The 288,358-nt window shown below is 33.9% G+C and overlaps 26 protein-coding genes, 2 long non-coding RNA genes and 2 pseudogenes across 42 annotated transcripts in view; 15 read left to right on the forward strand and 15 right to left on the reverse strand.

Moving 5' to 3' along the window:
* Positions 1-1,289: 1,289 nt before the first annotated feature.
* LOC145595783 (uncharacterized) lies at positions 1,290-3,680 on the reverse strand. The gene is made up of 3 exons (XM_081652205.1): positions 2,681-3,680; positions 2,221-2,502; positions 1,290-2,034 (listed from the first exon to the last, which is right to left on the reverse strand). The coding sequence occupies exons 1-3, from the start codon at positions 3,666-3,668 to the stop codon at positions 1,376-1,378; spliced, it is 1,929 nt and encodes a 642-aa protein (XP_081508331.1). The 5' UTR covers positions 3,669-3,680; the 3' UTR covers positions 1,290-1,375.
* A 1,066-nt stretch (positions 3,681-4,746) lies between these two features.
* On the reverse strand, positions 4,747-5,865 carry LOC145593511 (uncharacterized). Its single transcript, XM_081649765.1, has 2 exons — positions 5,486-5,865; positions 4,747-5,389 (listed from the first exon to the last, which is right to left on the reverse strand). Exons 1-2 carry the CDS (start codon positions 5,571-5,573, stop codon positions 4,974-4,976), a joined length of 504 nt encoding a protein of 167 aa, XP_081505891.1. The 5' UTR covers positions 5,574-5,865; the 3' UTR covers positions 4,747-4,973.
* A 23,122-nt stretch (positions 5,866-28,987) lies between these two features.
* LOC145594442 (uncharacterized) lies at positions 28,988-37,107 on the reverse strand. Its single transcript, XM_081650752.1, has 11 exons — positions 36,976-37,107; positions 35,415-36,708; positions 34,196-35,263; positions 33,910-34,065; positions 33,370-33,789; positions 33,056-33,229; positions 32,484-32,639; positions 31,802-32,380; positions 30,532-31,602; positions 30,025-30,312; positions 28,988-29,818 (listed from the first exon to the last, which is right to left on the reverse strand). Exons 1-11 carry the CDS (start codon positions 37,105-37,107, stop codon positions 29,079-29,081), a joined length of 6,078 nt encoding a protein of 2,025 aa, XP_081506878.1. The 3' UTR covers positions 28,988-29,078.
* A 2,059-nt stretch (positions 37,108-39,166) lies between these two features.
* LOC145593775 (sterol 3-beta-glucosyltransferase UGT80B1-like) lies at positions 39,167-46,596 on the reverse strand. The gene is made up of 4 exons (XM_081650128.1): positions 46,487-46,596; positions 43,271-45,024; positions 40,069-40,354; positions 39,167-39,857 (listed from the first exon to the last, which is right to left on the reverse strand). Exons 2-3 carry the CDS (start codon positions 44,797-44,799, stop codon positions 40,336-40,338), a joined length of 1,548 nt encoding a protein of 515 aa, XP_081506254.1. The 5' UTR covers positions 44,800-45,024; positions 46,487-46,596; the 3' UTR covers positions 39,167-39,857; positions 40,069-40,335.
* Positions 40,044-42,521, forward strand: LOC145593776 (peroxidase 46-like). The gene is made up of 4 exons (XM_081650129.1): positions 40,044-40,289; positions 40,574-40,753; positions 40,850-41,015; positions 41,974-42,521. The coding sequence occupies exons 1-4, from the start codon at positions 40,044-40,046 to the stop codon at positions 42,381-42,383; spliced, it is 1,002 nt and encodes a 333-aa protein (XP_081506255.1). The 3' UTR covers positions 42,384-42,521.
* Positions 46,597-55,440: 8,844 nt separating the features above from the next.
* Positions 55,441-60,796, forward strand: LOC145593777 (aspartyl protease family protein At5g10770-like). Its single transcript, XM_081650131.1, has 4 exons — positions 55,441-55,690; positions 58,118-58,450; positions 59,157-59,617; positions 60,168-60,796. Exons 1-4 carry the CDS (start codon positions 55,498-55,500, stop codon positions 60,681-60,683), a joined length of 1,503 nt encoding a protein of 500 aa, XP_081506257.1. The 5' UTR covers positions 55,441-55,497; the 3' UTR covers positions 60,684-60,796.
* Positions 60,797-63,122: 2,326 nt separating this feature from the next.
* LOC145593778 (protein ENHANCED DISEASE RESISTANCE 2-like) lies at positions 63,123-65,535 on the forward strand. Its single transcript, XM_081650132.1, has 2 exons — positions 63,123-63,637; positions 64,482-65,535. Exons 1-2 carry the CDS (start codon positions 63,271-63,273, stop codon positions 65,018-65,020), a joined length of 906 nt encoding a protein of 301 aa, XP_081506258.1. The 5' UTR covers positions 63,123-63,270; the 3' UTR covers positions 65,021-65,535.
* Positions 65,536-76,631: 11,096 nt separating this feature from the next.
* LOC145594443 (uncharacterized) lies at positions 76,632-77,354 on the forward strand. The gene has a single exon (XM_081650753.1). The coding sequence runs from the start codon at positions 76,632-76,634 to the stop codon at positions 77,352-77,354; it is 723 nt and encodes a 240-aa protein (XP_081506879.1).
* A 1,583-nt stretch (positions 77,355-78,937) lies between these two features.
* On the reverse strand, positions 78,938-82,824 carry LOC145593513 (uncharacterized). The gene is made up of 3 exons (XR_014102753.1): positions 82,699-82,824; positions 82,533-82,620; positions 78,938-79,249 (listed from the first exon to the last, which is right to left on the reverse strand). It is a non-coding gene; the product is annotated as an uncharacterized LOC145593513 (long non-coding RNA).
* A 718-nt stretch (positions 82,825-83,542) lies between these two features.
* On the reverse strand, positions 83,543-86,988 carry LOC145595954 (uncharacterized). The gene is made up of 3 exons (XR_014103048.1): positions 86,727-86,988; positions 86,558-86,645; positions 83,543-83,997 (listed from the first exon to the last, which is right to left on the reverse strand). It is a non-coding gene; the product is annotated as an uncharacterized LOC145595954 (long non-coding RNA).
* A 2,981-nt stretch (positions 86,989-89,969) lies between these two features.
* On the forward strand, positions 89,970-93,292 carry LOC145594444 (uncharacterized). The gene is made up of 6 exons (XM_081650754.1): positions 89,970-90,033; positions 90,980-91,162; positions 91,281-91,352; positions 91,830-92,404; positions 92,753-93,118; positions 93,222-93,292. Exons 2-6 carry the CDS (start codon positions 91,110-91,112, stop codon positions 93,290-93,292), a joined length of 1,137 nt encoding a protein of 378 aa, XP_081506880.1. The 5' UTR covers positions 89,970-90,033; positions 90,980-91,109.
* Positions 93,293-94,541: 1,249 nt separating this feature from the next.
* On the reverse strand, positions 94,542-98,800 carry LOC145593779 (uncharacterized). Its single transcript, XM_081650133.1, has 4 exons — positions 98,623-98,800; positions 97,438-98,511; positions 96,152-97,129; positions 94,542-95,757 (listed from the first exon to the last, which is right to left on the reverse strand). The coding sequence occupies exons 1-4, from the start codon at positions 98,677-98,679 to the stop codon at positions 94,756-94,758; spliced, it is 3,111 nt and encodes a 1,036-aa protein (XP_081506259.1). The 5' UTR covers positions 98,680-98,800; the 3' UTR covers positions 94,542-94,755.
* Positions 98,801-100,372: 1,572 nt separating this feature from the next.
* LOC145594445 (uncharacterized) lies at positions 100,373-104,340 on the reverse strand (annotated as a pseudogene). The gene is made up of 3 exons (XR_014102837.1): positions 104,269-104,340; positions 103,059-104,105; positions 100,373-101,860 (listed from the first exon to the last, which is right to left on the reverse strand). The product of XR_014102837.1 is annotated as an uncharacterized LOC145594445 (transcript).
* A 733-nt stretch (positions 104,341-105,073) lies between these two features.
* LOC145595791 (uncharacterized) lies at positions 105,074-110,906 on the reverse strand. The gene is made up of 5 exons (XM_081652211.1): positions 110,779-110,906; positions 110,295-110,421; positions 108,629-109,810; positions 106,723-107,742; positions 105,074-106,363 (listed from the first exon to the last, which is right to left on the reverse strand). Exons 2-5 carry the CDS (start codon positions 110,304-110,306, stop codon positions 105,296-105,298), a joined length of 3,282 nt encoding a protein of 1,093 aa, XP_081508337.1. The 5' UTR covers positions 110,307-110,421; positions 110,779-110,906; the 3' UTR covers positions 105,074-105,295.
* A 2,101-nt stretch (positions 110,907-113,007) lies between these two features.
* Positions 113,008-122,749, forward strand: LOC145595792 (histone deacetylase 9). 2 transcript variants are annotated; one of them, XM_081652213.1, is made up of 14 exons: positions 113,008-113,158; positions 113,277-113,389; positions 113,492-113,609; positions 119,199-119,273; positions 119,349-119,568; positions 119,883-119,946; positions 120,173-120,265; positions 120,364-120,472; positions 120,600-120,649; positions 120,729-120,819; positions 120,946-121,016; positions 121,791-121,889; positions 122,209-122,272; positions 122,383-122,749. In XM_081652213.1, exons 1-14 carry the CDS (start codon positions 113,122-113,124, stop codon positions 122,466-122,468), a joined length of 1,290 nt encoding a protein of 429 aa, XP_081508339.1. In that variant the 5' UTR covers positions 113,008-113,121; the 3' UTR covers positions 122,469-122,749. The 2 variants fall into 2 exon arrangements, with proteins under 2 accessions (XP_081508339.1, XP_081508340.1); XM_081652214.1 differs by having other exon boundaries at positions 113,009-113,158; positions 113,478-113,609.
* A 1,316-nt stretch (positions 122,750-124,065) lies between these two features.
* LOC145595793 (transcription factor VOZ1-like) lies at positions 124,066-128,356 on the forward strand. The gene is made up of 5 exons (XM_081652215.1): positions 124,066-124,196; positions 125,627-125,901; positions 126,035-126,193; positions 126,798-127,497; positions 127,659-128,356. Exons 2-5 carry the CDS (start codon positions 125,680-125,682, stop codon positions 128,144-128,146), a joined length of 1,569 nt encoding a protein of 522 aa, XP_081508341.1. The 5' UTR covers positions 124,066-124,196; positions 125,627-125,679; the 3' UTR covers positions 128,147-128,356.
* A 1,662-nt stretch (positions 128,357-130,018) lies between these two features.
* On the forward strand, positions 130,019-135,370 carry LOC145593780 (exportin-2-like). Its single transcript, XM_081650134.1, has 3 exons — positions 130,019-130,190; positions 130,728-133,664; positions 134,940-135,370. Exon 2 carries the CDS (start codon positions 130,728-130,730, stop codon positions 133,653-133,655), a length of 2,928 nt encoding a protein of 975 aa, XP_081506260.1. The 5' UTR covers positions 130,019-130,190; the 3' UTR covers positions 133,656-133,664; positions 134,940-135,370.
* A 6,467-nt stretch (positions 135,371-141,837) lies between these two features.
* LOC145595794 (putative protein phosphatase 2C 59) lies at positions 141,838-149,760 on the reverse strand. 5 transcript variants are annotated; one of them, XM_081652219.1, is made up of 10 exons: positions 149,642-149,733; positions 149,198-149,255; positions 148,997-149,057; positions 146,083-146,210; positions 145,088-145,186; positions 144,824-144,982; positions 144,078-144,164; positions 143,902-143,993; positions 142,578-142,652; positions 141,838-142,385 (listed from the first exon to the last, which is right to left on the reverse strand). In XM_081652219.1, exons 2-10 carry the CDS (start codon positions 149,223-149,225, stop codon positions 142,131-142,133), a joined length of 984 nt encoding a protein of 327 aa, XP_081508345.1. In that variant the 5' UTR covers positions 149,226-149,255; positions 149,642-149,733; the 3' UTR covers positions 141,838-142,130. The 5 variants fall into 5 exon arrangements, with proteins under 5 accessions (XP_081508345.1, XP_081508346.1, XP_081508343.1 ...); XM_081652220.1 differs by lacking the exon at positions 149,642-149,733 and adding an exon at positions 149,593-149,614; XM_081652217.1 differs by lacking the exon at positions 149,198-149,255 and having other exon boundaries at positions 148,997-149,137; positions 149,642-149,760.
* Positions 149,761-153,413: 3,653 nt separating this feature from the next.
* LOC145595795 (uncharacterized) lies at positions 153,414-178,666 on the reverse strand. The gene is made up of 14 exons (XM_081652221.1): positions 178,404-178,666; positions 177,776-177,890; positions 177,127-177,373; positions 176,055-176,096; positions 173,092-173,163; positions 172,869-173,004; positions 172,552-172,709; positions 168,699-168,783; positions 164,574-164,779; positions 162,526-162,687; positions 160,893-161,042; positions 156,916-157,176; positions 155,030-155,302; positions 153,414-153,920 (listed from the first exon to the last, which is right to left on the reverse strand). Exons 1-14 carry the CDS (start codon positions 178,459-178,461, stop codon positions 153,672-153,674), a joined length of 2,214 nt encoding a protein of 737 aa, XP_081508347.1. The 5' UTR covers positions 178,462-178,666; the 3' UTR covers positions 153,414-153,671.
* Positions 178,667-192,991: 14,325 nt separating this feature from the next.
* On the reverse strand, positions 192,992-194,865 carry LOC145593781 (zinc finger protein CONSTANS-LIKE 3-like). The gene is made up of 2 exons (XM_081650135.1): positions 193,929-194,865; positions 192,992-193,692 (listed from the first exon to the last, which is right to left on the reverse strand). Exons 1-2 carry the CDS (start codon positions 194,712-194,714, stop codon positions 193,366-193,368), a joined length of 1,113 nt encoding a protein of 370 aa, XP_081506261.1. The 5' UTR covers positions 194,715-194,865; the 3' UTR covers positions 192,992-193,365.
* Positions 194,866-203,193: 8,328 nt separating this feature from the next.
* Positions 203,194-204,264, reverse strand: LOC145595797 (protein GLUTAMINE DUMPER 1-like). Its single transcript, XM_081652222.1, has one exon. The coding sequence runs from the start codon at positions 204,145-204,147 to the stop codon at positions 203,620-203,622; it is 528 nt and encodes a 175-aa protein (XP_081508348.1). The 5' UTR covers positions 204,148-204,264; the 3' UTR covers positions 203,194-203,619.
* A 7,685-nt stretch (positions 204,265-211,949) lies between these two features.
* On the forward strand, positions 211,950-219,869 carry LOC145593782 (uncharacterized protein At1g32220, chloroplastic-like). The gene is made up of 10 exons (XM_081650136.1): positions 211,950-212,105; positions 214,385-214,502; positions 214,641-214,729; positions 215,060-215,115; positions 215,193-215,248; positions 215,586-215,679; positions 217,778-217,857; positions 218,629-218,671; positions 219,154-219,245; positions 219,406-219,869. Exons 1-10 carry the CDS (start codon positions 212,062-212,064, stop codon positions 219,580-219,582), a joined length of 849 nt encoding a protein of 282 aa, XP_081506262.1. The 5' UTR covers positions 211,950-212,061; the 3' UTR covers positions 219,583-219,869.
* A 2,153-nt stretch (positions 219,870-222,022) lies between these two features.
* On the forward strand, positions 222,023-229,440 carry LOC145595798 (transcription initiation factor TFIID subunit 10-like). Its single transcript, XM_081652223.1, has 6 exons — positions 222,023-222,227; positions 222,330-222,394; positions 223,357-223,419; positions 224,032-224,089; positions 224,252-224,302; positions 229,172-229,440. Exons 1-6 carry the CDS (start codon positions 222,105-222,107, stop codon positions 229,250-229,252), a joined length of 441 nt encoding a protein of 146 aa, XP_081508349.1. The 5' UTR covers positions 222,023-222,104; the 3' UTR covers positions 229,253-229,440.
* Positions 229,441-231,754: 2,314 nt separating this feature from the next.
* Positions 231,755-237,142, forward strand: LOC145594446 (glutamate receptor 2.7-like). Its single transcript, XM_081650755.1, has 5 exons — positions 231,755-231,998; positions 234,199-235,544; positions 235,705-236,017; positions 236,129-236,535; positions 236,615-237,142. The coding sequence occupies exons 1-5, from the start codon at positions 231,755-231,757 to the stop codon at positions 237,140-237,142; spliced, it is 2,838 nt and encodes a 945-aa protein (XP_081506881.1).
* Positions 237,143-238,755: 1,613 nt separating this feature from the next.
* On the forward strand, positions 238,756-246,620 carry LOC145594447 (glutamate receptor 2.8-like). Its single transcript, XM_081650756.1, has 7 exons — positions 238,756-238,933; positions 242,258-243,570; positions 243,710-244,022; positions 244,204-244,610; positions 244,708-245,189; positions 246,402-246,418; positions 246,490-246,620. Exons 1-7 carry the CDS (start codon positions 238,756-238,758, stop codon positions 246,618-246,620), a joined length of 2,841 nt encoding a protein of 946 aa, XP_081506882.1.
* Positions 246,621-246,885: 265 nt separating this feature from the next.
* LOC145595800 (histidine kinase 5-like) lies at positions 246,886-253,161 on the reverse strand. Its single transcript, XM_081652225.1, has 12 exons — positions 252,368-253,161; positions 252,202-252,258; positions 251,810-252,042; positions 251,594-251,682; positions 251,300-251,506; positions 251,046-251,176; positions 250,419-250,468; positions 249,955-250,265; positions 249,662-249,765; positions 248,651-249,433; positions 247,976-248,146; positions 246,886-247,172 (listed from the first exon to the last, which is right to left on the reverse strand). Exons 1-12 carry the CDS (start codon positions 253,085-253,087, stop codon positions 247,050-247,052), a joined length of 2,979 nt encoding a protein of 992 aa, XP_081508351.1. The 5' UTR covers positions 253,088-253,161; the 3' UTR covers positions 246,886-247,049.
* Positions 253,162-259,825: 6,664 nt separating this feature from the next.
* On the forward strand, positions 259,826-261,404 carry LOC145594449 (protein TIC 55, chloroplastic-like; annotated as a pseudogene).
* Positions 261,405-268,418: 7,014 nt separating this feature from the next.
* On the reverse strand, positions 268,419-276,148 carry LOC145593783 (arginine biosynthesis bifunctional protein ArgJ, chloroplastic-like). 8 transcript variants are annotated; one of them, XM_081650143.1, is made up of 8 exons: positions 275,828-276,120; positions 274,651-274,797; positions 274,074-274,125; positions 272,559-272,597; positions 272,355-272,454; positions 271,316-271,413; positions 271,062-271,202; positions 270,473-270,724 (listed from the first exon to the last, which is right to left on the reverse strand). In XM_081650143.1, the coding sequence occupies exons 4-8, from the start codon at positions 272,568-272,570 to the stop codon at positions 270,557-270,559; spliced, it is 519 nt and encodes a 172-aa protein (XP_081506269.1). In that variant the 5' UTR covers positions 272,571-272,597; positions 274,074-274,125; positions 274,651-274,797; positions 275,828-276,120; the 3' UTR covers positions 270,473-270,556. The 8 variants fall into 8 exon arrangements, with proteins under 8 accessions (XP_081506271.1, XP_081506269.1, XP_081506267.1 ...); XM_081650141.1 differs by having other exon boundaries at positions 274,074-274,151; positions 275,828-276,117; XM_081650140.1 differs by having other exon boundaries at positions 274,074-274,140; positions 275,828-276,115.
* A 723-nt stretch (positions 276,149-276,871) lies between these two features.
* On the forward strand, positions 276,872-277,426 carry LOC145594450 (mitochondrial import inner membrane translocase subunit TIM17-1-like). Its single transcript, XM_081650757.1, has one exon. It carries the CDS (start codon positions 276,872-276,874, stop codon positions 277,424-277,426), a length of 555 nt encoding a protein of 184 aa, XP_081506883.1.
* Positions 277,427-278,806: 1,380 nt separating this feature from the next.
* The window catches only part of LOC145595801 (ubiquitin carboxyl-terminal hydrolase 18-like), a 13,809-nt gene continuing 4,257 nt past the window's right edge, over positions 278,807-288,358 (forward strand). The window contains exons 1-10 of one of the 2 annotated variants that reach the window (XM_081652227.1): positions 278,807-278,876; positions 281,236-281,279; positions 282,958-283,105; positions 283,218-283,306; positions 283,643-283,728; positions 283,805-283,967; positions 284,320-284,443; positions 284,861-285,018; positions 287,811-287,895; positions 288,005-288,217. In XM_081652227.1, coding sequence (XP_081508353.1) covers positions 282,965-283,105; positions 283,218-283,306; positions 283,643-283,728; positions 283,805-283,967; positions 284,320-284,443; positions 284,861-285,018; positions 287,811-287,895; positions 288,005-288,217 — 1,059 coding nt within the window. In that variant the 5' untranslated portion in view covers positions 278,807-278,876; positions 281,236-281,279; positions 282,958-282,964. Of the gene's footprint in view, positions 278,877-280,759; positions 281,280-282,957; positions 283,106-283,217; positions 283,307-283,642; positions 283,729-283,804; positions 283,968-284,319; positions 284,444-284,860; positions 285,019-287,810; positions 287,896-288,004; positions 288,218-288,358 lie in introns of those variants that run through there. The other variant, XM_081652226.1, reaches the window with a different exon arrangement.

Consider the following 288,358-nt stretch of genomic DNA (forward strand, 5'->3'; position numbering starts at 1 on the left):
AGGCTTTTCGCCAGTGGGCCCCGAAACCTCAAAATTCCTCAATAAGCGTGGACTATAGCCTTCAATTTTTTAATTTTTTGACCTTTTTTCGCCCGAAAATAAAAATTGTCGAGATGTTTACAATGATCCTTAATACCCTCTAAGAGTCCAATTGGGTCGGTGGAACCTTCCAATATGCCCTTAAACAGTCATTTTACCCGTTCACAACTTGAAGTGATTTTGTAAACTCAAGCCTACCACGGGCGTTTGTGACAACATATAATCATCATATATGGTTCAAACGGATTATATGATCCGGAAACAAATCCCTTAGGGTCTCAAGGCTTTTCACCACCGGACCTTGAAACCTCAAATTCCTCAAAAAGCTTGGATTATAGCCTTCAATTTTGTAATTTTTTGACTTTTTTTTGCTCGGAAATAAAAATTGCCAAGATGTTTACCATGTTCCCTAATATCCTCCGGTAGTCAAATTGTGTCGGTGGAACCATCCAATATGCCCTTAACACAGTCATTTTAACCGTTCACAACTTGCAGTGATTTCTTAAACACAAGCCAACCACGGACGTTTATCACAACATGTAATGATCATATATGGTTTTAAACGGCATTATATGTTCCCCGAGATGTATCTCTTAGGGTCTCAAGGCTTTTCGCCACAAGCCCCTAAACCTCAATTTTCATATTTAAAAGCGTGGATTATAGCCTTTAATTTTGTAATTTTTTGACCTTTTTTCGCCCGGAAATAAAAAAATTACCAAGATGTTTACCATGGTCCGTAATACCCTCTGGGAGTCCAATTGGGTCGGTGGAACCATCCAATATGCCTTTAAACGGTCATTTTACCTGTTCACAACTTGTAGTGATTTCGTAAACTCAAGTCTACCACGGACGTTTATGTCCACGTCTAATGTTCATATGTGGTTTCAAACGGCACTATATGACCCCGAAATGTATCCTTTAGGGTCTTAAGGCTTTTCGCTACCGGGCTCCAAAACCTCTAATTTCCTCTAGAAACTGATTATAGCCTTCATTTTGTAATGTTTTTGACCATTTTTCGCCCGACTTGAATACCTGAATTGACAACTTTAATTCACAGTGACAGAGTTTTAAAGGACCTTGATGTTCTTGCAATAAGAAAGGTCGGGATGGGTAAGGATCACCAATTGCCCTATATTTGCCGGCAATTCTTCCAAGCATTTACAAAAATATAATTGCAAGTGCTAAAATTAAAACAAATGTTCTAATGCTATAAAACATTATGTTCTAATGCTATAAAACAAATGTTCTAATGCTATAAAACATTATATTTATAAATAATATTTGCCCTATACAATAAAACAGATGGGATACAGAATTAAAACAAATAAACATTAAATTAAGTTTTCGGAACAATCAACAATCTAACAACACTGCTATCATTAGATGATCTTGAAAGATTGAAGGCATGCTCTAAGTTAGAGATGCGGGTCACTAGTACCCAATCTTTATCTTCATCTTGATACTTTATTTTGAATTTGTTAACCTCGAGTTCTAGTTGGTTGGCAACTTCTTCCTTGAGCTGGTCAATACTGTAACTCAATGAGAAATCAAATCTTACTATATCATCATTATACCCAGCCTTCACAGTGAAGTTGCTAGATTTCTCATTTTGTGGCAGAGTATCTGATAGTGTACGCTCATTTGCACCATCCAAATGCACTTCGGCGCCTTGATGACTATCTATGGTTTCCATTAAGTTCCCTCTACTGGCTTCCATTGTTGTATCCGGAGTTAAGTTGATGAAAACATTGGAGTTGGAAAATACATGGTTTGGCAACGTATGCTGGTCTGATCCCATTATATGCTCCTCCACATTTTCCGCATTATCAGCTGCTGAATTACCAAGGTTCACCAAATTCTGCTGTGAGCAATCACTTCCAAATGGTGCTTTAGTGTTGAGTTTCCTCTTCTTTGCATCAAGCTGTTGTTTTTTTCCTTTTCTTGGCCACATGACATTCAACTCTTTTATTCTTCGTTTCAATGTAAACCTCTTTACTGCAAATTGAAATCAAGTATGATTAATCATTTAGGAAAGTCAAAATTAAAACATGCATCATTTATATAATTTAACATCAGGTGAAGTAAGTTCTTGAATAAATTGCGATATGGAGCGATTAATTATTTTTATTATAAACAAATTAACACAACAATAAGACATTTGACTTAGAATGCAAAACATACCTCCAAGTTCTTCTGCTGCGTCTACTAGCGTTGTGTGATTGGACCAGAATGGTTGTAGCATCTCTAGAGTAATATCTTTTCTTTTCATCTTAACCCTCACATTATTGCTTTGAGGGATATGATTCTGCTCACTTTCTAAAGCATGATTGATCTCTCCACAATCGATTTCTTTTGTCTCACATACAAGTTCAGTTTCTGTAGTAATAGACCTAACAGTGTTTTGAATAGCATGACTACTCTCACCACTTAGATTTGAAGTCTCTCCTTTGTTATAACAAGGATCTGTTTACACATAGAAATCAAATTTATTGACTAGTACAACACAAAAAAACTCTGCTAGACCTTATAATGAGCCTAGCAGAATTTTTTTTTTTTTTTTTTTTTTTTTTTTCTGTTTTTTTGCAATAATTAGTTGCAATGTAAAATAAATGACGTAATAGAATCATGCAATAGCACATACCTCTACGAACTTGAATGGCATGTAGTTTATGTGGCAATGTCTGCTCATCACAGCTCATTTCCATTGAGGTTTCATAATCATCATCATCATCGCTCATGTCATCGAAATACAGTTCAACTATGTCATCAGTAGTAACATTAATGAACCCTTTATTAGGATACTTAAGAGAGCTGTCCTGTTGGAAACATTTTGGAAGGATCAAGTGCTCCAAATTGGATAGCTTTGTGATGCTATCAGGAACTGACTTGATTCTTGTACCACTAATATCCAGAGTGCACAACTTAACCAATTTACCCAGATAATACGGCAATACTTCAAGGCTGAAACAATCTTTGAGTTGCAATTCTTGCAGATTTTGCAGTCTTTCTAAGCTAGGAAGCAACTTCATGGAGTAGCATGTAACCGAAAGTTTCTCCAAATGAATTAACTGTTTCAAATTTAATGAGGCTACATCACATTTTGTTCTTTCGCATCTTCCTTTGTCGTGCAAGATTTCCAAGCGATGAAGACTTGTAGGAAGTGATCTAATGTAAGAACCAGAAAGCTTAAGTGCAGCAAGTTTTAAATTTTCAGGTAATGATTCGAGATCACATTGAAAGAGATCCAAAGCTTTCAAGTTGGACAGCTTTGCGACGTTGTCAAATTCAGATTGTTCCTTGCCATGATGTAGAGAGAGATGTCTAAGATTGACCAACATATCCAAATTATCTGGCAAGTTAGAGTCCCCTATATCTAGGCATAAAGACTCCAAGTTGGATAGCTTTGCGAGGCAATCAGAGAGGGACGCGATGTTACAATGCTGAAGAGAAAGATGTCTAAGCGTCGTGCTTACGCCAGAGAGGTGCTTCAAGTCGAGGTAAATACTACCAGAGATATAGAGGTAGGTGAGATTTGGTAGCTCCCCTATGGAATCTCCTATCATCAGCAAATTAACAGGCAATTCTAACTCCAAGCTACGCACCGAAACACATAAATCATAGTTTTTCATAATCCATAGTCCTGGATCCTCCTTCAATTGGAGATAACCAGATGAAGATATAGCTGAAAAATTCATAGCTTCATCAACTGCCATTTTCAAATTAGGATGACGACTAAGAAGCAGTAGCACAAATAATTAAATAGAGGATCTAGAGCAAAACATACAAAAATTGTAATCCAGGAGCATTTGCTGAACAATAAATAAATAATTAACCATTCCTATTTGCATACTTTGGCATATTAGTAACTCATGTACAGTAAATTACCACAAACGGATTTTAAAAAAGAGTATAATAATTGACAACATAAAATTGTCATAGATACAAGTAATGTTGGAAACACTTACCTCCAACACCATGAAATGATAATAGCCCCATCTCAGTTTTGAGTTCTTTCCAGGTTTTTCGAATGTGCATACAGTCTACTGTAATTATAACAGACTCAATCAATTGACATGGCAATGTTTCGAGTCTGAAATCCAGAGGCAAGAATAGAAATCGCAACTTTTGAAGCTTCTTGATGCTCCAAGGAAGGCACTTGACTTTGGTATCATGAATGTCAACAACCATTAATCTGTCCAACTTATCCAAATCTGCAGGCAACTTTTCGAGCCTTGGGGGCAAATTGACTCCTCCAATGTATAATTTTGACAAGCTGGAAAGTCCTGTGAGGCTAGGAAGGGACTCAAAGTGGATACCCTGAATAGAAAGTGACTGAATATTGGCTAACACACTAAAAATCCTGGGAATTTTTTTGACATGATGCTGAAAGCAATCCTTAATGGCAAGGTGCCGAAGGCTCATTGAATCTTTCAAATTTGCAAACAATTCTTCTGAGCAAGTGCAGAGTGAGATCTCTAAGTGCTCAGCCTTCCATATATCTCTAGGAGGGGACTGCATGCTACAATGATATTTCAACCTCCAATTCACGACATTTATATTGTCTGGCATTTCCTTGCACGATTTATATCCTGTAAAATCATAAGTTGTCGACTCAGACAACATGGTAATGAAATAAGGAAGACAAGAAAATATTACAGTATTTTATTAAGAATTTGAAATTATAAAGGCTGAGTTTGACCCATTTTGAATGATTTAAAAAAAAAAAAAAAAAGTTTTAACATAACTAAGATCACAAAACTCTACAACTAAAAACTTCCCATTATCTTAAATAATTTTCTAGATAAGGTTAAAATAGAGTTCATAAGAAATAGAAGAACCATTAAATAAGCATCTAGAATGGGATGTCGGGAACTCATGATGTGTGCCTCACAATTTAAGATAAGAGTGATTAAAAACATTGTAGAGAATGGAAACTAACCATCATGTTTCTCTGCAGCATCGACAAATCTAGGCAACGGTTCCAGGATTGCCTCTGGAGTACTTTCTTTCTCTTTTCTAATACCATTAGCATCATAACTTTGAGAGTTATTGTTGTTATGTCCCAATTCTAAAGCACGATGGTTGTTCCAGCCACCAATAAAACTATTTCCATCACATGAAGATATGTGCTGACAAGTTGGAGGAGTAATCCCATGTTCAATTTCCAATGTCATGGTGCCTATTTGCCCATCATGTATAGCTTGTTGGTTGTTCACACCGAAAGAACAAGTTCCAGGCAAGTTTGTCGTAAAATTTCCATTTCCCCAAGGAGTGATCTGATTTTGTGAGCTGAAAGCAGTATGATGGCTGTTATCATAATTTGGATCTTTAATGCCATTTAAATGAGAATCTGTTTGCACAAAAACAATATTAAGGCTTTATCAGTTTTTGATGAATTTAAACTCTGTTAATTATATGTATGGTTAGCACTTAGCAGCACACTTACCTTTATAAATCTGAGAATTACCACCTTGTTCTGACGAGACTTGCGCAAGAGCGCCCACAATAGCGACAAATTCATAGCTTCTAACCATGGCTAGGCGAGAAGCAGGGTTACTTTTAATCCATGCCTCTGGATCCTCCGTCAAAATCAAGTGACCTTTAGAATCTAGTTCTCAGATAGTTGCCATTTCCTTAGCCTCAAAAGGAACACCAACTTCATTTTAATTTTTAAATTGAAATGAAACAAAAAATTGGTAAAGAAATGAAGAAAGTTATAACAAGAAAAATTAGGACTGTGTTTAACAAAGAAATTACTCCAATTAGTCAATGACCAAATACATATATAATGTCTTTCAAAAAAAATAAAATACTTATATAATGGCATCACAGCTTTTCTAGACCCCACAATCAACCTTAATTCACTGAAGTTATGCACTGAACCTAATAGTTTGTACTCCATTGACTTTTTGTCCGCTGCTTTAACTTTTATTTAACCTTAACCTTTTTTTTTTTTTTTTTTATGAAAAACGTTAACCTTAACAGAATATGCTTTGAACCTTTTTCATAAAAAAACAATACATAATAATAATTAAAAAAAATTATGCTTTGAACCTGAACCTCAATGAGTTATTCCGTATCATGCATTGAACCGAAACCGGCACAACACGAACACGAAGTTACTAAGAGAAAACACAAAGCCATAACATGAAATCAACCCCAACACAGCCCTTTAAATAAAGTGGTCAAATTAGACAACTATCTTACAATTTACACAGTTTTTGATAGATTTTGTAAACAACATGAAATTGTCCAACAACAAATGCAGAAACACGTACACGACACAATTTTTTGTTTGCTCTAAATTTGAACCTGAACCTCAAGTTGCAACTCCATGAGATCATGAGTGAGCAATTAAAAATACAATTGTAATAACTTTTAATAATATAAAATTAAAACTACTATCGTATTTATAACAAATTTTTGTATGCGGCTGGCCACATGGTGCGGCAGGGGTTACTTGTATGGTGTTACTTGTTTCTGGGGTTACTTGTATGGGTGTTACTGGTTTTGTCAGGGGTTACTTGTAGGTGTTTTCTAGGATTACTTGTATGGGTGTTACTGGTTTTGGTCAGGGGTTACTTGTCTGTATTACTTGTATTATGGGATTACTTGTATACGTGTTACTAGTTTTGGTCAGGGGTTACTTGTAGGGTGTTATTGGTTTGGTACGAGATTTTGATCTGGGGTTACTCAACCCATTCAAGTGTTCCATACAAGTAACCCCAGAATACAAGTAACTCCAGAATTGAAACAAGTAACCCTGAATACAATTTTTTTTTTTCAAGAGTTACTTGTACGATGTTACTGGTTTTGGTCAGGGGTTACTTGTAGGGTGTTACTAATTTTGGTCGGGGTTACTTGTAGGGTGTTACTGGTTTGGTATAGGGCATACGTACAAGCAACCCTTGAACAAGTAACCTTGAATAAGTAACTCATACAAGTAACCCATGCATACAAGTAACCCTTAAATAATCTAGTAACTCATATAAATAACCCTTGAATAATTAATCATACAAGTAACTCTTGAATTAACTCATACAAGTAACCCCTGAATAATTAATCCATACAAGTAACCCCTTAAAAAAAAAAAAAAAAACAAGTAACCCCTAAAAAAATACAAGTAATCAGTAACTCTTGAAAAAAAAATAAAACAAGTAACCCCTGAATAAGTAATTCATACAAATAACTCTTGAAAAAAAATAATTATAAATAACCCCTAAATAAGTAATCATACAAGTAACTCCTGAAAAAAAAAATACAAGTAACACCTGAAAAATACAAGTAACCTTGACAATACCAGTAACTCCCATTATTTTTGCTGACTTGGCAGCAGGCCACATGGTGTGGCCTGCTGCACCAAAAAGGCACTGCGTATTTATTAAGCTATTGATGTGAATCAAGAGGCTAATTCTTTTGAAGGGCCCAAGACACTTTTAGAAGGTCCAAACAGATTCGTTATAGGTTGCCCAAATAATGAAATAAACAAGGAAAGGTCCACTAGATTAATAGAGAAAGAAGAAAGCTTGATCGCCAAGGAAGGAGGTGTGCAGCTATCCGATTCCGGCGAGGTTGACGGAGGCCACGCGCCGAGATGGGGCCCACACGCCACCTTCCCGGAATCACCTTGAACCCGGATACAAGATGAGCCGGCGCGTGACGCAAGGGGCGGCGCGTGTGGTGGTGGAACGGCGGCGACATGAAATAGAAGAAATTTTATACTTAGTTTTTTTTTTTTAAGTTTTGCTTGCAAGTTTTTACCTTTTACCTTTCACTTGAAAGGGTTTTTCTTGGTTTAAGCACTTAGGATTAATTTTGTTTTCTGTTATTTAGTTGGTATAAACTTCCTAAGTATATTAGAAAAACTCTTAGTTAATTAGAGTTTGTTTAAGATTAGTTTTCCTATTCTAATTAGAAGTAGTTTCCTATTTTGTTAGGATACTTAGGGGGTAAGGTTAGGGGTTTGTCCTAATCCTTGTAGGGATGGAATTAGCTTATTTTTAGTCTATAAATAAGGGATTTTCGCGGCCTTTAGAGTCAAAGGAAATCAGATTAATTCAATACAATTGTTTAGCTTTGTTTAAACACTTTCTTTGCTAGTTTTCAATTCAAGGAGTTGTTTTGATAATTAAAACGTGCAATTCTTAGTTCTAGGAGTAGTCTAAGATTTGTTTATCAAAGTATCTGGAGTAGTCTAGATAATTTGATTAGGCATTGAATCCGTTCCATGAGTGGTCGTTTTCAAGGTCATATCCGGTTACTTTGACTCGTTTTTTGTTCGAATTTCTTGTCAAGAACGAATCTTTATTCTAATTGTGTGATTTTAGATCTTTTATTAGGATAAAGGGCTTTAATCCACATCAGCTATACTCCCCTCCGTTTCTTTTTAACGTTTCTATTTTGGGTGTTACCTATATCCTTTACATTTAGGATTTAGATTCGATTAAGAGCAGCTAAAAATTTATCACAACTATCAACTTCAACTTAAACTTCAACCTCAAATAATAAATTGTGGTAAATACTACCTACGGGTTTTTTATTTATTTATTTATTATTATTGTAGATTATTAAAAATATTATTTAATTAGGGACTGAACTGATTGGAGCTAAGCTGAACTTAAGCTGAAGACACAAGCCCTTTTTCTATAAATAAAGTATAGAGAAACAAAAAAAACAAAAAATAAATAAAATAAATAAAATAAATTAACAAACAGCATTTATTGATCTATTTAAGAAAAAAAAAAAAAAAACAATAAGCATTTAATCTAATACTTTAAATGGGTACGAAATTCTAATGAATTTAAATGGGTACGAAAATTCAATTAGCTCCATATTCGAGGTACCAAAATTCAAATTTTCCTATATTATATGAGTCAAAATATGTCAACTGTAACCAGTTTATCACACTATCTGTTTCTCTACTTTTTTTTTTCCCTTCTAATTACTAGTATCTTTTACCCAATTACAATGAACATAATTAAGCATCATTAAATTTAAATTAGTATTACACATGAAATAATGAAGCAAGGAATAATAGTAAAAGTTCATATTTTGAATCACCGGTGAAACTAATCTAACAGTATTATACAAGTATTTTATTTTGATAAAGGATACTTACAGTCAAAGTTTCTCTCTTCAGATTAAATATTCCAAACAAAGACAGCTCAGAGAAACAGAGATGAGATATATCGTTATACTCCCTATCCTACAAATAATAGATGTAAGGTAAAATTGGTATAAACCACCTTTTTTGTCCAACTTTTTTGAAAAAACCGCCTTTTAAGTTTTTTTTTTAACTAAACCACTTTTTAAGTACCTAAATTATTTATTGCACCACCCCTATTTCAAATCTAACATATTGTATCTCAACCATCCACTTCCAAATCATTAACCATAGCAAATCTTTCCCTTCCATCTCAACCATCCACTTCAATTACCTCAATTTAGGTTTTGAGAATAAACAAATACTACAATTTAATTTTTGTAGCAAAATTAAGTTTGGTTATTTAGAGCTTTACTCAATTTAGTCATGCATATATATAAAGGGGAGGGTCAAATGTTTTTGGAGGTGAAAAAAATACATGATTTAGGAGCGAAAGTCACAAGTTGTGGGCCCCTTTGACGTTTTAGTTATTTTTTTCGTCATAATTTGAAATAGGGGTGGTGCAATTAAAAATTCAGATACTTAAAAGGTGGTTTAATTAAAAAAAAAAAAAAACATAAAAGGTGGTTTTTTCAAAAAAATTGAACATAAAAAGTGGTTTTTACCAATTTTACTTAATAATATTCCGGCACAATTTTCAACAAATCCATAGTATAATTGTCTCTTTAGGTAAGATTATATGATTTAATCTATAATGCAGCAAAAACTTAAAACAAACAAAAACCATGAATAAGGAACTCAAAAAAATCATGCAAGTTCTACCAATCATAATAAACATGTATACATACCAGTAATTTGGTTTAGGGTAGTTGGACATCACAGTAGAACACACTCAAAGTATAAGGAACTCAACTCTAGGATACCTTGCCTAGTCGTTTAGGCTGGATAACAATTTTAAGGATAAGGGTAATAAATTTTTCTTTGCAGTTATTCATGGAAGGTTGAGTATAGCAGACACGGAGACACTCCTTCCCAACCTAGTATGAAAGACTGAAACCCTCTTTAGAAGCATCGGGTTAACAGTACGGTGTATGCAGATAAAATTTGAATTTGTAATTTAATAGGAACTTACAGTTCAGAGATTTCAATAGTTCACAATGAATAATGCTAAGTCACCACCTAGGTAACGATGAAAGTGGAACAAATTCTAATATCAATCACCAACCACTATATGCTTCTAGGAGGCTATAATAAATAAAAAGTGCCAAAATTAGTCACTTACAGTATTGTCATTAGCTAATTCTTCTGTGAGAATCTGACAGCCTCTGAGACTTAATTCTCATGAGTCCTGAGAAATTTGTGGACTCATAGCACAATTTATAGCATTCTTCAAAGCATAAGCACCTTCCCTGATGTTCACATCATCACAATTTTTGGGAAGCAATATATTTCTTTTCAATGGCTCAGGAGATAATCCAAGCCAGCACATCCTTTCGGTCCAGTAAAAGCATAAACGGGCATACAGCTTGAGGAATTCCAGCTCTCAATGCTGCTGCAGTGATGGATAGCAATAGCGCATTTTTGGAAGAGCCAACCGTAGGGAATAGAACCCGAAATGCAAATTTAATGGTCATTACACAGACAGATCCCATAGCTTAAACTGATACTTTGAATTAATATTAACGGATCCACTTCAGCAGAAAAAATTTGAACAGCCACATCCAGTGGTTCATATCCAGCTGTCAGAAGGATGAATCTACACTTGGTGATCTCTACAGCAGCTTGTAAGATGCATAGGCAATGCTCTAGGATTCCTCATGAAACCCAAATTTCAAGCTGAGCTAAAACCAATGAAAACACGAGGCATTGATAAATTAGCAATAAGAAAGCTTTGTAGCCCTGTATGTGCTGAACAGAGTTTGCTCCCTGAATCAATCATATCACTGCAGCTGCTGCATGAAAACTTCCATTTGGAAGGGAGAAACCAAAACCTAGAATCCAGAGAATTTGAAGGCCAATAATCAGGGCACTCAACAACCTCTCTGCTGAATCCATACAACAGTAAGGAAGACAATGGCCTTTCATGCCACATAGGAAGACCCATCACTGGGTCTGTAAAAGGCAAAGGGCTAAGATTCAGTTCATCGCTCCTCCATGATCCCCAATCTTCAGTAATTAGCGGCCACATCCAATGAATCACATCTTTCCATCCGAGCTTATTATCAGGAGCCTCTATCAGAGTTTCAGGTATTGGTAAAGAAGAGGAAATTCTCGCCTGAACTGCCTCTGAAATGAAGTAGGAGCCGTGTAATTTACGACAAAAAGAGCCGCAACAACACACTGAACATGAAACAGTTCAGCAATACTCCATCCTTCCAAAGCGAACAAATTGATCAAAACAAAATCACCTTTCATGCTCGGGCCATCACCATAGATCCTTTCCATGATTGTAAGACACTCCAGCATATGTTCCCTTTTAACTTATCATTATGTGTTTTTCTAACAACAGAATGACAGAGCGAGAGACTTATCATTCTCATAACTTTCTGTAGGAGGAAGAACAGGTAGAGAAGAAACTGGAATGTATCTTATTATTCTTATATTACTTACAGCCAAGTTTGCAGCTAAGTCCTGATGGGGAGAGTGACTGATGAAAATAACTTCATACTTTCTCTGATCACAGGCAAAACCTCCAGCTACTGCAGCGATAGCGTACACATCGCCCTTGGTGCCAAAGGCCATAAGGCTGCAATTGGTCTGCTTCTTTCTGTTTTCACCCCCCATCTATCACTAATACAAAGTAACAATGCTAGCTTCGAATGAGGATTTAAGTTCAAAATTTACTAATTCTCACGAGTTTGCACATCCATACTTCAGTCACCATATCACTTAGATTTCAAACATGCTGATATTCTCTAAGCTACAGAATCCACCTCGTCTCTATTGGGAATACCATAAAAGAGAGCAACTTTTCCTCGCTTAGAGCACAAGGATACCCATGCATCAGAAACTGCATAATGTTATAGTGTAATTCATGAGCAAACATAAAATAATGGAGAATGTTTTACATGAGCAGTCACTGATTATGCACAACACAAATAAACACAGCTGGCACACCCTTGGAATTTTTTACAGGAACCTAATGACAAGTTGTTGGTTTCAGGACAATATAATTGGACTAATCAGCTACTCAAAAAAAATTAACATTCTTACAGTCAATGTAAAGTTTTCATGTGTTGCAATCAGAAAAATTGATGGCGAGCCTATGAATAACCATGGAAATGATCAAGTTAAAGACAAAGGTTAAAAGGATGGGGATTAAGAAATTGAGCTTCAATAAAATAAAATCAACTTTGTTAGATTTTTTTTTCTTTTACCGGAAAAGAGATTATAATCATCATTCATGAATATAGTACAGTTGGATACAAGAGTGTTAACTTCTGAGGGGACCTCTTCAATACAAAGCCTCTCCACTACAACATTATGACTGAAGCTAGCTAAGCAATGGGCGCTGACATTATGTTTAACACCAGAAAAACAGGACTTAATCAGATTTGGAAGCTATACTCAGAATGTCAGCCAGTATGAAGCCAAACCCTGAGCTATACTCAGACTCAGAGCTCTCCTGTCTTCCTTGGACTCATAACCACTATGAACATTGAAGATATTCTATTCTTCATATCTTTCTGCCAGAGCTTCCGAAATTCCATCTCGCACATTGCTTTGTAAGTCTTACAAGCTGCCACCAAAACATCTCCAATAACCCATATCTTAATCCGTGAACCCTCTCCCACACTCCAAATTATTCCTTTTCTAGCAAAAATTCTAGCAGAAATAATGGAGCACCAACTATAATTCGCCATTGGTTTAACTTCAACATCCTAGAAAGTGTTTCTAGGGAAATATGTAGCTTTCAAAACTCGATCATTGACGAGTAAATTTTAACTTGAATAATGACCAAGGTCCACAAAATAAACAAAATTAATGGGATAATTGAGATAAAGATATTACCAATATCATCATTTTCATTCAAGCTTATGAGAAATTTAAGCACAAATATATCATTCCTACTTCTTGAGTCCTCAACATCGCTATCAACTAGCAAACCTTACAATTTTCATTATAGACCCAAGAGAACATAAATTGACACCCGAGTGTATAATAGACACCTCCAGAGCACCACTCCCCTCTCTTTTTGTCCCTTAAAAATTATCACATAAAATGGTTGATAATCAACAACATACATGAATAATTTAGTTTTCTAAAACAATGGAGCTTTAAAATTGCACAATTTCACATTTAATTAGGAAACTAAACAGTAATTTGCATTCATAAATCCATTTACATGCCAAACAAATGGACAAAATCCTCAAATAATTTTGCAATAGAAAAATTAAACACTACCCAAAAAAGGAAATTGAGAGAATATATGCATACCTTAAAGAATAAAGCTTGTCTTCTCCATTAACCATGCTTCGCCAACCAGTGGCGGATCCACATTGATGCCCGGGGGGGCACGTGCTACCCCCACACACACAAAAAAAAAAAAAAAAAAAAAAAAAAAAAAAAAAGCTGGAAAAGCATCGATTAAATATGTATATATATTATAATCTGTAATATTGTTAAAGGTCTCCAACATTGCTTCAGTGGTAAGAGAGGTGGATGGGTGAACATGTTTGTTCAACAAGTTCACGGTTCGAGACCCCTTAGCATCAGTTTTTTTTTTTTTTTTTTTTTTTTTTTTTTTTTTTTTTTTTTTTTTTTGAACCCAAATGAATTTCCACTTTCCTCCTATTTAATTAACAAAAGGATAAGGTATTACAATCTTTTCATGATAAATTTCTTTTTTCCGTTTTCACACTTTTTATAAACAGTCCTTATTAATATGAAATACTCTCTCCGTTATATTTTATATTCTTCTCATTTTCATTACATAATATTTATTGCATTTATTTGGCCATTATTAAATTTTGTTTATAATCGTATGAAAATTTACAATGAAATAAATATAAAAAATCATACTCCAACTGTGTTTAAATAAAAGAAACGTATTGACTTTTTGTACAATTCATCTAATTCACTGCACGATTTTGACTTTGACAGAAGGAGCACCTTTAGCTAATATTTGTGATTTATACATAACAATAAATATAGTTATGTGGGTACTTGTTGGAATCGTCAAATTTATTACTATAATATTCAATTGTTATAAGTTTAATTATTAAAGATATTTTCAGTCAAAGTTTTACGTTAGCATGCATATGTGCACAAGGAAAATTTTTTATCAAAGTTTTCGGTATATATTCGTATGCAACTTTGACAAAATAAAAAATAAACATGTGGAAAGTTTATAATAGTATAATCGATATCTACAATATAATTGAATTATTTGTAAAAAAAAAAAAAAAAAAAAAAAAAAAAAAAAAAAAAACCTTGTCTATATAAATGTTTGAATTTGATTGTTAATTATCATACGACTAGACAACGCATTATATCCATGTGTTGGCTGACTATATTATGTTATGTTACAACAATGTTTTACTTATTCTTTTTATAATTGTCTAGTGCTACCCCTAGTTCGGAATCCTGGATCCGCCACTGTGACGCCAACACCATTCAGCAGCAGAAGAAGTTGCAGACAAACGAGGAGAGAGAAAATTAGGAGAATATAATCGAGTAGTGTTCTAATAATGCATTAAATTGATTATCTACACAGTACTTCCTAGTTCATCCGCCTTGTTTGAAGCCGCAAATTATAATATGCACCCTTGTGCACACAGAACTACGTGCACCACCAGTTATATTCTGCCACGTAGCTTCTCCTTCCCAGCTGTTCTTTTCCTTATTTTGCAACGTCTTTCGCGCGTAGTTTCCATTTTCAATTCTTTCCTTATTTCTCCATTCTTCCTTTTCAAATATCATTCAAAAATATTCTCTCGTCGATTTTCTCTCTCCTCTAGTTTTCTCTTATCAATTTTTTTAATCAGATTACTTTCTCGATTCGATTTATTCAGTGCTTTCCTCACCATTGTTGATTGCTCTGTTCTTCAATCTTGTTTTTGCCATGGATTTGATTTCTGTGCCTGAAGTTCTTGAGATTGGAGGTAAGATTTCTGAATTCGATTATTTTATTAATTAGGTTTTTTCAATTTGATTTTTGAACAATTTATTGTATAATTAGGTTTTTTAAAGTTACTTATTATGGAGATGAGATTATTTTAATTTTCTGTAATTTTTTATTAGATTGTGATTAATATGATTCTGCAATAGTATTTTAGTAATTTGTGATGGTTTTGATCATTTGTTGATTAATTTATTCATTAATTCTTGATTTTGAACTTTCGCCTTTTTTAATTTCTTGCCGAACAATTTATGTCCAGAATTTGTTAGATATATGTATGTGTTGTTCAAAGTGTTTTGAATTTGATTGTTGATTTATGAATTTTAATGTGCTTTTGTACATTGCGTAATATTTAGGTTTAATTAGTTTTATTGTTCAATTTATTAGTTGATGGACTAATTAAATTATCTTTTGGAATTTATTAATTTGTGATTAATTTTATCATATTTTGTTGAATTTTATGATATTATTTGTTTACTATTTGTTAGTCGTTATTTTCGTAGTTTAACTATATTATGAACACTGTCATGTTATTTTTGAACCTTTATTTCATTTTATTGAACCTTCGATTTTGTATTTGTTTTAATATAGAATTGTACAAGTAATTATGAACATCCTATTCTTTTGTTTGAACAATCATATTCTGTTATTTGAACTATGTTCTTTTATATTTGTATTAGTCGTTATATTTTTCTTTAAATTTATTATGAACACTGTCATGTTCTTTTTGAACCTTTGATACTGTATATTTTTAAAATATAGTATTGTACAAGTAATTATGATCATGCTATTTTTTATTTGAACAACTTTATTCTGTTATTTGAACTATGTTCTTTTATATATGAACTATAATAATGTTGGTTATGCATTTTGTTTGTTTATTGCAGTTTATAAGTATGAAGTTGTTTATAAAGAAAGTGAAAAGTCTGAATTGCAGTGGAAACAAGTCAAAAGTGATGCGGAGGCATATGAAATGTACAATGATTATGCATTTCGGCATGGATTTAGTATTAGGAAAGGGAAAGTTCGATATGTTGGTAATTCAAGTGTTTGGAGAGGCAGAAATTATGTGTGTTCAAATGCTGGTTTGAAGGATACTTCTTCTAAGGTGCCTAAGAAGTATTCTAAGTTGGATTATCGTACATGTTGTGAAGCTTATATTGATTTTGTTATTGATGATAAAGGTGTTTGGACTGCTGTTAAACACAATATGGATCACAATCATGCTATGATACCTGTTGAGAAAAGACATCTCCTTAGGTCCCAAAGGAAAATCCAAGGTGAGCATTTGAAGTTCATAAGTACTATGAAGGCTAGTGGTGTTAGGGTTACGGATTCTCTTCGTGCTTTGAGGAAAGAAGTTGGTGGATCTCCTAATCTATGCTACACTGTTACTGATGTTTATAATGCTTTAGCTACTGAAAAAGCTGGCAGATTAGAAGGTGGTGATTGTAATGCTTTAATCAAGTCATTTGCTGCAAGACAAGCCAAAGAAAGTGACTTTTATTATGAGTTTGAGGTTGATGGAAATCATGCGCTTTGTAGTGTATTTTGGAGGGATGGAAGAATGCGAAGGGATTATGAAGCTTTTGGTGATTTGATGGTTTTTGATACTACCTATAGAACCAACAAATATGGCATGATTTGTGCGCCTTTTGTTGGTATGAATCATCATTGTAATAATGTGATGTTTGGTATGGGTTTTGTTCTTGATGAAAAGACCAGCAGTTTTGTATGGTTATTTGAGGCTTTTATGAGATCTATGGGAGAATGTCGACGCCCCATAACCTTAATGACTGATCAAGCACCTGCAATTGCTGCAGCAATACGAGAAATTTTTTCAAGCACTCGGCACCGTTTGTGTACTTGGCACCTCGGTGAGAATTCAAAGACCAATATAGGAGGACTCAGAGTATTGAAAGGGTTTCCAGAAGTATTTGATTATTTGCTCAAATACTGTGAAAGTCCTGCTGAATTTGAACATTACTGGCCAAGGTAAGCTTTCTTTGATTCTTTTTGAACTATGCATTTTTTATTTTGAACTTCTGATGTCTTAATTTGAACTCCGATATTTACATATTTGTGGACTTAATTTTATTGAATTTAACATGATTTATTTCGTTTTGAACATTATTGTTTATTATTTGATTTTATTTATTTTTTATTTGAACCTTTGTTTATATATGAATTAATAATTATTTAATTTTAATCTGTTTACTGTTTTTGTTTGATAAGTATATATGAACTGTATGTAATATATTTTGAACTTTGTTTTTATTTTTTTGAACTTCTTTATTATTATTTTGTTTATTGGTATCTTGTTTTTTGTTTTTAATAGAATGATGACAAAATACAAGTGTTCAGAAAATGATTGGTTAAATCACTTGTATGATATCAAAGAGAAATGGTGCCCTGCTTATTCAAAGGATTATTTTTCAGGTGGAGTATTGTCATCCCAAAGGAGTGAAACAACAAATCATTCTGTTTCTAATAGATTGAATAAAACAGATGGTTTGAGTGACTTTTATAGTACTTTTCTTGATGTTATATCAGAATGGAGGAGTAAAGAAAGTAAGCAAGATTTCCGTTTTCTGAGGGGTAACCGTCATCTTGCTGTAGCTAATGTTAGTTTGCTCATACACGCTAGGGAGATTTATACTATTTCTGTGTATGTGGTATTTGAGGATCAATTTGCAAAAGGTATTTCTTGTTGTCAAGAGCGAAAGCATGAAGATGATGAGACTATTTGTTATTATGTTTGGAGGCCAAATAAGGACATTATAAGGCATGAAGTTACTTATGAGAAATTCACCTTTAACATCAATTGCACTTGTAAGTATTGGAGTGAGATGGGGTTGTTATGTGGACACTCTCTTCGTATATATAATATTCATTGTGTTCAAAAAATACCAGAACAGTATATAGTGAAGAGGTGGACTAAGAAGGCTATGTGTAGTCATGTTTCTGATGAAGAGCCATGTGAAGATGTTAAAGTTGTCCCTTCTGCTGTTTGGAGAGTTCAAATGGTTAGGAAGTATGTTCAGTTAGTGACATCATGCCAAGATGATCTTTTAGCACGAAATGAAGTTGAGTATACTTTTCAAATGCTACGTGAAAAGGTGGAAAGTGTTATGGGTCCAATTCATATTGATGAGGTTGAAGTTGGTGAAGAAGCTAAAGAAGATTGTGATGAAGAAGGATTCATAAACAATCCAAAAATAGCTAGGAAGAAGGGTGAGAGGAACTACAGGCCAAAGAGTACTGTTGAGAAAGCATGTAATAAAGCTAAGGGTTGGAAAAAGAAAGTAGATAAATACAAAGACGAAGCCAGAGCTACTGTCCAAAAATTAGTTGTTGAGGTAATTTTGAACCTCTGATTTTTGTATTTGAACTTTTGTTTTTTCATATTGAACAGCTTATAATTTTTTAAAATTTTGTAGGTTTTAGATGATGATGGAGATCCTTTGGTTTATTCACATCCAACAACACAAGGACCAAATATTTCTGTACTTTCTAAGAAAAAGAATGTTCAGAGTACAAATAGTAAAGCTACTAACAATGCTTCTCATTCTTCATCAACAAATGTAAGTATTTTTTTAAAAAAATATTTTAATTGTCTTTTTTGAACTGTTTTGTATTAGATATGTTTAATTTTTTTTTTTCTTTTAGGTTTTTAGTGATGGATTCAGAGCTGGTTCTCAAGGTTCAAATGGAAAAGGATTCAAAAATAGTAATCCTTCAACTAAATCTACTCAGCAATCTTCAGCTAATGTAATTTTTTATTCTATTTTGAACTTATAGTTTCATTTTTTTGAACTTTCAATGTTATATTTTGAACTTTTGAATTTTGTAGTTCTTTGAAGGTGAATCATCCAACAATTTTGCAAGATCTAATTCTTTCCAGCCATCGTCATCAAAAGCTTCAAATACAACTAATGTTCAGCCTTCCTCCGGAAATATTTCAAGAGCTACTCATCCATCTTTTTCAAATGTAATTTTTTTGTTTAATTTTTTTAAATATTTTCTTGAATTTTTGTTTTATTATTCTAAATTAACTTGAATTTTTTGTAGGTTTTTGGTCAACAAGGTTCAACTAATTCTTCTCAGCCATCCTCATCAAAAGCTTCAAATTCTTTCCCTACAACTAAGCCACCTTTATCAAATGTATTTTTTTTCTGAACTTTTTGAGATTAATTTTGAACTTTTGTTTTCAGTGTCTGAACTATATTTTATTTCCTGTAGGTTTTTGGTCAACAAGCTTCAACTAATTCTTCTCAGCCATCCTCATCAAAAGCTTCAAATTCTTTTCCACCAACTAAGCCACCTTTATCAAATGTAATTTTTGTTCCTGAATATTTTCTCATTATTTTTGAACTTTTGTTTTCAGATTCTGAATTATTTTTAATTTCCTGCAGGTTTTTGGTCATCAAGCTTCAACTAATTCTTCTCAGCCATCCTCATCTAAAGCTTCAAATTCTTTTCCAACAACTAAGCCACCTTTATCAAATGTAATTTTTTTGTTGAACTTTTTGAGATTAATTTTGAACTTTTGGTTTCAGATTCTGAACTATAATTAATTTTCTGTAGGTTTTTGAAAGTCAATCATCCAATAACTTGTCAGGATTTTATTCTTCTCAGCCATCAGCATCAAAAGCTTCAAAAACCATTCCAAGAACAAATGTTCAGCCACCTCAAGCTAAAAATACAAAATCTTTTTCAAGAGCTACTCAGCCACCTTTGTCAAATGTAATTTTTATATTTTACTGACAAATGTTTTTTTCGAATTATTAACTTTAAGTTCTGAACTAACCTTATTTTTCTTTAGGTTCATGGTCATCATGGTTCAACTACTTTTCCTGCAACTGGTTCTCAGTTTTCTGCAAGAAATGTAACTTTTTTCTTCTGAACTTTCTCTCATTTTTTTTGAACTTAAGGCATTATAATCTGAACTGTATATTTTTATAAAGGTTTCAAGTGGTTCTCAGGCTAAAAAAAGGAAGGTATCTGAAGTGAATCATAACAGAAGTTTTCGATATGAAACTAGTAAATGGGCTCAAGTAAGTGTGAACATTTTTATTTTGTATTATTGTTTTTTTTTATTATTATTGTTTGTTTAATTTTTGTGTTTTTAGTATTTTGATGCCGGTCGCAATGCAAGGAATGAAGGGTCTCATGCTTCTGGATCTTCGAATGTTTCAAGTTATGATGCAATGTTATCAATGTTTGACAAGACAAGTAATTCATAATTTTTCAATATATTTGAACACTTTTTCATAGGATTTCAATATGTAATAATATTCAAATTCTTATATGTTTTCAATATATTTGAACATTTTTGCATGATAAAGTTTTTATTATTATTTTTTAATCAAATTATATATTGACAAACATGTTTTATAAAATGAACTACTAACGATCAATTTTTGAACACAATGCTAATGTCAACATTTAATAAAAATATTACATATAAATGTCTATTTCAAGCCAAATTAAAAATTCAAACAATATTTGTCTTCATCAAACTCCAAATTCAAACAAATTACATAAAATCAATGTCTTTTTGAAATGGTCAATAAATCTAAATTTTAATTCTCCTCCATTCTTCTTCTTGCTGCCATTTTCACTCTGTATCCTTCCTTGTTGGTGGGGCTTAATATTATTTCTGAACAATATTGAACTCTAAGCTTCCTTATTTGATCAACCTGAACATTAAACCCGAAATTATATAATTTTGAACAATATATGAAATTCTTTGAACATAACAATAAAACATTTGAACAGTAATTTTGATACTCACATTATTTGCTTTCAAATCACAATTCCATTCAACCAAAGGTTCTGTTGTGTATGTTTCCATATGTTTCATCAAGTAAACACCACAATTTTTAGAATCCAAATTGCTTCTCCATTTCATCTTGATCAAATCAGTCTTGAAACTTAAGACTCTAGCAACATCGCTTCCTGTATAATCCTTTGTTCGCATAAAATATGCAAAAGCTTCTAGCTGAAAACATTAAAATATACTTTTTGAACATCTGAAGTCTATATACTGAACACAGTCTAAGTAGAAATTGAACAAAAAATAATTTAGTACTTTACCATTTTTTGAGGATTATCTTCATATTTGGTAGATGCTTTTATATTCATTGGAAGCTTCCTGTTATCAATCAAATCAACTGTGCTATTGTACATGTTGATACAAAGCAAGTAGAAATGACCAAATGCAGCCACGGGAAAGAAGAATTCCCTATATTTCATTGTGTTTGAGATACCACTGTTTTCCATTTCATAATTCAGTCTTTCAACAAACTTCTCATGTCTTACTTCTTTTGTGGTGTTCACACTTTCACCTTTGTTGGTGCAGACAATCAACTGCAATTAACCATTAAAATAATGAACTGTTATTATAAATATAATGAACACTTGTCAAAATATACTGAACAGTTTGTAAAAAAATATTAAATAAGGTATGAAAATAGTTTTTCTTACGTATGGCATAGTGGAGAAGTAAATGCTATGTTTTTTGCCTTTGGTGTTCAGAATATGAGCCCAAGCATCGATAACTGCAGTGTCCACTTCTTCATCTGTTCCAAGTGTCTTCATTTCTTCCCTATTTACACTATTTTCTCCATCATGGTACAGTACTTCACTGCCAATACAAGGTAAGCTTCAATTTATTGTTTGAATTATATAAATAAATATTTGAACAAATTAAATAAATTTTTGAACAATTAAATTATTTTAGAAAACTTACTCATTAGGACCTTCACTGAACGCATAATCAGATAAAGTTGCTTGCATTGCACTAACGTTTTTGAACAAATCCACTTATTTAATCATGAATGGGGATTTTAGGCAAGCTGGCAATTTTGTAATTTCTCTTCGTGGTCTTTTGTTTGCATCCACATCCTGTTTTGTTTTTGGCCTATTGTAGCAATATAATAGTAATGTTAGTTTTTTTGAACTACATTTTTGAACTACACGTATATATAACTGAACTGTATGTGAATTGATAATGAACATTTATTGAATATATATGCTTTTATACAGTTACCCCTTTGATTTTTCAGAAACTCCTTTTTCTTTTCCAGCTTCTTCATTAGATCTGTAGATTTGAACATACAACAGAGACATATGAGCGTATAATAAAATTATTTGAACATAAAAAATTAATATAGTAAATATATCATTCAATACTTTATAATTACATATATAAATCTACTTGTTCTGATTTCATCCAAAATATTTATGCTGACTTTTTCAGCTTCTATCCTAGTTGTCCAAAAAATTACAGATTTCTTACATTACTTCCAATAAATTTACATATGTTTTTCTTTTTCTTTAATACCCTACTGTCCAAAAAATTACACTTAGATGTTCAGATAGAATTACATTACCCTTGATAGTGAAAGTCCTTTGAAAGTGGGTTCCTCAAAATATCATCAAGTGTTGCATCATTGGTTTCAAAGAAGTTGGCAAATTCACTGGCATCATCAAAAAAGTCTTCATAAGGCAAATCTGTTGACTTTCCAGGTGCATCAGCTGCTGCCATTTCAATAGGCACCTCCTTTGCCTTTCCCTTTCCCCTGATATCAGAAACCTCCTTTTCATGATCTTTCTCTCCTCTGCCTATGGTAAGTGTTAGATCAAGAGTACTTTTCCCAACAACAGCACTCTCACCTCCTTGATCTGCACTTTCCATTGTAGAATGAGCATTTGGTGTATGAGGAGTTTGAATTTCAAAATCAAAAGCATTTTCCATGCTATACTCCACCCCCATCTTCTGTTTTGCTCTTTCTCTTCTTTTCTCCTTTTCTGTTGTTTTTTCAGCTTCTCTTCTTTCTGTTGCTTTTTTCTCAGCTTCCTTCTTTTCCAAATATTCTCTTTCAATCTGATCAATAGCCTTCAAGAAAGCCTCAGTTCCAAAGAAGGCCTCATCTTCATTCAAATTGGAAGCATCACTCATTCTTTTCCCAATAAGACCTTCAACACTTTTGATTATCATGTTGTTAGGGAACAGATTTTTCCCTAGCTTCAGCTTCTCAGACATTTTTGAAACACAAGTTCCCAAAGTCTTGACAATCTCCATCAAATCATCCATAAATTCCTCCTGTTTTCAATGTAAAATAATTCACTTAAGTTTACAGTATTTTGAACATGCATTATAAATTGATGAACATCAGAACTATAAAGAATGAATATGTAACTGATTTGATTATCAAGTATTAAAGTGTTCTTTAGTATTTGAACTTTATACTAAATCATTTGAACATTTATCATAACAATATGAACCATTATAAATAAAATTTGAACAGAAAAGTAAATGGACTTAATTTAAAGAAAATAATAAGTTGACTAAATCATTTGAACATGTTTCATAACAATCTGAACCACTGGAAAAGAATTTTGAACAGAATATAAAATGAACCTTGGTTGGCAAATTCTCATATGATTCAACACTTTCTTGTTGTTGAATTTTTGGTTGTTGCTGTCCAGGTATTTGAATTCTTTCTAGTACACTTCCCAATCCAAATGTAGACTTTCCCTCTAATTTCATTCTCTCTTGAATCATATCTCTATTCCAAGCTGAAATTATTGGGTATGTCCTTGGTTGCTCAATACCTCTTTTTTGCACTCGATCACAATACAACAACTGTGACATGATAAAAGCATACCAAAATATTATTTCCATTACGGATTTTGAAAAAAATGAAACCAAGATATGCATTAACATTTTGAACAAACATAATTATAAACCTTGAATTTTTAACATATTAATATATTCCATTAAAATATTGAACACTCATAAGAAATAATCTTTAAACAAACACAGGAAAATAAGAAATTAAATTTTGAACACTCATACAAAAACTTTTGAACATAAGAATAAAAGTTATAATATAAATGCTATTATAAAGCTAACATATTTTGATCATATGCCTTTTTTAATTTTGAACTAATAAGTATAATTTTTGAACATTATACAATACAATATGAACAAAAAATTTAAAATAACAAAAGTCAGAAGCATACCAACAGGAAAGGCAGTGGTCCTTTGTAAAAACCCTTGGTGTTTTGTTTCCACTCAGTTACTGTGGAAATCAGACTTTGTAGCACATATTTGCACCAATTCAATTCCTTAATTTCATCACAATCTTGAATTGAGTGAAGGAATTTGTAGTGGCAGTGAAGGTTTTGACTTGTTTTCATCATCGAATTCACAGCAAGCACAAGGAAGTCTATTTTGAACATTTCAGTTGCTTCCCCTGTGTTCTTCTCCTTAGACTCTATGTCTGCCGCGACATATTTCCTTCTGTGCAGAGCTTGCTGTTCCCTCTTGTTCCTCTTTTCTTCCTCACTTTCATATTTTTCAAATATCCACTGTGTTCGAGGGCTTCCAGTTTTGCACCCCCACATCTCCCTCCACCTCATCAATGGAGTCACTAACTCCAAATCTTCATCTTCTTCTTCTGTTTTTTTTGGTTCTTTTTCTGTAACAACTTTGGTACCTCTTGGTACTCCATATACAATCTGAACATCTTGTTCAGTGATTTCCACAGTTTTGTTGAGTGGCAAGTAAAGAGTGCTGCTGTTTTCTTCAAAATGTTTTAACAGCCAAGCACAAAATACTGCATCATTTTGAGGCAAATTCACAGAAAGAAATGCCCCAAATCCCATATCCTCAACTGCTTGTTTTTGTAGTGGGGTTAAGTTACTTACAAACTTCATAAACTTAACATGACCCACTCTAACAGTTAGCTTATCATCTTCAATCTCCTCATCATCACTCAAGTTCACTATATTATCATCAATCAGCTCATCTTCATCAACTTTTCTCTTTCTCTTTTTTTCAATCTTCTCAACTTGTTTTCCTTTGTCCTTTTTTTGAACTTCTTCAGCCTTTTTCTGAACTTCTTTCCCCTTTTTCTGAACTCCCTTCTTAACAGCCTTTCCTGATGATTGTCCTCCTTCCTTTCCATCAGTTTTTTCTCTGATCTGAACTCCCTTCTGTGTGTTTTGAACCCCCTTTCTAATCTTTTGAACTCTGTTAAATTCTGATTCTGGAATAGCCTCAGCTTCCAATGGGCTACTTTGGCTGCGCAACACTCTTGTTGTTGTAGGTGTTGTAGGTGTTGTGTTCTTCCTTTTTTTTGTAGCCACGTGCTTCCTTCTCCTGTTTCAATTTTTTAAATAAGTTAAAAATATATTTACATTTATGTATTTAAATTTACATTACAATATAATAAGATAATCAAAAACATAGTAATAATTTACCTAGGCTTTGGCTGACTATTATTGTCCCCATTGCTTCCCTCTGGTTCAGAATTATCTGGAGGTTGGTCAGCATTGGGCTGATCATTATTTTCACCATTGCTGTTTTCTGGTTCAGAATTTCCTATAGGTTCTTCAGGAATATTTGGTTCTTCAGTTTGGAACTTAGAACCAACAGGATTTCCTGATTGTGCATTTGGGACCACAGCACTTGTTTGAGGTTGATCAGGATTTTCAGAATTTGGTTGAGTATTTTGAGAAATTTTAGGTTGGAGTTCAGGAGTTCCTTTTTGTTGTTCAGAAATTTTTGATGAGGGTACAGAAGTTTCTGGAGGTAAATCAGAAGATTTTTCTGGTTCTTGGTGTTCAGTGGGTTGGGATTGTCGTTCAGATGCTTTAGGATGTTGTTCAGATGCTTGAGGATGCTGTTCAGTGGGTTGGGATTGTCGTTCAGATGCTTTAGGATGTTGTTCAGATGCTTGAGGATGCTGTTCAGTGGGTTGGGATTGTCGTTCAGATGCTTTAGGATGTTGTTCAGATGCTTGAGGATGCTGTTCAGTGTGCTCCCCAGCAATTGCACTGTTAAATAAAGTAAAATTATAACAAAATCAACTTATTATATGAATATAAACTAAATTTTATATGAATATAAACCAAATATAAACCAAATTATTATAATTCATCAATATAGAATCAAATATAGTTATAATTATTATCTATAATTCCATTTTATCGTTAAATGAAATATGTTCAGTGGCTATTCATTGTTGTTCAAAAGATTTTTCTGGTTGTTCAAAAATATATCTATACATAATCAAAATGGATAAACATTCATGCATATATACAAACATAAATGCAAAATTCTGGGTTTTTCAGTTGAGTATTTATAATTCTTTTTCAAAAAAATATCATAAACTCACATTGAACAGAAATCATATGAATTAAAAGTTCAAAATATACCTGTTTGATTGACTTTCTGATGGGATTACAGTCATTTGTGGAGGTAAGTTAGAAGATTTTTCTGGTTCTTGGTGTTCAGTGGGTTGGGATTGTAGTTCAGATGCTTTAGGATGTTGTTCAGATGCTTCAGTATGCTGTTCAGTGGGCCCTCCAGCATTTGGACTATTAATAAAGTAAAATTACAACAAAATCAACATATTATATGAATATAAACTAAATTTTATATGAATATAAACCAAATTTACATATTATTTCTTATTAATATTTTGCTATAAACTAAATTTGTAGGTGTTCAGTTATTATTTTTAAAAAACTCAAACTAAATTTGTAGGTGTTCAGTTATTATTTTTTGTCATTCAAATGTATTTCATGGGTTGTTCAAAAAAATATCCCAAATTATCATAATTCATCAATATACAATCAAATATAGTTATAATATTGTGGTTTGTTCACTGTTTTTTTTTTTTATTTCTCAAAATTTTTTAAAGGGTTTTCATCTTAAAACTTAATAATTAATTATTATCTATAATTCCATTACATAGTTAAATGAAATATGTTCAGTGGCTATTCATTGTTGTTCAAAAGATTTTTCTGGTTGTTCAAAAATATATCAATACATAATCAAAATGGATAAACATTCATGCATATATAAAAACATAAATGCAAAATTCTGGGTTTTTCAGTTGAGTATTTATAATTCTTCTTCAAAAAAATAACATAAAGTCACATTGAAATGAAATCATATGAACTAAAAGTTCAAAATATACCTGTTTGATGGACTTTCTGAAATTTCTTTGTTTAATTCTTGCAAAATTTTGTGATCAACAATTGGACTTGCTTTGATATCTTCCAATTTCTTCGTTTTTGGTGTTTTCGTTTTGAACATCGTACTTAATGTCCTGTTCAACAAAATTTTGTATCAAATTATTTTTCAATTTCAAAAATTAGGGTTTAAATTGCTCGTTTTGTTAGCAATTAGAACAAAACGAGTAAAAATCCAGTAATTTGATTTTTACTGTAATTACTTACTTATTATCGTCTTCATCATCAATAGACGAACTTTGTTTCAATTTTCTACAAAAAAAAAAAAAATTATATCTATTATTTAACATTTCAAAAAATTAAACACTAAAAATTTAACAAATTAATCAAAATCGAGTAAAAATCAAAGTTATTGGAGAGATGTTCACCTTTTTGTAGGTGTTTTCGGTGAATCTTCTTTGTTCGCCATGGAATTTCTGTAGTTTCTAGAGAGAGAAATTAGAGTTGAGCGAGAAAAATGAAATGAGGAGAGAGAATTGCATATGAATTTATTAGATGAAGCTTTATAATTTATGAGAAGAGAGAGAATGTTTTAAAATCATTAAAAAAATGAAATGGCGGTTTCTAAAATAAAACGGTTATTTTTTTTAAAAAAACGGAATTCCGTTTTGTTTTACTGGGTTGGCTTTTTTTTTCGTTTGGGCTGTGTTTGTTGGGCCGCGTGTGGGCTGGAGCATGTAGTTTACTGTGCACCATGGTGCATAGAATACCAATTGGTTTGAAGCAATTGCCAATTTCTCAAAAGTGCGACCAAATGTGGCCTGTGGCCCATTATTTGGAAACTAAATAATGGGCCTTGTACAAAAAAGTAATGGGCCACATTTTATGAAAACATTATGTACACCAATACACTTTCACTTAAGGGTGTCCATAATTTGAATTAAAACTGAAAACATTATGTACACCAATACACATTTTTTTTTGGCAAAATCTAGAAGTAAACTATTTATACCGTATGATATTTTCTTTCCACTTTGACAATCATATTCCTTATATACCCAAATGAAAAATTTATGAATATCTTTTTTATACTTTATGTAGTAGTATTAATATTATTGTAAAAAATATTTAACAACTGTGCATGCACGGGATTTTAACCTAGTTCTAAATAAAAAGCCCAACCTCATTAAGTTATGTAATTACCTTACCAATGGGCCAAACAGCCCATAGTAGCATCAGACACCGATACAATATGATATGGAATGTTGGAAGGATCTTAGCAGTTAGCACTATGGATTTAGAGTTAAAAGTGTGTATTCCCTTCGTCTCTTCGAGACATCTATAAAGTGTATTCCCTTCGTATTTAAATTTTTTAAGTGAAATATATCACTCAAACATGTAATTCTTTGACCGACAATATTGTTTATCATTTTTATGTAAAATTATTAATAAGTAATAACCGAATATTACTCCGTAATAAACAATTTATTGATATAATTCTTACAACATGACTATATATATTTTTATTTAATAGATCTACAGGGTGGCGGGGACTTCGGCTGCCTTGTTTCGGGTGAAAAGAAGAGCAGCCTGGGGACAATTCCTTCGACCGTGGTAGAAAGGCGAAAATCCGAATTCGAGGTTGGGGCGAATTGGGTTCCCCTGCATTCTCATTAAAAAAAGTCCAAAATCCTCAATTTAATAACATTAATCATAAATTAGATCAATAGTGATAAAAGTCAAAATCTTTCACTTTAAAATAAAAAGGAATATATTACATTTTTTAAAATCAATGTTCTAACATCTTGGATACAATTGACATCATGCTTTTAGAACGACCAGCAATCTAACAACACTACCAACATTGGTATTATTAAATGACCTTGAAAGATTCAAGGCATGCTCTAAGTCAGCAGTGCAGGCCATTACTATCCAATCTTTTTCTTCATCTTCATACTTCAATTTAAATGTGCTAGCCTCAATATCTAGCCGCTTGCCCACTTCTTCCTTTAGTTGGTCAATACTTTTACTCAAATTGAATTCAACTCTAGCTATATCATCCTTATAAGTAGCCTTCACAATGAAGTTGCTTGATTTCTCATTTTGTGGCAGGGTATCTGATAGTGTATCCTCATTTGCACCATCCAAATTCACTTCGGCGCCTTGATGACTATCTATAATTTCCATCAAGTTCCCTCTGATGGTATCCATTAAGTTCCCCCTGATGGTTTCCATTAAGTTCCCCCTAATAGTTTCCATTAAGTTCCCTCTGATGGTTTCCATTGTTGCATCCGGAGTCAAGTTGATAACAACATTGGAGTTGGAAGATACATGATTTGGCAACATATGCAGGTCTGATCCCATTATATGCTCCTCCACATTTTCCGCATGATCAGCTGCTGAATTACCAAGGTTAACCAAATTCTGCTGTGAGCAATCACTTCCAAATGGTGCTTTATTGTTGAGTTTCCTCTTCTTTGCATCAAGCTGTTGTTTTTTTCCTTTTCTTGGCCATATGACATTCAACTCTTTTATTCTTCGTTTCAATGTAGACCTCTTTACTGCAAATTGAAGTCAAGTATGATTAATCATAAAGGAAAGTCTAAATTAAAACATGCATCATTTATATTTGACATCAGGTGAAGTAAATCCTTGCATAAACCGCAAGATGGAGGGATTAATATTTATATTGAAAACAAAACAACAATAAAAGTTTTCAAATCACTAACGCCTCAACTTGACATGTGATTTAGAAAAGGAAACATACCTCCAAGTTCTTCTGCCGCGTCTACTAACTTTGTATGATTGGACCAGAATGGTTGTAGCATCTCTAGAGTAATATCTTTTCTTTTTATCTTAACCCGCACATTATTACTTTGAGGGATATAATTCTGCTCACTTTCTAAAGCACAATGATTGATCTCTCCACAATCAATTTCTTTTGTGTCACATGTTGGTGCAATCCCTTGTTTAATTTCCTGTGTAAAAGTGTTTTGCATAGCATGACTACATTCACCACTCGGATTTGAAGTCTCTCCTCTGTTATAACAAGGATCTGTTTTGCACATCGAAATCAAACTTTTTGACTAGTACAACACAAAAAACTTTGCTAGACCTTACAATCAGCCTTTCTGCTAAACACAAGCAGAGTTGGAAACACACTAGCAGTCTAGAACTAGCAACTTGGAACTGAGAATTTTAATTTTTTGCAATAATTAATTGCAATGTAAAAAATAAAAGAAATGACATATAAGAATCATGCAATAGCACATACCTCCACGAACTTGAAGGGCATGTTGTTTATGTGGCAATGTCTGCTCATCACAGGTCATTTTCATTGAGGTTTCATAATCATCATCATCATCATCATCGCTCATGTCATTGAAATACAGTTCAACTACGTCATCAATGATAACATTAATGAGACCTTTATTAGGATACTTAAGAGAGCTGTCCTGTTGGAAACATTTTGGAAGGATTAACTTCTCCAACTTGGATAGCTTTGTGATGCTATTGGGAATTGACTTGATTCTTGTACCGCTAATATCCAGAATGCACAACTTGACCAGCTTACCCAAATAATTTGGCAATGCTTCAAGGCTGGAACAATCTTTGAGTTGCAATTCTTGCAGATTTTGCAATCTTTCTATGCTAGGAAGCAACTTCATGGAATAACATGTAACTGAAAGTTTCTGCACATTGATTAACTGTTCCAAATTTAATGAAGTTACATCACAATATGTTCTTCCACATCTTTCTTTGTCGTGCAAGATTTCCAAGCAGTGAAGACTTGTAGGAAATGATCTGATGTCAGAACAAGAAAGCTTAAGTGCAGCAATATTCAAATTTTCAGGTAATAATTCGAGATCACATTGAAAGAGATCCAAAGCTTTCAAGTTGGACAGCTTTGCAATGTTGTCAAAATCAGATTGCTCCTTGCCATGATGTAGAGAGAGATGTCTAAGGTTGACCAACAAATCCAAATTATCTGGCAAGTTTGAGTTTTGTAAATCTAGGCATAAAGATTTCAAGTTGGATAGCTTTCCAAGGCTATGAGGAAGGGACACGATGTTACAATTCTGAAGAGAAAGATGTCTAAGAGTCATACTTGTGTCTGGAAGGTGCTTCAAGCGTAAATGACAATTGCCAGAGATATAAAGGTAGTTGAGCTTTGACAGCTTCCATATGGTATCTCTTATCTTCTCCACAGTATCAAGCAATTCCAACTCCAAGCTTTGCACCCACTCACATGAATCAATGTTCATCTTAATCCATTCCTCAGGATCCTCCTTCATTCGGAGGTAACCAGGGCACGAAAAAATCGATGAGTTCTGAAGTGCTTCCACTGCCATTTTTGCATCAAAAGAAATGGAAGAAGCACAGTTAATTGTATTATAAAAAAAAGGGCAAAACTAAGAACTAACAACAATTGTAGTTTCAGAGAATCCACAAATACAATAATCACAAATGCTGATATATAAATATAAGAGTTGACCATACAAATCTGTCATTAGTGAGAGAATTTTGCATTGGAAAACACTTACTTCCAACACCATGAAGTGACAATGGGCTCAACTCACTTCTGAGCTCTTTCCAGGTTTTTCGAATGTGCATACTGTCCACTGTAATTACAACAGACTCATTCAGTTGACATGGCAAGGTTTCGAGTCTGAAATCCAGTGGCAGGAATAGAAATCGCAACTTTTGAAGCATCGTGACGCTCAAAGGAAGGCACCTGACTTTGGTATCATGAATATCAACAGCCACTAATTTGTCTAGCTTATCCAAATCTGAAGGAAACTCTCTGGCACCGTCTCCTCCAATGTATAATTTTTGCAAGTTTTGTAGTCCAATGAAGCTAGGAGGGGACTCGATGTTGCTACACCGAATATAAAGTGTCTGAAGGTTGGAAAACTCATTCAAATTTGCAGGCAATTCTTTGACATGATGTTGTTGCTTACAATCCTTAATGGCTAGGTGGCGTAGGCTCGGCGAATGGTTCAAATTCAAAAGCAATTCTTCTGACCAAACGCAGAGTGAGATATCTAAGTTTTCGGCGCTGATTAGATAAGTAGGGGGGGATTGCATGCTACAATTATACTTCAGCCTATATCCTGTGAGACCTAAAAATGTCAGCTTGGTTAGCATTCCAATGAAAGACAAGAATAGTTGCCTTACTATCTATTGATAAACTGAATTGATACATTGTAAATTATGAAAACATACCTTCAAGTTTCTTGTCTGCATTAACCTTTCTGAAGTCATAATCAAAGATTGTCTCAAAATCACCACGTCCTGAAGTAGAGCACTGATTTTGGGAATTGCAAGTGACATATTTGTTATTCTCATTGATCAGATCTTTACTGCCAATATACTGAGAATCTGTTTCCAAAAAAAAAAATTACAGTAAAAAAAAATGTGATTGATTACAGAGGATACAATGCAAGATTTCATCAAACCAAGATTTCATCAAACTGTTTAGTGTATGTCCATGAAAAATCATCATTCATTGTTTTTATGGTTTGCTCTAAGAAAGTATTATAGTTCCACATTGCCCACGGTAAGTATACTGATTAATAATGATATAATTAATATTCATCAATGAGTGCACACTAAACAGTTTTAGCAAGAGTATATATTTGGTATTTATATGTAAATGCATGGTCTCGGATATTAACAAGTCTATTATAAACAAAATGCAAACATACTTCCAATTTTATTTGCAGCTTCTTCCATTGTCATGTTTTTGGACCAGAATGGTTGTAGTGTCTCCAAAGTAATTTGTTTTCCTTTCTTACCCTTGACGTTATTGTTTTGAGGGATCTGATTCTGCTCGTTTTCTGAATCATGATGATTGTTGTCACCATTTCCTTGTTCAATTTCTGTAGTCATAATGTCATTTTGATCAGTATGTATAGCAGGGATACTCTCACATTCTGGATTTGAATTTTCTCTTCTGCTGGAACAAAAAACTGTTTGGATAGAAATCAAATTAGAACTCTGCTAGACCTCATACTGAGACTTTCTGCTAAGTTATAAGAGAAAGACCTTTTGCCCTTCCCTCATTCTCTTTATACTAGTATAAGGTTTGGAAACTAAGAAAATAACTAACCATCAAGGTTCTCTGCAGCATCAACAAGTCTCATGTTTGTAGCAGGCAACAGTGCTAGAGTTGCTTCTGGAGTAATTCCTCTCCCTTGTCTAATAGCATCAGCATCATAACTTTGAGAAGTATTGTTGTTACGTCCAAATTCTAAAGCATGATCGTTGTTCCAGGCACCAATAAAACTATTTCCACCACGCGAAGATATGTGCTGAAAAATTGGAGCAATCTCATGTGCATTTCCAAAAGTCATGGTTCCAATTTGTCCATCATTTATAGCATGTTGATTGTTCACACTGAAAGAATAAGCTCCAGGCAGGTTTGTCACAAATTCGCCATTTCCCAGAGGATTGAACTGATTTTGTGAACATGAAGCAGTATGCTGTATGTTCTCATCAATCGGATCTTTACTGACATAAGAATGAGAATCTGTTTGCACCAAAAAAGTAAAGTTTTCAACCTAAGCAGGCTTTATCACTTTCTGATGATTTCAAACTTGTTATATGCAGGGTTTACCACTGTCATAACGAGTGTTGGAAGCACACGTACCTTTATAAATCTGTGAAACACCACCTTGTTCTGTTGTGATGTGCCCAATATGGCATGTACTTGTACTGTTGAAAGGATCTGCAAATGTCTGCTCATCAGGGACAATTTCATGAAGTTCTACTGTTGGCACGACATTATTGTCTTCGTTGCAGCTTTCTGTTGACATTTTATTACGAGAGTTATTCATATAAGAGAAGTATGCATCATCCGTGTCAACAATGATGGAAAAAAAAAAAAAATGCAACATAAATTATGAAATATGAAGTACTGGCAAACACTTAATTACCTCTAGGAACAACACCTAGTTCTGTTTCTTCACTTTCATCAAAGGAATCTGCCGAGGTTTGGTAAAGGGAAGCATCATAACCCTTGCGCTTGTAGTATGCTTCCTCCGTATCATCGATGATGGACACGTTTTTTAGTTTCCTTGGCAAGCATTGCACGTTAAAACACTTGGGAAGGGTTAAGTGCTGCAGCTTGCATTGCTTTACGAAACTAAGAGGAAGGGTCTTGATTCCGGTAACGCTGATATCAAGAGTATGCAAATTGACCAACTCGTGTAGATTTGATGGCAGGTACTTGAGGCTGACACAGTCTTTGAGTTGTAATTTTTGCAAGTTGCGGAGTCTTGCTATTTCTTCAGGAAGGAACAACATTTCAAAACATGTAATGGAGAGTGTCTCCAGGTTGACTAACTGATTCCAATATTGTTCAAAGATACATCTCAGGTCATCATAACCTCCGGAAACTAAGATTTCCAGGTGATGTAGGCCAATAGGAAGTGAGTCAAGTGACTCGAAGGAGCAATCAATAAGCCTGAGTTTGTCAAGATACATAGATGGTGGCAATGACTCGCAATAAACACAGGAGTTGAGATCCAGAGTCTTTAAGTTGGTTAACTTTTCCAAGCTATCATAAAGTGGCTTCATATTATCGCAATCTGATAAAGAGAGATGTTTGAGGCTGACAGGCATATTAAAATTTTCTGGAAATTCACCATCAGACAAACGCAGATGTAGTGTTTGTAAATTGGATAGCTTGCTCAAGCTATGAATAGTGGAATTATCCATTTTAACTGAACAGAAGTCAAGAGAGAGATGTGCAAGCCTTGTCAATGTGACTAAGTACTTGTAACCAAAGTCCTTGGCCTGGTGGCTGATTCGAAGATAGAGGTGGGTGAGGTCACTGAATTGCATTATGGAATCTGTTAACTCCTCAACATCTTCCAAGTCCAAAAATCGAACCAACATGAGGGAATTTCTGTTGTTAATAATCCATTGTGAAGGATCGTCCTCTTTCAATTGGAGGTAACCAGGAGGAGTTATAATAGAGGGATTTTGAGCTGCATCATTTCCTAATTCCACCATTGTAAGAGTGGGAGAGAAGAGATAAGCTTGATTATTAAAATACGAGTATTACATAGTATAAGTGTATAACTACCAAGTCTACCAGATCAGACAAATTAGGAGTAAAACTATAAAAGTAAAAGCATTGGAAACACTTACCTCCACCAAAATGAATAGGCATTTGTCCTATCTCTGTTTTTAGTTCTCCCAAGGATTTGCGAACATGCCTATGTTTAACAGAAATGATGACCGAATCATTCAAGTGATATGGCAATGTTTCGAGTCTGAAATATTCGGGCAACATTAGATGTTGGAGTTTGCGTAGCTTCGTGATGCTCCAAGGAAGACACTTGATTATGGAATCCTGAATATCAAGAAGACATAAATGGGCCAACCCATCCAAATTTGCCTGCAATTCAACAAACCTTATACCATCATCACCGTGAAGAGAGAGAACCTGAAGGTTGACGAATTGATTCAAACTGGCCGGTACTTTTATTAAATAATTGTTATGCCTAAAGCAGCTTGAAATAGAGAGGTGTTGTAGGCTGTATGGATCCTTCCAATTTACAAAAGATTCATGAGAGCAGTTACAGACAGTGACTTCCAAGTACTTAAGGTTGATTAGGCCAGTAGGAAGGAGGCGGGGACAACAATCAATAAGCTCAAGGTGCAACACATTCAAATTGATAGGCAGTTGTGTGAGGGAATTACAGTTGCAGATGAATAAAGTATCCAAACTGCATAAATCTTTCATGCTATCAGGCAGGGACTTGATTTTGTTGCAATAATCAAGCACCAGATGAGAAAGGCTCTTCATTTGTCCTAGATTTGAAGGTAACTCCGTGAGGGATCCACAAAACGTGAGTGATAAGTATGTCAAGTTTGATAGATTTGCAATGCTCATAGGAAGTGACTTTATGCTCCTGCAAGAAATTAGTTTAAGATGGGTAAGACTCGCCAATTGGCCTATATTTGCAGGCAATTCAACAAGGGATTCACAGGATTTGAGAGTTAAAGAAGTCAATTTGGATAGATTTACAATGCTATTAGGAAGATACTTGATGTTCTTGCAAATAGAAAGCTCGAGATGGGTAAGGCTCACCAAATGCCCTATATTTGCCGGCAATTCTTCCAAACAATGACAAGAATGAAATAGCAAGTGCTCCAATTTGTGAAGCCTAGTGATGGCGTTAGGCACACGTTTCAGGGATCTACAATCCCTGAATTCCAGGCGGATGAGGTGTGTGAGCTCACCAATGGATTCTCCTATCTCTTCCCTTAACATTATATCCAACTTCAAGCTTGTAACAAAGGCTAGACGAGAAGCAGGGCTATTTTTAATCCATTCCTCTGGATACTCCACCAATACCAAGTGACCTTTAGAATCTACTGCTCCGACAGGTGCCATTTCCTTAGCTTCAACACCAACACCAACACCAACAACCGCCTCCTTTCAATTTAATTTCAAATTACAGGAATATAATTTGGGAAAGAGCAGTGCCCAGTTAATATGGCATATTGACATAACATGTTAATATGATGGCATTTTTGCAAATACAAGCACTTGTTTCTATTATTTTAATGTTTTCTACTTTTCTGGTGATGTGGCCACTTAACTGGGGGGTTAGCTAAGGGTTCACGTCTGTTTTCCCTTCTTCCTCCTACTTCCCTTCTTCCTCATCCTTCCTTCTCAACATAACAATGGCAGAATTTTTACCAAGATCTCAGACAACAACCCAACACCACAACATACATGAACCCCCGACCCACCAATTCGGCGACCGTTCCCGGCGGCGGAGCCGCCGAATTCTACGAAAACCCTGAGGAAAAAGTGAGAAATAAAGGGCATTGTTAACCCCTAAAGGGTAGGTATTTTACGTTTTCTTACGAGCTTTCCCTCCTCCATTGAAATTGCTACATACTACCTTAAGAACCTTAAAATTGATGATTCTTGATTAACAGTATATTCTTAAATTGAATTTTAGTATCTAAGTGAATTACGATTAAAAAAAAAAAAAAAAAAAATCGCAGCCAATCTTCAACCTTGCAATTGAATTGCAGAGCTGCGAATTGGAGAATTACTTGACAAATTCCCAGAAATGCAGGTGCTGCAAATCGGAGAATCACTTGGCAAATTGCTCGAACTACTTGGCGAATTGGATTTCTGCAGTACGGGATTTGAGGAAAGGAGTTATGAAGAGGCTTAACGATCGTTAGACTGTTAACGATGGTGGTCAACAAAATTACGAAACGACCCTTACTTTACTAAGCGAAATGACGTCTATTGCCCCCATATTAACATGTCTCGTTAATATGCCATATTAACGAGTATTTTCTCATTTGGGAAATAAAGGAACAAACGGAGAAGAAACAATACTACTCAGAAGTTGCACCTTTAAGATTTGATTAAGATATTATCACAATTCACAACTTGAACCTCAACCTCAAATAATTGATTGTGGTAAATAAGAACAATTAATGACCACATACATTTACAAATGCATCACAGCTTTTCTGGACCCCACTAAGTTATGGGCCAAAGACCCTATACTCCATTGACTTCCTGTTTCCTACTTTCCTAGTACCAACTTTCAAATTACAATTTCCATTTTGTAATAATCGCAACATTAGAGTATTGTTTGACCAATACGAGAATTAAATTATTCAAAAAATTTGCATTTCAGGGAAGATAATTCCTCAATGAAATTCTTAGGAATTTACTTTCCATGTTTTGTGTAAAATTTAAAATTCTCACTTCTTCCTTTTTTTTTTTTTTTCTTTTTTCTTTTTTCCCCTATTGTGTGTTAACCAAACAACTTACCCTCTTTTATCAATTTCCATTAATTTCCAATCCCCACATTTTACGTTGTCAACCAAACAATACCTAGCGTGTGCACAAAGATTAGGAAAATTATACTTAATTCAAAAGAGAAACAAAACAACTGCAAATTGCAAAGCATCAATGTCTAAAGTCCTCATATGAGTGAAAGACTTCCATCAAGTCTAGTCAAAATTGGTAGCTGCAAACAGCTCTTTCGAACCCCAAACTCAGTCAAGCTCAACTTCAACTTTTACATTAACCACAAATAACCTCAATGAGTTATTACGCATTGAACCTGAATTTCAAGTTATACTCCAATAAGTTAACTGTAACGGCCCAACGGCCCATGATCATACTCTGTTGTTATGTATATCTACTAGTCCAGAGCACAAATGTTGAGTTAACTCACTTAAGCCTACAACACCTCACCATTTCTTTTTTTTTTTTTTTTGAAAGAACACCTCACCATTTCAAGCAGCATTTATTTTAATTTTTTTTTTTTTTTTTTAAAAAAAAAAAAAAAAAAAAAAAAAAAAACACAAAACAAACAAACAGCATTTATTTATTTAAGAAAAAAAAAAAAAGTAACAACAAGCATTTAATTTTACAGCTTATATTATTATGAGTCAAAATATGTCAACTGTAACCAATTAATCACACTATCTGTTTCTCTACTTTTTTTTTTTTTTTTTTTTTTTTGGTCCTAATTATAATCCACATATATAAACATCAAAAAATTTAAATAAGCATATCACATATGAAGCAAAAAACAATAGTAAAAGTTCATATTTTGAATCACACATTGAAATTAATCTAAGAATATCCCATATATATTTTTAAGAATACTTACAATCAAAGTTTCTCTCTTCAGATTAAATATTCCAAACAAAAACAGCCCAAAAAAAAAAAATAAAAAAAAAATAATAAATAAATAAATAAAGAGTTATATCATTAGTTCTTAACTTTTTACGATTTTCAAGTGTAAATTTAATGCTTATATGTAACCCTAAGGGCTATGTATAGCATTTTTCTTAATTATATAGCTAATATTATATTATATGAGTCAGAATATGTCAACTGTAACCAATTAATAACACTATCTATTTCTCTACTTTTTTTTTTTCCCTAACTACTCTTTTACCCAATTATAATGCACCCATTTAAGCATCAATAAATTTAAATAAGTAACATTACACATACAAAGCAAACAATAATATGGAGTACGGAGTAGTAAAAGTTCATATTTTGAATCACAAGTCGAAACTAATCTAAGTTTCTCTCTTCAAATTAAATATTCCAAACAAAAACAGCTCAAAGAAATAGAGTTATATCATTATACATTTATACTCACTATCCTACAAATAATAAATGTAAATTAGTGATTCAATATTATTCCGGCACAATTTTCAACAAATCCATAGTATAACTGTCTCTTTAGTAAAGATTAGATGATTTAAGACTAATTTATTGCCCTAAGATCCAGAAGATGAAAGCAGCAAAAACTTAAACCAAACAAGAACCATGAACTTTCAACATCAAGTAACCCAAAAAAAAAAAATCATGCAATTTCTACCTATCATAATAAACATGTATACATACCAGTAATTTGGTTAGGGTAGTTGGACATCACAGTAGTAACACACTCTTAACACAACCTGTAAAAGCATTGGTATGAAAACCCACCATTAATTCCTTCTGCCAGCTCTGTATTATTCATCAGCCCTCTAAATTGTCAGTGTCTCCATTAAAATTACAGCCCTCTTTCTTCAGCTTCCTACCTATCAACTCCAAAAACATAATAAATGCAACTTTAAATCAATAAATAAGCTTTCTTTGAACTTTCTTTCTCACCTTCTATAAATACATAAAACAAGCTGCATGTTACATTGCATACAGTTCTGACATAAAAAATTATATATATAAAGAGAGTAAGAGTTTGTAATTTATGCTACATTGACTTGGGAATGGTATACAAAATGATTAATGTACCTGTTGAAGCTAAAAACCTTCAGAAACCAACATTCTTGGTTCTAATCTTTATTTTAGGAGTGTTTAGTTGTTCTAGTCATGGCTTCTCCTTTGAATTTTATGCATTGTCGTGCCCGGGTGTCGAGTTTGTAGTCCGGGATGCTGTAAGATCAGCTGCTTCTACTGATCCGACTGTTCCGGGGAAACTTCTTCGCTTGCTCTTCCATGATTGCTTCGTCAATGTGAGTTTCCTCTTGTATCTATCTATCTCTCTATCTGTGTATTATACTAAAGCGGCGGCAGCTTCCTAAGAAGAGCCATTTAATAGATGTTAGATAATTAAATGCTAATTGGAACATTCTCTTGATAAATGACTGCATTTGAGATTTATATTCTGTTCCTTTCACCTTAATTAATGCCCAATTTTTCATGTATTTCACAATTTGTATTACTAAAAGAAGAAAATTAGGGGTTAAAGAAGGCTTAAAAGGTAAATTTTGTCTTTATTATAGCTATGCTCTTGCAGGGATGTGATGCATCAGTACTAGTAGAAGGGGATGGAACAGAGAAAGCAGATCCTGCAAATAAATCTCTAGGAGGATTTGAAGTAATAGAGACGGCTAAAAGAGAGCTAGAATTGTTCTGCCCTGGAACTGTTTCATGTGCTGATATTCTTGCTCTGGCTGCTAGAGATGCTGTTGTCATGGTACAATAAACCTACCCTTCTTTCTCGTGTTTGCGCATGCGCATACACACACTTTTTTCATTGTTCACATTTTGTGATGTGAATTTCTGATAACAGGCAGGAGGACCAGATATTCAGATGCCGACTGGTAGGAGAGACGGAATGGTTTCTACAATATCGAATGTCAGGCCTAACATCGTTGACACGAGTTTCACGGTGGATGATATGGCTAAGATTTTCAGCTCTAAAGGGTTGAGTTTGACTGATCTAGTCATTTTATCAGGTACACATTGCTGAAAATGCTTTCCTAAAAATGAAATTATTTTTCTGGTTAAGGTAGATAGGTAAAATAAAGGTAATAAGCCGATAACAGTTGAAAAGTATGTTTATTTAAGAAGGATAAGTGGTCCTAAAAAGATTGGCTCACCAGTCAAGGCAAGCCAGAGTATATTGCTTCTTGTACCCTCTGGACTCATGATCTAAAACAGCCTTCAATAATGCCTCAATTACCTCTTTGTCAAGTAATAATAATTAATAAGCACATGATATATTATGTCACGAGCGAGGTCATTTAGTTCGAGCTTGAATTTCATTGATCTACCTAAACCTGAAAATAGATGGCAAATTCAAATTCAAAAGAAGTCCACTGGTCTGTTCTCTCAGCATATATAATTTTACAATACAGTTTAAGAGCTTTTTGCTGGAGGTTTGTACCTAGGTCTGAGGCAACCCCATTGATTAGTCTCTCTTAAGTCCTAGCCATAGAGCTCAATCCAACGGTTAACGTAGAAGTTAAATTTCTCCTAACAAGAGATACATAAATCAATGGTAAGATACTGAAAATAAATTTCTGGCAACTGGAAACAGAAATCAGAGTACTGTATTAGTTATAGAACATCCTAGAAAAATATATATATATATATTGCCTAGAATACCTGTTTAACTGTATTAGAATGAGAGACATATAAAAGAAGAGAAAGGAAAACAGAGTGAAGCACTAATAGATTCATTTTATTTTGTTAGGTTATGGATTAGGGAGGAGGGAAAGAACGGGAAATAGAGAGATTGAAACCCCCTTCCTCCCCCCAATAAATAAAATTCTTTTAAAATTGGAAAGATTTGGAGGAAAACGCAAGCCTACGTCTCTCTGGTTCCCTCCCCTTCCCTTCCCTTCCCTCCACCATTACTACCAAAACATACATATATACATATGCGTCACATTAATCAATTTAATGTTGCAGGTGCACACACCATAGGGTCAGCACATTGTAACGCTTTCAGTGACCGGTTTCAAGTAAGTTCAAAGGGCAACCTCACTTCTGTTGATTCATCACTAGACAAAGACTATGCAGAAAAATTGGCTAAAAAATGTGCATCAAGCACATCTGCAACTGTTAACTTCGACCCTAAGACAGCCTTCTCATTCGACAATCAATACTACAAAAATCTGATGGAGAAAAAAGGACTGCTCCAAACTGACTCAGTCCTGTTCAATGACCAAAGAACAAAAAACTTGATTGAGCAATTTGCTAGTGACTTGAACAGTTTCTACGAGGGATGGAGTGAATCATTTTTGAAGCTCAGCAGTATAGGAGTTAAGACTGATGGCGAAGGCGAAGTACGACAAATTTGTTCAAGAATAAGTGGATGAGCATGGAAAATGATAGTGAATTATGGTGTTGCAAAAAATTCATTGAACTGTTTCTTTAGCTCCAATTTGAGCATTAGACTCTGTATTTATTGCATATAAATTTTCTTTCTTATATAAAATATTCCGATTGATTGTTTTCCTTCAATCTGTTCACTCTTTGTTCTTTCTAAAAAAGATACCCTACAAGGAGCTACAACAATGGCAGTTCAATAAATGATGGATAAAAGAGTATATAAGTGGAAAATTTTGAACTTTAGATTACAACGGATTTATAAATTTCTAATCATCATTGACAACTAATTCTAATAAACACTCTCTTCCAAACACAAGTACTCCGTAATTATTAGCAGACAAGCCCACCTTTTTATGTGGGTTTATTTCATACTGTAATGTATTTTATTTTATTTTTTTAAATAAATAAGCTCACTCCTCTGTGCTATAATCTCATTCAAGTCAATATTGTACATTACTTAAAGGAGATTAGGCGAAAGCTAGTATCCTACACAAAGCATGAGGAACTCAATTCTAGGATTCCTTGCTTTAGTCTGCTAGGCCAGATAACAGTTTTAAGGATAAGGCTAATAGATTTTTCTTTGCAATTATACACAGAAGGTTTAGTTATAGTAAGTACTCCCTCCCCAACCTTGCATAAAAGACTAAAACCCTTTTTAAAGGCATCGAGTTAATAGTACGGTGTATGCAGATAAAATTCTACTTCATAATATATAAGGCACTTATAGTTCAGAGACGTCAATAATTCACAATGAATATGTTATGTCACCATCTAGGTAACAAGGAAAGCTAAACAACTGCTAATATCAATCACCATCCACTCTATGCTTCTAGGAGGTTATAATAAATAGGAAGTTCCAAAATTAGTCACTTACAGAGTACTGCCCTTAGCTATTTCTTCTGTGAGAATTCTGACAGCCTCTGAGACTCCATTCTCCCGAGAAATTTTCTCTGAAATCTCCAGAGCTTGTGATTTTATGTCAGGACTCGTAGCACGATTTATAGCACTCTTCAAAGCATAAGCACCTTCCCTGATGTTCACATCATCACAATTTTCGGGAAGCAATGTATTTCTTTTCAAGGGTTCAGGAGCTACTCCAAGCCAGAACATCCTTTCAGCCCAGTAAAATTGATCTAGCATAAAGGGGCATACAACTTGAGGTATTCCAGCTCTCAGTGCTGCTGCAGTGGATCCACTTCCTCCGTGATGGATTGCAATTGCACATTTTTGGAAGAGCCAATTGTAGGGAATAGAGCCCGAGAAGCAAAATAAACGGTCATTGCACAAAGAGATCCCATAGTTTAAACTGATACTTTGACTTAATATTGATGAATCCACTTCAGCAGCAAAATTTTGAACAGCCACATCCAGTGGTTCATATCCAGCTGTCAGAAGGATGAATCTACACTTGGTGATCTCTACAGCAGCTTGTAAGATGCAAAGGAATGCTCTAGGATTCCTCAAGAAACCCAAATTACCAACTGAGCTCAGACCTATGAAAACAATTGGCATAGATAGATTAGCATCAAGAAAGCTTTGTAGCCCTGTATGAGTTGAACAGAGTTCCCCTCCTGAATCAATCATATTGCTGCAGCTGCTGCATGAAAACTGCCACTGGGAAGGAAGAAACCAAAACCCAGAAACCCGAGAATTTGAAGGCCAATAATCAGGACACTCAACAACCTCTCTGCTGAATCCATACAGCAGTAAGGGAGACGACGGCCTTTCATGCCACATAGGAAGGCCCGTCACTGGGTCTGTAAAAGGCAAAGGGCTAAGATTCAATTCGTTGTTCCTCCATGATCCCCAATCTTCAGTAAATAGTGGCCACATCCAATGAATTACATCTTTCCAGCCAAGATTATTATCAGGAGCCTCTATCAGGTATTGGTAAAGAAGTGGAAGTTCTCGCCTGAACTGCCTCTGAAATGAAGTAGGAGCAGTGTAATTTACGACATAAGGAGCTGCAACAACACACCGAACATGAAACAGTTCAGCAAGACTCCATCCTTCCAAAGCGAAAAAATTGATCAAAACAAAATCACCTTCCATGCTCGGGCCATCTCCATAGATCCTTTCCATGATAGTAAGACACTCCCGCCTATGTTCCCCTGTTACCATGTTTTTCTCACTACAGAATGACAGAGCGAGAGACTTATCATTCTCACAACTTTCTGGAGGAGGAAGAACAGGTGGAGAGGAAACTGGGATGTATCTTATATTACTTACAGCCAAGTTTGCTGCTAAGTCCTCATGGGCAGAGTGACTGATGAAAATCACTTCATACTTTCGTTGATCACAGGCAAAAACTGCAGCAACAGCAGCAATAGGGTAGACATCGCCCTTTGTGCCAAAGGCCATAAAGGCTGCAATCGGTCTACTTCTTTCTGTTTTCACCTCCATCTATTACTAATACAAAGTTACAATGGTAGTTTTTAATGAGGTCTTAAGTTTGTTAACTTCTAATTCTCACGAGTTCGCACAGCCATATTTCAGGCACAATATCACTTAGATTTCATACATGCTGAAATTCTCTGAGCTACAGGATCCACCCCATCTCTATTGGCAGTGCGGATTACCATAAAAGATAGCAAATCTTCAGAATACAAGGATACCATGCATCACAAGCTGCATCATTTTATAGTGTGATTCATGAGTACACAGCTAAACATAAAACAATGGAGAAAGTTGCACATGACCAGTCACTGATGGTGCACAACACAAATAAACACAACTGGCACACCCTTGGAAATTTTACAAGAACCTAATGACAAGTCCTTGGTTTGAGGACAATGTACTTAGACTAATCAGCGACTCAACATAATTAATATTCTTACAGACAATTTCATATATTGCACTTAGAAAAACGGTGAGTCTATGAATGACCATGGGAATGAGCATCAGTTAAAGACAAAGGTTTTATCTCATGGATGGATGAAGATTCAGATAGATTGAGCTTGAATTAAAAAAATGTCAACTTTGTTAGATTTTTTTTTACAAGAAAAACGATTAGAATCTTTATTTAAGAATAAAATACTGTTGCATACAAGAGTGTTAACTTCTGAGGGGACCTCTTGTCCACTTCCATCCAAAGCCTCTCCTCTACAACATTATGACTCGAGCTAGCTAAGGAATGGGCGCTGCCACTATGTTTAGCATGAGAACAACAGGACATAATCAGATTTGGAAGCAATACTCAGGATGTCAGCCACTACGAAGCCAAAGTGCCAAACCCAGAGCTGTACTCAGACTCAGAGCTCCCCTTTCTTCTTTCTTGGACTCCTAGCCAGTAGCCACTATGGAGCTATACTCAGAAAAGAGACTCTATCTTCATGTCTTTCAGCCAGAGTTTACAAAATTCAACCTCGCACATCGCTTTGCCTCACAATGCCACCGTAACATCTCCAATGACCCACATTTTAATCCTTAATCCCTCTCCCACATTCCAACTAATTCCTTTTCTAGCAGAAACAATGGATCACCAACTACAATTTGCCATTGGTTTAACTTCAACATCCTAGAAAGTGGTTGTAGGGAAATATTCAGCTTTAAAAACTCGATCCATTAACGAGTAAATATTAACTTAAATAATGCCCAAGAACAACAAACTAACCAAACTTAATGGGATAATTGTGATGAATACATTACCTATATCATCATTTTCATTCAAAATTATGAAAAATCATAAGCACAAATATATCAATCCTACTTCTTGAGTCCCCAACACCGCTATCCACTAGCAAACCTTACAATTTTCTTTATAGACCCAAGAGAACGTATTTTTACACCCGAGTATATAATGGACACCTTGATCACCCCCTCAAAACACCTCTCCCCTCTCTTTTTATGTCCCACAAAAATTATCACTTAAAATAGTTGATACTCGAAAAAAAATACATGAATAATTCAGTTTGCTGCAAAAATGGAGCTACAAAAATTACACAATTTCACATTTAATTAGGAAACTAAACAGTCATTCACATTCATACATCCATTTACATACCAAATAATTAAATAAAAACCTCAAAAATTGTGCAATAGAAAAATTAAACACTACCCAAAAAAGTAAATTGAGAGAAAATTTTCATACCTTAAGTAGTAAGCTCGTCTTCTCCATTAATCATGATTCGCTAACACCATTCACCAGCAGAAGAAGGTGCAGAGAAACGAGGAGAGAGAAAATTTGGGGAAATTCTGCTTGACGCTAAGCCCAATAATTTCTTTCATCTTGGGGGCCCAAATAGTATATAAAGTTCTGGGCCCTAATTCTTCCCTCTTTATTATTCCCTCCAAAATTTTAAAATGCAGGTTATAAAAAAACGGTCATTTTTATCAGATGATTGAGGAAAATGATGAAATTAAAGAAAATGAGTGTAGAAAAATACATAAATTGCAAATAACAGTATTATTGGGTATGCAAAATGTGACCTTTTGCGGATTGCACAACAAGTGTTCGATGAAATGTCTCAGAGAAGTATAGTTTCTTGGAATAGTATGATTGTTGGGTCTGTAAAGTGTAAACATTTGTGTTTTGGTCTCACTTGGGCTTTGTTCAGCAACATGAGACGGTGCGGGTTCGGGGTTGATGAGTAAATTTTTGGTAGTTTTCTCAAGGGGGTTGCAATTGCATTCTTTGGTCATCAAGATTGGGTGTCAATTGGATGTTTTACACAGTGAGTTTGTTTTTGGGATATGTGATCCAAGTGTGGGAGGATTGGAGATGTGTACACGGTGTTTAAGATGACGTGTGAGAGTACTTACGTGTTTTCGAATGCTATGATACTATGATAGCCGCAGGGTTTGTGGAGCAAGTCGATTTTGAGACAGTATTTGAGCTTTTTGATTGAATAGGAAAAGATGGCATGAAGATTCATAATGGAACAATTGCTCCTTTATTGACACTATTTAATGACCTTGATTTATTTAGGTGATCTATTCAGCTATTTTTGAAGATCATCAAGCATGGGCTGAGTTTTTTTAATGGTGTATGGATGTATGCAATGCTCTCTTTAGTCCTTACATATATTCTGAGATATATAAATAACAAATCTCATGCATTTTATGCTGAGGATAATTTGATGAATTTGGAATTTCGAAATATGCCTCTGATTTAGAAGTTTCTATCCCAAAGTTGGTCTTCTGGATAGTTGCTGTGGTTGATTGATGATGACTCGGGCAATGTCCTTAGGCTACTTTCTGGTACACTATCAGAGGAACATGTAAGTTCAAGAATATATCTCACATAATGTGCTTTGAATAATATGTCAATCAATTGATCTTTATACATTGGTGATCTATGTTAGATTTACATGAGAGTGGCATGATAAACTGTGTCATAACTTGCAATACACATTACTCCGTATTATAAATATAATTGCTATCTTACTAGCCTAGTTTGAGACATAAGCATCCCATATAAACAAATTTTCTCAAATGTTTGTTAAAATTTTGATAATTTATGCATTTATTTTGTGTATAATTTGACTGAATTCAGATTTTGAGATGCTGAGATTTTCTCCCTCTGAATTTAATTAACCGTGGAGCCCACATCTGATGAGTATGCTCATGATTGATTAGAATGAGATTCAAGCTTAATGTAAAAACAAGTCAATGTTCTTTTTCTATCAGCACCTGAATTCAGTGTCTGGTAGAAGCTGTTTTGTTACCTCAGTTGTCATGAAGGTTCCTATCCTCTCCGTATCCTAGCTTATTAGTTATGTGACTTATGTCTTGGTTGAAAGGGAGTAGTTATGGTTCTTTAGGGGCTATAGGCATATTCGAAACGAAGGGATTGATTACCGTACCATTTTTCATTTGTCCAATGTTAATAGCATAATGTGGAGATTTATAGTGCTTTTTAGAGGCATGATATGGCTTTTGTTTGAGTATCTATGCTTTTTAGGGTCCAGGTGGTTATTTTGTATAGGGAATTTCTGTGTATCAATTGCATGCTGGTCATATGATCACAATTTCCATTTGCAAGGATAGCCAAAATAACCAAATTCTAATTGCATTGAACTCAATTTACTGTCTTATTATGATTACCTATGATTCATAATTTCATACAGACTAGTTTCTTCGCAAACAGCCTTTATCACGGTAAGGCTATGTATGAATAATCTGGCAGACACCTCCATGGTGCGAATCTAATGTAGACCATATAGCGGTGTTTGTGGTTGGTAAACTATTTGTAATGCATATATATGTTTGATAATGGGAGGAAAGTTATAGCACATGCAACAAAGCCAAGTGCTGTTATTCTGCTCAATCTCTTTATTTTTTTTAGTGGACAGAAAATGAAAAGCTATCTCTAAACGAAGCATAAAGTGTCACAATAAAAATGCCAAAGTGAATTATTGTTAGCCTATTCCAAATTCTGTTGGTTGGTATGAAACTTCTAATAGCATCGTATAGAAGATTGTCTGAGTGACCAAGACTAGCTTTTCTATTAGAATCTAATCTTCTGTTTTTGTTTTAGATTTGACCCTGCCTGAATTGTGATGAACTAATGTATCGTGGTTTTATGCCATACATTATTTGAGTTTTTTTAGTGAGTGCTACTCAGAGTTTTTATCGATCTTCTCTAGACCCTTTCGACTTATATTCCATATTGGAATATCGTTATGATTGATAGAGTATAAAAACCAATCTTGCATTGTCTCGACAATTATTCACTTGGAGTTGAATGCCAATTTTGAAAATAAGACTCAGCACTAACAGTCCAAGTGTCTAACTAGTGGGTTGTTGAGTACTTCTCAGGGTGACCAAAACGTCTTATTTCTTAGAAATTTGTACTCGTAGTATACAGAGTACTTTGAGTCTTTGATAGTTTGACTAATTACTACTTATGCACTTGTTGATTTTTAAAAGTGTGAACACCTTTTTTTTTTGGGTCATGAAAAGCATGATGACAGGAAAACATGAGTGATCAAAGAATGGATGAAAATAAAATCAGACTTTCTGAAAGTGGTAAAAAGTTCTATATGCCCTACCTTTTGCTTAACTATGAAGTTTTTTATATTGTACTGTTTTTCGAAAATTTGACAAACTGCAAGATTTTAACTCTAAATTTGCTCTGTTTCTGGTCACTGAAACATTACCTATAATAACTTTGGGTTAGGGATTATTTCTGGAACGGATTGTTTTGTACACAGCAGCACAAGGTTTAAACCGTAACGAACATAACCTATACGGCTATTCCCACACCCACTTATCCCCTGAGATGAGATGAGATTTGAACCTGCGATTTTGAAGGCTTACCACCCTTTACCTCCTAATTTTATTACATGAAAATGAACATGTGAATAAATTAAAGATTATATCTATTATTCTGTAAGCATCCAAATTAAAGGATGAAATGTAGAGTCAAATTCATGCTTAAAAAGTTAAGATGATAGACAGATAATGACTTTTGTGATGGAGCACTACCTTAGAATTTGACATGAATTTCTGTGACATGTAACAGAATGATATAAATGATTTATTATAGTAACAATGATTTAATTGTTTTCAAACTACTGTTTATCTGTCATGAAATAGTAGTATTAACCAGAAAAAATAATAACTTTATTAAAAACTCTTAGCCTAATTATCATTTTTATATTTTTTTCAGTGGGGTAAGAGTTCTAATTTCATGTCATGATAACGTGTTAGCTTCTAAAACTTAGATTATCATTTTGATTTAGAAGCTAGCCCATCAATCCAATTATTCATTTCTAATCAGAACAAGTCTCAATCTAAAATTATTAATTTGTTGAATTTGGTGAATAATTATTATTATTAAGATTCCAGCATCTATATCCATAGAACATGCCCTTGCTACCACACGTATAAGAGGATTCCAATCAAATAATCTATCAAGTTATTCTATTATATTGTCAAAACTTTTTTTCGCTAATTTTCTCATTTACACCATTATGTATCTCATGAATAGTACACTAAGGTGTATAACAGACAACTCGGCCAATTTACTCTCTCTGGTACTATTACAATGGGAAACCGAATCTCTTAATAAGTAAGAAATTTGGGCTGTTAGGGCCACTGCCAAACAAGATTCCAAACATAAGGACAAATGATAATGACTTCAACTTTGGTGTAATTCCTTTCAATAATGAAATATGTACAAGCAACACTTTATTTAATTTAAATATTTAATGTTTTGGCTTGCAAGCATTATTTGTTGGATACTAGTGTTGGGTGCTAAATTATATAGTGAACAAAAGTACAAAGAAGACGACATTAATTGTTCCAAAAATAAATCTATTGGTATAATAATTCATTTGGCTATGATAGCTAAATAAATCAGATGAAGTTAAGCACGTCTTCTATTTTAGATAAGGAGTTCGAAAAGGGATGTATGATTGTGTGTATTCTATGAGAAAAATGAGTGATACAAGTGATTCAATTCAATCATATAGAATGTTGCCTCATTTTAGGAGTATGTTCATTTACTTTATACCGGTCTTTGGATTTGAACTATATGGTTGTACACTTGTACACGCTACATTTTATTAGTTTGTACATCATTTTTTTTGAAAATTAAAATTTATTTTGTATCATCCTAAATCTTTACTTATATATTCCAAAACATCTTTCATCACTAATTATCATTTTAAAAAAACTAGTTTAGAGCATTTATTTAAAACTTAACCATATAAATATATATGTAATTGTTTTTTTAGGGAACTATGTAATTGCTATTCTAACCTAAATTAAAATCCCAGAATCTACCCCTTACCAACTAGATAGACAACAACATACTTAAAATTGTTATTAGTCGATTTAATTAAGAGAGAAGTGGAGTGTGATTACACTCCCTTAAATCTTTGAATAGATGAATACTTAGTTATGGAAAATCTCTAATTCAAGATTTGTTATCCTTAATCTATAACTAGAATTGAACATCCTTTCAGAAATAAATCATTATTTCTATGAATCTTGCGTATACTCTTTAGTCCTCATAAATAATGTCGGCCACCACCAGAATTGCTTGATGTTAATTGGTTCAATAATTAGTTATTAATGACTTAATGTATGGCATTTAACATCTTAACTGACCACTTATTATGTGACAAGACTTTTATTATAGCAACTGGGCCTGCCTGGTTTCCAACTAATTGATGTTATGTTTGGGATTACAGTCTACTATACTAAAATTGCTAGAACTTTACCCACTTTCCACTCATTAAACCAAACCTTTAACATTGTGTCAAGCTTTATTTAGGCTTGGTTTCATTTAAAAGTTATTGATGGTTGAAGTCTGAAATTGATCTTTAATTTGTATTATATGAGAGTCTTTTAGGGTTAAAATGTAGGTGTAACATGGATCTCCGTATATGGTCACGCCATTCACTATATATTCCACTAGATATAGAGGGGTGGATGAGACTTAGATGCATGACCTTTTTATCACACTTATAGCTCTCTTGATATCAACTTAGAGGATCAACTCGATCAATCGTACTAAAAACCTAAGGTGAGCTGAAAACTTGAAGTCTTTAGTTTTACACTATAAGATAAGTTCAATAACTATGATATGATATAAATATTTTTGAGTATTACCCAAGCTCAATTTACAACTGGAATGAGGTTTAATAAATTATAATAAGCTACTACTTTCAATTGTAAATAAATGAAAAATCAAGTGAATTGAACATATCCGTAATTCTTAACGGCCTTTTGTATAGAGTATTCTTTTCGTTTTTGACTTTTTTTCTTTCCATGTCAAAATTTTAAGTTGATTTCCACTTTTGTTCATTGTTTTCCCACTTGTTTTAGGAATTAAGTTATAATCATTGTATTAAATTCTTAGTACAATATTAGATAAGTTCAAGAAAAATATATTCAAATAATGAACTAAATTTAAGATTAATAAGAGCTACAAAAGTTCGATTTCAGTTCTTGCTATGGATGTTAAGTGTGAATACTGTTTTTTGTACCACCATCAACTATAATTTTAATAAGCACTTAATTATTCTCCCTAGATGTTATCATTACATCAAGCTAACATAAAACAACCCACTTTCTCATGGCTAAACTACCCACTTTCTCTAACTTTTTCTAATCCACTTAACAACTATTCTTAATTAATTCTCTCTATATACAAATTTATGATTTTTCTCTCGCCTCTTCCTCTTTCCCTCTCTAAAAAACCCTAAAATCTCCGGTAGCCGCTAGGGGCTACCATCATCATCTCTTTGATGATGGTAAGCCCCAATTCTTTCTTTATTTCCTTTGTTTTCTGTTTTCTAGTCATTAATAATCCTCCTTGCTCTCTCTTTATGAGTGTTTTCTTCCCAATTTTTGGGTTTGTTCTCTCCTTTTGTGAGAGTTTGGTGTTTGTCTTTCTTATCTTCCCTTATGGAAGATTGGAATTTATTTTTAGGGTTAAATATGAAAGATTGGATTCATGGGTTGTTATTCGTACAATTTTGCAATTGGCGTTGGAATTGAGGATGCGATCGACATGGTCAAGTAATGAATTTTCCCGAAACTATGTCAAGAAGATGGACTCCCTCACAGAAGGCTGCATATTTCAGCGAACAATCGGGGACTGTGCTTCATCGTTAGATCTAGTTTCTTATCATCATAGTTTCTTTAAAGAGGATTTTTACTTGATAAATTTAGATTGTATTTTACTTTTCTATATTGCTTATTGTAGATGCCGTATGGCTTTCAATTAATGATATTTTATCTTACCCTTCAAAAAAAAAAAAATTAATTCTCTCTCCAATCCAATTTGTGAAGTTTATTGTAATAGAAATCTAAATAATTATAATAATTCTAAATTTGATTCATAACTAAATTGAATCCAAATCTATATATAATCGGTATATCTTGGTTGTAAATTAAAAAGTAAGGGACTTTTTACTTACAAGATCTTAAATGCTATCTTATACATGCAATAAGAATGTCCATTCTTTTGACCTTGTATGGAACCTTCCATTGAATAATCATGGAATGAATAATACCATTGTTGGTGGATGCCAGAATTTAATAATAGTGAGTGGAAAGTGTATCATATGTGGATTATGTAAGAAAAGAATATCTCATAGGAAAGAAAATGATAAATAATCTAGAATGTAGAAAAGAAAAGTTATTTATGTAATACTCCATATTAAGTATTACTCGTAATAACATCGATCAACATAAAATTTTGTCATCAACTTATTTTTCCTTTTTCCAGTATTATACTTGTATATATTTTCATTAGAATTCGTACCATTTTTAAGAAGTATACCTTGGTCATCTATTAATATATTTAATTACGTATTCTTGTAAAATTAAACATCAATATATATAAACAGTTGTGTTTATATAATACTTCATACTTTGTATATGTGAACATTGTTTTTGTTTTTTTTAACAAGATATATGTTAACATTGTTAATGTACCTATATATTTTGTGTAAATAATTAGTGGAATGTGGACCCATAAGCAACAAGTTAGTTCACAATATAGAATAGTAACGCGTGAAAAGGAGGTATCATGTATCATGTCCAATGTGTAAGCACATTAATGCTCGACGCATTTATGCATACATGACCAATTAGAGATTTAGAGGTAATTTTGTTGCGTAGTCTTATATTGACCAAGTTAGCTGCTTCTCTCTATTTGGCAAGAGTGAAGAGCCACTAACTCATTTGATAAGACCGTAAATAAGAGTATCATCTTAGATCCTAAATTTACCTCTATTATTAAAGTTCCAAGTATCTATACAACTCGTAAATGTTGGGCCTAATAAAAACATAAAGTTAAGTTTCGATTAGTGTCATGTAATGCTCTCTTCACCTAAATATTTCATTATGTAAAAGTACTACTCCGTAGTATTTAATTAGTACTCTATAAAAGTAGAGTTTAATTTAACCTAATTTTATGGCTGTACTTTGTAGTTAATGCTCTGTTCTTTTCTTTTAAATCAAATTAATATGATATGCATTTGATCATCAAAATCTTTAATTGTGAAACAAATAATTTAGAAGGTTAATAATTTAGAAATTCACCAATTTTCCTGTGAGACTTGTTTCATGCTCAGTTCTCATATATGGATGGAGTTTGGTGAGGGAGTATATGTCAAATCGAGATAAATTATTATGTAACAAAAATCCGAACTTATTGAAAATCCACTCATATAGATTGTCTGAGTAGTCTAATAATGTAAACTTCTTGTATCTTCATTACTATATTGTTTAAGTTTATCACAATAAGTGTACTTATTACTTTATTAGAGACAAAATCGTATAAAAACATGTATTAGAAACAAATGAGATAAAAATCTGTCTCAAAAAAAGTAAAACAGTGACATATATATAAAGATCAAAGATAAATGAGTCAAAGTAAATGATTAAAATATACCATTTATGCTTAAATAATCACCAAAGTTTAATTTTTGTCAAGATATAAGTTATCAACTAACAAGAAATTAAAGGAAGTACTTTTTTTTGTTGAATTATTGCTTTTGTTAAAGGAAATAGAGCATATCCGACAAAAGCAACAAGGAATCAAGTAATTAAACCAAGTGATTGATGATTTGATTCTAAGATTCTAACAATTTTTGTATAAGGTATAACCATAAAAATATAAGTAACCAAAAAAAAAAAAGAGAAAAAAACTTTAGATCAATTTGTACACTTTTATCTTTTACGGAGTAAGTAATAACTATTTTAAGCAATAAGTGGAATCATACCATACTTACAAAGCCCACTAATACTCATTTAAATAATACTTAAACCCACTAAAAAAAAAACCCACTACAAATATAATCTTATCCACCAATAAACATATTAACAATTACTTGTATTTTTTATTGAAAAAAAAAAGTAAAAAATTAAAATAAAGATGAAAATTAAAAAGTCCCTACCACCAAGAAATGCAGAAGTATACTCAAGTATTTGTAATTGTATGTATTATGTAAATAATGTAATAGTGGGCAAAAGGTGACGTGCAAATTGAAAATTGATATTTTTATACAATTATTATAAGTTTTATAACTCAAAACCTTATTATATAAATAGGCCTTCTTAGAGTTGGCATTTTTGCATACAAACTTACAACGAAAGAAAAACTAGTAGTAAGTAATAAAGAGAGTGGGGCTTTAAGTAATGGCCACTATTATTATTCCTATTCCAACCATTATCTTTTCTTTGGTTATTCTTTTCATTTCTACTAATTGCCATTGTTTTGTCAAAGCTCATCATCCTCAACCTTTGGAGCAAGAACATCACTTTCATACTGTTGAAGTTAGCTCTCTTCTTCCTGCTACTGATGAAGAAGGTTGCAATCCTTCCCCGAAAGGTAACGCCTTCATTCGCCTTTTTGATATCGAATATAATCTTGAGTGTATGTAAGGAATTATGGACTAGTGTGTATTGTGTATGTTTTATTGTTGTAACTAGTATAGCTACGGAGTAGTATTTATTGACAGTCGCTAAATAGAATTGTATTTAGCGACTGCCATCAATATCATTTCTAAAATGTTATATCTTTTAGTGTACATAGTCTTATATGAAACCTTATAGTACCATTTTCAATTTCAAAACTTTAAAGTTAAAGACCAAGCTAGCTAGGTACATAATAGGGTAATCGTTCTCGGTTTTCATTAATTGTTGGTTAGTTCCCAAGTCCAATCTTTGATAAGTTGCCTTATTAATTCATACTAATAATAGACTAAGAAATACCATCAAGAACAATATAGTATTAAGTTCCATTATCACTCTTTTTCTATATATTGGGTTATTGAAGTGTAAGAAGTCCATATGAAGTGAAAGATTAATACTACAAGCGTAAATTTTGTCCACCAATAAAATTGAGGCAACAATTTAAGCTATCCATATACTTCGTATAAATCGATGTTGATGTATGGCCTATCTAATTAATTAAATTGTTTTCTTATGCGTCACCCACGTTAGTTTCTTGCCTTCTAGGTATAAAATGATATACATTTTTCAAGTTAAGCATAGCTTGTCCATAAAGATTTTCCCGCAATTGAATTTCATAAATTCTTAGGTACAACGGTGCACTTTAAAACATTCATAGTCGGATGTAATAAGCTCATTATAACGATATTTCCGCAGTTGAATTTCATAAATTCTTAGGTACACTTAAGAACATTCATAGTCGGATGTAACAAGTTCATCAGATATAGTAGTTCGTATATCTTATCAAAGAAGTTGAGCATTGAATTACTAAAATAGTGACAATTATATACAACAAGTTAACTACATACAAGTTAATTTGATGGCAAATTAGCGATGAAGACAAATATGTAATTTTCGTGTCAATAAATAGCGGAATAGAAACATCGTTGTGGCTCCCAATTTGAGTGAGCCACTTTATCCACACAATTAAATCTTTATGTTTAGAATTATTACACTACCAAATAGATTGATTATAATGTTTTAATAACCTAAGACAATATGATGTCTAATTATTCATAAATTGCCTAACAAAGTAGGTGAGCATTTTACTATGTCATCATGTGACTTTAATTTCAATGGTACTTATATTAGTTAGGACAACTTTTGTATACACCCGGTTTTCAGTAATTTACTGTATATCGGGTACACTTTTGTCAAATTTAGTGTTATTTTTGTCAAATTTAGTATCACTTTATCAAATTTATCAATAAAGCATAAATAATTCTTATATATGTCAGGGTAACTTTTGTGCGTTTTAGTGTAACTTTTGCACATTTTATTGTCACTTTATAATGGATTTTCAGTAATTTACTGAACATCAGTTTTATTTAAAAGTTTGTGTATTGGTTATATACATTATTCACTGATTCATGCATATATTAATCACCAACTTTGCCTTGTTTTACTCAAATATTACTATAAGTAAGTCCACGATTTTTTTGGCATCTCACAACAAACTTGCTTGTGAATAAGACTTTTCTTGTAGCTAAAATATATTTTTAATTATTAATTTATAATATAAAGTTTGAATAAATCCAATGAATATAAGTGGGTGTAAGTCTTTGAGCACGGGTTTTGCCAACCTGTTTATTATCCTCAAAACAAAAGGCAGCCAATAAAATTATTCCCCCTTTTTCTTTACACTACTTCTTCCTTTATTTTAATTATTCCTTCTTTTATGGATGGAAGGTACTTGGTAATAAATCATTAGTCATCAACTTTTATTTATTATTACATTATTAAGTAACGGTGGAAATGTTGTTGCATTAATATCTCGCAAGTAACATATATGGTGTACTGACTAGAAAAGGTTTAAGTGCAAGCCTTAGAATAGCAACAAACACCCTTTATGAAGTAAATTAGTTGAGATATTATGTGCAAGTACAATTCGATCAATGCGAAAAATTAAAGTACTTACAATTATTGAAAAACAACTATCAAATTGTCAATCAGTTAAACTAGTAAATACAACCCGGCTTAAAAGTTGAATATGAAGTTAAAAGAGTACTATAGTAAAGTACTATTTAGTAAACAAACTATTATTATATCTTTTAATGCTCGATATCGTTATACCAATTTAAAATAATAAAAAGTCGGATTTTTTGTGTATATATATTTGATAATGGAATGATGAGTCATGACTAATAGCTTTACGTGCAACTTATTATTACGCTGAATGTGCTACACATACATTAAATGTTTATGGTATTTTAATAACTTAACAGTTACAGTACGTATTTATAAATTTCAGAAAATAAAATCATACTGTAAATAGAAATGACAGAAATTTGGGAAAACAATGCAGGAAATAAAAAGGGAAACTCTCTAGAAGTGAGGCACAAGCATGGGCCATGTTCAAAATCAACATTGGAGTCAGACAAAGAAAGCCGCCCAAGCCACGTGGAAATTCTAGAAAACGATGAAAAACGAGTTGACTCAATTAGGGAGCGAGTTAAGCCTAAATCGGTGGAAGTTGACTCGGTGACGGACCACAAAAAGGCACCAAAAAAGGACAGAGTTAAACAGAAAGCAGTGGGCCTTCCAGCTAAGTCCGGTAGTACTATAGGGTCCGGCAATTACATTGTCACTGTTGGCCTTGGTACCCCTAAAAAGGACCTCTCCCTCATTTTCGATACAGGTATGTAGTACGGATACAAATAGAGGTGACAACTGACAAGTCATTTTAAATCGGGTTGGATTTCATATGTGTCAGATTGTGTTTAGGTAAGGAGATTTTGGTTTGGGTATGGGTTGGGTTCAGTTCATTGTAGGTACAACAAGTCGGGTCTATTTCAAATTAAATAATACTCAAGTAATATCATTATTATGTCGTGGATGACAAATTAATTTTTAAGTATTTTTAATTAATGTTGGGTCAATTCAATATTGGACTACGTCAATTTTGAACTGGGTTGGGTTTGGATATGTTAATTCGATTTGGATCAATTTTGAGTCTTATAGTATCAAGTATAGTCCAAATTCAGATCAGGTCATTCAGTTATAGCTATCAAGAATTGATTTTCATCATTTCGTATCAATTTTTATATATGTTAGTTATGAGTTTAGAATGGGTTTAAAAAAGGTCAATTCTATTTGGATCAATTTTGAGTCTTCTTGTTTCGGGTATGCTTCAAGTTCATATTGCGTTAGATATTATTTGTGTTATTAGTGAAATATAAACTCATTAACAAATAATTAGTAACTTTTAATGAAATGATGAGATATATAATGAAATTAACTATTTTAAGTAGAAGAGAGCAAGAACCTATATCTCCACTATAATAGTATGATATTAATAGCACCCTTCATAACATCTAATAATGTGCACTTGTTTGTGAATCTAGGTAGTGATTTCACATGGACACAATGTGAACCATGCAAAAGAAGTTGCTACAAGCAAAAAGACCCCGTGTTCAACCCCTCAGAGTCATCAACGTACTCAAACATTTCATGCACCTCCACCCTATGCTCGGAGGTGAGATCGGCCACCAGCGCGAAGCCAGGATGTTCCGCCTCCACATGCGTTTATGGCATCCAATATGGGGACTCATCCTTCTCAGTTGGATTCCTTGCTAAGGACACTCTAACTTTGGGGTCCTCCGAAGATACAATTCCAAACTTTTATTTTGGATGTGGTGAGAATAATCAAGGCCTTTTTGGTGGGTCTGCTGGGCTTATTGGGCTTGGTAGAAACCAATTGTCCGTTATGTCACAATGTGCTTCCAAATATGGTCAAGTTTTCTCTTATTGTTTGCCTTCCAAGGCTAGCTCTACCGGTCATCTCACCTTTGGTAAAGGGGGCACGGTACGTTCTTTTTACTTCCTCGGTTTCTCAATACATGATCCAGTTTAAATATTACACTATCAATGTAATACTTAACCATTAGTAAATAGTAACCTAACTATAAGAATATTAACATTTAAGTTTTCGGTGATAAAATGTGATCATATATAATGATGCATGTATTAAGAAATGAATGATATTATTAAAAGATTTAACTTATGTTTACTACTGTAACAAAACGTGATCAAAGTTAGCATATTATCAATACTAATAAATTACTAATAGCATAACTTAAAGAAGAAAAATGTTATACATAGCCCACATATAAGCATTAATACATACTAGAAAATCGTATAAAGTTATGATATCCTAAAATATATACACTAAATACACTAATTTACGCGTGTTTTTGTCATGAATTTCTAATTTTATACAATTTTCAAGAGTATATTTAACGTTTATATATAACCCTTAGGACTACATATATCATTACCCTAGCATAAATAGTGTAAAAATGTTACAAATATTGAGAAACGAATGAAGTATTAACACTTGATTTTGTTGACAACAGAGCTCAAAGTCGATCACATACACACCACTTCTAACAGGGTCAGCAGGAGCATCCTTCTATTTCATAGACCTACAAGGCCTGTCAGTTGGTGGCCAAAAACTCTCAATCCAACCCACAGTCTTCACACAAGGTGGAGTCCTAATCGACTCCGGTACCGTGATCACCCGTCTACCACCAGATGCATACACAGCATTACAAGCTGCCTTCAACAAGGCCATGTCCAAGTACCCTAAAGCCCCTGCCCTATCGATCCTCGATACATGCTTTGACCTCAGCAAATACACCACTGTCACAGTGCCTAAGATTGGGCTTCAGTTTGGTGGTAAGGCCGAAATCGTGTTACCTGCAGCAGGGATTTTCTATGTGAAGGATCTCTCACAAGTTTGTCTTGCATTTGCTGGAAATGGTGATGCAAGTGATGTTGGAATTTTAGGAAATGTTCAGCAACTTACTTTTGATGTTGTTTATGATGTTGCTGGTAGTAAGCTTGGGTTTGGGCCTGGTGGGTGTGTCTAACAAAAAAGAAAATCATACTATTATATAGTTATATTATATAGTTTGATTTCATAACACTACTCAATGCTTTGTAGTTAATTAATTAGTGCAAGGAGAATCCTTGCAATTTGTCATTTTTATGAATTTGTAAATGTATTGCCTTTAAAGTTATCAATCAAGTTTCAAAAAAAGAAAAAAAAAATATAATGTATGGGCTGACTTTAATTTTATTTTGTTAAGGTTTGGGCCAATTTCTTTGTTCAAAGTGTGATTGGGCCTGATATTTTGAGCCCAATTAGAAATGAACATGCATCACAACTTCACAAATAGCCAATTTTGACAATTTCAAAAGAAATAAGTGATGAAGTTGATTGTTACTGTACAATTTTGATTACTCCACTTGTGTTTCAAATGCTTTGAAAGATCCCCTTTGCATGCAATGAAGTGCTTAAGATGGTGGCCTTATCTCACAATTTTGAGGTTGTAAGGTCAATTTAACACACTTTGGACGCAATTGTTTTTATTCTTTTTCCACTTTAAAATATCGGACATCATTTACTTCATTAGAAGATATTAAAATAGACAAAATTTCGGTCTAGTTAGTGTTTTTTCTTACTAATTTGGGGAAAAAAATCAACTCGACTAGTGTAGTAAGAGTTATTTGGTTAGTGTTATAGGGATTAATTAGTTAGTAATATTGGAATTATTCTGTCAGTTTTGTATAAGTTAATTTGTTATTTTAGGATTACTCAATAAGTAATAGGAGATGATCTATCAGTATAATAGAGATTACTCTATCAATGTTAGGACTTATTCGCTTTGTAACATATGGCCACATACGGTGTGCTCAAACATACAAAAAAAACACATTATAATTATACCAAATACAAGTCAATTTAGCTAAAGTGAAAAGCAATGGAAAAAGTGCAAGCATGAAGCATATGATCATAGAAAAGTCTTTTTTAGAATCTCATGCATAACCATGCATGCACATGTGAATGTGATGATCTAAGATTCTGAAATTTAGTTTATCTTCAATTATACATTAGTACAACTAACTATTCACCATCTTTAAGAGTTTATTATTTGTTTTAGGGTAGCAAGAACCACAATTGATGAGTCAGAATTACACATTACAGCAAAGACATGGAATCTATTACATCATTAATGACAAAATAGATTAGGCCATTACAATAATTGTATACTCAACTCTTTTAATTTCATCATGTATTTTATACCAAACAATTAATTTGGTAATTGTTGTACTATAATTTTCATCTAATGTCTATGCCTGACCAAAAGAAGAAGTTGATAAGGAAATTTGCTTTATTTGTGTCGACATTAAAAACAAAGTATGCACAAGGGAAGTATCGCGTAAGTCATGACTTAACTTTGAAAAGGAAGATATTTGAGCTGAATAGTAGTACCTTTACAAATACTAGTATTTAAATTTTCTTACTAGGTCGGTTGCAAATTTGGAATATAGGACTTGGTATTTTGTATGGTTTTTTTAATAGATGTACATTTTAGATTGCTTGGACATGTTTGACTATTTTTGATTACTTAATGCTTATATTATTTGATGCAATGATTTTACTACTCTAATTTAAGTAACTACATTGAAAAAAAAATGATTAAGAACCGATATAATCAAGAAGTCTAGCAACATGTTTTATACTCTATTAAGAAAATGAAAAATAGATATTAAAAGTTGCTTGGTAAGCGATATAACCTTGTAAAAAAAAATGTTTTCTAAATAACTTCTATTACGCATTACTATCATATACGAGAATATAGTTTGACATATGTGGAATATATATTGATCAACATGGATATTGAACTGATCCAACACGAGCTCATTATCACCATAAGCTTGATAAGGCATGGGGCATGCTATGTAAGGGCTCATTTCTAAGGCTTGAGATGACATTTAAATGACCTTTTCCCAAAGATGAATTACTTGAGCACAAGGTATATTAAAACAACATGTAAGCTTGCCATTTTAACCTATGCCTAGCTTTACGTATAACCAAGTGTCCAACACGCATTTGTTTTGCTTAATAATTGCTCATTAGGAGAATAAAAGGTCCAAATTGGCAAGAATTAAACTAGAGTATATCACATTCATTATACTTTTGGTATGTTGTAAACATTCAACATGTGTTATTTTTGTACAGTTCTGTATATATATGTTGATCAAAACGGATTCTCCAAAATCCTCACATGACTCTAACTCTAACACTACCCTCAAATCTAAAGAAAGATTAGATTTGAAAAAGAAAAAGGAGAAGAAGGCAACCACAATGAAGCTTCCCATACAATAGAATAATATCATATCACAAAAGATCCCCTAATTTTCAATTCATGAGTTGTTATTGCTGTCTATTAGAAGGATAGATAGAACAAGGCACACGAGCCCTTTTTATTATATTTAACCTCTCCCAAAATATTAAGGACTCTTAATTTCCCACCTACCAATAAAAACAAAAATAAATAAATATATAAATTTCTGTTATCTCAATTTTCTTGAAGAAAATTAGAAAAGTCCAATTACTCTACTCTACTACTCAAACTTTTCTTTTCTCAGAGAAAAAAAAAAAAGATAAAAATGTGCACAACCAAAAACAATGGCGAAACGGCGTCGTCTACGACGGAGGTAGATTGGAGAGAGGAAACAATCAACGGTGGATCTTTAAAACACGTGGACTTACACAAAGGATCCAACGGCTGGGCATCGCCGCCGGGAAATTTGTTTTCTCTCCGATCAAAACAGTATTTGTCGAAGAAGAGCAAGTCTCCGGCGGCCGTCGATTATCTGTTGAAGCCAACCGCCGTTGACTGGCTTCGGTCAACGTCGAAGCTTGAGCACGTGCTGTCACGTGCTGATAATCGTGTTATGCGCGTGCTTCGTTCTCGTCAGGCTGATGGTAGCTTATTGAAGTCCTTCGTCTTCGCCATTAATCTTCAAGTTCCAGGTTTGTGCTTTTTTTTTTTTTTTTTTTAAAAAAAAATTTTTTTATTTTTTTTTTGTTTTTGGGAATTGGTCGAAATTCGACTGTTTTATTGGTGTTATTGTATAATTTTTGCTGAATTTTGTAAAAGAAATTGATTTTGATTGGCGGAAAAACCTAAGTTTTTGTTGATTGAACAAGTAAGAAGTTGAATTTGTGATTCAGCTGAAAATTGCTTGAATTTCCGAAAAATAATCATTAGGAATTTGTGAAATTATCGAAAATTGATGAATTTGGTGACCTAATAACCTCAATTGCAAGATTCTGTTATTTGATTGTAATCGACGGAGAAACCTAAGCTTAATGTTCAGGTTCATCATGTAAAAAGAATGAAAAAAAAGCAAAAAAATTGTATTGAGTATACGCTATAAAAAAAAATTAATTTAGGTGAAATTGTTTGAAAACTTCAATATCACCTTAATATTTGCAGTTTTGTCACAAGTGTTTTCTGGGATAATGTTCCATGAAAGGTTGAAGAAACAGATAGTGCTAATTGATCTTATTATTAAATTAAGATCTGGCTTGATTTTTAGGCTATTTTGTTAGAATTTTGCTTCATATAAGCTATAATCAATTTAATCAAACCTCAATTTATCATTATAATTTTTAAAGTGGCAGTCAAGAAAAAAATTCATCAAGCAATTGCAAGATTGTTGAGACTTTGAGGGTTAAATTAGCTTGTTTTTATGGTTAAAGAGTGTTATTATAGAGAAAATATGTTATTGTTGTGACATTTCGATGAATTTAGTCACGAGACATTGAGATCTACTAGCAGCTGAGAAAAAGTATTGTGTTACGAATTTGGCAGGGAGGGAGCACCACAATGCAGTATTCTACTTCTCAACAGACGAGCCGATTCAACCCGGCTCGTTATTAGACCGGTTCATAAATGGTGATGACGCGTTCAGAAACAGCCGATTGAAGCTTGTGAACAGAATAGTGAAGGGACCATGGATAGTTAAAACAGCTGTGGGAAACTACAGCGCATGTCTGTTAGGGAAGGCATTGACATGTAGATATCACAGGGGACCAGACTACTTGGAGGTTGATGTTGATATTTCGAGCTCAAAGATAGCTGGCGCGTTGGTGCACTTGGCGTTGGGGTGTGTTACGTCTGTGACTATAGACATGGGGTTTGTGGTGGAAGGTCAGAGTGAGGAGGAGTTGCCTGAAAAGTTGATTGGGGCGGTGAGGATTTGTCAAATGGAGATGGACTCGGCTGAGTTTGTTGACTCAAGCACGCCGGTGTGTAATGGGGTTGGTGTGGGAAGGTTGGGGTTGGCGAAGGTGAATCATGTGGATGGAGAAGGAAGTAGTAGTGATCAGTCTCCAAGAGTTCATTCTTAGCAGTAAATTGTTTCTTGAATTAATTACTAGGATTAATAACTAGTGATACTTGAGTTATTGCTGGATAGTCTTTGTATTTAACATTTAAGCTTACATTATCACATGATCAAATGCGTTGAGAGTCATTTATCATACATTCACAAGGCGTCATTGTTGACATTTAGTAGTAGGGTTGGTTGGTGGTGGTTGGTTGGTTGTTTAGGTTGGCTTAAGTAAATCAATGTGAATGAAGATGGATAGCCGAGGGACCGGGGTGATTGGGAGATCAACGATTCAACGGTGGTGGATGCGATGATGCAATCGAGAAACAACGGTAGTGAAGATGAGAGGGAGGTGTTGGTTATTATTTTGATTATACTATCTTGTGTACTGCTACTCTTTCAATGCATGAGATGATGATGTATACACAAAGTGTTAAAGTATGCTGTCAAACCCTTAAGTGAATGGGGACTGATTTGATGGTTTGATTTTGTAAGATTGCCAGCCATACCTTTATAAGTTGGAATTTGTCTACATATTTGGCGTTCTACAAAGTTCTTTGCTTTCCACTTGATTTGTACTAATACAGGCAAAAAAATGTTCAAGATTCAAGTTGATTTTTTTGATGTTTCTTCAAGTTTATTAATCGCACTATTCCACTTTAACAGGGGACCAGAACTCCAATGCCAATAGTTGGATATTGGTTGTTTAAATGGACACCATGAGGTCATTTGTCAATGCTTAAAGCTATTCATCAATATCTTTAATTTTTATTAAGGTTTTGATCGTTTGGTCATATGGAAGTTAGAACTTCACATGAATTGCAAATTTATGGGATTAAAAAAAAAAACTGTAATCAAAATTCATGGGAATTCCCTAAGAACAATAAGGACATTTTGCTTCTACAATAGGAAAAGGGGAATCAGTATAAGATCGACCTTTCCATGGGATTGGAAATGTTTACTTCACTAGGGGATTAGGTAACTAAATCTCTACATTTCAACATTTCGTGGGAAGTCAAAAATCCTAGGTTATACTTGTCCCATTTCGCCAAACTTTTGTCAACCAAACAACACACAAAACTTGCAATGCATGGGAAGTCTCACTTCCCATGTTATTTTATGTCAATTACAAAATCCCTAAGTAAAATTATAACAGTTAGATATAATGATATGATTAATTGAGATGATTTAAGTAATCATAAATGAATGTTTTACCTTATGTATGGATCACAAAACGGTCAAAGATGAGGTTGTGAACCTTATGTATTGATCACAAAATGGTCAAAGATGAGTGTGTGAATATGTTGAATAATGTAAAGTCATACTAGGTTGAGTGAAAAAGAGCCGAGGAAGTAGAATTTATCTTACTAGATTTTAATTCAACTATTTTTTATTTTACTAAGATTAAATTATTATTATCGAACTTCTTTTACATAGGCTTATAGAACAAGGTCTTGACAACGCATTTTCTGTGTGTCTTGTCATACTGTGTTGTTACGGTTACTTATTCAGGGGTTATTCAGTCGGTCAAGAATTCTCGGTTATGGGTTACTCGTTTAAGGTGTTATTCGGTCGTCACTCAAAGATTATTACTTGATCGGCCAAGGGTTACTCGATTGGTCAGGATTATATACTCGATTACGGGCGGGTTACTCAATCAGTTTACTCAATCGGTTAGGAATTATTACCACTAATTAAGAAACCCCATCCACACGAATACACGATATGACTAGTCATATATAAAATTTTATGAGATGTTGATCAATCTATTCAATTTTCATGCTAGTAAAAAAAAAAAATTAAAAACAATTTTCGTAGAAAAAATGGGCATAATTAACATTGGTCTAGGTTTTGTTTTTATCTAGATAAATATATGTTCGTAATTACTATGCTTATGATGACAGTGCAATTTCGTAAAGACTACACTAATTTTGTAAATACTACACTTTTGATTTTTAATAATAACCACTTATTTTTAGTGTTAAATCTCAACACCTATGTAGACTAATTGGGAAATTTAATAAAGTTCATCAAGGGACAAATTGGTAAATGTATATATTTTTCACTCTAGTTTGGTACCAAACAAGCTAAGCTAATTAAGCTACGGATATTACTTGTGAGATATAAAATATTCTTTTGTTGTGAATAATAAGAACTAGAGGTAGTAAGTACCATTAGGAGTATGTAGTTTGGTACTCCAATTAAGTAAACTTGAGCGAGTAATCCTTGATCGACTAATTAACTCTCGACACATAGTGTAGTCATTCACATATAAAATTTAATGATCCAACAACATAATGTACACTGTTAATAGTTTTCAAAAAAAATGTACACTGTTAATAAATATTAAAAAAAATAAATAAGACAAAGCCTATATGAATTATAAAGTATCTAAATAATATATAAAAATCAAAATGTTTCGTTTAAAAAAATCTAAATAATATTAAAAAATCTAAATGTTTCGTTTAAAAAAAATCTAAATAATTTTTGAAAAATCTAAATGTTTCGTTAAACAAAATAGACAACAACAATAATACAAAACTGAAGGGGAGAGTATTTGATTATCACAATGGATATTTGATATCTGATTTAAGAGTGGTGATGCAGTTATAGATTACCCAAAACGAAAACACTACTCCCTCCGTCTCAAAATAACGTTCTTGTTTCGTAAATCGATGCAAATTTTTACCCAACTTTGACCGTAAATATCTTTAATCTCACACTAGCAAAAATTATAAAAGTTAGATATTAATAATCTACTCACCAAGACGAATCAAACTAGATCCCACATGACTATATTTATTTTTATAGATTAAAACAAAATTAGAAGATTCTGTCTTTCTTGATTAAAAAAGTCAAAGATTCAAAACAGGAAAATCATTGTGGAACGGTGGGAGTATTAATGATAAACATATTTCGTGTATCATTGTCAAATTAGTCAATGATAGGGGTGAAAGTAGCTGTTAGCTGTGAAGGTAGCTGTAAGCTGTGTAGGTAGTTTTTAGCTGTCAACAAGCTGTAGCTGTGAGGATAGATAATTTAGGTATGAGTGTTCGGTAAAGTAGTGGTCGTCTAGCTGTTACATGTAAAAATCAATATTTTATATTTAAAACTATAGATTAAATTTTCAACAGCTACTTCAAAAGCTACCTCTACTTTCAAAAGCTAATATTTGTAACTTTTCATAAAAGCTACCTCCACCACTAAAGGCTACCCTAACCACTACTTTGTCAAACACTCACATTTTTTGTTAAGTAGTGGTTTGACTTGGTCAAACCACTAAAAGCTACCTAAAAGCTACTCAAACGCTAGCGCCGAACACGCCCTAAAACTACTTTAGCGGTTTTCTCCCTATATACTTTTGCCTCTTGATAAACAATTACCAAGGATTTAAACTTGTGTTTTTTCTAGCTAGTTTATTACTCAAAGTTAATACAATAATACGGAGTAGTAAGATGAAACAAATAAACCCGAGACGTCTTATCTATTCAAGTAGAGTATCATTTTACATTATAGGTCATACACTTCTATGAATGTCATCTTTAAATAGCTAAAATTTGTATTTATAATCTTGTAAATTCCAATGTCAATGTGACTATTGACTATATAAAGTATCTATTCTAATATTTTGCCAATGTATACACGATCAAATGCAAAGGAAACAACATACAATACTGCGTCAAAAAAAAAAAAAAAAAAAAAACATGCAATACAAATTTCAATGTGTCCGAAATGAATCTAATTGTTATACTTAATTAAAAGATTAAAACAAAATTGAAAAAACAAAAAATTTTAACAGTAAAATTTTTATTGCATGGTAAAAATAGTACGAGTATTACTACGTATATAGGAACGATCCGAAGAAAGATGTGGTATGAGTGTATGACAGTCCAAAGAATTAAGTTTTAACAAGTTCAACTAAAGAAGCATATGAGTATCCAAATTGTAGACAACGAATCAATAAATATGTTTAAAAGATTGCATTTACAATATTACAAAGAAATATCTAAAACTTTCGTTTTTTTTATTTAGGAAAATCTAAAACTTTCCTTAAAACTATGAATGAAAAATTTCCTTTTATTAAAAAACGAAATCTAATACTTTCCAAAATTTCACTTAGTTTATCTAAATGTATTGCCGTATTGGATAGAGCATTGCTAAGGGATAAGCCGACTAACTAATGTCATTTAATCATTTATAAATAGTGGTTTCATAGTTGAACTTCATTACAAACAGTAAAAGCTTGTATTTTCTTTTTTTAAAGACTAAAAGCTTGTAAAATGTCAACCTTATTAATCCTCCATCCGTATTGTCCTCAATTCCACCCACCTTCATTTTGTCCTCCGCCTCCCCCGCAACCTTACATTCCGTTTAAACCCCCTCGAGAGTTTATTAGTTGGCTTCCTCCATTTCCCGGCTTCATAAAAGTTAATACTGATGCAAGTATTAGGAGTGATGGGAAGGTCGGTTTTGGAGTAATTGCAAGAGATGAACAAGGTGTTTGGATTACCGGGTGTTGCGGGTATTACCTCGACGATCCATTTGACAAACATGTTGGTCCGAAAGCTGGAAAAGTGGTTAAGGGAGAGATAAAAGCTATATTGGTTGGTCTCTCAACAACAAAAGAAAAGGGTTTCAAACAAGCTAAGTAGTCATCGAATCAGACTCGAAAAAGGCCATTGATATGATAAATGCAGTACACAATAAAAACATGTACAAGTATTCATGGTTAGATAAAGAAGCCGTGGATATGATATACGAGTGTAGGAAATTGGCAAATGAATTTCGTTATTGTTGCTTTCAACACAAGAAAAGGGAAGGTAACTTTTGTGCCGATAAAATGGCTGAACTTGGCGCTCAAGGAAATGAAGTTGAGCAGAAGTTTGAGCATCCTCCGGATGAAGTGGTTCCGTTTCTAACCGCGGATTATTGTAGGTTTCCATTTCCAAGGGGTATTAAGATGACAAAAAAAGAAATCTTAAACATTTGTGATTACCTAACAAAGTAGCAACGTAAATCAAGGATTTTAATTAGTTGTAATTAATATGTATGTAATTAATGAAATCATTGTATAGTAATGATTAATTAAGAGGAGGTTTACTTCGAACTTAGGGGTTAGTTGTGAGCTTCTGATCTTAATTTTGAAGATCATCATCATATGAAGTCTTTGTTGTGTATTCTTTTATTTTCAAAGAATGAATGTCGTCGTACATACTCCATGATCCATCGTAGTGGTGTGCGTTGCGATTGCTATTCTAATTAATTTGCATTTGGAATATTATTATATATATGATATGATCAACACTATTCATTGTTTGATTTCCAATCTAAATTCGGAGTATTACTTATGGTATGACTAAGATTGTCAGTCTTTATTATTTTTCAATCTTAGAAACATATGGACTTATGGAGTAGAAGTTCTCTCGCGTAGATACAAGTCATACGACAACGTATAGTACAAGTACTCCGATACATTTTATCTTTCAATATTACGAGTAGAAATTTATAAATTTAATACTTTAATTTGGTGATGTGCGACTGGTACTTTAATTTAAAATTGGAGTAGTATTATCTATGATAATTGTTCATTGTTTAATTGACAATAAAAAATCGGTCTATTACTTACAATATGCTTAAAATTGCCAATTTTTAATTTGATTATTGTTTATTTTTCAATCTTGGAAACAATTATTAGATATATGGAGTAGAGGTTATTTTGAGTAAATACAACATATAGTACAAACTCCGAATATAGTATATCCGGCGTGTTATTGGGTATTAATTGGTGCAAGTACTCTGAAGAAAAGTGCCAATGTATTAATGTTAGTCCTACCATAGTCTAGCAACTGCTAGAGAATAGAAGATTAAGAGGTACTACTATTGCGTAGTATCTTGTTTATCCTTCTGCCAAAAAAAGAAATTAAATAAATGAAGATGAATTTTAGGTGAATTTGAAGATGTTAATCATGTTAGTGATGGTTCGTAAATGCCTTGTTGTGGGTAGCTAGGTTTGATTTAGTTTGATTATGGGATAAGCTCACAATCAAAGTTTTTAATGTGGAAAAAAAATGTAAAATTACAGGCTTAGCTTCACGCTTTCTAATTTTAAAGAAAATTAATCTTATAAGATCTATGCAGTCAACTGATGATCAAGACTCATGTAGTCACGTTATAATGATTTAAAAATATATACGTGGTAAAGATAACACCACGTATAGTCTTAACGTTTATTATTATCATTATTTTTTTTTTTTTTATTTTAGGATAACCTAATCAATCAAGGTCTTAACAATGCTTTTTCTGTGTGTTTGACTGTATGGCCACACCGTGTTACCTGGTTACTTAATAAGGGGTAGGGATTACTTGGTCATCACACAAAGGTTAATACTTAATCGGTCAAGGGTTACTCGATCGGCCAGGGTTACTCATTACTTGATCGGTCAAGAATTACCCTTAAATAAGTAACCACAAAGTTTTCACCACTTAATTCCCCCCAGGGTTGGCTAATTTATTTAATAGCTTGACATGCCTTTGTTGCTCCAATGGTTAACTAGTTGTAAATTAATTTTTTTATAATTAATAATATTTTTTATCTAATAAATATTTACCAAGCTAATTAGCTCTACGAAGCTAATTTGCTTGCTAAAGCTAATCAACAAGATGTGCAACAATGATATAACTACTAGCTTAAGAATTTTAATATTTACGGAGTACAAGCTAGTCCCTTTTTTGTTTTTTCAACCATTGGACTATTGGAGTTGCTCTTACCTACCCAAATGTTATACTCAAAAAAATTTAATTTGTGTTTTTAGCTTACGAAGTAATAATAGTATCTACTCAGAAGAATATAATTATTAGCACATGAAACTTTGAAGTTTGAACGTATAGCGGTTCGGAACATTGGCAAACTGATCCCACGAAGGAAGATATTATTTGCTGTTGTGCTCAAATTTAATTGTCTTACTTACATTGAATTGAATTAGTAAGATATTACTTTTTTTTTTTTTTTTTTTTCTATATGAACTACGTGCTTTAAAGTAAAAATAAATAAAATAAAAAAAACTATGTGCTTAAATTCGAAATTTCTGTCTTAAATATACAGAGAGTGGTACAAATTGGTTATGGATAAAATTAAATATGAGAGAAAGAAATTAGTTATAGATTGGAGTATATTATATATTAAGATGCACTCTCTCCATATTTTAATAAATATTTCATTTTTTCTCGCCTGTCAATATAAATCTTTGATCAACAGTATTTTAAATTATCAATGATTATAAATTATAACAATTGAAAATCAATAATTTATTTATGGAGATGATTCCAACAAATAATATAAGACCATAATTCTTCTTAGGTATAAATCACAAAATTGGTCAAGGTGGGTCAAGTAGATAATACTCAATGTTAATGGAGCATTTAAGAGAAATAAAAATGTAACGTAATTTCACTTTGTAAATTGTTACACTTAATAAAATAAATAAAAGGAATGTAAAACTTTCCTAATATGTGAATTTAAAATTCTTATTAGTACATATTAGGATAATTGGATAATCTATTTCTTTTTGTTGTCTTATTAATACTAATATATTTTATTATTGAAAAATCTAAAACTTTCCTATTCTATAAAAAAATAAAAATCTAAGACTTTCCTAAAAAGTAAAATGAATAAAGACTTTCCTATAATAATTAAAAAAAAAAGGAAATATAATGGATAGTATCTAAGCTTATTGCCGGTTTAGGAATCACATTTTACACTTCAAAAAAAATGTCAACCTTGTTTCTTCTACCTCCGTTTTGTCCTCAATTCCACCCACCTTCATTTTGTCCTCCGCCTCCCCCGCAACCTTACATTCCGTTTAATCCGCCTCGAGAGTTTATTAGTTGGCTTCCTCCCATTCCCGGCTTCATAAAAGTTAATACTGATGCAAGCATTAGGAGTGATGGGAAGGTCGGTTTTGGAGTGATTGCAAGAGATGAACAAGGTGTTTGGATTACCGGGTGTTGCGGGTATTACCTCGACGATCCATTTGACAAACATGTTGGTCCAAAAGCTGGAAAAGTGGTTAAGGGAGAGATAAAAGCTATATTGGTTGGTCTCTCAATATCAAAGGAAAAGGGTTTCAAACAAGTAGTCATCGAATCAGACTCGAAAAAGGCCATTGATATGATTAACGCAGTACACAATAAAAACATGTACAAGTATTCATGGTTAGATAAAGAAGCCGTGGATATGATATACGAGTGTAGGGAATTGGCAAATGAATTTCGTTATTGTTGCTTTCAACACAAGAAAAGGGAAGGTAACTTTTGTGCCGATAAAATGGCTGAACTTGGCGCTCAAGGAAATGAAGTTGAGCAGAAGTTTGAGCATCCTCCAGATGAAGTGGTTCCGTTTCTAACTGCGGACTATTGTAGGTTTCCATTTCCAAGGGGTATTAAGATGACAAAAGAAGAAATCTTAAACATTTGTGATTACCTAACAAAGTAGCAACGTAATTCAAGGATTTTAATTAGTTGTAATTAATATGTATGTAATTAATGAAATCATTGTATAGTAATGATTAATTAAGAGGAGGTTTACTTCGAACTTAGGGGTTAGTTGTGAGCTTCTGATCTTAATTTTGAAGATGTATTTGTTGTGTATTCTTTTATTTTCAAAGAATGAATGTCGTCGTACATAGTCCGTCATAGTGGTGTGCGTTGCGATTGCTATTCTAATTAATTTGCATTTGGAATATTATTATATATATGATATGATCAAGACTGTTCATTGTTTGATTTCCAATTTAAATTCGGAGTATTACTCATGTATGGTATGACTAAGATTGTCGGTCTTTAATTTGTTCATTGTTTATTTTTCAATCTTAGAAACATATGGACTTATGGAGTAGAAGTTCTCTCGCGTAGATACAAGTCATACGACAACATATAGTACAAGTACTCCAATACATTTTATTTTTCAATATTCCGAGTAGCAATTTATAAATTTAATACTTTAATTTGGTAGTGTGCGATTGGTACTTTAATTTAAAATTGGGGTAGTATTATCTACGATAATTGTTTATTGTTTAAATGTCAATAAAAAATCGGACTATTGCTTACAATATGTTTAACATTGCCAATTTTTAATTTGATTATTGTTTATTTTTCAATCTTGGAAACAATTACTACCTCCGTTTCACATTTTTTTGCAACTTTGAGGAGTGCACGGATTCTTAGGCAAAATTTGTTTGTGAGTGTAAGATAGAGAGAGAAAATTAAGAATGCATGTGATGAGGAGAGAGAAAGAGAGAAATGACAACCTAAAAAGGAAGAAAAGATTAGTTGCAAATAATGTGTAGCATCCATTTTTGGCAAAAGTTGCAAAAAATACGAAACGGAGGTAGTATTAGATATATGGAGTAGAGGTTCTTTTGAGTAAACACAACATATAGTACAAGTACTCCGAATAAAGTATATCCGGCGTGTTATCGGGTGTTAATTGGTACAATTACTCTGAAGAAAAGTGTCATTGTACTCCGAACAAAGTATTATACAAGTACTCCGAAGAAAAGTGTCAATGTATTAATGTTAGTCCTACCATAATCTAGCAACTGCTAGAGAATAAAAGATTAAGAGGTACTACTATTGCGTAGTACTCCCTCTATTCTTAAATTACATTCCTACTTCTATCACTTATTTTTCATATAATAATAGAGAGAAGTAGAAATGTAATTTACTAATTTAGGGACGGAGGGAGTATCTTGTTTATCCTTCTGCCAAAAAAGAAATTAAATAAATAAAGATGAATTTTAGGTGAATTGGAAGAAGTTAATCATGTTAGTGATGATCCGTAAATGCCTTGTTGTGGGTAGCTAGGTTTGATTTAGTTTGATTATGGGATAAGCTCATAATCAAAGTTTTAATGTAGAAAAAAATGTAAAATTACAGGCTTGACTTCACGCTTTCTAATTTCAAAGAAAATTAATCTTATAAGATCTATAATTCTATATAGTCAACTGATGATCAAGACTCATGTAGTCACGTTATAATGATTAAAAAATATATACGTGGTAAAGATACCACGTATAGTCTTAACGTTTATTTTATTATTTTTTTTTTTTTTAATTTACTTTAGAAAAACCTAATCGATCAAGGGCTTAACAACACGTTTTCTATGTGTTTGACTGTATGGCCACACCGTGTTACCAGGTTACTTATTTGGGGGTAGGGATTACTTGGTCGTCACACAAAGGTTATTACTTGATCGGTCAGGGTTACTCAGTTAGGGGTTACTCAATCAGTTTACTTGATCGGTCAAGAATTACCCTTAAATAAGTAACCACAAAGTTTCCACCACTTAATTCCCCCCAGGGTTGGCTAATTTATTTAATAGCTTGACATGCCTTTGTTGCTCCAATGGTTAACTAGTTGTAAATTAATTTTTTTATAATTAATAATATTTTTTATCTAATAAATATTTACCAAGCTAATTAGCTCTACGAAGCTAATTTGCTTGCTAAAGCTAATCAACAAGATGTGCAACAATGATATAACTACTAGCTTAAGAATTTTAATATTTACGGAGTACAAGCTAGTCCCTTTTTTGTTTTTTCAACCATTGGACTATTGGAGTTGCTCTTACCTACCCAAATGTTATACTCAAAAAAATTTAATTTGTGTTTTTAGCTTACGAAGTAATAATAGTATCTACTCAGAAGAATATAATTATTAGCACATGAAACTTTGAAGTTTGAACGTATAGCGGTTCGGAACATTGGCAAACTGATCCCACGAAGGAAGATATTATTTGCTGTTGTGCTCAAATTTAATTGTCTTACTTACATTGAATTGAATTAGTAAGATATTACTTTTTTTTTTTTTTTTTTTTCTATATGAACTACGTGCTTTAAAGTAAAAATAAATAAAATAAAAAAAACTATGTGCTTAAATTCGAAATTTCTGTCTTAAATATACAGAGAGTGGTACATATTGATTATGGATATAATTAAATATGAGAGAAAGAAATTAGTTATAAATTGGAGTACGTATATTATTAAGATGCACTCTCTCCATATTTTAATCAATATTCCGTTATTTCTTGCCTGTCAATACAAATCTTTGATCAACAATATTTTCAATTATCAATAATTATAAATTGTAACAATTGAAAATTAATAATTTATTTATCGAGATGATTCCAACAAATAATATAGGACCATAATTCTTCTTAGGTATAAATCACATAATTGGTCAAGGTGGGTCAAGTAGATAATACTCAATGTTAATGGAGCATTTAAGAGAAATAAAAATATAACAGAATTTCACATTGTAAACTGTTACACTTAATAAAATAAATAAAAGGAATGTAAAACTTTCCTAATATGTGAATTTAAAATTCTTATTAGTACATATTAGGATAATTGGATAATCTATTTCTTTTTGTTGTCTTATTAATCCTAATATATTTTATTATTGAAAAATCTAAAACTTTCCTATTCTATAAAAAAAATAAAAATCTAAGACTTTCCTAAAAAGTAAAATGAATAAAGACTTTCCTATAATAATTAAAAAAAAGGAAATATAATGGATAGTATCGATCTAAGCTTATTGCCGATTGAGGAATCACATTTTACACTTCAAAAAAAATGTCAACCTTGTTTCTTCTACCTCCGTTTTGTCCTCAATTCCACCCACCATCATTTTGTCCTCAGCCTCCCCCGCAACCTTGCATTCCGTTTAAAACCCCTCGAGAGTTTATTAGTTGGCTTCCTCCAATTCCCGGCTTCATAAAAGTTAATACTGATGCAAGTATTAGGAGTGATGGGAAGGTCGGTTTTGGAGTAATTGCAAGAGATGAACAAGGTGTTTGGATTACCGGGTGTTGCGGGTATTACCTCGACGATCCATTTGACAAACATGTTGGTCCGAGAGCTGGAAAAGTGGTTAAGGGAGAGATAAAAGCTATATTGGTTGGTCTCTCAATATCAAAGGAAAAGGGTTTCAAACAAGTAGTCATCGAATCAGACTCGAAAAAGGCCATTGATATGATTAACGCAGTACACAATAAAAACATGTACAAGTATTCATGGTTAGATAAAGAAGCCGTGGATATGATATACGAGTGTAGGAAATTGGCGAATGAACTTCGTTATTGTTGCTTTCAACACAAGAAAAGGGAAGGTAACTTTTGTGCCGATAAAATGGCTGAACTTGGCGCTCAAGGAAATGAAGTTGAGCAGAAGTTTGAGCATCCTCCGGATGAAGTGGTTCCGTTTTTAACTGCGGATTATTGTAGGTTTCCATTTCCAAGGGGTATTAAGATGACAACAAAAGAAATCTTAAACATTTGTGATTACCTAACAAAGTAGCAACGTAATCAAGGATTTTAATTAGTTGTAATTGATATGTATGTAATTAATGAAATCATTGTATAGTAATGATTAATTAGGAGGAGGTTTACTTCGAACTTGGAGGTTGTGAGCTTCATTCTGATCTTAATTTAGAAGGTCATAGTATGAAGTTTTTGTTGTGTCGAGTATTCTTTAATTTTCAAAGAAAGAATGTCGTTATAATACTCGATTATTGCTATTTTAATTTACAATTGTGATATGATATGATCAAGACCGTTTATTGTTTAATTTCCAACCTAAAATTGGAGTATTACTTATCGTATGATTAAGATCGCTAGTCTTTAATTGTTATTGTTTATTTTTTAATCTTAGAAACATATGGACTTATGGAGTAGAGGTTCTTTCGTGTAGATACATGTACTCCGATACATTTTACTTTTCAATATTAAGAAATTTATAAATTTAACACTTTAATTTGGTGGCGTGTGATTGCTACTTTAGTTTTTAGTTTATAATTGGAGTAGTATTATCTATGATATGATCATGATTTCAAGACTGTTAATTATTTATTTTCCAATTTAAAATCGGTATAGATTATGGTATGATTAAGATTGTCTGTCTTTAATTTGATCATTGTTTGTTTTTCAATCTTAGGAACAATTAGGAGTAGTCATCGTAAATGTTTGTTTGTGTAAATATGAAAACATATAATACAAGTACTCCGAATATACGTGTTTAACTCTTACTCCATAATTGGTACAAGTACTCTGAAGATAAGGGTCATTGTACTCCGAACAATTATACAAGTACTCCGAAGAAAAGTGTCATTGTATTAATGCTAAGCCTACCAAATTACCAAAATCTAGCAACTGCTAGAGAATAAGAGGTACGAGTACTACTATTGGGTATTATTATCTTGTTTATCCTTCTACCAAAAAAGAAATTAAATAAATAAAGTAGTTGGAAGATGTAAATTATTTTAGTTATGTTCCGTAAATGCATTGTTGTGGGTAGCTAAGTTTGTTTTAGTTAGATTATGGGATTAGCTCATAATCAAAGTTTTTAATGTGGATAAAATGTAAAATTACAGGCTTAGCTTCACACTTTTTGATTTCAAAGAAAATTACTCTTGTTAGATCTTTACAGTCAAACTGATGATCAAGACTCACATAGTCGCGTTATAAAGATTTGAAAATATGTACAATGTAAAAGATACCACCTCGTATAGTCTTAACGGGGGGTTTTTTTTTTCGAAGTTAAAAATATTTACTCTCATACAAAATTAAAATATTGTGTGATTTGTGTCTATACACAAAGAATTGATCGTGAACACAAACTCAACCTCTCACTTGTAGAGTTGTAATGCAACAGTAATGTGCTTGACTTTTGTCAAAAAATTCAAAACGTGTAGAAATTAGCCAATTAATTATCAGATTGCTGCAATAATAAAGTTAGGCAAAAGTCAATGAACACTCAAAGACGTTAAATAACAAATGCAATACTCCTAGTGAAAATGTCACAGTATAAAAATGTAAATAAGGCAGTAATATCGATAAAAAATCAATTCATGTATACGACAATTAGTGGTAAAAAAATTGCATTGTGAAACGGAGATAGTATATTGGACAAAAATGTTGATGAGTATATTTTAGGCCAACTTACAGTTGGTCCATAACAGTGGTGTATATAGTAAAAATGGTGTTATATTCACTTGGAAATTGGAATGTAGAGCATTACATATGTTTCCAGCATTCCAGTTCAAAACTATCGCGCACCCTAAAAGCAATAACCAATAAAAACAATGATTCTCTGAAGGAAACTTCCAGGTTGACATTATCTCTATCTTTGTCACACTTCTTCTGTTTTGTGTAGCAAGCAGCGCATATACAGTCAAATAAGGTAGAGCGGCAAGCCTGCAAACAAGATAACCACCAAAGTTATGTGGGAAACGTCTATCATTCTCTACACAAGCCTTAAAAAGAAATACTCCGAAGTAACTATACAAATCAACCAACATTAAAAACAGCACAAGGTAGGAAAAAAGTGTTTTCTGGTTTACAATGGTGGTTGATAGGAGCCAATGCCTAACTAGATTCATAACTATTTGAATGAATTGGTTCTATAACATCTTTGACACTGTCTATATGTTACCTTGATTCATATATTTGTGGTAGGCAAAGTAAGAGTTTAAATACAAGGCCTTGGCCACTTGATGAGAAATTTCCATATTCTTGATCCAAAATGAAGTTTCAAGTGTTTTTAAAATCAGACATGCATCATGGCCTGTGAGTACTTACAATGAATTGAAGACTCTGAGTAGCATAATCCAATAATGTAACTCAAAATTAGGTATGCAAACAAGAAAATTGCAGTCACGGGACTTCCCTAGGTTTTGGCAGAAACCAAACTTAAGAATTAGGCCACAATATGTACTTTTGACATGGAGACATATGGAATTAAGATAAGTGCAATACTACATAACTGAACTTGATTAAGCAGAAGACATTTAAACTATTGTTCACAACAAACTATACATGCAAATAATGCATTGCCTTTTGTTGTTATTTACCCCCTTTATGTATGATTTCCCTAGGGTTTTAAAGTAGAACTTCATAGATAATTTACAGAAGATGTCTGAAGTTCATGGAAGCTTCTAGATTCAAAAGAAAAGTCAATAGATAGGTATTATAGTAATCAGTAACCTGTATACTATACAATCTATTTTAGAGATTTTCTCAACTATAATAGCTCAAAATTTGAAAGCAGCACATCTCAACATTGAGAAATAAACTATTAGTATTAAAGGCAAACTGGATCAATATTCTTAGACCTCAAATGCTAGACTTCCCTATTGCTGTACATATACCAAAAACTCCAGGTCCCACATCCGTTTGTCCAGACTCCAGATAAAAACTCACTTCACAGTAAAGTTAGGACTTAGAAGTCACAACCCAGGGAGGTGAGAGTAAGAAATCTAATAGAAGATAGGCCATTATGGGAAAACCTTAACCTCATCTCATTTAGTTGGATAAAAAAATATACATAAAAATAAAAAATAAAACACACACACATCAGATCTGCCTCCAAATTTAGACTTTAGTACAATTAGGCTTACAAAGTTACAAGTTACAATTCTTACAACTCTTACAACTATGGAGAGAGGATGCCTAACAATCAATTTTTAAATTTCCCAGGGATAAAGAGTAATCTGAGGTATTTAATGGGTCATCTCACAGAGGTGACAGACAGTATTGCCTAGCAACATTAATTAACCTCCTGCCTGCCATTACTCACAAGTCACAAGGAAAATCCATCAAGAGAGTGTGGTTAAGGCCAGAAAGGTTAAACTTCCTGTCCAGGAACAGGGTGAGATAGAGTGGAATCTAGACCAATTTGGGTAATGCACTCCAGCCAGCCTTTCCGAAAGAAACACAGACAGCCACTATGCACGTGTTAAATGTTTTCGCTGACTCGTTTAGATTCATCGTCATCACTGTCAAACAGTTAACTGAAAGCCATGCAAATCCTCATGGGACCTCATCACCACTATGCATGGTTGATAGGGCCCAGTTGCAATTACGTCTTCCAAACTATGCTTTTAAGTGTCTAAACAGGAATATATAATCAGTTCTTACAAAAATGTGATTCCACAAATATGAGTCATGACTCATGATTCATGAACCTCAGGTCCTCAACTAAGGCACCAACTACTAATTTGAGTACCTGATAAAGCTCTTAAAAGTTAAAACCTTCATGTAATCTATCAAATCATTTATCTTTTCCCAGGATCTATCAAACCCCAAATCCATCGATTCACTTTATTTTCAATCGAAAAGAAATTGGTGGAATTTTTTTGTAAATAAGCATTTATGACCAACAGCTGGAAACTTGGACAGTGAAAATATCAAATCTCAGGAATGCAGCTTTTAAAGCTTAGCCTAAGTAATGTTTATGCTATAAGGAATCCCCTCCCTACTGCCTACTAGAGTGATGTATTCCAAGAAATATAATTCAGAACTTAAAATGAAGATAAGTGTCATCAAAGGTAACTAAATTAGAGGGAAATGACTTAATACCATCCAATAATTGTGTAGAAAACTAACATGTTAAATGACATAGAGAATGCGGAGGAAACTATCATCAAGCTCACCATTAAAAACCTCATAATCTGAGCTTCAATTGTCTGGGTCTTTTGAAACTGAATTCATTGTCTAAACTTAGGAAAAGCATGGCATTAGTAATTCTTCCATTAACAAGCTGAATGTTGACCATCATAAACTAGAATTGACCTCTCATGTGTTGAAGCATGAGATACATCAGCAATGTTTCCAATGTCCATCATGATTTAAGATACAAAATATATTTGTTACTCATGAACCATGCTCTAGCCTTCACGAAGACTTAAACATATGACGCTTTCTGTTAATTGGAGGATATTCGCCATTAAAATAAACCACTAAAGAGATGGAGAAAATCAGATCATTTCTCCTTTGGGTAATATTTAAATACTCTGATACTATCAAAATAATTAGGTGATACTAGAACTCCTTCCTATGCATCCATCATGAATTAGCTTGAAAAATAGAAAGGACTACAAGAAAAGTATAGGTTTCTCTATAATACCCTAGCAATGTGAAGACAATTTGTTAATCCCCATTATCATCATAAAGCAAAACTCACTTACAACAGAACAAGAAATGAATTGCTCAACATAAGCCTACTAGCAAGGGTAGTTCATCACTATAATTTTTATTGAATAAAGAAAATAGATGTCTTCTCTTCTTTACTACTAGTACATTAGCATTGAGATGGAAGGAGCACCAATTTGCGCTAAAGTGAAGTTACCGAAAGGTCCGAAACTAATCGTTTAGTTATGCAGCAACAATAATCAATCAAATTTACGCCATAAATCAAGGCCTAGGCACAAAAGCAACATAATTGATTACAAATCAACTAGATAAAACCCTGTAAACACTAAACCAATCTCCAAAAACTAGTTTCTTTTCAACGAATTAGTCATCACATTATCAAAAAAACGAACAAATTCGCTTCACATTTTGCCACTAACATCAAGAAATGAATGCAATCAAAACAAAATCACAACAATCACAAACACAAAAGCTCAACGATTCAGTTCAATTGAAGAATCAACAACAAAAAATAGAATCAGAAATTAGGGTTAGCAGAGGAACATACATTGCAGAGAGAGGTGGAATCAGTGTTGTTTGGATCTTCCAGAAAATGGTTGCTGCTTCTCAGTAGCTAATCTTAACATCCAGTAAACCTGAAACACAAAGATCAATCAAAGTAAGAAAGAGAGAAAATTGCAAAGAAGAAGAAGGAAGAAGAATGAGGTTAGTACCAAAGCTATAAGATGAGCAGCCATGAGAAGGACGACGAAAAATGGGACTAACTCCAGAAATCCTGTTTTCGTTGATGATTCATGTTGCGCCATTTTTATTTAGGAGAGATTGTGTTCTTTCACTTCTTTGTATAATTGTATGTAGTGTGTCTCCAAGAATTTGACTTTGTTTATACACCCATCCCGCTAGCCCGATCCGGGCCCAATTCAGATATAACGCGGGTTCGCAAGACTTATTGTATTACGGGTTTGGACAAGACTAAAAATGCATTTTTAAATCCAGCATCAACAAAATTATTTGGTCTAACCTATCTAAAATTGTTTAATTTATAGAGAATGACTCAATTGATCTCTTTACTGATAAACATTTTTCTTTTATTTGGGGAAAAATAGTAAAATATAGGTGTAAAATTTAGTAAAACTACCAACACGGTTAGCGGTTTTATCGAATTTATCCCTAGATATAATGCTGTTTGTTCCTTGATAAACAATTACAAAAGGTTATAAACTTGTGTATTTTCTCTACTTAATTATAACTTGATAAAATGTATTTTATCTAAAATAAATTAAATAGCTCAAGTAAGATGAAACAAATAAACCCAAAACGCCTAAAGTATCATTATACTTTATAGGTCATACACTTCTACGAGGAATATTATGTTTAAATAGCTAATGTTTCTAAAGTCTGTATTTATAATCTTGTAGATTTCAATATCAATATGACTACATCAAGTATTTATTCGCATATTCTGCCAATGTATTACATGATCAATGCGAAGGCAATATTAAAGGATAAAAAAAAAAAAAAAAAATAATTGAAGAATAAGATAATTTTAACAGTAAAGTTTTTATTGCATGGTAAAAATAGTGTTATATAGGAAGGATCCGAAGAATAATGTAGTATGAATGTATGATAGTCCAAAGGGATTAAGTTTTACGAGTAACAAGTTCAACTAGGGAAGAATATGAGTATCCAAATTGTAGACAACAAATCAATAAATATGTTAAGAAGATTGTATTTACGAGATTACAGAGTACTGAGATACACACTATTTGAATTAAAATTTCTAGTTTAAAACGCATTCTTGCTCAAATGTTAGATTTTACAGTTTTACATTCAATGTTTCCTAATCCATTATATCAGCAACATCAACACTTCCTGGAACTTCGCCTTACAGAGCAATAACCTACAAAATAATGATTCTCTGAAGGTAACTTCAAGTTTGGGGACTATCACTATCTGTGGCACGTTCTTCTTGTTGAGTGCAAATTAATGCAAGCAACCCTTTAGCTGTCGAGCTGCACACAGGATAACCATCAAGTTTATGAGAGAAATGTACTACATTCTCTGCACAAAATAACCATTAAAACAATTACTTCGTACAAACAAAGGCTGAGAATACAAATCAACATTAAAACAGCAAAATATAGGACATAATATTGTGTTTGCAATGATGGCTTATAAGATCCAATACCTAAATGGGTGATTTCTTATTGAAATAAAAAACCATCTTTCAATATCTTTAATGCTATATGCAGTAGTTTGTATATGGTACTTTGGAAACATGTATTTGTGGCTGGCACTAGTAGGAGTCTAAATGTCATCATCTACTTAATGAGAAAGTTCTGTGCTTTTGATCCAAAATGAAGTTTCTAGTGTCCACAGAATCAGATAGGGCCATGGGTACTTAACTACTTATGGTGAAATGAAGACTAACATTTCAATAATGTACCCAAGACTGAGAATTTGGTTTGCAAACTATAAAAGTCCAAACATAGGAGGTAGTGACTGCACAGGGTCAGTGTAAACAAAAGGAAACACAGAGAAAACAGCTGAGCCACTGCAGCAAATTAAAACATGCAGTACAGTCATACGGATTCCCTAGGTTTCGGCAGAAAAAAATAATGTAATACACATGGTAAAAAGGTTAGTGCAGGAATGCTGTACTATTATAATTGAACAAGTAGAAGCAGTTTAAGCAAACATGATGAGCCACCAGACATCTAATTTTTGAATCCGATATAACATATAAGCCATTCTATGCATAATATGCACTAATGAGTATCATTAGTTATTAGTCTTATTACTTATCACTTTCCCTTTAACATGCATTCCCAAAAACTTCTCAAAAAGGGAGTCATAAATAGTCAACATGTACCATCTGAAATTCATGTAACTTTCTAAATTCTCGAGGGAGAAATGTCAATGAATAAGTATAAATTTATCTGTATGACCCTAAACAAACTATGTATACTTGTATTAGATATTTTGCCAGCTATAACAGCTCTGTAAGTCTACTAATAAATTCAAGCTCTCCAAAATAATCTCTATTTCATGCTAATATTCCAACTTTCAATTGAGGTTCGGTCAAAACCAAAATACCACAAGCTGACATACAGTTCACACATTACTGAGATATTCCCACCATGATTATAGACTACCTACCAAAACAATTTTCTGTCAACTGTTAATAAGATTACTATGATAAGGGTATATAAGGGAATAATCCGAGGTAGTCAAAAGGTCATCTCACAGAACAATATTGACAAAAATCATCAATTAACCTCTTGCTTTCCATTATTCATACAGAAAAGCCCTCAAGAGACTGTTTTGGGTGAGCCCAGGGTGTTTATATTCCTGTCTGGAAACAGGCTGAGATGGAATGGAAATCAGACCAATTTGGGTTATACTGATCAGACAGCATTCCAAAAGAAACGAAGACAGTACATACTACTATTCTACTAACCATGTATTGGACAGTTGGACACTTTCATCGACTCATATTCATTAGCTCAGTACAATCAAAATGCTGACTCAAAGCCTTGCAAAACCTCATCAGAGTCATCTCCAACATGTAAGGTCAATAGGGTGGGCATACATCCTTGTGAACCTCCACAAAGGCACCAACTTTCAATCTTAGAATCTAACAAAGCTCTCAATACCTTCATGAAACCTATCCACTCATCTAACTTCTCGGAGAACCAATCTAACCCAAAGCTCCATTATATTTCTACCACTTATTAAACAGAAATTGGAGAAGTATACTGAAATAAGCCTTCTTGACCTCAAATCTCAGAATAGCAGCAATTTAATGTTCAAAAACTAGAGTTTAAGTTACATGAGTACATAAGTGGATGAAAGAAATTGAATCACATTCTCCTATAGGTAAGATGTCATCACTAGATACAAAGGAAAATCACCAATGGATCCAGAAAAGGACAAGTGTGGATTTCTATCAGAGTATCAGAACACACTAGCACTGTGAAAGTAGATGTTGACTAATCCCAAATATCAGCATAAAGCGAATCTCAAGCTTTATAGAACAAGAAATGAAATAGTCTGCATAAGATTACTAGTATGAACAGGTCCAACACCATGTTGACAGGGCAAAGTGGCTAACTAATTAAAATTTCCTGTTTTCTTATTACTAATGGCAATCAGACAGAGGCATCACCATTCCATGTTCAAGTAAAGCTAACCGAGCCATTCACCTCAGCATCTCACTACGCAGCAATAATTAATAAATCAAAGCCTAGGCACAAAAGCAGCATAATTCATAAATATGAAGTAATCTTCAAAATTGTTTCATTTCTTCAAAATTGTTTCATTTCAACAAAATCACTCGATCACATCATTGACGAAACATACGAATTCAACGCGCATTTTGATTTTGTCACAGACTTCAAACAAATTGAACCAATTTAACAAATACTAGTACAACTCAAAGAAACAAAAACAAAAACAAAATCACAGCAATCACACACTAACACACAATACACAAGAAACCTTCAATAATCAACAAATATCAAACAAAAAAACTAAATTAAACTAAAAATTAGGGTTAGCGGCGGAACATACAATGCAGAAAGAGGCAAAATCAGTGTTTTTTGGATCTTCCAGGAAATTGCTGCTGCTTCTCAGTCGCAACTCTGAAAATCCAGTACACCTAAAACAGAAAGATCAACCAAAGTAAGATTGAGAAAATTGAAACGAAGAAGATGAAGAAGAAGAGTGCGATTGGTGGTACCAAAGCTACGACATGAGCAGCGATGAGAAGGACGACAAAGAGAGGGACCAATTCCAGAAGGCCTGGTTTTGTTGATGGTTGATTTTGCGCCATTTTCAGAGGAGAGAGAAAGAGAAATGGTTGAAGATACTGAAGATTTTCAATTGGAGAAGAAATTCATGGAAGAAGAAACTGCTGCGACTGCGATCGTAATTGTAATTGTATTGATATTGTGTCAATGGATCATGGATGTATCGTGCAATCTGATGTTGTCCTTGTTCCAATTTTTTTCCATCACATTTCACATACATATAGTGTGGAGGATTGGTAAGTGGTAACAATAAAACTTGGCAATTAAACAAGCTTAATTGTCTAATAATCCATGGTTATACACAAATTATGCAAAAAAAATTTAATTTTTAAATATTAAGTAGTATAAAATGTTTCATAAGTTTAGATAATTTCAGGAAATATAAGTTTAGATAAGCTGTGATAAAGGTTAATTAGGGGTGTCAAATTTAATTAATAACTAAAATAAGTTCTAATAAAAAAACAGGTGAATAGAACACGCCCTTAATCAACATATTTGGGCACCGTCAACTCAAATTAACTCAAATGTAAGAGAAACGCACAATTCAATTGCCCCAATAACCCTAATTGTAAAAAAAATGCCCAATTCAATTGCCCCAAGAACCCTAATTCCTAAATATAACCATTTACCCTAATTATTGTTGGCGGAAAACCCTAAATTAAGAACAAGTGGATTCATACCTTGATTGTGAATTGAGTGTCTACACTTGTGAGGATAAATTCTTCAAACACTAACAGGCGAAATTTGAGAAAATTTGGTTGAAATTGGGGAACAAATTGTGAATTGAAGTTCAAAACTTTGGGCCTGTTCACTTTTACTTAATTTCAGTTCAGTTCAGTTCAGCTCCAATCAGTTCAATTCAGCTCCTAATTTCCCTCTTTCATAAAATATTCATTTCAATTCAGTTTCGTTCAGCTCCAATCAGTTCAGTAAATATGAACATGCCCTTAATAAACAAAAAAAAAAAAAAAAAATCTAGGAGGGATACAATAAAAAGAGTCAAAGTAGTCATTACTAGCCGTTGGGCGGGGCCCTCATACGAAAATTCCATCGGGTTTTCTAAAAAGGTGGTAATCTGAATATTTTTTTAATGTAAGAGATGGTAATTTAAAATAAAATTTTTAACGGGTGGTAATTTCAAAACAGATCCTCCTTTTGGGTGGTAATTTACAAGTTTTCCTTAAATTCCTAAAGTCCTAGTAGTATTAGGAAAGTCATCCATGTAGGATGACTTGCCTATCAAGTCTCTCGTAAGGCCGACCAACACACGAGCCCACGCAATTGTGAAAGTCTTATCTTTATAGATGAGATATTCCTTTATTTCTATTTTTTTTCATTTGACTTTTCATAATCTCCAGGACACAATTAAAACAACTATATGTCTATATCCCTAACAATATGCGTGTGAAACTTACTGAAAGTTTTAAGAGGTTGAACCAAGTTTTAGCAATAGATCATAAATTTGAGACTCGAGGATTAAAATAAAACCCTACAACCTACATTTTAAAAATCATTTAATAGCCAATTATCAATTATGTTATTAACGTGAAATAAAAGTATACTTCGTATAATTGTAAATCACAAGGTTTAAATAATAATAATAATAATAAACTATTAATAAGGTTTAAATTCGGATCATGGTATCACACCCTAGTTTCCAACTTTCCAAAAAATAAAAAAAAAACATAATCCCCGTATTATTATTAAGTAGTATTCATAATCCCTGTCAAAAAGGAAAAGAAATCGACATTCCAAAACAAAAAAACCGAAACAATTAAAAATAAACTATTTATACAAGTATACTTTGAAAAAAAAAATGATTTTCTAGGGTATGCCCTCCAAGCTTTTCGGTTTCTAAGCTGTATCCATGCTTTTTCAAAGTTATAAGTTGTGCCCTTCACCTCACGATATTTTTATCAACAATACCATTTGATTGTCATATCCATTAACGAAAGTTAAGTTATTTTATCAACAATGGTGTCGTGGCGTTATTAATTTGACACTTGTCTCGTTCTAATTGGTTTAACACTTTAAAAAAAAATTTAATCAGAAAATAAAATAATGAAAAAGGTTATTATTAGCGTCAAAGGTTATTGTTAATAAAAATTAGTGAGGTTGAGGGCACACCTTAAACGTTTGAAAAAGCATGGGCACAACTTAGATACTGAAGAAGTTTGGGGGCATAACTTAGATAACCCAAAAATAAAGTTTAAATCCGGATCACAATATCATATAATGATATAATAGTTTCCAACTTTCCAAAAAAACAAAAAAAAAAAAAAAAACCAACATTCCCAAACAAAAAAGAGGATGCCCCACTTTCTCATGGTGAATATGACATTTTCGTAAATACACCAACAATTTTAATCAACTTTATTCAGTTGTGGAGCGCACAATAATAAAAAAAAAAATTGTTGATTTATTCACGAAAATACCCCAGAGAAACAAATTTCATTTCCTACCGTGAGAAACAAGTAATTTACCAACAAAAAAACCAACCCGTCCCTTATTTATTGTTTTTGATAAAAATTGAAGTATACCAAATCTCTCTGCTCTCTCGTAAAAAAAATACGTAGTATCACTCTGCTCTTTGCTCTCTCTCGTCGACCCCTCAAAGGCGATTGGTTGTCGGCGGTCAGATTTTCTGCTCATCAATTCAGGTTTGGGATTAAATTATTTTGAAGTAGTAAATTATTATTTGATGTTGTTATATGGTTGATTGAAGACTTAAAATTGTAACATTGTAAGCTAAGTTGCACTCCCCGTTCCGTAACAATGTTCTTGTTTAGAATCTTTTTTCGAGACAATGTTGATTAAAGTAGGAGCATTATTGTGAAACGGAGGGAGTAATATTGTTGATTGTAGTTGTGAAATTGTTCACTTTTAATTAATGTTTTAAAATTTGTTGATTAGAGGTTGTGATATATGGCGATGATGAATTTCGATATGTATGTATATGGCCACCGTCACCCTGACTGCTATGGCAACGGTTTCAGCAAGGATGTCGTTCTCTCTGAGATTCTCAGATGGTAAATTCTTTTTATCTTATTTCTCTTTCTTGATTTTGCTCGTGTTAGAGATATGAGATATCGGAAAATATAGGCTCGTCCTTATATTATATCTATCTTACGCTTTCCACATTTTTTTGATACTAATTATTGCTTTTTTCTGAAGGGGTTTTGTATTGAGTTTGGAAGTGAAAGGCAAACTTGAACGCTATAAGTCTCGTCTTCAAAGGTGCCTTCCTTTTTTTCTGAATTAATTGATATGAGTATCTTTGTTCTATATTTAAAAATAGGGTTGAGTTTTTGATAATTGAACTGTCTTCTAATAATCATATTTAATTGTGCCTCTTATGAGTACTAATTGTATGCCTTAATTTTACGTCTAAGGCAATTTTAACAAGGAAATTCCAAACTATAGGCGTATTTCTCAATTTAATCCCAACTTCTGATTAACTTTGATTAATCATAACTATTATGAGAGAATTCTCGTCTTAAGCTTGTGTGATTGAAGTGCTGGCGAATTATGAGAGAATTGTCAATCCATTTGAGTGAGGTGAGACTATATTGGCAAAGCCGCAAAGCTATACTATAGTTATTCTATACTTCTGAATTTCTGATTATTTTGAGATGATTGCTAATCATTGGCATAAACATTGTTAGTTTTATCTTATAAGATAAACTAATGAAAGACATTTATGTTTAATTACTGTTGAAACCTTTGAAAATTGGAGGGGAAAAGGCGAGGAAGGAAAAGAGTTGGACATTTTATGTTAAAATTAAGTATTAACTTAAACATATGTTTGTAACTTTAGAATTAGTATAGGCTGATTTTTGCATGGTACTATGTCAGGAACCCCCAATATATTACGTTGTACAAATAATCAAGGTTTCCCTTGTAAATCGATAACATCCTATTTACTCCGTAGTTCATGCAAGTTAAAATTTTAAATCATACACAGTAGTCCTTTAATTTATAATAATACTAGAGTTCATAATGTGTTCTGTTTGGATTTTATCTCACGCATTCACTCTTTAATTGATATTCAATTTTTTTTTTTCCCCTTTTGATTTTCATTCGAATTTTGCACTTTTAATTATTGAGGAAATCTGTAACTTATTTTTACTAATTGACTTGAATCCATGTGATTGGCTACTTGTAATACTATTTGGAACACTAGAATCATCCATAAGGCAAATCAAGAGTACTTGAACATCACTGAAGTAAACACACCAACTCATGCTATATGTGAATACTCGGCCAGCAACGAAGTGGTGGCTTTATATCTACGTCTGCTAGCTAACAAAATTATGTCTCAAGAATGCAATGGCAATGACATCAATGTTGATGGGCTTGTTTTTAGGTGAATTTCCTTTCTTTCTTCATCTATGCTTTTACTAAGCTTATGTTTATTTGCTCAATTTTTTTTATTTTATGTTCATTTATTTTTTTCTAATGCCCCCTGTATTATGCCTATGAAGCTATGTCTTGGAAGCAACATTTAGTACACTAACACCAGAAGGCAAATTGTGGTTTCTTACTCGTCTCCAAAGGTTAGATTTCAATAAAGTATATGCAGTTTAAACCCCTTGAATTGCATTTTCCCACACTGTAGGAGATGATGCTAGTCACTGCACACGGCTGTAATTTGGAGGGTATGTCAATCTATTGATCACAATCATGATTAAGACTTCCGTCTGATATTAATAGCCATGCTTATTATTGTGGGATCTGGGAGAAAAACTATTACCTTCCCCAGAATAGATGTATGGATATTCAATTCATTGTGTACACACACCAAATATGTTTTAATGTATCATTGATTTTCATTGGAATAATATGGAATTTATATGACTAGTAAAGGGTGCATATCTATGGAATATTGTCAAATTTATAAGTTTGATGGCTTATACCACACAATAACTATTCTGAAAAGTCTAGTGCTATTTTACTACACTAGTAATTGTTCTACTTTATGATGCACTTTCACATAATTGACTTGTTGTAATGCTCCTCGGAATATACTCTAGAATCAACGTTGGTGCAGTAGAAGATTACATGGGCATCAAAAGAGCAAGCACCCATACCAGAAAAAAAGGATCAACCAAAAAAAAGAGAGCAAGCACCTCTTTAATAAAAGAAGGATCAAGCACTTGTTTAACTAAGAAAAAGGGAACAACCGCTTTTGTATCTGAAGGTTCTCATATAGATAAAGCTCAAGGCTGTGACGGTACTAAGGCTTCATCTCTGAAGCCTCCAACTCATGCACCCTCAACCAAAAAGGAATTTAAGTTTTCATTTGAGGGTGTATGTAAAGATTTATATCCTAGGAGCAAGCTTCCAGAAGGGCTTCTATTGGCTCAAAGTATTTTCTGTGCAAAAAATGCCTTGGCCTTCTACAATGACAAACATGGTACAGAATATAAGCTTGTTGAACCCCTGTCTAGTGCTCGTCTCTATGAGTATGGGGTGCATTTTCACTGCAACTTCACTGCTGTCAAGCTTAGAAAGGATGGTTCTCGCGCAGCTCAACTGAAGCTCTTCTTCGCTAGCTTTGTTTATGTGAAAAGTGGAATATGTGATATGTATTGCAGAATCATTGATCGTAAGCTGATTACTTATCTCTTAATGCTATCATTGTGCCCAATTTTACCTGCTTCTTGTACATGCCAGTGCTTTTTCATGTGAAATTTCGCATATCATATATTCAAATCACCTGTACTATTTTCAGATGCTCAAAAAAGTTCACATCTTAGATTAATAATGAATTCATTTAATAGGCCTTGAATTTAGTTATCCTATAGGGTTATTATTTATTTTGGAATATGATATGATATGATGTCATATCCTATCTTTGATCATGAGAGGTTAGACAAGATGACGACTAATTCCAGGAGTGTGCTCTATTTTTATGATCTCTTACTTATGGTTTCGATTTTTGCTGCTGTATCAGCTGCTAAAGCAATTTTCTGGTGCTGTGAAGTTTGTCCACCTGATCTTGCTCACTGTCATCGACGTGCTGGTATGTACAACGTGTTAAGGCGATCTCCACCCGAGTACTTTGAGGATGTAAGAAAACAAGTCTATGCAGAAATTGCGTTGGATGTTTATAACAAGAAACATGGCACAGAGTATGAATTGGTCGAAGCTTTAGAAACCAATGTTGTCCCCGTAAGTTTTGGTACCTATAGGTTCCACTGCAACTTCAAGGCTCAGCTTAAGAATCCGGACAACTCGGATGATGGTTCTATAAAGCTGTTTTTTGGTGATGTCGTGAAGTCTTTTCGCTTCAGTGATGGGGAATTTTGCATTTTGGAATGTAAGATCATTTCCCATTTCTGTTTTGATCCCTTTATATTTTGATTAGCTGATACTTGCATTTAAATTTCACATGTCTTGATGTGGGTTGCTGCTTGTTTCAGCTACTGAAGGTCTGGTTGATCACTGTTCGATTTGTCGTCAGGGGGCTGTATTTCATCCTGCCATCATGTAACAATACAATACAGAAGGAGGCAGAATCAGCTTTTTTTTGGATATTCCAGGAAATTGCTGCTGCTTCTCAGTCGCAACTCTGAAAATCCAGTACACCTAAAACAGAATATCAACCAAAGTAAGAGAGAAAATTGAAACGAATAAGATGAACAAGAAGAGAAGATACTGGAGAATTTTAGGTGGAGAAGAAATTCATGGAAGAAGAAGCTGCTGTGATTGTAATTGAATCAATGGATCATGGATGTATCGTGCAATCTAATGTTGTCCTAGATTGCAAGTTGTTTTGGTTTGAAATCCGATCATGTTCCACATTCATGCTGTTGAGCTCATCAACTGATAAGTATCGGACAGGGTTGGCCTTGCCATGAAACAAGGAAATACTTTCTCTAGTACTTTTGCTCCATTTCGCATGAAGTATTTTTCGTTCCCCTGGAAAATGTTGTAATTGTCTGTTTTCTGCATCAACCAGCTGAATTATCAGATGTCAATTTGGTCTAATCATAAAAAAGTTAAATGAATATGGAGTTTCATACCATTTGATCCTGTGGTTTCTTTAATTTCTTCTCTGATTGCATAGTTGTCTTACTTATCTAATACATTAGTTCAAGAATTCACCGCGGCAAAACACATAACAAGAGACCATGATAGAGTAAGTGATCAGACTATATCTTTACACTACTTAACAAATCAACTGAAAAAAACTAAATATATAATGAAGTATTCAGATACATCCACACATTTAAGGACATCCAAGACATAAATGAAAATGAAAAATCGTACCCTTTTAACCAAGTCATTGCTGGGAAAATTATGATTGACTTCGGATTTTAAGATATGTACTTCCTGTATCAGCTCAAACAGATCAAATCCCAAGTCATCTGAAGAAAACATCCAATTTTTATTTCATTACTCTGTAGAGGACGAATAAGATAAGATGTATTTCAAGTCATCATAATAAGATGAGATTTAATTATTTTGCTGATTAAATTAAAAGCTGGTACATGAAATAAATATTGAATGTCAAATTGTCAATCAAATATCAGGTATACCTGAAACAGGAAGATCAAACAAAGAGAGAGTATTCTAATTAAATCATGATAAAAGAGTGTATGAACTATGAAATGAAAGATCCTGCATCAGGTAAATTAATGGCATTACAAATTGATTAACTAAAAAAGGAGTACCTAGATTTAATTGATAGAACAAATTTTAGTAGAAATCTGTTGATTGATTAAGAATTACACCTGTACTAGTAGAAAAATAGATAATATACTGCATGCTAAGTATCACAAGTAACGAAAACAGTTGAATAAATTATACAACTTTAAGGCACTTTTGTGTATGATAAACATATACGAGTACTTGTATTTTTTTTCAACCACTTTTTAATGCAACTCAAAATATTGAAAAACACAATTCGTCAATTACATAAACATAGAGCATGAGGAAATCAGAGTAGATCAATTAAGAAGTAAGACAGCCCCGTAGTAGAGAGAAACTGTTGTTTGGAAGATGAGATGATCTGATGATTTTCTCAAGTTCAGTTGCAACATCCACCATGGTTGGCCTTTTGTCTCTTTTTGTAATGCACCTGAGGGCAAGCTTTATAGAAGCAGCCATTTCAGCGGTGACCACACCGTTTTTAGCGATGGCAGGATCTACTACAATGTTACTTGAGGGAATTTTTCTGAATTTTTTATTTACCCAATCAGCAGACTTCCCTGTCAAGAGCACCAGAAAAAGTATACCAAATGAATAAACATCTGTACACTCTGCCACGCTGATGCGTTCATCCTTTCCAGGTTCCATATAAATACTACGTCTTCCAAAGTCTTCCACAAAGTTTTGTCCCTCAGGAATAGATATACATCGACTAAAGTTGGACAACTTGACAATGTTATCCAAGTCCAAGAAAATATTATCAGTTTCCAAGTAGCCGTGAATGATCGGTCTTGAAAAAGCATTGTGAAGATGTGAAACTACATGTGATATTTCCCAGGCAATCCTTAGCCTTTCTTTCCACTCTAATATTGGATTGGTTTGATTCTCATCATTGAATAATACCCGATCATTAAGTGTTTCCTCAGTCACCCACTCATAAACAAGAACAGGATATTCGGTCTCAAGGCAACATCCTATTAGTTTTTGAACATTACTATGACTTGCCATCTGTGTCGCAACCAAAATTTCACGCAGAAAACGCATTCGTATCTCATCAGAAGCAACACTTTCTGGCAGCTTTACCAAAACAACATTTCCTTCCCAAGAACCTTGATGCCAGTTGCAATCTTCATTCCAGAAAATTCTATGATATTCCACTTTCATTTTGCAAAGCTCATCGACTGAAAAGTAACGGATAGGTTTCATTCTACCAGGAAACAAGGAATTGCTCTCTTTAGCTATAAATGATTCATTCTGCATATAATATTCTTTGCTTCCTCGGAAAATCATGTACATGCCAGCTCCCTGCAACCACCAACAAAATGAAATTCGAAATTATGTTCCATCATCCCAAATATTTTAGTTACAGTTCTAATGTCATGCCATTATATCTCATACTTTGATCTGTTTATCTTATCATATAGTTTCTTAAATTTCTAAGCATAATATCATACATCTAGTGGTCCAATCAATGCATATATTGTGTTTTGTACGACCCCTTGTGTGCAAGAAAATGGTTAACTCTGGAAAATGAGGAAATAGTTTATACAGTCTTCTTTCATTTTTACCATCCATACTTTTTGCTTTTAAGTTTATTAACCATGGATCGCACTTTAACCGCAAATATGTATCAACAACACAAGGCAACTTTTCCAAATGCCAAATGAAGATAAAAGCAACCTAAGTTTAAAAATCATACCTGAAAAGTACTTGTAGTAGGGATAGATTCATGGGATCTAAGGATAGTGTTAAGCTCAGTTGCGACGTCCACCATGGCTGGCCTGCAGTCTCGGAATCTAGATGTGCATCGGAGTGCAAGCTCTATAGATGCACTCAGTTCAGTGATCGCCACTTCATCTGTAGCGATTGCAGGATCTATAAGCTCAGTAATGCGCCCCATTCTGATTTTTTTTGTTATCCAGTCAGCCGAATTAGTCAGCTCGTCATATTCCTCTACTCTAGTTGCATCTTTTCCTGTTAATAACACAAGAAAAAGCATGCCAAAAGAATACACATCTGTATACTCTCCCAGTTCTCTACAATGATATTCAGGTGCCAAATAACAAGAAATTCTACGTGGCCTCAAACTCATACGATCTTCACCCTTGTCCGCCTTTGAAGCAGAATAATTGTAAATAGACAATTTAACAGCATTGTCTTGACCCAAAAAAACATTATTAGGCCCCAAAGATCCATGGATGATTGGCATGGAAAAAGTTGTGTGAAGATAGGAAACAACATCTGATATTTCCCAAGCAATCCGTAGCCTATCCTTCCACTCTAAGTGGGGTAGTCTGAAAATGCGATCTTCAAGAGTTTCAGCTGCCACCCACTCATAAACAAGAACAGGAAGTCTAGTCTCAAGGCAACATCCTAGTAATTTATTTTGAACTTTATTGTGAGTAGCCATCTGTGTCGCAACCACAATTTCACGTAAAAAACTCCTTTGGTTTTCATCTGAATAACTGGACAGCTTTACCAAAACAGCTTTCTTCTCCCAAGTACCTCGGTAACAATACGGGAAAACCTTTTCAAGTTCCACATTCATGTTGTTGAGCTCATGGACTGAGAAGAAGCGAATAGGGTGTACAGTATCATTAAACAAGGAAATGCTTTCTTTATGAACCAATGCTCTATTTTGCGTAAAATATTCTTCACTTCCATGGAATGTCCAGTACTGAAACAACCAAATTAACAAACTCCATTATTATGCATGTCCAACAAATTTCTTCTTTTTTTTTATTGTACTTAGTAACAACTTTGGTGTATTGTAATACGACATGGCGACACGTGGTGAGGTTACATGCCTTGCCGTTGAGTTTTAATAATATTTTTATAGATTATTGTGTTTAAGGAATTTTCATTATCCTCAATTCATGTGAAAATCTCCAAATATGCATTGTATTGTGTGATGGAGGGAGTAACATAAAGCTTAAAGCTGAACGATGATGAAGCATGCATGTGATAAAGGTCATAATTACATACCTGAAAATTAGTGGGAGTAGGAATAAATTCAGGGGATGTAATCATGTTCTTAAGCTCTGTTGCAACCTCCACCATTGTTGGCCTATAGTCTCTTTCTAATGTGATGCACCTGAGTGCAAGCTGTCCAAATGCTCTCTGCTGGAGGTCCTCAATACTTGTCACTCCGTTTCTAGTAATCGCAGGATCTACAATCTTGTCAACAAAGTTGTTTTTTATGCAATTCAGCTCCCAAGTATTCATATAACGATTATCATTAGTAAATACATCATTAGTAAATACATAATTAGTAAATACATCATTAGCAAATAGTTTATAAATAGGCCTCTTTCCTGTCAAGAGCACAAGAAGAAGTATACCAAATGAATACACATCTGTACTCTTCGACACTTTCGCATTTGCCACATATTCAGGTGCAATGAAGCCGAGAGTCCCTGCTACGGTATCTTTAACAAATTCTTTATCCTCAGGAATAGATACAGAAAGACTAAAGTCTCCTAATTTGGCAGCATTGTGTTGGTCCAAGAACACATTAGAAGGTTTCAAGTCCCGGTGAATGATGGACCTAGGAAAAGCCGTATGAAGGTAGGCAACAACATGAGATATCTCCCACGCAATCCTTAGCCTATCCTTCCACTCTAATACTGCTTTGCTTTGATTCTTATTATCATCAAATGATTCAAATATACAATCATGAAGAGTTTCAGGTGGCATCCACTCATAAACAACAACAGGAATATCAGTCTCAAGGCAACATCCTAATATTTTATGGGCATTGTTATGAGTAGCCATTTGTGTGGCTACCACAACTTCACGCAAAAGGTATTCAAAACCATCATCACAATGCTTTTTTACCAGGACAACTCTTCCCTCCCAAGAGCCTTGGTACAAGTTATGGATTCCCTTTTTATGATATGGAAGTGGTTCCACATTCATGTTGTTGAGATCAACAACTGATAGATGGCGGACAGGATTAGCCTTACCATGAAACAAGGCAATGCTTTCTTCAAGTACCCGTGCTCCATTCCTAACAAAATTTTCTTCACTTCCTCTGAAAAATAAGTATCTACCCTTGACCTGCACCAACAACACTCCACAACAATAACTAAAATACAGTATATAGGAATATAAAAGCTGTTTCAAATCAAAATTTATCTTTTGCTAGAGCTTTAGTTCAATCTTAAATACCTTTTGATGAGTCATTTTCTTTTTCAAGCGAGTAAGCACGTGTGTTGTTCTCTCCATAGTCTCTGCCAATATTTGTCAATTGAGCTACCTTCTGACCTTGACCAGTCACAAATTCAATCATTATGTAAATCTCATTTGTTTAATTACTACTGCACAGCTCCCAGAGAAATTTATTGGGAATTAAAAAATGAAGTATTTTAGAAATTCAGAAAAGTGTAATTGGAAATCATAATATTATTATTCCAGAAGACATCAAAAATTATTTATGCTTCAAAACAAAATAGTATCAATCAAAGTATATAGCTTCAACTATTCAACAAAAAGGTAACAATGGAAATTGAATAAAGCTACAAATTAAGAGAAAAAAAAAATAGTAGAGACATACAGTATAAAATAAATTAACGAAATTAGTGTTACCTTTTAAATGATTGTAGACTTTCTGCAAAATCAATTTGATTAAAATGAAGGTTCACTGTTTAGAGTTTTCACAGCTTAATCCATTGGTGGAAGCATGACTTCCCTCCACACAAAAAAGAAAGCAATTTTTTTTTCTTTCTTTTTTGTAAAGATAATTTCCAGGAAATGATAACAGATTTGAAAAGTCAATAATGACATACAGTATTGACATTGACGGCAAACTTGACTTGTAGTCAACGGTGACTTCATTACTCCGGAGTGCATTGTACATTTGTAGTTTGTACATAGCATGGGTAGGAATCAAGACCCTTCCATCTAGGAATAGAAACGGATCGAATTCGAGTAGGATGTGGCTAAATCTGAATCCGATCAGTTTAGAAAACGGACCTTGGACTCGGATCCGAATCCGATCCGACTCGTAATTTTCAAATCCGAATCCGGTCCGTTCATACGGACCTCCGAAATGATCCGAATATTTTTTTTTATTTTTATTTTTTGTAATGTCATATACGGAGTACCTATTATTGCTTGTATTGTCATACCAATTAAAGTATAAACATAACATATTTAAATTATAAACTAAGTTACATAACAAAATTTTGTTACAAAACAAGCAAATAATTGTCCCAAATTATAGAGCATATGCTTATACTCTCGGATTCGGACTCGGATCGGACTCCCTCGGAATTTGCGTAGGGTCCAAATCCGATCCACCTCCTATTCGGATACAGATCTATTTTATCGGATTCGAATTCGGACTAAATTTAAACGGATTCGAATCGGATTTTTTTTCCTTCGGATCGGATTCAGATCGAACTCGGATTAAATTGCCATACCTACTTCCATCCTTAAATCAAACTAATCCGCAATTGATTACTCGACTTAAGCCATAACTCTAGCAAGACTTAATTTTGAGTTAGTCCAATATAACTCAACTTAACTAAAATTGAAATTAACCTAAAAAATTTTAATCCAAACAATCATATCGTCACATTTACCGATTATTAAACTACCCAACGTGGTTTCCAGAAAAAAAAAAAAACCTACCCGTACGTAACAATGTAGTGTAGATGTGAGACAATATCTTTGTACAATTAGTGGCACTTCCGACATTATAATTGTAATTGATTCCTAAGTTCCCATTTAGCACAAGGTACAGTTTCAAAACAAATATTTCAGCAAATCTAACCTAGTAGAGGTGAAAAGGTGAAAAGCAAATACGGAGTAAAGTAGTAAACACGTTACAATTGACTTACAAGTCAACCATCAATCTCTTACAAGTTTAACTCTGCTGCTAATTTAATACTCTGTAAATAAAAATGTACACCATCTACACAACCTACTTCTAGTAAGCTAGCATAGCATATGTTAATGAAAACCAATTCGAGCAAAAACCAGCTTCACAAAATCAATAAAACTCTTCAATTATTATGTAACAGAAATATCTTTATTAGAAACTTAAGTTAGAATCTACCAACATGTATCAGTAACAAAGAATCAACCCTCACAAACGAGTTTAAAACCAAGTGTGGAAGAAGGCAGCGTTATCAATCTGGAATCTTGAATTCGAACATGAAGATGAGAGTCATGAGACAATATATATTGCTGCAAATAGAAGCAACCATAAAAAGAAACATAAACATAATCATCTTTACCGATCTGCTAATAATGAAAGCAGTCCCATAAAACTATAAAAGACTGTAAAAATAGCAAGAAGTTCACTTCATACACAACTACTGGTATTGGGCATAGACTCAGAGGAATTGACCATGTTATTGAGCTCAGTCGCAACATCCATCATGGTCGGCCTACTGTCCTTTTTGGGTTCTGTGCATCTGAGTGCAAGCTTCAGAGGTGCACTCAGTTCAGAGATCGCCACACAACTTTTAGTGATTGCAGGATCTACAATATCAGTAATGCGCCCCTTTCTGAATTCTTTGGTTACCCAATCAGTTAACTTAGTCCGTTTAGCACTCCCCTCTTCTGCGCCACTACACGGAAGAATTGCAAGCTTTCCAGTTAACAGAACAAGTAAAAGCATGCCAAATGAAAACACATCTGTACACTCCCCTACTTCTCTGTGCTCATGATATTCAGGAGCCATATAACCCCTATCCCCTATTATAAAATCTTCTACCACAAACATCTCATCCTCGGGAATAAAAACAGGAGTGAAGTTGGATAATTTGACAGTGTTGTCCTGGTCTACGAAAACATTATCAGGTTCCAAGTATCTATGGATGACGGGCCTAAGAAAAGCTGTGTGAAGATAGGATACAACTTGAGATATATCCCTTGCAATCCTTAGTCTGTCCTTCCATTCTAGTAGTGTCATTTTCTTTTGGTCCTTATCGATACAATCTTTAAGAGTTTCCGCTGACACCTGCTCATAAACAAGAACAGGAAATTTAGTCTCAAGGCAACATCCTAGCAGTTTTTGTACATTCTTACAAGTAGCCATCTGTGTAGCAACCACAATTTCACGTAGAAGCCTCAATCGGATCTTATTAGAAACTTCATGTATAAGCCTCAACTGGTTTGTATTTTTATTAGTAGATGATAGTCCCTCGTTCATTCTTTTTTGCAGCTTAATCATTACAGCTCTGCCTTTCCATGAACCTCGGTACCAGGCACAGTCTCTATCCCAGTCCCAAGAAATCAGACTATATTCCACATTCATGTTGTTTAGATCATCAATTGAGAAGTAGTGGATAGGGTTGGCTTTACCATGAAACAAAGAATTAATTTCTTCCAGTATCAATGTTTCATTCTGTATATAATGTTCTTTACTTCCACGGAAAGACCTGTAAACGAGCTCTCCCTACAACAACCAATGAAATTACAAAATTTTTAGTGTAAAATTACCTAAGCTCTTTTTTAATTACAGAATTGTAAGTAGTCTCATACTCTAATGCCACTATTCCAATCTCTATATCATTTTTTCTTAATTTCATGCATACCAATCCTCTTCTGTTATATGTGCAGTCACTAAGAAAAATTATAAAGAAACAAGTAAATGGCCCACTTAATGCATGTATTAAGCTAAAAATGCTGTTGACATCTTTTAATTGCGCATAATTCAAACTAAATAAGCTGAAAATTGCACATTCAATATAGAATTATTCATCTAGCAAAAATAAAAGCTTTAAATTATTTTTATGAAGACAGGATCCTTGCTCATGGAGAGAGGCCATGTCAAAGAAGCAGATACAATGATGAGAACAGCTTCGACTTAGATGGACTAGTTGTGCGGATGTATCACCTTCTCCTAGAGGGTGAAGGTAACAGTGATACAAGGTACAATGAGTAGTACTAAATTACGTAGTTTTTTGCAATGATCTTATGTTTTTCATTACTTGTCAAGATGGTAAGCCAGCCTTATATAGCTTTAATTTGATTGATTGTTAAATCGCGTGCACTTTTCATTGCACAGCCTTTTCTCCCTAATTTTTGTAGTCGGTTACACACGGTGTAAACGAATAAAGATTCAACATGAATACTACAAGAGTCAAGAAAACTCCTCATGGTGGATAAAATTAGTCTGTCCTGAAGCAAAAGAAGTTCAGCAAAATTTTAAGGAGTTTTTTTAGGGAATTCTATGTGTTTTTGCAAGGAGTAGATCAAAGAAAGATATAATTATTGTTGGGTGACAAAAGAAGCAAAAATGTACCTCACTAACCTTACCTCAGTATCATACTGTTTTTTTTTCTTGACTCCTTTAACCTGGTTAAAGGAGTCAAGAAAAAAAACAGTATGTAAAAGGTAATGGAATGACAAAGGATTGAAGGTCTTAACTTATTACTAAGATATTTTCCCCAAATTTTTGCATTAAAAATGCATCATATGATTCATATCATTAAAGATATAAAACGAATAAAAATTGAAATATGAATTACCCATCAAGATAATACCTTAATCAAAACACAAAGCAACATGATCTAGGTACAGATATTTCTCTGCAGTAAATGAATTCTCATAAAGAGGATAAAAATTACTTGTTTCTTGAAAGCCGCACGTACCTGAAAGGTGATGGTGGTAGGGATTAATTCAGGGTATCTAATCATGTTCTTGAGTGCAGTTGCAACATCCACCATAATAGGTCTACTGTCTGCTTCTTCTGTGATGCACAAGAGTGCGAGGTTTATAGATGCTCGCAGCTGAAGGTCCTCAATGGCAATCACTCCATTTTTAGTAATTGTAGGATCTACAATCATGCTCCAACAGTTATCTTTGAGGCAATTCCGTACCCAAGTAATTAACTCAGTCCACTCACTACTTTTCTGTCCTGGCAATGTGGAAACATAAGGTGTCTTTCCTGTCAAGAGATTAAGGAACAGCACACCAAATGAATATACATCTAAACTCTCTGTAACTATCCCATGCATCGCGTATTCAGGTGCCATATAGCTCATAGTTCCTACTATTTCATCTGCTTTGACAAATTCTTCACCCTCAGGAATAGACACAGAAAGACTAAAGTTGGATAACTTAGCAGTTTGGTCACTGTCCAAGAAGACACTAGTAGGTTTCAAGTCTCGGTGAATAATGGGCCTAGGAAAAGCTATGTGAAGGTAAGAGACAGCATGAGATATTTCCCATGCAATCCTTAGCCTATCCTTCCACTCTAAAACAGAATTTTTGAGTAATATTCGATCTCCAAGAGTTTCAGGTGTCACCCATTCATAAACAATGATAGGAAATTAAGTCTCGAGGCAGCATCCAAGTGGCTTTTGCACATTATTATGAGTAGCCATCTGCGTAGCAACCACAATTTCACGCAATAGTCTCGATTGAATCTCTTTAGAGCATGCTGGATCAATCATTACTCTGAATGACAGCTTCAAATATACAAGTCTCCCATCCCAAGAACCACGGTACCAAACATAGTCTCCATCACGGAAAGTCCAACAACGTTCCACATTCATGTTGTTGAGCTCATCAACTGAGAAGTACCTGATAGAATTTGTTCTAGCACGAAACAAAAAAATGCTTTCTTCAAGTATCCATGCTCCGTTCCGTACAAAGTTTTCTTCACTTCCATGGAATATTATGTATTGGTCCCTTTTCTACATTGAACAATGAATATAAGGGACTTCATTCATTGATTGTTATGATTAAACTACCACAAAAGTCAAAAGTATGATTACAGAAAATTAAAATTGGAATGAGAAGGGATATTACTTTCATACAAATAACACTTGTACGAGGCATAGAGTTATAGTTTCATACCATTTCATGCTCTTGGTCACGTGATTTCTTCCTGCTCCAATTCCATACTTGTTTATTCTTCAATTTGATCATGTCTAGCAAATTGAAGCAACTTCATTCACAAATGCATGACCTAAAATATATATACAAGTATATAATAATTAATAAAGAGCTAATTTAGCAAAAGTAATTATTCATAGTCGTAAGTGCTATATATATAGAGGAAAAAAAAAAAAAACTAATTTAGCAAAAGTATGAATATGTAATTTTTGAAATAATTAATAAAATTAAGAAGCTCCACCCCACATTCACTACCACCCAAAACAAGAGCCTTCCTAACTTAAATCCAACTAATCCGTAATTGATTACTCAGCTTTAAACACAACTCTAAGCAAGAGTGCTATTCAAAAAAACCCTAAGCAAGAGTTTTATCAACTTAACTCATTTTGACAATTATTGTGTTTAATAAAGATTACATTATTTATGAATTCATAATAATAAGCTTGTATTATTGACATTAAAGTCGAATATGACTCAACTCTAACTAAACTTGAAAGTAGAAATCAATATAAATCTCAATTAAAACACAATCCAAACAATCATATTGCCACATCTACCCATTATTAACAATATTGTGTAGATTTGATATAGTATCATCACGTTATTCATGCTTGTTATTTTTGGCAGTGTAGTAGAAGGTACAATAAGTGACGCTTCTGGCCATACTTGTAATTGATAGTTCATTAGTTCCCATTGATTTAATGTCCTTTCCTAAAAAGGGAAAAAAAATTAGGAATAATTCCAATAAAATTTTACTATATAGGTTTATAATGAACTTCTGAAAATGTGCAGAATGTATATACTAAAGGCTGAATATGACAAATAATGAAGAGAATTGAATAAATAACACAAACTTATAGGCACTCTTTTGATTGATAAACATCTTTATTCAACGAGTTTTAACTTCTTTCAAAAAAACGAGTTTTAACTACAACTTAAAGCATTGCTCAACACAAACATAAAGCATGAGAAAATTGGAGTAGAACAACTAAGAAGTAAAGCAAACCCGTAGTCGAGAGAAACTGTTTGGAAGATCAGAGGATCTGATTTTTTCAAGTTCAGTTGCAACATCCTCCATGGTTGGCCTTTTGTCTCTTTTGGCTGTGCACCTGAGGGCAAGCTTTATAGATGCAGTCATTTCAGCAGTGTACATTCCGGTTTCAGCGATTGCAGGATCTACAATCTTGCTAACACACACCTTTTTGATTTTTTCAGTTACCCAGTCAACTAACTTTGTTGACCTGATATGTCCCTCTGCCGGGCTAAAATCAGCAGACTTCCCTGTCAAGAGCACTAGGAAAAGGATGCCAAATGAATAGACATCTGTACACTCACCCACTTCTCTGTTTTCATAATATTCAGGTTCCATATAAAAGCTATTATCAAATGTATTTTGCACAAATTTTTTACCCTCAGGAATAGAAACAGAAGAGCTAAAGTTGGACAATCTGACAGCATTGTCCTGGTCCAAGAAAACACTACGAGGTCTCAATAACCCGTGGATGATAGGCTTGGGTAAAGATTTGTGAAGATGAGAAACAACCTGAGATAATTCCAGTGCAATTCTTAACCTGTCCTTCCACTCCAATGGCGGATGTATGTTTTGGTTCTCATCTTTGAATAATATACGATTTTCAAGAGTACTGTCAGCATCCATACACTCATAAACAAGAACAGGAACTTTAGTCTCAAGGCAACAACCTAGTAGTTTATGGACATTATTAAGAGCAGCTACTTGTGTAGCAATCACAACTTCTTGCAGAAGGCTCAGTCGGATATAGTCGGAGTGTGCTAGGCTCTCCATATCAAACAATCTTCTTGGCAGCTTTATCCAAACAACTCTTCCCATCCAAGAACCTTGATACCATTTAAAGACACCATCCTCCCGGAAAACACTATAATATTCAATATTCATGCTATTAAGCTCATCAACTGAGAAGTAACAGATTGGGTTGGCTCTATCATGAAACAAGGAAATGTTTTTTTCTAGTAACAATGCTTCATTTTGCATAAAATATTCTTTGCTTCCACAAAAACTCCTGTATATGTCCTTTTCCTGCAACATCAAATGAAATTAACAAACACAAATATATCACTATACTACATATGGAGATTTTTATAGTAAAACTGAAAACAAAGGATGACAAACAAATTTCATAGGAATGTCGTAAATTCTAATCAAAATCATTGCCATCTGTTGGAAGATTGTATGAACTGTTATTAGGAATTTTATATAAAATAAAAATAAATTATGAAAATAAGACCCTGAGAGATGAACATAAGAATAAATCCTTGATTAAAGTATTAAACAAAAAGCAGCATGATCAACAGATATATCTCAGCAAACAATAATTGTTTCTTAATGGCATTAATGATGAATAAGGATACAAGCACCCCTTGTCTTAAAAGTCAAACCTGAAAGCTTGTTGCACAAGGGATAGACTCATGAGAACAAATCATGCATTTGAGCTCAGTTGCAACATCCGCCATAGTTGGCCTACAGTCTGCTAGACTTGTTGTGCACCTGAGTGCAAGATCTATAAATGCCCTCAATTCAATGGTTGTCACTTCATTGTCATTGATTGCAGGATCTATAATCTCACTAATGCGCTCCATTCTGACTGCTTTGATTACCCAGTGAATTAGATTAGTCTCTTTACGCTCTGTTGTGGTAGTAGACGGAAAAGAAGCATTATTCTTGCCTGTTAAGAGTACAAGTAAAAGCAAGCCAAAAGAATACACATCTGCACACTCTGCCACTGAGTAACCTTCATAATATTTAGGAATCATAAAACCACTGATAGTCTCTATTCTATGACCATTTACCCCAAATAAACCATTAGAAATAGATATAAAATGATTAAAATTGGACAGTTTGACAGAGCCATCTTGGTCCAAAAAAATATTTTCAGGCATCAAATCTCCATGGATGATGGGACTGTGAAAAGTTGTGTGAAAATAGGAGACAGTATGTGATGTCTCCCATGCTATCCTTAGCCTGTCCTTCCACGCTAATGGTGGCAGCCTTTTCTGGTTCTCATCTTTGGGTGAAATACGATCTTCAAGAGTTTCAGAAGCCACCCACTCATAAACTAGAACAGGAAATTTGGTCTCAAAGCAGCACCCTAATAATTGTTGGACATTATTATGAATAGATGTCTTAGTAGCAACCATTATTTCACGCAAAATACTCCATTGAATCTCAGTGGAGTCAATGGTCACTGCATTTTGCAGCTTTACCAAAATAGACCTTCCTTCCCAAGAACCTTGGTAGTAATATCGGAAAATCTGATCGTGTTCCACATTCATGGTGTTGAGCTCATGAACAGAGAAGTAACGGATAGGTTTTTCCAAGGAAAAAAATTCATGAAGCAACAACTTAAACTGCATCAAATTTTCTTCACTTCCATTGAAAAATCTGTGTATTTTTCTTCCCTGCAACAACCAATGAAATTAACAAACTCTAACTGTCATACCAATTGTTTCATATTTTTAGGTACACAGTAAAAGCTTCAATGCTGCATACCAAGTATTTTTTTAATAGCTCTCTTTTCATTGCTTCATTTATATTCTGCAATTTTTTGTGATGCCATTTCTCTTTTATTTTAAGTGTGTCTTCGATATGCTGATAAATATTTACAATTTTTTAGGTTGAACCTTTGATAAATTATTCACAATTAGCTGTTTGTGCGCAACACTTCCTAAATTAAAGATTTCACATACATGTAACACATAAATGCTTCTTAAGCAATAGAGGTTAAGCAAATTGTTAGGAATGTGCAGACAGATTTATAATACTTGGCAATTAGGAGACTGACCAAAGACAAATAGGTACCTCCGAATTAACCAATATTACAAAAGATCCATAGTCTGAGCTATCAATTATCATATGAGATACATCAAAGGCATGCAAAAGAATTTAGCCAAAGCACCTTACCATCCGGAAGATCTTTTGTACTGTAAACTGTCTTTAAGTGTAGTAGTAATAAAGTTGACACATGAATACATGATTAAGGATATAGCAAGTTTTTAGTAAATTGTCTAATATTATTGTCTTGCAGGACGTTTGAAGTTATACCTCAGAAGAGAAAGAAAATACTTCAACTACTACCTCTGTTTCCTATTTATGCAACAAAGGGGTATTCTTTGTGAGACATACAAAAATCCTTTGTTGCAAACAATAAGGTAGTATATAAATCAAACACAAAGAAAAGCAACATGTCATACAGATTTGTATTCGCTTTTTTTTTTTGTTTTTTTTTTTTTGGGGTAAGAGTTTAAAGCAATTAAGAACAATAGGCTCTAGTCTCAAAAGTCATACCTTCAAAGTACTGGTGGAAGGGATAGATTCAGGGGATGTAATCATGTTCTTGAGCTCAGTTGCAACCTCCACCATTGTTGGCCTACAACATGCTTCTTTGACAACACACAAGAGTGCAAGGTTTATAGATGCTCTCAACTGGAGCTCTTCAATGGCTGTCACTCCATTTCTAGTAATTGCAGAATCTACAATATCACTTATGCACTTGTGCTTTATACCTTCCTGCACCCATTCTCTTAATCCAATTGAGTTACGAGCTTGCTCACTAACTTCTTTTGCAGTCAGAAGCATAAGAAAAAGCATACCAAACGAATACACATCTATACTCCCTGCGACATGAGAATCGTTTGTATATTCAGGAGCCATATAGCCTGAAGTCCCATGTATAACATCAAGTTCCACAAATTCTTCCCCATCAGGGATAGAAACAGAGCTACCAAAGTTATGCAATTTGGCAATGTCGTTGTCTAAAAACACTATTTTAGGCGTTAGCTGTGTGTGGATGATAGGCCGTGGAAAAGCAGTGTGAAGATAGGCAATAGCATGAGATATTTCCCAAGCAATCCTTAGCCTATCCTTCCACTCTAATGGCTGTTTCTTTTGGTCCTTGTTTATCAGTAATATACGATCTTCAAGAGTTTCATCTTCTATCCACTCGTAAACAAGAACAGGAAGTTCAGTTTCGAGGCAACACCCTAGTAGCTTATGAACATTACTATGCGTACCCATCTGTGAACCAACCACAATTTCACGCAAGAGCTCCAATAATTCCTCCTTCTCCTTCTTCTCCTCAGGCGGTGGGCATAGCATAAGCTGATGAAAATTACCGTGAGAACCATTCACTAGAAACTCAACTGTATGCCACTCTGCCTTATGATCATTACCATGCGTACCCATCAGTGAACCAACCACTTCACGGAAATATTCCGATGATAGCTTCTCAGGCAAATCTAGCAATTTTACCAATACAGCTCTCCCCTGCCAAGAGCCTTGGTACATGCTAAAGCATCCATGCAATTTACATTCATATTCCACGTTCATGTGATTGAGCTCATCAGTTGAGAAGTAGCGAATTGGATTTGTTTTTCCATGAAATAAAGATATGCTTTTTTCTAATACCCAAGCTCCATTTTTTATTAAATTTTTTTCGCTTCCATGAAATATCCAATATTTGTCCCCTCTCTGCATCAAAAATGTCGGTTTTATTATTGAATGCATGTAATTAAAATCTTATGACATAACGCCTATTACAGACTGAGTTGGATTAAGGCCTAATTTAGCACAATAATTCAGTTGTAGAAATTAATCACAGCATAGGGGGGACAATTTCTAATGCCAATGATGTTGGCAATTAATTAAATGCATCTGTTCTAACAAAAAAAATGTATAGATCTTAGCTTGTGAGAATTATTAATGTCTTTATGGAAAGATTTGGATAAAACTGACTTAATAAAAAATAATGAAAAAAAATTTAAGAATAGAAAAAAGGATAAAGAAGAAGAATGGTTAGGCCATTCTCAGCTAATCAATACTTTGTATATTTTGAAGTAGAGACTAGAGGATGATATTACCTCTGTTTCGAATTATTTGCAACAATTAGACATTCTCTACTCACACTTTGTCTAATCATTGCAAATAATTGGAAACGTAGGTAGCATTTACATACCTTTAGATACATCTATGATTTCTTCCTGCCTCCAATCCAAATATTTCCAGCTACAACTCTTTCTATCACCGATGCTTCACAGGACTGTCTTATCTCATAAGCTCGATTTTATTTGACTTAAAATCATCTGTAACATTAGAGATTGGAGTATCTATTCAATGATGTGGCCTTCTGCAAGTATTTTGTTAGATTATTTATGGCATGATCTAGAAAAACAGCTTGCACACCACAGTAATAACCATTCAACTTAGTAAATAAATTTTCAGAAATATAAATCAAAGTTAAGTGAAAAATTAATGCAGCAAAATTGACTTCATGTCAACCATCAGTCCATGACAAGTCTATGTTGACAAGTTTGGAATCTTTTACCAATTTACCTTTATGTGTTCTGCAGTTGAAGCAACTTCTATCAACATTCCTCACATATACTGTAGTAAGAAATTTCAGAGAAATGAAAGCATACAATAAGTAAAGAAAATAGTACCTGTTCAATGACTCGCCTTCTGCTAATTTTGTATGACCATAGGAAGACCTGCACAATCAAATTGATAAGCGCTCAATTTTCTCAAGGGTAAAAAATCATAGGTGGAGGAGCAGCACCCGTAAAACAGTAAGCACGTCACAATTGACTTGTAGTCAACCATTAGTCATCACAAATCTACATCTACTGCTAGCTTTTACAAAGATAACATAATTAATACCAATAGTGCATGAAAAAGTTCAAAAATAAAAGCAGGGGAAAAGTAAATGCTTTTTCAAATTTTTGTAGGGTAATTTCATTTCATTTAGATGAAATTTGCTGAGCTGATATACTCTTACATTTTACAAATTAAGCAATTAATATACAAGTTGGATGAACAAGCAAATGAGCATTTCTGCCATTTTGCAAGTGATTGATAAAAAGTATCTTTTCAGTGATGTTTTGGAAAATTGGAAGAAACTTTCAACAAACAGATCTACATAATACTATTCATTCAACAAGAGCACCGAACAGAAAAATGAGACAACAATGAATCAAAGCCATATGCAGTATTGATCAATTGTAATGAACAGAAAAATAGAGGCTGTAGCATGGAGTCATGGACATTCAGACAACATTAATGGTGGTAGGGATAGGGTTAGAGGCCCTGATCATGTTGTAAAGTTCGATTGCAAATCCACCATGGTTGGCCTTTGGTATTCTTCAAATGCTGTGTACCTAAGTGCAAGCACTATAGATGCACTCATGCACTCAATACACTATTATTAATTACGGAATCTACAATCTCACTAATACACTTATTTGTGACCTTTTCGGTTACCCAGTCAATTATGTTGGTTGACTTGGTAATTTCTCCAATGCTGGTAGAAGAAAAAGGTGGCATCTTTTCCTGTTACGAGCACAATAAGAGGCACACCAAATGAATACACACTATATTCTGTGATTTCTCCAAAAATTTGACAAACAGGCACCTCATAATACATGGTCCTCTTTCAATGTAATCTACCTCAGAATTTTGACCCTCAAGAAAAGTAACAAGACTGAAGTTGGACAATATGGCGGTATTGTCCTTTTAGTTCAGTATTTTGCTACTTTTACAATCTGGTGCAAGACTTGAATCAAACAATTATTACAGATCCATTGGGCTCGCATATAAATGAAATCGGAAGAGTTGAGACATGTAGAAGACAAGTTATTCTCAATAAAATGTGAAAAGTTAGAGAAAAGTTAAGAAAAATGAATACGTAGTAATCAATAGTAAACTTCCATAAAAGGAAAATGTATCGATTATTTACAAACAGAGAAAGTAGTTAGCAACAAAGTCTTATAGATTTGACACATGCATATCCTATTAGACCGAAGCTCTGATTCATACAATTGTAAGATATTCCAAAGCATCCTGGTGGACCTGGGCATCTCCGGAAGCAATTATGCGATAATAGTAAGGTCTGATCTGAATTTTGGTTTGCGGTTTATGATGAGACGACATTTTTTCCTACAAAATTGTCAAATATTAATAAATTTATAATAGAGTTTAAATAATTAGCCCAAAGGGATTAAATTTTACTGCAAAGTTTTAATAAAAATAACAACCAACTAATCAAGTATTAAGTGCTAACACAATAAGAGCAAAACAAACTTTTAAATAAAACAGATGTTCAGTAAATTACTGAACATCCGTTATAAAGTGACAATAAAATGCGCAAAAGTTACACTAAAACGCACAAAAGTTACTCTAACATATATAAGAGTTATTTCTGCTTTATTGATAAATTTGACAAAAGTGACACTAAATTCGACAAAAGTGACACTAAATTCGACAAAAGTGACACCCGATGTACAGTAAATTACTGAAAACCGGGTGTATACAAAAGTAATTGTAAGAGCAATATGAGTCATATGACCTATTGAATATTAAGTATTGATATTTGAGAATGAGTATAGAGTATAGTCTAATGATTTTTTTTTTTTAATAATATATAATAACTATTTTAATTTAATTAAAAATTATATAAATATTAAAAAGCAGTTTACTGGTTTACGGTTTAGTTTGGTTTATAATTTCGAAAAACCAAACCAAATCGCAAACCATTTTTCCCAAAAAAATCGAAACCAAATCATATTTTTCCAGACTGTGTGTACCTACTTTGGGTTAATTTTTACCCGGATTATCCAATTGTCACCCTCTACTTTTTGCAAAGTCCAACACCCGCGCTCCAAAACTCTCTTTTTCTCACACTCCATTTTCTGCTGCTCCAGTTATCCTGCAATGGCGAAAACCACCTGATACATATGCCACTGTAGTTGTCTCTTCATCTCTTCAGCTACACCAACAACTTGCTCAACATGCGCTCCAAAGATAAAATCTCTTACTTCTATGATGGTATCTTTCCAAATCCCCCTTTTTTATCCGATTGAAACCCTAATTTTTCTCTCTCCTCCAATTCTTCCTTCGAAAGTTCATACCTTTGTTGTAATTAATCGTTTCAATTGTTTTGTAGGTGATGTTGGGAGTGTATATTTCGGGCCGAATCATCCGATGAAGCCTCACAGATTATGTATGACCCATCACCTTGTTCTGTCTTACGATCTTCACAAAAAGATGGAAATTTATGTAAGTGGAATAGATTTATGGGTTTATTGATTTTGTTTTTTTTGGAATTTCTGTGTTTTCTTGCTCATTATATGTGGTTTTTGTGGAGTTTGTACGGTGCAGAGGCCTCATAAAGCGTATCCGGTAGAGCTAGCGCAGTTTCATTCGGCTGATTATGTGGAGTTTTTGCATCGAATTACGCCCGAAAAGCAGCATCGCTTCATGACTGAAATGGCCAAATGTATGTATGCTTTAAAGTTTTAATCTTTGAGCTTTATTGTATATTTGAGTTTGTTGGTGTGACATTGGAAAGTGTATAATGTGTTTGTTGTGGTTATTTCACTGATTTGATGTACTGCTATCGCTTATGCCAGAGTAGGAGAATTGATTGGCTGAGGAATGTGATTAGTGATGTTGTTTTTTTGGGAACACTATGAAAAAGTGGCTAACTGATTAACTGAATAACATATTAGCATAAAGAAATCATTTTTCTGTAGTTTTTTTTCCCTTTAGTCAATCAAGTATTCAATTGTCCACAAGAGGGTGTCATTATGTGCATTAGACTTAAAATGTATGTTTAATTGAGTATGATTGTTTTTGCCACTTTTCCCTGTTCTTTTTTGTTATATACTCCCTTTGCCAGTTTGCCTTTAGAAGGGTGTTCTTGGGATACATCATCTTTTGTTTGAATGTCTTTTTTGTAAGGAGAGAAGGGGAAGGAATTAGAAGGTTCCATTTTCCTTCGCCTTTTAATAAACTAAATCTCTCCATTGATGGAGAGATAGAAAAATGGAAGTTCACCTTCTAATGAACTATCATATTTTAAGGCATTAGCGTACTTTGGATTATGTATATGCTGCTGAGAGGCGAGGAGCATTTGGTTATGTGTGAGGAGGTTGTGGAGTATAGTAATGAGATTGACATTATAATTTATATTGCAAAAATGTAACTGAAGTTGTAAACACCTTGTCTTAAAAATAATGTTAAGTTTCTTGGCATGCTGATACTCATGCATTTTTTCCTGCTATTAAGTTGATAATTAAAATTATAAATGGTTGGAATCCTTTATGCAATTGCACGCTATAGAAACAGTATTGAAAATTGAAAATATGAGCCAATTAGTTGATGTGCTCTTTTTAGAATAGTCCTTTAGGTTAAAGTACATTTCCCAAAATTTTTTTGTTTGCATAGGAGCCTGGTTGTTTGTTGAATTCAGCTAGCCAGATCAATTGGTCAAGAAAAAAAAAGTGGGGAGGGGGGGGGGGGGGGGGGTTGCTGTCGTTGCTGATACTTTATACTCTATTTGGAACCTGCTTGTAAGCTGCCTTCTCACTACTCAGTAGATGTTTCCCTTGCACTGGACATATCTGGACCCATGATTTGCATATTGCTCTGCTAATGTAGCAACCCTTAATTTTCCAATTAGGTGGTGCCATGGTGGGTAGGGTGTATCCTTCCTTTCCAAGCAACTACATACCCTTTCTTCAATAAATTAGTTTAGTGAATCAAGAGGTTGTGTATATTTTATTTTGTTATTTTTTTTAAGCTGGGCTAGTAGGCGTATTTTTTTGCTTGAAGTTTTGAGTCTTCTTAACAACTTTGGTACATACTTTTTAAACAGAAGTGATTGTCTACTTTAAACTGGTTTTGAAACTTCTAGGGGATGAACTATAAGAATTTAAATTTGATATGTGAAATTTGACGTGGACTGAACTATCATATTGGGACCTATATTTTTTTTGGGCATGGAGTTATAGTTGTGTGTATACTAGTCCATCACAAGCATGTGGGATATTATTAACTTAACTCTTTTCCATTACTAGTTTATCTAGAAATGTGGAACCTTTTAGTCTTGCAATCTCCTATTTGTATCTAGAGATTGTGAATTCTTTAGTTTCAATACTTGTTATAAGTTATTAGTTTGCCAGACAATTTGTGATTGATAAACAAGATGATTGGTAATATTTCCCTCATTATTTTGTTTCCCCGATTTCTCTGTCTACATCAAATACTTCTTTCTTCTACCTCTTATGATCTTTCTATAAAGGGAGTCGATAAGGTTCTTAAGGGGATTATATATACAATAGTCTTCCTTTTAAATCACTGGGGTTAAGGAGTGTTATAATTGTCCTTAAAATTGTGAAACCATACTTTGATTTTGATCTCTTGAAGTGCAAGTATTGTTTGATTCAATTTTTCCCTTGTCCTTTTGACTTTATTTTATTTTATTTTATTTATTTTTTACTTGTAGCTCTAGCACTCTGCATAGATGCAGAGGCCATTCTAAGAACTCACAAGTAGACAATTCTCCACGTGGTCTTCTCATTTTATACTATTCTTGTGCCCATCCTTTTTTTTTACATGTGCCCTCTATCTTCTAGTTAGACCTTTGAGGTTATCCTACATATATATGGGTGTGAATCTTTTGCTCTGTCATTTGAGAACATAAAATGATTGGGGATTTGCTATAACTAAGGATTAAGAAATGAAGCCTAGCAAAAGCTTTATGATGGTGGGGGTATGTGGTAAAGGAACAGTAGACAGTAGTGTTGAGGAACTCTTGCTTTTTTTTTGTTTTTGTTTTTGTTTTTTTTTTTTTTGTAAAATTTGAATTTGAATTTTATTTATAAGGGGAGTAGATTGGTAGAGTACTAGAGTTGAAGCTTTTTGGTTCTTAAAATGGGGATATTTAGAATTAGGGTTGCTGTCAAGAGAGAATAGGGTTTCGTTTGTTGTCCTAGGAGAGGTCGGCAGATGTGAGGGTGGATTTTAAGTGGCACTTGATGGGGTGTTGGGTGATGTGATGGCTAATGATGGTAAGGGTGTTGAGTTCTCAATCTGATGGATTAGGATTCCTTAACTTCTAAGATGATTGAATGAGTGTTTTCTAGATTTAAGACTTGATGGAGAATCTTTTGGGTGGCTAGGGTTTAATTAGATATGGTCATATGGAGTAGTAAAGAGGGCTTTTGAGATACTATGTGAGGCAGCAGAGACTTTGGTGCTTAAGCAATTTGTGTGATCTAGTGAGTGGAGGTACTTGACTTGATGTGCAATGGCCGCACCATTACTGAGTCCATTAGTTACACAATTCAAAGGTTTTTAATTAATGTAGTCAATGTTTAGGGTAAAGTTATCAATTCATGAGGTATAAGGGTCTTAGCTAATCATGAGGTATAAGGGTAAAGTTATAGTACTCTATTCTCTCAGCAAGTAAAGCAATTAGAGGGCTGAGCATAGATTCTTGTTATGGACTGACTTGGTACTTTCTGATTTAAGGACTAATTAAGATATAAAAGCTTGATAATTTAGATTGATAATGGCAGAATTTGGGTACAAAAGGATAGATTAATAGCTTAAGGCTATCACTCTCTTGATAACTTTAGGTTATCACTCTCCTAGTAACTTGAGGTTACTACTCTCACATTTTTCCTCACAATTCACATCATGTCTTAGTGCATATACTATCCCCTATTTATACTAAGGCAAAGGAGTCAAGGACTACTACCCTAAAAGCATTAGACTTCCCAAAATACCCTTCCTAATGTTGGTCTATTACAATTCTCTTCTTTGTTTTGTTAAGGAACATGAATATTCTGTTCAATTGAAGTGGCTTTTAGTATAAAATTCAAGTTAGTCTTTTTGATATCTATGTTAATGATGGTGAGCTATGTTGCTCATACTCTTCTAGCAGTGTCTCACTCTGGTATGTGTCCACAAATGTCTGACATGGCCGTTTTATGTGAATAGTTCCAAAAATGATGTGTCGTACTAATTAAGAGTTGGAGTAACATAGATGGTGGGTCTGATTCTTTTCCTGAAATTAACGATTCTTTGTTGTGTGGATGCTCTACTGATGATGACCTACACTAGAAGAAGCTTAGGGAATCTCCAATGTCAGGAACTTAATTCTTGTATTTTCTAAAAGTTAATTGGATATATTTTGATGGTTCAGGCTTTGTAGATAAGCCAGCTATTGTAGGAAACTAGGAATTGTTTAATTATTAAAAATGGTACTGTTTTGCTACTTCAATGGAATGTTTGGGTGGTATTGACCTTTCATGTAATGTGTAAAGAGGCTAATGAAGTTGCACAGGGTTCTCTTCATAATACTGGGTTAGTGTTCTGTAAATAGCTGAGGTAATGGCTTATATGTTCCAGGGTCAAAGCGGCAAAGCCGTCAAAGGCCTGTGTCCCATGTTTATTCTTGGAAAAAATGGAATCTTGAATAAGAAATTGTTAATTTTTGGGTAGCTTATGAGGACTCCTAGTCTTTTCTTACTGAAGTATTCATATTTAAGGAATAAAGATCAAAAGTTGGTCTTCAACGTATATGGGTTACCCTTTGGAGAGAATATCTTCCTTTACAACTTTGGAGGTTGATTAAGATTTTGGTATCTTTTAGACTTTTCTTTTCAGGCTATGGTAAGGACCAAGAACCATTTATAAACTCAATTTTAAGGGTTTAGTTATATGTATATCTTGTTGTTTGTAAACTCAATTTTAAGGGTTTGGTTATATGTATATCTTGTTGTTTGTACTCCCTTTCTTTAATATTTTTCTCTAGTTATTCTCATATAATCCTTTTTAGTTAAAATTAAAAATCTCTGGAGGTTGATAAGGTATCTTCCCTCCTTAGGGTATGGTAATTATAGGTGACTATTTATTGAATTTGGACTTAGTGTATTCACTTAACCCTAAGGTTTTGCTTATATGATGTCCCGGAGGATTGGAAAATTCTTTATGGCATTATGTCATCAAATATAAATATGATCTTTAGGGAAAATGATGGGGTGGCCAATCTGGAGCATTCAAAACTCATTGAAGAGAATGCTATTAGATGCACATTTTGGCTTTAGCCTTATTACAATAGGGAATGGCCAGTCTGGAACATTCAGATCTCTTTCGAGAGAGTGCTGTTAGATGCACTTTTTGGCATTGGTCTTATTGCATTAGTTTTAGTGCCTTATTTACAAAATAAGCTGTATGCTAGAAGAATAGGTTCTTATGCGGGATTACTGTTGTTTGAAATAATTACTTTTGTCTCGCAGCTTGCATAAATTGCTCACACTTTTGTCGAAAACTCCTTATTTCTGCTACACTGTTAGGAGGAGCTTTCATTAATATTCGTAATTCTAGCTGCACTCATTAAGCCTTTTTGCAAAGTCTTCTGAGCTTTTCGTACTCTATGATTGCTTTTGCTGCAAATTCCTCCATTTGAATTTTGAATCATCTGTTGAGTTGTTTCAATAATTTTGAGCTTACTTCCTCTTTTCTTCTTGTTGCCACTTCAGTCTTTCAAAAATATTGAGAGAAGGATTTGAATTACTCAATTATTTGTTGTTTTTTACCAGTTGCCCACCATTTTTTTTTTTTTTTTTTTTTTTTTTTTTTTTTTTTTTGGTTTTTTTGAAGGTGTCTATATCTATAAGATTCAGCATGAATGGTAACCTTTTTGTAAAGAAAGAAAAGGAAAAAAATGATTTTACATGTTTAATTCTGTTTTGATCTGATAATTGGTAGGCGAAGTTACATCTTTTGCATGTCTTATTTAGTCCTAAGTGTCCTTATTCCTCTTGTGATGTCATCTCATTATTTAATTTTTCATGAAGCAAACTTGGGTTTTTTTTTTTTATGATACGCTCCATCTGTCATCCACACTTTTCTTTTTACTCAATTCAACTCAAAATGTGCCGTCTTTTCTGCCTTTCTATTTAATTGCCTTTATTTGGTCTTCTGACTTGCCTTATGGCCTATTATTGGCATATGACAAATTCCCCTTTTATTTGCATGTGTGAGCTGGCTGACAAAAGATTTCCCTTTCTTTCAGATAATCTTGGAGAAGATTGTCCAGTCTTCGACAATTTGTTTGAGTTTTGCCAAATTTATGCTGGCGGAACCATTGGTAGTTTCAGGACCTTTTTTTAATACAATATGATTTGTGTTATTTTATCCTAATGATTGCGTTAATTCCTGACAGATGCTGCACGTAGGTTGAATAATCACCTTTGTGACATTGCTATAAACTGGGCGGGGGGATTGCATCATGCAAAGAAATGTGAGGCGTCTGGATTTTGTTACATCAATGACTTGGTTTTGGGGATTTTAGAGCTTTTAAAGTACCATGCCCGTGTTCTGTACATTGATATTGATGTGCATCATGGGGATGGTGTTGAAGAGGCATTCTATTTTACTGATAGGTATGCCACTTCCTTAGAGTTGAAAATACATTTGGCATCATGCTGCGAATTCGAACATATTGATTTTTGTCACGATTATATGTATTGTTAGCCCAAGGTGATCTCTTGCTAGGTATTTTATTGTCGAATGTTAATTAATGTTGGGATAAAAATGCACATTGGAAGTATATAATTGTATTTTAGTGGGATTTTAACAATTTAACATGTCATCTGGAGTAAGGAGTGTAATTAGGGATCAATATGGTAAAACTAAATATGTTTGGTGCTTGCATAGTTTACTTTGCATCTCAGTTCTTCCATGCCTTTTGTTTCAGGGTGATGACTGTCAGTTTCCATAAATTTGGAGATCTCTTCTTTCCAGGAACAGGAGATGTCAAGGTTGGATCTTTAGTCACCTTTTGTCTTATTATAATGAAATTGGTTGCTCTGTTTTCTGGAATTACTGGTATTTTTTTACCCTAGACTGTGTGTTGGTTGGCCAGATGTTTTTTTGCTATTTGGTATTGCTAAAGCAGCTCAAATAGATGTGAAAATATTTTTATATTGTAATTTGATCTCAGGAAAACTTTTCTTCGATATTGATTTGTTGTCATTTTTCATGTAGGAAAACGGGGAAAGGGAAGGGAAATACTATGCCATAAATGTTCCTCTCAAGGATGGTATTGATGACACTAGCTTTACAAGGCTGTTCAAGACGGTATGTTATATTTCAGAGGCCACCAAGCTAATACAAACTGTAAGATATGTTACACCACAAGCAATGTTAAATTCTTGTCATTTATTTCAATGTTGCAGATCATTTCCAAGGTTGTTGAATTTTATCAGCCTGGAGTGATTGTTCTGCAATGTGGTGCAGATTCACTTGCTGGTGACAGATTAGGCTGCTTCAACCTCTCTATCGATGGTGCTGGTTTCTGTTATTTGATCATATTGTCTTATTATTTTCTGGTAATTTGTTGGCATAAAAGTGCATTGTAGATTTTTGGAAGACTAAGTAATGATAGTTGTGTTGATGATGTTACAAATAACAGGGCATGCAGAGTGCGTTAGGTTTGTGAAGAAATTTAATCTTCCCTTGCTGGTAGGTTTCAGGGAAATTATATGTTTTGGTGGTTAGGTGCTTATATGAACTACACTGTCCTGACAGATCTTGTTATCAGGTTACTGGAGGAGGTGGCTACACAAAGGAGAATGTTGCTCGATGCTGGACAGTTGAAACAGGAGTTCTTTTAGATACGGATTTACCAAATGGTATTCTTCCTTGCTGCTGTGGCATGTCATGGTTGAAACCTACTTCCAGTTATTTTCCTTTTCCAGTCACTATATGTCTTGATGCCTTTCATTGTTGTGCTGCATGTTTATTTTTCCCTCGTACAGAGATTCCAGAGAATGAGTATATCAAATACTTTGGACCAGATTATTCCTTGAGGATTCCAAATGGACACATAGTATGTTTTTTGTTCTGAACTTTTTCCTCGTATAGTAATATAATCTTTATTCCGAATCATAGGCCTTATTCATATTTTTGTACTGTTTCAAAACAGCAGGCTGTCTCTTGATATATAATTTTTTTTGTTAAACTTCAAACTTTCATACTACCTCTGTTACAATTATGTGCAACTTTGGAATTTTTTATTTTTCACAAATAATACCCAAAAATTGCACATAATATGTAATGGAGGTAGTATCACCCTTAATTATAATGTGTCATGGTGGAGTAAAAAAATAAGAATGACCTCTAATCATTTTTGCGTTTTTACTTTATTCTTTAAGAATGACTTCTAATCAAATGTGACCTACTTCCTCCGTTTATTTTATCTTATTTGACAACGCACAAGTTCAACGATTAATATCTGTAAATGTTACTAAGTAATATCTTTAAGTGTTAACATTATGAGTATGTACATTGAGAAGATTCTGATTAGATCCCACATGATAACTATGATCTATGTTACATGGATTCTTCATTTCACCTCAAATACCTGTGTCGAATCCTCAACATTTGGATATGGGTACAACACTTGGAAATCACGGAAGTTTTTCACAAAATAGCCGAGAAGGAAGTTTGGACATGGGTACCGAGGTCCCGAGACAATGTAACATAGACTATAGATCACAATAAGTAGGCTTGATAATTTTTTAGTCTAGTGGACTTGTTTTCTAATTAGCAAAGCTAATAGACAATACTAAATTTATATGTTTGGTTTGGTTTCATTGACCAGGAGAACCTGAACAGTAAATCATACTTGACAACAATCAAGATGCAAGTTCTCGAAAATCTTCGGTGTATCCAACATGCACCAAGTGTACAGATGCAAGAGGTCAGTAGGAAGAATACTTTTGATGTTTCTACTTTAAATGTAGTTACTCTAGTTAGGTTGTTAATTGTATAAAAGTTGCTTGCATGTTTACAAATGTGTTGCTAGAAATTTTATCTGTGGAATATGTAATTACTTTGTGTCTTTCAGTTGTGTGCACATTGGGTTGATGCAAAGATCTGTAATAAATTTATGTTACGGGGTTTCAATGTGTCAATAGTCATGTTGGATAGCATTGTGTTTTGCTTAAGAAATCGGCTGCTATCTGAACAATACATCAATTCTGGCAAAAGTGAGCTGATCAGATTCAGTTTCATTGCAGGTCCCCCCTGATTTTTATATTCCTGACTTTGATGAAGATGAGAATCCTGATGAACGCATTAGTCGTAAGTCTCACTAAACAATTTATTACACTACACACCCATTTGTACTTGATCTGACGGAACTTTAATCTTATTTTACGGTTATTTTTTTATCTGTGAAATCATATTTTCAGAGCACACACAGGATAAGATGATCCAGAGGGATGATGAGTATTATGATGGTGATCATGACAATGATCAGAACATGGACGATGTATAGGATGATGACCTAATTTAATATTTAGCCTCACATACTTTTGGAGTGAATTACTGCTGACATTGTTGATGTATATAATTAGGTGTCAGTTAGAGTATACCCTGTTCATGTAATAGGCAATTCCAGTAGCTTCCGAGTTGGCTTCATTAAAATCTGTATTTTGTCACTGTAAAATAGAAAGTCAGTACCTTTGTTTGACAGATTTTTGAGAAGCAAGCATTTTGTTTTTGCAGATTTAGTTCATAACTTCATTTGTATTTGTAATGATAGCTTTTCTTGTGCTCTTTGGCTGTCTAATTATACTTTTGGCCACTTCTCTATTCTTGATACGAAATTGTTAATCCAAGCTCTTTGGGGTTTATCACTTTATCAGTCCCATCTCTCTTTATCATGGCCTTTGGCAATGCGTAGGAATACAATGTGGCGGGTTCGATTTAGGTCCAAATGACTTCTTTGTATTGTATCTTGATGAGAAAAAATGATATCGAAATTGTTAAACCAAGCTCTTTGGGGTTTATCAGTCTTGATTCAAGTTATTTCCTTATGAATGAAAGGTTCCATTATACTTACTATGGATAAAGATAGGAACTTCTTCACAGCAGGTAGTGCCATGCTGCCGTCGAAAGTAAGCTCGTATGGATCAAGTGGTAACAATCACCGGCCAAAGTGCAAGCCTGCTCATTTAGTCATCGCTCCCATGGAGTCCTAGGATCCTATGAACTTTTTCTTCCCCTTACAAAATTTCCGAATTAAGAGCTATGAAGTATTTAAGAGATCTGCGGTCATATTCATTATACAATCATCCGTTACTGGTGTTATAATGGAAGTGTGCATAGAACGATTTGGGAACTTACATTTCCTATGAGGTAAGACAATAACCCTCCTGATGATGAATCCTAGATTGATTATATTCCTCAAATTTATCTAGTTTCCTAATTACAATCCTCATCATATTATATATATATATATATATATATATATATATATATATATATATATATATATATATATATATATATATATATATATATATATATATATATATATATATTTTTTTTTTTTTTTGAAACCGTCCTCATCAATTTAGGAAAGCATAAATAAGTAAATAATAACATACTGTACATCATATCTTTTTCCTAATAAATCTCGTTGGTATTTTGGTAAGTTTTAGTTTATTTCCTAACACAACCATCCATTACTTATTAATCAATTGCAACATACTACATACATCTTATGAAGTAGAAATTAAGTAAATAATAACATAAGTTATATTGTGTTTATTTATTTATGTATTTTTTGTATGGAAATGATTAATATACTTCACGTCTTCACTATATTAATGAATTTTTAAAAGTTTAACACTCGATACTATAATTTTGGAAAAAAAACCAATTCCTTGATTATATTCGATGAAAACTATTTTTATTTTTTTTATATAAAATAATATATTTTACAGAAAAAAAGAAAATTCTTCTTCAATTTTTTATTTTTTATTTTATAAAAGAGCTAAACCTGGGTAGAATGGTTCGAACCTACCGACGTGCAAAATTGCAAGTACTAAAAGTAGTGAGCACCGAGTGTTGGTCTCGCGCCTGAAATCAACAAAGTAAACGCGTCGCCTCGTATAAATACACAACCTATTTAATCACTTCATTTCTCCAATCTAGGGCATCTCTTCCGGCAACCACCGCCTTTTCCGCCGTCTTCGGCGATTCTGTCTCCAATTCCGAGGTCAATCCCCTATTTTCTTTGTTATTCCTATTTTTGTTCTTTTGAATTCTAAACCCTAGTGAATTTGATTACTGTTAATCTTACTTTATTGTTGTGATTTTTGGCATATTATTATTATGATGTTGATTTGTTGAAGAAATTTATGTTATTTTTGGGATCGCGTGGTTTTTGATTGGGGTTTTTGAGTGTAGAATTTGCAATTAGTTTAGTTTTTAGTTTGCTAAGGAATTGATAAAGATCAATATAATGATATGATGTCGACCAAGTAGGAGAAGATCATTGCAAGTTTGTTAGTGTAGATTAGTAATGTGGTGATCGTGTTCGAGCTTTCCAGGAGATCATTGCAATTTGTTTTGACGGAGGCGGAGGAAATCATTGCAATTTGTTAGTGTAAACTAGTATTGTGGTGATTTAGTACGAGGAAATCAATGCTACTTGCTAGTAAACTAGTAATGCGAGGAGATTATTGTAATATGTTAGTGTGAACTAGTATTTGGTGGCCGAGTAGGAGGATATCATTGCAATTTGCTATTGTAATCTAGTAATGTGGTGATCGAGTAGGAGGATATAATTAGTAATGTGGTGACCGAGTTGGAGGAAATCATTGCAATTTGTGGTGTAAATTAGTAATAGGTGACCGAGGATGAGAAAATCTGAAAATTGGGGCTAAGATAAATCAAGATTATCTAATAATTTTGTAGGGCAAGGCCGGATGTGTCAACATACTATGGATCCTGAAAATTGGGGCTATTATTGAATATAAAGAAAAGATGAAATTTTTATTTGAAGTACTTGTTACTTTGTTAGTGCTAATGTCCACTTTGTCATTTTAATGCTAGATTTGATAGCTACTGAATATTAGATTACCCTTGTAATCGATCTGAATAAATATTGGCTTTGTCTTAGTGCAGTAATTGAAATCAGTTGCATAGTGAATTGTGCTCTATGTTGTTTTGCTTTTGGTTATATATTCTTTACTCCCCAAGATGTTTAACTTACCTATTCTGTATGATTGACTAGGACATAAGTAACAGGATATCTGATGACAGGTTTGAATAATATGGGAAAGGTTTGATTAAAGGCAAATAAGCTCTTTTTGTATTTCCCTAAGTTTGTGCTCCATGTTGCTTTGGTTTTGCCCTTTACTTTTTACTCTTATCCTTAACATTATTCTTTCAACTTCTTAGTAATTGTCTCGCTTTCAATTTTGCAAAGAATGGTTGCAATCTTGTTGTTAGACAACTAATAACCCCCCATGTACCTGGACTGCCAGACCACTTACAGAATAGAGTACGAAAAGTTTAATTGAGAATATCATTGCCACTGGTTTTTCTTAACTATAAACCTCTCCTTGTCCTTAAACTAGATTTTGTTGCTACGATTGTGTGTGAAAGAATAGTGTTATTAATTTTTTTCCTTGTTGAAATTAGGTTGAACAACTTGTAGCATGTAAAGTTGACATCTGAGGATAGTGAGAGAGAAGATGGGAAAAGATTCAAAGAACTGCAAACAGCCTTCTCACCGGCTCTTAAAGGATCAAGCAAAGAATCGAATTGAGGGTCTTCAATCAGTGTTCAATGAACTTCAGGGTGCCATGAAGGAGAGTCGGGCTGGTGATGTTGCTACTTTGGAAGAGCAAGTCAAGCAAATGCTTTGTGAATGGAAAGCTGATCTCTCTGAACCAACTCCAACTTCTTCAGTGCCTGTGTGTATCACTCTCTCTCTCTCTCTCTCTCTCTCTCTAGATTACAACAACAACAATAATCACAAAGCCTTATTCCTAAAATGATTTGGGATCTCTTCTTTAGATTGAATAACAATATTTCATTGATTTGCAGGAAGACAGTCTTGGGTCATTTTCTAAAGAACTTGGTCAGCTGTTGCAACAATTTGACGTAGAAGATGATGCAACAAGTCCATTAACAGCACCGCCTATCACGAGGCATAGTGATGCCACCTGCACATTTGCGGTGCCAAACTCTGGAGGAGATGTGGAGGTCTATTTTCTCTTATATTTTCTTCTTGCCAACCTTGTATTTATATAAATTGGTATCCAAATAAAAAATAACTTGGGAAACCAATGTTTACTGAGTTTTTGTTGTAAATCTAAAAGGATGAGTAGCAAGTATGCCGAAATCTATGCCAGATTGCCAGTTGTTACTTTTATTCAAACATGTTCTTATGCCTACAAACAAAAGAACCACCCACAGCCTTAGCTTTTCTTTCACCTCAAGTCACTGAGAGATGAGAGCCACCTTTTAGAGTGCAGATTGTTCTGATTTATGTTATTAAAAGAAAGAGAAATAAAACAAAATATTCAATCTCCTTAAAGTAAGGTTTGTCCAATGTTATAAATCCTTAGAAAGAGAAATAAAACAAAATATTCAATCTCCTCAAAGTAAGGTTTGTTTAATGTTATCATCCTTATAATGTGCAATGGAGTTTCTTATAATTCTAGGGAACAATAATTATGTATGTGTTCTTAGGCATTTTATTACAGTAACTTCTTGACTGTTGGAAATCTCCACTCTCTCTGTAGCTATTAGATTTGTGTTCCTATAGTTCTACATGACATGACTCATATACTTGGTTTGCTTACAGGTATGCTACTTGAATCATACACCCCAGCAACAAGATTTTCAAGGTTTTCAGATTCATACACCTCAGCAACATGATTTCGAAGGTTTCCAAAATCATATATCACAACATGGGTTTCCTAACCTTGACAATCATACACCACAGCATCACGAACTTCCAGGTTTTGTGAATCATACACCAGAGTCTCAAGACTATCAAGGGTTTGCGCATTGCAGTAACACTGCTACTAATATGCAAGGTGGAATGATCAATAACTTTGAAGCTTCAGGTCTGCACAATATGGTGCCTAATAACTTTAACATGACTACTCAATTGGATGAACATCATAATCTTGACAGTGAAATCTTTATCAGTGCCAGCGGCATTGAGAATTGGGGATTGGATGACATTCCTGATTTCTTGGGTGTATTGCCGAATGTCAACCCTCCGCCATCCGCTTTCTTAGGTCCAAAATGTGCTCTATGGGATTGCGTAAGACCTGCTCAGATGTCTGAGTTCTGTAACAACTACTGCAGTGCTTTTCATGCTGAGTTAGCAGTAAAGGAATGCCCTCCAGGAACTGTACCTATCATGAGGCCTGGAGGTATAGGATTGAAAGATGGTCCACTTTTTGTGGCTCTTAAGTCAAAGCTGGAGGGAAAAGATGTGGGCATTCCAGAATGTCTTGGGGCTGCTTCTGCAAAATCTCCATGGAATACTCCTGGTAAGCATGTTTATTGATTAGTTAGGCCTCCGCCTTGCCAAACCACAGATGGTAGGATGGAATTCAATCAATTTATTCAATTATGCTACATATGAAGTTGAGATTTGCATACTGCTATCCTTTTTGTTGTCTACTCATTTGGGTCTTATTTGGGTTTGCAGAACTATTTGATATTTCAATTTTAGAAGATGAAAAGATCAGAGAATGGCTCTTTTTTGATAAGCCTAGAAGAGCATTTGAGACTGGAAACAGAAAGCAGAGGTCATTGCCAGACCACGAGGGGCGTGGTTGGCATGAGTCAAGGAAGCAGATTGCGAAAGAGTACAATGGCCAGAAGAGGTCTTACTATGCTGATCCCCAACCACAGAAGGACTTAGAATGGCATCTATTTGAGTATGAGATTTATAATTGCAGTACTTGTGCATTGTACCGATTAGAACTAAAGGTTGCAGAGGAGAAGAAAAAGAGCCCAAAGGCAAAAGTATCAAATGATCCCCTTGTTGATCTACAAAAGCAGATGGGTAGGCTCACTGCTGAAGGTTCGGCTGAGAACAAGCGCTCTGGGAAGGGCAAGGCAAAGGTCAGTATGAATTCAGACCATGGTCCAAATATTGTAAGTGAGACAAATGGATCCGGTGGTTCTTCTTAAAGACATTTTACTGAATAGGTTAAATGTAATTATTAACAGATACACTGACACATTAACTTCTCATAGATGTAGTTAGCAGCTTCAGGGGCCTTTTTTCTTGTTTGTGGCCTTATTTATTTTGTTTTTCTTTGCCCATTAGGTTTTGTTCTTGTCGAGTTCTTTATTATTGAATGTATAGTTGAACATATGATTGAAACATCTTTGTACTCATCCCTTGAAGAAACTGGTGGCCAGGGAGAGCAATACCCGTTTCACTTTTCTACTCTTCCAGATTTTCATCAGATTTATATGGAAGGAAGCCAATATATTTTATCTTCGACAAGATCACAGATCTTCCCTAATCAAAGCAATGACTTTAACTCACACCAATGTATAAAAAAGCTCAAGGCGATTTTAATAAGGCAGAAAAATTCTGCCAACTGTTTATATAGTGCGCCTCAATGCGCCTCTTTGAAGTGAGGCGCACTATATAAATTGGGTGTGCCTTAGGTGAGCCTTAGGTGCGTCTCAGGTGCGCCTCGGGCGCCTCAAGTGCGCCTTATTAAAATCGCATCGCCTAGATCCAAAAAGGCGCTTACCCCTTATCGCCTTGCGCCTCAGTGCCTAGGCGCGCTTTTTCAAACACTGACTCACACCAGAATATATTATCACTCTTCTAATCTTAAGCTTTATAAGGCAACTAGGCAAGTACAATCTGATGCATCTAACAAGTCAATGAAACAAATGTGAGTGAGCCCCCTATTTGACTTTTATGAGTAGTGAAAGCTCTTTAGACACATGAGTATTATTATTAGATAGGTAAAGTTGACACATGTAATGAGGGTAAGCAACTATTAAAAGTTACAACTGATCGTAATGTTTACTTAGCTATGGAAAAGAGGGAGTGTGTCATACTTCTCAATTTATCTTTAGTAATTTCTATACATTCGTTGCTTTTTGACTTGTTTCACGAGTCACGTTTGCCATTACACAAATTCAATAACTAATATCTTTAATTATATCATAAGCACAAATCATAAACCTTTGATATTTTGAAAATACATATCGTGATGAATCTAACAATATCTCATATGATTGTATTTTGCAATACGTATAAAGCAAAAAACACAGGAAAAAGGTAAGTGCGTGAATAGTGCTAAAAATAAAACTAAGGTGAAAATTTGTTTTACAGTTTGGTTAATAGCCCAAATCAAAATCTATTCATATTAATTTGGTTTGGGGTTTTTTCAAACCAAACCAAACTAATATTTGGTCCAATCTAATATTTGGTCCAATCTAAACCAAGCCATTTATAATTCGGTTTTAAAAAAATAAACCAAATCAAAATTTTGAACCTATCGTATTAGGCCTGATTTTTAACTCGTATCTTATTTGGTTGTCCAAAAATAAGCCAAATCAAACCGAAATAATCAAATAAAATACTTACAATGTCATGTCTTAGCAAATATCAAGTCCTAATAAATCATAAAAAAAAATGTTTGGGAAAACGTTTAAAGTTCTAGTTTACCACCACAATTTGTAATTTGCGCTTAATATTTGGACTTATGTATGTAATTTGGTTTTCAGTTTTTATAAACCCAAACCGAAAACAAACCATAAACTATTATAAACCCATACCGAAAACAAACCATAAACCATATTTTTCAAATTTTCAAAACCAAATCGAACCATGCTATAAATAAAACCAAATCAAATAAGTAATTTAGTTTTATTTTAAACTGAATTACTTTCACCCCTGAGGAAAACGTGTCAACTAAAACCATATAACCATATACGTAGCAGGTATTAAGTAAAAATGCGGCGAACTAAACTTGGCCTAATAATAAAGCATAGCCCCGTTCTACGCACCGGCTAAGGGCCCAAAAGCTAGCACATAATTATACGGGTCCAAAACCAAAATTACGTACAGCAGTATTTGTCTTCCTTTTCCCCCCTCTTTCTCTCTCTCGGTTTCCCATTGAAGCGCATTTGAGTTCTCCATTGAAGCGCACTCGCACTCCAAGTTCCTCCATTAGTTCTACCCTCCATTGAAGCAGCTTCTGAGGTATGGCGTTGTTTCTTTCTTGTAATGATCGAATATCAATTTCACAATCTAGGGTTTATCTTTGTTTAATTATCAGTATAGTTAATTTAGGGTTCGAAATTTTGAATTATTGCATCTGATTACTAAGGTTATGAAAGATCATATCGAGCGTTTGTGTTGCTAAAGAAGAAAAAATATGAGCTTGTTTTGATGATTGAGTCGAATTATGAGCCTAAAATTATGCGAGTTTTTGAGCTTGATTTGATAATTGAATCAAATTTGGTTGCGAATGTGTTGTAGAACCCTTTAATGTTAGGATTGAACTATGAAATTGGACCTATTCTCCCCGGTCCCTGGACGGCCGCCTCTCCTGCCCTGGCTCAGGGACTGGCCTAACCATAATTGGCTTGTTTTCAATGTTTCGTGCTATCAATTAGCTTGTTTATTTCATACATTATCTGGATTAGTCGAAAACAATGGGAAAAAAAGAAGAATTTATAAGAGTTGTGAAAACCTTGAGCTGAAACCTTTTTTATTTTTGGTTGATTTTGGTTGCAGATGGCAACCAGCCCAGAAACTCTGGAGTTTTTGTCAAAATGTTTTATGAACTCTCTTTCTCCTAACCACGAGCCTCGACGCCAAGCTGAGGCAAGTCTTGGTGAGGCAGCTGAGCAACCTAATTACGGGTTGGCTGTTCTTACTCTCATCCGTACGCCAGGCATTGGCGAGGAGATCCAGCAAGCTGCAGCTGTGAACTTTAAGAACTTTCTTAAAGCTCGATGGGCACCGGCAGCAAGGCGCTCTGAACCTAATGTGCCCTTGCCAAACCCTATTCCCGATACCGAAAAGAAGCTGATTAAAGAACACATTGTGTCTTTGATGTTGGAATCAACACCTCGTATCCAATCTCAGCTTAGTGAGGCATTGGTGGTCATTGGTAAACATGATTTTCCTAGGCAGTGGACGGAGTTGCTTCCAATGCTCAATAGTAGGCTTCAGCAAGCACTCACCGAGGGTGGTAATTATGCTGCTATAAATGGGATTCTTGGGACTGCCAACTCATTGTTTAAGAAGTTCCGACATGGGTATGGGACAAATGATTTGAGGTTGGATTTAAGGTATTGTTTGGATAACATGGCTGTCCCATTGTTGCAGTTGTTTTCCCATACTGCATCTCTGATCGACTCTGGTGTCAGTTCTGGTGCTTCCGCAGCAAATTTAAAGCCTCTATTTGAGTCACAGAGGCTGTGTTGTAGAATCTTTTATTCCTTCAACTTTCAGGAGTTGCCTGACCTCTTTGAAGATAATATGGAACCATTTATAAATGTATTTGGAAAATATTTAACCACTACATACCCAGCCCTTGAACAAGGAGGTGAGCAAGCTCTTGTTGATAATCTTCGTGCAGCTATCTGTGAAATATTGACCCTTTATGTCGAGAGGACCGAGGAGCCTTTTGAAAGATATGTAGGTGAATTTGAGAAAGCAGTGCGAAGCCTCCTTATCACTGTGTCTGGATCTCCAGGTCGTGATCATCTTGCGATAACTGCTATCAAGTTCATGACAATGGTCAGCACAATGGCACACCACTACAAGCTGTTTGATGATGCTTCTTTAGATCAGATATGTCGAAGCATTGTCATCCCAAATGTTATGCTGAGGGAAGAAGATGAAGAGCTCTTTGAGTTTAACTATATTGAGTTTATAAGACGGGATATGGAAGGGAGTGATGTTGACACTAAGAGGAGAGCTGCATGTGAACTTCTTAAAGGAATTGCAACTCACTACAGAGAGAAGGTTGCTCCCATGGTGAACAATGTCATACAGACAATGTTGGCTAAATGTAATGAGAATCCAGCTTTGAATTGGAAATACAAAGACTCTGCTATTTATCTGGTTATATCACTAAGCACTGTTAAAGCTACAGGTCCTAATGTCTTGACGGGCTGTTTTGATCTGCAATCATTCTTTTCAGTGGTGGTTGCTCCAGAGCTTCAGAGTCAAGATGTTAATTCATTTCCATTGCTCAAGGCAGGTGCACTTAAATTTTTGACAGTATTCAGAGATCAGCTTCCAAAGCCTAGTGTGATGTCCTTGCTTCCTGAAGTGTTACGATTTCTTGGTGCTGAGTCAAATGTTATCCACTCTTATGCTGCTATTTTCATTGACAAGGTTCTATTGGTTAAAGACGAGGGGGGTAGAGCTAGATATGTTGCATCTGATATTGCACCTTTTCTCCCTGTGCTGTTGAATAACCTTTTTATTGCGCTGAAGTTTCCTGAATCTGAGGAGAACCAATATGTTATGAAGTGTATCATGCGGGTACTTGGTGTTGCGGATGTTTCTGGTGATGTTGCTGCTACTTGCATGTCTGGGATGGCTTCCATTCTTAACGAAGTGTGTAAGAACCCTAAAAACCCTATATTCAATCACTATTTATTTGAGGCTGTTGCTGTGCTTATTAGACGGGTGTGTGACAAGGACCCCTCTGTCATATCACTGTTTGAAACTAGCCTCTTTCCAAGCCTTCAGACGATTCTAACAAACAATGTCATTGAGTTCTTCCCATATGCATTCCAGCTCCTTGCACAGCTTGTTGAATTGAACAGGCCCCCGTTGCCACCGCACTACATGCAGTTCTTTGAGCTTCTTTTGCTTCCTGATCTGTGGACCAAATCTGCTGATGTCCCTGCTCTAGTGCGTTTGCTTCAGGCTTTCCTTCGGATGGCTCCCAATGAACTTAACCAAGGTGGAAAGCTAGATGAGGTGCTTAATATATACAGCAAGCTTCTTCCTTCTTCCAGGACCGAGGAGCAGGCCTTTTTTGTGCTGAACACAGTTGTTGAGAGCCTTGGGTACGAAGTGATTGCTGGGTATCTTCCGAAAATTTTGGTTTCGTTGTTTACCCGTCTCCAGACCAACCAGACCCCAAAGTTTGTTAGGTGCTTTATCATATTTATGTCTCTCGTTATAGTCAAGCATGGTTGGAATAATCTTGTTGATGCCTTTGACCGTGTACAGCCTGGTATTCTACTTACAATTTTGGAGGTGTTCTGGGTTCCAAATCTTAAGCAGATCACAGGTGCCACTGAGACTAAGCTAACTGCAGTGGCTTCAACAAAACTCTTGTGCGAATGTCCTGCTCTTCTAAAACCCGAATCTTCTAAAATTTGGGGTAAAATGTTAGATAGCATTGTTACGCTTGTTACCAGACCAGAAGAAGAGAGAGTAGAGGAAGAATCTGAAGTTCCAGATTTTGCTGAGACAGGAAGCTATTCTGCGACATTTATTCGTCTTTATAATGTCAATAAAAGAGATGATGATCCGCTCAAGGAAATTAAAGATCCAAAGCAGTTTTTGTTAGCTTCTTTGAGAAATCTTTCGGACTTTTCCACTGGGAGATATGGACAAGTTATCAGTGAGAATGTAGATCCTGCCAATCAAGCAGCACTGTCTCAGCTTTACAGCACTTTGACCACTGCCTAATATGAGCAAGTAATGTTTCCTAATTCCTTACTTTTAGTTTGCGGGTTTAAAGGACTATGAATGATTACGTCTCTTTTCTATTAGTTGTTGTAATTGAATTTGCTTCTCTTGTTGATTTCGTTGTATCATGAGATTCATGACTGTTCTGCTAACGTGTGTTAAATGACCTTGAGGCTCTATTTAAAGGCTTTTATTTGTTCTTGATATATATAGTTATCCCCCATCCCCACACTTTTTTTCCCTGTGATGACTGCAAATGATTGCGTTTGTGTTTGTTTGGTCCCCCCCCCCCCCCCCCCCCCCCAAATACTACGTACAATAGCGCTTGTAATATCAGTGATCATGTAATGATGTTTACGGGCTTAATTCACTTTTATAAACCTCCTGATTTCTTTATTCCACTTATTTAGCAATCAGTTACATGGGTTCCAAGGCATATTGCTGATATGTTTGTTTACATTGATGTGCTGTCTTATATGCTCAGTGTTTTGCTGCTTCTGTGTGGGCAATGAATTTTGAGTTTTCTTTTTCATGGTCGATCATTGGGTTAACTAGAGATGTTTGTCTTTGAGTATATTTCTTACTCGTGTTCAATTATTGTATCTTGCATTCTCGTAGCTTCACTGCTTTGGGTAGCTACTGATTATGGCTGATTCGAATGATATGCTGTTCAGGGAGCATTTTGCAACTTTCAGCTTGCTCCTATTAGAATTTTTAACATGGTGATTTGATTTAGAACTCAATTTTTATGTCCAAAAGTAGCTCAATTTTCTCATATGCTTATCCTCATTGGCTGCTACAAGTAAAAATTTGATCAACTATATTTTGTTGGTCCTAAGAACATGAGATTGCATAAAACTTTGATTAAAAAAAAAAAAAAAAAAAGGAAGAGGACAAAAAACATTGTGATATTTGTATAACATTCAATGAATTGTGATAATTAATAGGGTTTATTTTTTTTATTTTTGGTTGATGGCCACTTCTTCCATTAGTTGAAATATCAAATAGGTCTTTATTGCTGCGTTTGTATTGCATGACAACTTGTTAGCTTCTACCTTGCATAAACTGGAACTATGATTAGTTGCTCTGTGTTATGCAGTTGCTCTGTTCATTACCTATAGTGGAGCATATTGTTTGTATTGCATGACATGTATGTAAAATGCATCATGTTCAAGTGTTTAGTTGTTTCACTAGGTTTTTCTTTGTGAAATCTACGTGGGGTAAAATTATGCTCCAGCCAATAACATGCGGAATCTGTACTGATTTTTTTTTTGTTTCATGCAGGTTTATGGTCCATGATAAGAGTGAGTAATTGCTCTCAGATGAATGCATTTTGGGGTGTCCATCTTGTGTCCAATGTGGGTGTTCTTTTCGGGAGTGATGCGGTGGTTGGGCAAATCAGTGTGTGCTTAACAAATGCATATGCTGATATGTGCCCATGTTTGGGCTAATGCCTTCTATTTTTAAGTGTTTCACGACTGCAGTTTGATCATAGTTATGCTCTGCAGATATGCATTAGTATTTTGTATCGAGTCTTGCAAGACTGTAGCCGCTTTTGTCGCTTGTTGAAGGGTTTTGTTTATAGATGTAGAGTGTATGAGTTTGTGGTTTATTGAATTTGGTCGATTTAATTTCGGAAGAGAAATATGTTATAGAAATTTTACTTGAGGAATTATTTGGCTCTTACATTTTAATGAGTAAACACAACTACACAAGTGTCAGGTCTTCATTATCTAGATACTGGTGATGATATTCTACAAGCTGCAGTCGTGTTGGGGAAGTATGGGTAAACATAGCATGGTTTTGAAATTTCATATAAAATTTATATAATATTTTAAGGTACAGGCGGTGGTACCATGCTTAATTGTTTTGTAAAGAACATTTTTTTTTTAATCTAAAGAACATTCGCAATAAAGAACACGATTAATATTAGGAAATGAAAATTATTAATATATACCCATCATAATTAAAAGACATAGTTCAAAGAACATTTTTGCAATAAATAACGAACATTATATCACATATAAAAGTACATCATACTGACAATCAAAGAACATGGACCTATGTTCTTTTCACTCTTTTTTGTGCAAATATGTTCTTTTTTTTCTTTAGGTATATATTCATTACAATTTAATAATATGTACATTTCACTATAACTGTATGTTCTTTACATTTGTATAATATGTTCTTTCCGCGAGAAACGTCTGTACAATGCACGGTGCAAGCGCCGGTAGGAACCACGCACTGTGATTTGATCCAATACTTTTTGACCTGAACCCGAACCTGCTCCCGACCTGAGAGTAATCGTCAACCGATTTAATCCGACCCAACAATAATCTGAACTCGAATTAGTACCCGGCCCATTTAGAACCTTTACCCGAGTCATGGAAGGTTTAATAAAATTTATATGCCTTTTGTTCAACTTATATACTGGTACAAATCTGTAAACCCACCATCCGATTCAGCTTGTATACCTTTTGTTCACCATTACTCATATATAGGTTTAATAAAATTTTGATAAAGTTGATCAAATTATGGAAGGTGTAATTATATAGGTTCAACTTGAACACATCGATGTTTATTGGAATTGAACTTGAACCAAAACCCAACTCAACACTAACTCGAACCTGAATGTACCATGCTACCATCTATAAGCCCACTCAAACCTGACTCACACACAACCCGAACTTGAAATTGAATCCATTCTGAATTTGGCTCGAATTGAACCCGACATATATTTGAAAAGATGAACGTCCCGGAATAAACTCAACTGAAATTGACCTGACCCGAAGTTGAACTTGATATCGATATAACTAGATCCTAATTTTACACGAGACATGAGTTGACCCAACCCAAATCCGACTTGAATAGCCGAATTGACAACTCTACTATAATACACAGAATCAGAGCGATTTAGGAGGTATCGGTTGGAATTCATGGAACACTATGGGATGAATTCCAGGATCATATAATATTGTGTGGACCCATAAATTACCATTATTCGGCGACGTAAAGGCCCTTTGAGAGCTTATAGCCAATACAAGAGGCATGTACGAAAAGAGGTAAAATGACCCTTTAAAGGCAACTTGGATGGTTCCACCCACCAATTAAACTCTCGGAGGGTATTAGGGACCATGGTAAACATCTCGGAAATTTAACTTTCCGGGCGAAAAAGGTCAAAAAATTACTAAATTGAAGGTTATATTCCATAATTTTTGAGCTTTTGGGCCCGGTGGTGAAAAGTGTTGAGACCCTAATTAAAATTGTCAAAAATTGACCCGACCAAAGGACCCGACTTTAACCGACAATGATCTGAACCCAGCCTGTACTCGAAAAACGGGGTGGATTATAGCATTCAATTTTGCCACTTTTCGCCACCAGGCCCCAAAACCTCAATATTTCCTTAAAAAGCGTTGATTATAGCCTTCAATTTTTTAATTTTCAGACCTTTTTTAGTCCGGAAATAATAATTGCCGAGATGTTTACCATGGTCCCTAATACCCTCCAAGAGTCCAAATGGGTCGGTGGAACCGTCCAATATGCCCTTTAACGTTCATTTTACCCGTTCACAACTTGAAGTGATTTCGAAAGCTCAAGCCTACCACGGACGTTTATGACAACATATAATGATCATATATGGTTTCAAACGGAATTATTTGACCTGGAGATGTTTCCCTTAGGGTCTCAAGGCTTTTTGCCATCAAACCCCGAAACCTCGATTTTTCCTCAAAAAGCGTGGATTATAGCCTTCAATTTTGTAATTTTTAACCATTTTTCACCCGGAACTAAAAATTACCAAGATGCTTACCATGGTCTCTAATATCATCTGGGAGTACAATTGGGTCGATGGAACCATTAAATATGCCCTTAAACGGTCATTTTACCCGTTCACAACTTAAAGTGATTTCGAAAACTCAAGCCTACCACGGATGTTTATGACAACATATAACGATCATATATGGTTTCAAACAGAATTATTTGACCCCGAGATGTATCCCTTAGGGTTTCAAGGCTTTTCGCCATCGTGCCTTAAAACTTAAAAATTTCCTCAAAAAGCGTGGATTGTAGCCTTCAATTTTGTAATTGTTTGACCTTTTTTCGCCCGAAACTAAAAATTGCCAAGACGTTTACCATGGTCCGTAATACCCTCCGGGAGTACAATTGGTTCGGTGGAAACATCCAATATGCCCTTCAACGGTCGTTTTACCCGTTCACAACTTGAAGTGATTTCGAACACTCAAGTTTTATGACAACATATAATGATCATATGTGGTTTCAAACGGCATTTTATGACCCCGAGATGTATCACTTAGGGTTTCAAGGCTTTTCGCCACAGGCTCCGAAACCTCAAAATTTCCTTAAAAAGCGTGGATTATAGCCTTCAATTTTGTAATTTTTTGACCTTTTTTCGTCCGGAACCAAAACTTGCCAAGATGTTTACCATGGTCCCTAATACCCTCTGGGAGTACAATTGGGTCAATGGAACCATCCAATATGTCCTCAAACGATCATTTTACCTGTTCACAACTTGAAGTGATTTCGAAAACTCAAGCCTACCATAAACGTTTATGACAACATATAATGATTATATGTGGTTTCAAACAACATTATATGACCTCGAGATGTAACCCTTAGGGCATGCTTGGATTGGGGGTAAAACATTAAGGGAGTAATAAAAGTCAAACTTGAAAAAACAAAAGTAATTAGAGGTGGTGTTGTAGGAGACATGGTGCTTACAAATGAAATAAATTAGTTGTGCCATGAGGAAACGAGAGAGATGGAGGAATTATTACTCTCATAATGAGGGTAATAGTTACCCACCCTCCCCCTAGTGTAACTAATACCCCCAAAATGAGGGTATTGATTCCTCTTTCTTCACCTCACACCATACCATCACTACATAATCTTCTTACAATCACACCATCACTATCTCCTTATTCCTTATTTTCACATTCATTTTGCTTAGTTTGACTTTTATTACCCCCTTAATGTATTACCCCCAATCCAGGCATGCCCTTAGGGTTTCAAGGCATCTCGCCACCGGGCCCGAAACCTCAAATTTTCCTCAAAAAGAGTGGATTATACCCTTCAATTTTGTAATTTTTTGCCCTTTTGTTCGCCCGGAAATAAAAATTGCCGAGATGGTTACCATGGTCCATAATATCCTCCGGGAATCAAATTGGGTCGGTGGAACCGTCAAATATGCCCTAAAACGGTCATTTTACCCATTCACAACTTGCAGTCATTTCGTAAACTTGAGCCTACAACCGACATTTATGACAATAAATAATGATCATATATGATTTCAAACGATATTATATGACCCCGAGATTTTTCCATTAGGGTCTCAAAACTTTTCGCCACAGGCCCCTAAACCTTAAAATTTCCTCAAAGAGCGCGGATTATAGCCTTCGATTTTGTAATTTTTTGACCTTTTTTGCTCGGAAAAAAAAGTTGACATGATGTTTACCATGGTCCCTAATAGCCTTTGGGAGTCCAATTGGGTTGGTGGAACCATCCAATATGCCTTTAAACGATCATTTTAGCAGTTCACAGCTTGAAGTGATTTCGAAAACTCCAGCCTACCACGGACGTTTATGACAACATATAATGATCATATGTGGTTTCAAACGGTATTATATGACCCCGAGATGTGACCCTTAAGGTTTCAAGGATTTTCACCACCGGGCCTTGAAACCTCAAAATTCCTCAAAAAGTGTGGATTATAGCCTTCAATTTTGTAATTTTTTGACCTTTTTTCGCCCTAAAATAAAAATTGCTGAAATGTTTGCCATGGTTCCTAATATCCTATGGGAGTCAAATTTGGTCAATAGAATTGTCCAATATGCCCTTAAACAGTTATTTTACCCGTTCACAACTTGCATTGATTTCGTTAACTCTGCTCAAGCCTACCACATACGTTTATAACAACATATAATGATCTATATGGTTTCAAACGACATTGTATGAACCCGAGATGTATCCCTTAGGGTTTTTAGGCTTTTCGCCACCGTGCCCCTTAACCTCAAATTTTCCATAATTAAAAAGCATGGGTTATAGCCTTCAATTTTGTAATTTTTTTACCTTCTTTCTCCCGGAAACTAAAATTACCAAGATATTTACCATTATCCCTAATACCATCCGGGAGTCCAATTGGTTTGGTGGAACCATCCAATATGCCCTTAAATGGTCATTTTACCCGTTCACAATTTGAAGTGATTCGAAACTCAAGCATACCACGGATGTTTATGACAACATATAATGATCATATTTGGTTTCAAACGACATTATATGACCCCGAGATGTATCCCTTAGAGTTTCAAAGTTTTTCGCCACCAGGCCCCGAAACCTCAAAATTTTCTTAAAAAGTGTGGATTATAGCCTTTAATTTTTAAATTTTTAGACATTTTTTTGCTCGGAAATAAAAAATTGTCGAGATGTTTACCATGGTCCCTAATACCCTCCAAGAGTACAAATGGGTCGGTGGAACCGTCCAATATGCCCTTAAATGATCATTTTACCTGTTTACAACTTGAAGTGATTTCGAAAACTCAAGCATAACACAGACATTTACGCCATGTAATGATCATATTTGGTTTCAAACGACATTATATGACCCCGAGATGTATCTCTTAGTGTTTCAAGGATTTTCACCACCGTGCCCCTAACCCTCAAAATTTTCTCAAAAAGCGTGGATTATAGCCTTTAATTTTGTAATTTTGTACCTTTTTTCGCCCGGAAATAAAAATTGCCGAAATCTTTACCATGGTCCCTAATACCCTTCAAGAGTCAAATTGATTCGATAGAACCGTCCAATATGCCCTTAAACGGTCATTTTACCCGTTCACAACTTGAAGTGATTTCCTAAACTCGAGCCTACCACGAATGTTTATGACAACACATAATGATCATATATGGTTTCAAACGGCATTATATGACCCAGAGATGTTTCCGTTAGGGTCTCAAGGCTTTTTGCCACAGGCCTCTAAGCCTCAAAATTTTCTTAAAAAATGTGGATTATATCTTTCGATTTTGTAATTTTTTAACCTTTTTCGCCCGGAAATAAAAATTGCCGAGATGTTTACCATGGTCCCTAATACCCTTCGAATGTCCAATTGAGTCGGTGCCTCGGTGGAACCGTGGAACCATCCAATATGCCCTTAATTGATCATTTTACCCGTTCACAACTTGCATTGATTTCGTAAACTCAAACCTACCATGTACATTTTTGACAACATATAGTAATCATATATTGTGTCAAACGGTATCATATGACCTGAGATATATCCTCAAGGGTCTCGACACTTTTTTCCACTGGGCCCCGAAACCTCAAAATTTCCTCAAAAAGTGTGGATTATACATTTAAATTGATGAAATTTACATTGAGATAAATGTAACAAGAATTCATATGGTTATGTTTTTATTTAAGAGTTAACAATCTAACCGCAAGGTAATGCTATACATGGTCCTTAGGCCAAATAAGCATTTAATCTTTCTTTCTTTGGTAATAAGTCTAGGAATGCATGACAAAAAGTTAAAAATCATGCGTAAATCAATGCATTAATGAATACATTTCATCAATACTTTCCAAGCCGTATTCGTGATATATTAGCTCTAGTTGTTGCTCTTATAGTCTTATTTTCATGTGGTCGAAAACATCGCAGAAATAGATAACAGGACCCCTTTGAGAGGGTTGATGAGATTGAGTTAAGACATTTGATAAGGGAAGGACCAAATTGGTCGAGAACTCGAGACCACTCGTGCATGCAATTCCTATGAATGAAGAAGGTGTTTTCAACATTGCTGTCAAGCTGGATTGTGTCTCTTTTGGATAACTGTAATATGGCCTCACACTCGTGTGAGAAGAGCATATATATATGTGACTTTTTTTTTTTTTGAGGGGAAGCCGGGCTAATGCATTAATCAATCAATGGACAATTTGTCCGAGAGTACATAAGGGGAGATCATAATATATATGTGACTTAATTATCTCTTAAACACTTTAAACCAAAAGCTAAGAATATAATGATATATGCTGCAATTAATGAAACTAAAATGTATAAGAAAGCCTGGAAGAATATAAACGTATGAAAATACACACTTTTCCTTCACCATCAAAGTTGATAAAATTATGCTACTAGTAGAAATAATGCACAACATTATCACATACAAAAAAAAAAAATAATCAAAAGCAAATTTCAACTTCAGAATTACCATACTGGTATCATAAGCTCTGTTACAAGTCGGTCATAATTAAGTATATATATAGTTAAATTAGATCATAACAAGAGCGAGCTCCAGAGCTTCTAAATTACAATTACATCAATACATACGTACTTTTCACCTATTACCATTGCAATTTATGCTAGTTCACCCGATTCTCAATTAACCTATTAACAGATTGATAATATCTTCTGCACCTATTTTTACAGACAATGAGGCTAGTTAAATGCTTAAGGAGCAGACCGAAAGATTTCAATGAGAGCCACCCTTAGAGGAATCACCCTGCTTGCCTGGAAGCTGATTTGAAGAATCACCTGAGTTCCTATTAGAGGAATCAGCCTGATTGCCTGAGACTCGTTTCGAGGCATCAGTGTGATAACAGTTGTCTAGGAACCGAACGACTACACAAGTGATGTTATCTGCACTGCCACGCTGATAAGCTTCTTTCATAAGCTTCTTTGCTGCTTCTTCAGAATCCTGGATGGGTTTCACCATATCAACTGCCTCCTGAAAATTAGTAGAAGAAAATTCAGATTAAGCGGTGGGCAAAATGAAATTATGAAGCCAATAACATTCTGACTAAAGTAGGAACATAGCTTAAGTCAATATGAAGTCAATAACGCAGGACAGATAGTTAATAGCAATGAGAGTCCAAATAATTGATTGGAATCAGTAACCAAGGAGCATTAGAGGGCAAACCTCATTAGTGACAACATCCCACAATCCATCACTTGCAAGAATAAGGAACTCAAGTGAGCTGTCAACTTTCTCTTCCTGGTAGATAAAAAAAACAAAATTAGTAACTTAAATGGGGTATATTAAGCTTGTTTTTATCGCAATAATGTATAAAAAGAATTAAAGAAATAAATAAAGATTCACAGAGAACGGCTAGGCCAAGCTGTTCTAATTTCCCAAGTATAGATATGTCTATAAATCTAAACCATTTGAGTGTACACACAGCACATGCATCATGAATTTGTATTGCTTACATGGGCATGGAGTAATATTACAAGAAGGAGAGCCAACAGGCAACAAGTAGATGTTAAATACCAGCATCAACTGAAAATGCATCTGTGTACCGTTCTTACACTATGCAGCTATAACATGATCAGGAAACAAATATGAAACAGCTAAGATAGAGAAGAAGAAGAATATTTAGACGGCACTCCATATTGATGTCCATATGATGAAATTTGAACAGCTCTGCACATTTCTGCAAGCATATTGTCACTTTATCTGGCTGGAAATATACCTACTTCACATGTTCATTCTCCTAATGAATAGCAGGATATATTTACAAAGGTGCTAGGTTGACATCAATTTGAATTCTTTCTCATAAGTTGGGCACTCAGGACTTTCATGCTCCACGCTCCAAGAGAAGGGGAGCATTGAGGATGTATATATTGTTCTAGTTTATCTGTTAGGAGATTACACTAGTTTCTTAATGTACATCGATTTCCTTCTGCCCAAGACTTAAAGCATGTATATACTTCTCCCAGGGGCTAATGTACAACAATATTTTGCATTTATTAGCAATAGAGATTGGTAAGTGAATATAATTAAGATACATGTGTATCTTGCTCATAATGGAAAAGTCACCGAGGTTGAAGGAGATGCGGATGACAATGGAGAAGAGAAATTTCTCTCTCCTGCTCTATGGCATCTATAGCAGAAATTCACACAACTACTTTCCGAACTATTTTGGTATATCAAAACAAATTTTCCATACTATAGTCAACAAATTAGGTATTTCACAATGCCCTTGAGTAGATTGGGTAACAAAGAGAGTGTAGACTATAGAGAAATATTAAATAAAAAAAAAAATCTGGTAAAATCACATCATGTCATAATGCATAATGGATTATTGGGTTGAGACAACATGATGCTTATATGCAGGTTAAAAGAGTGATAGCAATAATACTCCCAAATTTCAATAAATGAAAAGTGATTGTAGAATCTTATATCAAGAATTCAATGATGAAGACAGTTAATAATCATCTAACCATGAATTTCTTCACCTGACCTTAATCTCAGGGTCAGCAACCACGTATTGCTTCAAGAGTTTGTCACCAAAAGCACGAGAAACAGCAAGAACACCTCCAACCCTCCAAGTTCCTGTTATCAAGTATCAGCCATGAAAAAACTAACTAATTACAGATGGAACTGAGATCAAAAGGATTGGGTAACAAAATTCCCTACCAGCCCACATAACAAAACCTCCTGCATCCTCAATACGCTGTCGTTCATCACTTTGGTCTGGCTTATGATCTCGGGAAACAGCAATTGCTGCATACATATGGTACAATGATGGACCAAAATTAGATTAGAACATCTCAAAATCATAACAAAAAATGGACTATAGAAGGCTTGAGTTGCCAGTCAAACAAATTCCAATAGAGATTATTATAAATCATGGGAGGAAAGATAGAGTGAAAAATCATGAGTATTCTGCACTTATTTATTGATTTTTAAACTCACCCAAGTAAAAAAATGTGGAGTGAAAGACTGAAAGGGGTGAAGGGGGGCGGGAAGAGAGGAGTGAGATTATATTCCATCCAAATCTTGCCAACATTAAAAGAATGTGCTTCATCGAAAGAAGGGAATTAAATCCCTCCATTTCCCTTCCCTTCGCTTTCCTTCCCGACAAAAAGGCAGCATTAAAAGAATTTGCTTCATCGAAAGAAGAAAATAAAATCCCCATTTCCATCCCCTTTGCTTTCTTTTCCAAAAAGGGTGCCTCCCCCCAAAAAAAACCCCACCCCAACCCAAAATCTCCCCTTCCAAAACACTTTAGCAAAGTTATGATGGTGCTTTATAAGCTATACATATACGGTTAAATGCAGCCCATAAATAGTAAATACAGTAAAAGGCTTTTTTTGGAAATCTGACTAGCACATAAGGCTGCGATAGGATGTAATCATGTGACATGTTCATAAAGCACTTGCCTTCACCACCGCGGCATATAACAGCCCTGGAATCACCAACATTGGCAACCAATAAACGATCACCAACAAGGATAGCAGTGGAAGCAGTTGATCCAGCGTCTCTGTTCTGGGAGTTCTCAGATTTTAGAAATTCTGAATCTGTATGGCTGTAAGTTTCAGCTGCAATATAAATGAAATTAAAATAAACAAAACACCATGATAACCAAGTAATTCAGCTTTATTAAAGCACTGTCAAGACAAGCTACAGAGCTCTGGGAGCAAAACCTATAGCTGATTTGGTATCAGCAATGAACTTTGGGTGCTTAATCAGATTGCTAAAAAGATGGTGTTTCACATATTCAGCAGCTCGAACACCACCATGTCCTGCAAGAAAAAAGTTGTAACATAGTAGCATTAGCACACATTGACGACTGAAAATACAAAATAAAATTAAGTTAGCCACAACTATATCAAATTTAGCACTGTCTGGGCACAGAAACGATCTTCCAAATCCAAGCTCATTAATATAACACGGTGAGCCATATACAATGACGAGCATATTTTTCAAACCAAAATGTACAGCTAAATTCACTCTTGTTCCCATTCATGTCTCACTTCCATTATATAAAATCTGCTATGAAACTGAACTAAACTACAGATAATTAAAATATTTGTCATACACTCATAATGTATTTGCACCTTGTAACTATCAATTGCTGAAGGCTATGTTTAAGAACTATAAAGCAGTACCCATAGGCCACAGATGTACCAAAAGAAAGAAATACAAAGAAATAAAGCTGTGAAAGGTGAAACAATTGGCCATCAAAGTGCAATCATTACGTTTGAGAAAATGATCCAAGCGAAGAACTTCTCAAGCATTAATTTGTCGTGGAACATAGTAATATCACAGCAAAATCTATACTTTACAAAGACCCCGCAATATGCAATCATTGCTTGGAAAAGGAAAAACGATCAATAAGACAATGTAAAATAAATAAATAAAGAAATAAAAACAGAAGTACACAAAGCTAATTAATTCTACTTATGGTAAATACATACTTATCATTGTGCAGTGTGCACAATTTACAAAAGCAATGTCGAGTTCAGCATATCAACAAAATTCCAGACCCACCAACATAAACAAAGTATCCATCTCTATGACAAATTGACAATACACAAATTTCATGATATTTTTAACAATGATTAAGAGTTAACAAAAGATGACAAAACTAGTATCGCTATCAGAAAGCAGGGATTGGAAGTCAAGAGAAGAAACATACCATCAAAGACACCAAACAAGCCAACTATCTCTCCATCAACACCATCAATTCTAGTCTCATAAAAATCTTCCATTGACGACCTTTTCCCAGCAGAGCTTGCATATCCATAGCTAAACTTGCCGTTTTGACTGTTTACATGAAGATCACTTCACAATTAGTAAATGGGAAAGTCAAACTCACCGTCTTAAACATCCATCAATATAACAAATTGACAACCTTGATTGATACTTGATAGTGTATTCAAGTTGCAAACACAGTGGCACACATTAGTGATTTAAAATTCTACTTAAGCTAGCACAGTAAATATCAAGTTTCAACAATGTTTTAGGCCATCAAGGAAGACAGACATACAAAATCCCATGTTCTTTTTTATTTGACAAGTTTCGTTAATCACCTTTGCAAACACAGAAGTTTAACAATTAATATTTCTAATTCTAAACAAGTAAAATTATAAAACATTGATACAAATAATATATAAAATAAGACGTTCAAACTAGAAACATGACTATGTTTTATACTTTTATAATAGCTATAAGGTCATTAAAAATAGTCAAAGTAAAGTTTGTGATTTGTGAATACTATCAAAAGCCAAAACATGTCAACTAAAAAAGAACAGAGGAAGTATTTACATTATTTCTAATTACCTAGAGCTATGTCATTTCTCAAAAAAAAAAAAAAAAAAAAAAAAAAAAGCTAAAGGTGGACCCATAGGGCCATAGGACAAAACGTCAAAACCAACCATCCGAACCACCCCCCCCCCCCCCATCCCGTCAAATTAAAAAAAGAATGCTTTATCCACATAATCTGCCCTCCCAAAGTCCAGTATCAGAGTTTTTGAGCCCCAAGATTAAATATCCATAAGATCACACTAAGACCCTTATTCGTACTCTATGTTTTGGCAGGAAATTGATGGCCACTATATGAGAAGTTTCTACAATAGCAAATGCAAATAAAAATTTCAATAATGACCCTTTACATGATCATGTGCAAGACTTATTTATTAAAGTGAAGGCCTTCCTCAAAATACATTTCTTCAAAGTAACTTCATCAAGGACAACAGACACAACATGCAAACATCCCCACTCACACTAATCTCTAATCCCTCTTTTCTTCTCCTATATCCCTGGCATATTTGCCCATTCATGGAATCTTTAACCAACAGTAGATTGAGATGGAAAGAAGACTTATCTTTTGTACTTCAAAAGGCTACAACAAGAGGATTTGGCATCATAAAGGACTATATTAAGCTGTCAGACAATCATCTAAACAACACCAGTTGATTTGATACACGGCATACTCACAACAGAGTCAGTTTGAGACAACAAAAATGTCCAGTGAGAACTTAGCTAGGTTCAGATGTAGCTCTAAGGGGAAATTTCTCATGTTAGGGTTCTTTCAAAGGAAATATGGTTGCATTTCAAAGTGACATGCAGGTGCTTGTTACACCAACTGTAATGGTAAGATGCAATTAGGTGGAAATTTGTTTCTAACTGAAGTGATAATTCTCCAAACCATCCAGAAAATGATAGCCAAAGTAAGTATTACTCTATAGAAAATAGATTTAAATTCATCCACTGTTGAGGATGACAAACTGGTAGAGAACTAGAGATTAGAGACCTTCACCATCAACTAGAATCAAGGGGTTGTTTGGTTTGTTAAGAGTCTCATAACTAAGAAGGTTTATTTGTTTGGTTTGTTAAGAGTTTCATAACCTCATAGGGCCCATACTAGTCTAAACTTGTTTGGTTTATTTGTTGGAATGATTTTTACTTTTCATTAAAGTAATTGATTGTGAAGGCCCGCATGGGATTCTAGGGGAATGGGTAGAGTTAGAACCCTCTTAGTATGATATTTCATACCTAAAATGCCTAACCAAATAATAAAATGGATGGAATGGACTCTAAATTCATTCCAAAAGAACCAACCAAATGACCCCTAAATGTTTCCGATGGATAAGAGACGTCAATACACAACCACAGACGCGGGCATGAATACAAGGAAGCATGCTCTCTAAGGTACACGAGGTCATGAGGATATATATATATATATATATATATATATATATATATATATATATATATATCATGATGGAAGTATGAAGAAATATACAAAGTCAGACATGTTGTTCAACTAAAGCAATATTTTAAGACCACAATATCACCATGATTTGCATATCCATTAACCCATTACCACATAATTAAGGTTCAAATAAGATCAATAAATAACGGGTCTGAATGTCTGATAGTAATTTTCCCTCAGGTCAAAAAAGGCATCAAGCACTCCAAGCTGTCACAGCTGTGACTCTTGATTGTGAGTATCAACAAAACTACACAAACGTCCCATAAAATTAGACATGGAATTTAGAAGCCAACTATATTAAGGGCACTCTAAGGGGCAATGATGACCAAAATGGAGGTTACTAGGAATAGGTTTGAGTGTGTCACAACTCAACAGAGTTGAATGTCATGTAAGAAACCAAATGCATTTTAATTCTATATTTTCTTCCTCCTTGAATGCTTATGGAAAGTCATAATTCTCAATGTAGCATACATGATTTATTAAGCTCTGGCAGGCTGGCAGCATAGGTTTTAACTTATCTAATAAGCTTGAGGAATAAAAATGTGGACAATTGACTAATTCACAAGAGTTACAATGACATTAAAATAAATGCATTCATACTAATTGCCCCAAAACATGCATCATCACACCCACAATTGCACACAAAAACAAAATCCCTAATCCTCAAGCCATCAGTACCCCAAAAGAATTTCTTGAGATTAAAAAGGGGCAAGCCAGAATAATTATAGGATATGGACAATCTCAAGAGCATAAAACAATATCATAAAACACACAAATAAAGCTAAATCTCAGAAATTGTAAAGTGAGACACTGAAAAGGCAAAAAACAAAATCACCTGAGGCCGCCGCCTGTGACAGGTTGTTCCTCGGCATGAATTTGATTGGAGGATTGCAACACTGAATCAAGGTAACCCATTTCACTGCTCAAATTTTCACAAACCCAACAACTTCTACCCTCTTTAATCTGATCTATGAAACTAACAAAAATAACAATGAAAGCAGTCAATATAAACCCTAAATTCATTAACCTAATCAACCTGTAGGTGGTGGCACCCGTAGAAACATTTCCAATTACTGATAAGAACCAAATCCAACCTGAAAAATCGTCCAAAAAATGTTGCTTGTAATAACAATAAAACCCAAATTTTCAAAGACAAGATCAGATTAGAAGCAAATTGAAAATAACCGATTTGAAATACAATCAAATTTCAAATAAAAAAAAATAAAAAAAAAAAAAAAAAAAAAAAAAAAAAAAAAACTAAATTCTGATAGAAATCAATGCAGAATGAAAATTGAAAAAGACAGCAAATGAATCCAAAATCATAAATTACAAGCAAAGATCAAGAGAGATTATGATGCATAATACAATCTAAATATATGAAAATTACAAGATAGCTCGTATTAACAAGAAAGCAAGATCAATCAGCATTACCCAGAAAATAAAGGAACAAACTTTAGAAAGAGGGTACCACAGAAAATACCTGTATTGTAGAAAACTAATCAACCAAACCAAGAAAAAGGGTGAGAGTGTGTGAATATGAAGAAATAACATACAAGGTTTCAATTTGTTTATTATTTAATTTAATTATTTTTCTTTTGAAGTTTTTGGGATAGTTGGTTTGACAATGCAAAAGGTGATGTGGGGAAATGGGGAAAAGAGAGAGGTTTGATTGAAATTTACACACCTTTGATTAGCAGCAATTCTATTTTTGGCTAATGATGAATTTTTTAATTAGTAATTTTGAAATTATTGTGGGTTAAGCTTAAGAATGCCTGATAGATGGAAGAGCTAAAATTTGAGGTGATGATTTTAGTTAAAAGGTTAAAAATAGAAAAAAAAATATATGTATTTAGGGAATGTTATTAATTGAACTTATGGATTGGATGTCACAATTTCACAAATTTCAACTCATAACAATGGTGGAAATTTTTTTGTTCATTTTTTTCTTCAAAAGTAAAATCAAGGTTTTTTTTGCCAGAAACTACCTAATAAAACCTAATTTTTTTTGAGAAATTAACTAATAAAAAAATGTTGTAAGAAACTACTACTCCCTTCATCCCCGAAAGAACGACCCATTAGGCCTAATTTTAGTCCCAAAAAGAATGACCCATTTGCATTAAAATCCCCACCAATTTGCAATAATATTTGGGATTTTTTCACATTTGCTTCCACCTGAAACATCTCACTTCAGATTCGCTACTGTTTTTAAAAAAAAATTTACTTTGCTACCACCCTAAACAGAGTTTGTTAGAAATTACTATCCATGCCTTACACCGTTACAATTTCCGTCAGCATGCCTCGAACCACCGTCCAACCACCCCACTACCACCCCCTCCCCTCAACTGCCACCCATCCTCCTCCCCCCTGCTGGCGGCCGACGCCCAAAACAACGGCCGACGCCGGCGACCCCACCTACGAACCCAACCCCCACTAAATTCAGCCCCCCTCCCTGTTCCCTCCACCGGAATCGACTCCTTCCCCTTTTTCTACCCTTTTCGACCACCCCTAACCCTAAAAAATTTTTCTACCCAGCAGTGGGGTGGCTGGGGTTTTTTTTCATTTTTTTTAATTTTTTCTTTTTATTTATTTTTTTATTTAAAATAAACTTAACGGAAATCCTAACGGATTCCGTTAAGTGGTAGTGGTATCTAACAAACTTGGTTTAGGGTGGTAGCAAAGTTTAAAAAAAAATTTAAACGGTAGCGAATCTGAAACAAGGCTTTTTAGGTGGTAGCAAATGTGAAAAAAATCCTAATATTTGTGCAAAGGAAACTTTGTTAATTACTACCTCAAAAGAGGGGTCTTTTGTGAATTAATACCCCTAAAAAAAAAAAATTGTTAATTACTACCCAAAAACATATTAATTCTAGTAACTACTACCTTTTTTCTTAATGAACCTACTTAAGCTCTTAACGACATCATTATTTGTCTAAATTTTATTTAATAGCTTTTAAACCTTAATTAATCAGATAAACCCTTGCACCACCTACCCACCACCCGGCAGCCCTCCTTTACCACCTCCAGCGGCTCCCCCACTACGAAATCCACTCTCTCTTTGTCATCCACCAAAAAACTCACCTCCATCACGAAACCCACTGCAATTACCGCCCCTTCCTTTGCCCCAAACCTTAAAACCCACCCCTCCCTTTTCATCAATCCTGATTACCGCCTCTTCTCTTATTCTAGCCCTCGAAAATAGCCCATCCACGGGATAGGGCTTTGTTTCGTGTGGGGAATGGTAGGGAGAATGGGTTTAGTGGTGATGGAAGTTGAGAGGGTGGAAATTGTGTGCCGGGAAAGCAATATAGAGATGGAAATCTGGTGGGGGAACAGGAAGAGGGTGGATTTTGTGGTTGGAAAACGTGAGAGTGGGTTTTGTGGTGGTCTGGGGGATTGAGCGCAGGGAGTAAGTTTCATGGTGGAGGAGCTGTCGGAGGTGGTAAGGGGCCAAAGAGGGGCCGCCGGAGGTGGTACAATGGTGGTGGGAAGGTGGTGCTATGGTTTGTCTAATTAATTAAGGTTTTAAAGTTACTAATTAGAATTTAGATGAATAATGATATGATTATGAAATTAAGTAGGCGGATTAGTAAAAAAAAGGTAAAAGTTGCTATTGTAAATCAGTTTTAGGGTAGTAATTAACAACTTTTCTTTTTAGGGGTAGTAATTCACAAAGACCCTTTTTTTTGAGGTAGTAATTAACAAATTTTCCTTGTGCAAAATTAGCTTCCCCATATAAAATTTTGTTTCTCTATGTATTTTTATTACTTTCTGTCTCTACTTTTTTACAACCCCATGTAAATTTATCTTTCCAATATACTTTTACTTCTTTTTATTTAACTTTCTTAATACCCGCGAAATCAACCCAAATGGGTCGTTCTTTCGGGGACGGAGGGAGTATATTTTAATATTAGGAATTTTATGTAAATATATAACTAATTTTAGTAGATTAATACAAAAAAAAATTATTTTTAAAAAAATCAAACAAACCGTACATCGCACAGGCTTCATCTAGTAACGATACCAAAAATGAATTTAACAAAATCAAACAAGAATTAATCGGGGAAGGGCTAAGAATCCAAATACATAAATATCTCAATTCGGCATATTCTCAATTCGTTGTCTCATACAACTTTTTGAGTGGATCCGTCACCGTATCGCAATTTTATGAGAACGTAAATTCTTGTCTTGATTTCGTAAACCGAATTTGAACTGAAGACCAAATTAAACACAAATAAAACCTTGTCTTTCAAAGGAGTCCGAAAAACCTTTTCTTTCGAAGGAGATCGAAAAAACCTAGTCTTTTGAAGGAGATAAACTCTTTCTTTCGAGGGAGACATTATTGTACCATAAGAAACAAAAAGCTTAAAAGAAAATAAGGATTAGGGCTTTCCACCGGTAAAATTCCAATAAGCCCCTTCAAAATTGACAATAGAGGCTAGAGTTTAGAAGAGAGAAAAGAGAGAGGAGGCTAGGGTTTAAAATTTACTCATAATTATAATTCTTGTATTTCTCTAAATGGATAAACGATATGTGGCAATCCTATAATGCACTTACGGATGGCAATCTAGTCCGGATTCGACCCAACTCCGCCCCGATCCGAGGTAAAATATCAGCTCCGAGTCCGAGAAAAAAGTAATCCGAGTTCGACTCCGTTAAAATAATTCGACTCGGAGTCGAAGGAGGGTCGGAGTTGGATCCTACAAAAAATCCGAGAAAGCCGACTCCGACAAATGTTCGACTTTGACGGATTATCCGACTCCGACTCCAATCGATAGTGGATTTTTGTGTGGGTCATGGTGGCATTGGGTGTAGGTTGTAAAGGCCCAAATAGCCCAACATCTCAAAGTATATTAAATAATGAAAAAAAAAAACTCGGAGTCGGGTCGGATCGGAGTCGGATATTGAAGTCAGAGTCGAGTTTAACCTCCGACATCCTGTCGGGTCGGAGTCGGATTTAGCATAATCCGCTCCGAGTCCAGTCCGTTGCCATACCTAAATGCACTGCATGAAAAAAACTGTAGATCAATGATATGTTAATAACCCAAATGAAAATATGTTAATAATGTGCCCAATTTGGCGATTTCCATTATAAGGTTTTTTGTATTCCCTTTACATTTGCTTTTAGTAGTATGTTATAGATAACAAACATTTTACGGGATCAAATCTCATGACTCATTTAAACAAATTTCCTACCTATTTATTATGTATATATTTTTTAAAGAAAGCCTATCAATAAATAATCTTAAAAAAATTAGAACTATACCAACACATCAAATACAATGAAAATTGAACTATAGTTATACAAGGTTTTTTTAAAAAAAATTATTTTTTTAAAAAAAAAAAAAAAATTAAATTTATAAAAAAAAAAAAAAGAAAAAAAAAAGAATTTATTACATTTTGACTCAAAATGCAAGAATATTTTGCCAGTGTTATATACATTATACCCTTGTTTTACCAAGGCCCTTACATGTTAGAACCAAGGCCCTCTAGCTATCTAATAACTTGCCATCTCATAGATTGTTAGACTTTGAGCTATCTACAAAATTGTGAAGTGATTTAGACAAATGTATCCAGGTTGTCTCAGGAACTTTACGGCTAGAATGCTGCATCAAGACCGAAGCAATGTCTAAAATGAAGTTGTGGAACTCTGGTTTTATTGACATGCGAGCTAGCATTGAAATCCATGCTTCTGGGGACTTCTTCACCGCCTGCCAAAAATAGTGAAAGCCGTTCGCCACCCTTCTACTTCTTGAGTGTTCCTAATATAACATAAAAGCAGGCAAACCATAAACAAAATAAGGTAGAAGAAAAAGGCAAGTTTAACAGAAACATTATGTTCCTTCTCCAACATGAACCATATAATTCCTTGTACAATTGCTACTACACTTCAAGGACATAAAACTACTTGAAAAATCATTTTCTATCTCATTAAATCCCAAATAAGATAGCAAAAAAATTACACCAAAAAAAAAAAAACCAATGCAAAGATTGACTTAAACCCAATTTTCTCCTTAACCAAATCCTTTAAAAAGAGAGAATTTTTTTTTTTTTTGGAGAGGGGGGGTGTGTGTGTGGCAGAAACAAGGGGAAGCCATTGGCTCTCCCCCCAAATCTTCTTGCACTTTTCACTTCTATAACAACAATCAAAACCCTAATCTTAAAGCTGGGATTGGTTACATGATCCAAGATATGAAAATTCCATTACTCTGCTTATTACAAAAGCTAATAAAACTAATAAATTCGGGTACAAATTGTGATATTTTCTTCGACGTATACCCATTTAAGGTAATTCATGTCCTAACAACATTAGTTACCTTGTACTGTCACATAATCCCATTACTCTGCTTATTACAAAAGCTAATAATGCAATTCACATCACTAAAAGTGAGAAAAGTTTGTACATGCTCACACCCCTTTTACTATCTTCTCCTCCCTACCAATCTCTCCCCTCTTTTAATGCTAGTTCTCTACATCATCAAATGGATCAAGTTCAACAGAGGTTAAAATGACGTCAAAAAAAGGAAAAAATTCAAAAGACTGAAACCTGAACCATATATCCAAAGAATACATGAACTAGAAACAAAAATATGTGACCAAGAGAGATTATATTGTCAACTGATAACAAAAAACTAAGTCAATTTTTATCAATCCATTGCAAAAATAAGCATCATCAACTTTCATCAAAAGTAACAAGTGACAATCATTCTCCAAACTGATCAATTACCAGAAAATTAGGCCTTTCATATGATAAGAGTACAAATTGTAACTAGTAACAGGAAGGTATAACACCACCAACACGTTCTGACTTTCTGTGACATCCTAATTCATAAAACAATCAAGTGAAGGGAGATTTAGAATCAACAGTTACCTCAGATGTTTTCCTCTCAATGAAGTCTCCATAAGAGTTCTGATCAGCCACTGCATCCTGCAAGAATGCATCCACTGCTTGAAGTATATCCCTCGTGAGATGCATACGTATCCTCAAACCATTTTCAGATAGTATAAATAAGAGAAGATCTTCTGTAGCACCAACAACAGATCGCATGTTGAAAGATTTCCATCTCAAAGGATTTGAAGAATCTTGTTCAGAGGTGTGATGCTGCTCAGCAGAGTCAAACGCTGCTTCTGATATTGCTACTATCTAGAAGAACAAACATTCAGGATTTGACAGCATTATATCTAACAGCCATTCAAAGAAATTGCAAATATTAATAATCTAAAGAAAAGTTAAGAAATTAGATACGGAATACTAGGAAACCACATTATTATCAAACCACAAGCCAGTAAATATTGCAAGCATATGTTCTTTCAAGTGCACATGCACAAAGCAAAATGACTCCTCACATGCATAAAGCATAAAAGCAAGTGCACATAGCTAAAGGACTGCTCAAAAGCAAAAGCCAGTATCTGTAAGGAAAACATGAAGAGGCTAGCATCAACCCTGTGTATGATAGTGCATGAATGTAGCACAACAACCATATTCCAACTTATGCTTTGGAGATTATAATTTGGTTTAAAATCCATCTGATATGTGATGTATCAGCTAATATGTACTTCAAAATGTTTTCCAACTTGCCAAAACAGCATTTACAGTGTAAACTATAAAGAACTTTTACATATTGGTCGATACATCCCAAAGGCGATAAGAGGCAATAATAAACTGACATGACCAAAGTGAAATCATGCCACATCAAGGACGTCAACCGTAACTCTTTCGGCAACACCCCAATACAGAATGCTTCCACAATACTTGAGTGCTGCCATAATCACAATCATTACTCTTTTTCCAGTAATTAAAGTTTTTCAGCAAATATAAGCTGAGGAGAATAGATCCCTTGTTGATGTCACTACTAAGACGTCTTAGTTTGGTCCAAACATCTTGTGCAAATAAATCATCAGATTGTGTTATAAACTTTGTAGTTAAAAATAATAAAAATGCACAAGAACTTGAACTACTGAGTCAGCTCTCTGCAAATGACCTGCATAATAATGATAGGTTTCTCAATGTATTGACATAAATAGTAAATTCAGTAGTTATAATAAGACTGCATTATTTTGTAATATCTGATAGCTTTATCAATAACAACATTTGTTCTAAATGTAGACAGCAGCATCTAACTGTAAGCACTTACATATTGCAAGCATTGCATATACTAAACTCAAGCTCATGAGGCCATGACCTAAATAGAAACAAGCAAGCACAAAGATGCTGACAGAGTGACAGTTCAGGTATTAGTGTACTTATTTTTGGGTGACTGATTGCTGCGAGGTAGTGACAGTGATAAAGATGGAGATGGTGGGTGTTGATGAAGGAGATGGGGATGTTGGCGAGAGAAACCCCATCTTTACTTCATCATTTCAAGGGTGTGGGTTAGGGAAATTCCACTAGACTCACTGGTATGAAATAATTATGCCTTAGACTTACTTGACATGGCTCTGCCAGTATCATTTTAACCTGAATTTTCAACCAAAAGGTGGTATGAATTTGAAATTGTTTAAATCCGTCCCAATCTAATATCAAGCATAAACCACAAGGCACTTAATAGCAATAAATTACAAAAGGCAGACCGCGGACATATACTACCCTGAGATTTAATGCTACAAAATGAGATATATGACAGAATTGAGATAATACATAAAAAAAATAATAATAATAAAAAAAAACCCAACAAAAACGCTAGCTAAAGAAGACCCCATAAGACACTAAAATCATTCATAATTAATCAATTGCAATGTTATAATTAGATACCATACCAGACGTTCAAGACGATTCCACCTTATTGACCCATCATTACGAATAACCAGTTCCCTCAGAATTTTCCTCATATCACGACTTGGATCTGCCAAAAGCCTCCCAATAACATATGGGTATGCACTTTCAACTACTTTGAAATCCGGGTCCAAAGCTTTAGCTGTCCCCTCCAGGGATCCCAGTGCTCTTATCACTAAAGCATAATCAGGAGGGAGAGAGAAGTTGAACTCATACATCACATCATATAGCTGGTTCATTATGCTCTGAAATAAAAAGTAAAGGTCAATTCGCGAAGGGACATATATGTCATCTATAGACTAAGAAACATTAGATTTGAAAGGAAAGACCTAAGCCAGTCAGGTCCTAAGGTTCAACCTTGTAAGGATATGTTCTTTTAGAAATATTCCTCAAATATTTAAATAGAAAAGGCAAAGTTAAATGTCCAAAAAAATTTAAACAATGATACCAAACTACTAAACAAGGTAGTAACATTTTTAGTCTAAATTTGATTGTATTATGTTATATACAACCTACAGAAAAGACTAAAGGTAAACTGGATGAAGATTATAGATATGTTAAAATTGAACCTACAGAGAAGAGTAAAGACTAAAGAGAGAGTAGCATTTAAAAACTGGATGCAATGGCTACTATTGAAGCATTTCTGCTAAAGTGTGGGGCAAAATACTACTTCTATCTGCGAATATGAATTTGAACTTAGACCTAGGAAACAAGAAAAAGAGGATTGTTTTTACATATACATCAATTTCCACATTGTAATGTAACAGAAAGAGACGCATCAGGCTCCTCAGACCACTAATACTTTCTACTCATAAGGGAAACATTCACACCAAATGACATAAATTCTACCAAAGTGTGAGGTTCCCAACACAAAAGAAGCCATGAAAAACCTACTAACACAGAAACAAGTCTGAAGGAATCATCAGTATATAAAATTCTCCGTCCATTGTTTAGCACTAGAATATGGAGATGGCTTATACGCTAAACCTGAGAAAAATTGTCATATTTCTCATTCACTGCCAGGGTCCATTTGCTGTGTAGTATTACTGTAGTAGTGTAGTACTAATATCGAAATGATCTTTAGTACTCTCTGCTCCAAATTGTTCTTTCTAGTTGGAATTTTTTTGAGAGAAAAAAAGTTAAACCACAAAAAACATTTAGGAGTACTTCCAAAGTTTCATTTGCTTAAAAAATAGGAAAATTTGAAATTAATAATCCCACCTTTAGCTCATATTCTCAAAACAATCTCACCTTTGCGTATTCTAGAAATAAAGAAATAATACCACCTTGATACCCTATATTCTCAAAATGAGCCTTTTACCGGTTTGAGGAATTAGCAACCGGTTTTAGAAGGCGATTGCCACGTGTAACCATCTAATTGTTTTTTTAAAAATAGCAACTGAAAAACAAAAACAAAGAAAAAAAAAACATTTCCCCTTCCTTCCCCTGCCGCCTGCCAAAGCTCCCCTCCCCCTGCCGGACTAGCTGCATGCCGGAATCAGCCGCCCTCCCCTGCCAGGCCCACCTCTTCCCCGATTCCCTTGCTGGACATGGCAGCCACCTCCCTCCTTCCCTCTTCCCCAATTCCTTCTCTTTTCCCCTTCCCTCTTCCTACTCGCCTTTCCCCTTCCCTACTAAACAGCAACCCCCACACCCTTCCTTTCCGAACAGAAAACCCCGCCCCTTCCCTAATTTAATAATCCCATTAAAACCAGGTGCTGTTCATATTACAGTTATTATCAAACTTTAGAACACGATGCGCACCATTATCACAATCTAACAACCAATACACCAAAGAAACCAATCAAAATGAGGACAACAAAAAAAAACTCCATCAAGGCATTACATAAACCATATATCAATTTATATATAAACATGTTCAAAATTGTTGCTAAATTAACAAGAAATTCTCGAGAAATACAAATCTCCTTCCAACAAGCTTGCATTGATGATGAGGAGAAGAAAGCTCTTCATGGATATCAATTTCAAAAAAAGAAGCCCCAATTTCCTTCAATCGAAACCTTAATTTTTCACCAACACGAGATGCGGTTCGAGCGTCCTAGTAATTATACGATCGAGGAAATCGATTGAGTTGATGATGGGGGTGAGCGTGAGAGTTTAGTGGGGGTGGAGTAAGTTTGGTTATTTAGTGGGGGTGGTGGTTATGGAGGTCATTGCTAGGTGGAGAGTGGTGAGGAAGGAGGAAAGAGATTAAAAGCTTAAAAAAAAAAATAAAACTTGTTAAACCGGTTATAAGTAAAAAGGCTCATTTTGAGAATATGGGGTATAAAGTTGGGTAATTTCCGAAATTAGTGGCGGATTCAGGATTATTAACTAGGGGTAGCATTGAGCCATTGAATAATAAGAGAGAAAAACACGTACGGTGTATTATCGTTAATTAGCCTTTAAATTTTAAACATTTATTTTGGTTGTTAAATTTTCATTTCGTAAATATGGAATAATTAATAGTTTAGTTATCAATATAATACAATGATCAAATTAAAAGTATTCTATATTTGCAATAACTAACCTTTCTATGTATTTCGTATCCATCACTCACAAGTTCAAAAGCTACATTATGTATGGTAATTAATACTAGTATTTACAATAACTTTTCTAAATTGCTTTACTCAATTAAAACTAAATTATATATAAATTACTTAATTACCAAGTATGTGCATTGAAATAAAAGAGCAACAAAACGGGAAGAATTTCATCAAATGAACTCAAAAAAAAATTTGTATGATTGGTATCACCTACATACGTATGGTGATTAAAAAATAATTAAAGCATGAGTATATTTATTTATAATTTTAAAATCATAAAATAAATGAAAGATTTCAATAAAAGGATGAATGCAGCTCACGTAAAGTAGAAGTAGAAGTTCATAAGCAAAAGTTTGGAAGAAAGGAAAAAAAAACAAGGCGACCTAAGAGACCGGTTCTTAGACACAACTGGTCTCTTTTACTATAAAACTAAAAGCAAAGGAAATTGGTTGTATGGGCCCTACGGAGTACAGTAGTATGCTGTGGGCCTATTCGCTAATCAAACAGATAACCTATACACAGGTCTCTTTGTTCAACACTATATATTTTTTTCTCTTTTCCAGGGGTAGCACGTGCTACCCCTTGTTACTTCCTAGGTCCGCCAATGTCCGGAATACGCAAAGGTGGGATTTTTTTGAGAATATGAGCTAAATATGGGATTATTAGTTTCAATTTTTCCTCAAAAATAAGCCTGTCTACCTCAAGAGTTCTTTAATATGTAAAATTACAAGAAACAAAATTCTTTAATCATTCAAATGAAACTCAAACCCCAACTTCACAGCAAGCACTTAGAAATATGATGCCCCAGTTGAAAAATGAAAATCTTCAAAGAAAAAAAAAATAAAAAATACCTCTTTTGTTTGTTGAAGCCACATTCGATAAAGCTTAGAGCAAGTTTAGCCCCAAGTCTTAATACTTGGATATGACATCATTTTTGGTGGTCCCCATCGGAAATGATGTCATCAAATTCTTATTAAGACTCATTAAGACTTGCACAAATTTATCACTTTAGCTCTAAGACTCAAATATATGACATATTATATGTAGAAAAGTGTTCAAAAAAAAAAAGGATAATAAAATAAAAGCAAGGTGAGTCCCAATCTCAAGTCTTAAGCTGAGTCTTGAAATTTCAAGACTCAACTTGAGACTTGCTTGAGATTTTAGAAGAAAAATGGGAAAAGTCTTAAGCATAAGTCTTAAGACTCAAGGTGATGATGTCACCCCAAGTCTAAACTTGCTCTTATACAATAAATATGAAATAATTGTGGGACATCTTACATTTTATGTATGAGACAGACAAGAGCACATAACATGCAGCACTTTCACAATGACAGCAACATTACAACATAAACTCTCACAACATCTATTTCCATAATATCTATTAACCACCTAAAAATGTGATTATCACAACTGACCTGAAAATCTCGAGATTGCCTGGTCCCATCGCCAAAGGATGTTTGTAAGGCATTAGAAACTAACAGAATATCAACACCTTCAGGAAGAAACCCAAGGGATAGAAAGTCATTTGCTAAACCCAGTGAGTCACGATTAACAAAGTGCACAAGCTGAAAAAAATAAACACGTTCAGTCAGGGAAAACAAAATCATACTATACCCTCCATAATCCCAAAATAATAGAAGCAGAAAGAAAGAGAAAAGGGCACAAGATATGTAAGCCAATTAAGTATTTCGCACAGGACAGAAACAAACAGCAGCAATAGCCAGAAACTATTTCCAGTACGGATCTCGTCTAGCTAACAACAGGGTCAGGCAAAGTCACATGCAGCGTTACCTCTATTGGCTCTAGGCTCTACCTCAATTAAGATGTGTAACTTTATGCCAGCAGCTATACAACATGGCCATCAATGTCTATTAGGATCAGAAATCGTCAAAGGTGATGCCTTTGTTACAGAGTTTGCAACACAGGAATATGTGATCCCACATGTAAAAATTTGAGCTTTTGTCTTTAGGCCACAATATCTTCCACCATGATACAGACAAATAGAACATCCAAATCCCCCCCCCCCCCCCCCCCCAAACACAAAAAAAAAAAAAAAAAAAAAAAAAAAAAAAAAAAAAACCAATCCCCTTCCCTCATAGAAACAAGGGGAAAGATAAAGATAAGTGTTTGTGTTAATGGTAGGGTGTTAACCCATAGGGGTTGAATTTGATTAAAGAGATTCTGCAATGATAAAGCAGCAAAAAGTGTACAATTGAAGAGAATCGGATCAGCCTAGGCAGATATACCACTTGCTATACCACAAGTGCAAAAGCACTTCTAAATCAAAGTTAATATCTACAACAAGGCTAACAGATAATGTTCAAGTGAGATTAGACAAAACTTAAGAAGATCTATGCTCTAAGCAACATAAGGTGTAGACCTAACAAGGAGTGAAGAAAATTTTACCATGAGAAAACAACATTGTAAAGATAAATCCGCAATGGCTAAGATCACAAATTCAAGTCCTACGTCCCTCAATTGACTCCCAGCACTCCCCTTCCACAATTCTCCACCCCTCCCCCCCCCCCCCGGTACACAAGTGCGCGCACGCACGCACACACACACACACACACACACACAAAAAAACCAATAAAATCAACAGGGTGCAAACTGTCAAAAGTGTCAAATACCAAAATGCGTGCTACACCAGGGTCCAACTGATCTCAGCAGCCTTTCTTTCCATTCTAGCTATAAATATCTTTTCTTCACAACTTCATGATTATGTGAAAATGTCATCATATAGTCTTTTAGAAAGAACCACTTCACAAGAGATTTGACAGGCAAACTGATGCTGGTCGCTGGATCTCCTAACAACACAGATTACATTTCATTGATATTTAAGTTTTTTTGCTATGTCACATCCAATTCGCAGACCACCACTATCACCAACACAGCCAATCAGCTCTATTTCGTGTATGCCACACATAATTCCATCAAAAAATTTGTTATCACCAACATCAAATTCCAGCAATTCAAATCAAAATCTGTACAATGGTTTTGTATCTTTGAGGTTATATAGCTACTTAAGGAAGAACATATAATTCATACCACTTGAATGAGGCCAACACGATAATGACGTGGAATGTTTCCCATCATCCCAAAGTCAAAATAGGCTAGAGATCCATCATCCGTAGCAACCAGATTTCCAGGATGAGGATCAGCATGGAAAAACCCCACCTCAAGCAGTTGTCTCAAAGAGCAGTACAGTCCCTGCAAAGAAGCAAAAATAATTGGAAATTGCAATGAATGTAAGGCAACAATGACTAAGAGGGGTTTTTTTAGAGGGACAAATAAACACCCTGTGAAAAGCCCAATGTTATGCAAATATCAATCCTTTTCTAATTAAATAATGTCAGTTTATCAGTTCCTCTGTTCTGTATCTATTGCAACAAATGAAAATTCACGCTTGGCAAAGCACAAATTTCACATCAATATTATTAATTATGATGTAGCCGCCCCCACTTTTGGGATTAAGGCTTTGATTGATTGATTGATTTGAAAGAATAAATAAGGACGAATCTAGCAAGAACTAATATGACTATATTTTTCCTTACGTAAATAAGTATTGCGTGGTTAGAGTATAAACCCGAATGTTGCAATAGTAAGAGAATTTCTAAGTATCAACCATCTCATTCTTTTTCATTGATAAAAGAAACTTCTAATAATGTACTAAGTAGGAATTAAAAAAACAGAAGCTATCAGCAAACCATCAGTTACCCAGCAGAGAATAGTGGTAAGAGAGCATGCCAAGCACAATTTATCAATCAAAGAAAAACAAAACTGGCCCCTAAGACATGATCCTGGTTGCATTTTTGTTGTCAGGATCCTTAATTTGTTAAGGCATCACTGCATATAGGACTACACAATTCTATTATAAATTCATTCTTATTATCCAAACACTCTTTTAAATAATTAATGTTACCTCTGTTTTTTATAATCATAGCACTTTCCATTTTAGTCTTGTCTTTAAATGCTCATAATACTTTCACTTTATTCTATTTTTTACAAACTCATTTTAATACTTCTTTCGTTAAATATTAATTGAAACAGGAAAATAAAATCCTTATTAAGTAAGTTTTTTATATCAAAACGACCAAAATACCGGGTGTTAAAAATTATTAACACATAATACTACAAACAATCACAAATCATTATAACCCTAATCTAACTTAATTATCTCTATCCACCAAAAATCAGATTCATCTCCCCATTATCTTTCTCTCTCCATCTTTCATTTCCCCAATTGTATTTTTCTCTCCACCTTCGACCCATTCTCATGAATTGAAGAAGACCATCTTCTTGTTTTTCTATTTCATATCTGGTTTTTGGGGTCGCGTGGGTGATTCATGGGTGGTTCTGTTTTGTGGGTTCGATGTTGGTGGTGGTGGTTTGTGGGTGGTGGTGGTTTGTGGTTTGTGTGGGTTTGGTGGTGGAGGTTTGTGTGTTTGGTTTTGTGGGTTTGGTGGTGGTTGTTCGTGGGTGATGGTGATTTGTGGGTTGTGTGGGTTTGGTGGTGGTGTATTGTGGATTTGGTGGGTGGTTCGTGGATTCTGGATTCGTAGATGGTTTCATGGGTTAGGTGGATCGTGGGTTCTCGGTTGTGGGTTTGTGGGGCTGGTTCTGGGTTTGAAGGTTGGGTGGTTATAGGCGGTGCTGGCTGGGTGGTTCATTTTAATTGTGGTAGTTTTTTTTTGTTGGATTAATTCTTAGGTACTTGCCCTTACTTTTCAATAATCATGCTTAAGAAATTTCACCTTGGGTTCCGCGGACACCCCCTTTGTTGCAATCAAAATTTAACAGAGGAAGTACATTGAACCACTTACTTCATAATATTTCCACCTTTATCTTACACTCAACCACCTTTCCACACTCTTACTTTTACCCCCTTTTTCTTACAACCACCCCTGTTCTTAATGTTTGCGCATCTGAAGGCATCTGAACACTTGATTTTACAAACACTAAAATGAGTGATTAAAAGCCCAAAAGAATTTTTTTTATTTTTTTAAAAAAAAAATAGTAATGGGTTGCCAACTCCAAATAGGAAAACTATGGAAAATGTAGTTGAAAATGCTTCAAGCTTCAAATTTGGCCTATACCTGATCAACAAGCTCCTTGCGAGGTAACTGGAGCTTTGCTAATGCTTCCTCATTTGTAAGCTTGATTCCATTTATCCATTCCAATGTCAGCACAGCTTTACGAGTGTACTTCCAATAAATTTTAGGAACTCTTATAAGGCCTTGACCTCTATTTGTTTGAGAATTTCCGGTTGTAGCATCAAACTTCTTTCCAAGACTATCATCACCTTTCAATCAAATCATAACTTTACTCAGAAATAAGTGGTAAAGAGACTGATTTAGAGAGCCACAAAGAGTGTATAGGAGAGATGAAAATATTATCACTTCTTATAAAGGTGATTTTATTGGACATGCAAACACTCATAGATTGGACACAGGATTCAGAGTGTGCATGAAAAACTACAAAGACTATGGCCAATCAAATAGTAGTAAATCACTCTTGCGCAAGATTAATACAGCACAGACTTGTCAGGTTTTAAACGAGGACGATGAACAGCAGGCCAATGGAAATTGACTTTTAAGAATAGATTGGTAAAATCCAACTACATATACAGACCACTTCAGAGAAACAGAGAAATAAAATGATAAAAATATGGAAAAATTGACATTTGCTACCGGCGAAAGTATCGTGTGTTACATTTGCTACCTGTTTATTTATTTATTTTTTTTTTTTATTTTGCTACCACCCAAAATCAAATAGTTAAAATTTCACTACCACTTAACGGAATCTGTTAAGAATCCGTTAAGTTTATTCCAAAAAAAAAAAAAAAAAAAAAAAATTAGAAAATTAGCCCAGCCACCCCCTCCCCTCAGCTCCCACCCCTTCCCCCTCCCCCCTGCCGGCGACCGGATCTTCGGCCGGCGCCGGCGCGAATCCACCCCATGCCCTTTCCCCCACCCTACGCAGCCCCCCTTTCCCTTTCCCCCACCCTACGCAGCCCTAACCCCCACCCCGAACCCAAAAACACCCCCTCTTTCCCCATCCCCCCCACCGGAATCCGCCTCCCAGCCCCGATTCCCCCACCGAAATCGACCCCCCTCCCCTTCCCCCTACCCTTGTCAGACTTCTCCAACACTAAACCACCACCCTACGAATTTAGGGTTTCGAACTTTCGATTATGGTGGTTTTGGGGTGGTGGTTTAGGGTTAAGGAAGGCCGAAAAGGGTAGGGGGAAGGGGAGGGGGGTCGATTTCAGTGGGGGAACGGGCTGGGGAGCGGATTCTGGTGGGGGAGGGGTGGTTTTGGTTCGGGGCGGGGATCAGGGCTCTGCGTAGGGGTGGGGGCTGCGTAGGGTGGAAAGGGAGGAGGGGTGGGTTCGTGCCGGCGTCGGCAGGACGGGAGGGGTAGGGGAGGGGGGTGGCAGTGAGGGGTGACAGTGAGGTGGAGGGGTGGCTTTAAGGTGGTTGAAACAGTGGCTAAAACCCAACTAACGGAAATAGTAACGGTGTAAGTAGATGGTAGTGAAATAAATATTTTAGAGTTTTGGGTGGTAGCAAAATAAAAAAAAATATTAAACGGGTAGCAAATGTAACACACGATACTTTCGCCGGTAGCAAATGTCAATTTTTCCTGAACAAAATAGTCATTCATTATACATCTGAGCAGGATTCTTATATCAATAGCATAGTATAGGGATCCAAAGAAAGCATGTCACGTTACACAAGTGTAAAAGTCACATAAAGTGACGAGCGCTGACCCTGCAGCTGAAAATTCTCAATTCTCCTCTGGCTAAAGTAATGAAGGCCACTTGCCATAATAAAATGGAGATGCGTACTTTTATAATTGAAGTTCTGGGAATTCCAGTTGTCTAAATTGAAATTTTTAGGATGTGGGTTCGTGATACTTTTCATACGAATCTATTCTGAGTCATATAACCTTGCCACAAGATCAGCCCCCTTTTCCTTTAATCATTTCATTAAAAAAGCTAAAGTAACTAAAGAATCTTTGTGTACACTATCTGGAAGATTAATTCAATTAAATAACAATACACTCTATCAATAAGAATCATGGTTGAATATTTCACCAGATAAAATGATTTACAGAGTGCTTTGCCAAGTGAATGTTAAATATTGCTCACATATCTTTCTTCAGTATCAAGTCTCACTACATTCTTGCATGTAAGTACTTGGGTTTGTCTACATACCTTGAGAGTTTTCCAATGATGTGGATGACATTTGGAAGAATCTAGGAAAAGCTGCCTCCAAGGGCAAAAGGCTTTTCAATTTATTTTCTTCTTCCCTCATTCAATCTTCACGTTAGCATTCCGCCCCTTCCTAGTCCTGAGATATACCCTGTATGTTCCCTTCCTATTGATACTTATAGAGTTACAGTGATGCCTTACAACCATGCCTCCCTTCTCTCACTTCCATCTCCTAAGCACCACTGTCAAACTGCTGGAAAAATTTATATCTAATAGCTGCAATGACTCCGCCATCCTAGCCACCTCGACAACACATTATGCATACTTTCATGGTCAAACTCAGCCATTGAAAGTTATATACTAATGAGACAAGTATATCTAACTTACTCTCTTCGTCTCTTTCTCTTTCTCAAATCCTCTAAATCTCAATTGGTTAAGGTGGTCTTAGTTTAATTTGTGGGAAGCAATGAGGTGCAGCTATTGAGGTGAAGTGAAGTGACTACAGTCGTGTGGGGTATATTCAGTGATAAAAGATAGTGAGACTGTCATGATGGTGGAATCCTTTTGTTTTCTTTTCCGGTTTTGTTTTTTTTTTTGTTTTTTTTTTTGTGTGTGTGTGTGTGTGGGGGGGGGGGGGGGGGGGGTGGGGGTGGGAGGAGGACATGATGAGCTTTTGGAGATAACAATATTGGTGGAGAGGGGGGGGGGCAGGCCAGGGACAAGCAAAGGTTGAAAAGGGGCAGTGAGGGAGCTGGGCTTTGCAGAAATAGAAGGGAAAGGGGCTGAGCTTCAGCAGATTGATGAGAAGAGGGACTGAGGGAGCGATGTGGCTATGCATGGGCAGAGCTCGGAGGTGATGGTGAATATGGCAAGGACACTTGGAGGTGGCGGTACTTGACAGGTGGGCCTGATAAATGCTGTTTGTTGGTACATATGACAGTGCAGTTAAGGTGTCATGTGGTGGTGATGGCAGTAAAGTTGGGATGAGGAGACTGACAAGAAGTGAACTAAGGACTTGAAGAAAGAAAAAAAATGTAGATAGAGAAATATAGTGAGCCACATTAGTATATTTAATCCTACTAAAAGGTAACAAGTCAGCTGAACCATCATGAGAAGACTACCTCCGAATTTGAGATTATTAGTAAATAAATTTTACTTGGGATTGATGTGGGAAGACATCACAAACACGGGATATATAGTGTTAATATTTCCAAAGTAAGAATATGGGTGACAGTTTTTGATCCTCAAACTAGAAGGCACAATCTGTATTCTGAGCTACTTAACCTACAAAATAAGACAACTAGTAAACCCTTTGCAAAATTTCTTTACTTAAAATACATTATGAATTAATCCAAGCAACATAATGATAATTGCAACACTTGCAAGATCTCCTACCAAGTCATGGGTCTTAGAAGGTACCATACAGACCATGAGACTATTTGAATTAAGAACATTGATGCTGCCACAAAAAACTCTATATACTGTTGCCACTTCACTAAATATAAACAAAATGTTGAGCTAGCTGGTGCATATCAACTTTCAGTTTCCTCTTCCTTTTATTCCCAACATGAAGGTACCAAAATCCTCTAAACAATGTGTTTCAAATTATAGTGGATAGGTATCCTTTTGACAACTCTGAAGAAAACGCAAGTACAATCCCAGAAACAGACAAATAGAAATCCAAATATTATTAAGCAGGTAAATAAAAAGGCACACCAAGCAATTGTAACATGAAGTATATAATCAGCACTTTACCAGGATCATTGTCCAAAAGACAAAAAAGACCATACCCACAACGAACGAACAAACAACAATCTGGCCACCTTCCACTCTTCCAGATTATCACAAGAATGAAAATCCTTCATGAGTTTTGGCACTATACATGAAGCCCAAATTCTATCACATTTAACTATATTACTAGTCACAAGAGTCTATACGATTGTGCACACATGTTAACTTTTTAAACAAAACAGAACAAATTTTAAAAAACCAAAAGTTGAATTACCAGGATGGGAAGCGTACAAAGAAGCAAACCGCTCTGCATTTTCTCCTTCTAAGATGTAATCTATCTCTTCAAACATGTGCCTGACCTATCCGACCATGAAAAGACACAATTATTAGGACCTCGCACATAGAATCCTCAACCAAGGCATCTACGGCTGTGAAACATTTGGAAGATACCTAAAAATGAATAATCTAATAATAGCAAATATATAGACTCAACTAGGCCCAAAAAAATCAAAAGAAGGAAAAGACCTTCTATATAATGGACTAGTACCAGAGGCAATTGTCACAGCAAGCATCAGACTTGACATAAATTACATTAAACATTAGGTCTGTTCTACATGAAATAGGATTAAAAAAAGACTAACATAATGCTCATTATGCCTGAATTATTGGTTGATGGACGTAAGGGTATAGAGGAAGCAGTATACTTTTCTCATATTAATTCCAGGACTTAATGAAAGTAACAATAAAACTTGCTGTAAGATGTTGTAACAATTAATCCTTACCTAACATGATATTCAAACAATTTACCATACACATTTTGTCTCCACCTTCTACATCTCCAATATCCTCCTCTTTAATCCGTGAACACTCAGTTTCATGGTAAAACTTCAAATCTAAACTTTATGGAAAATAATTGGATAAAAGTTCTGTCAGCATCAAAGCAGGAATTGTCAAAATGTCAACTATTAGCTATACTAGTGAATATGACATGCTGAAGTGAGCAACAACCTAAATTCCACATTCGCACAGCCATATCCACAGATATATGAGTAGGGTTTTTAAATGGCTCTAAAATGAGCAGAGATCATAACTCATAACTAAGTTGAGATCACTTATGATTAAGATTTCCCAATGGAATTACTTCTATAGATCAGTGGCAATTGATTAAAGTCTTGAGGGGTGGTACTCAAGACCTAGGATCAAATCCCATCTAAACCATTTGCCCTTGCGGCTCTCTCTACACCGGGGGGGGGGGGGGGGGGGGGGGGGGGGGGGGGGGTTTAAAAAAACGAAGGATCAGTGGCAGTACCAGCCTTTGGTCCTACACATGGAGACCTGTCTTCAGGGAGGTATTGTACGGGTGACAACCAGGCATGAAAAATGATAAGATACAGAAAATCTCACCACTAGGCTAACAGTTATAATTTATAAAACTATCTAATAAAAAATTGGATAGTAAAGCCAGGGTAAAGTCAAATATACAAGGTGGTAAGTGGAAGACAATTCTAGGGATAGGATCAAGCAACAGGCAGGTTTATCTATGGAAGAGGCAGCATCAGGACATGTGCTACATGATGCACTAGGCATGTAAATGCCTAATATCCATCAAGTTCCTGGATACACATCAATCTACCAGACATGAAGTGCATCAAGCAAGCACAATTGTATGCTGCCACATGTAGGGATTTCACTGTGACAAACATAAATCCTGAACTCCATGGTTACATCCAACAGAAAAATAATCAGGTTCAAGGGATAATGAAGACACAGATTAGCAGAACGCTTATGATACGTCTCACCACGCCAACAAAGTCTCTTTCGTTGCATCAATGTGACAAGTTTCATAAAGCTATCTCTAATAATAAAAGAAAAGACTTTCTGACGACAGTAGCACTGAGACGAAACTAGTTCTTTTAAGCCAGAAGGATTAGTTAGTTAAAGTCTTGACGAAGCCAAGATCACTATATATGTGGACACTAGAAAGCAGGCATACTGGGATCACACACTGAAATTCTTCTCAATGATTACAAAGCACTCAGCTGTTCTAAGAGTCTGAAACAACATAGATGAGAGCAAAAATAAAGAGATTTGCATGCACTTTGAAGACACCAAGGAGCAAGGTGAGGGCGCAAGAGGCACTTTTTTTATCCCAGTTCAGAATTTCTGATTGAGGCTAGTAGGCTACACAAAAGGAAGATTCTCCAAAAAAAAAAAAAAAGGAAAATGAACATACTTCCCTTAGACTTCTCTGTAAATTTTGATTTATTTATGTTAGGAAAATTTGGATTTTGGTACCTCGAAAATGGGGGTAATTGAATTTTAGTACCTATCTAAAATTTTATTTTAAATTAGTACCTCCAAAATGACAAAATTATAGGTTTCAGTACCTCCGTCCAGTTCCGTTAAGTTTTCCGTTAGTGGGGCCCATTTTTAATTATTTAATAATTTAATTTATTAAAAAAAAAAAGAAAAAACAATTAATAAAAAAAAAAAACTTAAAAAATAATTTAAAAAAAAAATCAGAAAAAACCCCCTAATACACCACCACCCAGCGCACCACCACCCAACACACCACCACCCAGCGCACCACCAAAGAACGAAGCCCAGCACCACCAACACACCACCGCCCAGCGCACCACCAACGAGCCCAGCACCACTACCACCTGCGAACCCAGACCCACAACCCCGAAACCCACGTACCACCACCCACCCCTAAACCCACCACCAAAAACCCAAACCCACAACCCACCAACCTCCACCCCGAAACCCACAACCCACGAACGTCAGACCCACTACAACCCACCACCACCCACCCCAAAACCCATAACCTAAGAACCAGCCAACAACCCAAAACCCGCCACCACGAACCCAGACCCACAACCGTCGAACCCACTACAACCCACCACCACCCACCTCGAAACCCAATTCCCACGAACCCAGACCCACAACCACGAAACCCACCACCCACAACCCCGAAACGCACAACCCACGAACTTAGATCTACCGCCCACAACCCCGAAATTCACAAACCACCAACCAGCACCACCACCTATCACCATCCACCCACCAAGAAGCATGCTGCAAAGGAAAGGAAGAGAGAGAAAAAGGCGGCGACGACAAGTGGGTAGTAATGGTGGTGGTGGTGGTTGCCAATTAAGGGTGGCGTCGTCGCGGGGAGGCAGGGCTGGTGGGGGGGGGGGCGTCGACGCAGGGAAGGTGGGGGCTTGTGGTGCTGGGCTCCGTTCGTTGGTGTTGGTGTTGGGTGGTGGTGGATTAGGGGGTTTTTTCTGATTTTTTTTAAAAATTATTTTTTAAGTTTTTTTTTTTTTATAAATGTTTTTTCTTTTATTTAATAAATTAAATTATTAAATAATTAGATAATGGGACCCACTAACGGCAAAGTTGACAGAATGCTAACGGAGGTACTGAAACCTATAGTTTTGTCATTTTGGAGGTACTAATTTAAAATAAAATTTTAGATGGGTACTAAAATTCAATTACCCCCATTTTCGAGGTACCAAAATTCAAATTTTCCTTTATGTTATTGGTATTTCTGGTTTTTCATTTTGAGTACATCATACCTTTCAATAATCCCATATTCCACTCTAATAATGGTTATTTTCCTTTATTAAAATCAAAAGGTCAATACCATCTATTCCACTACCATTGTATACCAAGTGACTGAAAACTCCAGTCTAAGGTACATACAGGTTTCAAACATTATATGCCAAAATAAATCCTGCCAAAAACCTGAACAGATTCTAGACTTTCTCCAAGACCAACCATTTACCAAAAAATGGACAAAAAAAAAAAGTTAGGTGCTAATAGATACACAAAGAATCCTGACAAAATCCAGAGTTCCCCAAGACCAATAACATATCAAAAACTGGGCAAGCAGAATAAGGTGATAGAAACTTTAGCCCAGAAACCTGTATACATTCTAGAGTTTCTCCAAGACCAAACACGTAGCGGAAAAGAATAGGCCAGAAGTTATAATTCAAGATTTTAGTTTGTTAAAGAAATAATCCACATACCATATGACTTGTTACAGCCCCAAATCACAGACTTGCACAAACAAAAAACCAAAAAAACAAATACAATATTAACCTAATAAATTATTCTCTCACCATCTCGTTCACTGCAACTAACAAATCCTTGCGAGCCTTGGCAAAACGTTTTAATTGCCCGCCTATCATGTGAAACAATAATGCGTCAAGAGTCAATGACAATGACATACCAGGCCTCTGCACCTTGACAGCTACCAGCTCTCCGGAATGCAAATGAGCTGCATCACTTGAATCATTGACAAAGATATTGGGATTAAAATCATGCATAATATAAAGACTTTCTCTAGTAACAGCATACTCATTAAAGATATGAAAAGAAAACATATTTGCTAAAATAACATTGACAATCAATCTCATCACTAGCAGAAATTTCTCACCTTTATAAACCTGCCCCAGAGAAGCAGAAGCGATAGGCTCTGGGCTGATGTCAGCAAAGATTTCTGACACAGGAGCACCCAACTGGGTTTCAATGGATCTCATAGCAACAGAAGTTGGAAAAGGAGGTATTTGATCCTGGAGCAAAATAATAATTATTTAGATAATTATATCTAAGGTAATATCAATACATAAGAGGTTCTCAGAGCAGAAGAGAGCCTAAACCTGGAGTTTTGAAAGCTCTTGGCAGTATATGGTCGGTAAAATATCAGGTCTAGTGCTCAATGCCTGCCCAAGCTGTTGATACAAAGAAATTAGATAGCAGTAGAGTATTAAAACAAAGGCGATAACAAGCTAACATAACACACATCTTCATCCCTAGCTTTGTCTAAATTTAGAGGCAAATTCTATGGCATAACTATTAAGAGCGAAGAGTGTAATAATTATTTATCCTTAAATTACATTAAATAAACAAAAAACCTCATTTGAATATCTGCAACCAGTCATTCACAATTAAATGGTTTGTTGGTCAACAAATATTTAGTGCATGGTCCAACATCAATTAATCTCTTTATGCCAATGAATAAAGTAACATTACTCCAGCCTCTCATGGCCTGCATTAGATAAGAAATCCATGAGAGACAATGCATTTGCTTCTTTGGATTGGTTTGTAAACCGAACTTACACATGGCTAAATGTTGAAGAAAAAAAAACAGTACCATTTTTACAACTACTTTTAACCCCCCCCCCCCGGAGGCATTTAGCTCCAACCTAGTCCGCTAGATCTTATGAAGTGTAAGTTCTCAACAATTTGAGGGTGCCCGGGTGCCACCAATGCAACACTATAAGTACAACATCAAAATGATCTAGTGCGTACCCTAATTGAAGAGCTCCAAACATATGCAACCGTGGTATCGTATGAAATAATTGGCCTAGGAAAACTATGCGAAGTATTATACTGTACTTTTAAATCATCAAAAAAAATTTAACTAACTTCCAGCAAAACGACTCAACAAATCCCGAAATTTTTGGGCATTTCAACTCTCAAAACTTCTGCAGCATTGTCAAAGATCTTATTTCAAAAGTACAGTCAAATCCTTTCTTCATTCTAATGTTCTAATCCCAGCAAGGGTTGCACAAATGAACAGCAAAATAACATGAATAGAGTATTCTTCACAAATTTCTGATGACAAAAGCAACTAGCATGTGCTATAACAGCAATAAAGAAAAAAGAATTTACAAAAACGTCCAAAACATAATTAGCAACAGCTTGCAGTGAAATTACTACCCCAATTGCTACTTCAAATTTCAAAACACGCAATAATTCATCACACATTCCTCCGTTTTAAAAGCAGTTGCCCCTGGAGGTGGGTTACGGTGGGTTACGGTAGGCAAGTGACAGCCAGTGTAAAATTTTGTCAGTGTAAAATTTTGTCACATCACTTGACACGAGCCACGCGATTGAGAGTAGTACTAAAATGGGTGACCTCGAAGTCCTCATGTTGATTCATGTAGCCGACCCCACTTATGGGATTAAGGCGTTCAAGAAGTTGCCAGTATTACTTATCTTTCTATTTCTTTTGAACAATTATTCTTAGCAAATTTTAATCATTAAATGTGTGTGTGTGTGAGTGTAACGAAATACAAGAAATAGTTGTCCCTCTAACACAAACAAGAGGCTAATACAATGATTTCATTTCTTTTGAGTTTGAATCTTCTCAATTGAATAGACCTTGCAAGCCCCAGTTTTTTAAGCCCACAAGGACGGTTGATTACAACATATTCCATATAGACACACTTAATAGGTTGACTCTCGTAGAACCACAAATTTATTCTAACCGCACACACATCACAAGATTCCCACAAAGGCATTGCATCACAACATCTTCTTCCCCTTGTCCACTAAAAACCTCACATATAGTTTAGGCAAGAAATCCAAAACAGAAAAAAGGGAAATTTTACAACTATGCCTAGAAAACAACCTCCCCAAACAAAGTTTGTCATGTGTTTGTCATGTGACAGTGAAAAAAATCACATGAGCAGCAATCACCAAGCATACGGAGATCAGACAAGATAGCCAAACCTAGTCTTTGTTTAGAAAAAATTATATTATTATGAATCCTACCTAAACACTCACACAAACACCGGTGGAAGTAGTTCTAGAAAAATTTCCCTCTGAAACAAGAACAATGTACGGTATCGATGATTGTTATTTAATTTTATATATTGTTGTCACTGCAATTGAAGCCACAATTAAATAAAGCGTATCGTATTCAAGAAGTAGAGGAAGGCAAAAGTCTTAGATGCACATGCCTTTTCCCCAAAGCCTCAAATTGCTTAACAATGAGTGCAAAGTACAATAGCAGCATCAAGAATAAACTCTGCAGTGCAAATAAAGTCAATCCCAACATGGTAACCATCAAAACTCATCAAAACCTAAAAAGTATCCCACCAATCCACCATGGTGGAGTAAGTAATTGTTACTCAATATCTATAGTTTGTGTATTAGCTATTTTCCTAGTCAACTCAAGCGCTTTACCAATATTAAGCTCCATGTGTTCTTTTGAAACACATGAACTCCATATCTATCCTCCCCTCTTTATCCTCTGCATGCTTTGGACGTGAAGTTTAGAATTCCATTTGATATTTACACATTTTTAAGTGTAGCCTCAAACTATGTACAATATATAGCTATTCTGACAATTAAATGAAAGAAAAAGTAACTGCATGTGTAATGTCGGTCATCCATATAATGCCAAGGACAAAAGCAAAACTTTTAGAATCTCCTCTTTTACATCTATCTTGCATTCAACAAGTTGTCTGTCAACAAAAGCCAATTATTCTGCCTTGGAAATCCAGAACATCAGAATATTTTCTGATATAGAAGAAGATGATGGTATCGCAACAGCTGATAAAGGCTATCTCTTTCTTCTTTGGGAAATTTAGAATTCAAAGAGAAAGCATAAGAAACAATAAGTTATGGAGATAATAAGCATGAAAATGATTACACTGCAAACTCACAATTATAATGACTGCATAAAAAAGTTTGCGTAATAATTTTGATATGATCCATTTTTCTCATTAAAAAGAAAAAAGAAGAAAGGCAAGTATGAACATCCTATGCTAAAGAGATGGCATGTAGGCAAATACGAAAGAACAGAGCATGCAGCAGGGTAAATAATACTTGCCTTGATATAAAATGGCCCCAGTTGGATTAGAGTTTCGCAAAACTGCATAAAATTGCAGTGTTATCAATGTCAGTCACTAGTGCAAATGTGCATTGTCCCAAAGATACTTCGAAAAAATATAACATAGATGAAATAATTAAATAAGACATTATTTGTAACAAACATTATAAGGTTGGACCTCAGATAGTATAAAACTGCATAAAACTCTTTAGTCTCCAAAAGGAGTTATCAAAAACATCAACCATTACAGAAAAAAACAGGCTAGAACTCAGAACAAACTATAAGGAAATTCATTTGGCTTATTGTTTGCCTGATGTTTAAAAAAAAAAGGAAAAAAAAAATTTGTCATTTACAACCTCTAAAAGTACTCATTTTGCGAGTTACAACCATCAAGGTTTATCATTGCAAATTACAACCAAAAAAGTCACCAAGCGTTTTAAACTACAAGCAAAATCCAATTTTTGGCCCCTTTTTCCGCAATATTAGGTATAAAAATTAACCCCGGCGGCCCGGCCAATACTAGTTTGGAATAATTTATTGATGTAGTGAGTAGTGACGTCATATTCCGTTGAAAATGGCCGAAAATCGAATTTTGGTTGTAGTTTTGTTTGGTGACTTCTTTGGTTGTAATTTGCAAAAATAAACTTTGATGGTTGTAACCCGCTAAATGGATACTTTTAGCGGTTGTAAATGGCAAATTTTCCAAAAACAAATAAACGTATGCCTTTGGCTCTCTGTCTTTTGGCACTAATCTTTGCTAAAAATAAGTTAAAATTAATTCCACCAAACATTTAAATTCTTTAAACTGAGACTTTTGTCAGTTTGGAGCAAACTGCAAAAGCATAATTGGCATTATTCTCTCTTAGATTGTGTATAAAATTATACGGAGTATATATTAGCTTTCAAGCATCATGTCTTTACTCTATCCTGATTTATTTTAGTATACATATATTTACAGAAGATTTAGCAGCTACAATATGCAAGGATTAATGGCATGTCTCCTATGATCTACAGCAATCTTGTGGTAATAATACAAGTTCAAAATAGGTAGAACAGAGATAGCATAATTCACCTTAGTAGCACGTTTGTGAATATCATGAACAAAAAGTTGCCATGCAGACAACTTTAACACATGATATGAGATAACTGCTGCTCTGAATAATGCCAGGAATGGTCCAAATCGATATACTACGGATACACTTTTGGAGCTGTGTGACCCCAATACGTGTCCAAATTCTTCCTCTAATGATTGCTTCCTCTGCCTTGCATACTCAGCAGATGGCCTCTCACCGTGCACGCTATTAAAACTAGTTGAAAAGCTGCATCAAGTACCCACTCTAAGATAATAAACAATGTATGGTATGAGAAGGTACATGCATATGCTGACTGAGTGCATAGTGCCTTTATGTCTACTGCTTCAACCTCAGATGAGTTTACTGCTTCTAAGTCCCCTATCTCATGACACATTTCTCTAGTAGGATTACTTTAATGGCCCTGAATTATATCACTACTAACATTTTTCAGCAGATGTACTTTTTTTTCAGCAGATGTACTTGTGTAGCTTATGTTTTGACTTCTGACTGAAATCAGATACAGAGAATCACAGTGGACGGAGAGCAAAATAATGAAACCAGAAATTGAACCATAATATACTTCCATAATCAATACGATACTAGGATAGTGAAGCTTGTGGTAAAACAGTTTATAAACAAGTCACTCACCAACATTTTTGCAGTATAATGGAAGGGAACCAAATGTCTTCATTCACTCTAGGACCGTTCCATTCTCTCAATGATAAACACTGCCATGTCCTCCTCCATGCTACAAATGGAACAACTAAAGTAACCAGAAACCAAAATAAGAAAAACAGAATTAACAGACAAAACAGCTCAAGGTAAGAACTAAGAAGTGATACTGCAATGCAAAAAAGAAATTGGAGATTGGGGATCTAATGTATTTTTACAAACGAGACAAGGCGAAAATTAAGCTTGGTTATAAACCGCCTTTCACATATCCAAATCCAATGCAAGGCAATAATCAAACCCCAACACATCTTACATAAATGAGTTAACTCAGCAACATAACAGTGATCATTAAGAGTTTATATTCTCTAGCAACACATTGTTAAGCCAAAATGCTAAACACTACACAGAAACTGCGAGCAATTACAATTCATGCATATTGGCAACATTACAATAAGTAATCATATTAGCCAAAAAAAAATTAAACCCAGTTGCAAAAACTGTCTACTTTAAAGAACCCAAATATTGAAAATCCAAAACAATTGAATCAAATAACCAAATTGAATGACTAGAAAAAGGTTGATCAAACAAGAAACAATGGCAGTACCTCTAGAACGGAACGGTGCATGTCGATGGTAACGGAGAATGGCGGCGGCATGCCTCATTGATTATTCCTGAAATTCGGAAGCATCAAACGGATGATGAATTAAGGATTTCGGAGATGAGCCCACAAGATGTTCGACGAAATGCGCAAGAGAGAAGAGTTAGGAGGAAGAGAAGTAGTTCGTATAACGGAAGCCTGAGTCACAGCGGTTAGAACGATGAATCACAGACGTTGCATTGTTCGTAGACAGACACGTTTCACCACAACCCAAGTCCCAAGGGCGCAGGGGCACGAGATCTATCTAAATACTACTCCCTCCGTTTCCTAATGTTTTTTTACGTTTGGAATTATGCGCGGTAATTAAGAAATTTTGTAAAGTTGAGGTATATTGGAATATTTCAATGATTGAAAGTACAAATTTATTGGAAAAATACAATGTTGAGCATGTGGGGTGGAAAAATTAGAGGAGAGAGGAGAGAGAAAGTAATAATAAGTGTTGAAAAACTAATAAAATAGTATAAAAAATACAATAGCACATGGAAAAGTAAGGACTTTTGAGTAAAAAAAATTGTAAAACAAGGGTAATATAGTCCAAAATTTATGACCAAAATAGGAAAGATACTAAATGTAAAGAATAAAAAGGAACACCCTAAATGGAAACGTAAAAAACATTTAAAAACGGAGGGAGTACTCCGTAGTCTTTTTTGTTTTTTTGTTTTTTTTTGTTTTTTTTTGTTTTTTTATTTTTTTACAAACTATCAAATGGAAATAGTATACACTTATGAACTTATGAGTTAGTACTGAATTAGGGTTGTTCTCTTAAATTTAAGTTCATTTCAATTCTAATAAGTACAGTTCAGTTCAGTTCAACTCTAATAAGTTCAGTTCAGTTTGTCTTTATAACTAATAATATTGCTAATAATAATTAAAGCTAAATTTCATACTTTTTAGCATATATACAACAACGATGATGATGATGATAATAATAATAAAAATAATTCTAAAATTTCAAAATTCTCTCTAAACAGACGATTATGGGCGATCAGGGTAAGGGTTTACGTCGGTGTAGGTAAGTCAATTTTCCGGTGGGTTTCCTCGCTCTAGTAAGCTAAGTCCGGCAGTTTCTCGGTGGCATTGCAGGGTTAGGCGAATATTTTGGGCGGTTTTTAGGCGGCTTAGGGTGTTGCATTGTTTTGGTGTTATTTCAAGGGTAGTTTCTGGTAGAGGTGATCAAAAATCGGGTCAGGTCAGGCCCATGCATAAAATCTTGTGTCGAAACCCGTAAATAGTGTCGGCCTGTTCAATAATGTTTAAGGGACCTACATAACTTTGGGTTTATTTCATATTCAATTTTTGGAATTGAAACCTTAGTTTCAGGTTCAACCTATACTATTAATTAGGGGTGAGCATGGGATGGGTACCAGTATCATTAGTACTAACGGTTCGGGTACCCAATAACCAAGTCAATATCACTAAAAGTGATATCCATAAACCGAAACGATAAGTTCGGGTACCCGGATTTTCGGATCGGTTATCGGGTACCCAATAAAGTATCAAATAGTGATAATCAAACTTAATAAATTAGTTATTATGATATATTTTAACACTAATTAATAATAATATCACATTATCTTGACCAAATTATTAATAATATTACTAATCATTGATATTATATTTTTTGAGGGGAATCATTGATATTTTATATAGTAATTATGAAGTAAAGTAAGAGTTTAGATTCTGGAAAAAAATAGATTTAAGTAGGAAAAAAAAAATTTATCGGATCGGAATGGGTAACCGTTAATTTTAAAATGTGATACCCAATAACCATACCCGATAACAAATTATTGGAACGGGTACCCAAACCGTTATGGTTATTGGATAGGGTACCCTAATTTTCGGAACGATAACGAAACGGGTTTTCGGTTTTTCGGGTAGTTTTGCTCAGCCCTATTATTAATAGGTCGATTACATTCAGATTGAATCAGATGATGTTAGTTTACTTTTTTTTTTAAGGGAAATGATGCTAGTTTACTTAGTTAGACAATTTCAATTATAATTTTATTTATGTATTATTGTAAAAAATCTAGGCAAATTGTCTGATAAACAAAACACATGTCAAAGATCGATTGGCCTACTTAATTTAATTCCAATAAAATCTATTATTTGCTTTATACGAACACAAGTAACACTTGGTGATGCAAAACTTGGTGATACGAAATTAAACATAGTTTAACTAAACTTGATTAACCTCGAAATTTATTACGTGTAAATCCAACTTGAAATTATTTCGTTTTTTTAACAAATCAACCCGTAGAATTCGTTATATACACCCGGGTGTATTATTGTACATCCATTTAACCTAAAGTTAATTAGTTTTTGCTTTTCATTAAAGGATAAAAAGAAAAACAATTATTAAAATAAGAACAAATACTCATGAGTGTACTAACACTCGGGTGTATACAACAACCTCTCACCAACCCGAGTACATCTTATTTATTTATTTATAATAATACGGAGTACAATATAATGAATAATGATAGAATTTCAGCAACAAAAAATCCCTCCACTATAGCAATAGCTTATTTAGTAAGACTTTGTAGTTTCATCATTCTTCTGGTTTTCATTTGTTTTGGTCTTTTGAAAGTCATGAGGATTGTAGGTAAGCTTTGCATAATAATAATATGCCTTTTTAACTCATTTTCTTCCTTGAAAAAAAAAAAAAAAACTCATCTTACATAAGTTATATTAGTTCTAACTTTCAAATTTTTAATTCTCAACAAATATGTGTAATCTATACTTTTTAATCGGTAATATTATAGCAACGTTGTTGCAATCATTTGACAATTTAATAGTTGTCTTGTTTCAATTATGTTCAAGCCTAATAATGGGCTTTTTCCAATTATGTGTAATGTTAATAGTTGGCTTGAAAATTGTTTTAATTTGGCTCAAACACTTTCTTTCAACTAATAGTTTAAAATTAAGGTATATATTAATCCTTAATTTTAGCAAAAATAATATTTGTTGCATCTTGTGTTACCATACTTCTGATTTTAGTGGGTAAAGCAAAAACCGAAAATCCACTAAAATAGTTACATTATTATTATGCAAAGCTTACCTACAAAATGTTAAGCTACACATTACAAATGAATAATAATTATGAGTATCACTATTTTCCTCATCATTAATGCAAGTGCATAAATATTCGAACAATACAAACGCTAAAAAGATAAATTTCTAAAACTAATAATTTACACAAATGATTAAATATTTTTTATTAGTAATAATGTATACAAGGTCGTTCCTAGTTTTTTGGTGGCCTATGGGCGGAATGATAAATTGGGCCCTAATAATCAGGTAAAAAACTGAACCGTATTACGTAAAATAAAATTGCATATATAAATTTACATTTTATATTTTTTTTCTTTGAAATGATGGAATCTACACATCAAATGCTAATCTTTCATAAGAAAAAAAATAATAAAAAAAAAAGAAATTAGATATCAAATTCGCAAATTCTATGGTACTCCTGGAGTACCGTGTGCATGGTGCTCCAGGTTTATAAAATTTATGTTATTTTAATATGAACTTGTTGTTATTTCAATTTATATATATGTTATTTTAAAATAAGTATATGTTACTTTATATTCGCATGTTTTTTTTTTTCAACATTGATCCTTTCGCTGTACTCCAGATTTATAAAATTCATGTTATTTTGATGTGAACCTCTTATTATTTCAATTTATATATATGTTTTTTTTTAAATAAATGCATGTTTTTTTTTTTTTTTATACATGATGTTAAAGTAAATAAGTGAATAACATATTATTTTAGCAAAATAACACAAGGTTTTAAGCAAATTAACATTAGACTTAGACAAAATAGCTCAAGTATATTGGGTATGGAGTAGTGGAGTACCGTGATCCAGAAGTATACAAATACTAATTGACCAAATTACAACAAGAAAAATAAACAATAGAACTTAAAAATAATAATACTACTTCGTATAGATTTATATTATACCCAAACAAAAAAAAATTAATAATGAGCTATAAATTACTGTATACATACATAAACTGAAATTAAAAAAAAAATACACAAAAAAAAAAAATTTACTCATAACATTACAAGATTTGGATTTTTAAGCCAAAACTGGCCTCCAACATTCCAATTTTTTATCATCGAAATATTTAAATCAAAACAAGGAGTGCGATGATAGATCAGAATAGCGAAGCTCGAAAACAACTTGTTAGGATGTAAAAAAATGGAGGGAGGATTGTCTATAGAATTATAAGTAAATATTATGAACCAAATCCACCGTTTGAACTTTGAAGTATGGTTGGAAAGTTGCAAGAAATTAAAATTAATGGGAAGAAAATAACAATTATTTCCATTATGAATAAGAAGAGATTATGATGGATTTTTTATCTTAATTTTTGGAAGAAAAGTTGAATGACCAAGGCAAAATTAATTGGGGAGATAAATAAGGGAGAAGATCAAGATAGGCAGTTAATATTGCTTGGAAGTTGAAATTTAGGGCCTGAACTAAGCTGAACTGAACTGATTGGAGCTGAACTGAATTGAGATGAAATGAATATTTTATGAGAGAGGGAAATTAAGAGCTGACTGAACTGAACTAATTGGAGCTGAACTGAACTGAACTAAACTGAACTGAAATTAAGTAAATATGAACAGGCCCTTAGGGATATAAAAAAACAATGTATAATTACGTAGGATAAAAAAATTCTGAAGAGTTAACAATATTGAGCTTCTTCCCATGGGCCAGGGCGACGACACCTTATGCGCTGCCCTAGGGACGACCCTAAATGTATATGCAAAGGAATTACTCAAATCATATACGCAAGTACATATGAAAATTTTCGATGGTGTTTGGTCGATTTGGATTGGATTTCTCGTAATGAATTGCGGTTTAGGAAAGCTGTTTGGTCGCCTGGGTCAATTGTTGGCATGGCGTCAGATTGGGTTCTTCGTAATATGCAGGCTCTAGATTGGAAGAGTTTTGCGAGGTCTTCTCGTTCGGTCAATTTGGTGGTTAGGCAGGATGTCAAGTGGTTGTGTATGTGGGGGTTACCTTATATTTCTCCAACGGCTTGTTTGATTGTAGACGGGGCTTGGGATTGTTCTACTTACAGGGCGGGAGCAGGCTGGATAGTCCGTGATCTTCATTCTTCTGAGGTAATGGGAGGTGGTTGTAGGGCTTTTATGGCAAGTTCAGCGTTGCAGTCTGAGATTCAGGCTTGTATTTGGGGTTTGCAGTTTGCTATTCGTAAAGGCTTTTTGAAAATTCGGGTTTATACGTATTGTGCTGCGCTCCTTACTTTTCTTCCTCCTTCTGGTTCATTGGAAATTTCTGTTTGGTGGCTTATTCAAGAGTTGCGGGCTTCAGTTCAGTCTCTTTTGGTTTGTCAGGTTCAAAAGGTTCCTCGTATGAGGGTTACTCCTGCTCACTGGTTGGCTGGTTGTGCTCGGCGTCGTCAGTTGTTGTTATTTCAGTTTTAGTTTTTTTTAGGATTGACAGTTGTTGTTTTGTTTGTTTGTTTCCTTTTATTTGTTAGCTCTTTTGTCAAAAAAAAAAAAAAAAAAAAAGTACATATGAAATTATGAACAACTGGAACAGGGTAACTGCTCTAACTTTAATCTAGCATTAATAAAATAACATCAAACTCATGATTGTTAGCATAGAGGGATGATGGTACACTTTGATCTCCTAGGGAATCTCCGTCTTCGTGTATGGCATCGTTAGAGTTGAAGTAATTCCCATACAAAAAGGTGAGGATGACACAAGTCGATAACACAACAATGAAACGAGATGTCGATTGAAATCGATACAAATGATAAGCAATACAAAGTGAGGCTGCCATCACGAACTTGAAATAACCATAGTCTGGAACTGGCTCACCAATATACAATCCTCGAATCCTATTCATTTCTGCCCCACAAAAACTCAAAATAGGAAAGCACAATATTCCAATGAATTTCGTTACACTCATAACTTCGGTAGTCGGCCTAGAGGTATAGAGACTTATGAACTGCAACCCAAAGTAAAGAAACGTAAAATTTCTACCGCTGACTTGACAATCCATCAACGATTTTAAATTAGACTTGAACGTCGTCAAGAACACCATATTAACGAAAATATAAAACAGAATGTTGATTCCGGCGATAATGCAACCGTGTGTGTAGTTCATCCCGCCGTCGACGACGACTTGTTTGTCTTCTAAATCTAAAAGTGCAGACATTACATTAACTATGAAATACATACACCCTAGATAAGATACAGAAAGTAGAATCAAGAGGACAATGATTTTTATATGTACAGACTTAGTTTGCCATCTATTCATTTTTCTTTTCACAAGCGAAATTTATATATCTTTTATTTGGTTTTGTGAAGGGAATTAATACATATATAGTGATGCGATGGAAAATGTTGGGTGACGATTAATTCAAAATTTCAAAGTTAGCTGCTGGTTGTTGTTAGTGGATTTATTCTATGCGTTAAAATAGGATGTTCCAATCTATCCAATTTTAAAGCTTTGTTTGTTATGTTGTTTGCTGCATATTTAAGCTCAACTAGGAAGAATTCCACGCCAAATAATTACTTTAGTCATGATTCGTGAATGAAAATAGCAGAAATTATGTGCATCCGATTTTTTTTTTTTTTTTAGCGGAAAGAATATAATTATGTGTCAATGAAATATTTTCATTGACACAGAATTAGTAAGCCAACGACTAATTGCATTACGTTTAAAGGTTACTCTAAGTCTCTAAATAATAAAGTTTTTTTTTCGTTGAATAGAATTTTTATAGTCACATAATACAAATAGAAAATTTTGTGCCTAATTTATAGCATGCTATGATTACTATCCCTTAAAGGCTTAAACATTACTATAACAAACTTCTCGTATACTTGCGGTTTAATAAAAATAAAAAAAAAAATTATAAGATTCATGACTAATTCAGTGTCAACGAAAGAATAGAAAGTTTTGTGCCTAATTTATAGCAAAGATTATAGACTAGAAACAACAAAGTTGTTGTTCTTTAAAAAAACAAATAAAAAACCTTTGATTACAATGCAAAGTAGAAGAAAAAAAAAGAAGCTAATAAAACTATGATGCACTTAGTTCATGACAAGCTCCACCGTAACACCATTATATGGCTTTATGTCCTTCTTTTTAATGGCGTGGTGTCGTCATTTCTTTGCTTTTATAGCTTTCGAAGATTGCATCATAAGAAACAAGAAGATCATCAGGTGAAACAACATTACTACTACATGATTGCAGGGAGCTTAGCATTTGTGCAACCAATCATTATGTGTGTTACGTTACTTTTTATTGTACGTAAAGTAAAAATAAATCTAAGCTTCTATTCAAAAAAAATTTATATATTGGCTGATTATCTGAATATGAATCTCTTAATAGGGTTTGCTAGGGTGGTTGTATTGTTGGTGGCATGTTTTCAGGTGTTTCAAATCTCGGATAAATCGTCAACGGCGGGTTTTTATGCTGTACTAGGGTTGTTAGTAGGGAGTTTTTGCCTGGCTGAATATATGAGTTTGTTGGAAGGAGTTGGGGTAATTGATGTTGGTGTTGAAAGAGATTTGGGGTTTTTCAAGTTTGTGATTGCAAGTACACTTTGCTCAGTTCAAAATTTGTACGGATGTGGAAAGTATACGACGATTGTATTCATTGTGTGTATGATTCTAAATCACTTTCATGGCTTCATATTGACGACAGGTCCAAACAAGGACGCTGCCGTCCACGACGTTGAGCAACATGCCAATGGAGATAACACCGCTGTTATACCTCCGGTACCTGCGACTATTACGTTGTGAAATAAGGAGTGAATTATAATTTATAAGTAGGTTATTTTTTTTTTTAATTTTTTTTTTATACTAGTTATAAGTATTAGTTATATTTGTTTCTAACTTTTAAAGTAAAATTGTTCAAGTTTAGTGAAAACCAAATTATAGAATTTTATTATGTTTGTTGCAAATTTGCAAGGTAAATTATATTGCTAAATGATCATGGTCAAGTCTTTCATTAACGCTTTGCTTCATTCTAGCTCAATTTCGCATTAAAGAGGTGATTTAAGATTCTTAAGCAAGATAGCTCAATCGTCACTTAAAATTTTTAGCTATCCATAATTTATTTGCAAGATAGCCTCATACTCCATGATTATTAATACTTTTAGCTAACCATAATCCATTTGCATCTGAGTCACTTAAAATTGGTCAGGTTGTTTATTTTTCCTTTAATTCTTATTTATTACTTCCTCCATTTTCTTTTAGATGCAACACACACTTTTTCACGGTATTTAAGAAATGTGGGGTTCACATGATATAATACACTTTAAAATGGGATGAGTGGTTGTTAGGAGTGTAATTTAGTGGGCCATGTGCTTTAAATAAGGGAAATAATATAATTTTTCCCTAAAGTAACTTTCCTTTTATAGTGTGTTGCATGTATTGTGACATTTCCTTTTTAGGAAAGTGTTGCAAGTAAAAGATTACGGAGGAAGTATTAGTTAGTAGAGTGGGGGTGTTACACTAACGTTGCACGAACGTGCATCACTTGGCATGGACGTGTAGAGCTGTCAATTCGGGTATTCAAGTCGAGTTTGGGTCGGGTCAAATTAGGTCCATGTAAATCGGGATCAGGTTATGTCGGGTCAATATAGCTTCACATCAGGTTCAGTTTCAGGTCAAGTCAGTTTCATCAGGTCCATGTAAAATTTTAACGGTTTTTTAACTTTTCAAACGGAATAGGTGCATTAGTGAGAAAAGTCCAAACGACAGGTGTACCGTTGATAAATAATAAAAACACAGGTTTATCATTGATAAAAGTCAATACCACGGGTGTACCATTGATAATATCCCTGATTTATTCTCACTCAAAGGAAATTTGTCTCTAGGATGTTGAGCAAGAAAACACACTTCACGTCCCTTTGCTATTAGGCTACCTTTATTATTATGAATATGAGGAAGTAGCTTTACCACTCTTTCCAAAGGAAGACCCATTCTTCTATGCCATAGCTCCAAATCTGATGTTGGTTCGATCACAGACACACGTTGCACCATATCCGGTTAGCTAATAAGTATTAAAGTCCCTCTCAACAACTTTTAGTCCTTCATTTGGTCCTGTATAGCACACATATATGAATTAAATTGAACAACAACTTTTAATTGATCACTAAGTTGTGAAACGGAATTAAATTGCTAGTCAAATGTGGCACAAAAAAGAACTCCATTGATGGTGATTTCATCCGACAAGCAGACCGATCCTTCCAAAGTAGCGAGTACACTCTCGCCATTTGGTAACCCAATCGGGCATTCAATGTTGTGGGTATCAAATAACAAAGATTTATTGCCGGTAACATGATGAGTAGCTTTGGTATCTATAATCCAACAAGTATCATCAAATTGACGATATAGGTGATTTTCGTGATTTTTTGCATTACCCATAATTATAGGTAAAGGGGAGACGGAAGTGGTGTTTCACTGCCGGCTATGGTTGTTTATTTTGAAAAAAAAAAAAAAAAAACAATATTTGATTGGAGCTCGGTTTTGCTCTGAAAAAACCAATTATTGTTATATTTGCAAGTTCAAAAAGAATGACGTTCGTGTTTCATTGATGACTGATGAGTTCGAAAAATATTGACAAAACTTGTTATATTTATAGGTGCTTGACAAAACTTGCAAAAACCATTTCAAGCATTAGTTAATTAACAACAAATGGATACATTCTAACCACTAAGCATATATTGAGTACTAAGAACTATTCAAAAAAATTAATATTAACTACTGAATCTAAATAAGATTCTAAAAAACAACAAAGACGAGGATTAGAAGATGAAGACATTGCACTTGGTGTTGTTGTTGGGCTACTTATATCGTCTTTGGCGTCGCTTGGGCGGAAGTAATTCCCGTAAAGTAATGTGAGGCTAACACAAGTTGTTAACACAATCCAAAAACGTGTGGACCCAAATCCAAATAAGTAATATTCAGTGCAAATTGCTGCTGATATTACAAACTTGAAATATCCAAAATCAAGGGTTATTGGTAAGACTCCATGATACAACCAACGAATTCTATACATTTCTACCAAACAAAAACTCTGGACTACTAGGCATAATATCCCAATGAGAAAAAACAAATTATCAAGCTCATTAACTGGTGAAACAATGTAGAAGTTTATGAATTGGAACGAAAAACAAACAAATACAAAACTTCGACCAAACACTGCACCTTTCATCAAGTATTTTGATGATAAAGCCAATAAAGGAGGCACAAACGTCAAGGAGAAAAGAGCAAGGAGTAAATTGGTAATAATTATGGTGTAGATAAATATCAACGGAAATCCGGCGACTTTTCGTAGGGAAACGAAGCCATTCTCATCCTCCTTCTCGTCATATTCACCAAAAAATGGAGCTGTTACGTAACAACAAAAATATCCCCACCAAATAATTGAATTAAAAAACATAAAATATATAACCACAATTTTCATTGCCACTGAATTAGTATGCCACCGACTCATTCCGAAAGGGCTTTATTGTTTTCACTTTTTATAGTGGATATATATATATTTTAAACTTGATCATGTAGTCATGAATCTTATAAAAAAATAAATAAAATAAAGTTGTTTTGATGTGTTAGTTGTCTTCCGCAAGTATATATATATATATATATATATATATATATATATATATATATATATATATATATATATATATATATATATATATATATATATATGCGGAGAAGTTTGGTACATTGTTTACGAGATGCAAATTTCACGGCATATAGCTTTATTCTAAATATTTATATTCAAATAATAAAATAGTAAAATAGTTTATATTCAAATAGAGAGTCTTTTGCCTAATTTATAGCAAAAATTATAGACTAGCAACAACAAAGTTATTGGTTCTTTAAAAAAAAAAAAAAAAACAAAACAAAAATCTTTTTGTTTATTAACCGAACTATGACTTTTTGTACAAAAATTAAGGAATGACGACCCTAGCTAGTTCATGAAAAGCAGTTGCATCATCAAACTATTATATGGCTTTGTATCCTTCTTTTTAATGGCTTCGTATCGTCATTTTTGTCCGAAATTAGGTTTAAGCCTAATAATTCATCGGACTTAGTTTACTATGATCTAACACAAAAATGGAATTATAAATTGTTATTGCACTTCCGGCACAAGGGATCAAAATTAAATGTTTAAAATATCCCATAGTAGTGTATAGTAATGTTACCTATATAAGCAATATGGTCAATTACTTAAAGATTTTATTAAAAACAAAAATTAAACCTTATTCAATGAGTGAATTGGACCACTAACTATGATATATTTTGGTTAAAAAATGAATGATGTACTAGAATATTTACTTGATTCTAGACATATGTACAAAGTGTTTGTGTACATAGAGCCAAAGTATTAGTATATAGATTATGTAAGATAATATTTCAATTAATATATTTAGATATAAAAAATATCTTAAAATTAAAGTGATGAATTTGCATGTGATGAATGGAGAAAATTATGTTCTATATGTTTTAGTTGTAAGAAGTAATAGTAGTCACTAAAACATTGTAATATTAATTATACACAAATTTTAATATGTGGCTGGTCACGCCGTGTGGCCAGCCATCATATGGGCTATTACGATAGTGTAGTAGGGTTTACTTGATAAATGTGTAAAGGGTTATTTCGTTAGTGTTATAGAGTTACTCGGTCAGTGTCATAGGAGTTACTCGATTAGTATTACAAGGGTTATATGGTCAATATTATAGCGATTACTTTGTTGTTTTATAAGTGGTCAGCCACACACAAGACAATTTGGTAATTAACAAATATTGTAAAATTTATTAATCTTTCAATTACTTTAAATTATTAGTTTATATTTTTGAATTGAGATCATGTGAGAACCAAGGTGAATAATAGGAACTAAGAATCAATCTCAGCCATTGATCGCACTCAATCTAATGGCTCACGTTTCACCCGCATTCATTAATAGCATTTTCATAATTTTGCAACTTCTGTAACTTTTTTTTTCTAGTTTTATAATTTCTAAGGCAATTTCATTCTTTATGACTGATTTATTTATTTTTACTAACTTTTTATTTACTTTTTAAAAATAAAACTGGAAAACACTTTGCAAAGTTGAAATATTACGAAAATGTCATTAATGACACGGGAAGCATGTGAGCCATCCGATTAACATGATTTAAGGGCCTAGATTAGTTCCTAGCTAGTTCTTATTATAGCCTTGGTTCTCATCATAACTTGGTTCTATATTTCTTAATTACATATTTACATATGCAATAAAAGAAAACATATCTTTATGATATTTACAATAGGTATTATATGATAATTTCCTTATACTTCATTTTTTTCAACAATGTCATTCTCTTTCCTATGACTCATCATTGAGTAAAATACTACCTCCGTTACAAATTAGTTGCAACTTTGGGATATTATTTGAGAGACATAATATTCCAAAGTTGCAACGTATATGTAACAGAGGTAGTATTTAATATTATGGTAAAAAATTATACATGAGTTGTATCTTATGTGGAGATTATAATTTATACCATAATATATTCTTATCAATTTGTCCATATATGTATATAATTTGTCAATTTTGGTGAATGAGTAACAAGCTTAGATTTGGTATGATATCAGATTTTGTTTCTCTTATAGGGGTAAGGAGAATGAACATTTATAATACTTCGTATATTGTTATTGTAAACCGATGTATGTATATCGAAATGGAGCATTTATACCTTAATCAAATTAGTAAAGAAATAATAATATTACATTATCTATCCAATTATGATGATATCAAGGATATTTTTTTGTCTTTATGGTCGATATTCAGTTTAGCCAATCAGCTATAAATACCCTAAAGGTTTTGACCTAGACCTAAGAAATCATCAACTCCATCTATATGAAAATGGAAAAGTTGATGTTCAAAATTGTTATTATCATAGGCTTTGCAATTGCTGCAAATGCAAGAGTTCACCCTAGTTTTTCATCCATTAAGTTTAGAGGAAATAACAATTACATTTTTAAAAATCTTAGATATATAAATTTGAAGGAAAAAGTGCATGGAAGGCAATCCTTGGAGGAGAAAGATAATACGAGTAAGCTCACCCCCATAGGGAAGAGCCTTGCAACATCTCCAGAAACACTACTTTCGGTAGAGAAAGATGATACAAATAGGCTTATCCCCATAGGGCCAAACCCGGCGACATCTCCGGAAAGTCTTCCTTCAAAGGAAAAAGATGATACAAATAGGCTCATTCCCACTGGGCCAAACCCAGCAACATCTCCAGAAACACCTCCATCGAAGGAGAAAGATAATATAAATAAGCTCACCCCCATAGGGCCAAACCCGACAACATCTCCGAAAATTCCTTCTTCAAAGGAAAAATATAATACAGATAGGCTGGTTCCCACTGGGCCAAACCCTGCAACATCTCCAGAAACACCTCCTTCAGATGATACAAATAGGCTCACCCCCACAGGGCCAAACCCGGCGACATCCCCGGAAAATCCTCCTTTAAATGAAAAAGATTATACGGATAGGCTCATTCCCACTGGGCCAAACCCAGCAACATCTCCAGAAACACCTCCTTTGGAGGAGAACGATGATACAAATAGGCTCATTCCTACCGGGCCAAACCCAGCAACATCTCCAGATTCACCTCCTTTGATTAGGTAGAATACAATAAATAAAAACATCACTTATTAAGAAATTACGTATAAGTTTATATTAGTTTGTTGTCTTATGTATTAAAGAATAATTTTATATATATATATATATATATATATTTGATGGAATACTCTACTTAATACCAATTGATTTTGTTATGCAACAATATTGGATTGAGAGTATGTTATCAAAGTCAATTCCTATTTAGAATGCAATGCATGCGGTAAATTTAAAAATAATTACTTTATTTACTATTATTTAGTTTTGTCACACATATATATAAGAATAAATATATGAAAAGTTGTAATTTAGTGCAAGGATACAATTTTTTTTTTTTCTTTTTCTATTGCAAGAGATCAATACTTTTATCATGCCAACATCAGGTTTGGGCTTGACAATATTGTAGTATTATTAACTTATTAAACTGATTACCTGACAAATAAGAGAAGCTAAGATTCGTTATAGTGTGAACTCCTCACCAATTACAACAAGTCTTGCTTGGTATATATTACGTACATAATTAGATCGAGTTATACGTCTTAAATCCAATGTATTGTGCATATACATTGTTAAAAAATTAATTATATATAGTTCATCCACAAACCAAGGATTGAACTTAACAGCTGATTTTTCAATTATTTTCATGTATTACAAAAAAGGTAGCCTTACTGCTTTAGCATATACAGTAATAAACATACAAGTATTTAATTAGCATTATAAAAATAATAATGGTGGATCATATCATGCATGATCTATTCTTATCTATTTACAATACTTAAACCATAATTTAATAAGTTTAAGGTTATAAAAAGAGCCAATAAGCTATCAGATTTTGATACGATGAAGATTAAACAAGCATAAAAAACCAAAAAAGACCCATATTATTTAATCTCCAACATGTAACAACAGAAACCTCATCAAAAAGAGAGATTCAACAATAATACTTTAATCAATTAGAACAACTAATTTAACTAACTGAATTAACGGTAGTTTAGAAATTCATTACAACAAAACTTTGATCATCATCATCATTCGTTCATTCTTAATTGATTAACAACAACTACAAATTACTCCTTAAAAACACATAGGAGAGATCAGAAAAGTAGCACTAAAAAGATTAAACAAAAACTACTACCTGTACACAAATAACAAAACATGACATATACTACTACACCCACCATTACAATAATAATTGTAATTAATTAGCTTATTATTCTTAATCTTGTTGGAACCCTTAGAAGGACGGCACGACACCGTAACCGGGGTCGGAGGCGAAGAGGCCGTCAACAGAGGCTGCAGAAACCTCGGCCTCGACATCGGTCCGCTTAGCAAAGCGGCCCTTGATGCGAGGCCTAGTTTCAGCATATGCCTTCCTAGATGCATAGCGGATAGTTTTTTCAAACTTGCGATTCTTCCTCTTCTCCCTGTACCTCAATACCCTAGCTTCCCTATCCATTCCAATCATTTTCATCTGCTGCTGCTTGTCGAATCCCGTCGACGCCACGTCTGCCATCGCACCCGCATCCGGCACCACTCCATAGTCCAACGACGAGGACGACATCTGAAATCACCATTTACACAAATAAAACATAATTTTAGTCTATATGTATGAACACCTTTATAATAAAGATTAAACCGATCCTAACAGTAAACAACCCAGAACATCGTCCGAGCTAAAAAAAAGAAAAAAAGAAAAAAACCGGAGCATCGCCCGAGCTAAGAGTAGATTAAAACGGAGTATTTAAAGTAAATAACTCGGAACATCGACGGAGCCAAGACGAATAAAGAAGAGCTTACACTGTGACTTAGAGAAGGCTGGTTGCTGAAAGAGGAGAGAGAAAAAGGCTTGCAAGCAGCAGAAGGGTTATTCTCAAACCCATCAAAATGATTATTGGGATGAAAAGAGGAGAGAGAAAACATCGACGGCTGATGATGATGATGTTGCAGTTCATGGTGATGGTGGCTCATTTTCTGATCCGGATCTGGAACAACCCCATCAGCACTAAGATCCGGATCCGGTTTAGGTTCAGCACCAAAATCCAAATCCAAATACGGGTCAATAGCATCAGATTCATCAGCAGCACCAGAGAAAAGATAATCAATCGACTTCGGCTCATCTTGCTTGTTCGGATTCGGAAGAAGCCATGAAGCCGCCTCGGCTTCATCGGCGTCAGAGTAGTAATCATCGCCGAATAGCTTGTTAATGGCCGCCGACTTCGCGGCGGCGGCGGCGGCGTTGGAGGGGGAGTTTTGCTCGCCGGGAGGAGGAGGAGAGAGAGGGTCGTAAAAGGGGGAAAGAGGGACACGGTCGTGCCGACGAGCAAGAGGGTTAGCAGAGTGGATATCACGGTCGCAAGTGGCGCAGAGGTGTGCGGCGTCAGCTTTGCAGGTGACAGTGGCTGGGGATTGCTCGCAGACCTCGCAGACCCAGACACGGGCGTGCCGGGAAGCGAGCTTGTTGGCGGCGTGGATTTTGGCGTCGCATGAGATGCACAGGTAGGCCGTGTCAGCGCGGCAGAACACGGTGGCGGAAGCGGATTTGCACGAGTCGCATAGTTTTGCTGCCATAAGACCTCCTCCCATTATTTGGCGTTTTCAAATGATTTTATTTTTTGGGGGAATTTTCTAATAGCTAAGCAATATCTTTGATTTCTCTATTTGTGTTTGTAGATATGATTTTTATTTAATTTAATTTTTGAATATATTTTTATTTTTAGGTGGGAAGTAATTAGTGTAGTAGGAAAAGGATGAGAGTGAAGGGTGAGTAGAGTCAATCAATTATCTGATCAGGAGAGAGAGGAGATCTAAGTTGGACAAATGGGAAGATGACATGTGGATCAGCCTTAGCCACTTACTTGGGAAGACAAAAAGAGGATGAGAAAATCGTTTTTTTCTCTCCCCTTACCCTCCTCCTTTGCTTACTTGGTGTTGGTGGTCCTTGTTATCTCATTCATCGTTCTAATAATACAAGTAGCTTGGGTATAGATTGGACTGTGCAAGCTTCACCTGTTAATCCTGACCTCATCCGACACAAATGAATCAAACTATGATATTCGGAAGGATCTGACCCGAATAACTTGACTCGTATAGACTTGATACCCGAATTGTCTCAAACTAAAATTATCTAATACTTGAATTAAAAATGCTGCCTGGTGCTATAAATGAGTCAAACTTTTCATCGCCAACCAATATAACATGAGGGTGTGAAGCTAGGCAAGGTTTATTCACTTAATTTCATGAGGGTGTAGCAATATAACATGCAATGTCTTCGCTCATCACTTTAAACTTGACTAGCAAACAAGAGTGTATATTAATTAGATCAAATAATCAATAAAATTTAACTTAGCTAATTAAGCTATATTCTTTCTTCGTTTTAGATCCTCATTATCATATGGAGTCGTATGTAAATTAAATTGTAAATTCGATTTCTATTTAGACTACATACTTTGATCACATGTAACCCTCCTTGTTTATTAATACACGAAGTACACACACTTTGATAAGGTTGCAAATCTTGCAATAATTAATATCTTGATTCTGATGATAGTAACATTTTCTAGAGTATGAATTTCGTCACATGGTATATACTGTAGCTTTTATCCCCCAACAACTAGTGTTCACTCTTTCTTTTTGAGCACAAACAAATTTATGAATAAATTTGGCATGTTGCCTGCTACATACAAATATAGATCTCGATTAATATAAAATTTTCTTAAGATGGGTATTTCACTGGATTTTCAATTCATCGTCAAACTTTTGTGTGCATACCATATTACCATCTACCCCTTCACCCCTTTCTCCAGTTCTCCATGACTTTAACTATACTGTAGTGTGACTTATAATTAGTGTGCATGGTCTTTTAAACATAGTGACTAAAGAGAAATTCAATAAAAATCAATAGCATAAGATTCATAATTATTAGTTTATTAATGTGTTAAGTGTCGTCTAAACATTTTGTGTACATATTACAAATTTTGATAAGATAAGTACTCCGTAATAACCTATATGGTTATATATGCCTTTATCATACTTGTTTTGAATCATGTCAAAATTCAAAAATGTATTTCGTAATACACATACATAATGGTCCATCAAAGAGGTGATCATGTCTAACCCGACTCGAAAAATACTCGGATTAGACATGATCACCGATTCCATCGTAATTTCTAATATATACTTTTATAGTAATGGCCTATTGTAATTCCTAATTTAATTATATGGAGTACGAAGTATATTTAATGGTCCATAGTACTCTATAGCTAAAAAGGAAAAGTAGTGATTATGTAAATAATGCATTGTGTATTAGTACAAAAATGACAGTACTTTGGTGTTAGATTTTTTGGAATGGCAGTTAACCTTGCAGTTGATAGGGACAAGGATGAGGGTTGGAGACCACGGGATACATACGTACATGTACATTATTGAAGTTGGAGGATTTGGGCCGCTCATTTGTTTGGGCTGGCCTTTCGAAAACTGAAGGAGCTTTATTATCATTTCAATTATCCACTGTGGGTCCCGCCTTGATTTTTGAGTTTCATTTGTGCGAACTTGTCAAAAAATAAAAGTTGTAAAATGATGAAATACCCACCCGCTTTATACTGTATTACTGACAGTCCTATTAGTAAGGATTATAGATATCACTGTAATAATAATGTATTCATCAAAATGAATAAAATTAGATTTTAAAATATTTACTCTCATTTTTAATAGTCAAAAGATTTTAAATTGAATTAACAATTTAACATTATAAAACGGAGAGTATACAAGTTTTTCATTATATCAAACCAAATTTGTGCCAATGCAAGTATGATGGTGGTGGCGTATGCACAAATGCACAATACTCACCAATCGCTATATACATATTGAACACTAAGATAACGTAAACATTTATTCCAATGAATATAAAACTTCATTTAAACAAAAGAGCTATAACTAATACGATGTTTATGTTCATTGGAGCTATTTTATTTTCATTAGAATTTTGAAATTTTCATTCTTTAGTTTCTGAATGAATCAACAAGAGTGAGAAGAGGAGAAAGAGGGTTACCAAAGTCCTTCCAAAGGAAAAAGTGTTTAGGTTGTGGTTTATGGACTTCGATATATTGGGCTTACAAAGTCATTGCATAAGTTGGTCCAATGGTCCCCTCTAGTAAGTGGATAATCTATTATTTAACCAAACGAATTTGTAGTGTTGAATAAACAAGTCTCCTTTTTAGTTGCAAATTTGCAATAGTACATTCATTTTCACGGGAGCATGTTTAGGACTGTTAACATCTTTGATTATGAATATTGTTAATCTTATTACTAAGTTAATTTATATGAATATCTACTCAAGTCATACATAGTAGTTGCTAGTATCCAAATATGTGATATATCCTTTCCAATGGAATTATTTAAAATTTTTGATGATTCACATAAGTTGTAAAATTAATTTTTGATGATTCACATAAGTTGTAAAATTAAGAATAGAATATAGTGTTTAAACAAACTATTCTATACATAAACCTGTTCAAAACCATTAAGAGGACTAATCCTAGCTAATTAAGGGGAGTAATAATGAAATCCACCCTAACCTCCACGGCGTAAAATCCACCCAACAACATCATTCATAATAATCCAAATCACAGATAAAATCTCCTAAGATACCACCGAGCCACCTTGGAACTCCCCAGGCCAACTAAAGATCTCCCCGACGCTACCCTGGAGAAGCACCTTATCATCGCAAAAACAACCCTAACCTATACAAACTTGGCTTACAAATTCCTTAAATTTGTATGAATTTGGTTTAAACTTTAAGATAATAATAAGAAACGAGCCTAGACAAGTTAGACAAGGAGGAGGATAGTTCAGACCACTTATAAGCCTAAAGGTAGTTCCATACTAAAACTACTTAATAGTAAAAGTTACTCCTATACCTTATAAGATGATCATTTAATTTCTCTCTTACATACTCTAACACGGGGCATTCACCAGTGAGACTACATAAGTTTCAACTATTTGTGTATTAAATTGTAACTTAAAAATCAATTTTACTAGCTAGAATCCAAACATGTGTGCGTGAGATGTCATATTTTTTAAATTTATATGTAATTTTAAATCGCAATATATAAGTTGTTAATTATTATTTTTGATTTTAAAAAGGGAATTAGAAGCCGGGGGCAAGGTTACGTTAATTGAGGGGGAGGAGTGGTGGTAGTGGTGGTGGTGGTCGTAAAGAAGAGGCCAATCATGGTTAAAACAATTCAACCATGTAATTTAATCTAAGGGGTTAATTAACTTTCAATTCTTCTTGTATATCTTTCCTAAACATTTTTCCTTAAAAGCCCCTTACAATGACTTGCAACTATACCGGTTAAGCTGTTAAGAGTGAAAATGCTAGAGGAATCATAACTACTCATCAAAATAGAATCATTATCTTGAAAACATGATAACTACTCCAAAAGAAATTCTACAGTCAATTATCGTTGCCATGCACTAAAAAGAGCTAACATGCCTGCCTGTTCAAAGTGTGGAAATGTAACTGAAAGTGCAATTTGTAGCATCGTATTATATTATGTTTCAAGATACACATGAAAGGTCGCATCTACTAACATGTATTGATTCCAAGATTTCCAACTTCAGGATTTAGATTTATCAGCATGGATAGAGTTGACCTTTTTGGTTACTCGTTAGTATAAAGGTATACATAAATTAGATTATATTACTATTAGAACATATATAAAATTTGTCAACTAGCAAGTTGTTCTTGCATTTTTTTTTCTTGATTAAAGTCATGGATTGTGTGATGCCACCGAAAATGGAATAAATGGATCATTTAGTTGATTTGACAACTCCATTGCCAACTTTAATAGATGAATTACACATACTAATAAGGTTCCTAAGAAAATATAAGGCACAACGACGAGTATTATTATTAGCTATTCTAATTACAACATAAATGATTGTTAAATTTCGAAACAATATGAAATGGGCCTGGGCAACCCGAACAAGGAGGAGGAGAGTTTGGGCCACAAACAAGGCTTTGGAGCTTCCATACTAAAACCAATTGGCAATAGTAGGAGGTACTCTTCTACCTTATAAAGTGAAACCATCTCTCCTCTTTCTCCAATGTGGGACACTCATAAGTGGGCTACAATGGGATTCAACAATGATTGTACCGTAAAGTAACTTAAAGACACAATGGTAATTGGTCGCATGATGATGTTTTAAGTGTCATGTGATTTCATAATCTTCATTTTTTTTTCCCTTTCCTGTCATGCACCCGCTAAGATAATAATGGAGTTCCAATTTATAGTTTTACTTTAGATCATAAATCAAAACCCTAATCATATTCTATTAGTATTGAGCTGTATAGAACCCCTATAATGTCATGGTTGATCAATTAAGCCAAATTAGTTAAAAATACATATATCGATCCAAACAACTTATTTATCACTTTTAAACATAGCCGTCAATTCGAAACTACCAAAACTTCACATAATTTTTTCTTTCTATTAAATATGTGGGGGAGAGGAGGCCCAAGAGGCGATATTTAAAATTAAAGATAAGCATGTTTGACAGAATAGTCCTAGCTTTTACATGATGTTGCTTGGTAAGGAAGATATGATTATATGTAGATATATAATGAGAATTTCTCCTATTTGAATGCATATAATCCTAAAACAGCCAGTTGCAATAACACAACATATTTTCTGTTTTTAGTGCATAGATATAGCAAGATCTTAAGGTTGATCAAATATTCTAAAAAGGATTATACAATAAAATATAAGAAGTGGAATAAAAACATGCATATCTCAAAGTTAATTATATGCTTAATACTTACTTGCCCATATCTTTCAAAGCAGGTTTGCCAAGATACTAGGAAAGTGCACGTCATTTTCCACCACCACAAGCCACTAAAAAAGAGTGTCCAAAGTTCAGGGGAAATAATTTATCAAGGTACATGGATAGTTACAATTCATATGTTACTTGCAAATTTACATGTTCTTTTATAAGTTATTGTACACATCAAATATTCAAAGCCCTACATACCCATCATAATCCAGGCCATCATGCATATATGCATATGCAAAGGATAATTGAATTGAATCTTATACCCCAAAATAAATATTTGATCATTGATCGAGTATCTTCAGATCAATTTGAGGTTGGATAGAGGTTCATATACGTGGAGGAGCCTGAACTCTTGATCTCGAATTCATATACATGGTGGAGCCTAAACTGTACTCGATCTGTATCTCTCATCTACCAAAAGTGTTCAAATTTATTTTCAAAAAAAATAAAAATGTTCAAATTCAGCTACATATATACAAATAGTATGATGGGCGTATAAATGGTATGTAGTATTAATTAACCTATACAGTTTTTAATCATATTACACACAAGCCAAGTTAAAGAATTAAAGTTTGAAGGACTAGCTCAAACATCAAACTAACTTGTTTGTAAAACGCGTATGACTGTATGAGTAAAGATTTTTTTTTTTTAAATAATAACACGAGCTAGATATCACTCAATCTACACAATATATAGCTGGTTAATGTAGTTTCATTTCTTCATTTTCCTAAACCTATTCCTCATAAGTGGAAATTTACTTAGGAAAATCATTTTTCTTTAGTTTGTTGGGGATTGCAATTAAGTCCCACATGGAGAGAATAATAACAACGGCTTAGGTTTTATAAGTGCGTGTTCTGCTTACCATATTTTCACTTATATATAGACCCAAATAAGTGAAAATTAATAAGTTAAACAAAACAGAGCCTAAACAGACAATATTATACTGATAGTCTAATATGGAGTGACGAGGCCTGGCCTTAAGATCTTGTGTTAGTTATATATATGCACAAGAAACAGAAAAAATACTGCGTGTTCTTGCAACTGGATGATTTAGGATTACTATATAGATTACAAATTTACAATAGGGGAAATTTCATATCTTCATATAATCATATCTTCCCTCAACCCTACCAAGCAATAAGTAAAAGCGTGGACTATTTTGTCAACATTATGCATATATATATCTTATTATTTATTACTATGTCATGGAACAATTTATTTATATTCCGTATCAAGTACGAAGCAGTGATCGACTACTAATTATGGAGAAAATAAATTAAAAAAACCGACAGTGTTGTATTTTATTTTGTTTAGGTTATTTTTTAATATTAATATTTGTTTTATTTTGGAGTTTATATGAAAAGACCGCAAGTATGTTGAATCATACGTGTTCCATTATGTTGGGTCTGTTGAGTAGTAGTAGTACACTTTTCGTAATTTCGTACCATAACAAAAACCAATACCTATTGTATGATGTCTAGTTGGATTGCACCTTTTTTGCTTCTTGCGTCTTTTAGGCTAAGGATAATTAAGAGATAAATTAAGGTCTTTTAATTACAAGTATGTGTTAATTGTTTATACTTCGTATTTAATTTGATGTGGATAGTTAAATATATATATATATATATATATATATATATATATATATATATATATATATATATATATATATATATATATATATATCAAATATATCAATATATGATATAGTCAATATAGTTCAATTAAAAGTTTGTATTGATTAGAAGTTTGAATCTTAAATAATCTCTGTTATGTAGTCCTAAATTAATAAAATAAAACACATAACATAAATTAAGTTTTAGTCATAAGTCCATAATATTAACACTTGTTATATACACGGTTACCGTACACCAAACAAACATAAGATTATTTTTTGCTCTTCATTTGATTATTAAAGAATAAACAATCATCAAAATGAGAACAAAACACCTATAGGTGTACGGTACACCCGGGTGTATATAACAAGCTCTCCCGTAATATAGATTTGACACATTAATTGTAATTTGTACTTTACTTATAATTTTTACAAGTTGATTATTGTTGTTCGTTTTGGCATATCATGCTTTCTAACTAAAGTGTGATGAGCTCAACTCGTGGCTCCACAATCCAACTTTAATTTTAACATATTGGACAAATATTTAGTGCTGTACTGCAGTATTACGAAGTCTTCAATTTTAGTATTGCTTTGAGCTTACGTTTTTATTAATGTGCTAGCTTGTAATTAAGGTAAAACCCGTATTTTAAATTATACTTCGTAAATAAATGGAATTTCATGCGAGTCAATCTAATATAAGTTTAAAGGGCTAAAACCCCAATAAGACAAGAATGGCCTAGGAAGAAGGATAAGAGAATCCTCACCTCAACTGTTCGACACACACATCTTTTCATTAGACAAGTCTTACTAATGGGTGCTCGGTATATTATTACCGGCAGTCGGGGTGCCGCAACACCAAGCTTGTAATTCTTCGTTCCCAGTTTGTAATCCGTTTCCCAGCAAAGTTAAACACAAATTGGCTTCTTTACATTACTTTTATTTATCTCATTGGCTTAAGAATATGTTCCTTCTTTCCCCACTTCTAATCAGTCACTCAAGCAATCACTAGACAAATAAATGTACAAATATATTCTCCACTTGCCCAATATCTAAAAATTTTATGAGTTTATATTGTGCACCAATTGATTTATGAGTAAATTATGTAAGGATATATGGGCTACTCTAATATTTTAAGTATCGTGTATATGGATATGGAGTATAAAGAAATTCATTTTTAATAATATGTTTCAAAATTATTTTATAAATAAAAATGGTAACTTTTGTTGTGAGCATTTTCTTTTCTTCTCCCCTTTTAAGGGTTTGTACAATGAGTAGATATAAAGGCTAATATATGACCTTAGGTTTTGAGTGTACATAACAAACTTACTTTACAAGAAATGAATTATTGAATTTATATGATTAGTTTTGTTATAATTTGTCCTTTTCCTTCTTTAATACAAGATTGTACAAAAGTTTTTCTTTTTTATTTTTCAAATTTTTTGACATAAATGTTAATGATTATTACACAAACATTTCATGGACCCAATTACGTATTGTATAATTATTTTACACTTTAAAATATCATTTAATTAGAAGTGGTTCAAATTTATTATAATTATAAGAATATCTTCAAAACTATGTGATGAGTTAGAAAATCAAGAACAGAACAAGTCATTTTAAGTAATTAATGAAGATATAATTCCATATCAACTGAGACATGAAATATTACATAATGGAGTTGATGATAGTCTCTCCTCTTGTATACATCTCTCGCAAGATTAAACCAAAACTCTACCATTTACGAAGTAGAAGGCAACCAAAAAAATAAAAGGAAACCAAGATTGTAAAGGACAAAAATATATCCATATGGGTCATTATCTAACTAACTTCAAAATTGATGGGTTGAATTCGTCTCAAATTACCAGATGCTTCAGTAATCGGCGATTTAGAGGTGGATTAATAATTTGGTACACGTATTCTCCTCCTTTTTTTCCACTCTCTAAATCTAATAACTCGGTCTAGTAACTGGAGAGAATCCTCACCCGTGTCACCAAAAAAAAAGGGTACGTTTTTTTTTTGGTGAATGTAATGAACTTATTATTAATCATGTTGGCGAGAGGTTTCATCTTCTTTAGGCTTCTCATCATCATCGTCATTTCCAACACTAGTACTCTCATGATCATCATTAGCAATAACATTATTATTACCAACCTTATTAAGATGATCATCATCATTAGAATTACTCTTAGGAATGAGCATTAAAGCAGGGGTAGCCAAGAAAGTAGGCTTATCATTGCCAGCCATAATAACAACAATCTTTTCTTCAAAAATAGGAGCACCATTTATCTTACTAACACCTTCACCTTTCTCACCACTCTCCAAATCTCCTCCTTCATTATTGCTTTGTTGTTGAGGATCATTATCTCTTGACAATCTCCAATAAGAGCAAGCCAATATCAAGAGGGCAAAGGCAATGAGGCCGAGCATCGCCGCTAGTCCTCCGAATAGGTAAGGCACCGGTGAGTGCCAAGGTGATCTAGGAGACACCGTTGTCGCTCCCGGGGCAATGGAAAATGATGAGGTCTTCTCCGGGGTTAGGGTGGCGTGTAAGGTAGTTGTCATCCTCATTTTTAAGTTTGTTCTGTTTTTTGGGTTTGGGAGATAGCAAAGGAAGAAAAAAGGTGTTATTTTTTGTGGTTTTGGTTGTTGTTGATGTTGTGGTTAAATGTTAGGTGGTGGGTTATGAATGTGAGTGTGGATGATAGAGGTGTGAGGGTGTATTTATAGGAGAAAGGAAAAGAAAATAAAGTAGGAATGAAAGAGATAATTTGAGGGAGTAATTAAAAGGATCACAGATAGAGTGATGTTATGTTGTTGGAAAGAGTTAGCTAGCCTAGGAGGATGGGCACTAGTGCAAAAGAAGCCTATAAAAGTTAAATTAAAATTAAAACTAATTTGAGAGGGAACCTTTTTTTATTTTGTTTTGATTCCATCTTGTATTCCTATGTATGTACCAAGATGGTGTCAATTTAGTGAAAGATGATAGGAGGCCCGTTGTATACCTCAACAAATGGTTTCGACCGTTGGAGCCCACCCTACTACATACATGTCACTAACAGCATGGTTATTACTTTGTATAATGGATGGTGGTTGTTTGGTTGACATCTAAATATATAAAAATTATAAATTTTTCGGGTGTTGAATTAAATGATCGAGTTACATGTTTTGGTAGACATATATAGTGCATAGGAAGTCACAATTTGTAGGCATTACTACTTAATTAACTTACTAAAATACAACATAAAATTGACTTAATTACCTTATTAATACCCTGACGTACAATACCTTGACCTATTAGTTGTGCAACCAAACAATACCTTGATTTATCGGTGTGGTGCGATAAATTGAGATTCATTCACTACTTGCATGCAAGTTTGACAACCTAAGCTACTATATATACTACGTACGACTCCGAGTAATGGACAATTAGAAGAGACCTTCAAGTCCCACTAAAGAATGCACGCTAACGTACTAGCGCTCTACTACCATCAGATTAACGAAAATGAGTCGAAATTATACACAATTAGGTGAATGTATTTGTTCTGTATATCTATGAGTTTTCATTCAACGTGTACATTTTCAGTGCATGTGTATGCCACATACATACAAGCTAGCTCTTTGAGCTATTGACTTGTTGGTTGAACATTCAAGTTACTAATTAACTACTCTGTAAGTCATTTGATAATTTTGATTTCAACTACAAATAAAGAAATCAATAAAATTAAATGTAAAATTTATAATTAATTTAAAGATAGTGTTAATTCTGTATTTGATATCATTATAGGTCTCTCAACTCAAAAGAAATGTTGATGAACACAACTAGAGAATCGATGCTAAAGTTGTAAAGTATAGAGACATTAGAGAGCAATACCTTGTTTTTCAAAATAATTTTCAAATGATAGAATATATATGTAGTACGCATACATATGTGGTATATCCTCTCCATTTAAAAATAAAAACCACACATTATTTATATTTTGCACCATTTGTTATTGGAATTTGATTGTTATTTTTCCTAATTAGGGAAAATAAAAATGGAATTCTACAACTTAAGGCAACATTTTTTAGAAAAATGATTTCCAAAACTTTTTTTTTTGAAATCTTCCAAAACTAATTTAAGTAGCTAATAAACATTAAATATTCGCAATTGTAAATTTACGACATTTTAATAAATTATTTCTAAAACTATTAAATTTCAGTTGAATAAATTTTACTCCTTATTATGTACAAGTAGCGCATAATAAAGCAAGAAAATACTACTACTATTTATACTTAATTAATAAAGTTTGTGTATCCTATGATGTATTTGTTTTAAGAGTCGTTTTTGTTTAGGATGGGCATCATATGAACAATTTAATGAATTATGATGTCAATTATCTCAAATTTAGTTAGCACTTAACAGTGTGATGGTTGATGACAACTTTTTATCTGCAAAGAGGAATAGCCCATATCATGATATGGCCGATAAATACATTCATCACCATGATCATATCTTCATCGTCATTTATGTTTTATTCTGTTTCTCAGTGATGTCAATGTAATTCATATGATTGTGTATCCAATAATGTCACACCACCTATATCAATCATCCTTACTTTCCTCACAAATTATACGTCTATGTCAACCTTGTTTTGTTTTAGTTATTTTTTTTTTTTTTTTTTTTTTTTTTTACTTTTACAAAAAAACTTAAACCAAAATTTCCTATAATTAAATTTTAACACTTAAATTAGCAAATTAATTATTCATAAACAAGGATGCTTATTGTAAATTATTATCTCGCAAGCTTTATTGATAGCACATAAAATAATGATCAGGTTAGACCAATTCAGATGCATATGATTATTAACAATTACAAGTTTGGTCTAATCGTATAGAATATGGAGTACTTAACCATAAGGTCCACGTTAATCCCCTTCCCCTCATACGTATGTAAAGGATTAAATTGGTTAGTAATTCTCCAATAAATTAATTAAGAGCCTAATCGGGCTTATTTCACTCTCTTATGCCGAAAAACATATGACTTAATAACTATTAAAAACTATGTCTTATAAAATTCTAAAGTTTCCATGCATTGATTGACATCCACAATATGAAGATAATGTGTGTACAATACATATTTCTAGCAATAGATCGATATCTTATTAGTTACTTTTCAAACCAATTGATTAAGCTTCAAAAGGTGTACTTAACATGCTTTAATTACAGTACTACTATCAAGTAACTTTAATTTATTCTGTTACTAAATGTATGAAACTTAGCCACATGAACTGATTCCTATATCTTTTTTTTGTTTCATCATTTCACCACATAAATAGTGATTACATGAATGTCACAAGATGATTTGTTATCTTTAGCAAATTAAATATTAAGTACGTGTTTCATTCTGCAGAAGTTTCTAAGAATAGTGGTATATGCCAAGTTTAACAAAAGTAATCACATAATTTTTAATTCGATAAAAATGCTAACCTAACAACTAATATGCACTTATATGGTAAGATAATTATATTAAATTCCTTCATATTATATTTTGTTTGTTAATGACTACTTAAAGGGACAATTAGTTTCATATTCGCCACTAATTATATACAATGGGCCTCATCATAAAATGTGTTGATAAATATATATAGGTACATGATGTACCAATCAGAGTAATACCACTTTAATGACAAACAATGAAAGATTATACACATAAATATACTTTTTTTAATTACTCCACAGTATAGGAAGATAATTAGGAACTTCATATCCATCTAAAATTATTTAATACTGAGTACTCACTTTTTCACACTTGTTAAAGTAAAACTTTAATTATATTTATTTTTATTATGTATGTATGTAAATTATAATTATAAAAAGTTGATATTCAGAAAACGCATGTGAGTGCTAAGACAAATTTAACCAAGCCTCATATTAGTCGTATATGTATCTTTGTAAATATAAATTACTACATAGTAATTAGCTATTAGCTGTGAAATTTGTAAATAATGTCAAAAATCAAACTATTATCGATAGATACTTTAAAAAAAATGAAGGTATAGCATACGCTAGGTGCAAATCTTATCCGGATTCCAATATTATAACTTTGATTGATCATCTTCCCCACGAGTCCATTTCAAACGTTATAGTGGAAACGCACTCAAATACTGTTTTGGGGGGCAAATTAACAAAGATGATATCATCCAATCCATACTCATTAACCTGCAAAGAAGATGTATAAAGAATAGAATGGTGGGTAAAGTAACAACAACAAATTGTTCTCCCCTTTAGTGTAATTTCAATGCACATCATGACAAAAACTATATGCTTTTTACACATCTATGACATTAGTTATGTCTAGCGTATAAAATATAAATGATGATCAACTGATAAGAAAATTATTCGGACTTAATTACTTGTTTTGAATTTAAAAACATAACATAGCATGTGGTACGCGGATTGAATTTCTCAAGTTGAAAATTAAGCTTATTTGAATTCAGATTAGTCGAAATCCAGTATATTCCATATTATTGAGCAAGATACCATCATAAAATAAACGATGTGCTAGAGTAGCTAATCTAGTGCTACATACTTTTCGTCTACTTTATTTCAGGTAGTGATATGTGACCTAAGCTTATATATAGATTAATTTTGCTATTTCACATAATCATATATCTCTCACTTTAATTTTACTGGGGCCATATGTATACTATGTGAATAAATATATTGTTACAATAATTGATTGGAGGATTAATCAGCACTAGGGGCCCGTGAGCACCAAATTCAACCATCATTTGATAGTTTTATTGACTAATACAATTGGATAACATATAAATATAAAAATAACTATACCTTAATTAGATTACATATGAAGCATTTATAACTTTATTCCCGTCAAAAAAAAAAAAAAAAAAAAAAAACTTTATTAGTTTTAATCCTTGATTAGACAATACAAAAAAAGGTTCGATTTGGAGTTTAAATCTATACAACATAGATTAATTATGTCATTTGGATACTCCTAAAAGAAGGTTTGGCAGTTATTCCATCATCATTATCTTGAAGCTTAGTATGAAGTCATTTCATATGATCAAGTGAAATGAATATGGAATATATAGAAATATTCTTATAAATAAATAATGGATAAGCCTTAGACAAATTAAAATAACATATGGAATTTGATTAAGTACCGTATCTTTTTTTTACTTACAGTGATGGCATATATTTTACATATAATATGTATCTGCTTAGGTTTGACATTTGATAGTGGATTAATAGAAAAAAGGAGGCCAAGAAGATGTATGAAAATATTTATGATGCATTTTATGAACTTATTAACTGACCGTAGATTCTCTTGTCTCCAATATTGCAATTTCTATCTTACTCCTGGAGTACCGTGCACATGGTACTCCAGATCTTATAAATTCATGTTATTTTGATATTAACTTCTTATTATTTCAATTTATATATATGTTATTTCTAAATAAATGTATGTTATTTTGCTTTTTTTTTTCTCAGTCATCTTCCTTCCATACTCTCTCTTCCTCTCTCAGCTCCTCCTACTCAAAATCACACACTTACTCTTCCCTTCTTCATCCAATTTTCTGGGTTTCCCATAATTCAACCTCTCACTCTCTCTCTTCCTCTCACTACTCTATCTAATTCTAAATCAAAGACACTTTCTCTCTCCTCTTTCTTCTTCCAATTTTCTGGGTTTCTTAGAAATCAATTGATTTGAAGCCATTATTTAAGGGTTCAAATGTGTTCATGTCAAGAAATTTAGTACCTTCTAAAGTGTTTGATTCTCTTTAAACTCAACGCTGCTAATGTTATTTTGATGTAAACTTATTATTATTTCAATTTATATACACGTTATTTTTAAATAAGTACTTGTTATTTTGTAAATTAAAAATAGCATGAACGGAGGTTGAAGTAAATAAGTAAATAACATATTGTTGTAACAAAAAAAAACACAACATTTTAGCAAAATAACACAAAGTATACGCAAAATAACTCAAACATATATGTAAGGAGTATCATGATCTATTATACTCCAGGAGTATATAATACTAATTCCTCCAATATGGTTGCAACTATATGAATATAATAATCCTGTTCAAGGATAAATATCAATATATCTAGTGTGCTATTGCCCGCTCCTTTTTTTTTTTAATCTCAAAAAAAATTATGAATTGGACGACATGGTTATTTTTTAAATAATAATATTGATTGAATCATAAGATTTTGATAATGTAAAAAGTCTAAATTAACTAATTATGTAAATAAAAATTATAATCTTTTAACACCTTATTTTGATAGATAAATACGAAGTAAAAGAGCGATAAAATTGAGGATAGAATAAGGAGAAGGTGAAACCTCAATTTTCTTAATAAAATGGTGATTATGAAAGGAAACTAGTTCCGACTTTCGCCCCTCCCCTTCTTTCTATATCTAATTGAGTGTAATTTGTAACTCTCAATTCTCAAGTTCTTTTTTTGTATACTCACAAAGTTACAAGAGCATGCAAAGAGTAGAATATTTTCTTAAAGTTGCCCACACGGTTCACCGACTACATCCGAATCCTACTCGAGTAGCACACCTGACTTATGGTGGGTGAGTCTCCCAATAAGAGTTTCTGCATAGGGGCAAAGAGTAGAATATAAATGGGTGTAGAGCTGCAAATTTAGTGCAATGATAAAAGTCATCTTTAAATTATCCATACCCTAAATTATATCTAGTTTTAATAGTATTGAATTTCACGTTTGTCATTTGCTTTTGTTTTACTCAAGTTATAGCATTTGGAAACAAGACTAGAAAAGAGATAAAAGTTGATGGTGAAGTGATAGCAATATTCAAAGGTGTATACCTATTCCATTGCGCACTCTAGCTAGCTTAATGCCCTCTTTTTCTTACTTTTGATGTGAGATATTGTCATTGGTGTATGTCTAATTTGATGCCATCTTAATCCAATCAATTTCTCTATTTTCCTTGAGGCTTCATTTTAGAATATGATGCTTTTATTGAAGAAAATATTTTTAGGCTCACCCATTTGCCAATTATTTCTTGGCCCTACCAAATTTGTTAATTAATTCCTTCTTATTTTTAATCATTTATTGTGTATTTCTAATAGAAGTTTCTTCCATTTTCTATTTGTACCAACAAAATTAACCACCCATGCATATTTTACGTATAAATTTTATTTTTAGAGCTTACTAGCTTCCTTTATTTATGTCATTGCCCTTACTTCTACTCCGTACAACTTTACAAGTAGCGCATATATTCCCAAATTGATAAGAAACATTACACTATTGTAGCTATTGACCTTATTTAACATGCTTGTTACTATTACAAATTTTAGATGATGGTAATTTAATAAAGTTTTCTCTATCAGATTAAAAGAGTATAACAAAAACTATGAGGTTATATTGACAAAAATGTTACGGAGTATAGAGGGAATTTGACGTGGGAAAATCTGATTAACTAATCGTCTATGCATATATTGTAAGTATGTGCTTCCTCATTGCACCATGTTAACTTTTATGATTTGTCAATTCACAACTTTGAACATTAATATGTTTAATTCTCATTGTTTTTAAGTTTACTATACTACCCAAATTAACATGACATCATTGCTTTTAAGTTCATTACTAGTATAAATGAAATTTAGTTGCAAAAATGATATAGTCAAAAGTTTAATCTGATCCAAAACAAGACCTATGACATATTTCAATTCAAATTACTTTGTTCCTCCGTCCCATAGCACAATTACAACTTACAGTACAAGTTACCATTTTTATTTTATGGCCGAACTTTGAAACTTTCGACCAATAATTGTGATTGTTATATAAAAACATGATCATGTGTAGTTTTTTAATAACAACTTGTTATGACTTTGTTAATTGGAGATATTGATGGTCTAAAAAATGTCTAAGGGCCTGTTCTATTCAACTTATTTTCAGTTTAGTTCACTTTAGCTCCAATAAGTTCAATTCAATTCTTATCTTAATTTTCTTCTCCCATATATATTCAGTTCAGTTCAGCTTCAATAAGTTCAGTTCAGTTTAATTCAGTTCATCTCAATTCAGTCAATCAGAACAGGCCCTAAAAAACTTACAAATAGAAATGAGAACTATATTATAAAACCGATTACAATCTAATTTTCGATTTCTAAAATGAACCATTCCGATGTTTTGATCAAATCGGTCTGATCCGGTCCGGTCCGGTTTTGGTCGGTGCATTGGCCCTCATGAGTCCATGAGGTCATGGAAGTTAGGACTACACCAAAACCGGGACCCTTCCACAGGCTGACATTGAGCCACATGTTAGTAAGAGACCTGCCTTCACCTTCTTTTGCCACGTGTTCGAGTCTCAACTTCTTCTCTCTTCTAACACTCACTCCTGTTTTCCTGCAAAATTAACCCTCCAAAAAAACCAACAAGATCATATCAATTTTCTTTTTTTTTTTTTGCTACGAAAAATTCCGATTAATTTCCTGCAAATTTCATCACCATGTCCCGTCTAATTCAAGCTCGATCTTCTCTTTTTAAATTGCAGTAAGATCATCTGTTTCTTTCTCTGATTATTTGATTCTTTTAAATGGTAGATTACATAACATAAAACAAAATGATAATTTTTTAATGTGATTTTTTTTTATAAGTTGCTTAATTTTGCTTTGTATTGTTTGACGATTGTTAATCTGTTTGATCATATTGTGATTATATTTTCATTTTAATATATTTGATGGCTAAATTTGATGATTTGAGTCATATTTTGCTCAATAAATTTGGAGAATTTGATTGCATTCTCAGTGTTCGACGAAATTCCTCAATGAACTTAGTTTGTTTTTGTACGAATTAAATTATGCGGTTTATCGTATTAGGCAATGGTGAAAATTGGCTTCTTTTTTTCCTAGGGAAAAATTTGTAATGCAGCTCTTGATTTGGAGTAGGATAATTGTTTAAGGGGAATTCACATTCTCGTAGTTTAAGAGTAGGAGTTATGGTATCCTCATTTGAGGCCGAGACCTTGCGCCTTTCGTAGTTGGTCCAGGAATATGTATAGGAGTGCAAGGAGAAGGTTCTAGAGGTTGTCTAACCCTATATTTGTGGTCATGTTAGATTTTTAATAAGATATGAAACGAGTCTAGGTGATTAAACAAGGAGGAGGAGGAGGAGGAGGAGGAGAGATTGATCACTAGGTTCATAATTAAACCAATTGGTGATAATAGTAGTTCCTCTAGCTTATAAGATGATATTTTCTCTCCTTTTTCTCCAATGAGGAACAACTCACGTATGGACAACAAAAGGGTTTCAACATTCCCCCATACATGTGAGTGTCCGTTGACACTAGAAAATGGAAGAGAAGAGTTTGATTCACTTACAAGCTAAGATGAGGTTTTATACTAAAACCAACCAATTGGTGATAATCATTCGGAGCTGTTCCACAAGCTTATAAGGTGGTATTTTCTCTTCTTTTTCTCTAATGTGGGACAACTCACATGTGGACAACAAAAAGGTTTCATTAGTTCACATGTGAGTTGTCCTACATTGGAGGAGAGGGAACAAAATTACCATGTATAAGCCTAGTCGCCTAGAGAGTTGCTCTACTTTGTGCTTTTTGAGTAATTAGTTTTAGGATGGAACCTCGCTTTGCTTGTTTGTGGCCTAAGTTGGAAACCTCCTTCATGGGAATTCCAAAGCCATTTTCATATCTTTCTCAACCTCATTAGAGGATTTTTTGGTGTAAAGTTTAGAAACTTCTATATACAAGGTCTCCAACTATTCAATTACACCAATTTCGAACCTTTTCTCTACAAAATGGCACCACTTTTATTGAGAAAATATCTGGAATAGATATTGTGAATTTTGCTTATGGTGGTGCACAATGGTCTATGTATTTGTTATAGATGTAGCGAGGAGCTGAGGACTAGTGACCTAACTGATTTTTTGTTTTAATGTTGTGCCTATATATAGTGCCAGTGTCCGCATCCCTTCGTCCCTCTAATATTGTTGCATTGGAGTATGGTTACTTTTAAAAGTTAAGTTGAGTGAAGTTGACGAGAGAGAAAGTTGGTGGGACCAAAAGTAGTGTACATGAGAGTAAAATGGTGGCCTCTCATGTTCATTTATGATATTGGGAAAACAGTAAGGGACAAATTAAACTGGTTCAATCTTAGAGAAATGGAGGGAGTAACTATTTTAGGTTTATAGCTTATATGTTATGCTTAGAACCCGGAAGTTTGTGATCTCATTTGGATTTGACTTGCTATTTTTTTTTATTTTTGCCTAAAAGAGACGATTAAAAGGAGAAACATAAGTGACCATAAATATGTGGGGCATGTACTAGTACTGCTACATTTTATCTGCATATCAGCTTGACTATACATTGCTCACCTTGTCAATAAAATATACTTTATTTTGCACACTGCTGTCTAAAGTTATCAAATTGAAGGGAATATTTGACTGCTGTCTAAAGTTATCTAATTAAAGGGAAAATTTTACTTCTGTGAACATGATGAGTTTAAAATATAGATTGAGGAAAGATTATCAATAACATTGCTGGCCTCGAATGGGAGAATAAAATTGTCTAAAATGCATGAGAAATGCATCATTGTTGAGTTTTCTTTTATTTTATCTCAAGAGACGTTATCTGCTCATCTACTGGTTCTCATGTGCTATAATGCTGCTATTTTTGAGAAAAAGGGAGTTCTTTCTGATGATTTTCTAGGCTGTAGGTAGTTTTTTCTAGATATTTTTTGGTACATATGGATATAACTAATTTGGATATATATTCACCTGCATCTTGACCCTACTTTAATCTTTTGGTTTGCCAGTACATTAGCAATGTCTAGAAGTTGTAGATTTCTGTCTACAGAATCTGCAGGGATCAATGGAGGCTCTAGAATTGAGGAAGCCGAAACAGTCAATGTTCCTCCTCCCCCTTCTGAGAAGGTATCTCCTTTTAACTTTCATGTACTTGGTACTTAGTTTTTATTGTGCTTTAGTTAAAATCCGTTATAGTTATCAACTAGTTGCCTATAACCAGGGAGTTTTTATTTTGACTCTATTCATTGTGTTGTGTTGGTTAAGCTACTTGTTTTTGGAGGCAATGGATTTGTTGGCTCTCACATATGCAAAGAAGCTTTAGAACATGGCTTGTCAGTTGCTAGCATGAGCAGGTATCTCCATAATGATTTCTATCACAACTGTAGATAGTGGATTTACTGGTTTTATGTGTGTCCCAGTTTATATTCAGCTGGTAGAGTTTCTTTTAGCTCGTGCAAAGAGGTAATTAAAGTTGAAAATATAGAGACTTTGTGTCCAATACAAACTTTGCATGTTGTTGGAGGCTTAACATGACATGTTTTAGCTGTTTTCTATTCTCCTTGAACTGTTGTATTTGATGTTCTGACCATTTACTGATTGACAACATTATTAAAATAATATGTTGGTTTATGATTCTTCATAATCAATAATTTGGACATGTTACTTGTGCCTTCTTCTTTTAGATCTGGAAGGTCATCCATTAATGAAGCTTGGGCAGATAGAGTGAATTGGCATCAAGGTTTGTTTCGTATTTGAGGCTACGTACTATTGGGAATGTTCAATGTATGTCGTCTTATATTTTTTCCCTTGATGCAGGCGACCTCTTTTCACCCGAAACAATTAAAGATGCACTGGATGGAGTGTCTTCTGTTGTATGTCTCCTAAACATTTTTTTCTTGTTTGAACCATAAGATCTTTTTGATAGGGTTCTTGCAGCTTGTTTATTGGAAACTATGATCCTTACATCACTGCCCACGTGATGACATGAATGCCAGTTATTTCCACATATCTTTTTTTTTTCCTTTTTTTTTTCCCCCATTCATTGTAATATTCGTGTACCTACTCTTCCAGAGGCCACTGCTTAATTATGTGTCTCATTTTGTCAATGCTGCACAGTGCAAACTATTTTTTGTAGGAAATTTATTAAGAGCTGCTAGCAACTCTAGCTGTAGCACCTGGACTCTATAATCAGATCTATGATATTTGCAGATATCCTGTGTTGGTGGCTTTGGGTCTAACTCACACATGTATAAAATCAATGGTACTGCGAACATGAATGCTATCAGAGCTGCTGCAGAGAAAGGTATAGTGTTTATTAATGGATTCACCATGATTTAATTTACATTGAATTCCAGAATTGTGCTACATATGTATCTGTGTCATTGCTTCATTCCTCCCCACTCAGTCACCGGGAACTTGCCTATTTTAGAACACTTGGAGGATTTTGAAAATGAAATCAGAGTCCAGACTCCAGAACTCGGCATATATATTTTTTAGGCACATGATCAAATGTTCTCCTAGTAGTTTAATATCGATTATCAACCCACAAGAGAAGCAATACGGCTAATGCAATATAACTATTAGATATAATAATGGGAAACAATGTTGACCTATCCATGTAAGTCAAGCACTTTAGGCACAAAGTTGTTACATACCCTGGAACTTTCTTATTTTAAAACACTTATAGGATCAGGATTCTGAAATTGAAATCAGAGTCTGGAACTCCTATATATCTTCTAGGCACATGCTCAAATGTCTTCGTAATAGTTTTATATTGACCCACTAGAGAAACAATAGGGTTTTTACAATACAAACATTGGATACAATAAAGGGAAACAATGTAAGTGACACACTTCAGGCACAATTGCAAATTTTTGTTACAACTTACAAGAAAATAGAATGAAAATGATCTCTTATTATCCTTTACAAATGACCTATGTGCTTTTTCTATAGATAATGAGTGAAAAGGCTCATCTCTTCGTATAAATGTAAGTTCCTTTTACAAAGATGTCCCAAAATACTAAGAATTTCATGGATACTCTGGAATACAAATCAACATTATCAAAGGAATAATGTAGTGGTTCACATTGTTGCATTAGACGTGCAATGAAGATCAGAAACATAGTTGAAGTTCTAGACAGACTGTGTCTGCACGGATGTGCAGCTACAAGTCACCCTGTTGCACTTCTGCTTTGTTTCTGGCTTCCTGACTTGGTCGCGTGGCCATGCAACACCTTCAAACGCTCGTTTCAAGTCGCGTAAAGCCATAGGGTACCTTGAATTGCATTCCTTACTTTCATTTTACGTTGTTTTACTTAAATTCTTTGACATCGAGTAAGACTTGTACAACAAACAGCTTATATGTCTCAGTGTCATGGAGGTCGAAGACATCAGAATCTGCCTTTTTTGTTACAGGGGCTATAACTTCATACCTTTAAATATAAAAATTATGCTGTATTTTTACGTGCCTATTGCGTGTTCTACATTGGTTTATAGTCTGCAATCACATTTATTGATCATAGATATTGTTCATGGCTGAGTTGTTGACAGTTCGTTCTTTTTTGTTTTTGTTTTTTTTTTGTTTTTGTTTTTTGTTGTTGTTGTTGTTGTTGTTAAGAAATGAACTATAACTATTGACAAATTGTTACAGACATGTAGTTTATACTAAAGTACTTAACCTAGAAAAATGGATTAGGATTTAAGGCAATGGTTATATCAGTTGTGTAGAAGATAAAGATCCCATTGTGAAGGGATTTAAGCTCTTTGTCAACCTGATTAAGCACAATTATTGAAATTAAGCTGAAAGCCCTTCATTGTAATCGAACTAAATGCACTTTATAAGGAGGCCTGGAATATGAATCGCCATAAATCAGCCTTCTTAACCTAGAGATTTTCTTATGTTTGAGAGTTGAGACTATGGAGGTCATTGCTCACTTGTTAGCTCAAGTATGATTCCATTCAAAAAAGAAATAATGGCATTGGGAGGATTAATATCTCAATCTTATTGCTGTTAATTATCACCTCTCATCCAACATTGGACAACTATCAAGTGGTCACAAATCTTATTGCTGTAAATGATCACTTTTCATCCAACATTGGACAACTAACGAATGGACACATATATTGTGAGGCTCAAGTGCTCAACTCACTTCTCAATCATTAGTGTCATTGAAACTTGTGCCATATAGAAAGGCAAGTACTACATACAATAATTCCTTATAGGACATCTAGTAGAGTGAAGTCCTTTTTTTTTGTTGCATCCAATATTTTCTTTACATCTTGTGTTTCTTTGTTATATTTTTCTGTTGCTTGGTGCTATTGCATAGTTTATTCTTTTTTTTTTTTTATTTTTTTTTATAGGATATCTCCCACCTAGATTTGATAGCATAGTCAATTTGCAGGTGTGAAGAGATTTGTTTACATCTCTGCTGCTGATTTTGGCGTGGTTAATTATCTGCTGCAAGGTTATTATGAAGGAAAGGTACATTGGCATTAAGTTAGTATTGCTCTCTGTCAAGGTCAAATTAACTTCTGCCATAGTCCCTTCATGGCTTCATTACTGCATGTGTCTGAGCATTCTTTTCTATCTGCTGTTCTTTTTCACATTAGACTGTTTCCCCTGATTTGCATTTTTTTTTTCTGAAACAACTGTTATGTTATGTACTAGAAATTTTTACTTTTACATAATCTTGATTTTGGTTCAAACCTTTTACTTCCGTACTTCAGTAACTTACATGTAGGTGTTCTGGTGGTACTTGCTCTCTGTCATTGTATATCAGATGTCCTCTGTTCATTGCCCAACCCCACCCCTCTTTTTCTACAATTTTCTTCTGTGGAACATTTCCTCATCTTCATTTTTTTTTTCTCTTGCTGGAATTTATGTGAAATGCTTATGATTTTCTTCTTGTGCTTTGCTTCATACGCTCTGTGGCATTATTTGAGCTCAATTTGAAACTGATTTTACAAAGATTAAAGTAGATGAGAAGTTATTATCTTCCATATATTGCTAACTTTGTAACCAATTGATACTAGTATTATGTCATTTCATGATTATATTACAGCCATGTATTCATTTTACTAACATTGAGTTGTTACACATCCCAGTTGAGCTGGAACACTTGTCCTGCATTTCACGGTTGCTTTGCTACTTTCTGTTTGCACATGCAAAGATTTGATAGTTGCATTTAAATGTATGTGTTTTATCTGACTAGAGATTTTGCTTCTTTATTTATTTATTATTATATTTTCACAGAGAGCGGCTGAAACGGAGCTACTTACCAAATTTCCTTATGGTGGTGAGCTTTCATATAACTTCCTGGTGGTATTTGCAGACACTAAACATAATAGAGAACATATAAAATGTGCTTAACAGTATATGGCTGCATTTTTATCCTTTAAAAAAATTATGTGCAATCAAGAAGCCTTTGAGCCAGAAAAGGATTATGTATGACTAGAGCTTTTCTGTCTGTGGTGTGTAAAGCTTGTTACCTAAATCTTATGGGTTACTCAAAGAGTATGCAGTTTGCATAGTTTGACATGGAGCCTGTTTCACCCTAAAATGGTTGTATATATTTCAACCTTATCAAGTGTTGTTCTTATCTAGAGACTTAGTTGTGTTGTTCTTATCTAGAGACTTAGTTGTTTATCGAGCTTCACTCATGATTTAGAGAACCATGAGTGACTAATCTTGTTTGACCTTCATAGTCCTCTGGCTTGCCATTCCTCAATTTTTGTGTAATTATTTTTTATGAACAATGATTTTCAAATGTTTTGTCAGGTGTTATTTTGAGACCTGGTTTTATTTATGGGACACGCCGAGTTGGTAGCATGAAGTTACCTCTGGGTGTTATTGGATCTCCATTGGAGATGGTATGCTGCTTCCATTATTTGCTAATATTTAGGTTTTCTTTTTCATGTTCTTGCTCTCTTTGTAATAAGCTCTAAATAAATCTATATTTAGCTAGAGCATTGTTTTGGACTATGTCGTGGAAGATTTTTCTGAGATATTGTCTTGATGTATGTGTTGTAGGTTCTTCAACATGCAAAACCACTGACTCAAGTTCCATTAGTTGGGCCGTTGCTCACTCCTCCTGTTAATGTCACAGCAGTTGCAAAGGTTTCCGTCAGAGCTGCTACTGATCCTGTATTTCCTCCTGGCATCGTTGATGTTCATGGAATATTACGCTATGGCGGGCAGAAGAAGTAGAATATAGCTTTGTAAATCTGCTTATAACGTGTTCCAGAGTAGTATTTGCTGAAATTGTTATGTGTATGTCTTTGCTTCATTGAGGGGAATTCTGGAGCTCATTGATTCATAGAATGCGAAGAAAGATGCAGTAATGTGTCTGGGTGATATCCCTTTAGGTAGTTCGTCCTTGCATCTGTATAGGTGCATAATAAATGCTCATACAAATTTTGTTACCGTAATCAATATATTTAATCTAAATTGAGTTTCAAATAGCCAAGGCCTTGTCAGCTGCAACGGCTTGCATATCACAGATCTTGGGTTCTCATGATTCCTTATTATTTTGACTTTTTATGGCCAATTATCTCGTCTTTTGGATGAAAATGATCAAATTTCAAGTAACATAGTACATAATACTTTCTATACAAAATGACCAAACTTGAAGTTTGATAAGGGGATAACCCTCAAGACTTCTATGTTATCAATTTCTTACCTTTTTTTTTCTTTTCTTTTTATTTAATTATTATTATGTTTTTTTAAATACAAGACGATGACACTTGCTCCAATCAGATCTTTAGACATTTACCACTAATCAATGTACGACCCCTTTAATAATACGCTTAACGTCAATTGAGTTTCCTTCAAACCTTATCTATTTTTCATTAGTAAAGTCAATTTTTCCCAACTCAACTATCTTGTATTTCATTAGGTTCATCCTTATCAACTTTACATTTCTAATTACTCAACATAACCGTTGATTATCGAATAGAGACTATGTTGGAAATGTATTGCTGTTTAAAGATGGTAACGAGTAATGCCTTGAAGGCTTGAATAGGGTCTGCATTACTTGAAACTAACTATACTTGACTGACGATTAAACCTGATTCAAATTAGGTTTACGACTTAAACACATTCTTTGACACATCAAAATAGGTTAAATTGTATTTTTTTTTTAAATCAAAGATCTGGAAATTGGATCTCAAGATCTGAGAAAAAAGTAATCATACAATTCGACTTAGGTTTTTTAATTATTAAAGGATATGTGCTTTTTTTTTAAAAAAAAAAATGTGATTTTTTTTTTTTTAATTTTTTTAATTTTTTTATTATTTTTTTTTTTATTGGAGGATATAGAAATAGGAGATTTGAGAAGGAAGAGATGAAAACATCTATTTTAATTTCTTATAAATGGGTAATACTACATTTTGTTTTCTACCTATCACATATTCTTATTAATCCAAAAATTAGGTTAGTAATTGCATATTACAAATCGGTTCAAATATTATTAAATAAGTTAGTTGATTATACACTCCTTGCAAATAACCTTATTAATAAACTAGTTGCTATTTTTTGACCTTATTATTTCAATATGCATGTTTAACACTTTTGTGTAAAGTATAAGTTTTTACCTAAAAAATCACTGAAAAATTTATTATCCTCAGATCATACAAAATATTACAAGAGTGTTGTTGCATACTGAGTTGATGTTTATAAATTTTTTTTTTGTTGTCAAATACTCACCCCGTTTTTAAATACTTGTTTCTCTTTTCTTTTCCGGCCGTTTTTAAATACTTGCTCCATTTTCTTTTTTGAAAAGTTTTTACAATATCTAATTCATTTCTCACATTTAGTGGACCCAACATAATACACTCTCTCTTCTTGTCAAAAAAAAAAAAAACATAACACACTTTCTCCTCCTATTCTTCCACTATTTTTGCTTAATCTAATTTTTTTATTCTCTCAACTACCCCATTACCTCCATATTTTATTACTTTCTCCAATTTCTCCTAAACCGCGTATGGAGAAATTGAGCAAATATTTTAAAACGGAGGGAGTAGATACAATTGTTTTGATCAATATAAATGATAGGTGGAATAGCCTTCAAGACTTTATATACTACTTGGTATTATTTTATTTTTTTCTTTATGTGGGGCAATGACACTTGTTTCAATCAATTTTTTTGATATTTACCATTAATCAATGTACTATGTATCTCTTTTTTAATTAATACAAATTTTTATTTACAACTGAAATATTCAATTATATAATACAAGTATTAGATGTACAATTAATTATATTTTATTTTTAGTTTCATAATCTCTTTATTTTACTCTTACTATTTTATAAATGTTCATTTTTGTATATTGTAATGCTCAGTATTTCTCTAGTAAACGTTCATTATTTTTCTAGTAAATGTTTATTTATATTGTGCGACTCCAACCTGAGCTAGCTGAGCACAATCCTAGCTAGAAATTTAAGCTTTTCGTAATGGTTCGTGCAATCATGCCATTATACGAATCGGCCCAGCTAATACATCTTTTTATGTAGGTTTTTTTTTTTTTTTTTTTTTTTTTTTTTTTTTTTTTTTTTTTTTTTTTTAAAAAACAAGATGGTCGAGATCTCATCCCTTTTCTTAAACACGGAAGAGTATTAATAAGAAGAAACCATAACATAGAAATACCACAATTAGCAAAAGAAGCGTTAACGACTTAACCTTAGAATTGAAAAACCCAGAATCGTAGCAGTGAACAGTAGATAGAGAGAAGATGAACCAGAATCAGAATCAGAATCAGAATCAGATTCAGAGCCCTCAAACTAGCGAAGGCAAACACGACGACGATGCCGCTCTCTCTGAATTTCTCGCATCTCTAATGGATTACACTCCTACTGTAATTTTAACTTTTTTGTTTTAATTAATTAATTTTATTTATTTTTGCGAAGATTTCTGATTGATTTTTTGACAATACGTTGATGTTTATTCTGTATAACAGATTCCTGATGAATTGGTGGAGCATTACCTTGCCAAAAGCGGTTTTCAGTGTCCTGATGTTCGATTGTAGGTATTTTTTTTTTCAAAAGTTTTAATTGTAATTGCTAAATTGTCAGATTTATATTGCTTATGTAATTTTCGAAGCAGAAATTTGAGTTGTTTAAATTAAAAGCTTGGATTATGTTGCAATTGTTCCTGTTTCCGATGAATTTAACATGTTTAGCTTGATGATGATTTTTTTTTTTTTCCCCCTTATGCTGCAATCATTAGTTGCCTGTTCTTAGATGACTGATTTTTGAAATTTTACATTTTGTTGAAATTTTTTGAGTTCTGTGTATGTGTTTAGTGTGAAGTTCACTGTTTGGATCGGTACTCGAAAATTGAGCTTATTGTTGTTTCCTCTATGGGCATTGATGACAGATTTAATTTTAGACAAGACTATAACACGTTTACACATTAAGAATTCAGCTAGATTTATCAATGGAAAAAAAAAACCTAGTCTAACAGTGTAGGGATTATCCCATATAGATGGCAAACTTAGGGTTGGCAACCTGAGATACAAGAGAGTTTCGTAAGTGCAATAGGGTTTATGAGATCTATGATGTACTTAAATCAATCTCTTTTATGAGGTTTGCAAACCTTAAGGGTCATACATTCCCCTGTATTACATTGATGCTATAAAGTGACTTTTGTTTGCACTAAATTTGTAGAATGATGTAATTATTGAAGCAAAATTTATTGTAACGAAGGCAATATCATTGACAAACTAAAGGACTAGGAGTCTAACTGAAACCAAATTACGCTGTAGGAAACCTAGAAAAGCCTTAGATGCATGAGTATACACGGAGATATGAGAAGGGAGAAGCCTGCAAAAGTAAGAGATTTATTTTGTTTTATTCAAGTAGGTGAAGTGGGTATTTTTCTGTTTGATGTTCTTATTTTTATTGCTTCCTCCTCCTCTTGTTCTTGTTGCATAAATTGCTGACTCTGCCATTATTTATTTATACTTCTGACCCTTTTTTCCCCAGGATTAGACTGGTGGCTGTTGCTACTCAGAAGTTTATTTCAGAAGTTGCTACCGATGCTTTCCAGTATGTCTCTTGCTATTTTTATTCTGCCTATATTGTTTGTATATTAACTTGTTTATTAGTATACATATAAAATCATTACCCCTATTGCTAAAAGATGATGTTGCGGTTGACACATTCAATTATAGCTTTTTTCATAAAAAAATTATTTATTTAAAATATTCTTATAGTGTGCTACTGTATAAATCATTACCCTTATTGCTTATGTGTACCTCTTCCTGTTTACAACACTTCCTGTTTGCTTATAATGACTAGATGATATAATAGGATTAATAGCAGCATGACCGAATGAAACAACCTCTTTTCCAGTTTTGGGCTTCTTGTGCGCTCAGCATCCTGAAATATTAAAAGGAGGTCCCTAGCTGTATTAGGATGACTACGTGATATGATTGCAGTATGACCATATGTAACAAAACCCTTTTTTACAATTTCGGGTTTCTTGTGCGCTCAGCATCCTGAAAGATTAAAAGAAGTTCCCTAACTGAAGAACAAAGCAATATAATTCCTGTGTGCCAGTGCATCTGTTGTATTGCTTGTTAAAGCTCTAGTTATTGAAGGCTGACTATTGATTCTAATACCATGATGACAAATATTTATGCCTTGACATAAATGCAGGCACTGCAAAGCCCGGCAGTCATCTGTGGTCAAAGACAAAAGAGATAAGCAGCAAAAGGTATGCTGGTGTTTAAGTTTGCTTTGCTAATGAGCTTGTGTCCTTAACATACCATTTTTCCGCGCTCCCTCCCAACCAAAGCGGTGGTTACTGGTTATGGTTGGTGGAATAGCAGTGAGTAAAATTAACAATTGTCTCTTACATCTTAATATTTTGTAACAGGAAAAGCGTCTTGTTTTGACAATGGAGGACCTTTCAAGAGCTCTAAGAGAGGTATGTCTTGCATCTGAGATTAGTAGGGCACTTCTGTATTCAGAAAAGGCTGTCATCTTATGTTAGACTTTTTTAATGAGTAATTGGATTAATGGCAGATGGCAGCTTATGAACTTTTAAACATTATGTTTGCTGTAGTAAGCATTATGGAATTTCCATCCTTTTCTTTTTGGTATTTTGTTAATAGAATTAAAAGAAAAAAGATGTGAAAATATTTTGATTGATTTGAGTGATTTTAATCATTGATCTCAGACAAGAGCTAGGAATCAGTTGTGATGTGAACATATTCTATTAATATTTCTCAGTCAACAAACTAAAATCTGTGATGATGAGCCCTTAGAACCTAGGTTTCCTAGGAGAATGCTCATCAAAGGATTATGTTTATTAGATAGTTAGATATGACTACAATCCAGAACTCAATGTGTAACCTAATCTCTCTTTACTTTCATACATGACATCAACTTAATTCAATATGTAGTACTAGTATATACTATTCTCAAATTCTATGCACAATCCTAGGCTGTGTAAACAGAAAAAGACAAGGTAACTCGAACATACAAATTCTTGCTGAAAAGAGAAATGAATCTCATAGTCATTGGTAATTGCATTTTAAATTGCTCTTGCACAGTGGCACCTATTGGTTGCTTCTGATAAGAATGTAGAGCTTCATGTTTGAGATTTATTTCTTGTTGAAAAGGTCTTGAGTTTTATGCATTTTAAAAGGGTAAATAAGGTCTTGAGTCAAACGTGTGCTATAAGTCACTCAAATTTTACAAAATATTATCTTTGCTTACTTGCTATCTTGCAATTAACACGTCTATCTTGATTTTAAATAATGTGATTGATCTCAGTATTTAGTAATTGAAGGTCAATATACCTATAGAACCCTAAGTATCCAACCAAAATGAAATATACCTCAAAGAATCCTAATTAAGTTTGTTGCTTTTCTACTGATTTAAAAACATGAAATTATGTCAAGATTAAAAGTGAATGCAATGTTTCCTCAAGTCAAATTGTGAATTTTTTCTTAAATTACTTGTACTACTTGATATTTAACACCACTTAGGGTTCAATAGGACTTCAAAAATCAAAAAAGCTATACATAATACCATAATGTTAAGGTTTAATCACGCTTATTGATCTGTAATTGAAGAGCCATTATCCATAGATTTGGAATTGTAAGGTGCCTTTGTCCTCAATACTTGAACTACCTTAGATCTTCTGAGTGGGGCAGGATTTTCAATGTGAAGGTCAATTTGTAAAAAACAAAACTGCAGAGTTATGTTTCCACTAAGCAAGAAGTTGGGGCAATTGTATTTCAAACTTTAATTGCATCTTGACTATGCGGCATCATTTTTCATAGCTCAACCCAATTACTAAATAGCTTGAACTAAGTTGTTTAATATATTTTGACAAGTTAAGCTGACCTTTTTTGTTAAGTAGACAGCTTTTTTTTTTCCATCCCTAAATGTTTGAATAGCTTAACTTTTACTGGGTTACAGATCAGGACCTCCCGCTCTGCAAAAGCTTTAGTCTTGGCTAATTTAATTTGACCTATCTAAACATCTAGTTGAATCAATGTTCAACTGTTAGATTTTTGCATGGCTATACTATAATTTCATTTATTCTGTTGTATGTATACTTTGCTCTTTGTTGTTGTTGCTGTTGCTGACCTTTCTTATGTAACTTGTAGTTACATTCTACCCTTGTTGATGTGCTTGATTGCACGTTAGACTTGCCCTATTCTATTGCTTTGGTTGAGGGAGTCTCTTATCCTTAGGAGTTTTTTTAGTGTTTGTCCTAGACATAGTGAAGGTATAGGCCTTAAGGTTTTCTCTGTATCCATATGGTAAGAGTGATATCCAGTGCCTCACTATGTGTTATAGCGGAGGTTTCTGTTATTGTGAAGACAGATGGATCATGGCTACCTGGCATGTTTAAGTGTATAGAAAATATCAGTGTTTGATATGGTTTGGGCTGACGTGCTTTACAGTATAAGTGACTGTAAGTGAGTGTACACTGCATATTATAGGTGGAGTTTGGATGGAGTTTTTTTTATGGTCTTCTATATTCGAAAATAGATTTTGTGCAAATTTTAACAGTGGAAAAGGGTGGACAACATATGGTTGGTTGATTGAGGCATCAGTAGTTCATGTTCTTTGACTAGAGGCTTTCTTAAATGTTATTTCATGCTAATGCACTTTTAGTGGATTGTCAATGAGATCTATTTTATCTTTTGCAATATAGCACTTTTGGTTACTTTCTTACTGATAATGGAGGTTCCAATATTTACATCAACATGAAATATTTTATTATGATATTAAAATTAAGAACTTTCATCTCCCTTGACTCCTTGAAACTTTACCTTCTCTAGGAGTCTAAAACCAACTCTATCCCCCATCATATTTAGATGCAAATGCAATCAATTTACCTGCACTAGAGTTGAATAGAAAAGCAAATTTTTTAATAGTATAATCATGGAAAGTATCCAAATGCTTCCAAGACATCCCAAAAGAGGTATACTAAGGAAACTCCAAAAGATGTAGGGAGGAATTCTTTTTCATGTTTTGGTGGCAGCAGTTTATTGTTTGTGGCTGACTTGTTGAGTGAAAAAAGAAACCATGTATAGAGCAAGTGACTCTGGTGAACACTTTCCACTGTTATCAGATAGAAATTTGATCCGGAGCTTGAAGAAAAATCTTGACATTTGGTATTATCATGTGCATTCACGATGCATTTGTTGAAGACGATAAGACTTGACTTTCTTGTTGAACCCTCAAAGCATGGCTTTACTATGCTGTCAAGAATATTGGATTTACATCCTTTTTTTTCCAAAAGGGAAGATAGGGATTATTTTTTAATTTAGTAAATCATGTTCTGCCAAGGCGACAATACCATGAGGGTAAGAATTTAAAAGTACATGTTCAACCCCATGTGGAGTTAGTACTCTAGTTGCGAAATGAGCTACCGGCTGCTGAATTCCCTACCTTACAAATTGTATTTACTTATCTGACTGGATTGTGGAATTTATGACCAATAAAGATTTTTCAGTCTCATTCTTATTGCCTTTTGTTTATGGAGATTTGGGAAAGATTGTGAAATTTAGGAAGGATCATGTTAGAAAGGGTGTTGCAAAAGATGTGTATATTAAGATGAATTTGAGGAATCACCTTAAAAAATAGAATTGGATGATAGTAAGAAAGTTGGAATTTTGGATGTAAGGATAAGGGAGAATATTAATGTTGGTTTGAGCATGAACTGTAATTACTGGAAGATTCCGCGCTAAGGAATGTGGAGATTTTGTTTTGTGGAGGTTTTATATGTAATCAAGAGATGTCGGAGATAACTTGGATGGATGGTCTTAAGAATTGATAGTAAGAAATTTGGATTTGGATGATCATATAATATTTGATTTAAGGCAATGAAGGTATAGGGTCTTTATTGAAGACAACTAGACGTTTATGCAGCATCATTGATATTAAGTTATTACGGAGTATTCGTTGTAGTAGCATGGAGTTTGATGCAATTTTCTTGGATGTTGGGCATTTCATTATTCTACTTTTTTTTTTCTCTCTCAAAGAATGCTTTGGACAACTCTTTGTTTATTTCTTTCACTTGTAGTTTCTCTTTATATAGCTAATTCTCATAGGATCATAAGTTTGGATGACCTTAGCTACTCAATTTTCCTACTAAGACCTAGCTCATGCAATTTGGGATCCTCATTTTGGTTGCCCCCTCCAAAAGGGGTTGGGAAGTGACCAGGCCCGGGTGACCTTTGCAATTGAATCTTAATAAGTAGTCTACTATTTACTTCCTTAAGAACATTAATAAAAAGAAAAAAGTGTTCTGTGGAGCAAACTGGCGGGCTGGCGGTCTTTGCCCTTACAGTGATTAAAGAATGTGGGTGTGAGGTCAAGAAAGATTATAAGATTAGAGTTCTTGGTGATATGAAAGATCTTCCTCTAAACTGTACATACAATTTTCATCGAATTTGGCTTTCCACATAAAGAAACCTATCGATCATTTGAAGGAATTTCGCAATGTATGACCTTCTGTGTCTTTCTCATGGAACTAGAGAGGCAGTTTATGTCAAACAAAAAGGATTAGAAAGCAAGCAGAAAGTGGTAGTTTAGTAAAGAAAAGGACTAATTCTGACAACTTCAGGAGAAATGGAGGCAACCTATAATGGATTTCTTCTGTAATTTATATATATATGTGGCTATATGGTTGGTCCAATGTCGTGATACTTGTGAGGATGAGAATCTCAACATAAAGGAACACATAGGTTGCGTACAAGCATAAATGAGCTACAATTGCTAATATGATACGGAGTATGTATTTTTATTTTCATAAAATATAAACTAGGACTTTCTGTGTGACTTAACTTTTAAAAGATATTAATTCTGCACAAAAGGTTTCTCAATGAAGCCTGTATGAAAATATTCATATATATGCTGCTATATGGTGTTATTTTTGGCAAGTTAAAATGTCATGACTCATATCCAGCCAATGTCATGTTGCTTTCCTCTTCTCTTTGCTCTTTCCCCTTTGACTTTATGTCAGGGGTATTTTCTGTCAATTTTATTAATTCTGGCTGCCTATGCCCTTGTATTTTGCTTGACTGCTAATAATGCTTGCATTGATTCTTCTGTAACATTAGTCTTGAGATTCATCAGCATGTTTGGATGAAATTTTGAACATGTGATAGAGATCCTGAATTTTAATTTGAATGTTGATATAAATTACCTTTGCTTCAAGACATGCCCTATTTTAGTCTGTTAAACACGTGTTTATCATTTGATTATATTACTCCTGCTTGATGATGGAATTTCGGATATAATTTAATATAATTTGGATGCATCTTCACAGTATGGGGTGAACCTGAAGCACCAGGAGTATTTTGCCGATAGCCCCTCAACAGGGATGGATCCAGCTTCAAAAGATGAATGACTTAGTGTAGTTTTTAATCGACGAACTGTTGTACAAATCTACTAGACGTGTACCTTCTGCATTTGGAACTTATACTGTATTCTCAATTTCTCATGTATCAACGAACTGGTTACATCCTGTAGTGGGTGACAATTAACTCTTTTTGGCTTCTCATCAAATTACAATGCTTCTGTACTATTTTTGTTTCCTTGACCTTTATGTATTTTATCAAACCTCTTTTACTTTAATGATCAGATCAAAGTTTGTCAAGGTACCGCAACCTTTGTTTTAGGACGCAAACAATCCTATATAATCTGAACATTGTTAATGCCAGTTGCTGAAGTTGGTATTACAAGCTTCACATTTCAGAGAACTAACAATGCAGCTTCCAATTTTTCTACTGATATTTCTGATATTTGAGTGTCGCGTTTTGGCCAACCGTTACTGCAAAATCATATATGGTTTTTATTTATTTATTTATATATTTATTTTATCATATTCGGTTTATTTATTTAAGGAATACAAAAAAATCTTATAATATCCTATAGTTAATAAATAAAGTTATTATCCAATTAGTGATAGGGATTCTTAGCTTATTGCCCACACAACCCTAAACATGATGTATGAAGCAAAGCTAGGTGGTGTAAAAATATTTGGAGTGGTCCTTCCCAAAGAGTTCCCTCAACATTTACCGAACAAAAAAGGTTTGTTTCTTCTAAATCTAAAATCACATGATGATGAACAGAGTTATTCTCTTAAGAAACTTGTTTATTTCAAGGAGTACGCACTTCATATCGGTGCTTTTTTTGAGTTGGTACAACAAGTGATTTATGAAATTAGAGATGTTGTAGTTGGTCCTAAATCAAAGAAGCTAATTGCGCTAAAGATTTCAGACTATTTAAAGTGTTGCCTCCGTTATCACCAGAATAAACCGGGTGGTTTCGTTTTCCAGCAATGTTGTTTGTGGTTGATATTTTAGTTGATCTACGCCATCATGAAGAAGCCCCTCCTCGTACTTTGTCTGAGATCTTTCGAAGCTATCATGAAAAAGGCCCTTTTTGTTGGAATTTGTATGACCTCTTTCCTAATTATTCTAGTAGGTTTCCGTATATTACTGAACATGATTTTGATGAAAACAATGAAATAATTTATCATTGTTACCCTTTACCAATATAAGTTTCCATAAATTCTCTTTTGCACCTCTTTAATATCATAAATTTCTTGAACGAGATGATGTTGAGGTACTTGCCTTTATTTACTCGGAACTTATACTTCACGCTAATGTAAAATGTTCGGAGATTTCCAAAGATATATAATCGTCGGTGTTTCTGAAGCAAAACCAAACAGTGGAGTTGATACACACAAAATCTATAGGTGATGATGATATTATATGCTCCATTTGCCTTGAGAAGATTTCTACAAGTGAGGCTGAAGATACTACAATCTTGGTTCGTTGCAAGCATGTATTTCATCGCGACTGCATCTTCAAATGGCTTCCAGGAAAACACAACTGTCCCTATTGTCGATCTAGTATGTTAGTCGATATAAATTTGTAATCAATTTCAAGATTGAACAGTGTTTTTTCTTCTCTACTTTATGTCAAATCGTTGCAAATAATATTAAACGGAGGTGGTATATGTACTTGTTTTGTCAATTCGAAAATACTTTCCATAATCAATGATATTTTTTATTTGATGAAAATATAGTGAGCATAACGTTTTTTTTTTCTCTGCAATATCTTACACTAATGTAAGTAGATAAATATATCTAGTATTCACACTTTTAGACAAAAAAGAGTACAATTTCAGTAGGCAGAAACAAGCTAAATACTTCCAAAATTCCATTTTCATACTTTCTTACATATATATGAAAATGGGAATTCTGGAAGTCAAAGAAAAATTAATACTACCCAGGCCACTATGCAATATTACTCATGCAATCTGACTATCTAAGTCATCTTTAGATACGGTAAATGAAAACTTACACAAACCTTGATTAGATTACATATAATAAACATTAGTCAAATTTATAAAGCAACGTATTTTCTAAGAAAGTTCAATTCCCTTAATTAATTAAGACTGAAGATCGAATGAACATGCAATCTACAAGTGTAACAAATTTTTACTTATAAAAATAAAAGTTAAAAAATAACAGATTATGAAGGGTTTTTTTTTTTTTTTTTTTTTTTTTTTTTGACAAGGAGAGGGAGTGAGGTACTATATTGAATTAGTACCTCTCATATGTCAATATAGCCTTCAAATCATAAAGTGAGTTATATTATAGAGTAAAAAGAATAAAAAATAATAATAATTAATTAAAAATACACATATCGTTTGACATTTTCTTGTACTTAATAGTTAATACGTGGTAACCACTATATATACATCCAACACCTTATGATTTGGGACGTATTTTGAAATAAACAAATTACATCCAAAGTTTTAGGAAAACGTATAAAAGATGGCAAAGAATAATAAATCTACTCAAACAATATCAATAGTAATAACAACTTTGTTTTATCTAATGATCATCAACTTCATTCAAAACAATGATTCGTTGAAATCACAATGGTTGGTATTTGCTGATGCCCAAGCAGTGAAGATAGGAGTTGTGTTAGACATAAAAAGCATGGAAGGGAAGATAGGATTGAGCTGCATTAACATGGCGATTTCGGATTTCTATGATGCTCATCCTGAATTTAAAACCAAGGTTGTTCTTCATGTTAGAGACTCCAAGCACCATGATATTCTTATGTCTACGGAAGCTGGTACGTATGCATTTATGCATGTATGAGGTTATATAATATACTTTTTCGTTCTTTTTTTTTTTTTTTTTTTTTTTTTTTTTTTTATGAACATACTTTTTTGTGCTTTATTTAATTTGAATCTTGTAATGTAATTCTTTATATTTGGGAAATGATGATTCTCCCTATCTTAGTATTCGTGTCGATTATCACAGGCGTTCCTTTTTAGAAGTCTCTTCTTTCATGGAAGATTGTACATGTATATATGTACATAGTTACATACTATCTTCAAGTTGTGATTTAAAGAAAAATATGGAGGATTTTTTTTTTTAATTTATTTTTCCTATCAATTTTTTTTTTCCTATCAATAATATTCCCCTTCATTATTGTTAAATGGCCTTTTCTTGGTGTTTTGTTAGTTGGTCTTATCATGATGAAAAGTTTAATTAAAATAAAAAATACTCGATTGGTAAGGCCGGAGTATTATTGGCAATGGGAGTTGACTAGCTATAATGTATATGTGTATGTACAGAAGAGTATTGAAAAGTAAGGGGTAAGCTAGATACGTACAAACTTTAAAAGTCAACTCGCCGGGAGTTTGACTAATTTGCCGGGAAATAAATGGAGCTTCACATGTAAAGGTTGGATTTATATACTACTATAAATCTGTAATTCACAATTTGATATAAATAGTAGTGCTTACATAATGCGTAAATGAAGCAAATATTAATGAAGATTAGATGTAAAGGTTGGATTTTTATGGGATAATTAAGGGATTTTTTTGGTAAGACTAGTGAAAGGCTGAATTTTTTATTTCTATTTTCTCAAAATTTATTCTTATTATTTTTATTTTTATTGTGGTTCAACGTGTTTATAACAATAGCTAACTATACTATTAGAATCGTACTTCGTAATTAATTATATTACATCAGTAAAAGAAAATTTAGTTATTTATTCCCTCCGTCCCTAAATTACATTTCCAGTTCTCTCTATTATGTGAGGAATAAATGCTAGAAGTAGGAATGTAATTTAAGGACTCAGGAAGTACATTGTACTGCATTAACAGAAATATATTCAAAGTTTAGTAGAGTTGACTACATAATATATTATAGGGATAGTTGACTCTTGACTGCGTCCTTGCTCCGTAACACAAGCTAGCTCTATATATAATTTTGGAAGTGATACCTTAATTGGCTGTTTAGCGTCAAAAGGGCGGTAATAGCGAGTAATTTTTTGTAATAGTACATTGTACATAATACTAATACTTATAAAATTAATACGTGTAAAATCTTGATTAAGAAAATCTAAGGATTAGAATTCCGTTCTTATTGACCAGAATTCTACAAGAAAAGTCGCCAAGAAGGATTGAAAAATTTGAAATCAAGGTTTTTTTCCCTATTTTTTATAATAAAATAAAATCAAAATTACGTAGTCCTTCATTGGTGGTGTACCAATAAGGAGGAAGCCCCAAATTCATTGCATTTTGTCATTTTGACTCCCCAATTTTCATTGCATGTTGTCATTTTGACTAGCTAGGCATGTGCCAAGGCGCGCAACATTGATACTTAATACTCGAGTAGAATTAATTGTCTTAAAATTGTACTTGTATCTTTTATTGTGTAATGATGATAATAGTAACTCCGTATAAAAGTTTATCTTAAAAGATATATATCAAGACTAATTTAATAAGTTAAGGACCTGTTCTCTTACGTTAAAATTCAGTTCAGTTCAGTTCAGCTGAGTTCAGTTCAATTCACTTCAGTTCAGCTCAATTCAGTTCAGTTCAGTTCAGCTCCTAATTTCCTTCTCTTATAAAACATTCATTTCAGTTGAGTTCAGTTCATCTGAGTTTAGTTCAGTTCAGTTCAGTTCAGCTGAGTTCAGTCAATGAGAACAGGCCCTAACATGATTATATTACGTAACTGAGTGCTGCATCATATGTATTGATATAATGTTATATGTGTATGTCACTTAGCTTATGAGGCGTATACGAGCTACGTGTATTGGTACTTTGGTAGCCAATTAGCCATGGTTACATTGATGAGATGCTAAAGCCTAGTTTAGTTTTTTTTATTGTACCAATGTAAGGCTCATTATCAAAGGCAATATACCAATATTCGTTAGCATATAGAAGTAGTTAACTAGTAGGACACAAGGAAATCAAAATTAATTTGTAATCACTACTAATAAGTAATAAGCCCTCTTTTCACTTTGCTTAATGCAGTTTTGGACTTACTAAAGAACCAACAAGTTGTTGCAATACTCGGGCCACAAACATCTCAGGATGCTCAATTTGTTGCTAACCTTGGGAAGAAAGCTCAAGTTCCCATTGTTTCCTACTCCTATACAATCCCTTTACTTTCTTCCTTACAAAACCCGTATTTCATTCGTGTAACTCAAGATGATTCCTACCAAGTACAACCCATTAGTGACCTTATCCAATCTTTTGGATGGAGAGAAGTTGTACCTGTCTATGTTGCTGATGAATTTGGTAGTGGGATTATACCTTTTCTAGCTGATGGTATGCAGAAAATTGGGACTCGAATCCCCTATAGAAGTGCAATCCACCCTGCTGCCACTAGTGATCGAATAGAAGCTGAGCTATACAGGTTGAAATCTATGTCTCCTCGTGTTTTTGTAGTTCACATGGAAGCTTCTCTAGGATCGCGGCTATTTTTAAAAGCAAAAGAGTTGGGAATGATGAGTGAAGAGTATGTATGGATCATCACGAATGCAATGGCTGATGTCTTGGAGTCATTGGATCCTTTAGTAATTCAATCGATGCAGGGTGTTTTGGGAGTAAAGACTTATGTAAGAAGAACAAGGGAGCTAGAAATTTTTAATTTCAAATGGAAAATGAAATTTCAGAGAGAAAATCCTTCCCTTCTTAATGCGAATATGAACATTCATGGACTTCGGGCTTATGATGCAACAATTGCTCTTGCCAAAGCTGTGGAAGAAGTTGGTGTTACAAACTTCACATTTCAGAGAACTAATAACAATGCAGCTTCCAATTTTTCTACTGATATATCTGATATTGGAGTGTCGCGTTTTGGCCAACAGTTACTGCAGTCGATACTAAGGTCAAAGTTTAGGGGACTTGGCGGTAACTTTGTTCTAGACAATGGACAGCTACAATCTTCTGCCTTTGAGCTTATAAATGTGCAGGGCAGTACAGGAAAAGAAATTATGTTTTGGATGTCGTCTACTGGTTTTGTTAAAAATATGACTTCAGTATCCAACAGTAAGTTTACTGCTACAAAGGCTGATTTTAAGTCCATTGTATGGCCGGGAAACTCAACTGTCGCTCCCAAAGGTTGGGTGATTTCACCAAATGGAAGGAGGTTGAAGATTGGTGTTCCAGTCAAGAATGGTTTCCTACAATTTGTGACTATCACTCGAGATCCTTCCACCAAAGAAACAAAAGCTACAGGCTTCTGCATTGACATCTTTGATGCTGTGATGCAAAAATTGCCGTATTATGTACCTTATGATTATGTCCCTTACTCGGAGGAAGAAGGTGAACCGACAAACAGTTATGACAAACTGGTTTCTCAAGTCTACCTCAAGGTAATACACAATATTATTCCCTGTGATTGGTTGTTTTTTTTTTTTTATAAAGTGCTCTCTAAATTAGTCAATAATTACAAGTACAATTTTGTTTTCTGTAGGAAAATGTTCCCTAGTGTTCTGTGTTTGTTTCTTCTGATGTAGAATAATATGTTTGCAGAAGTATGATGCAGTGGTGGGCGATGTAACGATTAGAGCAAAAAGGTCATTGCAAGTAGATTTTACATTTCCTTATACAGAATCTGGTGTTGTAATGGTTGTACCTGTGAAAAACAATAATAGAATTCGAGCCTGGCTCTTTGTCAAACCCTTGACATGGGATTTGTGGGTTGCAGCATTTTGTTCCTTCATGTTCATTGCGTTTGTGGTTTGGGTGCTTGAGCATCGAATAAACGAAGATTTCAGAGGACCACCAGGGCATCAAGCAGGAACAAGTCTATATTATTCCTTCTCAACATTAGTTTTCTCACACAGTTTGTTTCCTTCCTCTATCTTATAACAATCTAATTAACCAGAAGGACTTACTGTATTATCAACTGTTTTTCAAAAAATGACCGCCTTTTTTTTGGTTCTAAATCATTCAGGTTTTAATGTGTTCAACAACCTAACGCGATTTGTAGTCATAGTTTGGGTCTTCGTAGTACTCATCCTTATACAAAGTTATACTGCCAACTTGGCGTCCTTGCTGACAGTAGAACAACTTCAGCCCTCAATCAGAGACGTTAATGAATTGATAAAGACAGGGGAAAGTGTCGCGTTTCAAGAAGGCTCATTTGTTAAGCAATCTCTATTAGATATGAACTTTAGTCTCCCAAACCTGAAGTCCTATAATACTACAGGCCAATTACATGAACTTTTTGTCAAGGGGCCTAAAAATGGAGGGATTGCAGCAGCATTTGATGAACTACCGTTTATTAAGATCTTTCTTGCAGAATACTGCTCAAAATATACCATGATACCGCCAACATATAAGACTGATGGGTTTGGATTTGTAAGTCCTCAACCTCATCCTCTGTCAATAGCATATAGTTCGCGATGATATACTTAATTTTGATGCTTCTTGTCCACAGGTTTTCCCTAAAGGGTCCCCTCTTGGATCAGATGTCTCGAGTCAAGTGCTAAATGTAACTGAGGGAAAAGAAATGACAGATATCGAAAACAAATGGTTTAAGAAAACAAATTGTCCTGAGTTAGGTGTGTCATTGTCTTCAAATAGTCTTGGTCTTGACAGTTTTTGGGGCTTATTTACAATCGCGGGGGCTGCAGCATTATTTGCTCTCATTATATCTCTGGCTAGCTTCCTTAAAGAGCATCGAAACATATGGTCTGATGATAGTGCCTCAGTTTGGACTAGAATAAGGACATTGATGAAAGTTTATGACCAAAAGAATCACAATTCTCATACTTTTAGGAACAGTCCACAACAAGGTCAGAATTTTCTTGGTACACCATCAAGTAGTCCATTTCCACAAAGTCCATCGAGCCTTTGGCACAATTCAGGAAGAGGCTTCAATAGTTATGAAGAACAATCAACACCATCTTTGGAAAAAATGGATATTAATTCAAGTAGGCTAGAAAATTCTATAGAGCCCTGCTAACGGACATATGCTTAGAGTTAAAGGTACACACGAGTGTATAAAAGGTAAAGAACGCCTATTGTTAGAAAATGTGAATTTGTTAAGATTGGTGTAAATCCTTTAGGTGTACAACAGTTATGAGTAGCAAATGTACAGGACTCTAACGCCCCAAAGTAAAAAAGTGACACTAGTATGAAAAGAGTTAACACTTAACACATGACTTCAAAGTTAAACCTGCTGACCTGCTGCTGTCTTTTGATCAAGAAATTATTTTTATGGTAAACTTGTTTATGTTTAGGACTTGGGACATGATTGTTTTAGTTTTGTGATTAAATTCCTACTCACCTGATTCTTTACTTCTAATTTTTAAAGTAAAATTATTAATTATTTGTAATTAATCAATGGGGATTTACATTAACAATATAATAAAACAAATGTGTTGTATCTTAATTATTGCAATAACATCCTGAAACAACCAAAGGCGGAGTAACATTTAAATTGGGTTACAAAAACTCAGACAAGCAAATTTAGAGTGTCGTCACGGCCTCAATTACTTAACCTAATATTTGGCCTTAGCTCTAGTATTCGGGTATTTGACTTAATTAGCTTAATACCATGGGAAGAGTGTAGGTCACCCTTGCTACGTTTGAATCCTTAAGACTCAATCTCGGCCAGCCTTTCCCATATATATGCGCAACAAGCTATATAAATTAGAGGAAATAACACGCAATGATACTAACTTGCATGCATCACGTACAAACACATGCATCAGAAAGACACACATTCATAACGGATTGCCTTATATAGGACTAAATGTATGTACCGGGGCATCGGAAAAACTGTCATTGAGCTCTAAACCTTGGTGGCCTAGGCTCTCAACTTATATTGCCTTTATCAAATTCCTAACCAAAACCTAAATTGTACTCGAAAATACATTATCAAACTTAATTTTTTTTTAACATTATAAAACTTGATTAATAATCCCAAATAAAAATAAAAAAATAAAAATAAAAATAAAAATAAAAACACGGCGTGAACCTAATTCACCATCATTGAGAATTAATTGACTAACATTGGTATGTAAAAATATAGTAGCAAAAATGATGAACAATTAAGGTGAATTGTAAGTAGTACTATGACACAAGTTGCATAAATTTAGACCGATTCAAAACTAGACTAAAAATGGTAAGTCAAATAAAACCCAAACCCAAACCCAAACCCAAACCAATTTGTGACCTGTACTCTTAGGATTCCTAGCTAGTTTCCAATTTCTAGTACATATGAGTATGGGAATAGTATATCAACCGAATGTACAAGTTGAGAGTACGTATATACCACTACAACTTAACACAAAATTGTATTTTTTTATGTAAAAATACTTGTATAAATGTTTGGTTTGACAATTTCTTTGCACCCATTTGGCAGTACATACATAGGTAGCCACTATAAATATAACCAAATCCCGAATTTCGTAACATAATCTAAAACAAATAATATTCAAAATCCAAGTTTGGCAAATTATCATGACCATAATTAAGTTAACTCAAACACTATTACCTACAATAATAACATATTTATATCTACTCAATCTCAGCTTGAAATTACAATGGCCAGCATTTGCTGCTGCCCAAACAATGCCAGTGAAGGTAGGTGTTGTTCTAGACAACAAAAGCAAGGAAGGCAAGATAGGGTTGAGCTGCATAAACACCGCGATTTCGGATTTCTATGCAGCTCATCCTGAGTTCAAGACCAGGATTGTTCTTCATGTTAGAGACTCCAAAGATCATGATATTGTTATGGCCGCGTCTGCTGGTACGTATGCAATAATAATAATATATTGTTGTTGATTAAATTAATTAATCCATCATTTTTATATTCAACTAAGTAGCTTTCTGTGGTTGGTCTTTTAAGTTCATGATTTAGACTTTATTAATGTTTTATAAGTAATTGATTAGCAAGCTAGGGAGTGCTATCTCCTGGCTTAGTTTCAAGAATCCTAACAAAACTAATATGTAATAATATATGGGTGTATTACTCATCTACGAAGTTTAATATAAATAAACCTTATAGAAATGCTACACGCAACTCTTACATATGGCGTATGAGCAATTAATACTATGTATGTATGTATGTACGTACGTATGGCAATTCAACTCGTAGGACTATGTATGTATGAGCAATTAATATATACTAACTAGTCATTAGATCCGTGTGATGCACGGGCACGGGCTGTTAAAAGTAAAATTATATTGGGATAAAAACTATACACTGAAAATGTTTTTTCTTCATATATTATATTAATTAAATATGAAAAGAAATGTTAAGAGGAGTAATAGAGACGAATGTTAAACTATCCTAATTTTTTATAGCACAAATATAAAGATAGATTATATTAGATGAATGTTAAACTCTCCTAATTAAAGATATTAAGGGCCTGTTCTCATTGACTGAACTGAACTGAACTCAGCTGAACTGAACTGAACTGAACTGAACTGAACTCAGCTGAAGTGAACTGAACTGAACTGAACTGAAATGAATATTTTATAAGAGAAGGAAATTAGGAGAGGAGCTGAACTGAACTGAACTGAACTGAACTGAACTGAACTGAACTGAACTCAGCTTAACTGAACTGAACTGAACTGAATTTCAACGTAAGAGAACAGGCCCTAAATCATGGGAAATGTGAAAAATATAGCCATATATATTACTCTCATATAAAGAGTTTGCTACATAGGATTGCTTTAAAAAAGGAGGGGTGGGAGATCAAAGGAGGATGAGACAAATGGCGTTGATGATTTGTGTTTATAAATACGAAAGTACTAAGTATAGATAGATTTTAAATTAAAGTTACCTTAAGATTGTACATCAAAATTATAAGTTTATTACATACTGTCGTTATGGTTAGTTTTATACATCAATTTCTTTCTAATTTTCCATTATCTAGAGTTATCTCCTTGTTTCAATAATTTAACATTCAATAATGGGTGGATCGGAGGAAGAACAATCTAACAATTTTTAATAGAGCTGACTTGATTTTCCATTTTTATTTTTATTTATTTATTTTTAATGTGTGATATTATATACTATGAATTGATGACGAGGTGTATAAAGCCAAAGGGTGTGTTTAATTCAACATTTAAAGGGTGTGTTTAATTCGACATTTCGCAATCACGCATTGCGTGCTAAGAGTAATGGCTGTATTGATGTGTAGACTATAGTCTATAGATACATACAATATACGTTCGTAGTACCTTAAAAATTGACTAGAAGAAAAGTCTTGAATGAGTGTTGAGCCACATATATATTAAAGGTAGAATTTTATGCCATTTGGTCTAATTTTGCTGGCGAAACAAACAAAATTAATTCAAGTAAACAAACAAAATTAATTCCAGTTAGACGTTGTGTAGTCTTACAGTACAACAACCTATCTTAGTAGTTAAGGTGATTTGCAACTTCTAGAAAGACTATGAACAATAGCTTAATACTTAGTACTCCGTATATACTTGAAACAAATGTGGAATATCTCAAGCAAGTTTTAAGTGGGACCATTTAACACTAATTTTATATCTAGGGTAAGATATGGATTATTTAATTAGATTTTAAGTCTTTGATACTAAGTGTGAGATCGTCTCATATAAAATTGGTTTTTTTTTTTTTTTTAAATGGCTTTCAATTAATACATATAACATACTAAAGAAATTGTCACGAATTTCAACTCTTGTTGTATAGGTTTAGCCGCAAAAAATCTTACGTGGACCTGGTCCACAATAATATTATTGTGGACCTAAGGTTTATATACACGTAACTGACATTATATTTAATATAGTGACCCCTAACTTTATTATAGTAACCTTATATTTAACATAGTAACCTTTTTAAAAACTTGTGTAATCCTTAATGTTATTATGAACTTTAACTACAACATTATGTTGAATAGTGACCTAATTTTAACATAGTGATCTTTATTATTTATATTGAACATTATATTAAAAATTTCATTAAAAATATTAACCTCTTATAACTTTTATAATGTCACACTAACTTTTATTTCAACATAATAATTTTTATTTCAATATAGTGACCTTTTTTTTATTAATAAAACAATTATATAGTATCTAATGTTAGTGGTCCACAAGAAATTAGTGTGAACCAGGTTCATTTGAGAATTTGTAGAATTCTTAAATGGACTTGGTTCACACTAATTTATTGTGGACCACTAACATTAGAGAAATTATGATTATTTTATTTATTAAAAAAAAGTCACTATGATAAAATGAAGGTCACTATGTTGAAAATAAAAGTCATTTTTGTAATATATAGGCTATAAGAGGTTAATATTTTTAATGATATATTTTATACGGTCAATATAAATAATAAAGTTCACTATGATAAAATTAGGATCATAACGTCGGATTTCAAATTCACAATAGTATTAAACGGTATACAACTTTTAATAAAGGTTACTATGTTAAAAATAAGGGTATGTTCAATGTAATGTCAGTTGCGTGTGTATAAAGCTCGGGTCCACAATAATATTATTGTGGACCAGGTCCACCAAGTAATTCTGTATCTAGAGATAGAGCACTCGCGATTTAAAAAAATAAATACTCGTTAAAGAATTTTTTTTTTTTTAAAAAAAAAAAAAAAAAAAAAACAACTGTTAGGCTGTTAGAGTTGATTAAAGTCTTAATTAGGATAATTTTATCTACCTAGCTTCTTTTCGTTTACATTTTTTGAAGGAAAAAAAAAAAAAAAAAAAAAGTCTCAATTAGGATAATTTTATCTCAAGATGACTAAAGTCTTAATTTCTCCGTTAATATGATAAAGCATTATTATAAAGTTATCCTTAGTAGAAAAATACGAACAAGTAGCTCTCTAATTAACTTCTGTGTACCGAGAATTCCTGCAGCCTTAGCTTGTTGCTGAACTGAATTGAACTGAATTTCAACGTAAGAGAACAGGGCCTTAGTGATACAAAAAAGTGGGACATACATGTGTAATACGTATAATACAAAGTATGTGATATCCTATCATAGTTAATATGGCATGAATGAATGAACTTACAATTAACATTAGCCATTGTTTAGATGCCAAAGCTTAAGTTTTAACACCAATAGTCCTGTTTTGAGGATGCAGTTTTGGATTTACTGAAGAATGGTCAAGTGGTTGCAATCATAGGTCCAGAAACATCTCCTGAGGCTCAATTTGTTGTCAATCTCGGGAAGAAAGCTCGAGTTCCAATTGTTTCCTACTCAGCTACAAGCCCTTCACTTTCTCCCTTACAAAACCCGTATTTTATTCGAGCAACACAGGATGATTCCTGCCAAGTACAACCCATCAGTGACCTTATCCAAGCTTTTGGATGGAGAGAAGTCGTACCTGTCTATGTTGCTAATGAATTTGGTGGTGGGATCATACCTTTCTTGGCTGATAAACTGCAAGAGATTGGGACAAACATTCCTTATAGGAGTGTCATTCCATCTTCTGCCTCCAATGATCGGATAGAATTAGAGTTGTACAAGCTGAAATCTATGTCTCCTCGCGTCTTTGTAGTTCACATGGAAGCTTCTCTGGCATCTCGGCTGTTTTTGAAAGCAGCAAAGCTTGGTATGATGAGCAAAGACTATGTATGGATCATCACGAATGTAGTGGCCGATGTCTTGGAGTCTTTAGATCCTCTAGTAATACAGTCAATGCAGGGTGTACTAGGAGTGAAAACTTATGTAGCTAGAACAAAAGAGCTGGACAATTTTAGTACTAGATGGAAAATGAAATTTCAGCAAGATAATCCTGTCCTTAAAAATGTAGGAATGAGCATTGATGGACTTCGGGCTTATGATGCAACTATTGCACTTGCAAAAGCTGTGGAAGAAGTTGGTATTTCTAACTTTACATTTCAGAGAGGTGACAATGATGCTGCCAATTCATCAACTGATATCTCTGATATAAGAGTTTCGCTGTTTGGTCCTGAATTACTCCAATCGATACTGAGGTCAAGGTTTAGGGGACTTGTAGGAAGTTTTGATCTAGACGAAGGGCAGTTGCAATGTCCAACTTATCAGCTTATAAATGTATGGGGCAGTCGAGAGAAGGAAATTAGTTTATGGACTTCAGAAAGCAGCAGTAAACATGCCCTTGTAAAGGCTGATCTTGAGTCCATCGTATGGCCTGGGGGCTCTAAGTCTGCTCCCAAAGGTTGGGTAGTTTCACCAAATGGTAAAAGGTTAAAAATTGGTGTTCCAAATAAGATTGGCTTCACTCAATTTGTGAATGTCAGTCAAGATCCTGCCACCAATAAAACAAAAGTTACAGGATACTGCATCGACGTATTTGATGCAGTAATGAAAACACTGCCATACTATGTAGCATACGACTATGTGCCTTGCACGGAGAAAGAATGTGAACCTACTAATAGCTATGATAAACTGGTTTCACAAGTCTACCTTAAGGTAATGTACAACATTCGTATGGTGCTGAAAAAGTATGACTTAGGAATAGCCTTTAATCATTGGGACTCAGCATTATTATTCGTTTGGTAGAGTATTATGCATGCATAATTTGCTAATATATGATGTTTTCTGTTTGCAGAACTTTGATGCAGTGGTAGGAGATGTAACAATCCGAGCAAAAAGGTCGTTAGATGTTGATTTTACGTTGCCTTACACTGATTCTGGTGTCGTAATGGTAGTACCTATGAAAAGCAATCAGAAAATACGGGCTTGGCTCTTTGTTAAACCCCTGACCTGGGATTTATGGATTGTAACCTTCTGTTCCTTTATTTTCATTGCATTTGTAGTTTGGGTGCTTGAACATCGAATAAACGAAGATTTCAGGGGACCACCAGGGCATCAGGCTGGAACAAGTCTATATTACTCCTTCTCAACACTGGTTTTCTCACACAGTAAGTATATCTTCCCATGTTTAGCATCACAACATTCACAAGTTTATTTTCTTTACAGATCATCTAGAAGAAAATATTGCTTGGATCACACTTATTGTGGACCTAAGTGTTTTTTCAATTTGCATATTGAACTGAATAAGTTTTCAGGAAGTGAAGTCTTCTATCTTCTGCAATTTTACAGGTTTTAATGTGTTCAGCAACCTGACAAGGTTTGTGGTGATTGTTTGGGTTTTTGTGGTGCTCCTCCTTATACAAAGCTACACCGCCAACTTGGCTTCATTGCTGACAGTGGAACAGCTTCAACCCACCATTAAAGACGTTAAGGAGCTGATAAAAGGAGGGGAAATGGTAGGGTTTCAAGAAGGTTCCTTTGTTAAGGATTCTCTAACAGAGATGAGCTTTAGTCCCTTTAACCTGAAGCCCTATAATACGACAGAGCAGTTGCATGAACTTTTAGAGAAAGGGACGCATAAAGGAGGCATTGCAGCAGCATTTGATGAACTTCCATATGTGAAAGTTTTTCTTGCACAATATGGCTCTAGATATACCATGGTTCCGCCAACATATAAGACCGATGGCTTTGGATTTGTAAGCCTGCATATGCCTTGTCTCTTTGATCTGTATGTACCTTTAATCTTTCTCACTGGCTTGAATGTTAATTTTGATGCTCGCTCCTTGCCTGCAGGTTTTCCCCAAAGGTTCTCCTCTTGGATCAGATGTTTCCCGCGGAGTGCTAGCTATAACAGAGGGAAAAGATATGACAACATTGGAGAAGAAGTGGTTTAAGGATACAGATTGCCAAGATTTGAGAGCATCATTGTCTTCAACTAGCCTTGGTCTTGACAGTTTTTGGGGCTTATTTACAATCGCGTTAGCTGCAGCGTTGTTTGCTCTAATCATATCCTTGTCAGGCTTCCTTAAAGAGCATAGAAACGTATGGACTGATGGTAGTGCTTCAGTTTGGACTAGAGTTAAAACATTGATGAGGGTTTATGACCAAAAGAATCTCAGCTCCCATACTTTCAGAAAAAGTACAGCACAAGATCAAAATTTTCTCGGTACACCATCAAATAGTCCATCAAGGTATTGGAATAATTCAGAAAAAGGTTTAGATAATTATGAAGGGCAACCAACTCCTCTGTCAGAGAAAACAGATACTCGGAAAATGTAAAGGTTACTGCTAACAAACGTGCTCAAGTCGAGTTACAGATGCACAAACCTATACACATAGATAAAACCATATTGGCAGAATGAACAATTGGGTCACAGCATAGACTAATGTAGCTCATTTAGTTATGCAAGGAGAGACCATGTAAACTTATAAATCACGACGAAGCTTTTGTTATGATCTGTATAAAAGTTTAATCATTATTTAATGTAAACATGATTCTATTCTTACTTATCAGCCTAACTAGGATATACGTAGACTTTGTTCATGACCTCGTCTTTAAACATGTTACCCTTTGAGAAGGCAAAAAAAAACCTCTACAAACTTGACCTTACGTTTATGCAATATTACATGAATTTTTTGTCTAACATGTATGCTATTGAAAAATATAAGCAACTTGATCACTATTTTTTTTTTTTTTTTTTTAATTATTGAGGGATTAAAATGGTTCTATTTGGATGCTTTGTATTACTGTTCTCGTTAGTGTTTTACTGCCATTTTTCCTGTTCCTACATAATGTGACCATAAACTTCAAAGTTCAAACAGATTACCCTTATCATACTATTATCAAGTATTGTGCAGTTGCCTTCTTCCTGATTTATGCAACTTTTTCTTTCAAAATTTGCTGAGTATACCAATTAAATCTAAAATGATTCTACCCCTTAAAACAGCAAAGATAGGACCAGAGGCACAGGAAAAATAAAAATCTTTGATGCTTAAGAATTGATATCACTAAGGAGGTACAAATAAGGGTTAATCAGTAAAGCTAATTTTGAACTTATGTCAGTCTTTTTGCTACAAAAATAGCAATTTGTGCTGTCAAAAAAAAAAAAAAAAAAAAAACAATTTCATATTCTTTGTATTTTGGTTTGCATATTCCATCAGTTTCAGCAGCATTGTTTCAGTATTCGCTTTCAACGACAAGTCGACAAGAAAGTTTTAAAATGAGTTGGATTTGGTCCCATGGAAGAATCAAAGCATTTGACTAGCAGAGTAAACTCAAACCTCTTCCATAGTTGTTGTCCTATGACCTATGGTTGAAATGTAAACACATTTGAATGAAAAGTCAAACAGTATAACGTCTAAACTTGGTTTAGCTTAAGAGGACCTCAGTAACTAACTATGCTAAAAGGTCATAGTCATTGAAAATTGATCACTAGTCCCTGTCTAGTCTTCTAGATTAAGAGTGGTCCGTTATTGTATTTTTGCAGGCTTGTACTACAGAAAGGTAAATGCAAGTTAGTATGCACTTGACATTTCTAAGACTGAACTATAACATATCTACTGATTATTATGCAGACTTGTCTAATCATAATGCAGGCTTGTACAAGGCAGAAGGCTTTGGATTTGGAAAAGACCGGACTATAACATATCTACTGACTGAACTGATCAAACTGATTTGCAGACTAAAACTGATTCTCACTGGTTAAAACTGATGCTTGTTGTTGAGCATAGTTTACAGATAAGAATTGGATATTACAACTAATTTAAATCGGATTTTACCAATCATTGTAAAGCAATTTTAAGTTGAAGAGAACAAGACTTAAAAATGAATATCACTATATCAAATGTTCATCCTTAGTCCTTAATCCTAAATGTAATAATGTATGTGACTTACATAGTTGCATACATTATTGGCTACTTGATTCATTGTTGAACAAAAAACTCCACTTTTACAGCAATTTCCAACCCATTCAGCTTAGCTGCAAACTTTTATTTCCTTTCCACCAGTAAAAGAATTGACAAAATTTTTTACAGAAGATGCTCATTCCTAAAACCATGATACATTTGGTTACAAAACTTTCCTATAAAGAAAGACATTTTAATTCTGTACAGATGAATGAATATACAAGAAGACATTATGGCAAATACTGCTGAAGGCACTCTTTTAACTTTTGGAATGTAACAGGCTTTGACACAAACGAATCCATACCATTTGCAAAGCACTCAGCTGCACTCTCTGATAATGCATTTGCTGTCATCTGCACTCGTCAAAAAAAAAAATAAAAAAAATAAAATTATACCGCATGCAGGTCATAATTATTTGCAATACTACTAAGTACAATAAGAAACACTAATATGTGATTTCATCTCAGAACTACATGGTTCAAGTCCTGCATAAGCGAGATAATGATCCAAACTGAGCTAGAGATTTGGGTAGCTTGCTCAACTCAAACTAAGTCAAATTCATTTTTTAGTATAGAAACTTCAGACTTGGGATGGCTCATGACTCTGAAAAAATTCCACCTATGATATTCACATATCTGACCTATAATATAAACTTCGTATTAATTACCACATGAGCACAAGTCACTTTTTTTTTTAATTTGACAAATGCATGTGAACCTACACAGTGAATGCTGGTATTTCAAACTCTGCTCGATCAGCTGATTTCAATTGAGTTTAGAGCCAAGCTTTGACTGTATTCTGTATGGCCGGAGCTCAAGTAGCTTGCTAACAGAATAGACTTGTAAAAAACCTTAGTTATCGTGCATACTTCCACACTTCTCAGTATATTTATGTCCATCTATTTGGTTCTGGTTAAAAGGTAATAAAGCAAATCTATTAGGCTATGAGCCTGCCAGGAGTTTTTCACAGTAGAAAATCTTTAACTAAAAGAGTAAGGTCTAATATTGCAAATCAAGATACAGGGTTCATTTTATTTTATTTTTGGTGAAAATGATCTACAAGAAAATGGTGCAATGTAGACTACACTCTACAGAACATATGAAGTACTTTATTGCAATCTCAAGGACCTTGAAAAGTTGAAATTATTAATGCTTACCGCGATAATTGGAATTCTCTTTGATGAATCATGAAAATTCAATGATGTATCCTGAGAATGTATAGGTTGATCAATTCCTGCCTCCATAGCAGCATCCCAACTGCCAGATTCTTCATAAGAACGAATGATTCTTGTAGCTTGAAGTCCGTCCATCACTGGCATGCACACATCCTGCAGATATTGCTTGTGTCAATCAAACCAAACTTATGCTTTGCAATTATTATGAAGATTGACTTCTTAATACATTAATCTACTTCTTAAGAAGATTGACTTAATACAATAATCTACTTCTTAAGAAGATCAAACCAAACCAAACTCTCTAGCTATAATACAATAATCTACTTCTTAAGAAGATTGACTTAAGCTAAAATGAACAGACTAATAAAGATAAATCTATTTGATTTGGCTCAACCTACTGTTAGATGTATTTTTCCTTGTATACTTCTATTGATTGAATGGGAATAATATTTACTTTTGTGATTTTCTTCTTTATTCTACCCTTCTTTTTCTTTCCTTGCCTAAAATTTAACGATTAGGAATAATGTATGTGAACTATCCTTAGAGCAACATATGCTACGTCATAAGGGTAACAAATAAAAAGAAAGTACGACAAAACAATCTTCATAATACTATTAGAAAAGGAGACGCAAACAGAAGAAGTCAAGAGTTACATACCATCAAAACAAGGTCATAAGTATGATTTTGAACAGCACGAACGGCTTCAATTCCATTATTAACAACATCTATGTTGTGACCCAATCGTTTCATCATGGATGTTGTCACCATCACATTGATCTTATTGTCTTCTACAAGGAGTATTTTAGGCTTTTCCTCATCTCTATTTACGTCAGGCACGCTGCTTGCAGTACTCTGCAGACTTTTATCACACTTCTGCATCATCAGTTGATCTTCTTGAGGATTGTGTAAGGGCTTTTCCCCGTGACCCCCACTAACACTACACCCAGATTCCATATCCAATGATATTAGGTTTTCACCAATATTCCTTTCATTTCCAACATACTGATCATTTCTACCACTTATTTCAGCAGCGGCATTATCACCACTGTTCCTCGAAGAACTTTCATGTGATCCCTGCTCAGTTTCCAACTCCTTTGGAGTGGCATGAGTAGGAGACAATGAAGCTAAATTTTCTGACACTGGGTTGATGTCAGGCATCATACTATATCCGTAATTATTTTGTAATATATTTTGGCCTCTGCTTTCTCCACTGAGAGATAACATAGAAGAACTCAATGTCCGAGGCTTGAATTGGAAAAATCCATCAGTATGATCATCAATGGCTGTTGCATCATGATGAGTAGAAGCATCTGGAAGCTCATCAGGATCATCAGACTGGTCATCGGATTCAGGAGATACCCTGTATGGGAGTACAAACGTGAATGTTGATCCACAATGCTCTTTGCTGGATACTGTCATATGACCACCCATTAGTTCAACCTGTGCACAGAATAAAAATCAATATTTTTCTGGGCATCTGCAAATTATCAGAGTTGATACCAATAGCATGAATGAAGTTCTGCAGTTGTTATTAAGTATTATAACTACTGGGAGTGGGATTCAGGGCTTCCCCAAATTATTAAAGAGCTTGAGAGTGATTCAGGGAAATAATAATACTACTTTAAAAGGAAAGATAATTATATAATGTATTGTAGAAGCAGAATTTACCAGTTGTTTGCATATGGCTAAGCCTAGTCCAGTTCCACCATACTTACGAGCATGATCAGCACTGGCTTGCATATATTTTTTGAATAAAGTGGGCAAAGCATGCTCTGTCACACACGAGATCAAATGAGAAACAAAATTATTTTACAACTCTAGCTCTAGTCGATATTACATAATGAATTAATGATACACCCTCCAAAAAAAAAAAAAAATGATACACCCTTAGCTATGAGCCTATGACTGCTGGAAACTGAAAATTGACATTAAGTGGTTACGAAAAGAATTAATAATCAAACCTGGAATTCCTATTCCAGTGTCATATACATCACAGCGTATCCATACTGTTGTTGGAAATATAATGGGATGCCTATCTTCATCTTTTGACTGTGATTCTCCTCTCTTGAATGGCATTCCAGACTCATCCGAATTTTTATGAGCTTCACAAGGATCATCTCCATATGGATGATCAGAATCACCTTTTTCATCGGTGTCAGTATTGGTTTCGAGTCTTTCAACAGGATCGTGATCTTCTTCTCCAGAATAAGGTGCGGGTACTATATAAAGTCTTATGCCAACTTTACCTTCATGCGTAAATTTAATGGCATTGCTGCAGTAGAATTACAAATTAGAATTAGAAATATGTATCTTCTGAGCCATAAAAGGTCAAATTTTAAACTTGACACGATATCCTATTCTACCAGAGAAGCTGTATGCTGAACAGAGAAAAAATGACAGATAGTGCGAGGAGCACTCTATATACCTGACTAGATTAGTGAGAATTTGTCGAATTCTAAGAACATCTCCAATCACCTGAAAGAGATACAGTAAGAAAGTATTGTCAGATGGTTTGCATGCAAATATATGAGATTGTTTCTAAAGTTTTGACAGTAACCTTAAATTTCCGCGTCAGCAGGTTTAACAATAATATTAACCAGATGCCTCTATATAGGCTACAGCTTAGGACAGGGTGACGGGGTTCAGGGGTTGGTGGGCATCATGTGTAACTATGTAAGCAGCTTATGTACACCACTTGGTGTTTATTGTTGTATATTTGAATTGATTGATACAACCTCTCACATCAGGAAACCTGGACTGAAATGGCATGGTAAAATTAAAGTACTGCAGGGCCCAAAGTTATGAATCTAAAATCTTTCCTATATTGTATTATTGAGCTGAAGCCAGGAAACTATTGGAGAATATTGGTACAAATCTACAAATGATCTGATCCAGACCCATAAACTGCAGGGATGGTTTATCAGTGTGAAGACTGAACAGCCTATCACTCTTGAGATGAACTTCACTTAGATAAGCACATAGAGTTGAAATGCATGTCAAGTACAGAATACAAGCTGATTTTTTTTATTTGATGGTAAGAAAATGATCTCACCTCTATAGGAACATCTTCTGCTATATATCCTTCCAACGTCAGCATTTTTTTCAAAGATGCTGCAGCTGTCTGGAGTACATGCCTTACAACTTCTCTTGGTCGGAACTTGGTTGCTTCCAATCTCATAACACCTGAAACCCAATTATAAATATCAGAAGAAAATTTTTAGTATTCAACTAAACAGCCAATAAAATCAAACACTTAAACCAGCCATCGTAGAATTCTGATTAACATCAAGGTCAACAATATCAAACCTGACTCAACCTTGGAGAGATCAAGGATGTCATTGATGAGCTGAAGGACCAAATCCCCTGAAGAAATCATGACATCTAACAATTGCCGTTGTTCCTTGTCCAGTCTAGTGGTGGCTAGAACCTCAGCCATGCTAACAACGCCAGATAATGGTGACCGTATCTCATGAGACATAGTGGCAAGCATTTGCTTTGCTCGCATAGTTTCCTCTAAGAAATGATAAAAAGCATCTTTTAGTAAACTCCATGTGCCAAAGAGAAGCTATAACTCATGAATCACTTAAACTCCAACCAAACCTGTTATATGTATCGTCTTATTCAGCTCAGTCTCCATGGCTTTCTGTACAGCTATCTCCTCTCGAAGCTTTGCCATCTTCTCTCTTTTTCTGACCTGTTGAAAAATTGGACACCCTATAAGGCACAATTTGGGATACCGCTATTTAAACATTACTTGTAATGGCCTTTTGAGCCTCCTATCCACCAAAATTTAGAGGCACAATATTGAAATAAGACCTGACCTGATCTGTAATATCCATTCCAATGTAATTGACACCAATGGTCTCTCCTGCCTTATTAAACACAGGCTCCACATATATCAAAAAGGTTTTTGACCCAAAAAGTTCAGTTTCAAATGTTATTTCTCTCTTTCCGGGCAGTCCACGTTCTAAGACTTCTCGCTTGAAGTCTAGAGACTCCTTCACTCCAGCACCAGAAAAGATCTCTGTATCCGTTTTTCCTATAATATCCTGAAAAAATCAGGTAAGTTGAGGAATGCCATACCATTTTCCTACGAAAGATTCTTTGAAGCAAAAGGGAAGATAGAATTACACAGTCCTCATTTGCAGAATTATTGAGGACAAAGCTAGCTTTATGGCACTAATTTTACAAGCACACCAAAGTCTTACCTCCTCTTTAAAACTTGGGTAGTGATTGTAGATAAAACGGTACCGCAGCTCTTTATCCTGAAACAAGTGCACATGATGAAAGCATCAATGCAATTGCTCACTCAGAAGAAAGGGCAGTCCTAGAGAAGTGAATGAATGGGATATAGCATATCATTTCCAGCCTTACCATATGACCAAGAACAATAGGTGCATTTTGAAGAATGAAGTGTATAAAGTTATCTGCTCTTTTAAGCATCTGTGACAATTCTTCTACCGGCGTGGACTGTTGCTCCATATTCTTGATGCTTTCATCCAGCTTTTCCAAGAGAATCTGCTCCCTCTGCCTGCTTTCCTTCAACAAATTCTCGAGGATCACAGCCCTTTGTTTCCAATACACAATGGTGTCATACTCAGCATCTATTTCAAGTCCTTTATTACTTTCAACAGGTGAATCGCGTTTCTTCTTAGGAACAACCTTGTAGGAATCATAGAGCTCCTCCAGTACAGAAACAGAATATCTGTCAGCCCCAACTCGTTCTTCCTCAAAACGATGCTCCTCTAAAATCTCCAGTCTCTTAAGCTCAACCTCCTCTCTTTGCTTGCTGAGGCGATCAAGCTCTTCTCTGAGGAGGCGAGCAGCATTCTCTTGCTTATATTCCCAATGCTTCATAAGATAGGCCAGTTGAGAGCCACCCTTATCACTGTCTACTGTCATGTCATGGAGACGCTCCAAATCTATTTCTTGAGGCTCCCCCGCGTTAATTGCTACTTCTTTCAACATATCTTGATCCTCCTTCGGCCAATCCACATTGAACTGACTCCCGGCTTCATTTACATTATCCGGCCACATCGGATTAAGGGCCTCCTCAACATCCATATGGTCATCCACAATTATTTGATCCTCCATGATAATAATAATCCCTACTATTACTTTACAATTCTATAAACTCTTGTTTCAATTCAATGTAATACTGTTCTTACAACAACATACACTGTCTTTCTTCATTGTTTTCCTAGGAAAGGGTATTTCAATCCACCAAGATCCAATTATAAACACAAAACAACCAGAATTCTGCTGTCACAACACATCAAACAACAACATAATTTCATTAAATTAAATTAAACTACTTGCAGTATCATAGCAATCAATATAGTAAACATTCTTTAAGAAAAAATATATATAATGATCAACTCATGTAAATATTTATAATTTTATTATATGCTTTATTTTACTCCACTTTTTGGAAAAAGAATGAAAAAGGGAAATTGGGATGAAAGTGCCCCACTTAAACTGAAACAGCAAAGTGATTGAAACAGACTGTTTAATCCATATAAATACTGTAAACCCACCATAATTTGAAAATTAATCAAATAATTTGATATCAATATAGGAAAATTGATTGAGCAATGGAAAAAAGTTGAAAACTTGACAAATATTTAGAAATTTGCAAAAATTTAAAGATGAATCTAGAATCATGACATAATCATATAATTAAAAAAAATGAAGATTGCCCACCAAATATGTTGACATTGATGAGTACTGAACTGAACCACCCCAGAAAAAAAAAAAATAAAAGCCAAGAAATCAAGGAATTAAATAAGATGAGAAAAAGTAAGAAGAATCTAACCTGGGAATTGGGATAAATGATGACACAAAATAAAATCTGAGAAAGTTTATGAATTTAGGAAGAGCAATAATAATAACAATAATAATAATATAATAAAAACAGAATTAATAATATTGTTGGCAGGTGAAATAATGGAAGAAGAAGAAGAAAAGGAAGAGACTTTTAATAGGAATATGAATATGAATAAGGGGGGTTGTGTTAGATCTGAGAGTTTGTCATAAACATGTCTTGAAATCATCAGTCAATTAACCAGAGAAAAAACTATAATAGGATTAACAAAGATAATAATAAAACATTTTAATAACTTAATATTATAAAAATATAATTATAAATTATGTATGTAAATGTAGTAGTACTAAGTCCAATCTGTAAGTAGGAGAGAGAAAAATTTATGTAATAATAAAATCAAAGCTAAAGAGGTAGCCATGTGCCTTTGTGAAGAGGAGGTCAATTTTTTTGTTTTTAATTTTTCTTTTGTTTTTGGGGGTTTATTTCCATTGTTTAATGTCTGCAGCAACTCACACACACTCTGAGTAGTTTTTGTGCAGCCGAAAAGTAGTTTTTTCTGAGAATCTGATGAACTCTGAATTCAATTATTTGATTTAAGAATGAAATGAAATAAAAATAACCAATGTTTTTATATTTTGATGTTTGTATATGATATGACATGCAGATAATAAGATTGACTGCACTGCTTCACTGTGGTATGTGTTTAAGGGAAGAACTGGGTTTTTTTTTTAAGGGAAGAAAGAAAGAAAGAGAAATTCATATGAATTTGTATTCCCGGCTATTTCAATTTCCAAGGTAGTTCACGTATTGCTACGCGCCTTTGTTTTCCGGCATGGATACGTACTTGTCCTTTTGAAGGACGGAAGGTAGAGTTGTCAATTGTATTGAGTATAAAAAACCTGACACTTGTCATAGGCTCGTTAATTGATACTTCGTAGTTATTGTAAAATGTATTTACACATAAATACATAATTGAAGATAATCAAATTCAAAAATTTTAACTCAATTGGCCTATAATATATATTGACTCAGCTCAAATAACTCGAACCCCTTTAAAATTGAGCACGAACAAGGTGGTGGGTAGTAGACCTTGTAATTAAACGGGCCAAGGAAAAGTTGGGCTCATACATGGATGCCAAAACCAAGTTTTGTGAAGTGTTGGTTGGCCACCTCAATAATTTAAACATATTTTTGTTAATTGGTTGTATCAAAACAGGAGTCAGCTTGTCATTTGATCGTTGAGGTTCGAAAATGGTGTTTACTCTCATATCATGCCAAGCTTACGATAGGATTGTGTGAGGTCGAACTAATTTTGTATTGGGTCGCCTAATTTAAACATATTTTTGTTAATTGGTTGTATCAAAATAGGAGTCAGCTTGTCATTTGATCGTTGAGGTTCGAAAATGGTGTTTACTCTCACATCATGCCAAGCTTACGATAGGATTGTGTGAGGTCGAACTAATTTTGTATTGGGTCGCCTTGCATGCCCATCTAACTCACGCCCAACTCTAACCTAATTCATCCAAACCATCTACTTTCCGCTGATTATATTCAACTTGACGACCAATATTAATCAAGTTGCCCATTATTATTTAGACTGATTTACAATTAATCAAAGGACTTTAAATTCAAATTTTATTATAACTATTTTTTGTTTTTTTACAAGTATAACCACATTAACAGAACAATATGTACCTCAATATTGTAAATTTTTACTTAATCAAAAAAATTTTAAAAAAAATTCAAATTACACAAATTGTGAATGATTTGTCAAAACTTGACCTTTATTTTTTGCACTAATCCCTTTGTTAATGTAATTAGTCCAATTACAAGTAACTACATAAATAAATGGTTAATGTAAACATACTAATAAAAAATTAAGGGAATTATCCTAAAAGGATAAAATGTCTCTTTAAGCATTAAAAGGACTTAATTTAAAACAAAGGAGAGAGAAAGAGAAAGAGAAAGAGACAGAGTTTGATGGAGTATTAAAAAGCATCATCGCATTTTCTAAGAATTAGTACAATGACAATTGCACTAGAAAATGGTTTCTTAGTACAGTCGCCCTTGTTCAAAATTGCTCATTAAAAGAAATTAAATTGAGTTTTAAGTTGAAATTGTATTAACATACATTATGCATATCACGTTTTATTACGTTGGATGACAATGATCATGATAATTTGTTGTTTGGACGTAATCATTCTTGGAATTATTCCCACTCATCAAAACTATTGCTTTAAATTCAAGAAAGAAACGAACAAAAATTAATACTTCTAAGTCCCCCAGTCCACATGTCAAAAAAAAAAAAAAAAAAAAAGTCCCCCATCTAATTCAACTTATCTTATACTTCGTATACTTGTCTGATATTATGTTGTCTATATTTACATTCATTATAACAAAACATATTACTTCCTCCGTTAATTATTATGTGCATCTTTGGGTATTATTTGTGAGATATAAAAATATTCAAATTGCACACAATATTTAACGGAGATAGTATATAATTTATAAAGAGCAAATACAAGTTCATCTAGTAGATCAATGAAAATTGCTAATATTATTTTGCCTCAAACTTTTTTATGAACTACGGAGTAGTATGTACTTATTTTATTAAAAAATAAAAAATAATAATAATAAAACAAGTATATATATGAAGTAACGAAGTATAAGATAAAACAAATACTTCGTATGTCTTTAATTTTTACTCCCTCCAACCTTTTTTGTTATTCTCATTTACAATCTCTTTGTGAGACAAAAAAAAAGTCAAAATTAAAGAACAAAAACGATTAGAGAGACTACTAATTACAAGGGTAATATATATTATTATACAACTCCATATTATTTTATTTTTGGCTAATGAGCATACACTTTGACTAACTATTATTTTTATTCATTAACAAGCCTTTATAAATCGTAAAGTAAGGGACCACTCGAATTTCAACTTTCAATTTACAGTATTTTAATTGGCTGATGAGCATTCAATCTAAAGTACTTGAAAAACGACTTAATAATATTTCAATTTTATATTTGGAGGTTAAGCGTATAATTGTGGTGTTACATACAATGATACAAGTAGTTTTTTTATTTTCAAAGCTATTATTTCTTGGCGTTAAAAGTTATAGCACTCGCCTACTGGCCTGGGTATGGTACTATGGTATGATCTTTGTAGACTTTGATGCACTTAAGATGGCCGCCATAAAGTGTACAACATTTAATTTAATCATTTATCACTTTATCAGAAGGTAATACTCCGTAGAGAAATTATTATTATTATTATAATTCAATCATATGATAAACTTTTTACAAGCTAAGAACTATTAATATAATTCGATCATATGATAAACTTTTTACAAGCAAGGGATGACAGTGGGTCGTGAGTAAAGGTTAATGACTCATTTGATGTGTCGTGAGCAAAAGTAAATAATGAGTTCATTACTACTTGTATATAATTGTAAAGTTATTACAAGGAAAATCTTGTGAAATAGTGGTTTCATCTAAAAAAAACCTTCCTTATGATAATTCAATCAATTGTTTCCAACAAATATAAGTGATAATAAAGATTTATTATGCAAAAAACATACATAGAGGTATATAGGTCATGTGTGGATAAAGCTGTATCATTAATATGGTCATAATTATTGACATGAGACTATCTAAAAAAACTTGCCAAATAAAAACTACAACAAAAAATTATATTATACGGAGTATTAATTATTGCAAATACGATTGATAGACATTATAACCTCTCAAAACCTAATGGCTATATTTGAGGTTATTGTATGTAGTACACTAAGTATAGTGTAGAGAGGCGAATATTATAACATACACATCGATCACTGCATCAGCTTAGATGAAGCTTAGTCAAGAAGGTTTTATTACAACATTAAAAGGGAACAATGCTCAATCTAATTACTTATTTAAGGGTAGTGTCGTAGTGAATAAATGAAAAAAAAAAAATGTGATTTAATTTAATGGCGTAGGAACATAGGTTAAAGTGATTGGTTTAATTTAATGTAATAAAATAGTGTAGGCTACTAAGATGCATGCATAAAGGTTGGGAGGTTAATTTGATTTAACTAAACTAAGCTTAAAATTATAGAAAGAAGAAGAATCACATCCACCCAAAAGGGTCGGCCTCTTCATGTGCACTCTAATTGTTAGGACGGTTGCTAATCATGTGAATGTTTTTTTTTATTAAAAGTTACTGACTTTTTTCTTTTTAATTATTTGGTTGTATTAGCGCAGAAAACCAACATGGAGTTCATCAACAAATTTGGCTTTATTATTATTTTTTTATTACGATTATTAATTATTCAATTAAAGTCTTAATGACACATGGTCAGGGACCTTAATCTAGTTACATTACCGGGATTAGGGGAGTGGGTTTGGTAATTCACAAAGTCTTATATGTGGCTGGCCACACCGTGTGGCAGGGGTTACTTTATTAGTGTAATAGGGGTTACTTGATCAGTGTTAAAGGGGTTACTTCGTCAGTGCTATAGGGTTACTCAGTTAGTGTTATAAGGGTTACTCAATTAGTATTACAGGGGTTATTTGGTCATTTTTATATGGGTTACTTAGTTATTTTATAAGTGGTCACACGGTGTGGCTAGCCACACACAAGACGGGCTGAATTAATTTTATTAAATAATTATTTTTTCTTACTTTTGTCATTTTATCCTTCATTCATTGTAAATTTTTACATCGCACAAAGCATTGCATTGGTCCATTAAGAAATAACAGTAATATACTGCTGTACATTGTTCTTTCCTTTTTTTTTTTAACTCTTATTTTTAATAATAAAGAAGTCTGAATACCATTTGATACTTTCCACCCGTACGTTCACGACTTTAATTAAGTAAGCTAGTTAAAATTAGACGTAATTTTATCTTGGGTGTTGGGTTTGGTGTCAACACTTCCACTGTAAGTTCGGGATTTTAATTAACTAAGCTAGTTAAAATAAGGGGTAATTTGATATACATATACATATAAAGTTGGACTGTCAATTGTAATTGAAAGATTTGTTCTTTAGGATCCCTTCATTATTTTTTAATGTGAATGATGCACATTATAATTACGTAGTATGTTGTAGACTAGACACTGCGTTCTTGAATTGTACATTATTGATTGATTATATTTGAAATGCTATAATTTTTGAATGACCTTTGAATGTTGGGAGTACGGTTTAATGGTTGAGAGTTGAGATAAGAAATTTGCATACTTTGGAAGTGTTTGAGTGACAATTAAATCAAGCTAAAATGCAAAACTATTTCAACAATTTTTTTTTTTTTTTTTTAAAATGTAAACTAGTTTATGTTAAATAGTAGTTCCTCTGCTTCATATATAAAACATTATGCATCATGTAGCCTTTTAGTTATGCAAGTATACCCATTTACACCATTCGTGGCATTAACTATAATTTAGCTCGTTTATTTAGTTTCACCGAGCACTTTTGCATTCAATAAGCTTCCAGCTTACTAATTTTAGCTATGTTACCAGCATTTTGTCTACTAATATTGTAAATAAAGCCTTGGAAGTTAGAACAAAATTGTTCAAACATAGACGCAACTTGATGAATCTACTTTGTTAATACAGAGAATTAAGTTTATTTAAATGTTAAGAAGTGGGAAATATTTTGTGTTACAAGATTGATGATCGAATAATGATAAAAGAAATTCCAAAACAATTATTTTGATACACAGTTGACTTATAATGTGATATTTGCTTTAGGCTAGCCTAACTTTCAGAAGGGCATATTAGTTGATGGGTGGTTGGAATGCTTATAGCATGGTTGGCAATTTGAAGGCGAAGGCAAATGTGTGAAGGTACCTCAGGTCAGGTCAATGGTTACCCGACTTTCTCTTTAATGTGTGTTCACCTTAATTGGAATCTTGGATTCCAATCTTAGTATTCAAATCTTGCATCAAAATGCATGTTTCTAATAAATTTCTTTCACAAATCTGCTCTAGCAGCTTCCAGCAGGAGCTGAAATAACTAAACAAGCATGTGTAAGGACTTACGAAATGAGAGATTGCCAAGGCGTTGTGTGGGTGTGGATGTCCCAAAGAACCCCGCCAAAAGCCAAGAAAATCCCTTGGTTTGAAAACTTTGCTAGGCCAGGGTTTCAAGATGTCTAGACAACACATGAGCTTCCATATGACCACTCTATTCTCCTCGGGAACCTAAAGGACCCAGCCCACATCCCGATCTCCCATGATCGAACTGATTGGACTGCAAAGCGTGAAGATGCTCAACCTTAGCTTTTCGAGGTTACTGAGAGAACAGAACGAGGATTTGCTGGCTGGTGGGGAAAAGAAAGAGAGAAGTCTTTGCTCAATTTTCTGAGATTTGAGGCACCTTGTGTGCTCTCAAATAGCCGAGAGTTAGTTGATGAAAAGGGAGAGAAACACTACTTCACTGGGCTCTTCCTTTGCAGGTCACCAGGATAGGGTAAATCTATGCTCATTGTGAGGTTTGGAACCACTAACGGTGTGTTTGAATTGAAGGAAATGGAGGGAAAAGAAGGGAAGGGAAATAGAGAGATGTGATATCTTTCATTTGGATAACAAATGAGAAAGGGAGAGAATTGGAGAGGAGAGAAATAGAGGGATTTAATTGTAGGAAAATGATCCCTCCAACAATGGAGAGATTCGGAAGGAAAACTCACCATTCTTCCCTCCCCTCATCTTCTCCTCCCTCCCCTTTTTCTCCTTCCTCTTTCTTTATCCAAACACAGTGTAAAAGATCACCGCTTGTCCACTTGCTAAATTTTATCCACATGGTATTTCCACCAAAATGCTAGCAAGGTATTTGAGCAAGACATGGGCTTCCTTTCATCTCAAAATGAGGTTCTGATCTCAGAGAAATTCCCCACAAAGAAATTCTAATTGAATCTGAAGTCATCTGACACTTGGGTTGCGGAATGCAGGAATTGGATGGAGGATGGATAAAGTTGGACATGGTATGCCTTACCATTTTTGGGCACAGTTCTATTTCACCCCTGAAGCTCCAAAAGTTGTTGAGTACACCCCAGTAGACCTAGTTGCTGGGCTCTCAGCTCAGTCTCCTGCTAAAGGTGGGCTTGGTACAATGTCTGCTCCGAATTGGACTAACAGGTATATCTTTGTTCACATCCCTTTCCTTCTTACCAACCCTTGAACCCTTGTCCTAGTGCAACCAAGCAAATTTAGTTTGTTATTGTTGGGTAACAGGTATATCTGTATTGTTGTTGGGCTAACTGGGCTACTACAGATTTCAGAACTCTATGCTGTACAGAAAGTACATACAAGAGAAATGATAGGTAGTGAAATATTCTGTTTTCAATTTTTCTGTTTGTTAGAAACTGAAAAACATATCCTTTGGCCGATTTAAGTGAAATGACTGATGCCTACTGCGTGGATGGATGGAGTGATTGACATAGCTAGATGGTTTTGCTTTTAGAAATTGTGCATTTACGTAATTGTGTATAGCTGGGTAATATCATAGTCTGTCATTTCCATTTCTAAGTTTTTCGTCAAAATTTCTGTCTTAAGTGATGGAAACAGTGAGATTGTATTTGTTATCAATGTAATCCCTTGCAACTTATAACAGCTATATGATGAACGTTTTTTTTAAAAAAAATTCAATTGCCTATTTCTTTTTTGGCTTCTAGGATTATATAGGTATGATAAATTACAAGGAAACATATACGAAGTTTATAACAAAAATCAGTATGGCTATAAATATGTAGTAGTAGTGCATGCAAGGTGAAAGATCAATGCGATTACTGATTTGTGCATCAGAATATTATTGGTTCCTGTATGTATTTATGGCAACATGCATATTGCAAATTTGAACCTCAGCATGCTAATGAGCTAATATCAAACATACAAGTACATAACTGAATCATGGTAGTAAGACTGCTACATAAGATGTTTTAGCTATGTTCTGCAAATGGTTTTGTAAGCAATAATGCTAATTACATGTATTTTCCACATTTTCAATAAGCTAACTAAAATTCACACATTACCAAGTGTAATTTTGAAGTACATAACAAAACTAACTACGTTGCACAAAGTTAGGGCTGATGATCTTTAAATCACCAAGCTCTTGGAGGCTGAATATCTTCATAACCATCTTCACTTCTTCATCAAAATAAAAACTCATTGCCAATTCTGGTGCTGTAGGTAAAGCAGTCCTCAGCATCTGCAAATGAGACCATATGAATTGTGCTTCGTGATTCTGTCCCGAAGCCATCTGCAAAGTGCACAACATAACCTGTTTATTATTTGATCATACCACTTCCATGTTCAATCAGTTGGTCTATTTTACACGAAATCTATACCTCAAATTGCCAAGAAACCGGAGGAACTCCAATAGAGACACTCAAACTATTCTCTGTCATGGTAACTGAAACTGATTACATAAGAAAAACAAGATATAAGTTGATACATATGATTAGACTTATAACTTTATGTATTACAAAAGAAAAAAAAAAAAAAAAAAAAAAAGGATAAAGAGTTTAACATCAACCTAATTGACTCCCTATTGTTTGAAGTCGACCAAGCATTTCCCTCAGCAAGTCAGATGAAATAATAGCCTCACCAAAAAATATGATTTCAGGTCTCTCGGTAAATATTGGCAGCACATCAACCTTGTTTTGTTGATATAATTGTACCTTGTACTCTTTTACAGGATCATTTCCTGAAATTAAATTTTAAAATAGAATAATAAAAATTAACACTAGATTACTAGGATCTATACAATCTGAATAATTTCTAATATGATTCTCTAACATGATCATATAATTCTTGCTTTATTAATCTATACCTGATTCATATAACCTCACACTCTCTAATAACCAAATTTTCTATTTATTATAACAGCATACAAGTACAGAATGCAATGTACAACAACACAGGATTAGACATAGAGAAAGAACATGCATAAAGTTGCACTAAATTAACAAAAAGCAGAATTAGAATACAAGTATAAAGATCTTACCAAAAATTAAGGTAAGATCAGTGGACCCTTCAATATGAAAGATTGTAACTGAGTTAACATTGCCCCATTCTGCAAGAAGCTTGGAAATTGCTCTAAAATTAACAATAAAGCGTTTGTCTTTGATCTTCCTACTACATTGGAAATCCATCAAAGCAGTAGAATCTAGGCAGATAACAGCAGTAACATTGCTATGCATGTTCGAAACTGTAAACTTGACCTCACTCGTACTCACTTGTATCAGTCCATTTCCTGATGCATTAAATTCTCTATCGGATAATGTGTTAATGGCTAGCCTGAATTTGGTTAACGGAGTGATTGTAAAGCTAAAATTTTGTGCCGGGAGTTTCTTCAACAGCTGGGAACAGAAAGAGCATTGACTTTCCACAGAAATCAATGGTGTAAAACTATAACAAACAATCTCTTCTGGTTTAATCATCATAATCCTGGGTCTCCGCATTTCGATTCTTCGCCCTTTTTGTCTTTCTTTTCCTTGGAGGTAATCCCGTACTAATTTAAGAAAATCCGGAACTGACTGCCAAAAATTGCTGGATTTCTGTATCCTTCCGTATACCTGTCTCAAAATAGATGGTAATACACCTATTGGGCTGGATTGAGAATTGAGGCAGAGATAACCAGCATCTTGAAGATTGACATTTCGAGCCGTATAATCCACTCTATTTTTAATCAGTTCAGTCACTCCAAATGCAACAAGATTGAAATCTTGTTTCCAAAGAGCAGCAGCAATGGCTTTAAGTCGAAAACAGAGGAAACAGAGAGATTATCAACAAGTAATATGTGAATAAAGATATTTCTGATTATCAAGATTAAGAACCTCAATGTTAAACTTCAACATCATCGTCATAAAATTCAATAACATCAATGAAAACTAAGCTATATTAAGCGAAATTCGCATCGAAAAATGTTGCATCAGTATCCAAATTACAGCAAAACAGGATTAAACAATACCAGATTAAATAGAGAAAAACATCACTAAAAATGAATAATTCTTTTAAGAAATTATTATACAATCTACAAGAAAATAGTAAATTCATGCAGAAAAGTTGTAAAATTTCGTTTCTTGAAAGAAATTTTTTAACTAGAATATCAAGATTAAGAACCTCAATGTTAAACTTAATCATCATCATATAATTCTCAGAACCAATTTTTATTTATTTATCAAAATAGCATTCAATAACATCCATGAAAACGAAGCTATATCAAGCGAAATTCGTATCGAAAAATATTGCATCAAGAATGACATACAAGTACAGAATGCAATTAACAGAGAAAAAATCTACTAAAATTGGATAATTCCCTTAAAAAATTATCATACAATCTACAAGAAAATAGTAAATTCATGCATAAAAGTTGTATTAAATTAACTAAAATAAAAAATCTTGAGTAAAAAGATTTTACCATAACTGAAGGCGAGTTTATTAGATCCCTCATTATGAAAAATGGCAATCGAGTCATCATTAGAACTTTCTGCAACAGTGATAATCTGGGAAATTTTTCTGAAATTAAACCTCATTAATTTGTCTTTACATTTACTGGTATACTTGAAGTCTTGCAATGCAGCAGAATTGAGGACGAGATAACCAGCATCATTAGTGTCGACGTTTCGAGCCGTAAACTCAACTTTATTTTCAGATACTTGAATCACTCCAAATCCAATAGGATTGAAATCACGTTCACAAAGTGCATCAATTGCTAGTCTAAACTTCATTAATGGGGTTATCTTGAAGTTAAAGAGTTTTTCTGGGTTTTGTTTTGAAGATTCTGACATGGTTGTAAGTTGAAAACAGAGGAAACAGAGAGAGTTTAACAAGAATAAGCAGAGTGAAGAAGATTATCAACCCAATAAAATGTAAGTAATCAAGAAATCGGTTAATATAGTGGTGAGTCAGCAAGAGTTTGTTACACTTTTTTGGTTAGTTAAATAACTAACTTCCTATAATTGTTAAAAGTGTGTTTGCGTATGCTGTAATTGGGCCTTGAGTATTGACTGATTTGGACTTGAAAAGTATAAATTGTAATGGGGTTGACCGGCCTGACAACCAGTGGTCATGTACGGTTCCGAAAAACAATATATGATCCTATGATATACATTCCTACAATTGCAAGATTTTTTAGAGCTAGGTCTCGAAACTTTCAAAATTTCCGAAGGACAATTTTAAACAATATCATTTTGAACTATTTTGAATCTATAAAAGAAACATGTTGCGGTTGCTCTTGCTCCCATATACCTCACGATACCCCAATAGTCCATCTGGAGAACACTCCGCTTCGAATTTCATTCGACCAATCAAAGCCTAATCCCTTAAACTATCAAATTGAAAATTTACAACTTATGCCTCCATCATCAACTGAAGGTCACCCGTAAGAATTTATATGACCGAATAGTGTTCACAAATAGTTCCAAACAATATTGTATGACTTTGAGATGCATCTTCATCAATCTTGAGATTTTCAACACCCGCTCTAAAAACTCGTGAAATTAGTCCATAATTGTGGATATTACCTTTAATTTAAGAACATCATGTCAGGGTTGCTCCAATAGACCCAATGACACTTTAAGAGTCCATCTTGGTGGTTTGAATAAACCGCTTCGCTGTAGAGCTATACCAAAATTGTAGTCTACGTACAACGTACACCTCCATCATCAACTCAAGGATGCCAAAGGAAAACAACATTATATGACCCAGAGAAACATGTTGGTGTTGTAATACTTGTAATGCAAATCGGAATGTTGCTAAGTGAGTGTTGTTACCCTTTAGTGACGTTGTGTGCATGGAGATAGCGAGAAAGCTATACATGGCATGGCAAGTAGACTACGCAAGGTCGAGCTAGAGTTAGAGCTATAGCTCACATGGCATATGAGCTACTGCAAGTCCGAGCTATAGCTCGGATGGTAGCTCGTATGGTCGCTCTGCGTGCTTATGGAAGGTGCGAGCTATAGCTCGCTGCGCTTGTTGCTTGCAGTAGGTACGAGTTATAGCTCGCGTGCTATATATGTAATGTTAATTGTGTGTTTTTAATTTATCTCTAAGATTATATAAATGCACATAAGTTTGGTTTATGCTAATTAGTTACATTTGAACGATTGTAGTGTTTTTAGCAATCGAGCATCTTATTTTATAAATAGGATGTTCTTGCGCTGTTTTAGGAAAGAGCGCTAAGGGCTTTAAACAATAGATAAGTTGAATTCTAATTTGGTTTGTTGATTAAATATGTATTTTTAAGAGTGCTATTGTGTATAGGAAAATATGGAACACATGATAAAACTGTAACACCCCAATAATTCTCCCTTTTAAAATAGTGGAGAACCATTGACATGTTACCGCCACGTGTTAAAACGTTAAGGCTTTATCAAAATATCGCAGCGGAAAAACAAACTTAAGTATTTAAAGTATCACGGTTCGAAAAAGGGAGAATTATTGGGGTGTTACAAAAACGTTTTCTTTCTCATGATTTATATAACTATTTAATGGCTTTTAAGTGTACTAATTAATAATATCTCTCTCTCTCTCTCCCTCTCTCTTTCTCTCTCTCTCTCTATCTCTCTCTCTCTCTCTATCCCCCCTTTGACTTTATCTCCCCTTTTTTCAATAGCTTTGAAATCATACGTTTACTTGCTCACATTTCACTCATCTTTCGTTTATTAGCTCAAACTATTTCCTATATATCTCTCTCTCTTTCTTCTGTCCTAAATCCTAATCCTTCTTGTCCTTGTTCCATTCTTAAAAAAGGCTTTTAAAACTATAGGTTGTATTTATTTGCTCCCAACATCTATCTTTATTTTGCTCTCCCTTGAGCCCTCTCTCTCTCTCTCTCTCGCTCTCTTTCCCAACTATCTCTATTTAGCGCTCTAGCTTTACTCGATCTTTCGACCTCCTCTATCTCTCTTGGCCCTCGTTATCTCTCTATCTCACTCCCTTTTTCCCAACTCCTCTTTCTTATTCTCTCTTTCTCCTAAATCCTCTTTCCCATCTCTTGGCTCCTCTCTCCCATCGCTTGGCTCTTCTCTCCTAGCCCTTCTCTGTCTATCCCCTAACATGTTTTTAATTTACTCTTAGCTCATGTCCTGCCTTTTCTCTTTCTATTTTATTTTACCTTTTCTCTCTTTCATAGCACGCTTCTCTTTTAGCCCATCTCCCCTCTCCCCTTCTCGTGACCTTGCCTTCTCTCTCTTTAGCACCATCATATCTCAACCCCCTCTATCTTTCTTTCTCTTTTGACATTGTCATTCGGTCTATCTGTCTATTCTTTCTAGTGGCCTCTTTTTCTTTCCCAACCCTTTTTTCTCTCTTTTCCATCACTTTTCATTCTTGGCTCCCTCTCTTTTTTTCTCTCTACCCCTCTCTTCCTTTCCCATCCCCCCCCCCCCCGCTCTTTTTTTTTTCCTCTCCATCTCCTCCTAATTCTTCCTCTCTCTTTCTCTCCTCTCTCGAGTCTCTTCCACTACTTCTCCCCCTTCCTATTTGTTACCTTTTATCTTTCTAAAGTGATCTATAACTATGATTGTATTAACATTAAAAAAAACATTTAGTCATGAATCTAACATGATTTTTTATCAGAATGTTGAAAAATTTAAGCCTTGTTATGTTGGCCTTATTTTCACTTATTTCAGGAAAAATAAGTTCATATAATGGTTAATAAGTTTAGATAGGATAAATTCAGAAAAAATAAGTTTAAATTAGTTGTGATAAGAGCTTATCAGGGTTACCCAAGTTCAATTTATTACTAAAATAAGTTCTAATAAGGGTTAATAAGTTCAGATTAAATCAGGTAACTTCATATAAGTTAAAAATCAAGTGAATAAAACGCACTCTTATTCTAAAGGTGTTAATAAATTAGATGCCTCAATTGTCACGAAATCACGCTGTTTAATTAATAACATTTACTAATTATTTAAAAAAAGCGTGTCCAAATATAGTTGTCAAAATCTAGTCCCCCTATTTTGCTATTTCTTTTCTTTTTCCCTCCCTTTAGCTTTCTCGTTATTTCACTCGTCTTTTGTAATTTTGACTACTTTAAAATGTAGTGCCATCTTCTCCTTAATGACACTCTAATAAGTATTCTTAATAAGTGCTCTCTCTCTCTCCCTCCCTCCCTCCCTCTCCCTCCACCACCCCCCCCCTTTTTCAATGGGTTATTTTTGGGTGTGTTCACCTCTATCCTCTCATCTACAATTTTGTGTTCTCAATTTTGAGTATCTATTACTCCTACCTTGAATTTTGTTTAAGTTTTCATTTCCTTGTACTACTTGTTACGGAGAAAAAGTAACAATTTTGCAACTAAATGCTTTCATCAAACACCAATCAGTTTATAATTGCCCCAAGAAAAAGTGAACAAATATCGACATAACTTGTAAGAACTCTTAAGCATCAATAAGAAGCCGAGGGTAGTACAATGACCCTTGATTATCATACTCTTGTACATAATGTTCTTAGCCCACATTGAGATTCATCCAACAAAACAATGAATAAATTTAAAAAAATTGAAGTTACATGGTTTGTATGGTTATTTAACTTGTTTGTTGGTTAGTTATATTTATGCTATTTGGCTAATCCATCTGTTGCTATATAGAAAAATGTGTTCACACATAACGAAATTGAAAATGTACATTCATACAAATGGAAAAACATAGCCACTAATTACGATTAATGTTAAATTCTTAGAATATCCATTTGAGTAACATCAAATGCAAGAAACTATTCAAGGACATTTTAAAGCTATCTTAAGCTAAAACACTATAATGAATTGCCTACTTATCTTCACAAAAAAAAAAAAAAAAAAAAAAAAAAAAAAATTTAAAAAACAGTGGCAAAAATTATCCAGTACTCATAATTTATTAATAAAAGTTTAACACCCAACAAAACCAATCAATTGTTTCCACCAGCAGATACTCGGTCTAGACCTCGACTTTCTTTTGATGAGTTGAAAAATGCAAACATAACACATTGATTATTAATCCTTTCATTGGAAGGGGAGCAGGAATGAGACACGGTCACAAAGTTCTCTAATACTCTATTGAATGATGTGTATTACTTTGATTTGAGCTGCTTCATGAACTATATCAAATTCCTTTCCCCTAAATCTTCGTAAAGTAGACTCACAGCCTTTTTCATGACCAACCTTCACCTGCATTGAACTTGGGTAGCTACTATCTTCTTGACCTCTTCCGAAGTCCCATCATATAACAAAAGCAAAAATAGTATAAGTAAAAATATCAATAATGCTGAAAAAACTCAATTCTGCAGTGATTGATTCAGCTTCCTATTCCTCCATCAAAATTATTGAGACATTAAATTAAATATCATAATTTTATAGTAAGGTATATTCTAAAAATACACCCATGATAGTTTATAAGAAATCATATGCCACTCATCTCCTACTTAGTTGCCCTCTAAAGAAAAATACATCAATACACGAGAATGGACTCAACGATCCACGATGGAGGCTATATAATAAAAGTAAATAAATTACAATGTAATCAAACATATTGTTTAGTCCAAACTTTACCAAATTACTTAGCAAAAGAATCATGTTATCTACGGCACTAAAAATACCAATCTTTTGAGCTATCTTAACAGATTTAATAATTTTCAGACAACACTATAGATTCGCTTATTATAGCTCACAAATAACAGTTTTCAGCCATAGTATAAGCATGTACAAATTCTCAATTCAAGGTAATGTTAATGTTAGCTACCGATCAATAAAGTATGAGTAATAGTTTTCCCAAATGCTCACTAATACTCGCATCAAAAGAGAGAGACTCAAATCAAAATAAACATGGATAATCAAGAAATCAAAAGTGAACCAGATTTAACTATGAGCATTTTGGATTAAATTGCACAATTAAACTCATTTTTTCCCCTCTACAGAATTCCAACAATACCTATAAATAAACAAAACCCAAATCTCAGAATTCAAATTCATCAAAATAAACATCAAAAAAAAAAAAAAAAAAACACCTGAGAAATAGACTAAACATAAATGAACCAAAAAGATATTTGCCAAAGAATAAAAGGATACTAAAAAGGGAAGGCATTGGAGATCGAAGAACTCACTCAATACTACTCTTTCGCTAGCCATTAACCTTTTCACTTCAGATCCCATTCAATCTCCCCATTTCCCCTTTTACTCTCTTCACGAACAAAGTAGAAATCATTTTTTTTTTTTTAAAAAAAAAAAAGTCAAAATGGGATTTTTACATGAGGTTAAATATCCACAATATAAATCTGTTACTCTATTCCAGATGAATTAAGAACCCTCTTTGTCTTATAATCATAAGAAAACTTTGTTTAATTTTGCAAGCTTTCTATCTTCCCGTATTTATTAAAAACATGGCAACATTATTATAGTAATTTGGGGCTCATAAAAAAACTGAAAATTTACTGAGGAGCAACAATTCTAGGATGGTAATAATGAGTGTTCTCGACTCTTCCAATAGTTGGAGCTGATATTCCAACAGACTTCATATAGAAAATAATCAATTAGAGATTGAATGATCTAAATCAAATATATAAATAAATAAAACCCTAGCTTTATGATGCATGGGAATATAATCCCCATTTTTTTACCAAACTGAATTGAAACCACCCCAAAATTCTGAAATAATTTGTCACCCTCCATTTCTGCATAGATAGAAATTAAAGCATCGTTCATAATCAAGGTATAGGAAATATAACGAAAAAAAGGAAATGAACAAAACCTTAAAAGTAGAAACAATAATAGCACCCAACCAATCTTCATGATGAAACAATGAAGGAAGAAACCGAGTTAATTATTATAGCATTCATATTATAGCCTAAATGTTCAGAAATTTGTAAGTAAGGAGGTTTCTCTCCTTGGGCCCTCAAACCACCATAAATACCGGCAGCCTTGAATCCTTTGGCAGCTGTACCTCCCCCAGAAATCTACAAAAGAAACTAAACACTGAGATTTCAAGCTTTTCTTTCTTCATTTCAGATATGGAAATAGACGCCAGAATCTGTCTTGCTATCCTTTTAACTCAATATTCAGGATCAGCATGACCTAATTAGCTAACCCCACTCCCCCAGCCCCCTTAAAAACTACAATCACAAACATGCGAATTGGTACAATGAAACACTTAAGAACTTATAAAATAGTGACACTTTTGAACAAATAATATAAATAGTAAACTGCATTCATGTACCATTCCATGTGCTGCAAATTAATTAACATTGTTCAGGATAAACAAGAAAACACAAATATAATTCGGAAATCAGTAACCTGCTGCCACGGTCCTTCAGGGATAAGTATAGGAGCTGCAGGTATATGATTCGCTGCAAGTACGTCCTTCACCGCATCAGTAGCAACTGACGACATGGAGACTATTGTCAATTCCCTCCTAGACACAGACAGTCTGCAAAACTGATTAAAGTGTGTATTGAAATAAAATGATTCAGGGTAATCCAGACACCATACAAATATCATTTTCCAAACTGAGCAACCTAATTATTAGCTTACTCTTATAATAATCTTACAATTAAGAAATTATCTAGACCTTTTTGTTGTTGAATCCTGGAAGTTTGACCGGAATGTGATGGAAACAAATCGACATTGTTGAACAAATTTGGACTTGCTGCATTTTAAGAAAATGTCCAAACTTTTAGAGTTTTTCATATTAAATTCAAAATCTATAATACTGGAAAAGTGAGGAATGCAAAAAAAAAAAAAAAAAAAACAAAAACAAAAACAAAAAAAGCAAAAACTTATAACATTCTTGAGTGTCTTAGAGCTAAACAACCCACAAATTGAGGAACTGATACAAATCAACAAGACAATAATCAACATACTAATTCATTCAATTCACTCACTAATTCACCAAACCCATTTGAATTAATAACCAAATTTGACATAATAAGGAGAAGAGAATACTTCGTATATACTTATAAGAAAACAGTAAACAATCATACAAGCACAACCAAAAAAAAATAAAAAAAACAAGCTCGAAGGAAGCTAGAAGCAAAAATTAAATTTTTAACATCTAAAACACCCCTATAAGCAATAACCAAGCTCATTGTCTATCATGTTTGACGAAAAGAATAATGTGCAGCCAATTTCTCTAATCTAAATATAAATGTACTGTATTAGGCAAAGCATCATAAGATGAGAGGAAGCACAGTAAGTAGTATATCTTAAGAAATAAACCCAAAAACAATTCATAGAACCCACTATTCATTCAGCACCATTATTCTGGAATGCCAATGATGCCTTCATCCCAAGCCTACTCAAGAACAAGGCATATAGGATGTGCAGAAGAAACACGAAGAAGCAACAATTTAGCAAGAGCTGCCAGAAAAGGAGAGTGTAATAAGCTTGATGGCTACATTATACAAAATAAAAAATTGTTTTTTTTTTCCCTCAATTTATAGTAACAAAGCTTAAATGTTCAGAAATTTGTAAGTCAATTAAATCTTTGTCTAAAGATTAATAAGGATAATTATAAAATACAGTTAAATTCATACAAGCACCAAAAAAAAAAAATCCTGCAAAAATCCATAAAAGCAAGAAGTCACTCACAAATACTTATTATGAGGTTCAGAGCTCCAAAAGCATTTGGGCAGAGTGCTTGAGAACTTCTCTGAGATTGTCTTCCTCTCGATCCTCTCCTATTTTCCCCCTGGAACTCAACAAAGCACAACGAGTGAGTGAGAACTACAGCAACTTTAGAGTTATTACAACTCAGTTGTTGTATCAAGGCTAGCTGACAGATTCGAGGGGTACATTATTGCTCATAGATCGTCAAGATTTATATAAGAAGACCTGTATAAAAACACACAAAACAAGTATGAATAGCAGAAACATTGATGTAGATATTTGCAACTGAAGTATAAGTGAGCAATCTAAATAGTCAAAGAAACAGGAAGAGACGTACACTTAAATTCATCAAGACCCCCGACCAGAGTTAGCATTTAGGTAATGCCCACCTGCGAACGCAATCATAGTAGGGTGTCCTTTTTTTTATCTATGCCTCCTAGATTAACTTTGTTATGGGAAAGGTCATAATGTTTCTCTTATCTTATGACAAACTTTAGGCAGATAAGTCTGCCTCCTTTTCAAACACTTTAAGAACATGGAACCCGTCTTATTCACAAGATTACAAGTAAGAGGAATCTTCGGAACATTAACACTTCAGAAACTTCTGTCAGTTTTGTAGCACACATTATTTATTATAGGAGTAGATAAAGTCATAAATGACAAATGACATAAACAATATTCAATTTCGGGTCATGACTACGTTGTTTGGTGATCGTGATGAGTTGTATTTTCCTAAAGTAATGACTACTCTCTGAGCTTTAATGAGTATTGGGCCATTGGCAGGCTTTTAATACATACAATCAAGAAAATAAAATAAGCAAGCAGAGATGTAAATTAATTGAAGTGCTCGAGAACAAAAAGTCTAGAAGAGTAGTATATTGTAATAATCTCATTTAATAAAAACAACAAAAGGCTCATGTAATACGAAATAAGAAGTTAATTAAGAGTGATGAATAAACTTGGGGAGATTAGTGTTCATTCATTAAATCTATTTTATAAACATTTAAACCCTTCAATACATTTAAACTAATTAACTTTAGTCACTCACACATTTGAAAATTTAACATATACATTAATCCTCATCACTTTGGCAAATTATCAAAACATCCTACTTTCATTGTAAAATTACATCTAATAACCAAGCATAATGAGAAGTTGAGAGCAATGCATTTTCATCCTTTTTAATCTAACAAATCTAGCTTTAATTTTTAATCTCCAATTGGAACTTCAAGAATCAACACCCTCAAACATCACCTATAGCATCTCATGTCTAAAAGCAAGCTCACCAGCAGATAACCACTTATTTCAATGCAATGGAAAACTGGCAGAATAAAACAATAATTACCATAATATGCTAAACATGCAAAGCTACTGCGACTGAATCAAGGCAGCAATTTGGTTCCATTGCTAAACTCCAATGATAAAAACTTACACCTCTGGTAAATGTACACGCTACAAACAGTACAAAAATCTACCTAAACCCCTTAAAATCTCAATCAAGAAATGAAAATTTATAGAACCTACTTAGTTAATCCTCTAAATTTAGCAAAAATTGATCAATGTTAGAGACATAATCAAGGATAAATCACCAATGAACGAACAGAAATTGAAATTAGTTCTTCACAAAATAAAACAAAACCCAAAAAAAAAAAAAAAAAAATTAAAACTTAAAAACAAAAAATCAAATTTTAGAGCATATACCAGCATCAATAACAGCATCCCAATCTGTAGTAATTCCATCTTTCTGAAACTGCTGCGGCAGAAAAACCTGTGAGATCGCTAGCAATACGAACAAGAGAAGGGTTGAAAATTGAACCAATAAGAACAAGAAAGAGAAAGGAAACAGATATTGTATACACAACACATCAATATTTCTATTACACTGCAGGATTGTTCTCAAATATCCAAAATAAATCCAAATATTCCTAATAAACTGCAGAAATTTACTCAAATATCCAAAATACATCCAAACCCATATTAAAATGCCGGAATCTTAGTATACATCAAAATTCTCCTGGGTCCATCTACCTCCTTGCAAAAATTAAATTTCTAACATCTAAAACACCCAAATGAATGACAAAGCTCAAGTAAAGTAGAAATTTTTACACCCATGAATATTATAACCAAAATGAGAAGAAAACTCAAAACTTATAGTTCAATGACAAAAAAGAATGCCTGAATTAAGAAGTTGCTATTTAGAAATATTGTTTAGAAATGAGCAATTTTTCTATCTTTCTATTCAACCACAACAAATTGAAAGGGAAAGAAAATACATTACAAGTTTATGAGTTTCGTCTATAGTTTAAGTGGTTGCAGTCCTGAGATAGCGGCAGTCTGATGCCGGAAACTTTGCCATCACCAGTACCCCTGCCGCCGTTCATCGCAATATGTCTCCTCTTTTTCTTGTTCGACAAAAAAAGAAAACCTGAATAAAAAGGGCGAAAATTCTTAGAATTTCATCAACACTCCTTCTTTCATGGATTACTCAGATTATTTCCGATTAAAATTTCCTCAATTCAATTACAAAATTAAATTAAAGAGAGGATATATAAAAAAATTGAATTACACATTAAAATTAAACCACAAAAACCTCAAATTTTCAAAAACCCACAAAAATTCACATTACCCCATTTCACAATCAACAAAAATAAATCAAATGTTGGGTAATTAACCATCAAATGAACAACAACAATAATTATTTATTTATTTTTTTTTACCGAAAAGCTGTGACGGAGGGAAGCTGAATATCACCCCATTATTCTGATAGTTAGACTTCCTTCTCCCAATTTTTTTCCTTTCTCTCTCCTCTATTACTTACTTCGTCGACCCAAATCAAACAATCCCCCCAGAAAAGCAAATCAATCTCGAACAATCGATCATTTATAGGGTTTGTTTTAATTTCTATTCAGATTAGTGTTTCATTTTTTTCATTTTTTGTTGATTTTATCTATGGCGAAATGGCAATGGAGGTTTAAGGAAGAAGCAAAAAATTGGATGATTGAATTACTAATTTGAGTCAGATTGCGAGCTTAATCTTCAATTCAAACTTAATCAGGTATATATCTTCAAATTTCATGCGTTCTTCATAATTTAGGGTTTTTACTTATGTTATCATACCTAATCTTGATTCGTTCTGAACTTGATGATAGTAATCTTGTTGATATTTATCTGATTATTGATTTTATTTTATCAATTCGAGTACAATGATGATTAATCGCTGAAATTTGCTTCAATTTCTAAACACAAAACATGCTTTTTTTTTCGGAATTAAGGATTTCTAGATTTGCTGATTATTAGTTGTGGTGCTTCATAATCACCATAAATCGTATCCTCTGACCTCTGAATTTTAGCAGAAATTGTTGTAGCTACCTCTGCAATTTCATCTACCTCTGGAGGAATCGAATTCACAAGAGAGGAGTGGTAATTGATCAACTAATTCAAAGAAAAAAACTAACCTCAGAAACTGCTCCAATGGTAATTTTGAGCTCATCGCCATTGTTGTTGAAGGAAACATATTTTCTCTCTCTAGCTTTCTCTCTCCTTGTTTCCATAAAAAGTCTGAGCTTCTTTCTGAGATGAGAAGAAAGAGAGCTAAAGGGAAGTCGATGATAAAATCATAAACTAAAATTTTATCTTAAAAATCTATAATTTTATTGGAAATAAAACTCTAAGATAACGTTTTTATCCTATAAAACATGTCTAAATTGTCCTCAAAAAAAAAAGAAAAAGAAAAAAATATGTCTTATATATAAAGCTTATGTGTCCATTAAATAACTAATTGTGACTTTATTGATAAACCCATTGTTGATTGCTCTGTCAACAAGGAGCCCTCTCTCTGCGTTCTCCATTGAATCGCACTCACATCGCACTTGACGTTGTCCATCGAGCCCTTCTAATACTTATATTTCCCATTGAAACAGATTCTGAGGTAAGTTGCTGTTTCTTTTTGTAATCATCATATCAATTTCACAATCTAAGATTCATCTTTGATCTAATTTAATTTTAAAAGTTTAGGGTTTGAAAATCTAAACTATTGACTCTAAATACTTAGATTATAAAAGATCATAACCCTAAATCACATATCCCTTAAATTTGTTTGATGATTGAATCAAATTTGGTTGATAATTAATGTTAGACCTCTTCTTCCTCCAGCCATGCGGCGCAAATTTGTATCGTGTTACAAGAATAGTACGTAGTTGTTCTCTAACCAATATAGACGATTGATTCTTTTAATTAGGCTCAGAAATCTCATGTATTAGAATTCGGTTATGTGTATGACATTATACAAGTACTTCGTATATCTTACTCCGTAATTCTTAACTGGCACAACCCATTCTTTCAATTAGTGCCTTAAAAAATATCCTACGTTTAATTATATTTTGATATTTTCAACTAAATGGTTGGATTATGATACGTATCCGAAGTATGTTTTTCTCAAGTGACATCTAATATGTATAATTTATACCGCTATTGAAATTTGTAAGATAGGTTAAAAAGCTATGGATGAAAGTGAACTTCCGAACTACATGGAGTTTGTAGGAGTAAATCCAGAGTATAACTTTGAATATTTTACTGAAAGTGTCGGCGAAGGGTTCTTGCTTGGCACCTTGGGCGGGAGTTTCCGCCACTTCTTCAAGGGTTTCACCCACAAGGGTAATAAAGCACAGTCAATTAGAACAAAACTTGGTGCCGGAATCAATGCAATGCGCTTTAACAGCCTACGCACAGGAGGTTTTTTGGCTTGTCTTTACTTAGCAACTGACCTTCCAGCTTATGCCTTATATCAATATCGTGGTCAAAAGACTGTTTGGACGGATAAAGCAATCTCACTCGCCGCTGGTGGAGCTATCATGTGGGCACCTCGTGGTATTCGTTCTGCCTCACTCGCTGCCCTCACGTTTGGTGGCATATATACCCTTAATCAAGGCATTAAAATTGCGCTTAAAAATGTACAGCCCACGTATAATGAGGAGAGAAACCAACGCTCGCTTCCTATCCAAGTCATGGGGAGTACATGGGATTCCTTAGCTTCAATGAATAGGTCTAAGGACTAGCCAATTAGCCATGGTGATATAAATCATTATTTGTTGCATGCTTATGAATTAGAACAGAGTATTACTACGCATATAATTAGTGTGTTACTCCGGGTCATACTTTTAGTTTTTTTTTTTTTATTTTTTTTTTATTTTATTTTATAGTGAGTATATTAAAATTTTAGTTATTTTTTTTATAGCGAGTATATTAAAATACTATTCATAAACACTTGTACAAGTACCTACTTAACACTTTAACAGTAAGAGTGTCTAATTTTTTATACCAATTTCCTTAACTTAATTTGGATAACAGACACGCTTGATTTTCAATTATCAAATGCAGTTCACCATTGTACAACACCTCATAATCTAACATTCGTATTATACCATCTACAATCTAACATTTGTAGCCAGTATCAATAACTATATACTAAAAGACACACCAGCAATGACACGTGTCAATTTCTGGTGTATCCTTAATATTTTTGTTTTTTTTTTAAAAAAAAAACAATCCTTTTATAAAACTTTTATATTTAAGGAAATTATAATATACAATAATAATTGTCATAATTAACCATATAAAATAATTAAAGATCTTTTACATTTTATTGATAGGTTCACAACTATTATAGGTATGAGTTTTGGCAACATTACCATATAATTATTTTTAAAAAATGCAATCTTTGTGAATTTTTTTTAAGAACATACAATCTTAAGAATATACTGGACAAGAATACAAGAATAATTACTAAATTAGGTTGAAAAAAAAACATATATAATTTATACAAACTTCAATTCTTTGATTGATTGTAAAAAATAAAAAAGGATACATCAATTTTGTCTTTGAAAAATTAAGATGACGGGCATCAAATTAGTCGATAAAATGAATGTTAGCGAATGATTATAAAAACGGTCGCTAATTACCGACCATTTTTAAAATCAGTCAATCGACATATTTTAATATACTCATTCGACTAAAGTACTAAACAACTCTTTCACGTGATATTAATACAAGTATTCCTTCCAAAAAAAAAATATTAATATAAGTATTTAAATATTTTTGTAAAGACATGAAATAAGAAGAAAATAACTATTTTTTGGTAAAAATTTGCCCACAATAGTTTTAGAAATTTTTTAATTAAAAATAATGTTATTTAATGATGGAAATTAAGATATACCGTGCATGCCACGGGACCTATCCTAGTATCAAGTAAATTTGACATGTACAGTATTCAATTTCTGATTTAAGATGTGGCATGACAAATTTCCACAAACATTATGATAATATGAGGTTATTAAGAATATTAACCATATGTACTCTGCAGCTGTAAATTTCTAAGATAGAGATCAGAGCGAGCATTAGCAATAATGAAGGGATGATGATGCGTTAAAAGTGGCAAGCAAGACGCCAAGACATGCATTATTGCATTAATTTACCCATTACACAAAGAGATGTCGATCGGGGACTTGGGTGAGATTCAGTCAGGTATAATTTAAAGTCGAGTCAGGCTAAATTATTATCCTGTATGTCCATAAAAGTCAAAATCTGAATCAGATTTTTCAAAACATATTGAATCGGATTGGTTAAATTTATAATTCACTATCAATTTATCTCATGATGTACATCGAATTTATCTATTTATAACAAAGAAATGAAGACGGAAGAGTCAAGACTCAAGACATAAATAAAGGAGAGAGAGATACTTCAACCATGCTTTGAGGAAAGTGTTTGAGATTTTGACGCACTTGTGTCTCCTTTTGAGGAGTACTTGATCGTATTATAGTTTTAAATGGGAACACAATGCAAGTACACAACTGCATTGTCCCACTAACCCCTAATCCACTCGTTTAGAAAATAACTAACCATAGGAATTTTATTTACTTAACTACTTATCTAGTTAGCTTAGCTTAGGGAGTTTATGTGTCTGCTCTTTTTAAAATAAATAAATGGAACTGAACTAGACTGATATAAAAGAGGAAAATACATGACCATGAAGTTAACGACTAATCGCTTTCAAAAATAAGTTAATGATTAATTGAATTCAAGAGTTTCAAGAATTCAACTATGTGGGTGTTGTCGTGTTGACATGAGTAAAATTTTATTGTTAATTGGATATTCCATGTAAATGTCAATATTTTATCTAGATGTATTTTTTTTTTTTTTTTTTTACTTTAAAAGATTAAAATTTAAGTTATAGAATATTTATCTAAAGTTAATTTTATATACATAACACGTTATATTATAAGCATATTGATAATAAAACTCTATCCAAAAAATTCTTAATTAATTTTTTTTATCTATCTTATAATATGATATACGTTATTTGTGGTTTGACTACATGAATCGACTTTTTTTATTAGTGAAGTGATGATATGATTATAAGTTGAAAATATATTTGTTTGACTCTTAATGTACTGTTTTTTTTCTTTTTTTTTTTTTTTTTTTTTTTTTTTTTTTTAACTAATCTCATTTTTTTTAAAAAATGAAAAAAATCCTAAAGAGGAAATTTTGACAATTATCACCTTCTGTTATGTCCATTATAGCAAAAACCACCTTCTATTTTTTTTTTTTTTTTTTTTTTTTTTTTTTTTTTTTGAAAATTACCACCTTCTATTTTCAAAAACATCAAAAGTTACCACCTTCTTGCCTCCTAACTACCACATGACGTTATTTTGGGCTCATTCTTTTTCTTTCCTCCCTATTTCCCTCACATTTCTCAATCCTAACTCGATTCTCATCCCCCCTTTCACTTTTTTCCCCCTAGATTTTGGCTAGCTTATTAGCTTAGTAGTAGTTGCTGGATAGATAATTATTGGTGCAACTATCATTTAATTTTATTTTGGCAAGTTTAATTTGTTTTGCTAAGCTAATTAACTTTTTTTTTTTTTTTTATCTCCAATAGTCAAGCTAATAGTTAGAGAATTATAGAAATTGCAAGAAGTCCATAAGTACAATCAATAGAGTTGCTCTTATCTATCAATAGACCATAGAGTAAAAATTAAGGGAGATTAAACCGGCCAAAATCTACCTTCCCCATATAGTAATTCAAAAATTAAGGGAGGCTAAAAATGAAAAAGAATGATAGGAAAGAATATTCCTCAACCCCCACAAATGGTCACTCATTCTTCAAGTACAAACAAGTCCATTCATTAATCATAACCAATTAACCATAACCATAACCATAACCATAACCTAACTTACCCCTTTATCCCTTTTCCCTTTCCTAATAATGTATCTAATCACACCGCCTTTAAACATCTTCCCCACATCATTAACACTCTAATCGGACGGCTCTTATCACTCCCACCATTTTTTTTTTTTCTTTTTTGAACAGAGTCTCATCATTTTCCTTTTTTTTAAAAAATAAAATAAAATTCATCCCATCAACAAACAGCAGAGAAGAAGAGAGAGAAATTAAAACAAAGAGAATCCACTAGAACCAAAAAAAAGCTTGAGCTAAATTACCCCAATTTAGAAACCCTAATTTCCCGAAATTTGTGAAAAAATCAAAATTAAAAAAGGAAAGTTCGATGAATTTGTAGAAGGAAGAAGGGTATAAAAATAGATGCATGTCTCCTCTTTCACCCAGACACTGTCTTTGGATCCGAACCCGAATCCGAACCCGAACCCATTTTGGAATTGGAATTGGCTGCTCCAGTTTTTCATCACTGTCTTCTTTCTTGCATTAGGGTTTCTCTGCTTGCTTCGTTCTACAGCATCTAAGTATTTTGTTGTCGATTCTAATTTTAATTCTAATTCTAATTCTTCAACGACGTCGTTTCCTGATATGGCTGCTTCCGTCGTCAATTCTTGTGCTTCTTGTGGCAAGCCTGCTTCCAAGGTTTGCACCGGTTGTAAGCTTGTTAGATATTGGTATGTTTTTCATTAATTTCTTGGAATACATTATGTTTTATTTGATTATTCTTAAATTCATTTTAATGTTGTTGCATTGTTCGTTGAAATATAATAAATGTGATTATAATTTTTGTTATTAAATTTTTGGATAATTGAATTATTGGGGAGGTTGGGGAATTCTGAGTTTGGTTGTAATGATCATTATTGGGTTTTGTTTGGTATTTTGATAATTGAGCTGTAATTTTTATAATTTTTTAATAGTGGAGACATTATGATGAGTAAATTTACATGTTAAAGTATTAATTATTTATTTTACATGGTTTTAGTAAAGATGGTTAAAGTAATTGAATTCCTTATTTGGGCTAGGAATTATTTAATTGTGATGTGAGTAGTATATCTAAAGATTAGTTATTCAGTAATATCTTGAGAAGCAACAAGAATTGTGGTGGAGGATTTTTGGGGAAGCGTTGAGCAATTTGATATGATTATGATGAGAATTCTGTTAGTTATTCAATTGAGTATGTGCCTTTTCATGACTTGGAATAGAATGAATGCGAGGTTATTGAATTGGTACTGTTATATCAATTGAGGTACTATAAGCAGTGAGAATAACAATGGGAAGGGTTCTTTATTCAGGATGAAGTGGGATAATTTAAACAAGTGCAAGAACGCGAAACATTTCTATTGATTGAGGTACTATAAGCTGTGAGAATAACAATTGGAAGGGTTCTTTATTTAGGATGAAGTGGGATAATTTAAACAAGTGCAAGAACGTGGAAACATTACTAGGTTTTCTTTGTTTTCCGAGCTAAGGGATGTTTTCTTCGTTCAGTTGATACTTCTTACCTTCCATTATGTCAAAAAGCTGATCAGGTGTGACCTAGGTCAGGAATTCTGCATAAAAGCATTGATATGATGATATCTACTTGGAAGAAATTTGACTGGTTTGGCTGTGGAGAAATTTGAGGGAAGTGTCAAGAAACTTGCTGTGTAATAGAATATTCTTCTGCTAACAGGGAGTGAATGTGAACGATTTGTGATGCAGCAACTTTGGACTTTTTACTAAGTGGTTTCATGAAATGACTAAGTGAGTGAGTGTTGAAATGAGTTCATAGATGAAGAGGTAGTGGAGTTGGTGCTTGGCCTGCTTGCTGTTTAATTCATAGGAAGTGACCTTTTTCCTTTCTATATTTAGTACACACTATATAAGAAACTTGATAAATGTTTGTGGTGGATGCCTACTTAGTTTAGTCAAGCAAGAGAGCATACAATGAGAAAACATTATGAGGATTGGGGAATTGTGAATGGTTGTTCCTCACAAGGATATTATTGTGGATAGATACTGCTGAAACTAATCATTGTATATTGTAGTTGTGGATGTTTGAATTTTGATTGTTTAGGAGAAATTTTTTTTCTTTTTGAATTTTCACTTTATTGTTGACTCTTGTTTAACAAAATTCTTTTGTTGTCACTGATATCTGTTGTTAATATCTTGCTGTCAATTATTGCACCTTTCCATGACCCACTCTCTCTTTTTGGTGGAAAACCAATGTCATCGCAGTTTATAATTCCTCGTCTACTTCTATTTTAGAATTTGTATCTCAATATTTGACTGTGTTGGAGTTCCTTGCCCCTTGGAATTTTGGAGATTTATTTTCTTGAATTGAGTTTGTTTTTGTCTTTTGTTCCTTTCAAGCTCCGCGATGTGCCAAAAGCAACACTGGCAATCAGAGCACAAGAAAAAATGTTCGAAGTCGCCACAGCAAGTAGGTGGAAAGCGCAATATGTCTATTGCTTTGGTCCCTTCAAGTGGATCTGTCAAGACACAGAAGGTTGTGGACAAGGTCAGTTGGCGATATTTCTTACACTGTTGTTTTTTTGTTGCGACTTTTCAGTGATCTCTACATCTGTTGCTCCAGTTTCTAGATTCCAATTTCTTGAATTCTATTTTTCCAGGTTCTCTTTCCATATGATGAATTTGTCAAACTTTACGACTGGGACAAGTCAATCTTTCCACCTTGTGGGCTTTTGAACTGTGGAAACAGGTTTGTTATCTGTGTAGTTATTTTAGTATGGCTTATCCCTACCCCCACACCCTTTTCCTGAACTAATCATTGCTCCAATTCACTTCCATCTGTCCCTAAGACCAAATGTTTAGGTGGTAATTACATTATTCATTACCTATCAATTTGCTAACACAAAATCTGCTAGAGTCTAACAATGCTTGAGTTAAAAGAAATTAAGTGTATCTATCTAATTAAAGGTCAATAATCTTATAACACTTTTTCCTGAATAATTTTACAGCATTTCTATCCATAAAATTCCCTGCCTTTTACACTGATTTTTTTTTGTTGATAATTATTTTTTGTCTGTTTTTGCAGTTGTTTTGCAAATGTGGTTCTACAATGCCTTGCACACACCCGACCACTTGTAGCATATCTGCTTGAAAAAGGCCATCGGAGAAATTGTAAGTGATGATCTCTTGAACTGATTTTGTGTCTGTTATGTATGATGTAGTGATCCTTATATACTTGTTTCTATAGGTAGGAGGAATGAGTGGTGCTTCCTGTGTGAACTTGAAATGCACATGACAAAAGCCAGTAGGAGTCAGCAACCTTTTTCACCAATTAATATCCTATCACGATTACCTAGCATTGGTGGTAATCTTGGTCATGGAAAACAAGAGGACGCTCATGAATTCATGAGGTAAACTTGTTAATTATGACTATATGTGGTGCTTCCAAACCTTATTTGTTTCCTGGACAAAGCTAAATATGTTTTGTCAGATATTTTAACTGAGTATTTAAGGGGTCAGATTTGGTTGGTCTAGAATCTCTTTGTGTTTGCTCTTGCTTCAATTTTGGAGTCTCTTAGTGCATTCTGCCGTATCTTTTTCTAATGGTTAGTGATCTGCTGTTGAGTGGAATCCTAGTGCAGTTTGGCCCTGAGATTGTATGAACCTTGACCTATATCTATTTGTATTGACATCATGTGCATGTATTCTGTGGCACATACATATTGCCAGTAGGTAATTGATGATTTTTATGTGGATTGGTAGGTTTGCCATTGATACAATGCAATCTGTCTGCCTTGATGAATATGGTGGAGAGAAAGTCATTGATCCCAAATCCCAAGAGACTACCCTTATACAACATATATTCGGTGGTCAGCTTCGATCCCAGGTTAGTGGCACTTGCAATTTCTATCTTTTGTCTACTGATTATATGCCAGATTAGTTACTTTATATAGAATCAAACTAGATGTCTTTTTCCTAATTTTGTGTTATAGACTTTGTCACTTTTATGGACCTAGATGATCAGTGTTTGCTTGAGCAAGATCTGCTTCTTCCCGCCTCTCCACTTGTCTCTGCACTAGCATATTACGAGTATTTTTTAATGATATGTTGGTTTGATTGTGATATGTCCATTTTCTAACTGGCAGTGTGAATCAGACTTGAGGGATCTCATTTCACTGAACTTTATGACATCTTTTCAATAAATACTTTATACTAAAATCCTTGTGGTGTGTACATTCATGTGAGGTATATGACTTACTGCTGTATATCTTTCTTTTTTCAACATGTCTATCTTATTTTACAGGTTATATGTACCACGTGCAATCAAGTATCTAATCAGTATGAGAATATGATGGATCTGACGGTTGAAATTCAAGGAGATGCTACATCTTTGCAGGAGTGTCTTGATCAATTTACTGCAAAAGAGTGGCTTCATGGAGAGAACTTGTATAAATGTGATGGGTATGAGTTTTCTTCTTGTCTATGGTTTCTTTGCATTTGTCACTTTGTCAGATAGAATTTCGTAACATTTAGATGCTTTATGTATCACAACCGATTGTAAAATTATTTTTGAAATTTAGCCATCCATAACTGATTTTTGCATCAGGATCACATTCTTTTTTATTTTAATTTTTTTTTAAAAAACACTTATTTGTAGGTGGTGTATCTCCATCACGTAACTACTAAAGGCCTTGATTTTTTTTTTCCCTTATTAAAGTAATAATTAAAGTGAAGAGCCTTGAAAATTTTATTTTTCTTTTCTATTTCTATATTTGAGATGTATTGCATAGTTTAGTATGTGATTTCTCCTATGTTTATGTGACACTGCTTCTCAAATGTACTGTCTTTGAAGTCTTATTTATTTTCGAATTTATTTAAAAAATTACCTTGATCTCTCATAGATGTTCCTATCCTCTGGAATAATCTTGATTTAATTTGATAAGCTGACTATATCTAACTGTTCTATGTAGTAACCAATATGATAAAACCCATTAGATTGGGTTTTACTTTGGTTTCATTGGTCACATAGTCTAATTTTTTAATGATTGTGATGAATATTTTTAGTTCATACATAGATCAGATGTCGATTTGGTTTTTTGAATAGAATTATTTTGATAGCGTGTTATTTTCTGGTTTCCTTTTTCTGAATATACTTGAATATATGTTCCACAGTTATGGTCTGATGATCAGATTGGCTTCTCCTGTAGTCCTGTGCAATCACTTTTGTGGGATATATTTTGCTTTCTGATCTGCATTCCAAGGCTTAAGTCTCTGAGAATTAACAAATTTGGACAGATGGCCCATCCAACTGCCAGTATGAAATATTTTTGAGAAAAAATCTAATTTAAAATTGGCATACTTCAGACCTTCAGCATATGTTGTTGGAACCACTACCCTTGCACTTTAGAATGTTGACATTTGTCTGTTTGTTGTCTTGTTTGGCCATGTTGGCACTTAACATTATTTTAGCAGATTGTCAACCTTATTCTAATGAATCAGAAGCTAGTTAGATTTGTTAGATGGACCTAGTTAGAGTCATTAGATGAAGTTAGTTAGATTTAGTCATTTAAGGCTTCGTGCCTATTTAAAAAATTGGAATGGACCATGAAGAAAGACATGTTAAACTGGGGTAGTGTTTTGATTGGGCCAGGATGATCTTGATCTGATTCTATCATCTTTTTAACCACGTCTTTGAATATCGGCAGATACACAATAACTTGAAGTACCTTTAGTTTTTAAGCTTCGCAACCAAAATTTACTGGATTGTGAAGGACTGTATCACATTAGCGGGTATAAACCAATAGGAGGCTTTACTAATGTTAATACAAGCTGATGGAAAAGTATGCCATGTCAACTGTGATCCTTGATGCATCACTATGATTAGTGCAATGTAGTATGGTGTTATAATGCATGACCATTATCATGATTGCAACTGCAAATCATGATTTAACTTGGTCCCAAAGTTATTAAAATCGAGATTCTACTTTGAATTGAAAGGGGCTTTTAGAATTGTTGTAAGATTCTACGAACATGGATGTTCAAGACGCCATACTGAAATTTTATTGAATGTGTTTATATTATAAGGTATAAACATAATTTGATAGAAAATAGTTGTGCCCACTAAGCAGCCTATTAGTGACGATATATGTTTACTAGTAAAATTGTAGGTATGCTTTAAATTTGTAAGGTTATCACTAGTTAAGAAAAATATCTAAATCGAATAGATGCGTAAATTGAAGTGTATGGTCATAGATTAATCTTAGTGTGATTCTAAGAATTCAATTGCGATTCCAACTTGTCCTTCGATATGCACACATGATTATAGATTATGGAAATTTTTAGTGTTGGCAAATGACCTAGTTTACACCTTGCCTCAAGTTTGGTCAACCTATAGCATTTGATGTTTAGATTGGTGGAACCCTTGTCCCTTGAGTCTTTGAAATGCCTACAAGAAAGTCCTTTATGATGTTCAATCATGTGTCTCCATCATAAGAAAATGTATGACAACTTGACAAGTTACAAACTATACTCTTATTTTGATTAAAGATTTAATTTTATGAATTCTTAGGCCTTGTCTCTTCACCTTATTTTGCTTAACTGAATTTATATTAGCTGAACCTGAAATTATCTAAATTGAAATTAAATTATGCTTAACTTAAATTATTTTTATTAAACTTGTTATACTTACTACTTCTCTTTTGTATTTGTTCTTTGAAGTTAATTATTTTTCTCAACTTTGCTTGTTTTGACTGAACCTAACTTATTTTTATGAACTGTAATTATTTTAAGTAAATATTATTGAATAAGGTGAAGTGAACATGGCCTTAAATCAATTTGTTAAATTTATTATTGTAATGTGTAGGGTGATTTACTATTGTCGGTTTATCTTAAAAAGTACCATTATAGAAGTAATCTATACTTTCTAATGATAGGTATTAATGTGAGTGGTTGGAGATTTGCCTTTTTACAGCTGGTCAAATTGAACTTTATTTTGTTGACAGAAGTATCCCTTTTTATATCTTGATGGCTTGTTAGAGATGTGGAACACTGAGTTGCTTTACTTGGATGCATGTTTTTTGAATAGCTGATTTACCACTTCTGTAGCTAAATAAGTGGTACCTCATTAATTTGTGAAATTGCTTATTTTGAAGTTTAAATTGGCTACGATTGTGAATATCTTGGCCTCCTTTAGAAATAGACCATGGGATCCTTATTGACATCTGTTAAAAATTATTTGTTTGTTCTGTTTGCAGATGTAATGATTATGTCAGGGCATGGAAGTGTTTAACTATCCACCAAGCTCCAAACGTACTTACAATTGCTTTAAAGAGATTCCAGGTAAAATTTTATTCTTATTTCTGGTAGACTTGTATATCTGTTATCTTCCTTACTGTTATCCTGGCTATCTTCAAATGTTGGATCATATAGCTTATTGTTTCTGTTGCAGAGTGGGAGATTTGGTAAAATTAATAAGAAAATTATTTTTCCTGAAAGTCTAGATCTTAGCCCATATATGAGTGAGGGGAGAGATGGCACGGATAAATACAAGCTGTATGCAGTTGTGGTGCACGTGGACATGTTAAATGCATCTTTTTTTGGCCATTATATCTGTTACACAAAAGGTTTCCAGGGAGACTGGTACAGAATTGATGACTGCAAGGTAACACTGCACATCCAACTATATTTATTACTTCGTATTGATTAGCCTTGTGTAATATATGAAGCTTTTTCCTGAACCATTTTGCCCCTGTTGAGTCCCAATCAGTAACAAATAATGATGTTTTCAGATGATTTTTTTAAT

The sequence above is a fragment of the Chenopodium album genome, chromosome 19 (assembly GCF_948465745.1).
Source record: "Chenopodium album chromosome 19, dcCheAlbu1.1, whole genome shotgun sequence".
NCBI lineage: Eukaryota > Viridiplantae > Streptophyta > Magnoliopsida > Caryophyllales > Amaranthaceae > Chenopodium > Chenopodium album.

Bases quoted from the DNA above. Each gene is read 5' to 3' on its own strand.
- LOC145594447 (XM_081650756.1), top strand. From the start codon at position 238,756: ATGCCAGTGAAGGTAGGTGTTGTTCTAGACAACAAAAGCAAGGAAGGC. The intron at 238,934-242,257 runs GTACGTATGCAA...TTGAGGATGCAG, and splicing joins TGTTATGGCCGCGTCTGCTG to TTTTGGATTTACTGAAGAAT. The intron at 244,611-244,707 runs GTAAGCCTGCAT...CCTTGCCTGCAG, and splicing joins AGACCGATGGCTTTGGATTT to GTTTTCCCCAAAGGTTCTCC.
- LOC145595793 (XM_081652215.1), top strand. From the start codon at position 125,680: ATGGGAAAAGATTCAAAGAACTGCAAACAGCCTTCTCACCGGCTCTTA. The intron at 126,194-126,797 runs GTCTATTTTCTC...GTTTGCTTACAG, and splicing joins ACTCTGGAGGAGATGTGGAG to GTATGCTACTTGAATCATAC. The intron at 127,498-127,658 runs GTAAGCATGTTT...TTGGGTTTGCAG, and splicing joins ATCTCCATGGAATACTCCTG to AACTATTTGATATTTCAATT.
- LOC145593777 (XM_081650131.1), top strand. From the start codon at position 55,498: ATGGCCACTATTATTATTCCTATTCCAACCATTATCTTTTCTTTGGTT. The intron at 55,691-58,117 runs GTAACGCCTTCA...AAAACAATGCAG, and splicing joins TTGCAATCCTTCCCCGAAAG to GAAATAAAAAGGGAAACTCT. The intron at 59,618-60,167 runs GTACGTTCTTTT...TGTTGACAACAG, and splicing joins CCTTTGGTAAAGGGGGCACG to AGCTCAAAGTCGATCACATA.
- LOC145594444 (XM_081650754.1), top strand. From the start codon at position 91,110: ATGTCTCAAGAATGCAATGGCAATGACATCAATGTTGATGGGCTTGTT. The intron at 91,163-91,280 runs GTGAATTTCCTT...ATGCCTATGAAG, and splicing joins GTTGATGGGCTTGTTTTTAG to CTATGTCTTGGAAGCAACAT. The intron at 93,119-93,221 runs GTAAGATCATTT...TGCTTGTTTCAG, and splicing joins GGAATTTTGCATTTTGGAAT to CTACTGAAGGTCTGGTTGAT.
- LOC145593511 (XM_081649765.1), bottom strand. From the start codon at position 5,573: ATGGTTAGAAGCTATGAATTTGTCGCTATTGTGGGCGCTCTTGCGCAA. The intron at 5,390-5,485 runs GTAAGTGTGCTG...TTGTGCAAACAG, and splicing joins TAATTCTCAGATTTATAAAG to ATTCTCATTTAAATGGCATT.
- LOC145595798 (XM_081652223.1), top strand. From the start codon at position 222,105: ATGAACCAGAATCAGAATCAGAATCAGAATCAGATTCAGAGCCCTCAA. The intron at 222,395-223,356 runs GTAGGTATTTTT...TTTTTTCCCCAG, and splicing joins CAGTGTCCTGATGTTCGATT to GATTAGACTGGTGGCTGTTG. The intron at 224,303-229,171 runs GTATGTCTTGCA...GCATCTTCACAG, and splicing joins TTTCAAGAGCTCTAAGAGAG to TATGGGGTGAACCTGAAGCA.
- LOC145594442 (XM_081650752.1), bottom strand. From the start codon at position 37,107: ATGCCCTTTATTTCTCACTTTTTCCTCAGGGTTTTCGTAGAATTCGGC. The intron at 35,264-35,414 runs GTAAGTGTTTCC...TGGTGGAATTAG, and splicing joins GCCTATTCATTTTGGTGGAG to GAAATGATGCAGCTCAAAAT. The intron at 34,066-34,195 runs GTAATTAAGTGT...AAATGTCAACAG, and splicing joins ACTAGGTGTTGTTCCTAGAG to AAAGCTGCAACGAAGACAAT.
- LOC145595791 (XM_081652211.1), bottom strand. The intron at 107,743-108,628 runs GTATGACTTTTG...TGGTTGTTGCAG, and splicing joins CTTCCACCAGTACTTTGAAG to GGAAGAAAAATACACAGATT. The intron at 106,364-106,722 runs GTTTGACTTTTA...TTGATGTTGCAG, and splicing joins CTTGTGCAACAAGCTTTCAG to GAAAAGGACATATACAGGAG.
- LOC145594450 (XM_081650757.1), top strand. From the start codon at position 276,872: ATGGATGAAAGTGAACTTCCGAACTACATGGAGTTTGTAGGAGTAAAT.
- LOC145593782 (XM_081650136.1), top strand. From the start codon at position 212,062: ATGTCCCGTCTAATTCAAGCTCGATCTTCTCTTTTTAAATTGCA. The intron at 215,116-215,192 runs GTTTGTTTCGTA...CCCTTGATGCAG, and splicing joins TAGAGTGAATTGGCATCAAG to GCGACCTCTTTTCACCCGAA. The intron at 217,858-218,628 runs GTACATTGGCAT...ATATTTTCACAG, and splicing joins AAGGTTATTATGAAGGAAAG to AGAGCGGCTGAAACGGAGCT.
- LOC145595783 (XM_081652205.1), bottom strand. From the start codon at position 3,668: ATGAAAAACTATGATTTATGTGTTTCGGTGCGTAGCTTGGAGTTAGAA. The intron at 2,503-2,680 runs GTATGTGCTATT...ATGTGTAAACAG, and splicing joins TGCCATTCAAGTTCGTAGAG to ATCCTTGTTATAACAAAGGA. The intron at 2,035-2,220 runs GTATGTTTTGCA...TTCAATTTGCAG, and splicing joins CGCAGCAGAAGAACTTGGAG to TAAAGAGGTTTACATTGAAA.
- LOC145593779 (XM_081650133.1), bottom strand. From the start codon at position 98,679: ATGGAGAGAACAACACACGTGCTTACTCGCTTGAAAAAGAAAATGACT. The intron at 98,512-98,622 runs GTATTTAAGATT...TTGTTGGTGCAG, and splicing joins AGAAAATGACTCATCAAAAG to GTCAAGGGTAGATACTTATT. The intron at 95,758-96,151 runs GTATGATTTTTA...TGGTGGTTGCAG, and splicing joins CTACTACAAGTACTTTTCAG to GGAGCTGGCATGTACATGAT.
- LOC145595794 (XM_081652217.1), bottom strand. From the start codon at position 149,712: ATGTTATTTCTTCATATTCACACACTCTCACCCTTTTTCTTGGTTTGG. The intron at 146,211-148,996 runs GTGATTTTGTTT...TCATGTAAACAG, and splicing joins GTCACAGGCGGCGGCCTCAG to TCAAAACGGCAAGTTTAGCT. The intron at 144,165-144,823 runs GCAAGTGCTTTA...ATATGTATGCAG, and splicing joins TATATGCCGCGGTGGTGAAG to CAATTGCTGTTTCCCGAGAT.
- LOC145595797 (XM_081652222.1), bottom strand. From the start codon at position 204,147: ATGAGGATGACAACTACCTTACACGCCACCCTAACCCCGGAGAAGACC.
- LOC145595795 (XM_081652221.1), bottom strand. From the start codon at position 178,461: ATGAGGCATGCCGCCGCCATTCTCCGTTACCATCGACATGCACCGTTC. The intron at 176,097-177,126 runs GTGAATTATGCT...AATTTTATGCAG, and splicing joins TTCACAAACGTGCTACTAAG to TTTTGCGAAACTCTAATCCA. The intron at 153,921-155,029 runs GTAACTGTTGAT...ATGTTATATTAG, and splicing joins TTGAGAGGAAAACATCTGAG to GAACACTCAAGAAGTAGAAG.
- LOC145595792 (XM_081652213.1), top strand. From the start codon at position 113,122: ATGCGCTCCAAAGATAAAATCTCTTACTTCTATGATG. The intron at 113,159-113,276 runs GTATCTTTCCAA...ATTGTTTTGTAG, and splicing joins AATCTCTTACTTCTATGATG to GTGATGTTGGGAGTGTATAT. The intron at 120,820-120,945 runs GTATTCTTCCTT...TCCCTCGTACAG, and splicing joins AGATACGGATTTACCAAATG to AGATTCCAGAGAATGAGTAT.
- LOC145595800 (XM_081652225.1), bottom strand. From the start codon at position 253,087: ATGGAGGATCAAATAATTGTGGATGACCATATGGATGTTGAGGAGGCC. The intron at 251,177-251,299 runs GTTTGATATTGT...ATTGGGTTTCAG, and splicing joins TCTCTCCAAGGTTGAGTCAG to GTGTTATGAGATTGGAAGCA. The intron at 247,173-247,975 runs GTAAGCATTAAT...TGACGAGTGCAG, and splicing joins AGAGAATTCCAATTATCGCG to ATGACAGCAAATGCATTATC.
- LOC145593778 (XM_081650132.1), top strand. From the start codon at position 63,271: ATGTGCACAACCAAAAACAATGGCGAAACGGCGTCGTCTACGACGGAG. The intron at 63,638-64,481 runs GTTTGTGCTTTT...CGAATTTGGCAG, and splicing joins CATTAATCTTCAAGTTCCAG to GGAGGGAGCACCACAATGCA.
- LOC145593781 (XM_081650135.1), bottom strand. From the start codon at position 194,714: ATGGGAGGAGGTCTTATGGCAGCAAAACTATGCGACTCGTGCAAATCC. The intron at 193,693-193,928 runs GTAAGCTCTTCT...TGGTGATTTCAG, and splicing joins AGCCTTCTCTAAGTCACAGT to ATGTCGTCCTCGTCGTTGGA.
- LOC145593776 (XM_081650129.1), top strand. From the start codon at position 40,044: ATGGTATACAAAATGATTAATGTACCTGTTGAAGCTAAAAACCTTCAG. The intron at 40,290-40,573 runs GTGAGTTTCCTC...ATGCTCTTGCAG, and splicing joins TCCATGATTGCTTCGTCAAT to GGATGTGATGCATCAGTACT. The intron at 41,016-41,973 runs GTACACATTGCT...TTAATGTTGCAG, and splicing joins TGATCTAGTCATTTTATCAG to GTGCACACACCATAGGGTCA.
- LOC145594443 (XM_081650753.1), top strand. From the start codon at position 76,632: ATGTCAACCTTGTTTCTTCTACCTCCGTTTTGTCCTCAATTCCACCCA.
- LOC145594446 (XM_081650755.1), top strand. From the start codon at position 231,755: ATGATCATCAACTTCATTCAAAACAATGATTCGTTGAAATCACAATGG. The intron at 231,999-234,198 runs GTACGTATGCAT...TGCTTAATGCAG, and splicing joins TCTTATGTCTACGGAAGCTG to TTTTGGACTTACTAAAGAAC. The intron at 235,545-235,704 runs GTAATACACAAT...ATATGTTTGCAG, and splicing joins TTTCTCAAGTCTACCTCAAG to AAGTATGATGCAGTGGTGGG.
- LOC145593783 (XM_081650139.1), bottom strand. From the start codon at position 274,112: ATGGAATTACTACAGATTGGGATGCTGTTATTGATGCTG. The intron at 272,455-274,073 runs GTATATGCTCTA...GTTGAGTTCCAG, and splicing joins GGATGCTGTTATTGATGCTG to GGGGAAAATAGGAGAGGATC. The intron at 271,414-272,354 runs GTGAGTGACTTC...CTTAAAATGCAG, and splicing joins GAACCTCATAATAAGTATTT to CAAGTCCAAATTTGTTCAAC.
- LOC145593780 (XM_081650134.1), top strand. From the start codon at position 130,728: ATGGCAACCAGCCCAGAAACTCTGGAGTTTTTGTCAAAATGTTTTATG.
- LOC145593775 (XM_081650128.1), bottom strand. From the start codon at position 44,799: ATGGAGGTGAAAACAGAAAGAAGTAGACCGATTGCAGCCTTTATGGCC.